Below are 288,358 nucleotides of genomic sequence, written 5' to 3'. Positions count from 1 at the left end.
AAGAAAAACGGGAGATTTGAAGTGCCAAGGGCTATTTTCAAGAAACACCCTGGCTGACTCCCAGTTTGTTTTTGTAATTGTCAGTTGGGCCATACAGTGACCTTATCATTCATAGCCAAAATGGTTAGTGAAACCTAAGTGTAGCTGGATGATGTTGCTTATTCAGTTTCCTAATATAGTATATTGAAGCCAAGTACAAGATACGGAAAAAAAACAAGTAAAATAAACATCAAGAAACATTATTAAAGATGATAAAGAATGTAAGAGACAGAGATACAGTGAAAGAGCCCAGAATTTATAAAACAAAAAATATAAAATGGGCCGAAGAATGTTTAATATTAGAAGAGACCAGATCATTGGAATTTCAAAACTTAATTCTCAAAAAGACTTACATTGAGTAAAAACGCAGGCACGATGGGAAGGGAAAAAAACAGAAAACAAAACACTCTGAATTGGTGTGAGCCACCCTACCACAGGATGTTCATAAGAAATGTAATGATTTACTTAATGAGGTAGAAGTACATAATAAACAAGAACAGTTGTGTCAGGAGGAGGAGGTTGAAATATTAAATGATATTTAAAATATTAAAATGTATGCTTCAATTTAAATGTTTAAATTCTTAATATTTTCAGTCGTAATAGACATTTGTAATTTTTTACCCTGTGATAAAGGTCCACTCCACAATAATAAGAATAAGAAATCAAAAACAGCAACATATTTGTAATCACTGACTTTGAAATAGTCGAAAATGATACCCCACATGCTTATGCTCGAAATGTATAATATTTAACCTTCAGGGAGTGGCCATTAGAGGACTAGGACCCCCAGTAAAGAATCAAATAGCACAAATATCATATTCATGATCAAAATTGCATACAACAACACTTCACATGCCTATATTGCTGATCCCCATTTGCCTGAAGTTTTCTAAAAAGGAGTAACTTTGACTCATTGTATCCGTTAAGGTCGATTGATAAGGCATGTGTAGCTTCAAGTCCTCCTGATCATTTCTGTGAAGACACCTATCACTTTACTCCTTATCGTATGGGTGTAATTTCCTGCACAACATATGGCTAAGAAATGGCCCACAAATGAGGGGTTTATTTGTCTAGAGGGCCAAAGATAGGGGGAACCCCAAAAACCTTGATGTCTTATATGTGTAGATATCAAAACAAGTCAAATGGTGTATCACTTATTGGGGGCTTTCCCATACCGGTGAGTCAGGAGGTGCTAGACAAAAAACAACAGAAGTGATTTCAAAGCATTTATACGTAGTTCCTATGAACACAAAACTACTAGAATAGCAAAAAGAAAACAAGCAATTGTAAGAAACTGAGGAGACTATAACAGCATTGGCTTCATATCATCTGCATCAGAGTTCTTCAGAAAGTACTGGTTAAAAGTGCTGTTGATACTGAATAAAAAAAACTCAATTTGGTTTCCATAATGGTTATGGCATAAATTATTACACAGAAGCATGAGAAACCTTTACTGATTCTTATAAAAGCATGCAGTATGTTTGTTTTGGTTTAGATGGTAGAGATTTTAGAGAACATTAAATCACACCTAGCCCACTGGCTATTATCTTCCACTGTGTGTTGACTTTATTTTTCAAAACTGAAACATAAAGCCATTAACATTTTATCTGGCCTCTCTCACTGTAGTCACCCTCTGTTCTCTACTTTTCTATGTGAAATGCTCACATTTTCACCTTGAGAAGGGATATATGCCTAATTGTGTTTTTGTTAAATTTAGTGATTAGAGGCTGTTGGGGATTACCATTGTCTTTATGTTGCATGTTAGCTTTAAAGCTAATATATGCAACTAACATTGATAGTATAGGCAATACAGTAAAGTGAAAACATTTGAAACACCAAATATTTTCACATATCTTAAATAGGCAAAACATTTCTAGTATCTGAATATAGATGAAGCTAAAATTGGATAAGTGTCACTGAAAATAAAAGCCTGAAGGCAATACTGTAAGTTATGACATTTAACAGATGTGATATAAGGACATTAAGAAAAACAGAAGTAAAATATTTGTAGTCATAAAGAAGAATGGGGAAAGTCAGTTGAAGAAATAAAAAAAGTAATCGATGATTTAGCACAGGATTCTTATTTAAAATTAGACAAATAGAAAACAGAGATGTATGGCAGGTTTTGAGGAATTAAGCTGAAGAACAAAGAGAAAGGTATTGTACATAACTAAGCGTCTTAGTCTAGTTCACTTAAGCGAGAGGATTTCTCCACATAGTTAAAATCTTATGTAAAAAGACAATCACATAAACAATTTAGAATTAAATGTTCAATAAAACTTTGTAAAAGTAGGTAGGGTAAAGCAGAATCTTAGGTATATGTTTCAACTGCTGATGTGCTTCTGCCTCTGTGTGCAGAAGGCACATGGTTATTAAAAGATAAGTGCAAATCAGACAGTGTTATCTAGGGTGACTTAGAAAGCTTTTAAAGTGTGATGTTGCCGCAATAAAAGGATAAGACTGCCAACAACTCCAACAATGACCTTGACAGAAGAGATTTAGCGGACTTAGTGTGCAGTAACTCCACTGTTCAATCATTAGAGAAATACTTGATTTTACCTTTGACTCTATTCCTAAAAAAATATCTCAGTATTAGACAACTGCTGGTTTAAATTACCAAAATTGTAGCCTCAAATACAAATTTTGTCAGTTCTCACAACCTTTTTCTTTTTTCCAAAAATATAACCCAAGAGTGATGTTCAAAGATACAGTATGTGCTACTCACTCAGCCATTGAGCAAGAATCATATTTTGTAAGTTGCAAGCTATTAATTATCAATAAGGTCAACAATAATTTGAATTATCACAATATTAAGAAACAAAAAATTGTAGAAGAGCAAATTTCATTCACATGACAGAAGAAAAAAACTGTTTCCCCAAAGAGAATTCACCTCCTGCTTATTTTTTTATTTTTTAAAGTCATAATCAAATATTGACTCCAATCATATTTATATCTGCCTTCATATTATAAAGTATTTTGTAAAGGAATTATGATGACAAGATCAGCAACAGTATATGAATGTAACAAAGAAATTAATAAGTCAACAGCACAGTACAGCAGATCGAAGAAGATGAGTTATAGCAGTGTTTCTTACCCACAGGGTCGAGGGTCTGCCAGCAGTGGGTCACAGGTTGCCATTGTTAAATGCATGGGTCTGGGTTGTCATCTTAGCGATTGACAGTGCTGCACAATGTTTATCCTTGTTTGCATCTGCCAATGTTTAATAAACAGGGATTCACACTTGTTTCACCAAGAGGGAAATTGATTAATCAAGGGGGAAATCCAATCTTGCAGTGGCGCAAATGCAGCCTAACTCTGTTTACATTCATGCTCAATTCATCAAGCCCCCCAAACCCCCCCATTTCAGCCTGGACTGTTGTCTGTTTGTAGCATTCACCACTGTACTGTACCAAGTCAAAGTCAATTTCTTGCATAAGCCTGTATCTCTGAACAACTGTTTTTGTGGGGGAGGAGCAAGGTAGCAGTGGTATCAGAACTAAAACCTTTTCAGCCTTATATTCTTAAACTGCCTCCAGATCTTATGGGAAGTAGAGAAATGTCAAGAGACATTGGACTCAAATACATGGATTTCAACCAGGAAACATGATCAAATAGATTTGTAAATCTTAAATCAGGCAGGCAGCACTAATCTGTAAAATACCAGAATTACATCCTTGAAAATTGCATAGGGGTCATATTTCAGAGCAAGTCAATACTCACGTAAGGGCTACTTGATCAGCGAATCCCTTAACAAAGTTTCCGACTGTTACCAGGTCCTCCTGAAGTTGTCCCCTTTGGGTCTGCTGTGTTATATCTGAGAGTGAAGAATTTGAATAATCTGCCATGAATAATCATGGCTTGTAACTATATTGAAATTAAAAAAGGAGGTATGCTCTCTGCTAAGACATCAATCATCAGTTAGTGGTGGTTTTTGTGTTTTTTCCATATCTATGAGGTACAGTGTCATTATAAAAACTGTAGGCTTTTTAAGCATAAAATCAATATACTGTGCATAACTTTAGCTAAGTTTAATTTAAACTGTGATTTAATGTAAGCTAATATTAATTCACAGTAATTTTGTAATAATAATTCTTTGCATTTATATAGCGCTTTTCTCACTGCTCAAAGCGCTCAGCAATTGCAGGTTAAGGGCCTTGCTCAAGGGCCCAACAGAGCAGAGTCTCTATTTACGGGATTTGAACCGGCAACCTTCCGATTGCCAGTGCAGATCCCTAGCCTCAGAGCCACCACTTATTAATAAGATTAAAACATTTTTCTGTAAAATAAGTAATAAAGCATTATGTATTTTACTTTTTCAGTGCAATGTCCAACTTGCATATAATATCAGGCCATGCACTTCTACAGAAACAGAGATGGACAGATATTCAGTAGGAAAAGCAACACATCACAACAGGTTACAAAATCATCTGAATGCTAAAATAATCAAGACCCCATAATTCTATTTCTGTAGTTACCCAGTTACTGCTGGTGATTAGAGTAAACCAGCCAGGTATACCCCAAGATTAATTTAGGATTAGGCGACCCCTTTATAATGTTGTGCAGTTGTTCAATATGCAAACCTCACTAAAGTGTGCAATAGTTATGAACTTACAAAATTTTATCTTGTACCTGAGTCAACTAAGAAAGTATGAATTTTTAAATTCATTTTAAGGAACAAGCAATCTTAACTGTTTGGAATTGACTACAACTGAACACCCTACCAACCTCAAAATAATGTGAGCTGATCAGTTTTCCAACAGTTTCAGATGTCACCATATGCCGTGAATCTCAGCAATAAAAGCATAATCCCCAAGGAATTCTCCCTTTATTCTCCTTTAAGTAATATCAAGCATCAATGTTAATAAGAAAAGCCAAAAGTCAGTCAATCAGTAAGCAAAGTTCCTCATCCTGGTCTTTGCCATATCCATAACTAGCTAAGTAATCATAGGTGCTTTTTATTGGAAATGCAAAAGACCTTGATGCATTTCAGTGTGTGCCTCCATTTTAAATAGCCACAGCATGATGGTATCATAAGCCATTGCAAAGTGACTGAGAACAATGACAAAATAACAATACAAATCAAAAATACTGCAAGAACATACAATCTCCACACAGAGAGAATAGTCATCATGAAACAAATTACATTCTTGAACTGTGAGGTAACAATGCTGCTCATTGCACTGCTGAGGACAGAAATCCACAATAGTGTATATGACATTAATTTCTGTTGGCATTTAGTCAGGACATTGTGTCTTAGAAATTTATACATGGAAATTCCTTTTATTACTTTCCGTCAGTTAACATTTTTGCCAAGACCATTGAAGGGAGAACTGCAGTAATCCATCCAAGAGCTAATAAAGGAATATTTCATTCACAAGTTATATTAGTGTGTATGTGTCAAATACAACAATTATTAAGCTCTCGTTTGTAAAGCAGCTTTTCAGTCCCACAAATCTTAATCACATCATCTTGTCTATATGACAAGCAAAACAAAGCATTGACTTCTTTTATAGATAAGCAGTATACTGAGGGACTGCAGCTCATGTCTTTTCTAGATTACAGTTTGTTTAAAAACACATCTCTAGTTCAGCTCTTATTTTATAGGGCCCCCCTTCTAGTAAAATGAAGTTTAATTGGTCCTATGCAGAATGGAGTCATTAAGGTAGCTTCCTGTAAGAGATCACATTCCTAAATACAGTGTAACATGATTTAATTAAAAGGGTGACTGTTGGCACTGGAGCTCTCGGCTTCTGCAAGGCTGCACAGCTGAGCTCACATTAGGCATAGTGACAGCCCTCCAGATTCACAAATATAAGTGTTAATAGAACCATTTACGTGCTTGCCAAATGATTTATGTCCAATGCTCTTTATTAGTGTATTATATTTAACACCGAGAAAATACAAACGAGTGTTAGTGAATATCTTTCATACTCTTTGTACCATACCAAAATTAAAATAAGAAATTAATAAAGACACAATCATTTTTAGTTCAAGAAATGATAACCTGCTATTGGGATACTGAAATCTGAAAATATGGGACAACTGTGTTAAGACAACAACTGTGCAAAGGAGTGAAAAAAAATCTCTTTAAAAAGGATAGATTTACTAGACCTCATATTTCAGTCTGCTGATGATCCAAGCATGGACTGTATGAGATTTCTCAAGCAAGAGTATGATAGATGTTTTGGAAAGGCTTTGTCTGTCATCAGTTTAAAATTATAGGAAAATGCTTCAGGCCAGCTTAATAAAGTAGTTGCCAGGCAAAAATACCTATCTGACCTTAGAAAATGTATAAAAGCTTCCATAGGCCAAACACTGCAATAAGCCATGGTGAACCAATTAACAGCTGAAAGTTGGCCAAAAAGAGCCAAAACTGCCAGCACTATAGTCACATCTTTCATTGCATTCACTTATATCTGTGTCATTCTACAATTATACATTCCAAGAATCTGTCCTTTATCTCAGCAGGTAACATCTGAGTGATTCCAGAGAGGCAAACACTTCCCATATGCATCCAAACACATTTAGAACACAGAGGAAAAAATAAAGAGCAACACAGTACAGCTTAAAACAGCTTATTAACCAGAGGTAGCAGGCAAAAAGCAAATCGTGTTAGCCAGAGATACACCATTTATTTTATTTATAGCATTGTGATGCAATGAAGCCTTTAGATCTAATCCACTTTATTATGAAAAACACAGATCCTTACTGGTGCAAAAAAATCATTTATAGGACTTACAAAAAAATCCATTTCAGCTTTTTAGCACATTTTCTTTAAAATCATACTAACTTTACTGCCATATTTCCAATCCTTCTGCCTCTTTGTGGTTGTGATATCTCTAGAAAATCGAAGCAGTTCTGATATATTGTTTTAGTTTGTTGTGGAAAGTAGCAGTTTTTAAGTATGTTTTTCAAAGAAAAAATGTTGCAATATTTATGAAGTTCCTTCATGGCATCATCACTTGCTGGCTGGCTGGTACAGAATTAAACTTAAAACATATGAAGATGATTTGCCTTTTTTTTTTTTTTTTTTGGCAGTAATCTTATTTGGTTTATCATTTACTATATTTTCTGTTTACTATGTGGGCTCAAAAACAAGACATTGTTCTCCAGCACATTAGAGCTAGAGTATGTTTGTTGTACTATTCTTCTTCCTATTATTTTATATGATGTTTTCCCATGTAAACAACTCGCTGTACCCTGAGAAATAACCCAGAGCATGAGATATATTATATATATATATTTTGCATTGATTTACATCCCTCTTGGACAGGGTTGGGCAAAGTCGTCCCTGGAAGGCTGCAGTGGCTGCAAGTTTTTGTTCCAACCCAATTGCTTAATAAGAAGCACTTTTTGCTCAAGTAACACTTCTGCTTCATTTTCGTTGCATTGCTCATTAAGATTTTGAACCCTTATTGCTTATTTTAATCTTAAACAGCTGTAGTCTCAGTTTTTAATTGCTCCTAATTAGCAATAACATGCAAATGACAAAAGAAACCAGCATTTCTCCATTAAGCTTGTTTCCATTTACACCTGTGTGTATTTATCATGCAGTATTGGGTTTAATTAAATACTTGGAAAGAAAGTGAAGAGAAAAAAGTGAAGGACTGAGAATAACTCATCCGGTTTTAGACCAAATCATTTGGATGATATCCTTAGAAAGGGAAAAAAAATCCAGGATATGAGAATGACTTGACATGGCAGAGTTAAAGCAGTAACAAGCCATTAAATTAAATTATTGTAAAAATTGTTTTCTAATTAAGTAATTGGGTTGGAACAAAAACCTGCAGCAACCACGACCCTCCAGGACTGACTTTGCCCACCCCTGCTCTAGGAAGTACCTATGTGGTCAAAGCAGAAATATCTTCTCTCCAGGTATTGAGTGCTTATCTGGGATTACCAGTTTAGACAAGTATTTTGAAGGGACTTTAAATTCTCCAAAAAAAGGTTCAGCTTTATTATTTAGCTGTCATCCAATGCAGTGAGCAGAGCCCAGATTATGATGGCATCTGGCAAATCAATGTTAAAAGACTGGGAGAGGTTTCTATTATACACTTTGGATCCGCTCCTTTTTGTTTCTTTCTTTTCAAAACTCCTCTATACTTTGCACTTGAAAAGAAAGATGAACAGACATAGCTAACACCTGCAAGCAGTTATTTATTAAATGTATTTTCTTATTGTTACAACACTCTACGAAAGACACATTAACAAAAACATTAACAATATTGGCAAAAAAGTCAAACAAAATTTTAAATAGTAAATTAAACAGACTTGCACTCATTTAACAATACCTTTGTACTTCTAAGTCACACTGTATAATGAATAACCAATTTTGAAACAATTGTAGTTCTCCTAGACTCATGCTATTATTAATGATATACTCTCGGAATAGCACAGAGCACTTGAAGCCTAAACAGAAATAATGGAATATTCAATTAACTTGCATGTTCTGAAATTGTAAAAATGTATTACAAATATAAACTAGATATATAAACTATGTGCAAAAAAAACCTGAAAAAAATCTATAAAGGACACTCTGGGGCTTCTATGTTTTTGTAAATAGTAGTATTAAACAGGTATAAAGCAAAGGCGTTATACTCTGTATAGGCTGTGTTACAGACTGGTCACTTCATCTGTTAGAAAATCTTTGGTATTTTGAAGCTACAAGCCAAACTCTCCAAAATTCTTCCCAAAGAAAGATTACTCCCACATGCACCTGATTTCAAATCAAACCTCTAAACAACATATTGCTAACAACTTCAAATGTAATTTGCTGCACAGCTTGCTAGTTCACATCTGCTAGGGCCAGCTTTGGTAGAGACATGCTTTACTGATCAGTACAGAAATTCTAAAATCATGTGTTACTGACCTTGGATCACACATTCAAGACAGATCTAAAGCACAGCAGTTAATGTCGCCAGCAGGATTTTACTAGACTTTACTCCCCATACATACCCCCCCCCCCCCCCCCCCCCCCCCCCCCCCCCCCCCCCCCCCCCCCCCAACCCCACCACCTTACAATGCTTCTTTGGAATATGAAAAAGTTGACTCATCTGCTCGGACAGGCAGAAGTTCAAAAATAAGGGCCAAGGCATGCAGAAAGTCTTTTGTTGCAATGTAAAAGACAGCCTTCCTGTTTTATAGCTTGGCATGCTGTATTTTTCATATACAATAAGCAGATGTATGCAGCCCTGTGACCCCGATTTGGATAAGCTAGATAGAAAATAGATAAGTAGATGCAGGCAGCATTGATTAGTTAAAAGATACTTGTAGATAAAGAGGTTGTTGATTTATTTATAGATGGATCCCACAATGTGTCATTTCCTTTTCTTGTCCGTACTGAATACTGTACCATACACAGAATCTCAGAGACAAAATGAAAAATTACTTTATATTTTAAACTTTGGCCATCAAGGCTGAATGTGGAAAAAGCTAACATTTTTCTTATATGAATAGATCTTGTAAAAAGCAGTATTACAGACTCACATGAAAAGCACTGTTCACAACAGTGCATGGCAGTATCCCCAACATTCTCATAGAAAAAACTGCACAAGTATGTTCCTGCTAACAAAACTACTGTATTTCTGTTTTTTTTAACCCTTAGTAACCTATTAAAGTAAACAAAATATGAGACTACAAAGTTGTAACATTAATAAAAAAAAGTGTGGTAGCCTGATAAACTGCTTTACATATAAGAGTATGTCAAATGTTGTAGATATAGCATCAAGGCTAAAAGACAGTGTAGCCAAACTGCCCTTAAGTCTGGTAAATAAATACACAATTTGAAAAAAGTTATTTATTCAAGAGACAGCACAGTGACGCAGATGTGTCCTGCTGCACCACAAGTCCAGAAACTTTAATCTGAATCCCAACATGGACATTGTGTCTCCTTGGGGTTTTTTTTCTCCCACGTCCAATATACATACCTGTTAATTGAAAAAAATAACTTTATATTGACCTAGCCCAAGTGGGTTTTTAGTATGCTTGTATACTATAATCCACCTTAATAAAATGGATGTGTCTATGTGTCTGTCTGGTTGCTATGTCTCCATCATTCCAAAAGATGGCACATCACAAATATTTTTACTTACAAAATGCATTGCATTTGTCATTCCAATAAATGCCACATCACAAACATTAAAATTGATTTTATAACATACCAAATGGCATTTAATAGAGATACATATGAATTGCATGGTGCACTGCAAACATTAACACTGAGGTATGCATCGATTAAATTTAATCCAACTTAGACAGGCAGCAATAATAATAATAATAATAATAGCCCCCAGCTCCCCTTGACCTTTAAAAAGAATAACTGGGCTTAGAAAATGAACAGATGGAATATTTACAATATATTAATTTATTTTTCTTAATTGGCAATTAACAATGAATGAAATATTAGGGTTACAATCCAAAAAACATTTTTAAATAAGAAAGATTAAAACAAGATTTTTTTGTTGGCACGAGTTTTTCATATATTCAATAGCCATTTTCTTTCCTTTCACAGGAGGCTGGAAGAATCAGTGCGTCAAGGAACAGAGTGCTAGAGCACAACCCAGCAACTTGACTTGATTTCCAGATTCCCCAGCCACATGCCAGTAAACAATAACACACACACAAAATAAAATCATTATAAACTACTGATATAATGTTTCAGAAATTCAGTCAGCAAGGACTACTGCAACCTAAGAAAGGAACAGCATGCATGTATTATGGTATGTAAGATGGGCTTTGAAATTGGGTGGATTTTTGATGGGGAACTGAAGGTAGTATCATTTTTAACGTGGATCCAATGAAGTTGTTTCAAATATTGAACTGCATGTTAAAGGACACTGGTGGAATTACTTAAAAGTACACTTACACCTGAATGCATTAGGCACCACTTTACACAATGAGTAGTTGAAACAGAAACCTTGGCAACTTTTAAAGAGATACTGGGGCAAGTTAGCTACTAGATAACAAAACAAACTTGATAGACATCTTCTCTGATTTGTCCACCATCTTGTGTTCTTATACAAGTTTTTATTTTTGAACAAAGAATAAACATAAAAACTATTTGGTTTCTGACATAGTGGTTCTAATAAAAAGACTTAACTTCCAACTGTAAGATACAGATATGCCTGAAAAAGGTTTAAAACATCTTTCAAGGTCATTTTAAAAATATTGCCTTCTGCTTGTCAGTGAAAACATTGCTTAGGTTTAGTTTCTTGGTTATATGGAAAAAAATGTTCAGTTTTTGTACCTGTCTGTACAGACCTACAGTAGACCAATGTACAAAAACACAAATTACAAAAGTCACTTATATTTAAAAGCTACCCATTTTCTTTGTTGCTTATCTTTGATACGGAGGTCTACACTGGTGTCTTGTACTGCAAAGCTGTGAAACAGCAACATGTAGCAAAGAATACTTCAGACCTCAACCAGAAGGCGTGCAGCACAATTTAGTGAATCACATAAAAAGAATTTCCCATTAATGAAAACAAAAAGAAAGCAACACACAACCGTTAAAGATACCACCCCACCTACACTTATTGAATGATGGAGACATAATTTAAAGCAACAGTTCAATTTAACGCCAAGCTCCAGTCTGCCCAGGACAGTGCCCATCACCTTCAAGACACCATTAAAATAGCGGTATACAGAATTTCAAACTTTCTTTCAATACTGTTCAAATATTTAACTTCTGTTATGTTTCAGTGAAGGTAGTTTAATTTTCTTTGCCAAAGTGTGTATATTTTATTTTTTTTTAAATAATGACGATCCGCTGTGGCAATCCCTAACGGGAGCTTTCGAAAGAATAAGAAGAAACATATATAACAAAGCATAAAGTGATGAAATACTAATATTTTTAGTCTCTGAATTTGTGTGTCAAAAATATTGTGCAGCTCATTTACGACGTAAATGTAGTGTAATAAATGCTTTTACAAAATTCATCTCACAGTTTTCCTGAACCTATTTTTTCCCCATTACTGGGTTCTTTAGAGACTGCCCATACTCCAACAGCATTGAGTGGAACAGTAACCAACCACGAACAGGACACCACTCCAGTGAAAGGCACCCATCACTCCTACTAGGTCAGTTAGGAATCAGCAATTCATTTAACATGTACGCCTTCTGGGTGTGGAATGTCACTGGCCGACAAAGTAACAAACTTTTATGTTCCCATGTAGTTGCAAAAATAGTAAAACTGCCACAGTTTAATTAATTAACAATGAGGAGCCTGATCCCTTAGCCTGAACCAGTGCGAAAGGATGAATGACGGCCAGGGCACTGAATGAAGACATCATCGAAGCAGTTAACAGATAAAGATAAACGATAATGTCACGATTATCAACAGCAAGACGGGCATTTAACCTGAAACTGCGAGGTTAAGAATCCCTGTCAGGTGACACGGAAGGGTTATTGATTTAAAAAATGTGCGCGGGATACAACCCTTGGAGATTTTCACATTGTAAGCTTACTATTGCTATGCACCACATGGTTAGAAACCGACAAACGATGATTAATTATAGACAAAAATAAATGCACCCACGACTGACTTAGTACGGACTGAAAATTCTCAAAGGTTCACTTTAGGTTGGTATAAGATTATTCATTCGTAACATGGTGTCCCTTATAATGTCCCAAGTGAAAACGTGTATTATCTACAATCAAAACAGTAGGCTAGCTGCAGCCAATTTAAGGATTCTGCCAAACCGTAAGCAACACGTTCAACATATCCCTGCGATCGACTGCAACCTCGCACTAGACATCCATACAGGCTGACCACTGCACTCTCGTACGGACATCCGTACCTGCAGTCAAATGTCCTTTCGTGCAGGACCCAAAATGCTATGCAAGCACATCTTACCTCCCGTTCAAAGTAAGATCGTTGCTCGTCTGAAAGATCCAGTTGAGGGGAACGTGCACTGGGTAGTTCAGCCACACGTCTAGTCTCCGCCTCTTCTTTGCTTTTGTGCAGAAGCTCCCGCTTCACCTCCGATCGGAGATCCAAGTAGAAGAGTAAAGTGAGCAGGTGCAGAGAGAGGGACAGCACAAAGAATCCCAGAAAGATCCTGCAGTTACTGCACGGTTTGTTACATTTGCATGGCGCAGCCGCAGCCTTCTCCTCCAAGCTACGCAGCCTTTCGGCGCCAGTTTTAAAAGCCATTGTTGCTTTGTTACACTTAAGACTGTTGTGGCTATTTCGCCATGCTCCCTACAGCATTGGACTCTGATCTTCTAATGATCAGCAGCGGGTCTGCAAATGCCTGCATGAACTGCTGTTCTTCAACCTACTACTCGATGAGCAACTCTTGCCGGCGACTCAAGCAACCAGACACAGTCCTGCGAGGAGCTCCGCCTACTACTTTTCATTGGCTACCGGCACGCCAATGGGGCGGAGATTCCAGGTACTTGTGGCTGCCCCCATTTCCGTCCTGTTTTCGTGCCTCAGGGTTTCTCATCGTAGTTTCCTCGCTCGTTTGAAGGCAAATAGCGAGCACATTTTAGCGCAAAACATATCTGAATGACGCTTGACCCTCTGAAAAGAATGATGAGAACAAGCACTACCGTAATAGAGAAGACTGGAATCTAGATCGTGACTTAAGACTAAGCTTGGAAACTAAACTAAGAAGAAAAAGTAAAGCTGAGGAACCAACGAAAGCCGCACCCTGACCATTTTCTGGAACAGGTGTATCGCAGTCACGGTGAAATTCACCGAGTGCAAATATGTTAAGGCACAGTGCAAAGAACAAATTAAAACGCTAATTATAAACTGAATAAAATAAAACGCAACAAAAAAGATTGTCTTGTGAATAATCCATCGGAAGCAAAGTCGGAAAATTATTGAATACGTGTCCGAATGAATGAATAACCATTTAATAAGTTCGATGAAAATTGAGATAAACAGAGGCAAGATGTAAAGCAGGAAAATAACTGTTTAACGACGGAAACGTATTTAATAAAATGAAACACTAAAGCAATGTATAAAGAACACGCTGCTGGTAATATAAAGGGAATGAGACCAATGGTGGAGTAATAGGTGTATATGATGAATGGAATATATAACAAACCCTTACGACAATGGAAAGGAAACATCATAGACACAAATACGAACACACAGTTGAACATAAAACAACACTACAATGTAAGAAGATAATGATTAGTATACTGGTATATGCGTATAAAACAGCAAGAATTATGCAACAATACAGGGACAAACCTTGAAAATGAAAACAGTGACAATCACAGTAGCATATGTCACACTTACATGCAGAAAACCACGGAACTCCTCCTGGCTGTAAAAGACAAAAGTGAGAGTAATATACATTCAGCAACATAATGCTGACACAGACACTGATAACCACAGTGCATTATGACTGCTATGCCATGAGTGAGAAATTGAAGACTAATGATCATGTGACAAAACCAATATGTGTAAACAAAAGTAAATGTCAAGAATTCCTATCCCATAAGTTAGTAACCAGTAATGTCAAAAAGTAGAACACTTATAAAATGTTTAGAAAATTTATTCACAAGCTTTGAACATGGTTTATATGTGGCGCCAGTTTAAATAGTGTGGCTCTGATGAGAGACAGAAAACAATATGGGACTCTGCCACCACTCCTTCCTGTGCTTTCCACTTCCTGCCTGTCTGTAATTGGATCAGATTGGAATCAATTGGATTGCTGCTCCCACTTTGGGTTCCTCAGAGTCCCTGTACCATAGCACTTGAACTCCTCATATAGACTGTTATCTCTGCACTGATCATAGTGGAAGGTAGGCCGAGCCACCTTCAAAGATAGCTACTGACCTTTCTCTTCAATAACTCCACAGTTGTCAAGGGCACCTTGTATACTGGTAGAGGCCATAGGAATCGAGGTAGGATACCACGTTGATGGGTCTAGGCTTTGAACCTGACAGATAAATCTCACTTGTTCACCCTGGTGAGCCATCTCTCTAGGTCCTTGGAAGTTGCTTGAACAGTAACTACATCCCTGAGGCTACAGTTCCCCTAGCTCTTCAGAGGCTTTGTGGCGATGAATGGGATTGCAGTGCTATCCAAGGTAAAAAAAAAAAAAAGCATGTCCACCACTTTGACCTTTATCAATACCATGGACCTGTGTTTGGCTGGTTTAAAGCCAATTCCTGCCCTGAATGTCCTGAAACATTTGTTCCCACCAAAAATATCTCCTAATCAATTTCTATGTTCATGTAATATGTGGATGCCCTAACACCAAAGATAAATAAACCCACTGCAAAACCTTCTGCCTGAGGTATTAGCTAAAGTTTCTATAGTGGTGCATCATAAGGAGTATCTAAAGAAAAAGGAGATTCTGTTATTTTGGATGCCAAATCATCTAGAATAATAACTGTGTTGCTGCTAAAAATGTTTCCAATGGAATTATACTCTCAAGTTCATCAGATATTTTGTCAGGCTCAAATTTTCTGGCGAGTACATCCAATCTGATCTAAAAAAAGTCTAATCTAGTAAAAATCAATACCCATCATTCCTGTTTCACATTTTGATGCTCGTCTTTGTTATTTACAAAAGGAAATGTACTCCCTTCTAGCTAAATGCCATTTCTTTAAACCCAGTTTTATTGCCAGACGTTTTCTCTTACATGCATTGTAATTTTGCAAGGCAAAAGTATTTTTTTTAGAGAAAAATGTATTTTTCAGTATCAAAAAATATTTTGTAATAGTTTTGCTATAGTCCCAATACTAAAAGCATCTACCTCAAGTTGCAGTGAAGAATATGGAAGGCATAATATTGAAACAGCACTGAATAAAGTTTGTAACTATTCAAAGGACTGATGAGCTTTGGGAGACCAAGCAAATTTGTGTCTGCATTTCTGGTAAAACAGATAACTGGAGAAATGACTGCTGAAATTCTTAATAAACCTCCAATATTTACAGTATTTGAGAACCTCACAAATTGCTTAACCTGTTTCAAACTGTCTGGAGGTTTCCAATTAAGGATAGCTGTAACCTGATATTCTTAACTGTTGTCTTATTGAGCTCCCAACAATCAATACACAGACACAAAGTACTGTCTTTCTTCTGTAGAAACAAAAACGTACATTAATAGGGCTATTGGAAGGTCTCACACAATCATAACTTCTATGTGGAGTATTTTTTTAAGATCTAATTTTACTAAAAATGTCCATGTAATCATTGTAGTAACTGGACAGAGTTGTTACAGTTAGGAATGAGATAGCTGAAACATTTACCTTTATCAGATAATAAGAATGATAATATGAACTCCATTATTCTATTTTTTTGGAAATCTAGTTCATATTGGGGTTATGTTTCTTTAATCAAGGATACCCAAGAACTAAACATGGAAAATAGCTCAGAACAACAAAAATATGATGGTTTCTAATGAATTACCACATTAGAAACACAATCTTTCCTGAATTCTACAATGTAAGTCCTTTACATTTATTTTTATTTTCTTTTAGTTGTACTACGCCTTTACTGGAAACCTCAATTCCCCCACCTCACTTCAAATTTCCATTCCAATATCTTTTCTCGAATCCTTGTGCCTGTTTTTGAGTTCACATTAATCACTTCATCCAATGTCCCTCCCATATTCTTAGCTCATCTTTAATTTCTGCAGAAAGCCCCTTTTAACAAGGTAGTTTTTTTACCATCCCACATGTGTGGCTATACAGTAGTTTTAAAAGCCATTTCACATTTCCTTTCATACTTATTTCCCTGTCTTAGCTCAAGCAGACAATTTGTTCCCACTTTAGCTTTCATTGGTAAGTCAAAAGTTGCCCTAAAATCATGTGGAAAATTAGCAAAGAAAAGCAACAAGGATGGTGAAAATTGTATAGGACTGACACTCATTCTAATGGTTCTTCATCTAATAGGGAAATTATATATTTTTGGATAGGCAAAAAATCTTGCTTGGGTGAAAAATAATACTTGACTATTCATGCTGATTTAACTTTGTAAAACAGTTTTTGAGACCAAAAAAAAACCACACATAATGTATCAGCATTACAATAGTCGCTGTTCCAGTGGTGAAACATGGACAGATTTCATGTCAACTGCTAAGTTTTTTGTTCCTAAGCAGTTTTCTGTTGACTCGGTATCTAGTCAAGGTTCATAAAGTAGACTGAGCAGCATGATGAATTCCAATAACACAACACACAGAAGTCTGTTTAACCGAAGGATTAACAAGCACAGAAGTTTGTACTTGCGGCCTTTTTTTTTTTCTTCAAAAATTGACTGCAAAGTGTTTACACTTAGCAGTTCATTAGCTGTAAGTGACCATCCTGTCCCTGCTATTCTCAGTTACTAGAAAATTCTAGTAAGTTCTTGGTTATTTAAAAGATCTTATGTCTGACCTCCACCTCCATCTTGTTTAATAGTTTATCTCTGGATTTACATACTTGAAAAATTCCTTGCCTCACAGTGCTGCTTTTCAAAGGGGTTTAGAAATGAATGGTGGTGGGCAACTCTTTGCTTTCAAAACAGCTTTGGGCCTTCTTGGAACACCATAATGCAAGTTATTATGAACCATCCTTTAAAAAAAAGCATGCCATTTTTTCAGGGATTAAGGAGGTTGAAATAATCTTTACACACGAATTACAGAACATTCCATAAATTTTCAATGATGTTTAGAGCTGGTGATTGGGCAGGATATGGATGACATTTTGGTTCATTCTGGTGTTCATAAATTAGTCTTGTAATAGTTTAGCAACATTAATGAGGGTATTGTTTATTTATTTATTTTTTTATGGGGGAACATCATGAGGGAACTGTGTTTACAGCATAGTGTGCATCAGGCCCTGTAAATTCCTGTTATTTTTCTTGTCTGCTGTTACACTATGCCGAGCAGTCATCAGACCTAATGGATCCTATGTTATAGGTATCAACACTTCTATGGATCCTCCACCATGTTTAACAGTTGGCTCATATATATTGTGTGTTGAAGGTTTCCTTTGGCTTTCTTCAAAAGTGGACCCACAGCAAAAAAGAATGAGAGATGACTTATCAGACCATATGACTTTGTTCCATTGTTTCCTCATACCAGGTTAGGCATCTTTGAATTTTGGTCTTGCCCACAATCAATTACTATAAACTCCAGTTTTGTGATACTTGTAATGTATTTATAATTGAGACTGGGTTACAGAGATGTTGAATCAATTCTGTGGTATTTTGTAAGGCCGTACTTTCATGGCATTTAGCAAATATCCTGTGAAATGTCCATATAGCTCTTTCAGTGAGTTTTGACTTGTGACTGATATTTACCTTTTCTGATTCAGTTTTTCCATATCTAGTATATGATATCATTATTTTTGGTACTATTTTCCTTGATATTTTAAACAATTTGTACCTGCAAGTCAGGTATGAACTGTTTGTCATTTTTAGACTCTGTTAGTTGCCTCATAATGTCTTGAAAACTCACATAACAAAGTGTTAATTGTCAGACCTCTTTTATAGCTGACACGTACTGCAAATTGGCAATCAGCTTGCTAATATGACTCACTATTGCAGCTGTAACTGCGATTTTAGTAACTTCAAAGTTAAGCTCCTTTTTCATGTGGTGTTTCTGTTATTTTGTCAACTGTATAAAGTGTACATTAAGCAATATATTTTTACTGGTAAAAGATAAATGCTTGTAGATGTATGTATAAATGCAAGGTATCTATATATTTAAAATCTATATGTCAATACAGCAAAACATGTCTACACCACTGTCAGTCAGTCACTGTCCAACCCGCTATATCCTAACACAGGGTCACGGGGGTCTGCTGGAGCCAATCCCAGCCAGCACAAGGCAGGAACAAATCCCTGGGTAGGGTGCCAGCCCACCACAGGGCACACACACACTCACACAACCAAGCACAATTTAGGATTTCCAATGCACTTAACTTGCATGTCTTTGGACTGTGGGAAGAAACCCACACAGACGCAGGAAGAACATGGAAACTCCACGCAGGGAGGACCCGGTAAGCAAATCCAGGTCTCCTTACTGCGAGGCAGCAGCACTACCCACTGAGCCACTGTCTGCACCACTGTTTAATACCTAATACTCAATGGTATATTAATTAATAATAATTATTCAAACCACTTTTGCGAAAGATGACTCTGGTGAATTGAAGGTAAAGTCCACCTTTGAGTAGTAATTCTTTCTAATAATGGTGTCGGACAGTGGGGTCACGTTCCATTTCACGTTCCATTTTGGTCAGTCATGTAGGTAAGACTAACTCTACTTAGTACACAGTATATGACAATTAAGTTGAACGTGAAAAAGCACTAAATAACAGTGATCTGACAAACACAGTGAAGCAACACCCATACAATTAAACAAACACAATTCAACATAAAGCATAGGAAACATCACATATATAAACACCAAGGAAGGCTCAATGCATAAGCAAATACAATGAAGTCATATAATTGCTGAAGCTAGGTGAAACACTGAAAATAGGAACAAACTCAGTGTAACACAGTTATGAACATATAAAGGTACAGCTCCAAACACAGATATATCTGAAATTATATAGGCACAAGCAACAATGCAGAGACAAACAGAAAGAACAAGAAACACAGGTAAAAGTCATGAAACATTTTTAACAACGACCATAACAAAACATTTGCATTCACTGAAACACAATACAGAAATGAAAAATCATAAATATGAACTAAAATAACACTGGCATGACTGCTGAGACAATGCATAACTAAACCTAGTAAAACAACATTGACCCAGGTAGTGAAATGTAATGTAGAGACAATAGGAATACACCATAAGAGACATTAAAACATGAGATGTTGTGCAGCAGTAATCCCTCGCTATATCGCGCTTCGCCTTTCGCGGCTTCACTCCATCGCGGATTTTACATGTAAGCATATTTAAATATATATCGTGGATTTTTCGCTGCTTCGTGGGTTTCTGCGGACAATGGGTCTTTTAATTTCTGGTACATGCTTCCTCAGTTGGTTTGCCCAGTTGATTTCATACAAGGGACGCTATTGGCAGATGGCTGAGAAGCTACCCAGCTTACATTTCTCTTTCTCTTGCGCTGACTTTCTCTGATCCTGACGTAGGGGGATTGAGCAGGGGGGTTGTTCGCACACCTAGACGATACGGACGCAAGTCTAAAAATGCTGAAAGATTATCTTCACGTTGCTATCCTTTGTGCAGCTGCTTCCTGAAACGACATGCTGCACCGTGCTTCGCATACTTAAAAGCTCGAAGGGCACGTATTGATTTTTGCTTGCTTGTTTTTCTCTGTCTCTCTGTCTCTTTCTGTGCTCTTGACGGAGGGGGTGTGAGCTGCCGCCTTCAACAGCTTTGTGCCGCGGTGCTTCGCATACTTAAAGGCCAAACAGCCCTATTGATTTTCCTCTGCCTTTATGACAGTCTCTGCTCCTGACTCCTTTGAAGAGGAAGATATGTTTGCATTCTTTTAATTGTGAGACGGAACTGTCATCTCTGTCTTGTCATGGAGCACAGTTTAAACTTTTGAAAAAGAGACAAATGTTTGTTTGCAGTGTTTGAATAACGTTCCTGTCTCTCTACAACCTCCTGTGTTTCTGCGCAAATCTGTGACCCAAGCATGAGAATATAAAAATAACCATATAAACATATGGTTTCTACTTCGCAGATTTTCTTATTTCGCGGGTGGCTCTGGAACACAACCCCCGTGATGGAGGAGGGATTACTGTAATTCAGAACAAAGAAAGAAACAAGACCCAAAACAATTAGGAAATACATTTCATGATAAAATAAAACTCTTCAGAGAAGAATGCAAAATACATACTTACTGAGTCACTTTACAAAGAAATTGAAAATTTAAACACAATTCCTTACAAAAACATAGCACTGAGCGCATTGGCACCATCTGTTGGAAATGAGTTTGTGAAAGTGATTGTTCTGGCATGGGTATTGAAACTAAAGGACAGAAGACCTACTTTTGTAAAGTGCAGAGATCAAACTGGGAAAACATTGATCTAGAAAATTGATGTGCAAGTGAACCTCAGTAAATATTTTTATGGCAAATACAAATACTTAGTTTTCATAAAATAATATTTTAATCTTCTGAAGGGTATACAAATGGAATCATCTGAAAGAAGATCAAGAGTTTTGGAAACACCTTTATTAGGATAATTTCCATTCATTCCACAGCTACTTTTTCTACTGAACATCCATTCCAGAAAGCACAGCAACAGGGATGGAGCAGAGTCCAGTTGCAGAAGTGGGACTTCCAGCTCCTGAGTACAACCCACTGGCGCACATACAGATGTTTCTTTTCATTCACATATGCATTTTAGACACCAAACATGTAGACTTTCTTTGGATTATGGCAAACTCTAATTAGCAAAAAAAGTTTTTCTTTGTTTTTAACTGGTAGATTTACAATACAGGCACCTGAAAATATTTAAAAGTGGCTATGAAATAAGAGCTCACCGCATACTGATTTTGGGACATCCTGGTCCTATACATCTATTTTTATCAGAACAGACTAAACATCTGAAAATGAGACATAAACTAGGAGGGAATTCTCTGAGTCAACACTTGCATATTGTATATTTGTGCATCATGCTGTAGATTTGAAAAGCAGATGCACTTGTCCTGACCACTGCTGTTCCTACTCTAAATAGTTACCGCTTTTTTGCTTTGTGGCCAATGATATTGTTTTGCATTTCCACAATCTTTTCTCACACCATCTGGCCTTGTTTTACTGTATTGCATGTTATCTTTTATATCAAGAAAGAAACAAACATACACATAAAGACATCATTTTAGTGCTGTCATGTACATTCCATACTTTTAATTTGGTTCTGTCAAAAAAACTAAATCCCAGAGACATTGTAAATATTTGTTTCTTAACAGACATGCAACATTGGAGATGTTTTGTGAAAAGGTTTCAGCATTTTTCTGCCAGAGTGTTTTCTGGTGTTTTCGGCCTTTCACAATTAGACTGTGTGACAGGCCGCACATCTGCTATACAGCTCCAAGAGCCTTGTTTTGGGTCAGGAGGCAGCACATGCTTCCATATGCTTGTGTGGCATTACTATTCAACATCTAAAAAGAGGAAAAAACTGTCCACTTTTTAATATTTCTTTGCTTAAACCTGTTTAACAGGCCATTTTTTGGCCATTGGAAACTAGCACTGAGTTCCCCACTCATTGTCCTGATTGGGTCAAGGAAATAGAGACTAATGATGATTTCATAGTAATGTGAAATCAATGGAGAAGTGCCTAGGCCTCTATTTTCATTGTCTTCATTTCTCAGTCATAAGGAATAAGCATGTAGTCCATGCAATCTCCACATTATAACATTGTCCTACAAGGTGAAAGAAAAAGCAACTACCCCTCCACTTCACTACCCCATATTGCATTTATGTAGTAAACCATCGCCATAACAACACCGCTTCATAATGAGTCAATGAAGAAGCAAGTAAGAATCTAACGTCATTGCTTTGTAAGATCAATAAATGGCCATTTTGATGATAATGGATAGGGCCTTCCCCTTTTTTAATACTGTTAATTTTAATTTGAGGAGGTTTGATGACAGTATCCCTTCAACATCACATACAGTACATGAGTGGGTGTCATACTGTCTGGATTGGTTTATGCTTTACACTCAGTTTGTTCAGATAGACTCAGACTCCTGGACCATGAATTGAAAAAAGGTTTACACAATGGATGCACAGATGGATGGAGCTCTACCATGAACAGGATACATACTGGATGGATTTTTGATTATTTTTTCAGCTAGTTCAACAATGCTAAGAGGCACAAGGCAATAACGGTAAAAGAAATTTTCTTTGGTTGTGATGAGAGTGGTTCATGGTGTTGTGCATTTTTAAATTGAATACATAATTCAGAGTGTGCTTGCTTCACTAACACCTCAGAGTTGGTGATTGTGGCATTGCTTCTAGTTGCAGATTAGAAGGGAGTCTTTGAGTGGGAGAACAGAAAAGAATGAATGGAGGTTAAGCGAGAAGAGAGAGACAGAAATGGGAGAGCCTGTGCTCCACAGAATGAAGGCAGGTGGTCTTGAATGATCTTTTGATCTTCAGGAACATGACTGAAGAGGGTTGAACCTCTTGAGCAACACATAGTAGGTGGACCAGTCCATTGTATCATGTTTTTTTGCAGATACCAAGGGACTGGTGGCAGAAGATGTGAGTGTGATATGGTATGGCACCCCAGGGATCCCAAAGGACTGGCAATGGGAACCCGAGCCTGTTTAATGGGTTGACTGCACCTGTCGGTGGGTGCCTCCTCTTTCTGCAAGGCCCTGAAGGGATAAACAGAGGAGATAACTGATTTTAGAAAGAAGCATTAGGGCTTGTGGTTTCAGTAGAGGAGAAGATCTGCCTTTGGTTTTAACCACATTTTAAGGATTTGTTTATTGAGTGTTTATTTGACTTTTTAATCTCCACATTTATCCTTGCTTTTATTGGATTACTTATTTATTTATGGATTGGCATTGTACTTTTTGAACACTTTGTTTTTTTGGAATGAAGCACTTATCACTTTGCACCAACCCTTGTTGACTGTTTGTGTCCTCATTTACCCAGCTCATTCTCATTGATGACTATAGACGGCTCCATGTTCAAGATGACAAAGGACATGAAATCAACCTGGACTGTCATGTTTGTGAGGAAAAAAGAAGTAAATACCTGACAGAGACTTACACTCTTCAGGTTGCCTGAAGTCTGGACAGCATTCTTGGAGAAATGGAGTGCAGAAAAAATTAATCATCTGTTTCTCCTGTTTTACTGTGCTAGCTAAGGTTTCATAAAAAGCCACTACTATGGAAAACATCCTGTATTATTCCAGTTCCAAAGAAGACAGGTGCCTTTTTATTTAATGATTACATACCAGTGACTCTTATATCCCACATTATGAAGACCTTCATAGGGTGGTCCTGGACTACTGTATATGAGTTCTTTTGACAAAGACCCACTGACCCCCTTGCAGTTTACCTATCGGGCAAAGACTGGAGTGGAAGATGCAATTATTTATGTTCTCCACATAACTTATTCCCATCTGGATACAGCTTGCAGCATTTTGAGGATTATGTTTTTTTGATTTCTCCAGTGCCTTCCATACCATTCTGCCATCCTAGGTTGATGAGCCTAAGGTGTCCTGGTTTATGGAGCAGGCTGCAGTTTGTGAGACTCAAGAATGGAGGTCTCTGATGTGAACAATTCTCGAACACCACAAGGAAAAGTCCTGTCTCCCTTTTTCTTCATCCTGTTCACCTCTGACTTTAAATATAACAGCAGGTTATATTACTTGCAGAACGTCTCCAATGATTATGCACTAATAGAGTATATCAATAAGGGAGATGAGACAGAGAAGTGGAGTTTCTTGATACAATAAAAATTGTCTGCAGTTTTACACTACAAAAAAACAAGGAAGTTGTTATTGATTTTTGCCACACCAAAGAGTCTCTGTGCCCAGTTACTATTCAGGGATTGGATATTAGGTGGAGGTGATACTACTACCGATAAGTGAACATCAACATCAATGGCAGTCAGGACTGGTCTCGTTACAGTATACAGTGAACCTGTGTAAGAAAAGGAGGCACAGACTTCTTTGTTATACGAGACTGTTCTCCTTTACATTTCCTACAACTTTGTTATGCCCAGTGTGATTTTCTTTTATGCTGTGATTTGCTGGGTCGATGACATCACTTCAAGAGAGGCCCTTCCAAATTAACAAGCCGTTTTATCTCACTAGCCTTAAGTAGTTTCAGCCTATGAATTACGTAGTAGAAATGTATCTAGAAATACTACTAGGTCTTCTTTTTACAGTACCAACAGCAACACGACTTTATAATGACTCCCTCTTAATGTGTCAAAAGTCAAAATTTGTTTTTCTTTTTAGTAATTCTGGTGTGTATTTGAGGGGGGTTATTGTTCTTTGTTACGTATATTCATTTATTAGCTTCTATAAAAAGCTAAATTTCCCCCTTGGGACATATAAATTCCTATCTATCTATCTATCTATCTATCTATCTATCTATCTATCTATCTATCTATCTATCTATCTATCTATCTATCTATCTATCTATCTATCTATCTATCTATCTATCTATCTATCTATCTATCTATCTATCTATCTATCTATATTTAGGGGATTTGTAATGTAAGAAAGGGGTTGTTGGCAATTCAGCATGTATGATGCCCACATGAAATGTTTAATGGAGGGCAAACTGCACACCTGAACAGAGTTTAACTCAGTGTGGTACTAATCTTATTAACTGATCCAAACTGCAGAAAACATTTATCTTTCTGCTGCAGAGACAACTAAAGTTCAACTTATACAGCAGCTAAAAGGGGCAATAAATAAATATGTTGTGTTTTTCTCTTGGCATTGGGCCCAGAAGATTCCTCAGTGAGTTGTTAGCATTTAAAGGAAACTTTCAATTGTGGAATACATAATCTGTAGTATTGTTTACAAAAAAATGTACCTTTTGATTTAGGGCTAATTAGATATGTTAACAAAAACAAACATTTACATAATGTCAGTCCATCTCTTTTATACCCCTTTTTCTAGTATAGTGCAGCTTGCAGAGTTCATTCCAGAAACACCAAGCAGGAACCATTCCTGAACAAGATCTAATCGATTTAATGGTCAAGGGTGGTGGAGACTATCCAGAAAACATATTTACAGTATTAATGGGGTATTGTATTCATTGCTGCCTCTACAGTAAATTATGTCATTTTAACTATTCATGTTTATATTTAAAGACTCAGTTATCTGCTACAGTTCCATGCAGGGCTGGTTCTGCATGTAATTCATCAAAGGCACTGGTGTCTTGTGGCACTTCACTAGATAAAGAGGTGAATGTGTACATAACAAATGTAAACAAAACAAAAAAAGGGTTCTTTAATGTAAGTTTTCTTAAAGTAATGTTTAAAGCACTTAACGTAAATGTAACAAGCATCCAGGTAATCCATTTTGATTTAAAATGTATTTCAAATTTATTTTTAAGTACAGCTGATAAAATTTGGGACAAGTGATAGAAACATAGTATTTACTGCATAGAAACTGCAGTTATGAGGTTTAAGTCTGCTCAAGATTCTGAACCAATGTATATTTTCAGCCTTTTCATTTATAGGACAGTGTTACCCATGTGTTTCATTGGAAAGACCGTATGAGACACTAATTCCATGTATAGCCAGTTTGTCCTGTAGACTTCGGCATAAGCAATTTATAAACCATATTGAAGTGCTGGTCATACCATAACACATTGGAAGGGACACGTATCTAACCTATGTTCCTAACCAACATATTGAGATGACTCTCTTCCAGTATTGTCTATAGGGGAAGAGATGACAGGCCTGATTTTCCAATGTTAGTGGTGTTATGTTCCTGCCAACACTGAGTTTTGAATATATTTTTGGAGAGTCTTAGTTTAAAGGGTTTTATAAGGAGACTTATTGTTTGAGACCAGCTTCTCCACAAACATCAGCCATGACTCCTAAAAAATATGCTAGTGTAAAACATGACTTTCATAAGCATACCTCAGTGCTCCAAAACCACGGGCATATGGGGCATTACTTGTTAAGTTAGAAAACATTTCTTAGTGGGTCAAACAGGAGCAAGCAATGCCTGTAAAAGAAATTTAAACAGGAGCACATAATGTGCTTGCTATCATGCATATGATATTACTAGGGTGAACTACTTCTGGATGCTTGAGATTCTACTCTAACCAATTCCTCCTGTTAACTGACAAAAATGTTGCATTCCACACTTCATTTTGACATTTTTGCCATCTCTTTTCCATTGTCCTTCACTGACATTGAAAAATGTGCCGTTTGTGCCAAAGAGACATTCTCCTCATTGCCCTGCATGTCTTAACATGAAACTCTGCCCGAAAGCAGCTGGCTGTGAGTCACACAAAGTGAGAACGTAGCATGATATACAAAATAAAGCAGCACAGCATTTTGCTGCATGCAGTAAAAGTTTGCTGCAGTCAAAGGAACAATGCAATTCCATTGGCCCTCTTGGTGAGCTTTATTGCGGCCACAGATGCTTTGGGCCTAGCTTAAGTATAGTAATAAAGCCATTCTGGAGATATACTTTTTTTGCAAGAAGCATGAAGCAGTTCTCAAGCCCCATGGCATTCAGAATACATGTGGCTAAACTTCACAGCCGTAAGGCTGAATGCTTTCTTATTTTAGTTGTCTGTGATTCCTTCAGTGACACACATAATCTGCCCTTTATGGTTCCTTTGCTTATATTCATATAAGTCACTGCTACCACAACCTGAATCAAACCCGGTTTGTATGCTTCCACTGTTAATCCCCAAACTCATTCATATACCCTTTTTCTAATCTTTAACTTTCTCCAGGCTCAAAATCTGATGTCACCCTAATCCTCAACCTGTTAACTGCCATGCACTGGTTACTCTTTTTTATATTTTACTAAGAGTTGGTATTGACTGTCAGTTAAGCCCAACTAACAGAGAGGTACGGAGCAACAAGTAAGCCTGTAACACAGTGGGGGAGGGTATAACAGCAAACCATGAGGGTCAAAGAACTGGCAGTTGAACTGTTAAAGAATATATTAAATAATAATCAAATTCAACTAACACAATACTTTTTTTAACCTTGGGAAAGAGGGTAGAATGCCTCTGTTTCCATACATAACCCTGGGGATTATTCTGCCCCTGTGGTTAGGGTTAGTCGATAAACTAATAAACTAGAGAGTCAATCAGTCTGGTAAGCATCTGTTTCTGAGAGGACACATACAACTTATGGGGGTGACAGCAAAATTAATTTTTCTGTCTTCGGTGTTTGTGCAAATCTTGGTACCTGTGATTTTGGGCAGTCACTGAATGACACCTTGAGTGATAGACTCATATGCAGTCTGTGGAGTGACACAATTCAGAAATATTTGCTTATTGAATATATAGGCTACTAACATTCCCAAAAGCCATTGAGATTAGTACATCTATGGATATGGCAACTAAAGAAAAATGCATCTAACCATGTTCTTAAATTGTCTACTGATTTTAAAAACAAGACATCTGTTGGCGATCCATATTATTGTTGTGGCAAAACTGGACATTCAGCAAAAGAATGCTTGTGTAAGGATTTAGATTGCAGAAGTTGTGGTAAAAAGGAACATATTGAGTGCGCTTGCAAAAAGAAAAAGACAAAGTCAACTAAAAATGCTGTAGCAAAACAAAATAACTTTCAGAGCAACAAAAAGAAAAATGTGAACAAGCTAGAACATACTGAAGATGTGCTGAGTGACTCTCTGTCTGATTTTGAAGAGACCTTGCATTTTCTATTATGGCTATTAGATGACCCTATGGTTAGATGGGGCCCACAGTAAAGGTGTTAATACTGAGAAATTTCAATATCTCACTCCACAAGTGGCCAAGTTGACTTTAAAAGAATACTGAAGAGGTCGTTCCAGTGAGGGGAATTGCAAATGTTACAGTGGAGGAAATGTTACAGTTAAAGGAAGTTATCCAGCACTGCTGGGCAATTCATGTCTGGTGCACCTCAAACATAAACTGCACATCTGATTGGTGGGAGCACAGAACTGCAAGAGATATTGAAGAAACATGCAGAAGTATTCAGTGTAGAACTGGGTAGTATGAAAAGAATTATGGCTAAGATGACCATTAAGCCTGACCCCAAGGTTAAGGGTGAACTGAAAATGGAGGAACTGAAACCAGTGTATGTTGTAAATGGGCAGCTCCAGTGGTACCTGTCCTAAAAAGGGACAGATCATTAAGGATTTGTGGAGACTTCAAGGTCACATGCTAGCATGCTAAAACCACTTCATAAGCTTTTAAAGAAATCAACACAATGGCAGTGGACAGATCACTGTGAAGGTTCTTTCAAAAAGCCCTTGGCATTATTAGAAGCCATCACAGCCTTCATCCCATCAACTCCCATTTAATTAGCCTGTGATGCTTCACCCTATGGTGTAGGTGTAGTTATTTTACACATAATGCCATCAGGAGTAGAAAGTCCAGCTGCCTTTGCATACGGTACATTAAGTAAGACCCGTTATGCCCAGATGTAGTGGAAAGCAATTGCAATTATTTTTTGTGTTAAGAAAATCCACCAAATCCTTATTGGTATGGAATTCACTTTCCTGACAGATCACTGTCCCTTGACATCCCTTTTTGTTCCGCAAGTGGGGATTCCTTCACTGGCTGCTAGTCAAATTCATTGTTGGGCTCTGTTGCTTTCTGCACATCAGTATTACATAACACACAGGACGTCTGAGCATCATTGAATGCTGATGGACTATCTAGACTTCCCTTAGCTGTCACAACCACTGAGCCATTCTTGAAAGAGATATGTTATGTCATGGAAGTACCTGCAGCTCTGATAACTACAGCACAAGTTAGAAAATTCATACATACTTATGTTGTTCTATATAAAGTGGTGGATGTGTTGACTCGTGAATGGAAGGAAGAACCAGGTGGCAGGGTGCCTACTGGGGGATATAAAGTTGTCATTCCTCCACAATTAAGGAAGCATGCTGCACACTGTGGCAAAGTGCGAATGAAACCATTGAACAGAAGACAAAGGCATTTGCCTGTTGTCAGCAAGTGAAGAATGTCCTCAACTTGCTCCTTTGCATCCCTGAGAATGGCCCAAAGAGCCATGGCAGAGAATTCATCCAGATTTTGCAGGGCCCATGGATGATCACAGGTTCTTGGTTATAGTGGAAGCCCACAGTAAATGGCCTGAGATTCCATAAGGAAGAGAACTATATCCGCAAGAAGTAATGAGGAGCTAAGTTCCATCTTTGGCCATTTTGGGTCACTAAACTGGTGAATGACAGCTTCATACCCAGCTTGACCTCCTTAGACCCCCAAACACCAAACAAATTTTGATAAATGAACAGAAAGTCCAATAAGAGTGCCAAGGCAAGGTATAGAATTTTCACAGCTGGAGACAGAGTTCTTGTTTTTTCATCATACAGACCCATGTTTCCTATTATTCTCACCATTATCAATCAATATCGCATTTCAGAAACATTAACTAATAATATCAGTATCTCCTTTTCTGTCTCACCATCTTTTTTCCCCTATCATAACAGCACGCAAGGACTTGTCACCTTATTGCCAGTTGTTATATTTCACAATGAGCTGGTATTGGCTGTGCGTTGCACACAAGGAACAGAGAAGCATCTGACAGATTATTTAAAGACAATTTCATTTCAACCTCACAGACACTAAATCTCTTGTGTCCTTTGTTTTCAGAGTACTCATAGAATTCTTAAGTATTTTGATACTTACAGTAATATGTTCTGTAATTGCAAAATCATCCATCCATTATCAACCCGCTATATCCTAACACAGGGTCATGAGGGTCTGCTGGAGCCAATCCCAGCCAACACAGGGCACAAAGCAGGAAACAAACCTGTGGCACAGACCCACACACCCATACACCAAGCACACCCACTAGGGATAATTTATACTCACCAATGCACCTAACCTGCATGTCTTTGGACTGTGGGAGGAAACCGGAGTACCCGGAGACACAGGGAGAACACGCAAACTCCACGCAAGGAGGACCTGGAAAGTCTTCTAACTGCGAGGCAGCAGCGCTACCCACTGCGCCACCATGCCACCCAATTGCAAACTCACAAGTGCTTAATTAGCACTTGAAACTACATGTCAACATATGCAAAAACTTTATGTATTATTTTATTAGAAGTGGTTTTGCTGTATAGACACATTTTGTCCAGGATTTATTTTAATGGTTGTCCTCTGTGGATTTTGACTACATTCTCACCAACACCTTGTGTTTCTTTATTTTTATGAGTCAGCTATTGATCTTTTTCATTTGTACAGTTTTTTTTCTTGGTCTCTTTATTGTGACATTCTTGCCAGTGAAGCACAGTACGGAGTTGTCATTGCTAATGAATGGCTCCACTATCAAAGTTATGTTACTTGTGAAAACTGACAAGGTAATGTTCATCATTATGGGGCAGGGCTGAGCATGCAGTGATGTGACACTTGACCATTACCAAAATTTATTACCTTGCGTTCATTCTGTAGGTTCACCCCAGTGCCTCTCCCCTTTATCTCACAAATTTTATTACCAGCTTTTGTTTAAACACTTAACGCTTAGGTTTTAGCTCCAGGCAAATTACTACTTACTCTTAGCACCCTGCTCGTCTAAACAACATGTGCTCTAATCCTTAATCCTCAAAATACTTACTCATCCTTTAATTGTATCTTTGACAGCTTGATGCATTTACCACTGTGGACCAGCAAGCTCACTGTGCATGTTCAACTTCCATCTATGACCTCCACTATTAACTCCCAGTCTTGACCTCTACACTATTTCCATACTTGAACTTACACCCTTTGACTCCCACCCCTGACCCAAAGACTCAAGACTATTGATTTTTGCTGCCATTTTCAATTATTGTGCATCCTCATTTTTTCTTTTAACCTCCACTTTCACCCCGAGAAGGCAGACTTTACTACCAGATTAATCTATTCATCACAGTTTTCTTTACCGCATCTTTCTGCATCTCCAATATAAACAGTGAGGTTTAATTTTGTTAATTATTCAGCATGCACTGTGCTTAAGACAACTTTCCTGCTCTCAGTCAGATCTGGATTCCACTTGGCAGTGCAGCTGGCTGAAATTGTAAAAGTGAAATGCAAGAAAGATGTCTCCCATGTCACAAGTTCTCTGAATTCTTGCTCTGGCTTTAGCTATAAACATGGCTGGATGTGTTTATTTCACACAGGAATTTCTTCCCCATCCTGAGAGAAGTTTCATTTATAAAGTAAACAGCTATGCTTCTCTGCACTGGTTTTAATTAAAAATCCCTTATAGTTACTCAGCTCCAAAATTGATGTGAGTAGGCAGGTGACATATTTTGCCAAAATCTGCAGAGAACTCTTAATCAGTTTTCACAGGAAATGCTGGTACGTAAAGGGAACAGGGCCTGATCAGAGAAAAGATGTCTGAGGACATTGTTGGAAGGAGAGAAACTGGGAGCATACACTGATACAGTGTGTTGTCACACACAACAAACCACCTCAGGATCCCAGATTAGGACCCGAGTGACGGGTGACACCTCAGCATCACACTAGATCTAATGGAGTGGAACAGAGAGTGGTGCCAATCCTGCGACTAATCTGTACATTTCCCCTGTAAGTTGGAGGACCTGGATGCAGGTTAACATCATACCCAGGATGGAGCAATTGTAAGTTAATGGGCTTACTCAAGGGCCCAATGGAGTGAAATCACTTCCAGCATTTACAGGATTCAAACCAGCAACCTTCCAATTGCTAGCGCAGAGCCTCCACTCTGATCCTACAGAGGACAACCAATTACTTTCCCTTGGTTTACTGTTTATCAGATGCAGCAGAGCATTGTTGGAAAGACTGATCTTTTTGTATCTTATTGTGGACTATACTTGCAGCCTTCAATGTGGTACAGAATCACAGGAACTGGTGATGCAGCCTCTTTAGGATGATAACTTAGAGGAAAAATGTGGGGTTTAAGTTAGGAGGTAAGTATGAGGAAGAATGAAATGAACTCTCAAAGGGATATAAATAGGGCTGCCAACTCTCGCCTTTCCCTATGATGCCATAATACACCCTTTATACTGTCTTATGTTTTTTTTTTAAATGATATAGTGCTTATAATTATGATATGATTGCCACAATCACAGTCACTGGCAAACTAATAACCCATTAAATATTTTGAATTTGTCAAGCCTCTTAAATTCATTCCTTTCCATCTTATTTGGATAGCTTAACTGTTGTAAACCTGTAAAAAATTATACACATGGTAAATTCACTTCTAGTAAAATAAAAATAATTTTACTGTTTTCAATTTAGTTTATTTGCATTTATCTACATTCTTTTATTTTTCCACTGAAGCTGTTTTTCTCAGTAAATCTGGGTTCTTGGATAAATATGAATAGAAATCTTTACATAGCATGGTACTGAAATTGAATCTTGAGAGCATTAGCCACTCATTTAAGTCTATTCTGCCCTTTCGAAAACAAGGAGATTTGTTGTGAACTTGCATTCTATTTTTGGCATAATGGGTATTGCTGAATTTATGTAAATGAAAGAATTATGAAAATGTTATTAAATTACTTGAAGAAGCGACTTATTACTTGATCAACTGATAACCAAAAAGATATTGCATTTATAAGACAGTATAAATGTGTGATTTTTTTTAATTAACTGAATCTTTAATACGGGCGGCACATTGGCGCTGTGGTAGTGCTGCTGCCTTGCAGTAAGGAGACCTGGGTTCGCTTCCCGGGTCCTCCATGCGTCGAGTTTGCATGTTCTCTGTGTAGGTTTCCTCCGTGCGCTCCGGTTTCCTCCCACAGTCCAAAGACATGCAGGTTAGATGAATTGGCGATGCCAAATTGTCCCTAGTGTGTGCTTGATGTGTGTGCCCTGTGGTGGGCTGGCGCCCTACCTGGGATTTGTTCCTGTGTTGGCTGGGATTGGCTCCAGCAGACCCCCATGGCCCTGTGTTAGGATATAGCGGGTTGGAGAATGACTGACTGAGTGAAACTTTAATGGTTGACTCATTCATTTACAATTATAAATCCAGGTTTATATCTGGACAGATGGTAATAATATTTTCCATTAAAACATTACAAAGCAGTACTTACTTGCACTTAAATATGATGGACTGCATCTGGATGTATGAAATTTCTTGTTTAACCAAACTGCTGAATGAAGAATTGAAAATTAGATCTCACATAGAAAAAGTGAAATTGTAATTTTGATTTTGAATAAATTCACTTAATTACGGTGAACTAGGATTACAAATAATTAAGGAAAGGAACAACATTTATAATGAACTGTCTACTTTCCAAGAAGATAAAGCTGAATTAAAAAGATGAAGTGAAAAAGCCAAATTGGACAGACTTTGACTATTCTTGTCAATATCTGAGTTGTTTACTACCGGAATAGAAGTGAAGATTCTGGGAAAAAAGTGTGTGCACTACTTCCACAAATGCTGATTGGTGTACGACTTACAGTTTTTACCAGTGATAAGGATATGGAGATTTTCAAAGGATGAAAAGGATGCAGCGCTGATGGGGAAGAGGAGGTCCGGGCGGACTCAAAAGTCGACCACCAGACGCCACCACATTGATTGGCACCACGGGCTGCAGCAGTAGGTAGGTGACGGGCCCAGGGTTGATGGGCTCAGAGACTCCTGTTCTGTGTTTTCATCTGCCTGCCTCCTAGACGCAGAGGGCCGGGATACCTGTTGGTGGCCAGACAGCGTGTGTCCATGGCGTGTTGGTGGAGCAAGCTCTGGGGAGAGCAAGGCCAACCTGGGTCTTTTATTCAGCCTCGGACATCCCGCGTAGGATGAAAGCCCAGATGATCTCCACGGCGCAGTGTTCCTTGCGGAGGAGCAGGGAAACCTCCCAGATGCAGGTAAAGGAGTTAGAGATGTGTGTCGGCACCCCAATGACAAAAGAGAAGAGGCAGAGACTGCGAACCTCCACTCCCCTCATGGAGACCACCCGAAGGGGCCTGCAGGGAGCGCGCAGGACCTCAATGGCTCGCGGTCGGCGAGGAAGGACTAGGTGAGTCTGAGTCCACTGCCGGCCAACGACACTAACCTGCTTCAGGCTGCATGGGAAGTGGAGGCTGTCTTCTACCCCTGCAGTCCATCTTTCAGGTTTTTAAAGCCCTGCAAGAGGCAAAAGAAGGGCTGGAGAAGAAGCTTGGTGCGCCGTTAGGGGTCGTCCAGGAGTGGCTAAAGCAGCGCGGTGCTGGTTTCTCCAGCCTGAAGGATGTGGCGGTACAGGTAAGTGACGCCTGTGCCGTATATGAAAGGGGAGGGTGGAGCGCAATGGCAGCAGTAGTGGTCAGTTCTGCTTGCCAAGCCGCCCGCCTCCTACATGAGATGCAGCCGCGATGACTGACAGCGCAGCAGAGAAAGGGTGCAGGGAGGCAGCTGATAGACATCGGCTGCCAAATAGCCTTCCCTCAACTGCCGGCACTGGTCTTGCGGGCGTCCAAAGGGGTGCAGACGGCACGGGGTCCCTCTTCTTCTCAAAAGAGGACCCAGACCGTCAGTACACCCCAGAGTAAGAGGAGGACCCGGAAGAGGAAAACGGGAACTCCGGACAGGGCGCAGCGTAAGCCCATCTGCTTCAGGGCACTGGAGGGCTGCGCTGCAGAGGGGCGGATACGCCATGAACCCTCTGTTGAGCGGATGAAGGGGCAGGGCTTCCTTCCTTCTTCTGGTCCTGCAGGGGTCAAACTGGAGGGGGTTGGCTGTGTTATAACTGTGGCCGCTGTGGTCACGTCTGGCGGTGTTGTCCAGAGAGGACGTCTGATTGGCAGGGACATCAGGGCAACACACTCAGACCTCTTGGTTATGTTTCCACAGAACGGAGCCGTGGTACTGAGGACGCCGACTCCCAATCCTGGAGAAGATCAGCCCTCGCGGGATGTGCCACTGAGCCTCACGGGGCTCATATGAGAGGGGGGCAATGTGGTGTGATGCCCCTTCGACGTATGTTCCGGGGGAGCAACCATGGGCTGCTCAATACCTTCCCCAAGACGCTTGGTGGCAGCCTCCCTGGCTGATGGTGGTGCCTCAGCTTCCCGCAGGGCTCCATGGGAGATGAAGTTCTCCACAGGCCTGTTTGGATCTGGGGTAGCTGCCAGGGTGCGCCGCATGGGTCCCTGAGCCTGGCTGGATGAGTCTTCAGCCCCACCCGGAGGTGCAACCAGAAACAGGTGATCAAGCACCTGGAGCACTTCCGGGTGGGCTATAAAAGGAGCCAGCAACCACCACTCAGTGGCCAGAGTCGGGAGGAGGAGGACGAAGCTTGATGGGAGGAGTGGTGGTGCCAGAAGGGAGTGTTTTGTGCTTGTGTTGTTTCGGACTGTGTTGTGCCTGTGGGGTTCACGGGGAAGACATGCCCCACAGGTGAAGAAAAATAAAGTCCTGGTTTGTGCTTTTACACATGCCTCCGAGTGAGTCTGTGCCGGGTCACGCACAATATATATATATATATATATATATATATATATATATATATATATATAAATAGTGAAAAGAAACAAAAACAACGGAATAATATATAATTCACTCCCTCCAAAGGTTCCACATCACACCCAACCCCAAAAGTGACTGGCGGAATATAACAATAAAATGGTGCAGCAAAAAAATGAATATACAACAAAAACCCTCCCTTGACCCCCATACTGAACATGAAACAAATAAGACACACGAAACGCACATAAAAGTCCAGAAGATTAAATGGAGGATGAATAGTGATTGTGAACCTTGTTCAACTGGAAAAGTGTCCTACAGCACTTATACATGGATGAAAATGATGGCTTGCTCCACTCCCAAATGACAAAAAACAGTCTCATCGTTCTTATTCTCAGTGTCTCGGCATAGTCAGGAACCCTGGGGTTTTTTGTGTTGTAATGGTGAAGTTGTCAAGTCTGGCATTGAAAGCGGCAAGCAGGGGAAGGTGTGGGTGATTTGATTGATGCTCTCTTAGCTCTGCAATGCAGTGTTAGTGTAGTAGACAGGTTTTTTTCTTCTTTTCATCCTCCTGTTTAAATAATAAATGGCCCGGATGCAAATGATGGGATTGACAGGACAAACTATCACGAAGAACCATGGTTCCACGATGTTATCCTTCCCCCTTTGTTTCCAGGGGACAATATTTATAAAGACACACAGACCATGTAAAAAGGACAACGCTACGAAGGATGCGACTCAGCACAGAGTACATCTAAGACAACGTTAATCATGCAGCACCGCTACAACCTTACTCGTCTTGCATAATCTACACATTAAGTTGTCCAGTTGTACTCACAATTTGCAAGACACATGTATTTTTTGCTAAAATATTGTTGAATAAAAACTTCCAGAAAATTAAAGTAGTCCACAAACAGGAAGCCTGTTCACACTAGATATGAACTGAAGATTGGACTCTTGACTGAGGGACATTTTTGATATTGTTTGTTGTTGTACAGCATTGGTCATCATTAGACCCTCTTCTATCAAATATTTTATTATGTCCATTCTGAACAAAAAACATGAGATTAAAAATTTTGCTAGGCCATCACTACAAACTTAGCAACCGTACATTCAAAAGTCATATAGAACTAATTTGTTTTGAACTTTCCTGCAAAAATTAATTGATGTATGAGACACTTTTGCTTTTAATAAAAGTATACTCTTTAAAGTAATGTTACCATTTCATACCCTTTTAAGGGGTATTCACCTGTCTTGTAGTTTTTCCACTATAAGTCCCCCATGTTCTGACACTTCTTCCATCCTGTAGTTGTGTGCCTAGTGCTATTGGTTAATGATTTTCTTCTTGCACAACGTTTTACTAGCTGTCAAGTTTAGGTAAATAGCTATTGCAACTTGGACTTTAACCTTGTTTTGAAATTGTCAATTGTCTCTGCCGTAACAGAATTAGAAGTGCAAACTGTAAGGAACTTAATATTTTAAATGCATTGTTAAAAACTGACAATTGTTCAATATGCATTAATTTATTAAATAAAAATAAACACATCTGAGCTTCAGAAGTTGGAATTCAACACTTTTTATAGTTAAAAGAATAAACCTTTGACAAGTCACTATTTTTAATTTAACGTTTGCTTGACATATAAAAATTTTGCTTTAATGCATTATATCATTCAACATTATTTTACAAATAAAATATCATGAGTTGTTTAATAACATATATCCCTATATATCCACTGCAGAGACAAAGGCACACCAAAACTGGAACTGAATCATTAATGCTGTAGTTTCATTACCTCTTTAAAGCCACTAACACACTCCCCTTTTGCTAATTGTCATTGTCCACCAGTTTTAGTATCTCATCTTCTTTCAACCATTCACACCATGCCTATGGTAGCTGCTGCACTCAAATGTTTGAAAGTGTTTTTTGCCTTTTTTAACAGAATTTGGCTTTCTTATAGTTCCTCATGTGTAATTATTGATGATCAGAACTAACTAAATAAATGAATAACCTATGTAAATCAGGTGCTTCAGAACAATTTACTTGTTGCAGATATTAAGGATATGATCTGTTACATTTGTTTGCCCATATGTTGTGATAGAGGAAAGGCCACTGAATCCCCAACCCTAGACAGTCTTGGGATTAAAATAGAGGCTTTTAGTATAAAATACCTCACAGAAGGTTTCTTCCAGGTCGCACAAGCACAAATAGACACAATAGTCTTCTTCCTTTGCTCCTTCTCTCTCTTCTCTCCCCGTCCACCTCCTCCAGTGAGTGTTGCCTTCCTTCCTCCCAGCTCTGACTCAAAAGAGGAGGCTGGACGGCTTCCTTTTATATTGGACCCAGAAGTACAGTACAGTACAGTACAAAGGGTCCCACAAAGATCAATCCTTGAGCCGACCCTTTTTAACATCTGTATGCTACCCCTGGGTCCAGGGCCGGATTTATATGAAAAGAGGCCCTAGGCTATTCCACTTATGAGGCCCTTTCACCTTCCATTTTTAAGTTTGTAAATTACATGAGAGATAATAAAATACATCATTACTGTGATTAACCAATACATTTTTATGTTTGTTTATTAGTCATATGCGTAGAATTTCTCCTTATTTTCGGTTCAGTGTTTTAGTGTTCACTGTTTTTAGAATAGTGTAATTTTAATTTTGATAACATTTTGAATGTAGGCCCCTCTTGATCTTGAGGCCCTAGGCTGAAGCCTAGTTAGCCTATAGGAAAATCCGGCCCTGCCTGGGTCACATCATCGGCAGGCATGGAGTTTTATTACATTGCTACAGTATACTGATGATAAGCAGCTCTATGTGAGACTGGATTCAACTTCTCTTACACCTCCATCAACCCTTTCCTCCTGCTTGGATGAGACTGAGTCATGGTTGTCTAAGAACTTCCTTAAGCTGAACAGCACCAAAACTGAAGCTCTTTTAATTGGTACCCCCATCAACTTCGTTTCTCTGTGAATTGTATTTCCTTTTCTGGTCATATCATTACTCTTTCCCCCCTCTGTTACAAATCTGGGTGTCAAGTTAGACTCCCATCTGTCATTTGATACACATGTCCATCACCTTTGTAAAATTGCATTCCTTCATCTCCGAAACATAGCCAAACTCCGTCCCTACCTCTCCCTCTGTGATGCTGAAAAGCTGGTTCATGCCTTTGTGAATTTCCCCTTGGGATTAATAAAGTATCTATCTATCTATCTATCTATCTATCTATCTATCTATCTATCTATCTATCTATCTATCTATCTATCTATCTATCTATCTATCTATCTATCTATCTATCTATCTATCTATCTATCTATCTATCTATCTATCTATCTATCTATCTATCTATCTATCTATCTATCTATCTATCTATCTATCTATCTATCTATCTATCTTTGTCTCCTCCAAGCTGGACTATTGTAATGCACTCCTCATCCAACAAGAGCCTTCAAAGGCTCCAACATATTCATAATAGTGCTGTAAGGATTCTGATGAGGGTGTGGAAATATGAACACATTTCACCAATCCTTCGGTTACTTCATTGGCTCCTTATTCACCTTCGTATTGAATACAAACTCTGTTTGTTTACTCACCAGTGTATTCATGGAAAAGCACCACAATATCTTAAGAAACTCCTTATATTATAATCCGCCACAAGAAACCTCCATTTTACAAATACCTATCGCCTTTGCCCCCCTATGACCAAACTTCGTACAACGGGTGACTGAGCTTTTGCAGCGGCTGCTCCACGGCTCTGGAATGCCCTACCAGAGAGCCTGAGAATACAGCAGATTGTGGGCTGTTTTAAAAAAACAGCTAAAGACTTTTCTATTTAGGAAAGCTTATTAACAAGAATGCTAAAATTATTGTTGTTTTATCTCTGTTTTTATCCTGTTTTGTCTTTGTTATTTTTTTATGTAACACTTTGAGATTTACTAAAAATGTAAAGTGCCTTATAAATAAAAGGAATTATTATTATTTTATTATTACTTCTGCTGCCAGAGCGTAGCCCGAAGGAAGGGTTAGGTGGATGTCCCAAAAAGTAGGGATTGTGAATCACTGCAGCACCACCTGATTGCTCCCGTGGGGTGGGGTACAACTCCCATCATGCCCCTCAGGTTTCCTCATGGTTACTGTGGTCTTGGGATGCTGCCATCTAGCAGGTGGGGGATGAAAGTATACAAAATTAGAAGCTTTCCCCCCATACTCTCTTATCATGTCTTCCTGTCTGGATAAGGGTCCCATACTCATCTCAGCCAGGATACCAGATAATCCAGCTTGGCACTTACAATGTTATTAAGCATTAAACAGACTCAATACTGTTCTTTATCTTGTTGCTTTGAATGTTTTGCTTTTTAAAGCACCTTTTGTTTTGAAGGGTACTATATAAAATAAAATTTAATTGACTGATAGGTGTAAAATTATACAGCCTCATCCAAAGCATGATTAGTATAAACTGCTCAAAAACATTAAAGAAACACTTTGAAAACACATCAGATCTCAGTGGGGAAAAAAAAGTCCTGCTGGATAGCTCTACTGATATGGACTGATATGGTAATGTGTTAGGAATGAAAGGATGCCACATCGTTTAATGGAAATGAAAATGGTCATCCTACAGAGGGCTGAATTCAAAGACACCCAGAAAATGAAAGTGAAAAAATGATGCGGTAGGCTAGTCCATTTTGCCGAAATTTCATTGCAGCAACTTAAAATCGTACTCAGTAGTTTGTATGGCTCCCGCATGCTTGTATGCATGCCTGACAATGTCGGGACATGCTCCTAATGAGACGATGGATGGTGTCCTGGGGGATCTCCTCCCAGATCTGGACCAGGGCATCACTGAGCTCCTGGACAGTCTGAGGCGCAACCTGGTGGTGTTGGATGGACCGAAACATAATGTCCCAGAGGTGTTCTATTGGATTTAGGTCAGGCGAGTGTGGGGGCTAGTTAATGGTATCAATTCCTTCATCCCCCAGGAACTACCTGCATACTCTCACCACATGAGGCTGGGCATTGTTGTGCACCAGGAGGAACCCAGGACCCACTGCACCAGCATAGGGTCTGACAATGGGTCTAAGGATTTCATCCCGAAAACCAAATGGCAGCCTGTAGAGGTCTGTGCATCCCTCCATGGATATGCCTCCCCAGATCACTGATCTACCACCAAACCGGTCATGCTGAACAATGTTACAGGCAGCATAATATTCTCCACGGCTTCTCCAGACCCTTTTACGTCTGTCACATGTGTTCAGGGTGAACCTACTCTCATTTGTGAAAAGCACAGGGCACCAGTGGTGGACCTGCCAATTCTGGCATCCTATGGCAAATGCTAATCGAGCTCCATGGTGTCGGGAAGTGAGCACAGAGCCCACTAGAGAACGTTGGGCCCTCAGGCCACCCTCATGAAGTCTGTTTCTGATTGTTTGGTCAGAGACATTCACGCCAGTGGCCTACTGGAGGTCATTTTGTAGGGCTCTGACAGTGCTCATCCTGTTCCTCCTTGCCCAAAGGAGCAGATACCGGTTCTGCTGATGGGTTAAGGACCTTCTACGGCCCTGTCCAGCTCTCCTAGAATAACTGCCTGTCTCCTGAAATCTCCTCCATGCACTTTGAGACTGTGCTGGGAGACACAGCAAACCTTCTAGAAATGGCACGTATTGATGTGCCATCCTGTAGAAGTTGGAATACCTGTGCAAGCTCTGTAGGGTCCAGGTATCGCCTCATGCTACCAGTAGTGACACTGACCATAGCCAAATGCAAAACTAGTGAAAAAACAGAAAAGATGAGGAGGGAAAAATGTCAGTGGCCTCCACCTGTTAAACCATTCCTTTTTTGGGGGTCGTTTCATTGTTGCCCATTTAGTGCACCTGTTGTTAATTTCATTAACACCAAAGCAGCTGAAAATGATTAACAACCCCCTCTGCTACTTAACTGACTAGATCAATAGCCCAGAAGTTTCATTGTCTTGATGCTGTCAATACTCTGATTAAAAAGTGTTCCTTTAATTTTTTGAGCAGTATATTATGTGGTGTAGCTGAAATCCAATCAATAAAAAATATAGTATATGAAAGAAATGAAAAAAAACATTAACAGGACTCGACACTCTGTCAGCAGAGGAAGAATGAGATTTGGATTGAACTTATGCTATGGACGTGTTATAGGACAGACAGAAGTGCATGTTATTGGAAGATTACGGAGGTGTGAGTGCAGACATTATGGTGTGGGTTTTGGCAGAATGGGGGACTGGGCAAGTTGGTGGAGAATTGGGCAATTTAGGGACATGTGTACTATAAAATTTGGGTGGGAGGTACACCTGTTCCTTTCTACATCTATCTATCTATCTATCTATCTATCTATCTATCTATCTATCTATCTATCTATCTATCTATCTATCTATCTATCTATCTATCTATCTATCTATCTATCTATACGAGGAGCGTTCAAAAAGTTTGCACACTTTTTTTAACTATTTATTTATTTATTAAGAATTTCAAAAACAATTTACATCATCTTTCTACATAGTCATCTTGCAATTTTCCCAGCGTCATACCAACTTTTTAATGCCCAATCACATCTCCTTCTGCCTTCGCCATTTACAACAACAATATAAAAGTGCGGAAACTTATTGAATGTGCCTCATTTACAGTATACAGTACCGGTCACCTCAGTTTTTACCATTTTTCAACAAATTTAATCACTTGAAATGCAATGAAGTATATATACTGACTTTTCTTTTCCTTTCATACTCCAGACCGATGCATCGGACACAGGATTAGGGGCCGTGTTGAACCAATGCATCGATGGTGCTGAACACCCCATTATGCACCTCAGCCGGAAACTGCTGGATCAGGAAACCAGGTATGCCACAGTTGAGCGAGAAGCCTTGGCGATCAAGTGGGCTATCACGCAGTTAAGGTACTACCTATTGGGGCGGGAATTTACACTGGTGATGGATCATGCTGCTCTACAGTGGATGTCCCTTCACCGGGAGTCTAATCCCCATGTCACTAGGTGGTTTTTGGACCTTCAACCTTATCGTTTTAGTGTTGTTTATCGTAAAGGTTCCTTGCAGGCCAACGTGGATACTCTCTCCCGTGCCCACGACCTCTCGGTGCAGGTTGCCCGACCTGGTGGGTCTGGGTTTCGGGGGGGGTCATATCACACACGTGTGTTTAGGAGGCAGAGGTGAGTGAAACATCGTGAGACAAAGGGTTGTCACATGGTACTTACCTGAATCTCTTAATCTCCCAACAGGAAAGCCGAGGAAAAATAAGTCCTTCCATTTCCGGGTTCCAAAATGGCCGCCAAAATGTCACTTCTGGCACCAGCCCTGACATCACTTCCGGCCACTATGGATGACTTCACTTCTGGCTCCTAAATTCAACTTCATTTCCTGCTTTCATTCCCATACTGTATATAAATGCCATTTTGTTTCATGTACTTTGTCAATTGCTACCATTACAGTACTTTTTCTGCTTTATTTTTGTCCATTGGACAATATACGGGGATGGTCCCCAAAACTTCTTTTTTGTAGAGCTTCTTTTTTCTTTACATTCCACAATTGGCATAGCCGGCAGGATATTTTTGTCTGAAGATGACTGAAGAACAGGATCTGAACACTGTACTTTCCACCATTATGGCCGAACTGCGTACCTTAAAGGTGCAGATGGGCGAAACTCTGACCCAGCTAGCCAAATCTGAGGCTTGCGCTGCAGCCAAGGTATGGGTGGAGGCCGTTTGGTCATTACCGACACAGTTAACTTACTTGACTGAGGAAGATGATATAGAGTCTTATTTTTTGGTATTTGAGTGAACCGCTAAGCGGAACGCATGGCCGAGGTCGGAATGGGCGTACCTACTGGCTCCCTACCTGAAGGGGATAGCGCAGAGAGCCTACTGCGGTTTAACTGAGGAGCAGGCCACAGACTATGACGTTTTAAAAACAGAGGTGTTCAAATGCTATGGCATCTCTCCAGAACAGCAGGCGAGAGAATGGAGGGAGTGGCAGTTTGATCCCGAACGACCTTTAAGAACACAGGCATTTGAGGCATGGAGTAAAGTGTGTCGTTGGCTACAGCCCGATATTAACAACTCCCACAAGATGGCTGAGCTATTAGCTTGTGAGACCTTTGTTCATGCCCTCCCTGAAAACATTGCCCAGCAAATTCAGAAACAAAATTTTGAAAATATGGACACCTTGATCAAGGTTGTTGAACGTCACTGGGCGGCTTGCAAATCAGGGCAATCAGAACGGTCCTCTCCCCGTACCCAACAGGCATGTGGGGCAGCCCCTGAGCCCTCTCGACGAGCTCCTGAGCCTGGGACAAACATTTCGGCCTCCCCTGCTGTTTCAAGTGTGGGGAGGTTAGCCATCTGTCCTCAATCTGCACCAACGAACCAATGGATTGCTCACTGGTTAAGGGAGAAAGGTACTATGCCGCTGTGATTAACCCTTTGTCTCTTCCTTATACAGGTACAGTTATTTTAAATGGTGTGAAGGTAAGAGCAATGTTCGATTCTGGGAGTAACATTTCCATTGTTGCTTTCCGATTCACTTTACCGCAACAGTGGCTTAGAATAAAAACTAGCCTAAGGTGTATTCATGGGGACATCCGATATTATAAGACCGCTAACTGCATGATTTCAGTAGATCATGTCCTGACCAAATTAACCATGGCAGTACTACCGGATCCCTCATTTCCAGTCATATTAAGGAGAGATTGGAAAAAAATTAACAGCGGTACAAACAAACTGCTCCTGAAAGAATTTGGGCTTAATAATGGAGAGTTCTTCTACTCCGACTGCCTACACACCGTGTAGTCACTAGGACCCATATAGGTACTCAGTATGAGGGAGCTGATGTCCCATCATCCTCTGCGGGAGCTAGTACAGTTAACGTAGAGGACGTGGTGGCAGAAGCCCCTCCCATTGAGGTCACCAGAGACCCTATTCAAAATTTATCGGCCCAATTTCTAATTACCCCATCTTCCTTTTAAAGAGAACAATGGAACGATGATTCCTTAAAATTCGCAAGGAATGCAATACTATCGACCGAGGGTCATACATCCCTAGATCCCACGCCACCGATGCCTTTCTTTGTAATACAAAATGAACTCTTGTATCGAGTGGCAGAACACGGGGGTGAAGTGAGGGCATTGCTCCTAGTACCACGTACTTATTGGCGACAAGTATGTGAACTAGCGCATGTTCACCTTCTAGGAGTCCATTTAGGCTCTGAAAAAACATTGGAGAGAATTAAGCTCCGATTCTATTGGCCAGGGATAAACGAGGAGGTCCGACGATTTCTGCGCTTCTTGTCCCAAATGCCAACTTCATCAAATTCCTAGGAGGGTGCTCCTCTTGTCCCTCTTCCCCTTATTGATATACCATTTGAACGGGTCGATATCGATCTCGTAGGACCGTTAGAACCCTCGTTGAGAGGTCATAAATATATTTTAGTTCTAGTAGACTATGCCACTCAATTCCCAGAAGCTGTTCCCCTGCGCTCAGCTACTTCTAAAAACATCACACGGGAATTAGTAGGGATATTGGCGAGTGTAGAGATCCCCAAAGAGGTTCTTATGGATCAAGGGACTCCCTTCACTTCGGAGACATTCAGGGAGGTGGCTAAATTACTCAAGATAAAACATCTGAAAACATTGGTCTATCATCCCCAGACAAATGGGTTGGTGGTACGATTTAATCAAACTTTAAAAAAGATGTTATGAAAAGTAGTTAACGAGGATGGGAGAAACTGGGACCAGTTACTTCCTCTCGTATTGTTTGCCTATCGGGATGTCCCACAGGCCTCTACAGGTTTTTCTCCGTTTGAATTATTATATGGAAGACAACCCTGTGAGCTATTGGACATGTTTAAAGAAGGTTGGGAAGAGGAGGTCCTTCCTACCTCAAATATACTTGAATATATCACGCAATTATGCGATAGATTGGAAAAAATTAGACCAATACTAAAGGAAAATTTGGAAAAAGCTCAAGCAGCACAGTCTTGTTATTATAATAGAAACACCACCATTCGGGAATTTGTCCCGGGTGATCGTGTAATGGTGCTCATTCCTAGTTCCCATTCTAAATTATTGGCATACAGTAATCCCTCACTTATTGCGGGAGATAGGTTCCAAGGCCGACCGCGATAACTGAATTTCCGCGAAGTAGGGACACCATATTTATTTAATTATTTAACGTGTATTTGGACGTTTTTAAACCCTCCCTGTATTGTTTACAACCCACCCTTTACTCTATTAATAACAGGGACAACTGCTAAGCAATATGAAATCGGTAGATAAGTTTACTTTTACTGTATAGCGAAGTACACGTAGCTATATATGACGTGATGATGGTGATGAATATGCTGCGCAGTAAAAATGATGACGATGAAGGTGGTAATCCCCTGAATGCAGTAGCAAGAGCATGTTAATGCTGAATGAGTGAGATGAGACTTCCTGGTTAATGCAGCACTCCGTCGCTGAGCCAATCAGCAGCACACAGGAACTTAACTGCGTGTTCTGATTGGGTAGCTTCTCCGCCAATAGCATCTCTTGTATGAAATCAACTGGGCAAACCAACTGTGGAAGCAAATACCAGAAGTAAAAAGACCCATTGTCCGCAGAAACCCGCGAAGCAGCGAAAAATCCGCGTTATATATTTAGATATGCTTACATATAAAATCCGCGAAGTTGTGAATCCACGAAAAGTGAACCGCGAAGTAGCGAGGGATTACTGTATTGGCAAGACCCTTACGAAATTAAGGAAAGCAAAGGACTCGTAGATAATTTGGTTAAACAACCAAATCGTTGACCAAGTGAGCGAGTGTATCATGTTAATTTGATGAAGCCATGGAAGGTCAGGGAAATTGATCCCTCCTCCCTTTTCATATCAACGTTTTGCCTTAATTTCGGACCTGATTTAACCCCGGAACAAAAACAGGACTTAGAGATGGCTATCCTGTCAGTACCGGAAGTAGTGAATGAGCTACCAGGACGGACTGCACTGATTGAACATGACATCATTACTGACCCGGGGGTAATTGTCAGAAAAAGACCCTATAGGCTCCTGGAGGCAAAGAAGGCAGAAGTAGATTTGGAAATTAGACGAATGCTGGAATTAGGGGTTATTGAAGAAAGTTATAGCCCCTGGTCTAGTCCAATTGTCTTAGTTCCTAAGCCTGATGGGTCGTGGAGGTTTTGCAATGACTTCCAATGACTTAATTAGGTCTCTAAATTTGATGCGTATCCAATGCCACGAGTGGATGATCTACTCGGACGGCTTGGGAACGCTCAATTCCTAACTACTCTCGATATGACTAAAGGGTATTTTGTGGGTTCGCTTCCCGGTTCCTCCCTGTGTGGATAGCGCTTTGAGTACTGAGAAAAGCGCTATATAAATGTAATGAATTATTATTATTAAATTCCTTTAACGGCCTCCGCTATAGAAAAAAAAAAGCTTTTAGTACTCCAAGTGGACATTGGCAGTACACTGTTCTCCCTTTTGGCTTGCACGGGGCACCAGCAAACTTCCAACGTCTGGTAGATACACTTCTACGGCCCCACAATTCATTTTGTGCCACCTATCTGGATGACGTAGTCATTTATTCCGGCACATGGGAGGAACATGTATTGCAGGTCAAAACTGTGCTCTCCACACTAGCATGAGCCGGACTTTGCATAAATCCTAAGAAATGCTTCTTTGGATTAAAAGAAACCAAATATTTGGGCTATCTGGTGGGTGGGGGCACTGTTAAACCACAATGCTCCAAAATTGATGCCATCATAAATTGGCTCCATCCGGTGACTAAGAGGCAAGTTCAAGCATTTCTGGGCTTAGCGGGCTACTATTGCCGTTTTGTACCTCGTTTCTCTGAAATTGCTGCGCCCTTATCTAATTTGACAAAAAAACCTTTGAAAGTGGTATGGGATGATAAGGCTGATACTGCATTCAGTGACTTAAAATTGGCCCTTACGTCAACACCTGTTTTAAAATCTCCTGATTTTTCTTTTCCTTTCATACTCCAGACCGATGCATTGGACACAGGATTAGGGGCTGTGTTGAGCCAATGCATCGATTGTGCTGAACACCCCATTATGTACCTCAGCCGGAAACTGCTGGACAGGGAGACCAGGTATGCCGTGGTGGAGTGAGAAGCCTTGGTGATCAAGCGGGCTATCACGCAGTTAAGGTACTACCTATTGGGGCAGGAATTTACACTGGTGACGGATCATGCTGCTCTACAGTGGATGTCCCTTCACTGGGAGTCTAATCCCCATGTCACTAGGTGGTTTTTGGACCTTCAACCTTATCATTTTAGTGTTGTTTATCGTAAAGGTTCCTTGCAGGCCAACGCAGATGCCCTCTCCCGTGCCCACAACCTCTTGGTGTTGGTGCAGGTTGCCTGACCCAGTAGTTCTGGGCTGAGGGGGGGGGGTCATGTCACACACGTACGTTTAAGAGGCAGTCAAAAGACCTAAAGGTGAGTGACACATCACGAGACAAAGGGTTGTCATGTGGTACTTACCCGAATCTCTTAATCTCCCAACAGGAAAACCGAGGAGAAATAAGTCCTTCCATTTCCGGGTTCCAAAATGGCCGCCAAGACGTCACGTCCAGCACCAGCCCTGACATCACTTCCGGCCACTATGGATGTCTTCACTTCTGGCTCCTGAATTCAACATCATTTCCTGCCAACCACTTCCTGTTTTCATTCCCATAATGTATATAAACGCCATATTGTTTCATGTACTTTGTCAATTGCTACCATTACAGTACTTTTGATCATTTCAACCATTTTTCTGCTTTATTTTTGTCCGTTGGACAATATACGGGGACGGTCCCCAAAACTTCATTTTTGTGGAGCTTCTTTTTTCTTTATATTCCACACTGTATATAACTTTATTAGGCCTTGGATTACTGAACAAGTTTGCTTTGAAGATGCTTCTTTATTTTTTGGCATTCTGTGTACAGCTCTTTGTGTGATCACTGACTTTCAATAAAAATGCATAATTTTAGCCTACTGTATACTGCTAAACAACTATCCATCCATTTCCTTAACGAAATTATCCAGGCTAGGGTTGCAGGGTGACTGGAGTGTATCCATCAATCATTGGGTGCAGGAACAGCAATCTGGGACAGCCTGAAAAAAAATCGTCATTAATGTAAACACCCAAGCTGTTTTTCAAAGAAACTAAGACTTCTTAATATTCAGGTCCATTACTTTTAATGCCTGTGACTCTGAATTGGATGAAGTGGGCTTGGTGATGGGGGATAGATGGATATTACTTTAAGCAATTACCACAGTTATCTGCAAAGCATTCACTTCATGTTCCAGCCATAAAACATTCATAATGGATTGTTTGTCTTACTTGTAGTATACAGATTCTGCTGTAAATTGATCATACTAAATCATTGTGCAGTTACCTGAATAAAACTAATTACCAAATAAGAGAAATTCAGAACTGAATAAGCAATCGACAGCTTTGAAATGACAGCCATATATAGATCGTTCTTGATAATTCCTGAAGTTCTGCATTCTTTTCGGGTTCTTTTAGTCAAATCTGTATATGTGAACAGAAGACAACCAATATGTATATGGTTTTCCCTAAAATACATGTATTGTGTTTTCATTTGTACATTGGTATATGTTTGCCAGACGTGACTGTAACAAAAATTCATGTAAAATTCAAATGCAACTTACAGTATCAATGCATTAAGAGATTGGTGATTGAAATGTTGGGTATGCATGTTCATGCACATACTGCATATTTTAACAATCTGCTGCTATGCAATTCCGTGTATGTCTACACATGACATAACATATATCTAGGGAATATTTTCATTTGACATTCAATATTTTGTATTGTTTTCTATAGTCAGCAAAATAAATATGAGTTTATGTTCTCCAAGTTTTAGTTAACACAAGAATTGCTTGTATTAGTTTAGTATTAGTCAGTAGATTTCACCCACAGTGTCTGCCCTTGTATAACTTGAGCTGAAAGTAAATGTGTGTCTCTAAAACTCCCTATTGTTAAGGTATTGCATTAAATATAGTAAACCTGTGCACATCTCCATCCATCCATCCATCCATCCATCCATCCATCCATCCATCCATCCATCCATCCATCCATCCATCCATCCATTATCCAACCCGCTATATCCTAACTACAGGGTCTCTCTTTTATAAAAAAAAAACTTGGGACGAGAGATGATCTTTTAAAGAGAGATCTTTTGAAAAGAGACAGAGAGACAGAGACAGAGAGACGCTTTCACGTCCCGCGAGACAGTACAGTCACGTCATACTTACAACCTTTGGAAGCAAGTCCTGTGATACACATGCAGAGTAGGTTAGAGATAATGGAAGTAGGAAAATCCAAAAGTCTCAAGAAAATGGGAGTAAAGATCACATTAGCGCAAACAATCGAAAATTATTATTCAGTGAAATAATGGAACAGCGAAAAGAAATCGAAAGAAGAGAGACAAGACAGTGACTTTAAAACGTTCACAATGCCGCACGAAATGCAGATCATGCGGCACGGGAGCAGCAGCAAGCCAGAAGCTGATTGAGCAAAGAGGAGGTAAAACAACAACAACAACATTTATTTACTGTATATAGCACATTTTCATACAAACAATGTAGCTCAAAGTGCTTTACATAATGAAGAAAGAGAAAAAAGACAAAATAAATAATTAAAATTAGGGAACACTAACTAACATAGAATAAAAGTAAGGTTCGATGGCCAGGGAGGACAAAAAATAAAATCTGCAGGGGTTTCAGGCCACGAGACCGCCCAGCCCCCTCTAGGCATTCTACCTAATATAAATGACCTCAATCAGTCGTCATTGTCTTCAGAGTTCACATGGAAGAATTTGATGATGACAACTGTTATTTGTTTTCCATTGTATCACCATTTAAGAGGGGTTTCGGAGGAGTGAACGCATCTCCTTGAGGGGGGGGTTCAGCCCCCGTCTTCACAATGGCGCATAGCCGTAGATTAACGATCACATTAGTGCAAACAAATGGAAAATATTACTCGGTGAAATAACAGAACAGCAAAAAGAGATTGAATAGTGTTTGAGGATGTCTGGGGGAGAAGACAGACAAAGCAGTGACTTTAGAACATTTGATGCACTGCAAGAAATGCAGATCACGCTGCACAGAAGCAGCAGCAAGCCAGCAGCTGATTGAGCAAAGAGGAGGTAAAAAAAAGGAATTTGTTTCCCATTGTATCACCGTTTAAGAGGGGGTTTCGGAGGAGTGGCCACGTCTCCTTGTGGTGCGTTCAGCCCCTCTCTTCTCAATGGCGTGTAGCGCTTGGCAGGGGGGGGAAGGGGTTGGCGAGCGAAGTGAGCAGTGGGCAAAGTCCCCCAGTTTCATTAAAAAAAAGATAACTACATTTTGTTCTGTAATTAGGTAACCTTAATCGTTTGAGGTCTTTGAAATCATTCTTGATGACCTTGCATAAGGTATGATGCAATTTTCCATATGTGCTGGTATTTGTATACACCAGGTGTGTCAAACTTAGAACCCTGAAGGTGTCAGCGGCTGCAGATTTTTGTTCCAACCTTTCTTAATTAGTTAATTTTAATGAACTTTTCTTTTAAGTTTCAGAACTCTTGTTTTATTTTTTTCTTAACAACCAGCCAAACAATAACGAGATACAAAGCAAGCCAAATACCTTACTCAAGGGTCTCAAACAGTCCTGGGGTCAGGTTTATAAAACATACGTATGCACAAAAAGAAGCTTGAAATGTACATACACAGCTTTACATGCAAATAATGGGATTTATAAAAGAAAACTTCACAAGAGAATGTGCATATATTTACAGCAATTCTCACCCATCCGTATATAACATTTTGGAGACACTGGAAAATGATGACACCCTTGACCAAGTAGGGAGATGCAACCAAAGATTGCACAGGTTGTAATAACTTGTCAGACCCATGAAGATGTCTAAATCTAAACTTAAGAATGTATTCCTTCTTCTCACCAGTACGTCTCTGTTACTCAAGAATTGATTATTTCTTTACGGATAACATTTTTTTGTCCACCATCAAATCTTGAAAGTACAATGCTGACATATAAACTTTATTTTAGTTTCCTTTTAAGAGGGCCAGTGCTGCGTATTTGCACAGAAGAACTTTTTTGGTTATCTGTGAGTTTATATCGGCTACCAGTTATCACTTCTCAGTGAACTGGCTAACAGGTCAGGAATATATCACCCAAGCTTCACTCCATCAAGCCCACTGTGCCGGAAGCGATTAATCGACTGTCCAGAATGAAGTTAACTATAAGCACTCACATCCCACTGACACACAAGTTATCTGTGATGCCAAGATGAAAGTGACAAACAGCATGACTAGGTGGTCTGGGTCAACCCATGATTCATTTATTTTGAAGCAAAGTAACTTTGGCAGACATCATGGTACTGTATGTGATGGCTGGCTTGTTGGTATGGTAACTGGCTGAACCCTCACTTTTTTCATATTGATTGTAACAGCAATGATTTCGTTACATGTACCAAGTGATAGTGGCTGCTTGCTCAGATGCTGATGCCTTACTCATTTCCCTGAGGCACTATAATGCTGCAGTTGCAGAACACAGCCAGACAGTCTTGAAAGCAGATGCCGATGTCTCAATATACCTGGAGAGATGCTGCTCAAGCAGCCAGTGAAGTTCTGTAGCACTGTGATTGCACATGTATGAGGCTGATTAGTATAGTCCATGCATGGTTGTTTTATGGCAGAAACCAGGCAAAGTTCAAGTCACATTCATGTACATACACACATTTACATACATAGATAATTTCAAAAAAGGTAAATTGTGTAGAAATGTGCATACGCCAGTTTTTGTACTTTTTTTGGTGTATCCATTTTCTGTTTTTTGGTGTTTGCACATTTTCACTCTTCGCACAAAGCTTTAGAAATGAGACCACTGGAGAGCCACTATTTTGTTATAACCATTTTTTTTAACTAAAAGCCAACTCTAGCTGTTAATAAAGTACATTATTTAAATCTACGGTTTGTTAGCATTCTCATTCTGCCAGATCAAGCATTTCAGTCACAATTGTTTGTCTTTTTTCTTATAGTTTTATTAAAAAATGTATGTGCCTGAGAAAATCAGTATTTCTTAGATCTTTCTTTTTGTTTTCAAATATTTTATTAAAACAGATGTTGTATAATTGACCATATAGTGGTCCAAATGGGATCAATTTAGTTTGATAATCTGTTCTTTCAGTTTACATCTCATTTTTATTTGGCTTTAGGTTAAGAAAAAGAAACAATTAAGTATTCAGAATCTTAAAACACAAGTCAATTAAAATCAAGAGGAAAAAGTATGTTTCATTAGCAGCTAATCAGTTACTAATAATGGAAAAGGCTGGAACAAAATTGTGCAGCCCTCCAGAATCTGAATTTGACAGCCCTGGCGTAGGCATAGTTTACTCAATACTCAACTAGGGTTGGCACCTCATTCTGCCATTACATTCTGTGGCTACCTGTGATACTGTAAGAGCGTGAATTTATTCACTGAATGGGCAAATGAATGGAAACTATAGCTAAAAATCCATTCTGATCACATTAGATTTTTCAACTTGAGAATAATATTCACCTTGGAGAATATATAAGTTTAAAATTGTAAGGACAGAAACAAAATAGATTGTACCCAAAACCTTATAACTGATAACAGATTGTGTATTTTGCAGTTGCAATGAGTTCTAATTAATCCCTCCATTTTCTTAACAAAGTTTATGAATTTCCAGTTTTAAGAAAGCTGAAGCCCACATTGGCTTCTCTGAGTGCAAGACATACACCACAGCTTAAAATAAACGCCAGTTTCTCACAATCCTACCTATATGGTATGTATAAAACTCACAGTGACTGCAGCCCCGCCAGGATTTGGACCCAAGTTCTCAGAGCTTTGAAACAGTAACACTAAGCACATCACTGCCTCAGAGTTTTAAGCTTTGTTGATAATTTGAAACTGTTAAAGCAATGTAACCTATCTGAAAATGCTGCCATATCAACATTCAAATAAAATTATTTGAAATAAATTATGTAATAACGCACGTTGAAAGAAATTATTTTGATAAAGTCTTTATAAAAACAATTGCATTGTGATAATACTGATAATAAATTGTAATATTTTGATATATAACATCTAATATTTAATTACAAACTATACTTTAGTAATATAAGATTTTATTGATTTGATCAAACATGTTTTAAAGAATACTGCATTTTCAAAACAAGTGAAGAATAAATTTAAAGAAAGCCAGTAAGTATGTTTATGATTTCATAATTAGGAAGTGTAAAGGATGTTCAAGTCATTTGGCCACTTAAAGAATCCCATGCCACTGAAGAAGTTACTGTGACGCCTTAGTTGAGATAGGATGGGAAGTAATAATTCTGCCCCATAGCTGGCCATTGCATGTGAATGAGTAACAGGAAAGAAGTCAACGCTGAAAAGACTTGTATGAAGTCTGCTGCAAATAACTGATGCAGCAAATATGTCACTAGAAACTTAATAGATTGGTGAGACAAAAATGAAATCCTGCTCCTAAGGTTAAGAATTGCAGTAAATGCAGGTCATGAATACTTCAGAAATTTGAAACGTGGCTTTGTTTACCCAAATTCATCAATTTCCAAGACTAACTCTATACATTCTTCAAAATGTTTAATTTGTGGTGGTCAAGGGGTGAAAGCTGTACTAATGTAAGGCACTTATTTACATAATATATGAGGGCAATCAAAATGCATTAAATTCAGACACATTAAATTGACGGTGATGATATCTTTTAACTTTCTTAAGAGACGATGATTCTTACATGTTTAGACTTGCAGTTAACAAATATGTAATAGGTTTGTGTGTGTGTGTAAATATAAATTTGTCTCACTTACTGACTCCCCAGAATGATCTTTGGAGTATGGCTTTTGCTTACCTTTTAATAAGCACTTTGTATGTCTTCCATTGCCATTGCATCAGATATTTTTCATTTATCTCCAAGGATGGTGATGTGAAAGAAAGAAAGAAAGAAAGAAAGAAAGAAAGAAAGAAAGAAAGAAAGAAAGAAAGAAAGAAAGAAAGAAAGAAAGAAAGAAAGAAAGGCCCTGTTAGGTTTGCACGCAACGGGCTGTGCATGTTCCAAAGACAGGACAACACAAGTGGCACATCTGTTCATTCTCATTCTAGTTTTATTTCTAAATAAAAAGACTTTAAAGCATTTAAGGAATCATTATATAAACATTAAACTTGAGTAAAGTACTTAAAAGTATAAACAATAAAACATAGAATCGATTTTCTTTCTTGTCTGAAAACAGGAGGCTTTCAATGTATAATGAACGTCTGAATTTTCTTTATTGGGGTTAAACGTTGGGCAGCAACTGACCTGCCCAAATTACAACAGAAACAAAAAACATTACAGATACAGAGAAAGACTAGAAACACATATATGATATAATATTTATTATACAACTTAATTATATAGCACAGTTTTTAAACCATCTCAGAAAATAAATATTAGAACTAGTGCAAAAAAGTTCTAAACATTAAAGCACAGTGTATAAAATGGCATAAGTACTCCCCTTAAAGAATACAGCCTGCTTGTCGGCAGAGAGCTCCATGAACTGGGCGAGCAAACAGTCGCCCTTTGACTTTCGTAGAAAGAAGGTCCCATTGCACCAAAACAAGGAAGCGGCCACTTGCCTGCACTGACAAGGGTTTGAGCTCAGGTGGCCTCCGCTGGACGTCTCACCTTGGCACATACTCATGTTAATCGCACTTCTCCTGAGTCCTTGCTCATCCTACATGTGCTGTGAGATGTCACCTGTGGGGGGGTGAGGGGTTAGCTTGGAATGCTGCTGTCTTCACATTCCAGAACATTCCATATAAAGGATTTTTAGTAGAAAAATAAGGGGTCTTCAGCTTTCTCTTTCTCTTGCCTAGTTCTCATGTCAATGCTAACCCCCACCCCCTTCAGTTTCCCCCCCAAATATTTCAATGATTCAACAGAAAGATTTTTTATGCTAAGTGATGCCTCAAAGCCCACCTAAATAAGGCTCTTACATAATAGCCCTCCATTTCAAACTTCGCTCTGCTCCCAGATTTCTTACAAAAATAGCTCTAAGAAAGGAGAACTAAAAATAGCAGCACTGTGAAGCAGCCCTTTCTTTATGATTGTGTACATGTGGGGTGGCATAAGAGTCCGTTTCTAATGAGGTTAGTCCAGCCAGCCCACATTTTGAACCTCCCCAATCTGCCCCTGCCACATCTTCCATCTGATTACACCAAACGCAGCTCAAAGCATTTCAAAGGAGATACCCAAGTTGAAACCCTGCGCCATCCCACGCCCCAAAAAAAGCTCACTCATAGTAGTATGTAGGAAACCTGATGCCACCTGGCCAGGCAGGAGGTTGCTTCAGCAAAATGCAGCAGCTTTCAAATGTGCTTATTCTCTGAGGTGATTCACTCCCCACGGTGCAGGCAGCTGATCCTTGATTCCTACAAGTGCCTCTCTTAGTCAAATTAAAGTGTCTGAAAGCAGGTTTTAGTTTTATATGTACTCGATCTCACTCTCGTTCCTTCTAACTAGAACTATAAATAAGAAGTAAAATTCCACACAACTTTTAAATATTATTTATATAAAAAAATAAATATTTAATCAGATGCTCATTGTGCTGCAACTGAGCAAACAAGGAACTATCGATTATAGCTTCTCATAGAAAAAAATATACTGTATATGTTTTTATTTGTTATTCTTTTTTCATTAAATAAGCAAAATGTATGCCTTTTTTGAAAATGTTTGAAAAGGAAAAACATATACTTAAAATATTGACAAACATACAACTTAAAACCAAAACGTTTTACTGTACTGGTGAAAAATGTATATGTACAGTATATCAGCAAAAAGAAGGAGACCCTGACAGGGCTTAGTCAAGTCTGACCAATCAACGTCAATCCATTTGGCTAACAGGGTGGCTTCAAAGCCATAGCCTCCTGTACGTTGATAGCCCAAACAAACACAGGACACTCCACCTAGAAGATGGGTGGCCTCCAAATGATACATAGTAGAATCCTTCTTAAGTACTTTCAGTTTATTGGAAGGGTGCTAGGTCAGACATGTCTACCTCACAGCTATAAAGGCTAGCTTCACTAGATTCAGGCAGACCTCTCTAAGTATTAGTTTGTGAAGAAAAGATCCTCAAACAACAAAGCTGGATCCAGATTGTGCTGGGATGTTTGTGTTTCAACATGCATGTTCTGCTTTATTAGTCCCATAAGAGTAGGTCATATATGAGTATCAACTATCATTTGCAATAAAAAAACATTTTAGAGCATCCCTGCAGCTTGCCGTACCACCATTGGTTCATGTCACAGAATTCTGGACATTGCGTTTGCATTTGTCCAGTCATTCTGGCCGTCTGGTTTGGAGAATGAAATCAGTTGTGGCCTAAGTTAAGCAGATGACCACTTACAGTTTTGCCCCAAGTGCACCTAATTACTTGCTGTGGATTGTCCTTGTTGTGTATGAACAGAGTTCTCAGAAAACATGACCACTCTATATAGTGCCTTGCACTATGAAACCTAGCAAACAGGTAAGCTTTACATTCACTGTCCCCTTTCAACAATTTACACATTTGCTTTGTAGTTTAAGAGCAACAGTAGAACTGACAGAGTGACTCTGCCTTTAACAAACAATGCCTCTGCAACCTGTAGGCCAATTCTGTTAATAATCAACAGATTGCCAGTCATTTTGTTTCTAGATGAGAAATGGAAAACCATTTATACCAAGCACTGTTAACTGAGGAGGATCACCCCTTGAAGTAATAATGTCTTCTGCATAGAATCACGATGCAAGAGAGGGTGGTGAGATGTACTGCACAGACGATCAGGGGCTCAGAGCACTAGCTAAAAAGATGTATAGCACTCCAGGAGGATCAGGATCATAAGTGATTAAAAATACCTGGGCATGGGCCCTGCTAAGAACAGGGTTATAATATGTTCAGAGCAATAAGGGCACAAGACACTCAAAATGATAAGGGCACAAGAGTAGAAGCACAACATGGATACCTGAAAAAAGCACAGACACAGGATACTGTTTTTGGTGGAACAGGGTCACTGGATATTTACAGGAGCAGTAACAAGGTGCACTAAGAGTTTGATGCTGATTGGACAAATGGAGGAGCAGAGGCATGGAATATTCACAAAGCAGAGTCACAGGGCACTTAAGGGGCACTGAATGAAGCAGAGCCAGAGAAGGAAGGGTATAGGGCACTTAAAGAAGTGGGGTACTGAGAGCAGCTGGACACTCATGGGAGCAGGACATTCAGATTTGAAGGGCACTAAGAGCAGTGGGCACTTAGAACATTGGATCTCACCTGCACAGAAACTGACATTCTAGAGCTGTAAAAAACATACTTAAAGACAAATCCAAATAGTCGCATCTTGCTAAACTTGCAGATGACCTCTACCCCAGTTTCTTGCTTGCACTATGCTGTGGGAGACAACTGAAGGCCACATGATATCAAACCCTGTCCAAACAGCCAGCTACAGCCTTCTAGAAGGAGAAACCTGGAGGGTGCAGCATGCTAGACTGAAGACTTATTGTCTTCTTTCACCTAACTTTGACCGTGACCTCTGACCTGCACATCCTGCTCTCAATTAAGGGCCGGCAGGTGCGTTCATTTGAAGATTAATGCTTTCTCCTCTTATGGGAGCTTCACTCTTCTCTTGTAGAGCTGTCTTCCAGCGCAGTGAGCGCCTCCAGGCTGACCCCACCATTGTTCTGGACCGTAGAAAAAGTGACAACTGTGTGCAAAAGAATCAAGACTAGCACACAAAGTTTGAGTCTGCTGTGACACAACCGTGAGGCGGCTGACACAGGTAGAGAAGACGGATGGTGGCATGTGGTGGAGTCCATGAATTTGGTAGACGAGTTGAAGACACCGTCCAGTGGTGGATCACACGCGCCCCATCTAACATCACAACATTCTGCTTCTGCATTGGTTAAGTGGTTTTCGAGTAGCCCTATTGAAAATGAGAAAGACAGATACAACATTTACTCAATGGCTTTCATTGTAAGGATTTAAAAATAAAAAGAGTGGTCAGCATTGACTGGCAGAGGAGCACAGTAGGAAGAGGTGGACTGTGAAGATGAGTAATTTGCTGTTATTGAGTCCACCATGCTCAAAAGAAAGAGTAATGAGAAGAGTGGTCAGCACTGAGCTAAGGTGGGGGTAACAGAGAATAAGGGACACTTAAGTGAATAAGTGGCACAGTGAAGACCTATGGTGAAGCAAAGGCTTGTAGCAGCAAGAACATGGGAGAAAATGTAGCCATGGATGAAAGAGGCTAATCCAGAATTTTAATGGCAAGTGGCAAGGGAGTAAGGAGCTGCATTGGATATTAAAGAGTAACAGCCTGCACTAGACAGTGTAAGACAGTAATAAGTTAATCTAGATACTATAGTATTGATCAGCAATGGTTGGTAGTCCACAGAGGAGATGTAGACTAGAAGGGGCATTCTAAAGCCGTCACCCAACACAGAGTGAATCCAAGGAGATTCAAATTAGGTTAAACAAAGTGTTTTTTTTAGTAAACAGTAAATACTATGAACGAATAACAAGTGAAACCCCAAAGCACCAACTAAAAATAGGCAAACAATTAACCTCCTGGCCCTCTCTAACCAATTTCTTTTGCCTTTCCTATTTCATGGTGTGCCTGTGGCACTTATTCACCTTAAAACCTTCTAATGTACCAACCCTTTCCACCACCACCAACACCTCCCAAGCCTCTTTTCTTCCTGCCAGTTGAACCCTTATCCATCTCTCCTCCTGTCTCCATGCTCAATGACCATCTGGCCAAAAGGGCCTTTTTACGCCACAGTGTATGACCATTGCTGTGGTCAATTCAGGTTCCATCACAGCCACCTCTTGGTCATGGGATGCCTTCTAATTGGACCGAAGACACCAGCTATATCACCCTGTATTGACTCCTTGTATTCCTGTAATTATTGACCTAACTGAGCCCTTAAATGACCAGGGTGCTATGACAGTCCTTTTTATAACAGAAGGAGTGGCATTAGTATATTTTATCATTTGAATCCCACCCTGCACTGACTGACATAGATTTCCTTATTGGCTCTTACCAAGACCTCCTCTGGAGCATCTATAAAGAGCAGGAATGGACAGCAGTGTGTTGAAGCTGAAAGTAGGCATGAGTAAAGGAGAGTAAGGCAGAAATATACACAGTAGTAACCAGCAGCGGGAGGTAATGGGTTGTTTTTGACAATAAAAGAGAGGCATCGGCTTCCTTGGCCTATACAGGAGACTAAAAGGCAGCATGAAAAATTAATAACTTTATGTGGATAGCAAAAGGCATTGTTAAGCTGCTGTGGACAATTGAATGTGGGTGGTTGTGAGTGCACAAAAATAAGGTGGTAATGGGGTAAAGAGGATAGTGGTGAGGGATAGTGGACAGTAGTGCAGAATAATAGGCTGCTGTGGCAAACAGAAATAAGGAGGAGGCTGTTGTGGACAGCAGAGAAACATAGTGGTCTAAAGTAAATAGACACATCTTTAGGCAACCAACAGAAGGAAGGTGTAGTGCATAGCAGAGTAAATCAACAGGCTGAAGTTGACAGGAGATGGTAATTCTAGGCTGCAGTGGATAATAGAGGAGAGTAATGGGGCTGTTCTAAACTAGAAAAGAGATTCATGGATGTAAGTGGCCAGCAGAGGGGAGTAGAGAGCCACAGTGAACAGAAGGAAAAAAAGACTAAAGTAGACAGCAGATGTGGGTTATGGACTGCAGTGGTCAGTAGTGGGAAGTAAAGACTTGAAGAGGACAGCATAGAAATGAATGTGCCACTTGTGCAGAATTCAAGTTCGCAGCAATAAAAGATGGGAAATGTGCTGGCATGGACAAGAGATTGGAATCATGGACTTTAGCAGTAGTAGTGGTGAGTGCAGTAGGCATCAGAGTGGAGTATGTGGATACTGAGAACAACAAAGAGAAAACATAATTAGTAAGGAACGCTAGGAGTTTGGTATAATGCTGCCTACAGCGAGATAAAGACCAGGGAACCTGCTCTCTATCAGCTCATACCAGAGGCCTTGTTCAGTGGCCAATTGGTATGACTTTAGATGCCAATGGCCTTGTCATTGTAATCACAGGGATTACATACAGTACCAGTCAATTGTGGTAGAAATTAATTAATCAAAGAAAGGAACTTATCCTCTATTAGGACAAGTTTGATAAAACTTGGTAGGAGAAAAGTTGTCCATTTCATCTTTAATTATCTCTTACAGCAAGTGCTGAAGAGAGAGCATTCACCACAGCAGTCTGTTGGGCTTTATAAACAACTGAATTTGCACAACAGTGCTGAATTAATGCTTACAAATCATACTCTGATTGGTTTAAAAGAAATAAGGTGCTTTAGCATAGAGCACAACCAACCTAAAATAAAAGTCTTTCTCCATTATATCCTTGTACTTCAATATCTCTTGAATTCAGCTCTTATTCTGTTATGAAAATTGTATACAGTCATGGCCGAAATTATCGGCACCCTTGGAATTTTCCCAGAAAACGCACCATTTCTCCCACAAAAGTGTTGCAATTACAAATGTTTTGGTATATACGTGTTTATTTCCTTTATGTGCATTGGAACAACACAAAAAAACAGAGAAAAAAAGCCAAATCTGACATCATGTCACACAGAACTCCAAAAATGGGCCGGACAAAATTATTGGCACCTTTTCAAAATTGTGGGTAAATCGTTTTATTTCAAGCATATGATGCTCGTTTGAACTCACCTGTGGCAAGAAACAGGTGCTGGCAGTATAGCAATCACACCTGAAGCCAGTTAAAATGGAGAAAAGCTGTCTCAACCTTTCTGTTGTGTGCCACACTAAGCATGGAGAACAGAAAGAAGAGTAGAGAATTGTCTGAGGACTTGAGAACAAAAATTGTGGAAAAATATCAACAATCTCAAGGCTACAAGTCCATCTCCAGAGATCTTCATGTTCCTTTGTCCACTGTGCGCAACATAATCAAGAAGTTCACAACACATGGCACTGTAGCTAATCTCCCTGGACGTGGATGGAAGAGAAAAATTAATAAAAGACTGCAACGAAGGATAGTCCAAATGGTGGATAAACAGCCCCAATCAACTTCAAAACATATTCAAGCTGTTCTGCAGACTGAGGGTGCAACAGTGTCAGCTCGAACTATCTGTCGACATCTGAATGAAATGAAACGCTATGGCATAGCCACTGCTGACATAGAAATATAAAAAAGCCAGACTGGAGTTTGCCAAAATGTACCTGAGGAAGCCAAAATCCTTCTGGGTGAATGTCTTGTGGACAGATGAGACCAAGGTAGAGCTATTTGGTAAAGCTCATCATTCTACTGTTTACAGAAAACGGAATGAGGCCTACGAAGAAAAGAACACAGTACCTACAGTCAAACATGGTGGAGGTTCTAAGATGTTTTGGGGATGTTTAGCTGCCTCTGGCACTGGATGCCTTGACTGTGTGCAAGGCATCATGAAATCTGAAGACCACCAAAAGATATTGGGGCGCAATGTAGGGCCCAGTGTCAGAAAGCTGGGTCTGCGTCAGAGGTCATGGGTGTTCCAGCAGGACAATGACCCCAAACATACCTCTAAAAGCACTCAGAAATGGCTGAAGACAAAGCGCTGGAGAGTTCTGAAGTGGCCAGCAATGAGTTCGGATCTAAATCTGATTGAACACTTATGGAGAGATCTCAAAATTGCTGTTGGGAGAAGGCGCCCTTCAAATCTGAGAAACCTTGAGCAGGTTGCAAAAGAAGAGTGGTCGGAAATTCCAGTTGAGAGGTGTAACAAGCTTGTTGATGGTTATAGGAGGCGCCTGATTTCAGTTATTTTTTCCAAAGGGTGTGCAACCAAATATTAAGTAGAGGGTGCCAATAAATTTGTCCAGCCCGGTTTTTGAGTTTTGTATGAAATGATGTCAGATTTGGCTTTTTTTCTCTGTTTTTTTGTGTTGTTCCAATGCACATAAAGGAAATAAACATGTGTATACCAAAACATTTGTAATTGCAGCAGTTTTCTGGGAGAAATGGTGCATTTTCAAGGAAAATTCCAGGGGTGCTGATAATTTCGGCCATGACTGTATGTGCAGACTAGCTAGTCATACTAGGTGCATGAAGGAACATTACATCAGCCCATTTTTTGAACCATTCCCCTGGAACATTCTGCTTGTTTACTTGATCGTTTCGGCAGTCTCTTCATAACATTTCTAAAACAATTGCTTATACTGTATATTCCACTGTGCACTGCAAACCAAAATACTTAACTACTGTTACCTTTTAATATGGAAGTATACCAAAACACTTTATGTGCAGTAACTATATTACCTCTAAATGACTATGTGACCCCCTAAGTTTAATTTTTCTTCCACACTCCATTGCAGCCAACAGTGCATGTGGACGTACCTGTGCAGATGAAACTTGATAATCCACCATAAACAAGATCATCATTGTCTGGTAACACAAACGGACAGCTGGTCTGGACTTCCAGACAGTATTGCTTGCAGGGAATTCTGTGGAGGCACCGACTCTGAGTAACATTGAAATATTCCGAACAGAGCCAGGCCTTGTACACCTTCTGTAAAATGAAAGAGCGAGAGAAAGAAAGAAAGATCGAAACAAAGAAAATTAGATGGACTCTCAGTTCCACACCTACCCAGCCACTTACTGTGGCACTGTTAGTCCTTGTGCATAATGCAGAGAAACCCCTGAACTACTGTATCGTCTAGATCAGGACAAAGACAGAAAGACACAGAAAAATATTTTGCACTTTAGTAACAATAATAGTGTTGTTCTGCAGTTAAAAGACCACTGCTTTCAAGTAAAGCCCTATAAAAGGACCCTTTAATGTGTGTGTAGTTTCAATCACCATCTGAAATGACAATTTGATCGTCACAACCGTGGTAACAGTGTTAGTTCAGCTCATCACAAAGATGTTATGCTATCATTAACTTAGGGCTTTGCAGACTTCAGAAGAGGTTGAATGCATGAGACAGGAATTAATTAATTTCTTTGCATTTATATAGCACTTTTCTCACTAATCAAAGCGCTTAGCAATTGCAGGTTAAGGGCCTTGCTCAAGGGCTCAACAGAGCAGAGTCCCTTTTGGCATTTTATGGGATTCAAACCGGCAACCTTCCGATTGCCTGTGCAGATCCCTAGCCTCAGAGCCACCACTCCGCCAGACATGTGCTTGGCCATACCAGTAACTTGCTGCTGAATGGAGACAACATGTAAACATAGAATCACACTATTACATGAACATCCGTGTACATACATACAGTACAGTATATGTTCACATAAGTACACATGGCTGTAACCACAGAGAATACATTCACACTATCCTAGTCTGGAGGCTCACATTTCACTCATAATTAAGGTGAAATTTCACATTTCCTAACACACTTTCATGTATGTATGCCTATGTACTGTATATGCATATGTATTCTTATAACTTTCAAACACTTATACCTACACGTTTTCAAAAAAACATATAAACACTTGCATTCAAACATTCTGGGCACATTCACATAAATTTATGCAAACACGTACATTTTGTTTTGCACTGTATGTATGCAGTATATTTGGTTTTCTACCATATTTACTTATAGATTTCACTTGCACGTATAGAATACACGCACATACATGTATTTTAGCTTGTACTGGCAATATATGAGTTGCAGAACAGGGCCCTTTTGAAAAATAAAGATCGAGTGAAAAAACAGAAAACTAGATTTAGAACAAGATCTAGAAAATGGCAGTCGGAAGAAGGAGAATATATGGACTTATCCCAATTTCTAACAAGTGAGTTCTATGCTGTTGGATGTTATTGAGGCACCTGGCTTCTGGACCCTATTCCAAAATGAACCTAGAGACAACACCTGAGCCTCTTGTTCCTATTGTGCTACAGATGCTTTGATGATGTTGACGAGGTGTCATTACAACTGTTTGATTCAATAAGATAACTCTACATTAAAATTCAGGCTAAGTGCTTTTTATCTCTCTAATGTTCAACTGTTTTGAGATGTACAGATGTCAGTGTATATGGGCTAGCATTTAGGCCTCTACAACATACACAGTTGAAAAATACACACTCACACAATCTTTTAAAAGCACACCCAGTTTTGAGCTCCATTATGATCCTGTCATTTTCACTATGCCAGCCAAGCTAGTGGATTAAAAGATTTGAAGTTTTCATATCCAATTGTGTCCACAGGGCCATGGCTCCCCTCATATCTCTATCTCTGGGTCGTTGCCTTAAAGGGTAATGGATGAGTATATGTAGTATATTTTATGGGTCATGTCAACTCTCTCTCTTGCTTGTTGCCTTATGGGATATACTATTTTTGTTGTAGTTGCAAGAATACTGAAAAAAGTCATAAAGGGCAGAACATTGTATTCCTTTTGAGGGGTGCCCACCACACTCTTTTGGTCCAGTGTCCATTTATTATACACTAAGAAGAAGACTCGTAATTGTGTTAATCTTTATTATGCAAATGTGAAGCACATGTTCTCCACATGACTCCTTCCTGAATTAGCTCGATATTTCTCAGACCATGATCTGCAGCACTTGGACTGGTGTACTGTAGTCGTAAACATTGACTACAAGGCTGGCTCTGGAGGGAGAAGGCTGAAGTCTGTCAACAGTGCCATCCAAAAGTGATAAAATCTACAGGAAACTAAACTGAATTTTACAGCTATCTAGTCTGTTTTCTTAAGCATTTCAAGAAAGGGGAAGCCCTGCTGTGCTATGTGCTGCTCACTTGACTTAAGAGCTCTCTTTTAAATACCAATACTATTCATACCACCACCGTGTAGTTGGTTAAGACTCAATATTTGATTTTAGATGCTAATATGAAGGTTTATTCAAAAATCGTGGCAGGCAATTTGGTTTAGTGGTCAGAGCATTCAACTTTTAAACTCAAAGTTGCCCAATTCAGTCCCTGTGTTTATGTCGCTGTTATGACCATGAACAGGTCAAATAATATGTCAGTATTCTAGTTATAGAAGTTTATATTTATGTATTTTAAAGCATCCTAATCTTGTAACTCAACTTGAGTAATAATGCAGAATGTCAAGATGTGTCTTCAGTACTAGGGTGTTGTACCGTGTTAGCCATTATGAATGTACAGAAAAGCTAAGCAAAATGACACCTTTTATTGGGTAACTAAAAAGATTACAATATGCAAGCTTTCGAGGCAACTCAGGCCCCTTCTTCAGCTTCGAGGCAACTCAGGCCCCTTCTTCCTGAAGAAGGGGCCTGAGTTGCCTTGAAAGCTTGCATATTGTAATATTTTTTGTTAGCCAATAAAAGGTGTCATTTTGCTTGGCTTTTCTCTAAGATGTGTCTTCAAAATACTCCATTTGCTTTTCAACATGAGATCAACAGCTTAACAACAAGGTCACAGTGCAACAGCTGAAAGAAAGAGCACAACTAAAGTGTTACACCTATTTCAGTGCAAAGCCAACACGCTATTGTTATCTACTTGGGTCAGAGATTCCGTTAGAAACTCCAATGTAATACTCCTTACCGCCAGCAGAGGGGAGTGTTTTGCCACCAGAGCTTGACACAGTTCACGAAGACACATAAATGCTGATACCCACTCAGCTTTAGTTAGCTACACAGTCATCCTTACTGTCTCCCAAAAGTGTCTTTGAAAGCCCATTATGTCCTAGGTGAATTCATATTTGTGTCATATCATATATACATACAAACACACATGCAGATGCACACTTACACAAATGCACACTCCTACTGTGTGTACATTGAAACTTGCGTATATTGTTATGCTTATCTTAACATTTTTTTTATTAATAAACACGCACACCCACACTATGTTCACACAGATAAAAATATGCAGGACAAATCCATATATAGTTCCATGCACAGGTACACCATTTAAAAAACATATTTTAAAAATACCTTTTTAAATATCTTTAAAATAGTACTCCACCTAAATAATATTTTTTAATGTTACTTACTCGATGTAGTTTGTAATGATGGCCAAGAAAAAACTTTAATTTTATTTTTTCATGAAGATAAAAAAAGTTTCTCATATCCATCCATCCATTATCCAACTTGCTATATCCTAATTACAGGGTGACGGGGGTCTGCTGAAGCCAATCCCAACCAACACAGGGTGCAAGGCAGGAAACAAACCCAGGGCAGGGCACCAGCCCACTGCAGGGCGCGCACACACACACACCAAGCACACACTAGGGACAATTTAGAATCGCCAATGCACCTAACCCTGCATGTCTTTGGACTGTGGGAGGAAACCCACGCAGACACAGAGAGAACATGCAAACTCCACGCAGGGAGGACCCGGGAAGCACACCCAGATCTCCTTACTGCGAGGCAGCAGCGCTACCCACTGCGCCACCGTGCCACCCAGTTTCTCATATAAGTCAATGGTGAACAACACTGAACAACAGCAAACGCTATTAAAACATCCATGAAAAAAATATCTCATATTACTTGTTTCATATAATCCATATGTGAAATCATCAAGTCATGCTGACAATGTCTCAAATATTGTTCAATATTGTTAAATACGTTGTGAATCTTGTCTAGAAAACAGTCTCATGAACCGAAACAGAACATGCTCAGGCGTGAATGAACATTTGAATTGTAGACCTGCCTCCAGTGCTTATATTTACAGTATATTCATATTCACAACTGGAGTACCACGAGATTATTTAGCTGCAGGTTGTGAAACTGCACAGGTGAACTGACCTTCGGCATCTCGAAAATGCAAAAGTCCGAGGCAAACTTTTTGATAGTGTTTTCACTCGCTTTCCTTTGACTTTAAATCTTTAGTTGCATACATCTGTCAGTAAACTTTACATCTGTGCCAATCAAAGCCCATATGGAGGCCTAGGCGTACTGGTAGGGGAGACATGTGCCCCTTGAGTTACCAGCCCTCAATGTACTGTACATAACTTGGACGGAGGGGATAAAAATGTTTGAGTTACATAAAAAGCACACTTCTGTGTCAATATCACGCTTTCATTGATATTAGACTTTGACGACTGGGGGGTGGGGGTGTTCAGAGTGCACACCCCATGAATTAGCAAAATGGCGCCACTCACTATCCATAGTCAAGACAAAACAGAAAGGTATGAAGCACACTTTGCTTGAGTTACATTATAGGCACCCCTGCTCTGTGTATTGTATTGTATTGACCCCCTTTTTTTTGACACCCACTACATGCCCAACCTACCTGGAAAGGGGTCTCTCTTTGAACTGCCTTTCCCAAGGTTTCCTCCATTTTTTCCCTACAAGGGTTTTTTTTGGGAGTTTTTCCTTGTCTTCGTAGAGAGTCAAGGCTGGGGAGCTGTCAAAATGGCAGGGCCTGTTAAAGTCGATTGTGATTTTGAGCTATACAAAAATAAATTGTGTTGTATTGTACTGTACTGATATTAGACTTTGACGACTGGTGGGTGGGGGTGTTCAGTGTGCATGCCCCTTGAATTAGCAAAATGGCCCCACTCACTATCCATAGTCAAGACAAAACAGAAAAGTATGGAGTACACTTCACTTGAGTTACATTAATGGCACCCCTCTCTTTTTAAAGGGAACGGCACATAACTTTCATATGCAGCGGCCCTCGGGTGTCGAAGCCCTAGAAGGCTGCCTATGTTGGCTAATGGATTGACCGGCTCTACTTTACATTGCTGATATCACGTGAAACACAATGTTATCTGATGAATAAACTGTAACTGGGCTGTACTCATAACCAGTCTACCCAGTAAGGTCCTCTGATTCTAGCAATCTTGTTGTGCCCCACACTAATTTACACTCCATGGGTGACAGGGCCTTCAGCTGTATAGCGCCCAGACTCTGGAATGACCTACCAAAATTAATCAGGTCAGCTGACTCCATGAATTCTTTTAAAGAATAACTCAAAACTCATCTGTTCAGGAAGGCTTTTAGCTCTACTTGACTTTATTACCCTTCTCTCAGTTTACTTCTCTGTCAAGATGCTCATGTGACCTGTGTGTGTGTGCTAGACCATCAATTATGTTGTCTGTTAGGCTTTTCTCTGAATTTACTGTCTTAATTTTCTTTATTTATTTATCTGGTTTGTACAATGCTATGTACTGTATACCCTGCCATTCTATCTTAAACTCTGAGAAGTGACTTGAGCATGGGAAAGGAGCTATATAAATAAAATGTATTATTATTATTATTATTATTATTATTATTATTATTATTATAGCCAGTGAATGGGAGTGGCAGAGGAATCTTCAAATAAAATGCTTGTTCTAGTCTGAGTGCTTTCAATTTTAGTTCACGAGAATATTTTCTGGAAGTTATTTATTTGACAGTATCTTAGCAAAAATGTGAGTTTGGGATGTTGAGAGCATTGTGAGCATATAACTGGATGACTTCACTTCACAGGTGGATAATGTCACACGTGTAATGGATATTTTGACATTGTACAATGTTGGTTACCATAGACTTGTGTTGCATCATAAATTTGTTATCATTGTTCTGCATAAAAACATGATATACAAACTATATGGGGAAAGAAACATAAAACAAATTTTCTTGGGTGGAGCATTCTTTTCACATATATAAACACACACTGACACATACTGTGGACAAATTTACATGCATATGCACTCAGACATACCAATATACATTTAAAAATAGACAGTCGCTCAGACCTTTTCTGTGTTTATTCAGACACGTATATTCCCAGTTGGATCTATACATTTTTTTATTAATATGCAATTTATTTATACACTAATGCATATATTTCTAGAGTGAAAATGCACAGTAATATACATTAAGCAAGAGACATCAACATGCCCATCCTCAGTCACAGGCACGTGGTGCCTGTCCAGAATATGTACAATAGTACAGCGTGTGTCCAAGTCAGATCCTGGAGGTCTGCACTGCTTGCAGGTTTTTTTTGCCACTTTCATCATTAGTAACTGATTAACAGCTAATAGAACGTACCTTTTTTATTGACTTGTGTTTTAAGATTCAGAACCTTTGATTGTTTCATTTTTCTTAACTGGAATCTAAGCAATAATAAGATGTAAACTGAACCAACAGATGCTCAAATTAAATTAATCCCATTTTGACCTATATGACCATTATATAATATCTGTTTTAATACAATACTGTACATTAATAGATAAAGATCTGAGAAATGCTGGTCTGTTCTAGTACACAAACTATCAAAAGTTACTCAAATGTTTGATACTGCAGAATGAGAATGCTAACAAACCATTGAATTAAATAACATGTTTCATTAACAGCAAGATTGGACTTCTAATTAGAAAACTGGTTTGAACAAATATGGTGGCCTTCCAGGCCTGTTTGAGACCACTGAGCAAAGTTTTGGCATGTTTTGCCTCTCATTGCTGTTTGGATGATTGTTAAAAAAATATACAATTAAGGAGAATTTTGTTCCATTCAAAGCAGTAACTTGCTATGAATTAGGAAAGCAATTTAAACGAAAACCAGCAGCCACTGTGGCTCTCCAGGATCTAGTTTTGACACTCCTGATATTGCACATTTTAATAGAGTGTGACACATTTTTGCCTTGATATACAGTATTCACACAATTTGAAATGAATGTTCCATAGATGTATATGCAAATGTATGCAAACGAGGCTATGTGGGGCATTGTCATTTCTGGAGAAACAAGTACACACTAATGCACACACACATATTCATGCATGCAAGCGATTACACACATTCTCATTCTCATATTGATAGTTCCCTTATAAGGAAGGTTCAAGAGCAATGATAACATGTAGTCTGGTATTTAAGCCCCATCTATGTAAGCCCGATGAGAAACATTAATAACATCTAGTTGTATTTTTTGCAGTCTCACAACCAGCACCATCAGCAGCCCCTAACATCAGTCCCTTTCACAAAGGGAAAGTCAGATCATCTTAGGCCTAATTCAGGCTATGACCCTTGGGCAATCAGTGGTTGTATTGCTGTTGCCAAATTAAATCCTACTTCTTTAACCATTCAACATGCACATTCATACATGCAAACACACCCACACTCACCCATCACTATGTGTAACAAAGTGAGTGACCTGTACAGAAGAATTAGTGCAAGGTATACTGGTAAATGGTCATGTGGGCTCTCTACACTGGGCTTTTTCAGAGACTTTTGAGCTACTGACTTGAGTTCCAGAGACAGAAAGGTAAGATTTAGAGAAGGTGTGCAGGTCCTGAGATTGTGGTATAATTTACTACTGTTAATAAAGATATTTGGAGGATTTCTACAGCAAGGAAATGTGGATTTTACTGACGCACCAAGTGCATGCAATAAAGTTCCATTTTATTGCCGAGGAACACTGTGTTTGCTGTAATAAACTCCTTGCTGGTTGTTACTACAATGTACAATTTAATAATTTTTTTATTTCTGCCATAAAAAGCACAAAGAAAAAGGTGGTTCTGCAGTGCTTATTAAATAGCCCTCTGTTGAGAGTATCTCAGAGGGCACAGGAGACTCGACAGAACCCTGGCCTCCTTCTAAACCTCTTAGACCGTTTTTGACAGCCCAGGTTCTTTGCTTTTCATTGTACATCAACGGAACTCAGTAGCTGGTTAAAGCACTTTGCCCTATTATAGTTAAAGCCAATAGAATCTGGGTAGCAGCTCTGTCAACATCCACCAAGCGCTTCCCATGGTGACACCTGCACTGCTCCTCATCTGTACACTTGAATGGTGTAGAGCTCTCTAAAGTCTGCAAGGTTAGGTTGACCATCTCAAGCCTGTTGGTTGACTGAGGGCACAATATAAGTAAGGACCAGCTGTCAGGATTGGCCAAGAGAGGCCTGAGAGATATTTTATCAACAAGCAATCTTTGTTTTACACTGGTCAAAGTACTGCCATTGCCTGGATATATATACCGTATATACTCACGTATAAGTCAGGTCTTGAAACCCAAAAAATCGATCATGAAATCAACCACGACTTATACGCCCATTCAAAAATACGATAATTATTATTATTTTTTTTTACATCTTCTTGCTTCCTCCAATATCGCATCAGTTTCTCAGACACATCGAATTTTGTTGCAGCAGCGCAGTTCCCAATTTCTTTCGCCACTTCAACAACTTTTAATTTAAAACCAGCTTCATATTTTCTTCTGATTGAACACTCCATCGTAGATAAGGGATGCTCTTATGATAAAGATGTATAAGGGTGTGAGATACAAAAAACACAAATCAGTGCAAATGTTACTTCAGAATAGTTTGGGTATTACCACGTGGTCACGTAAACACAATACATAGAGAGAAAAGGCAGTGTGCTTCGTGGTTACTCTCTCCGGTGGGCGTTAGTATATCGTAATCTCCTGGACCAATAGCAAGAGTTTTCTGCATTCGACTTATATGACCAACATTATAGAATACTGGAAATTATACGGTAAAATCAAGTACCGACTTATCCACGAGAGAACTTAAACACGATTATATATGGTAGGTTGGGTGAGGAAAACAAATATTTATGTGTTTTTTAAACAGTGACAATTTTGTCATTGCTGGCTAAAATGTAAATATCCTATCTGTCATCTACACTACCTCTCTGTTATCTATCAAGTTCTCTGCTCTCATTTTTCTTCTCGTGTATGACTGGATTCCATAATTGGCGTAACTGCTTGAGAAGTTTGAAACATGAATACTACTTCTTTGTATTTCCTGCCTGCTTTAGTGTGGTTTCACAAATAGATGTTTGATCGCACATTAATGAACTGGATGGGTTTTTGAATAACTAAATCATTGATAAGGTGTGAAAGTTGGTAAAAAATACCTTTTTTTGTGTTGTTACCTCTATCGAATCCCTATTCATGACAAAACTCTTGAAATTCCATAAGCTCTGTATGTTAAGTTGGGTTCATTTTAATATCCATACAAAATTTCAACTTCTTCAGCTGCTTTAGAGTAAATGTGTGTCTTTTTTGTGGTGTCAGATCTCCTGAAACTCTGTGAAGCCTGTATTGTAAATTGCATGAACAAATATGTAAATAAAAAATTTCATTTCATGGCTGTTTTTGAGTTATACAAGATTTTTGTGTTGGTTACAACACAGCTGCCATGGATTCCTTTAAATCAATAGCATGAAATACAGCATTCACTGTAAGTAGTGCCAAACATAAGCAATATGCAAAATTCATTAGCATTGTCTGAACTGTTTTGGCGGGATAATGCAACTTTGGTTTTGCACCCACCCACCCCTCCATTACAACCCATTGCTCAAAGTTACAAAGAAATATGGAAGTGGGAACTAAACTGGCAGTCTGGTGGTTTAGCCTCCAGTTTCCTTATCCAGTATGCCTCATTGCCTCTTTTACTTCTAAAGGTCACTACAGGCTGTAGGATAATTTAGTTTAAGCGACTAGGGATTTAAACTAAGTCACAAACTGGCAGATGCCTGCAAACCCACACATATAAACCACTATCTGCTAAAATGGCTCATTTGAATCTCATGTTTGGTGCCCACTCATTTGGCATCATGGCTACACACCGTTCATATGCATCTTCAGAAAGTTGTTTTGGAACAAAGGGAAATTTGAGGAGCCAGGTGAGGGGCTGTGGTAAATGCTATCCCACTCTGAGGAACTGATGCTTGAACTGACTGCCAAGGACATAAGACATGAAGGCTTCTAACCAAAGCAGGTACAACACAATAGTGAAATGGCATGCTTTGCTTTGTCCTAAGGACATGCATATTGGAACTGAAAAGAGCATGGAGCCTTTCTGCTTTTGAATACTCATTCACTGCCTCCTCAGGCCTCTCTAGCTCTTGGTCAGTCCCCCTCTCCCTCTGTTATGTGGTACTGGCAAGGCAGGCCCAGCCTTATTCAGATCTAGACGCCTCTACTCTGTCAAATTTCAGGCCAATTTCTAAGCTTCCCTTTTAATTTAAAGTCTAAGGAAAAGTTGTCCAATGTGCATTCAGATCCTGTTACTGCACTGAAACAGCCTTTTTAAAGGTTTACAATGACCTTCTCCTAACTACGGACACTGGCGATTCTGCCATTCTTGTACTGCTAGATCTTACCTGGGATGTGGATCATGCAATTCTTATATCCTGCCTCGAACAGCATGTAGGCATCCAAATACTCTTAAATGGTTTAAATCTTATCTAAGCCATAGAGTTTTTCTGTTCACTTGGGAGAGTCCTCATCCTCTTTAGTACCTCTTACTTGTGGGGTTCAGCAGGGTTACATCCTGGGACCAGTTCTCCTTTAGATATACATGCTGCTTTTAGGCTCGATTGTCAAGAAGTTTGGCTTTTCCTTTCATTGCTATGCTGATGACACTCAAATCTATTTGCCATGAAAATCAAAGCAGAGCGAGACAATGCAGACCCTTCATGCATGGTTGAATGATATTAAAACTTGGATGGCAATGAAGTTTCTTAAACTAAATGATAATAAAACAGAGATTATAGTGTTCAAAAGCTCAGAAACCTTGAGTGTCCCTGATGCTGCTCTTGGGCCCCTTGCCTTATACGCATCATGAAGCTTCAGTTTAGCTGTGATTTTTGACAGCCTATTCAGACTCGACAAACAGATAAATTTGGTGGTTAAATACAACTTTTTCCAGCTGAGACTTTTAGCTAAGGTAAAGGCTTTTCTTTCTTTTAGTAATCTTGAAAAGGCTTTTACAGTGTAACATCTCGCTTGAACTATTGTAATTTTTTGTATGTACAGTAGGTGTTGGCCAAGCCTTGTTGTGATACCAACAACTAGTCCAGAGCACTGCTGCTCGCTTATTGACCTGCTCTCATAAGTGTGATCATATTTCACTAACACTTACCTCGCTCCATCGGCTTCTGGTTTGACTGGAACAGCCCCGTCTTACCTCTTGGAACTTCTTTACTTGTACATGCCAACAAGAGCACTGCGGTCTACTAGCCAGATACTCTTAGTTGTTCTGAGGTTGAGGATGAAGCCATGGGGGGACTGGGCTTTTGCAGTGACTGCTCCTTTTCTTTGGAATGATTTGCCTTATTATATTAAGTCTGCCCCAATATTGGCCATTTTAAAGTCATCATTAAAGTCTTATTTCATCTCACTAGCATTTGACCCTGCAAGAAGTTGACATTATGTTTGTATATGTTGGCTCAGGTGCATTCATGATTATAAATATGCATGCATTGGGCTGGGCGGCACGGTGGCGCAGTGGGTAGCGCTGCTGCCTTGCAGTTGGGAGACCTGGGGACATGGGTTCGCTTCCCGGGTCCTCCCTGCGTGGAGTTTGCATGTTCTCCCCGTGTCTGCGTGGGTTTCCTCCGGGCGCTCCGGTTTCCTCCCACTGTCCAAAGACATGCTGGTTAGGTGGATTGGCGATTCTAAATTGACCCTAGTGTGTGGGTGTGTCCTGCAGTGGGTTGGCACCCTGCCCAGGATTGGTTCCTGCCTTGTGCCCTGTGCTGGCTGGGATTGGCTCCAGCAGACCCCCGTGACCCTGTGTTGGATTCAGCGGGTTGGAAAATGGATGGATGCATTGGGCCTGGTATTTTGAGTTTATCTTTTATGTAATGGTTGGTTATATCTGCAGTTCTGTGATGTATGTACATATATTTTAACTGCTTCTTTTACCCTTTCTTGTACAGCACTCTGGTTCAGTTTCGGCTGTTGTAAATGTGCTTTATAAATAAAGTTAAATTTGATTTGGCAAGAGAGGGGGGTGAGAACTTAATATATGCATGTGTGTCTCTGCTTCTAATTGCCCACTGTTTAATATTTCTTACCCTAGTCATAAAATGCATGACACCATTACCAAAAACATTTCATTCACCAGTACTGCATTCATGTACCCCTGTAAAATGTACACATTCTAGGGAAATGCCCATGTCCCATGATTCTTCAGTCCCATAGTCCAGCATCCTCTAAAGATCATCTTTACCACTTGTAGTTATCTTCTGATGAATTTCTTAAATTCAAAAGATACAATTTTTTTTGCTATCAAGAGAAAAGTCCATATGAGTGCGCATCCAGATTGACATACAATGGAACCTAAACTCTCACTTTGTAGCATGGCCTGCAGGTGGCTAAGGGATTAAACTGTAAACCAAAGTGTACATGGTCAAATCACTACAGCTGATCCTACAGTGGGACTCTGAGCTACTTACTTCTTCTTTCACATATATCAGCACATGTAAAGTGCCTTGGGATGGCGGTCACTGGAATTACAGTACACAGTATAAAATAAAAATATGTTGCTACTTAGCTGACCACCAGAGGTCCCTACAGAAGATGTAGTTCTCACTTGCTGGTTAGGAAGAAAGAAGATAAAAAGGTCACCATTAAGGGACCCAGGGCCCGTAGATGTGTCAGTGGCAGAAACACAACATGAAACTTTTCACTCCATGAAAGGACAGAAGATTCTCTTGGGGAAAAACAGAAGCAGCAAAGTCCTCCTGGCATCCTGTCATTATCTGTCCATGGGGCAGAAAGATACACTCTGGGATTATGCAGAGCTGCTGTTTCATCGTCGCTACCACTGCCTTGGTGCCTTGGGATTGGGATGGTGACAGGCACAGAAGTAGGTCATTCTCTCTCAGCCAAATCTGAATATTTCTTACAGAGGCATATTTGTTTTCATGTATCAGAGTTATTATACAATAACTACAACAGCTTCCTATTTTGATATAGTACTATTCACATTATTATATGGTTCAGAACACTAATCAAGGCAGGCAGTAAACATCAGTCTGTACACAAAAAGAAACACATAGAAAAGTGACAAGTTTCACATAAACAGCACATGTCAATGGCTGCTGGTGTAGAGGGGAATAAAAACTCAGGCAGGCTTTGAAGATTTAAAAGAAACAAGATGCAGTAAATTAAGTGAAAGACCAAGTCTATCTCTGGAATCAGACTATAACCCCGTCATATTCTCCCACAGTCTATAGCGGTCCTAACTGGAGATAGATTTGCACAGCTCCTAATCTACATTAGTGGCTTGGTGACCACATAACTTTGGAGATAACAAAGCCGCATGTAGTAAAAGTATGGCTGGGGCTACCAGTGTGGTACTCAGTAGTGGTATGGTTGGCATTAAAGTTTAAATAGAAGAATCATTTTGGAAGGTGGAATGGAAAGAAAGCTGTCACAGCCAAGAGTGAGTCTGGAATGGTTGACACATGGCATGATGGAAGAATGGCACTATAAGTGTGGTGCGAGCAATAAACTGTCAACTCCAAGCATGACACTTTAGTAGTGGCATGGTTAAGCAATACAACAGCAATACAACAGCAGTCTGCTTGACCTAGTGGGTCAGTTTAGATGGTAGTAAAGCATGGAAAATAAGATGGCAACTCTCAAGGAAAACTTTGGACTATGAAGTAGTGATATGTTTGGCACTGAAGCTCAAATAATAGAGTGGACTGGAAGAAGAACGGTTATGGCCTAGTTTGGCACAGCTGGTAGCTCCAAAAGTTACATTACCATAGCCCTTAAAGATACTTCATAAACCTTCTGACTGGTTGATGTGTGACCTATATAGAGTATGCCATTGCTCCCAGATTACTGCCTACGAAGACGCAGCTCTTGCTTTTCAAATATAAGACTTTTCTCTGTCAGGCTTTGCCTAAACTAATCTTTGCTAAAGCATTTCACATGATTTCTGAATATTAATATCTCAATTTACAGATCATACCTGGGAACTTTGAGTGGCCTGACCCCAATACAGGGACATGAGCAGCACACTTCACTTTATCTTATTGTCTAATGGTAGAGGAGGAAGTGCAAAGTTTCTGGGCAAACGGGACTACTCTGGTCCCTTTGACCTCTAATGAATTTTGAAAAACATGTTGTCTTCCCAACAGTGCCTACATTTAATGAGGGCTTTTAATTTAAACAGACATCTGAAAAATTGTCTCATACTGAAGGAGTTCTCTTGAGATCATTAAACTGTGAGACTATTAGAAAAAGTGGGTCAGCCAAGCTTACAGAGAAGAGAGCGCAGGTGTGAAGACAGGAACGCCCCCACTCTGGTGGTGAAAGGCCCAAAGCAGTACATTAGCTCAGCAGAGTCCACCCTACAGTTAAATTGCCGTCCAGATGCCGCTTACTTTTAACAGTCATTATCACCACTATACTTTTTGAACCTTTCATTTAGGTAGCATAATCTGCTGAATTCATTTTAGTTACTGTGCTCCAGACGTGCCACTGGTCTTTTATATCAGCAGTAAAATTTCATGAAAGAACAGAAGCCCCGTCAATGACTGAACCGGATAAACAAAGGCGTTCTTTAAGACTACAAGACCAGCATAGGTGACTAGGCCCCGTTGGGGAGGAGTCAGTGGCTAAAATGAAAACATCACACTTGGCCAGATATAGCTCTGTGGGGGCACACAGTGGCAAGGTAAGTTGGATGTGGGTACACTCACTGAAAACTCAATTCACCACAGAGCCTTTTCTGAAGGTCAAGAAGTGTGGAGGCACCTTGTCTCCGGGATTAACTGGAGATCAGTGGCTGATTTCATTCCTCTGCCCAACAAAAATCATTTGGTTTCTGTGAAGGATACGAGCAACCAAATGGTTTGATATCTATTGTATATTAGTATTAGAACATTAGATCCTTTAAAGAGGCATGACACATATGTAAGTATGCTGTACAAATAGACGTAAAGAATGGAGACTGAATGCAGGTCACTATTTGCAAGGTAGGGCCTCTTGTTAAGGTGCAGGGGCAGCAATATGCCAGGAAGGGAGCACTCGCTTTCACCGATTTTAGAGTAATTAAAGTGAACAGCCCTCATCACTTAAGCTAATCATCTGATAGGGGAGGTCAGCCTCGTCATAATGAAACACTTCATTCTAATTAAAAGCTGGGCTCTGCTAATTATCACCATAGCAACAGGGCCAGAGCCTGCTTATTGAGGAAATGGGATCAACAGGAAAAATAAAAAGGAATGCTAATGACACAAATAAAGAAACACATCTTTTAGAAACACAGAAAGAGGAAGAGGATCCTTTAAATCTGGTGTCTACTCCTTCACCTCTCTATGTTTTGGAATGTAAGAATTGAAGATGATCCAGTGTTCATGCATAATATTACAAAGCAATATGGCATCATTGTGACTGCATCCAGGTAGATAATTAGACGTATCATCTTAAGGGCACCTTGGCATGCACAAGGTTATAAAATTAATTATATTAAGTTATCAATGAAAAACAAAGCAAAGAAGTATGCAAGTGAACAGTAGAACGTCAGTTTCCAATACCATATTCAAGGTGCTGGCCACATCTGCTAATCCGATATTGTGTCTCTTGCTGTTTTACTTTAAGGTAAGATTTAACCGTGTAGCAGATGATGTGGTTAGGATCAGAGTACACAGTGGCCACTGAAGGGCTAAGTTAATGATGTAGACAAAATGGGCAAGTTATATTGCTAAGTGAGAGCTTCTGCAATGAAGACTGGAAGACAATGCAAGTCTTTGATGAAGAAAGGTTAGCAAAAAGAAATTTAGAAACACAGTTTAAATACAAAAGGAACTGGCAAGAGGTTATTTATGGAAAGTCTCTGATGAAGGCCAAAAATTAACATTGTGACCGCCAGTGATGAGACATAATTCATCACTGAAGATGCCTTCAATGAGTGTAAAGAACAAAAGAAGACAAAAGACTTTGAAATTAAACTATTACTTTCAAATAACCACATTAAGAGTTAATTTAACTCTTAAATGAACTAATAGAGAGAGAGAGGTTAGGAGCAAAAGCTGATACAGCACATCGCCGTACTCACCACACGACAAACCAACTCAGGATCCCATATTAGGACCTGAGTGCAGCCATGTGACGGGTGACACCTCAGCACCACACAAGTTCAGATGGAGTGGAACAGTGTGAGGTTTTTTTATGGAGGCTGGAGTGCCAATTCTGCCACCAACCCTCAGGTGTTTCCCTGCAGTTTGGAGGGCCTACATGCAGATTAACGTCATACCCAGGACGGAGCAATTGCAGGTTTAGGGCCTTGCTCAAGGGGCCAATGAAGTAGAGTCACTTTTGGCATTTATGGGATTAGAACCAGCAAGTGCCAGTGCAAATCCCTAGCCTCAGAGCCACCATATATATATACATACAAGCGCCCTCCACAATACTTTGTGCCAGTGCAAATCCCTAGCCTCAGAGCCACCATATATATATACATACAAGCGCCCTCCACAATTATTAAAATGTGTTCTTAGGCTTCTTAGGTTCTAAGGCTCACAACACAAAAAACAGAAAAATCCAACCTTTTATTGAAGTATGTTTATTCATTGGGGAAAAAAATCCACATTAAGAAATACATTTTTTACATGAAATTATATGTGCCACAATTATTGGCACCCTTGCTGTTAATATTTCATACAACCCCCTTTTGCCAACAAGATGGCACTTAATCTTCTCCTATAACATTTACAAGGTTGGAGAATACAGAGACAGGGATTTTTGACCATTCCTCTTTGCACAGTCTTTCTAGATCGTCCAGAGTCCTGGGTCCTTTCTTATGCACTCTCCTCTTCAGCTCACCCCACAGGTTTTCAATGGGGTTGAGGTCTGGGGACTGAGATGGCCATGGAAGGAGCTTGATTTTGTGTTTTCTGAGCCATTTTTGTGTAGATTTTGCCATATGTTTAGGGTCATTATCCTGCTGGAAGACCCAATGACAACCTATCTTCAGCTTTCTGGCAGAGGCCACCAGATTTTGATTTAAGATGTCCTGGTATTTCAAGGAGTTCATGATGCCATGCACCCTAACAAGGTTCTCAGGTCCTTTGAAAGAGAAACAGCCCCACAAAATCACAGATCCTCCACCATACTTTACAGTGGGCATGAGGTGCTTTTCCGCATACTCATTATTGGATTCACGCCAGAACTACTTAGAATGTTTGTTGCCAAAAAGCTCAATTTTAGTCTCATCTGAGCAAAGCACACGGTCCCAGTTGAAGCCCCAGTACTGCTTAGCAAACTCCAGACATTTACATTTGTGATTGGAGGTGAGAAAAGGCTTTTTCCTTGCATGTCTCCCAAACAGCTTGTTGGCATGGAGATAGCATCTTATGGTTGTCATGGAGACTTTGTGACCCCAAGATACCACTCTTTGGTGCAGTTCTCTAACAGTGAGCTTTGGAGAATGTTTTACTTCTCTTACCATCCTCCTCACTGTGCGTGGTGGCAAGATAAACTTGGGTCCTCGTCCAGCCTTGTTTGTCACTGTTCCCATTGTTTTACTCTTCTTTGTTATTTCTCTGACTGTAGATACAGGCAGGTTTAGGCGAGTAGCTATTTTCTTGTAGCCATTACCTGACTTATGAAGGTCGACAAACATCTGCTTTACTTGAATGGCATGTTCTCTTGTCTTTCCCATGTTGAAGAGTGGCTAAGAGCAATAGGACTCTGTGTCACGTCATATTTATACCCCAGGGACACAGGGAGTCATTACTAACTAAAAGTTCCAATTTAATCTGATCAACTTTAAAAACTAAACTAGAAATTACAAATAATGCTTCAATTACATTTATTTTATAGGAATTGTTAGGGGTGCCAATAATTGTGGCACACATGATTTCATGTAAAAAATGTATTTCTTAATGTGGGATTATGTTCCTAAATGAATAAATGCTCTTCAATTATAGGTTGGATTTTTCTTTTTTTTGTGTTTTGAGCCTATATTTTTTGGGAAAAAAAAAAAATTATTAGAAGCTTAAGAACACAACTTAACCAGGGGTGCCAATAATTGTGGAGGGCGCTATAGTATATACAAGCAGCAAGCAGCCTGCTATACCATCCAGCCCACCAATGCAGAAAGGGCACAAACATCTCCCAGCTCAAGCCTTGATTATCTTGGAGTGAAGTGCTGGTTATTTAGAAGGGAAATAATAGATCATTATTTGGAACACATGCATTTCATGTGTGTTCCTTGTCTACAACAATCAATGTAAACACATTGTTTAAACAAACGTTTTTCATGTTTTAGTAATAAATGACAAAATATAGACATGAAGCATATAATGTGTGAAGCCTGAAGTCCAAATATCAAATAAACACTTTCACAAAAGGCGCAAGTGCAATACAACAGCTAAGGTGGTGTAGCGGCAAGAACTGCTGACTTGTAATCCAGAGGCCACTGGTTTGATTCTGGCCCCTTCCCGAATTTACTGTTTTGAGTAGGGAACTGCTATTATTGTTAATATATATGCAGTACAGTATATAGAGAGAGATGAAGAAATAGAGTGTTTGCAATGAAAGTAACAATAAGACACCACTGAAATATAGAGTTTGATGGCATTATGCATGTGAGTGCTGGAATTTGGTGAGAAGACTAGTCACAAAACCAGACAGTAGCAATGCACCATTCGTGGTATATATATATAAAAAGACACTACTTTTGTACCAAATACCAACATATTTTCTTGAGAGGCAAAGACTGCAATAAGAAAAAAAGGGCCCGGAGGAGAATTTGTGATGCAGAGGGTGGAGCGGTGTAGATTTTTTTAGGTAATGTCAATATTGCAATGCAGAACATTTCTCTGTGATTTTCAGATTCAGTTCATAGTGTCTGGCTGACTCTTGGGTGTGGTTGTGGTTACGTGCAAGGCTTCTAGTTAACTTTTGCAGAAAAACAAAATCCACCAAATTGGAATGTTTGCCACAACATCCTGGCACAGTTCTAATGACTTCCTGGCTTCTGCCTGATAGAAGGCAAAACCTGCAACTAAAAAGGTTATGTGCATCCAGAAGCTGTGCAGCACACCAGGACACTCCAGCTGCTCGGAGCTACTGAAATTTTCATGGGGGTTAACGTGCTCACATGCCCCAGTTTATACGTTCAGGAATAATGTGATCAATTATTGAGTGTGCCTTATAGTGCACTCTGCATTCACAGGTGTCTGCCTGGCTTTCTACCTCACTAACATGGATGCTGCCTTTTTGAAAAAAAAGTCTGGTACTCCAGGGGAAATTCCAAAGTGGCATGTGAAAGGAAGCTAAATAAAGGCAAGAAACTGAGCAATGGGATAAAGAGGTCACTTTAAGATGGCGGAGGTAGAAGTCATGTCTGTGACACGCTTTCATAGTCAGACTGCTCTCATGCTTGTGACATGTTTGAGTCCTGGACTGAATATACAGTATGTAAGACAAGAGAGCTCGACTCAGCAAAAGTACACACTTGCACTTTAGTGGCCCACTTTTAATGAGGGGTTTATCTGCATGTCTACTTAGTTTCACATATAATGGAAAGGAATAAATAAATATAATAGGGTTGCAGCTATGTTGACGATATATTGCACTATACTATAAAAATGTGGCAACTGTAATAAATGCTTGCATATGGCACACAAATGTGTATGTTCAAAAGTTTGCAATCACCCAGAAATTTTCATGTTTGTGATAGAATTTGGTACATTTTTCAAAAAGATTCCATTAAAATGATTTAGCCCTGCGGTGGGCTGGCACCCTGCCCGGGGTTTGTTTCCTGCCTTGTGCCCTGTGTTGGCTGGGATTGGCTCCAGCAGACCCCCGTGACCCTGTAGTTAGCGGGTTGGATAATGGATGGACAAACTGATTTAAAAATACAGCCAAATCATTACGAGTGTTGCTAATACTATTACTGCTTGAAACCATTTATCTCTGCAAAGCTCCATTTTCAGCAGCCATTCCTCCAATGGCCATTTTTGGGAACTTAAGGAATGCCATGCAGCCCAAGAAAAAAAAGTTTCCTTGCTTTATTAAACAGAGTAACAGGTTTCAGATTTCAGTTATAAAGGTTTGTCTAATAACCAATTGGTATTTTAACAAGACTAATTAAACATAAAATAATGCAGTTTACCATTAAAACACTGAAGGAATGGCTGCTAAAAATGGGGCTTTGCAGTCACATGTGATTAATAAATTCTAAATGAGTCACTTCAAGCAGTAATAGCCATTAGCAAAACTAGTGTTTTTTTGGCCATATTTTAAAATAATTTTAATAGCATCTTGAGAAAAAATGTATCAAATGTCTGGCTGATTACTAAATTTTGAACACTAGTGTATATACTATCGAGTATAAATTGGTTACATTCGACTGGTCCATATGTGTAAGTTGTAGGCATGTGGCTGAGGGTGCAATGCTCTGTCAAGGGTTATTTCGTACCTTGCACCTTCTGTCGCCAGGATTTGCTTCAGCCTCAGAAACTGAACTGGAATAAACGCGCTTTATAAGGGAAGATTTGAGGAATTGTAAACTGAACAGAAAAAATACCGTACATATCGGATCTATACCAGCTTGATCTTGGCTTTTCTCTACTCTTTTTTCTCTGGTCTCATTTTCACTTATCTTCTTGCTGTCATCAACCATAAAGATGTTAAGAACAGCCCGTAAGCTAGCGTATAGATTCATGTGAGTATATTTGTATGGAGTCATTGCATGATGTTTGTATTCAATAATTAATGCATTCAGTTTGGGAATTTATGCAGCACTCTGAGAGTACTTACTGCAAGGAGTGCTAAATAAGAATACATTGATATATAGCTAAACATTTTATGAAAACATGGTTCAGCTCAAAATATGGATGGTAAACATATGATGCCAGTATGCCACAGAAACGAAACATTACTATATAGAGCATTAAAAAATAAATGCAAATGTAGATGCACATAACACTATGAATGCTATCACAGCAAAACTGAAAGATGTAATTATTTGACTGCTGTTAATACAGTTTAGATATAAATGGTGCAGGTGATACAGCGATGCCGCAGTTAGCATTGCTGCCATACTACACAAGAAGTACGGGTTGGATTCCCAGCCCAGTCAATCTCTTGTGTGGAGTTGCCATGTTCTTCTCACATATGTACAGTATTTTATTTCAAATATTTCCAGCATCTCAAAGATGTGTGTGATGAAATAGAAATTAAAATTCACCCAGCACCATTGAAGTATGCCTGGTGATGGACTGGTGTCCAGTCCAGGGCTTGTTCCAGCATTGAACCTAATGCTGCTGGGATAGGTTTTAGTTCCTGGGACCTTATAATGAAAATAGGGAAGACAGAAAGATGAATTAATGAATAAATGTCAAATGCACAAAAGAATACTAAACCTGTAAGTGAAACAAAAAACATTTTCACAAGATAAATACTGTACATAATTATGGGGTGGTACCAGAGTACAAGACCTAATTTTGCCCTTTTTACTCCAATTTACACATCCTGGAGATTAAAAGATATTTGTTTAAGAAAAAAAAAATAAAGAAGTAGGGGGATAATGGAGTAAGAGAAATTGTGGGTAGAACACAACCCAATAGATGAAAAGTACAAACACCTGCTGTATACAAGTGGCAATACCAATCCATATCTCATCGTTCTAAGTGTCCCGACACCTATGCCTGCCTGATATTCTCTATTGTAGAGTCTCAGTCCTTCCTTGAAGGCCATCATTGTTGTCACCTTGTAGAGAAGCTATGGCAATAATATCTCAGGAAGTGCTTGAACTCTCAAGATCACCGTTTAGCCTAGCTGCCCTTTCAGTATGCTCTGCTTCCCATCGAGGTCAAGCACAAGGGGGCCAATGTTCAGTACAAAAGATTAACACACATCCTCAAATGCTGCTGGTACATGTGGTCAGGCACATTGGTGTATTGTTAATACAGTAAAGGAAAAGTGGAATGTTTGACCTTTGATTAGACTTTGTTAATGTTGTGTGAAAGTGTGACACAGATACTGTAGGTAACGTACTTCATTAATTCATTTTACAAACATACTTGTTTTAGTACAGAATCAAGGTGGGGCCTGCATAGAGGTGTCAGTCAACTCACGTACACACTCTTGCTCACAAATACTGGTGTAAATTTTGAATTACCAATCAAACTGACCAGTGCATCTTTAGATGAGGGGAAAACAAACCAATGTACTCATAGAAAAACCAAGCGAACAACACGGGTAGAACGTGCAAACTCTCCACAGATAGTTCTCAAGCCAGGATTTGAACTCCTGAAGCTCTGAGGCAGCAGAGTTAACTACTACTTTTACTTGACCATAAAACACTTGTCACAATAATTGACAAAGAGTCCAAAACAGGTTTGGGGCAGCCACCTGTATATATTTTATCCTGGCTGCAAAATAGGATTAGATGTTGTATAGATGTGTACTAATCAGAGTCCAAAACAGAACTGAGGGGATAGAGGAAAGATGGCGACTTTAAAGGCCAGTATAGGAAGTGATGTCAAAAGGGCTGGAACCGGAATGGTCCTCATCCATAGGCTCGGACCCGGAAGTGACATCATCAAAGGGGCCAGAACTGGAAGTGATGTCATGAAAGGGGTCAGAAAAATGGAACTGATGTCATCAAAGGGGGCAGAACTAGAAAGTGACATCATCAAAGAGGGCAGAAAACAAAAGTGACATCATCAGGGTCAGGCGGAATTTCCTGTGAAAGGTCTGCAAAAACGCGAGAAAAAGAGTCAGTGCACTCGGCCACCCCCTGGTCTGGCTCGGAATTACTCATTCAGGCCTTTTAGCTGCCTCCCATGCACACGTGTGTGACACACTATATAGATACACAGTAATGTGTAAAGGGTAGGCATTTCTGCCTTGATCCTGTTACTCCTATCCTCCAACTAACAATAAGCTCAACACATATGAAAAATAATAAATTAATAGTATAGAAATTTATTGTGAACACATTTTAATAACCACTTTCTGCATTTTGGTCAGCATAGCACAGTCATTACCACAGCAGTTCTCACAGCTCCAGCAAACTGCCTTCAATTTCTGGCCCAAGTGCAGTTTGCATGTTCTCAGGTTTTCTTCTCACGTTTTGTAAACATGCAGGTTGTAATGATTTGAAACTTTAAATAATCCCGTTCTGAGTGAGTATAGCGCTACATGTGAGTAAAGGTCCTATTTGATCCATTGACATCTCTCAATTCATCAGGAACAAGAATCAAGGGAACACAGAAACACTAAAAAAGAAGAAGTGGGTTCAGAAAATCAATGTATGCATATTTACTGTATATATTCATTTAAACACTAAATATGATATGGCCCTGAGTAGTGACACCTGCTTTTAGGATGCTTTTTCGATAACCCCATACACCGCTGTATGGGAGAGGGATTACGTTTATTCAAATGGATGAAATCAGTTAGTGAAATTAAGAGAAAGCTGATAATTGCTGTGTAAACACTTGACTGTTATTATTTTTTTCTTCATTGCATATTTTTTAATGGTATAGCAACCCCATATAAAAATGAGAATAGATGCAGAAGAAGAACTGTTTAGTAAATTGTTTATAGTTTTTGTACTCCCTGTACTAATATTGCAAGTATTTAAGAAAAAAGAAAGATACATTAGTAATCATTCAAAAAATGGCAAATGGCAGTTGCTCAGCAGATAGTGCTGCCTGGCACTGATTGGGCCCTGGTTCAATTTCAGACTGGGGTGCTCAGTATGTATGCGTTTGCCCCGGTGTATCATTGGTTACAAGGCAGAAACTAATCTTAGGTCACTTACAAGTCCATAGAAGTCACATTCATGCATACACGCATTTGATTACTATGAAATATTTTAGTAAATCTAACACACACACACACATCTTTGGGATGTGGAAGGATAAAGTGTAGACCTGGGGTGCAAAAATGCTACTGAACTAAAATGTATTAAAGGATGTGTTTTAAAATATAGCTAACAGAACAGAAATATGGCTTTTCTTTTAATTGCAGTGAGCGAATGTAAACAAAGCACAGAGATGTTTCAATGCAGCTATAGTGTGTTGCACAGTAAGGTAATTTATAATGTGAATAAAGAATGGGCATGTAGATCATAGACATCAAGACCGCTGTCCTGTGTAGAATAAAAGAGGTAAAATGACCAAAATATTTTAGTGGCGCCTCTCCTTCCACCCAACCATACAAAGACAAGGCCCGATGCACCAGGTCTTTAAACAGAAGAAATGTAGACCGCTGCTTGGTTTCTGACTTGCACACTCTCATGCTCACTTGTTTCATGGCAGTCTGGCAAGATGATGAGACCTTTAGCGCAGTTACACCCCCTCGTTTCCAATGTACTGAAACAATCTAGAGAATTACTGTTATCAAGACCTGATGCTTAAGTGCTGCATGTCACAGAGTCTGTACAGAGTGAAAGGAATGGCTTGGATAAATTTCTGTTAACTGTATTATAGTATATACTCCCTACCAAGCAGCCAGCACTGACCGAAATAGAGAGTGGATCATACCAATTGCACAGTAAGACTAGGGTGGTAGATATTTTCCTTTACTTTCCTGCATATTCTTTCCTGCAACTGGTTGTAGTTCTGCGTCGGTCAGCATAAACGGTGTACATGTGGACAGCACATGATGCAATGTTACATATGGTGTCCACATTATAGAGAAGGCCATCTGGCTTCACTGAGCCTAACAGGGTCACACAGTGGATGCTAGCTAAGATAATATTTCTGTCTGATACGCCTCCCTGCTGTACGAGCAGATCGTCACGAAGTGATGTGCTGTTTCAGTGAAACATGGACGTTTGAATATTTACTAGAGCTTGCAGGTGGCTGCTCCCTGTTTCCTTTGCATTCATAAAGTGTGAATGAAAGGATTATGCAAGTTACAGTCTGGACATGTCTCAATTTTGTACTGTTCCCATTAAAAACAAATTTCTCATGTTAGTTATTAAAGAGATGGTGGCAATGCACACCATTTTGAGTTTAGCACTTACAAAGCGACCAAAGGCAATAGACAACTGAAAGGTCAGTGACATTTTGCACCATGCAGCAGATGCTTCTATGACAGATCCTAAAAAAAAGGATGTTTGTGTCTGATGAAAATTCATAAAAAGCCTAGTTTTATAATGATGATGGAAGGCTAAAATTATGAGAATCTCGTCCACTTTTTCATTTGTGTTTAATAGGGCTGTGCAATAAACTGAACACTGAAGCATTCCTCTTTTATTCAACACCCCCAGTGTGAGACAGACACTGAAGATAACACTCAAACTGACAGCCCTGCCATGGGGACCAAAGCAATCAGGTCACCCACACAGATCCTATGGCTTTCTAAAATCCACAGGGCTATTATATTTCCATAATCATGTTGCCAATCTCACAGTTCAAACCTTTATTTTCATCATGTGAGTAAACAGGTGGCGAGGTCCAATATTTAAGAACCTGCAATGCAGGAGGTGCAAACTCAGTAAATGTAGAGTAACCTGCCTGAATGTTTAATGGAATATTATACTACTAGCCAACGCCCGCCGTAGAATACGGTGGTGTAAGAATTGGAATGGAAAATGGTGAGAAAAGAGTTCAGAAATCAAGAAGAAATAAATACTTCTTGAAAGACGCAGTGTGCATGTAGAATTTCCAGCCAAGCAGTATTACATGTGAAAGTGATAAATAAATCAGGCTTTCCGAATTTACTTACTATGGCCATGGCATCCTGATAGTTTTGTTGCATGTATCTTGGACTTCCTGGAAATGCGGACGGTAATATGATCATTTTGCCTACACGTACGTTGTTATTTTCAGCGTTTACTTGCAGTGCGTCTGAAAGTCCTTTGTATTGTTCCACGCGCAGTCCTTGTTGATGTAATCTGAGATAGTTGAGATGCGCGCCCTCTGTTTTAACACACGCATCTACGACGTGCTGTTGGAATAGTTTGCCGCTGGAGTGCAAAATACTAAACGTATTCCTCATTGCTAATCTTTACGCATAAAATTGGCATTGAGTAAGCCTTATTCACTTGGCGGTTCTTTTATCAGGAACATGTTGTAAATCATTGTGCCAGCCAATGTCTCCGTAAGGGAATAAAAGTTGGTAAACCATAGGATCGCAATTCATATTGAGCGTGGAAATCTCTTTACAAGAGTTGCCTATGGGATAGATGCAAATGTTCCTTTCAGCAGGCGTTTCGCCATCTTCTCCGACGAAAATCGCTGCAACATCGGTGTGACATGACGGGTCATTGTATCGTCATAAATCCTGCCCAGGGTTTTCCTTGAAAACCATTCGTACAGATGCTGTTGGATTGGACTGAGCGATTTCATGCATATGTTTGTATGATTTAGCGAAGGGGTTGATGGTTCTGAGCATGGAATCTAGCTGGAGAAGTACATTTCCGCTGTATGCAGAGTTTGCTTTATTTTGTACGCGTACTTCAGTAGCTTGCGCTGTGTCAAAAACATACAACTGTCCATATCCTGGAGAGGTAGAAGTGTTAGCATACAGTATAGTGGAGAGATTTGGTGATAAATTTGCCCGTGTATTTTAAAACAGTATGGTCTGTGGCCAGGAGGTTGAATTATCTGTGCATCCATGGAAGCAAATGCTAGAGAAGAGTTGTATTCTCAAATGTGTTCACGATAATTTTTAGCTTCTGATGTTTGCTGTGTAAGAAGCTGTTGTAAAGACACAGGTGGCTTCTGCAAAGGTGGTAAAGCTACTTTACCATTGTGGCAGCACCTTGAGTACTTGTTGGATGTATTACGCTCAGCAGGCCAATATAGTGTATGACATGGAAGAGGACGAATAGGAATCGAGAAATGCCGTGTCGGCTGCGTGTGGGCGGGACTGGTTTTGAAGTGGAAGCAGGACGAACCAGAAGAGAAATATATATAAGAGATAAAATTCAGGCTAGAAGTGCTGTGTGGTGTCTTTTCAATGTGAAATGCACCATGTAATACAAGCGAAAAGTGACTGCAATTTTAATGCAGCAGGAGTATAATGTACAGATGGGGTGTAAATTGTTCAGGCAACAGAAAAGAAGACCCAAGTCCATCTTCCAATATAGAGATGAGCTGTAACATACCCAGGCTGAGAGGAGCAGTCTAAGGGTTCACAAAATGCTGATTGACAAGGGTAAGCATAATACCTGCAACCAGTTTTAGAGAACACTACTTTAATATGTAATTATCTTTCTGATATGACTTACAAAGTTTTTCAAATGTATAGTTAAAGAAATGTTTTTCACAATCTAGTCTATTTGGAGTTTGATTTTCACATAGTTGTGTAAACAGTTAGATTTAAGGATTGCGGACATCCAACATACAGTAAGTAGGCGCAAGGCACAAGTTAAACGCCAAAGAGTCTTTTATTCATGGGAAACTCTTTGAATCAAGTGTTTCCCACCACCAAAGCCACAAGTATATGCAATCAGCACAATAAAGCAACCATACTCTCCCTTCTCTCTCTCTCTGTCTCTCTCTTGGTTACTGCCTCCTCCACACCTTTATGCAAGCTTTTCCTACCTCCTGCTGACTCTGGCTTCATGATGCGAGGCAGGCAGTCCCTTTTATTTTACTTGCCACATTTGGTCTGTCAGCACTTCTGGGTGAGGCAGAAACCCCATGACATAGGGACTCCCCAGTCTATAGCTTCCCCTGGTGGCCCCCATGGGACCCAACAGGGCTGTTCCCTGGGACTACAATACCTGAAATCCCCTGCAGGCACCCATGTGGTAATCTGAGCCTGGGCTCACTGCTATGTAGTGTCCTGGGAGAGCTAAAGCTCTGTGTAAGCTGTCTCCCCCTGTCCTTCCCTCCTAAGGGTGTCCCAGCCAATTAAGGACACTGTCCGTCCTTCACAAGATCAATGTGACAAGATGTCAATGTATAGTAAGTGCTAGTGCTAGTATCTATGAGTCCATTACTGCTGTTCAGACACAGTAGCCCAGTAGTTCCATGTCCTTTATACATCATCTGGACTGGCATTTTACTGATAGTTCTTCATCTGTGATATAATTTAGTGCAGAGCAGATTGTGAAGTCAAAAGTGCACGGTATCCTTTGTTCCTGCACCTCATCTCACAATTCTAAAGGAAGAACAAGTTGTGTTCTAATTGCAGTATATTCAAGCATTGCAGTTGCTTTGCTCCTTCGTCACCTAAAACAGTATATCATGCCCTGTTATAGATAAGTCATGACTGCATGCAAGAATTCAACTCGTCTGTTGTATTACAATATCAATTAAATTCAATGTATTCTTAGAAATCTCACTTCCACTTAAAATACAAATACACCATTGATTACTAATTATAAAAAAATGTTTAGTCAGTCATTGTCCAACCCGCTATATCCTAACACAGGGTCGCGGGAGTCTGCTGGAGTTAATCCTAGCCAACACAGGGCGCAAAGCAGGAAACAAACCCCGGGCAGGGTGCCAGCCCACCACAAGGCACACACACACACACACACACACCAAGCATGCACTAGGGATAATTTAGGACCGCCAATCCACCTGTCTTTGGCCTGTGGGAGGAAACTGGAGCACATGGAGGAAACCCACGCAGACACAGGGAGAACATGCAAACTCCATGCAGGGAGAACCCAGGTCTCCTTACTGCGAGGCAGCAGCGCTACCACTATGTCACCGTGCCACCCAAAATGTATAGTTAAAATATAATGTAGAATAGAATAACATACAATATATGCAAAAATATACTGTACACACATCTCATATATAAGCGTCAATGTGTGGAAATGTGTGCATCTGTCCGGCCCGGAAGTGAAAGGTGAAGTCAGGGTAAGGGCTCCACCTCCAAGGAAACAGAAAACTTGCTTAGTCGCTAATACACAAGCGAGGCCAGCACGTCAGCAAAACATAACCTCTGAAGAAAGACAAAGTAACTTAGTCGCTAACATCGGCAATACAGTATCCCCTTTACTTTTCCTCCCGCTGCTAATACACAAGTGAGGAAAGCATGTCGGCAAAATGAATCCTCCTAAGAGAGAGATGCCCAGAGTAGTTCCTTTCAATTAACTGATATCTCTGCATTTTATTTTTTTTTCTGACGATTTCAATAGTTTCTAGGACCCAGGCTTTTTACAGCACAGGCTTACACGGTTAGTACTGCATATACATTAAAAATGTTGTTGATGTTTTTATCCAAAGTAACTAAGCAATAATACAAAATAATATTGGCCACAAGTCAAACTAAGCTAACCTAAGCTAAGCCAAATCTGGATCTGAAAAATAAAATCCAGGCAATTAAAATGATAGTACAGTAGACTCAAATATCCCAGTTATTGTAGAGACACGAAAGTGTCCAAGGTGCTGCTTTAAATGCAATTAAAGATAACACGATGGTGAAGAGAGTAGTGCAGGTACTTCCTGGTTTTAAAACATGTGCCTGGACACCGTCTTTGTGGAGACAGCACAGTCTAGTAGTGTCTAAATCGGTTGTTATCCACATATTCTTGTTTTCTTCTCACACCCCAAAGATGTGCATCTTAGATTAATTGCAATTTTTAAATTAACCTTGTGTGGCTGTGCACGTCTGTGGACCTTTGTGTTGTACGGGTACCTTGTCCAATCTTGGCTCTTGCCTTACATCTCTTAAATTGGATTAAGCAGGTTTGTAAATGTTATGTTACTTCACTAGGCAGCCTGTTCCATGTATGTAACATGTTGTACATTCAGAAACATTTGTTAATATCTCTGTGAAAAACTGGAGTGCCTGATGAAAAACGCACTCACATATAAGAAGAATGTACAAATTCCAAACAGACGGTCGCTGGCCTTGAGTTTGAGCAAAGTCTTGTAGAGCTGTGATGCAGCACTGCTAACAACTGTGCCCCCTTCTTTTCTACTTATTCTACTGATACTCTAAAATACTTCTATTTTGTCTTCTCTAAGCTTCTTAACTTAAAAAAGAAAAAACATTCAAGTCCCTTTGTCTTAACTCATACCACGTAATACTGGGATAGATATGGAATAGTTTTTTTGTTTGTTTATGAAGACCACAATTTCACATGCTACCCTAGATGTTCCCTCAGAAGTGTTGACTTACACTCTTAACAAAGTGCTATATAAAACTGTGTACTATTCACCTTTTTAGAAGCTATTGTACACTGTCTGACAGTGGACAGTGATGAGACCAAAGTGTTTCTAAGAAAAAATATGATCTTGTGTCAGACATTCCATGATGAGATTAATTTAATATTTTACTTACTATACATAAAATTTTATATATATTAGATATTAGTGGTCATGTATCGGCCAAGGTCTGAATTACGTCCAAACCCATTTTGTTAACTCCAAGCTCTTTTGGTGCAATTTAAATATCGGCATATCATACTTACTCAAACCTGAAACCTGCTTAGTCTGGTTTGGAGTTATGGGTTGGAACCAAAAGTGTTAAGCCATCATTGGCAAAGGGGTACCAGTCCATCATAGGGACCACTCGCATGCACACTAAAAATCACACGGGGTCAAATTGGATTCAGCAATTCACTTACCTTCATAAGGATGTGGGAGAAAAACTGAAGTACATAGAGGAAAATTCATACAGACATAGGGAGAACATGCATATTCAACACAGACAACAACAGAACCCCGAGTCCAAACTCAGGACATTGGTTCCTTGAGGCACCACTGTGCCACTCAACCGAAGTTAGTGCCATTTACAAATTCAGGCAAGCTTTGTGTTATATTTTTATCTAAATGTATTGTGGCATTTTTATCTATATTCCTCATTCTTTCTTCTTCTAAAGTGGAACCAAAACCTGCCTTGGCAATCTTGGGAGACAGGAGTCAACCATGTACAAGGTTCATGTACAAACTCACCAGAAAGCACACATACAGTACTATCACACTCACTCATTCACTCATATAGCGCTAAATGAGACCAACTGGACTAATCTGTACATATTTGGACTGTGTGGGTCTTTAAATATGAAGAGAAAAATCCACATGGAAACACACAGTACATATTGTACAATCTCCACACAGGTAGTTATCACACCAAAATTTAATCTACATGTCTAAAACTGAGTTTTGAGACAGCAGTGCTAGTGTCTCATGCATTTTATAGCTCTGGCACTTATCCTTATGTCAAAGGTGTATGGCATCTGCTAATACAGAGGAAGAGCCAGGTATTATAATTTGCTAAGACAATTCTGTGCCCATCCACACCCCATAATCTGAATCTGAAGTGCGATGCTTTTTGTTTTGGCCACCCGAACATAAAAACAACAAGGCTATTTAGTCTACAACGAGTTGCTTCCTTTTTCGACTTATATTGTTTCAAGCAGGGGATACTGGAACAGATTTTGGGAGTGAATCTGTTACAAGACAGCCCAGCAGACCAAGCTCTTCACAAAGGCTTGCTTGTTGTGAAGTTATAGATTTCAGTGTGAGAAGGGAACGTACCTGCTGCAAGGGTCGCACAAACCTGCAAAACTAATATTTTTATTCTCATCCGATTTGCAAACAACAGACAGCTTTGGAATAACTACAAACTTCAAGAAGTTACTGGTAACTTACAGAATTGGGACTCTAATTGTCCTTTGAGTTTATTAGGCTGCTCCACAGGTTTTTATGGAGCAGAATGCCCAAGGACAGGTTAAAACGATTAATGCTTAGTCCAGGGATCTCAAACTCCAGTCCTGTTGGGCCACAGTAGCTGCAGGTTTTCATTCTAACCCTTTTCTTAATTAGTGCTCTGTTTTTGCTGCTAATTAACTTCTTAATTTACTTATTTTTTAAGATTTGTTCCTCAGAATTTCTTTATCACTCCTCTGAAGTGCTTCATTTGTTTCCTTAAACAGAAATGAAATGTGAAGTGAGTGAGTCAACAGAAATGCAACAAAGTCAGGGCCTCAAACTCCAACCAGTTAGGCGCCGATTCTTGTTGTTAATTAAACTCGTTCTTTAATTCCATGGCTTGTTACTGCTGTCATTGTGCAATAGCACACATTTCCAAAATTGTTGATTTTCTCTTTACTGTTGAAATGGGATCTTGTTCAGAAAGCGGACACCACTTGGTTGTTTCACAATACTTAAGATTAGGTATATAAGTAGGCTTCACATTTCTGTTATCATTTTAGCTATACAATAGTGACTTAACATCAGGGAGCTATTTTATTGACCTTAAGGTTAGTGTTTGGGAGAGAGGAAAAGCCGTCTCAAGTGGCGTCCGCTTTCTGAGCAAGACCCTTAAAATGTTTAGGGGATCCTGAGCAAATCAACATTCCTGAGACTGACATCCTTTTTATTTTCAGATATTGTATGATGGTCACAGTTTGCTGGTCATTTTTTGGTTCATTTTGTATCTCATTATTGTTTTGCTACTAATTAAGGAAAAATAAACAATTATTGGGTCTGAGTCTTCAAGAGCAAGTCAATTAAAATGAATTCAAAAGAAGTTAATTAGCAGCAAAAACAGGCCACTAATTAAGAGAAGGGTTAGAATGAAAACCTGCAGCCACTGTGGCCCTCCAGGACTGGAGTTTGACATCCCTGGCTTAGTCTGAGTCTTACCTTACTCTTGAATCACCTTATACATTTCTTAAAGATGCTGACATGTATGGCAGAGTTTGTTAATGTATTCAACTAAATATCTGGAATTGTCAATATTAAAGACTTTACTATATGCTTCTTCTTCCTAGGGACTAACACTAGGTAGAAGAATCGTTATTTACATAGAAAAATTTATAATTATGAGTTTAAAATAAAACAAAATATGCAGATTATTCTAATTGGTACTGTATATCATAATTGATAAAATATTTAGTATATAATCATCCTGCTTAATCTGGTAAGATTCTTCAAATCTGTATCGTTTAAGACGAAACTTAGAGGCAAAATAAACTTACCAGCAATAAAATAATCCATTCAGAGCCTGTAAAACTGATACAGAGCATTTTATTAAAATGTATACTGTATGTGTCATTTTTTAAAGCGGTGTTATAGAACCTTACCGTTTAATAAGTAGATAGGTATTTACAGTTGACTTTTAGTGTATTTTTGCGTTTCAGAAAATATGATCATAAACGACAAAGTGAACCAGATTCAGTTCTGGTGTTTTATCAAAAACATTATAATCAGGTTTCCATTTGAATCGGCGATCCTAAATTGTCCCTAGTGTGTGCTTGGTGTGTGTGTGTGTGTGTGTGTGTGGCGCCCTGCCCGGGGTTTGTTTCCTGCCTTGTGCCCTGTGTTGGCTGGGATTGGCTCCAGCAGACCCCTGTGACCCTGTGTTAGGATATAGCAGGTTGGATAATGGATGGATGGATGGATAACTATGAAAGTGACAAATACTCATGTACCAAGCTTAAGAAGATACACAATTGCCTTTTGTGTATTACTGTTATTAATGCAGTTTTAAAAGTACTGCTGTAATTCTACCAAGCAATTTATATTGAATTTGCATTTTATTTCTATTGAAGCTTCTTTCTGAAACAAGGCTTTTGCAGGATATTTAATTTAGAGAGCAGTAGTTTTCATTTTTAGCTATGATCTAAATAGATGCGTTTATTTCTGTAGTATCTTATTACTTGAAAGACGTCTTATGACATTGTAGCTATGTTTAGCTCATGTAGCTGGTCAACATTTATTACTTAACCAAGGCTGAAGTTTCTATAAATTCAGTACAGACAGAGGCAGGGTCTCAATATAGGCTCACTGATTGCAGGGTTATTTGCGCTCAGTTTCTGATGGAGTCTGTAGCTGCTTTCCAAGTATTGTTCTTTTGAGATCCTCCTTAGGACATCTACTGAAGCGCAGGAAGTTGCTTAATTAAAGTGCACAGCCGCCAGCCTTTGCCCTTGAAAAGCAGCCAACTAGCCAACTTACGAGAAACATCATTTCCTTTTGAATGTGGCCACTTAACGGCTCCCTTGGAAACCTTCCTTTTATCCGTAGTTTAATCCCAAACTGTATTAGCAAGGCTCTGGAGGGACTGTGGCACTTCACTAAAATGCACCTTATCTCAAAATGTTTGAATGATGTTTGGAAAATGGTGACAATTTAGGGATCAGCCATTGAAGGCTCTGTTCTGTGTTAACTAGAGGCTTGGTGCAAAGAATACTCAGCACCCTCTTTAGTTTCATATCAAATATATGTGTGCTCCCTGTAAGAAGCAGAGCCCAGCCCCCAAAGCAACAAAAGTCACAAGTGTCACTGAAAGGAGTTGGTGAGGCCAAACAAATACTACCCAGCGAGCACAGATTATTAGAATGGAACTTAAAGTTAATGTGTGGTTCACTTTCAAATGGAAAAGACCCAGGCAGTAGCAAAGGAGCCAGGCACTCCATCACTGCTAGCATCTTTCCTGCATATTATCAGTAGGGCAAAATTGGTGCAACAAACATCACTTGTCTAATTGTGTCATTTCAAATATAGAAAGATGGGATATTCCCATGGCACATGGTCTCTGAAATGCTCCTCTGTTAGTGAGAATTTAACAAAACACACCGGCTACCTGAACTCAGGGATGATGCATGCTCAAATATTCCAGTGGGAGCCTGAGTTGCCTCGAAAGCTTGCATATTGTAATCTCTTTAGTTAGCCAATAAAAAGTGTCATTCTGCTTGACATCTCACTCCATTCATAATGGCTAACACAGTACAACACCCTAGGACTATAGTGTATCTTATTAATACAGTGAGTTGAAGATCCTGGACTGTGAGCTGAAAGATACTTGGTTTTCATTTATAGGCAGGGACAAATGTGGTGCACATGCTGAATTTCATAGCTATAGAAATGGCTCACAAGAAACTGGGAGGTTTGTTGTAGTACCTCACCAAACCGCGGCGAGCAGCAAACCTCTCAGCTCCACTATCTTTTATGCCTCTGCAACCACCTCAACCATCTTGGGCTATAAAGTGCAAGCAAGTGAGGTGTCTTGCATCATCCGTATCCCGGAAGCCAGATAAATTGGTTAAATTGATTTTAAACCTGCTGGACAACATAGTCTATACTACATCACACCCAAACAGACACTTTTTCTTTGACCTCCTGTTTGATTCTGTAATCATTTAATTTTTTTACCAGCCCAAACCAGCACTGGTCACTCAACACACAGCTATACAAGGCCAGCAAATACTGGTGGAAAAGCAAGAAGCTGACCACCCACAGGCGGAAGTACTCCTCTCTGGGGGAGCCCAGCCGCCAGATGTGATGTCTCTTTTGATTTGGATTATTTACAGTTCACCTCTCAAGAGGCACTTGGCTTGTTATAATGACTTAATGTCTTCCGTTTGACTGTGAACTCTGTCGACATTAAAGGAAACTTAGGACAGGGGTTTGGCAGCTGTTTCTGGGAGCTACAGATTTTCACCCACTAGTTTTTATAAAAGCAGTTTCAAATACCTTGTTACATTTGTAAGGACTTTCCATTGACTCCTGACTTCATACTGTGTGAATGTCAACAATGCACAACATATTTCCGGCTATTGGTACCCCTAAGAAGCACTGATTTAGTGGAAAGCGCAAAACCATTCATTAGCCCACCAGTTGATCAACAGTGGCTGGCATTAGGAGTGCTCTTTTCTAAAAGCTTCGCCGTGTGTCCTCATGTAAAAGGTATTGCCTGTGCAGACACATGCTCCCACGCAGGCACACTTTCAAGCTCTCACTGAACACACCGGCACCTGTTTTGCAGACTCCTGTATTCCCCAGAGAGCTCGCAGAAACTAAATTGTGAGTACAAATGCACTGCAGGTCTTTGCTCCACTCCTGTTTTACTCTGTCTGCACTCAAATCAACCATCCCAAGTGGGCCAGTGTTACTTTGGCACTGTCTGTGTTTTAGAAGCCTTAACCCAACTCCTTTAAAAGTAACCACTTATTGTAGCATTTATTTTTAAAGGCATACTCTAAAGAAGAAAATAAAAGATGTATCAGTTGTGATGCCGACCTAATTTCTAATATTCCTCCATCATTCTGCCCTTTAAATTCCATCCTTCCATTTTCTGAATCTACGTGTCATACTTCATGATCATGGAAAATGTGAATCACTGACAACGCAGACTGGAGTCTGCAGATGACAGTAAATCTGTCATGCATATCTTAGGAATGAGGGAAAATATTGGAATTCCTGGGGAAGTCACACAATGACACAGGGAGCCCTTACAGACAAAGATCTGGTTAGGAATTAAAATGTAGAGCTATGAAGCTGCACATCTGACCTTCTCATCATCATCATCATCGCTGCTGCCTCGCAGTTAGGAGACCTGGGTTCGCTTCCCGGGTCCTCTCTGCGTGGAATTTGCATGTTCTCCATGTGTCTGCATGGGTTTCCTCCGGGCGCTCCTGTTTCCTCCCACAGTCCAAAGACATGCAGGTTAGGTGCATAGGCGATCCTAAATTGTCCCTAGTGTGTGCTTGGTGTGTGTGTGTTTGTGTGTGTGTGTGTGTGCCCTGTGGTGGGCTGGCGCCCTGCCCGGGGTTTGTTCCTGCCTTGCACTCTGTGCTAGCTGGGAATGGTTCCAGCAGACCCCTGTGACCCTGTAGTTAGGATATAGCAGGTTGGACAATGACTAACTGACTGACTGACTAACTGACTTAATCAGTTTTAACGTGAAAAGATGCCGACGAAAGAAGAGAAGAAGCAGGCCGCTAGGATGGAGAACAGAAGAGCTGCTCAGGAAGCAGCAAGTACATCAACGTCTGAGCAAACGAATGCTAAACGTACAGAGAAAGAGTATGAAAACTAGGAATGCTCAGGTCAAATGTATTTACTGCACGTTGTCGTGCAGTGCACTGTTACTGGTTATTATATATTGCGATTGCTGATAACATTTTGTTAAATTGGACTAGTTTTGAGTTAATGGAGGGACTCCTTTTGTGTTTATTGGTTTACACCATTTATCAAGTCATTGTTGTTTTGGCCTTCCACAAGGCCACTAGCCATTAATTTCAAATAGGTAAGCAATATTATCAAAACAGCCAGGTGCTCTATCGCTGCTGTCATCTTTCCCACATACTGTATATCAATGGGATAACATTGATGCAACAAACATCAGTTGTCTAATTGTGTCATTTCAAATGTTGTAAAGATGAGATGTTCCCACTGTCCAATGGAGCATACACATCTCCATGGTAGTAACTGATGCTCAGCTTTATCTCACCACTAACTTGGATGGTATCAACGTCTGGGTATGTTTGCAGGTATTCAGTCTTCTTAATGTTGAGGTGAAGACCAAATTAAATAAGATGATCACTCCATACATGGACTTGATCTTGCAGAGCTCTGTTGATGGTTGTAAGCACAGTGTAGTCAGCATAGAGTAGGGTTCATGGTACATCACGTTGTAGGTCATGCAACATGATATTCATTACCAAGATAAAGAGCATGGGTGACAATGCTGATTCTTGGTGCACACCTACTTTCACATGAAAGCTGTCAGAAATACCAGCAGCGCATTTTCCTTGGCTGCTGGTAATCATATATAGCATCCAGGCCCACTTGACAAGGAGCTCAGGAACTCCATGATCACGAAGAGCATACCAGTTCATCTCGTGTGGGGCGCAATCAAAGGCTTTCTCAAGGTCAAGGTAAAGCTAGGTACCATGGCTGCTGCTTCTCACGATGATTCTCCATAAGAAGTCAAATTGCAAAAATTGCATCAGTTATTCCACAGCCACATTAGTTAATTCTGATTGTGACAATGTTACATAGACACTGGTCAAGGATTCTCTCAAAAATCTTTATTGTGCACAACAGGAAACAGATTGGGTGGTAACTAGAACACCCAACAGGATCACCTTTGTTCTTAATAACTTTAATGGTTGTTGCCCAATATGTGGATGTGTAGCCAGAGTCCACAAATTCATTTAAAAAACCATTAGCCAGTCAATTGCACTATCATGCAGATCTTTTAACTTCCTACATTCTGCTGGTAGCTCATCAGGACCAGGCACTTTCCACTATGATTCTTCAAACTGGTCCAATATTTGGTAGGCCTTCTAGGATTGATGGGTGCAGTAACTCAGTATTAGAAATCTCATTGCAGTACTGTTGCCAGTGTTTCAAGGTTTCATGATGTTCCTGTAGATGTTCACCTATTCTTATCTATAACACATACATAGTACTCAATATTCAGTAAGACTATGGTGCATGCTTTTGCCAGTTAGTCAATGTTCTTCTCATCCTCCTTTGTGTCTGGTTGCTCCTATAGTCCTTGGTTATGGGCAGCTCTTGCTTGCAGAGCTGACCTTCTTCTCTATTGCATTTATTTATCGAATTTAACAACGATACCTATAATGTTTTTCAGGTTTCTACCATTAAGTGACTCTGTTATGACCAGAGATTGAATGAGTGGTTTGGGTTGAATCAATACCTTTGAGGTTTACTGTACAGTGTCTAAGCTGGCCATTCTGCCCATTCTGCCCATTCTTGTGCCTCACCAGTCATCTATAAGAGACCTGACTAGAAAGTGCAATAACAATTCATTTTAGTAGGGTGAAATGACACCTTTTATTGGCTAACTAAATAGATTACAAATGCAAGCTTTCAAGGGCAGCTAAGGCCCCTTTATCAGGCAAGATGTAAGGTTTTCCTTACACCTTGCCTGATGAAGGGGCCTTAGCTGCCTTGAAAGCTTGCATTTGTAGTTTATTTAGTTAGCCAATAAAAGGTGTCATTTCACCCTACTTTCTCCTGTATCAATCTATGGCTAACATGGTACAACACTTTACTGCAATTCATTGTAGTGTTATTCTAAACAATTAAATTAAACATTATATTTAAGTAGAAATTAATTTGTTAAAATCAAATTATACAAAGATATTAAAAGAACAGTCATTGCAAGGACAGGATTTGGGTCAATTTAGGAGAAATAAGCTCGGCTATTGGAAGTGGTAACAGCTACCAGTGGAAACAAGAAGTTCAGAGCATCAGGTCAGCCAAAGAAGTACCGACTCTGAGATTTACTGGGAAACAGTGTGGAGGATTGCCGGCTTTCCAGTCCGGCCCTCACCCCCAGGCCACTAGGAGGAGCCCTCCGGACAGCATATTGGTGCCCCGAGTTCCAGCAGGGCCTCATGGACTTTGTAGTTTCTATACACAGCCCTGCTGGATACCTTGGGGGCCGCCAGGAGTCGCTGTAAAGGGGCTAGTGGGCTCTTGCGTGCCCTATAACCCGGGAGTGCGTCACAGTCACGTGACTGGAGGAAGCGACGTGCTTCCGGGATGAAGAAGAGGACTGTTTGCCCTGACCCGGAAGGAAAACGGACTTGTGGGTTGGCTTGGAACCACTTCCGGATCAGGAGCTATAAAAGGACTGTGGGAAGCCCAGAACACTGAGCTGAGCTGGGAGGTAGGGTGGCAAAGTGTCTGGGCGAGGAGGATTGGTTATTGTGAGAGAGTTTATTGTAATTTATGAATAGTGTGGTGTGTGTAGTGCTTTGTGCACAGTATAGTAAAATAAATAGTTATTATACTTTCACCTGGTCTCAAGAGTGGTACCTGAGGGTTCAAGAGGTGGACAAACGCCTTATCTGCTACAACAGATAACACTTTGCTTGAACACATCAAGCCAGGATAAAACTCAGCTTATGTGTGTTGTTTAGGAATAATGTACATAACACTCTTGGAATATCTACTCAACCTCATATAGACACTTCCTCGGTATATTAGATTAATTCTAACTCAAAATAAAATCAATATATTCAACTGTTGTAAAAAGCCAGCTAACATGCAGTAAGCTGAACAATGTGCAAAAGATTTTCATACACAAAGCAGGATAAATTTGGAAGAGGTCTCAAATCCAAGCTATTCCCAATCACCAGGAAACCTTGTGGATGGGAGGAGTAATAAAGACATTGTACTAATCCAGACTTTTTGATAGAAAATCCATATGAAAATGTGACATGACAATCCCCTTACAGCTGTATGGTACATATTATTCACCATGCTTTCTAGATAGAGACTGCTACAAAAGCTATATATTGTGCCAAGGATAAACTGTCATCCCAGCTGGGATGGACTTTAAATCTTTACCCAGCTGGGAGGCTATTATAATGGATGGTTAGAAGGGACAGATGGACATCCCAACCAAGATTCTGACTATTCCCTTTTCCAACCAGGTGGCCATTATTAATGGATGGTGAGCACCTCTGCTGGAGTTCTTGGGGACCACCAAGAGAAGCTTCAGAGGGAGGTCATCTCCTCTTTAAGTAGGGAGTGCTTCCCAGGTGTGACATTGAGGCACTTGGCATACTGCCAGTCAGACACAAAAGGAGCTGCTCTGCATTCCCCAGGGGTGATTTGAGTGGGGAGGATGAAGACAAGGTTGCTGGGAGGTGTTGAGGAGAAGGGAGAAGAGAGACTAAGAAGAGAAGCATTGTAAAGTGCTTTTGGTGAAATGTGTAAATAAGCCTGTTTAGACGTACTTCATTATAAATAAATCGTTATTTGAATCTGGGACTTGATTTTGAGCAATTGTCTCATGGGTTTGTGGTGCTGTTACAGCTTCTACAGGCCACCCCAAACTCCCAGCCATGGTAGTTGATATTCCCTTAATGACTGAGGAAGCCAAAATAGAGGAAGGACTGGAATTTGCCACATAGGACCACATTTTCCCCCAGTATTGTGGGTGGCTTCATTTGTTTTGGACACTCACAGGGCAGTGTGAGAAGTTTAGTTCTAATGGGCTGCCCTGTTGTGGTCTGTGGGAGCTGCCAAGGGGAGGCTTCCCCAACCTGGTAAAGTTTTGTCTGACCCAGAAGTGCTACACTGAGGCAATATTGTCACATCAGGAGTACTCCAAGGTACAGGATGAAAAAGGAGCCTCCTACCTCACACAGTGGAGTCAGAGTCAGGAGTGTTAAAGGACAACATTTGCCTTAATGGAGGGCCAGGAGGAGGAGGAGTTGGGAAAAGATGGTGACGGAAACAAAAGACGATTCTTTTGTGCTGCTTTATTGAGATACAACAACAACAATAACAACATTTATTTATATAGCACATTTTCATACAAAAAAGTAGCTCAAAGTGCTTTATATAAGGAAGAAAAGAAAAATAAAAGACAAAGTAAGAAATTAAAATGATGGATTAAGATGGTGTTCTTCAGCCCTTGTAAGGTACTATACAGCAGTAAAAGAATCTTTTTGAGACTAGAATTATTGTCTAGTGTAACTGTGTTGTTGATTTTGGGGTGTGTTATGCACCTAAAGTTCACAGTTGTTGTCTAGATAAATAATTTATGTTTTTCAAGCAAAGTTAAAGAAACCAATAATCTGCTACCAGTTCAAATGTCAATAGTGTAGTGTGCAGCAACTATAATCAATAATCAGTATGTCATTGTGATTTATACTTTAACTGGTTATGTAGATATGTAGTGTCTATAAAAAGTATTTACCCACTTGGAGTTTTCACATTTTATTGTTTTACAACATTGAATCACAGTAGTTTTCCTGTGTCTTTTTTGACACTGCTCAACAGAAAACAACTATATAATGTCAAAGTGAAAACAGATCTCTGCAAAGTGATGTAAATTAATTACAAATACAAACACAAAATAATTGATTATGTGTTTGTCTGCTGTGCCACTGCTACATTGCCCAAGGTAGAGTTTATTAATGTGAATGAGAGTAGTTGGGAGTCTTTGGAATATTCGGTGACAGACAGAACATGAGTCACATGTCCTCACAATGCTGAGAAGGGGCATCTCTGTCCATTTTCAAGCCATAGTACAAGGACCATTTACTAGTTTATTAATCTTTTTCTAGACGTGTGCGCCTATGTCTATGTAAAAGTTACATGGTTTTTTGCTATTTTGTTACAGTTTTTAATATAAAACTACATAATCATTGCTTTTTGTCTGGATACTTTGGTTTTCGTCCCACATCCCAAAGATATGTGTGCTATCTTTATAGTTCCCTTATAACTGACTGAGGGCATGGAAATGAGTTTTTCTTGCAATAGACTAGTTCTCCCATCCACGATTACTCCCTGTTTTATGGTCTGGTGCTGCTAGGACAGGTTCTGGTTTCCCAAAACCCTATAATTTGTTAATGTATGGTTGGATGGATGAACAATTCTAAGGAGGAGAACTCTATTAAAATTCAGAAAACGTTTCCCAATGACATCTCAAACAAACAGCTTATTCACTTCTGAGTGACTACTATTATATATTTGGTACTCCAGTTTTCCTCCCACATCCCCAAAGATTTACAGTTTAGGCTAATGGTGATTCTCAAGTCATCCCTGTGTGAGTGTGGGTTTGTGTGTAACTGGGTTCTGTGATGAACTGACACCTTGTCAAAAGCTGGATTCAGGGATGGCTCGGAATCGGATGAAACGGGACTGAAAATGTTACTCTAATGTACTTTTGGAAGAAGCCTTTATCCAACGTGTCTGACAATTGCTGACATTTTCTTTTCTCTTCTCATCTAAGACAGATAATATGACTTCCTCTAGGTCATACAGTAAGTTGGATACAGGAAGCAAAACCTCAGTTTTGTGGTTTAAGACCCACCATTCTGGCCACCACAACCAAACAACATGAAATTTGTGGGGTATAGGATACACCTGCCAATTACAATCTGCAATTTCAAATTAACAAACGCTTCTTAGTTGCAGTGACAGACTAGAGAGATATGGTTTCCACTTACTGTATAACTGAGACAGATTTGCTAGTCTGGTTCTTAGTTTTGCAAGTAAACTAGCAAACAAATTGCTTCCAGTTCAATTTTACAATATACTTGCTAGCTACCTCAGCTTTCTGTTTTATTGCTAAATAAAACAAGAATTTTGTTTACACATTCATTCTTCCAGGCCAGACAATTATTTTCTATATTTATATTGATTTATATATATATACTAGTGGGCTCCCCCCTGCTCGCTTCTCTTGCCAACCCTTCCGGCCTGCGCTATGTACCAGCCACTTTGTGTCTCTCGTGTTGTGAAGAGGGGGGCTGAACGCACCCCAAGGAGATTCGGAGCTCCTCCGAAACCCCCTCTTAAACGGTGATACAATTGGAAACAAATACTTTTTTTTTATTACCTCCTCTTTGCTCGATCAGCTGCTGCTGCTGCTGTGCCACATGATCTCCAACTCGCATGGCACTTCGAACATGTAAAAGCCTGTACAGTAGCTGTCTTTGTCATCTACTCTTTGTCTTTTATTTCCAGCCTGTGTGCGGTTAAAACTTTTGGCACAAAGTCTTGTCTCACGGGAAGTGAGTTCTTGATATTTTTAAGTTTATAAATTAAAAATGGAATAAGAATCTGAAAATCTAACAACATCACATTAAAGTTCGATAAATTCTAAAAAGAATGATACCAGACATATATATGTAGGTTTTCAAATAAGCCGATTTAAAGTGTGACAAAAAAGTGACATAAAAACGTGACATAAAATTGTGACAGAAAATTGTTGCACTTTTATGCTTAGGATTTTAAATATATAGAGCAGATATACATTATATATATATATATATATATATATATATATATATATATCTATTATAAAAAAATGTTTGGGATGGAGACTAGGGAGACGAGACGTGATCTTCTCGGAAGACAATTTGAAGTCACGCGAGAGACACTTTAATTTGCTCCCAGCTCTTAAAACAATGCTAAGCGACAAGCAAAACACGCAGCTCGCCAGCAACAGAAAGCCAGCAGATGATCCGACCACTTCTCCTTAGCGTGTGATCAGCCACTCCCCCTGTGGTATAGCAGGTCCACAGCTCCCATTCAAAGGCCCGTTTTAAAATAAATAATCGCGCTCGCGGCTTAGCGAGGAGGTGTGGTGGTTGTGTGGCTGAAGCAGTTCTCAGGGCGATTTGCGGTGTGGGCGTTTCTCACCTAAATGCACAGGTGAGAGACCACCCGCATCCGTGATTGTCCCTGGGGCTGCTAATTTGCCGCAGCTCCTTGGCCCTCTTGATATACAGAAGTGCGAGTCGTCTAGGAGAGAAAAAAGTAAAGGAAAGAAAGAGAACGGGAGGTAGTGAGAGAAGACAAGAAGCAGGTGGAGAGAGCCGGTGTGAGGAAGAAGGAGAGTGAGCGAGCAAGCAAGAGCAGGCTTGCATGAGAGAAAGCAGGCAGCTGGGAGGTGAGCTCACGAGGGGAGTGTTTGGCCGACACTCAGTGGGGCTGGAGGAAGCGGTCGCTCCAGCTGAGCGATTTAGGAGCTGGAGTGACCAGTAGAGGTGACGACTAACCGTTGACAGGAGCAGGAGTCGAGGAGGCTTTGGGCTGGTTTAGCCCCAGCGTGAACGCCTTGGTCACTGGGGAAATAACCAAAGTCTCGGTCCGGTTTGGAGCCTGACGTAGCCAAGGATCGGAGGGTCGGAGGGCTACCGGACCAGAGTGAAAGGCAGCTGTTCCTGCAGGCAGGCGACTCTCCTGTTGAGTAGCCCAGATGGGAGTAGCAGGGGAGCTGCCATGGTAACAGAAGACACCGGGCTTTGTGTTTTTAAAGGATTGCTTCCTGTGATATTTTAACCTCATTGTTTTTAGAGGATTTTTCTATATGTTTTTAACCTCCACTTTTCATTTCTGGTTTTATTGGATTATTTATTTGAAGACTGTTTTTAAATGCACTGCACTTTATTTTGAACACTTGTTTTGTTGATTGTTTTAATAAAAGCACCTTGCACTTTTGCATTCCCTTGCTATGTTGTGCCTCACTGCTAAGCTCATCGGTAATATTACCGACGGTGTAGGGTTCAAGGGCTCCCGGACAGATGATGGGAGCATGGAGCTAAACCCACATTGTCACACCCCCTTCACAATGCGAGTGGCAAAGACACGAAGTGGCAAAAGGACAGCTGCTGTACAGGCTTTTAAATGATCAACGTGCAGTGCAACAGTAGCAGCAGCAGGAAGACAGCAGATGATCCGACGACATCTCCTTAGCATGCGTTCAGCTGCCCCCCCCCCCCCCCCCCCCCCTTCACGAGCAACGTTATACATCCTGCAAAAACGAGATTTAACCATGCCCAGGGCCGGAAATAAAGGACAAGTATTGTTTTTGCAAAAGTTTTAAAGTAAAAGTGAAAAAAATGCATATGTAACAATTCCCATGAAAATAACAATCTCTTTAAATTGTATATCCGGTAAACCAAACCCGGGGGTGGCCGAGCAAAGCAAGCTGGGGGCAGAGCCCCCTAGTATATATATATTTTTATATATATATATATATATATATATATATATATATATATATATATATATATATATATACAGTGCATCCGGAAAGTATTCACAGTGCATCACTTTTTCCACATTTTGTTATGTTACAGCCTTATTCCAAAATGGATTAAATTCATTTTTTTCCTCAGAATTCTACACACAACTCCCCATAATGACAATGTGAAAAAAGTTTACTTGAGATTTTTGCAAATTTATTAAAAATAAAAAAATTGAGAAAGCACATGTACATAAGTATTCACAGCCTTTGCCGTGAAGCTCGAAATTGAGCTCAGGTGCATCCTGTTTTCCCTGATCATCCTTGAGATGTTTCTGCAGCTTAATTGGAGTCCACCTGTGGTAAATTCAGTTGACTGGACATTATTTTTGAAAGGCACACACCTGTCTATATAAGGTCCCACAGTTGACAGTTCATGTCAGAGCACAAACCAAGCATGAAGTCAAAAGAATTGTCTGTAGACCTCTGAGACAGGATTGTCTCGAGGCACATATCTGGGGAAGGTTACAGAAAAATTTCTGCTGCTTTGAAGGTCCCAATGAGCACAGTGGCTTCCATCATCTGTAAGTGGAAGAAGTCTGAAACCACCAAGACTCTTCTTAGAGCTGGCCGGCCATCTAAACTGAGCAATCAGGGGAGAAGGGCCTTAGTCAGGGAGGTGACCAAGAACCTGATAGTCACTCTGTCAGAGCTCCAGAGGTCCTCTGTGGAGAGAGGAGAACCTTTCAGAAGGACAACCATCTCTACAGCAATCCACCAATCAGGCCTGTATGGTAGAGTGGCCGGACGGAAACCACTCCTTAGTAAAAGGCACATGGCAGCCTGCCTGGAGTTTGCCAAAAGGCACCTGAAGGACTCTCAGACCATGAGAAAGAAAATTCTCTGGTCTGATGAGACAAAGATTGAACTCTATGGTGTGAATGCCAGGCGTCACGTTTGGAGGAAACCTGGCACCATCCCTACAGTGAAGCATGGTGGTGGCAGCATCATGCTGTGGGGATGTTTTTCATTGGTAGGAACTGGGAGACTAGTTAGGATAAAGTGAAAGATGACTGCAGCAATGTACAGAGACATCCTGGATGAAAACCTGCTCCAGAGCGCTCTTGACCTCAGACTGGGGTGACGGTTCATCTTTCAGCAGGACAACGACCCTAAGCACACAGCCAAGATATCAAAGGAGTGGCTTCAGGACAACTCTGTGAATGTCCTTGAGTGGCCCAGCCAGAGCCCAGACTTGAATCCGATTGAACAAGGCTGTGAATACTTATGTACATGTGATTTCTCAGTTTTTTTTTTTAAATAAATTTGCAAAAACCTCAAGTAAACTTTTTTCACGTTGTCATTATGGGGTGTTGTGTGCAGAATTCTGAGGAAAAAAATGAATTTAATCCATTTTGGAATAAGGCTGTAACATAACAAAAGGCGGAAAAAGTGATGTGCTGTGAATACTTTCTGGATGCACTGTGTATATATATATAAAATGTATATATATACGTGCCAGGCCAGGAGGTGGTGGAGTGCACTAAACCTACCTCTGTTATCTCTGTAGGCCAAATAAGGGGAAAACCTACCTGAATCAATGTCACTTCCATTTCCGGTGTCTAGACTGATGTCACTTCTGGTTCTGGCTCTAGATGACATCACGTCCGCTTTTGGCTTATAAAGCCGGCATCTTTTTCTAACCAGATCAGTTCAGTTTTGGAAATCAACCAGAGCACATCATTGCTTATCTCTTTGCCACAAACCTTTCTTCGTGTGTTGAGACTACTTCTTTTACAATATCTTCTCATATAATACGCTGTTCATTTGTCTGTCCAAGATTTTAAATCACCTGTAGTTCGCAAGCCGTTTGACCTATTGACCTGAAATTTGGTACACATATACTACGTGACCTCTACTGTCCGCTTTTGGGGTGATGATTTTTATTACTCTTTTTATTTTTATTCTATTTTATTGTAGAATCAACTCTCGACAGTGGCCAGCAGGGCGGCTGTGCAGCGCATGCGTACGGTCGCCATTCTCATTCTCATTCCCTACCAGCTTCGCCGTCACTTCCCTACCTCTTCATATCTTAAATCATTCTTGAGGCAGATTGAAGACTTAAGTGCCACCTTAAGTGAAAAATTAAGGAAAATGTATTAAGTAATTGCAATACAAACACTGACTTAATCAGTTTTAACATGAAAAGATGCCGACGAAAGAAGAGAAGAAGCGGGCCGCTAGGGTGGAGAGAAGAAGAGCTGCTCAGGAAGCAGCAGGAGCATCAACCTCTGAGCAAACGAATGATAAACGTACAGAAAAAGAGTATGAAAACTAGGAATGCTCAGGTCAAGTGTATTTACTGCACATTATTGTGCAGTCTAGTATATATATATATATATATATATATATATATATATATATATATATATATATATATATATATATATATATATATATATATATATATATATATATTTATTTCTATATTTTATATATTTAAGCCAGAGAAATGAAGAAGAAATAATTGTTAATTGTACCCTAGTCATACTGGTTACCTCAGTTTTCAGACATGCTGCTAAACTGGTGAATAAAAATCCTCTGTTATACAGTATTTACTTTAGACTGGCTGCCATAATTTCTAAGCAGGTTTAATTTAAACTGATAAAGTATACAGAAAATATTTCTCAGTTACATTTATGTTAGATGTTTTTGTTTTACTAGGCGACTAACGATTTCCAATTAAAATCTGACCAGACCGGCCAGTTTATTTCACAGTTACACACACAAACTGGAGAAAGATCCCTTCTTACTCTAACTCATCCAGATTAGCCATTTCCGATTTATGCTATATGTGAGCCAGTACAAGCACAATTCTTGTTTATTTTGGTAAACTGGAGAGGACATGGTACTCAGTTACAGTTCAACCAGACTGACCAGCACACTTTACATCCTTCATAATTCAGCCAGGCTGGCCAGCTCATTTTTTATTAATGTTGGTCAGCTAGACAAGCAGTGACTTGCAGCTACAGTTTAGTTTAAAATTAGGCATTGGCTACTATAACTACTAAATAAATAACAGCAGACTCTTTCACTGAATAGAATGGTATCGCAGGGATTGCCACTTTCTCCTTTTTTCCAGTTGTCAAGCATGGTTGCATCCTTCTTCTCCTTTAAGCAGATAATCAAAATTCAGCTCTGTAACTCCTCACCCTTTGCATTACCAAGAAGCTGGCAGCAATCACAGGCCACAGCGTGGTTTCCATGACAACACACAGGAAGGAGAAGCCTGGGCTGATCTCTACTTAACTTCAGGTGCAAATGAATGAGCTGTAAATGAGTTACTTTTGGTACTGAGCAGAAGACACTGCCAGATGTCTAATCCAGTTATTCTATAAAGAAATCGAAAACGAAACAAAGCAGAGTTTGCCATTTAAGGCCTGAATTTAATGTGGAGAAGAACTCTGAGCAGCAGGCAGATAACTGCCTCACATGATGCCATGGAGCTGCATGATATTACTGCTCTGTGATTATGAAATGAAAAAAGCAGCAGTGAAAGGTGCACTGGCAATAACATACTTGTAAATGTTATTTGCACAGAGATCAGCTGTAACAGGAAATTGCGTCAGGCTATGAAGACTCTTGAGTTTTTATATACAAGGTCCCTCAGTTCAGCTGCCTGTGTGCACCTAGTAGGCAGGATACCTTGTGCTCCACAATGCCAGCAGTGAAGCCCAGGGCATGAGATGTTTGAAATGCAGCAGTTCCAGGGACATGCCAGTTTAGCCACTAACCTCTGTTGTGTGCCTTCTACTGATTGCCCATACAGGAGAAAGTGCAGTACTTAGACAAAATTTCCAACTCTATATTTTTAGGCACACTTCATCTCTGACATTATCTAAGCCTCAACAAGAGGCTGACAGGCTGACAGGGACAATTATCCCAATTACCTCAACAAGACTGACAGATTATGTAAGCCACGTCTCTAATTAACACAGATATCCTACCTATATATAAATTTTACAATGGAATACATTTTCAATATTCCACATTTTTGATGGCAATGTGGTGCAGCTATCCCGTCTCATAACTCCAGAGCCCTTGGTTCAATTCCCATCCTGGTCACTGTATTCTTTTCCTCACTGTTGGTATGGGTTTTCTGTTTGTATCCCAGTTTCCTCCCACATTATATATTGGTTACTCTAAATTGGCTTAGTATGAGTGTGTTCCCTTTGAAGTATTGATATCCCATCTAGGATTAGTTTATATCTTGTATATGATGCAATTGTAGGACAAAGTGGGAATTGCTCATTCTGCTAGGCTTTTAGTGCACACAAGACCCTTTAATACAGCAGATGTAACAGGGGTATAGCAATCCAAATTAATTTTCCCCCAGCCTGCACTCTGGAAAGTGGCTGAAAAATATTGAAATCATTAGCCTATACTTCATCTGATAACAAAAGTATAAATCAGAGTTGAATTGACATCTTTCAGACCCGAAGGCTCCAAATGGACATCCAAGTCCAAACAAAGATCTGTTATTCAATGTGTGGGGCCAAATAATACACCTATGAGGAGGCACCGATTTTGTAACTGGAAGTGACTTTAATCAATTCACAAGAGGTTACACCTTCTTTCAAAAACTAGGTGCACTCATCTCTCTTGGAGAATTCTCTTGGGCAGTCTGAAATAATCTCTTGCGCTTTCAAAAACCTGCTCTCTGAACACTAAAAGCTGACAATCTCTTCTTTTTTGTGGGCCTGAAAGCTACTCTGCAAATTCAAGCCTAGTGCCAGTAACTGAGCCCAGTCTAAGAATGCTGAGGAGCAGTTATTGATTCAAGAAGGGAACTTCAGCATCTAAACTCTTGTCCTAGAGACAGTAATGTTTTCCCCCATGAAGTTTCAGAGGACAGAGCAATGAGCCATCCATCCATCCATCCATCCATCCATCCATCCATCCATCCATCCATCCATCCATCCATCCATCCATCCATCCATCCATTGTCTCCCGCTTATCCGAGGTCGGGTCGCGGGGGCAGCAGCTTGAGCAGAGATGCCCAGACTTCCTTCTCCCTGGCCACTTCTTCTAGCTCTTCCGGGAGAATCCCAAGGCGTTCCCAGGCCAGTCGAGAGACATAGTCCCTCCAGCGTGTCCTGGGTCTTCCCCGGGGCCTCCTCCTGGTTAGAAGTGCCCGGAACACCTCACCAGGGAGGCGTCCAGGAGGCATCCTGATCAGATGCCCCAGCCACCTCATCTGACTCCTCTCGATGTGGAGGAGCAGCGGCTCTACTCTGAGCCCCTCCCGGATGACTGAGCTTCTCACCCTATCTTTAAGGGAAAGCCCAGACACCCTGCGGAGGAAACTCATTTCAGCCGCTTGTATTCGCAATCTCGTTCTTTCGGTCACTACCCATAGCTCATGACCATAGGTGAGGGTAGGAACATAGATCGACTGGTAAATTGAGAGCTTCGCCTTGCGGCTCAGCTCCTTTTTCACCACGACAGACCGATGCAGCGCCTGCATTACTGCAGATGCCGCACCAATCCGCCTGTCGAACTCACGCTCCATTCTTCCCTCACTCGTGAACAAGACCCCGAGATACTTGAACTCCTCCACTTGGGGCAGGATCTCGCTACCAACCCTGAGAGGGCACTCCACCCTTTTCCGGCTGAGGACCATGGTCTCGGATTTGGAGGTGCTGATTCTCATCCCAGCCGCTTCACACTCGGCTGCGAACCGATCCAGAGAGAGCTGAAGATCACGGCCTGATGAAGCAATGAGCCTAACTGAGAAAAGCACAGCACACCATGAACAAAGGACCACATCACAAAGAGAAAGAGTACACTCCAATGCAATGGGGGCAGAGTGGTGGCTCTGAGGCTAAGGATCTGGGCTGGTATCCCGAAGGTTGCCGATTCGAATCCCCATCACTGCCAAAAGAGATCCTACTCTGCTGGGCCCCTGAGCAAGGCCCTTAACCTTCAACCTTCAACCTTCCAGGGGCGCTGTACAATGGCTGACCCTGTGCTCTGACCCCAAGGGGTATGCGAAAACTAACAAATTCCTAATACAAGAAATTGTATAAGGCGAAATAAAGAACAAAAAAAAAAGAAGATTCCTCCACTTGAACCAGGAGTAACAACAGCAACAACTCTACAAAACATCTGACATGATCCTTAAAGACTTAGTTTTGGATAACTGTTTATGTATGCCAATATATAATAGAACTCCTGAAAGCCAGTAAGCACCCAGCCTCTTTTGTGTTACGTTTGCCTGTATCGTCTGTTTTGCATCTTGTTTTACATGTCAATATATGTTTACATACAGTTATCATAGTTCTAAAATCCTTGTGTTTATTATTCAATTGTGTTTTTGCTTCTTAAACTGAGTGTTTTGAAGATACCTTGATGTAAGTCTAACGGCTGGAGACTGCCTCCCACAGTGAAAGGTAAGGAAAATAAAGGAGACTACCAAATGATTTATTTATTTACTGGCATTTCCGAAGGGAGAACACGTAACTCATTAACCAAATTAACTTCTCCCTTTTCCTACACTACTTGGTTTGGCTTCAGCTACTCATATGCCTGAAATGGAATAACGGGGTTCTGAAAGTGGACAGCTGGTTAATAACTGTCTCAGAAATTCTACCTTGTTCTACTTAATTCTAGATTTACAATTGTCCAGCTTTCAGTTCCACACTGTCCCAGACAGATAGTGTGATGATGGTTTATGATCTTCTAGCTGTTTTTTCTGCTTTTTATATTTTGTAGATGTTGCTTTTGAGAGTTTTCAAATATATTTTTTTCTCTTTCGGATGCCCTTGATCATTTCATGGCATGCTGTTTATGGTTGCTGAAATCATGTGATGTGGAATTCATGTGACATATTGTGCCATTTCATCCTACCTGTGTGAGACCACACCGCAAAGCTCCTTATTTCTAAAACAACTTCATTCTTAGTAGCAACTAAGGCAAGTTTGTTTCAGGATCTTCTGCTTGCCTTTTTGACCATGAGTCTTAGTCTTGCGTTTTTGTACTTGAAGAATACTACTTTGAGTTCTCTGCATATTCTGCACATGGCCTATCCCTGATCTTGCCTTCTTTCATTACTATTTTTCATCTCCTAATTACTTAATCATACCTTTGCAGCCTTTCTAAGATTATAACAGATGGAGAATACACATTCCTCAATTTCAGTTTCATCTCCATCCAACATATGTATTTGACCCTCCTGTATTTTTAGGCGATCTCTAAATTATCATCTGTCTTATATGTGCCATTTGATTCTAGATTTCCATTATTTATAACAATGGGTAAAACCCATCTAGAACTGTTCTTTCCCTAAATCCTAAAATGCACTTAATCAATACCTTCTCAATCCTGGCCCCAGAGTTATTTCTAATTCAGTTACATTTTGTACCTTAATTTACATTCCCTAATCTAATCACTGTCCCATTTTATCCAAAGATAGTATTTTAATCTAGCCATGATTCCAAACCTGGAATTTGCCGCACGTTATTTCTCTTCTATTCAAATTAACTGCTTCCCTAATTGTAGTTCTAATTGGTTTAAAACTGGCATTTATCTACAAAAACCAAGGTCACAGAATGATACTTTCTCTACCCCCAGCCTAGCACCAGTGTAATGACAGAGAATGACTAAACCTGCATTGCCCTCCATCTGGTCTCTGCTGAGCGACAAAGCAATAACTGCAGTTGAAATGTTATTGAATAATATTTTTATATAGCACCTTTTAAAACAGAAGGGCACAGGTCCTGTCTGGGAGGATTTTTCCACATTTTCTATCGTTTGTGCCTTTTCTCACACATCAGGTAGTATATAATAACATATGCAACACAACATTCTCAAATCCACTTAATTTGCTTCAGGGACATCCATAGCTTATCCAGCAGCAGAGGATGTGGCACTAAGTCTATGGCCAGGCCACCTCACCACCACCGCACAGTGTCAATTCATAACCACTGTGATGGGTGGCCACCACCACTACAACAGAGTGGAAGGACGAGCAGAGAGTGCATTGGTGAGGCACTACCTCCCCTGGGACACTAGGGGGCAGCCCTCCTGGTCGGCTGTGGCACCACGGATTCCTGCAGGGCATGTTGGGAGCTGGAGTTTGGTGAAGCCTTGTTGGGTTCTGTGGGGGCTGCCAGGGGGAGCTGCAGAGCACCAGGGAGTGATTCCAGGTAATACTGATGAGCCACCTGGAACACTCCCAAGACCTGAATAAGTGGAGCCGCCATGCTCCATTGAATGGCCATAGTTGGGAGGAAGAAAACAAAGCCTGAGGAAGAGTGGAGGCGGATGGACTGGCGGCAAGAAGGGAATGTGTATGGGTGTGTTGCGGTGTTGGTGTTTTGTGCACACTTTAGTGTAAACTGGGTGTTGTTTTGAACCTGTGTCCTGCCTGTGTGTGTCTGGATTAGGGCGGCTGTACACCCCCTGATGGCTTCACACCACTAAGTAGTCTAACATAAGAGTTATTGAATTGTGGGAGAAAACCCAGAGCAACTGAAAAAACGGACTACACATGATCAGGGGAACAATGCTAACCACACACAGACAGTAACAGAAAACAATTAAAACCCAAGACACTGTGCTCGCAGTCTACAGTATCACTTCCATTCATTTCTCTTTTGAAATTGTCCAGTACAGTGCTGCAAAGAGGTGATGCTTTTCCTGGCAGCTTTGACCACAGGGATGGAGCCAGTCCACTGCAAGGTATGCATCTGCACACTGAGACAATTTAGAGTCTCCAGTCCACTGAACATATTCCTTAGAGATATGGAGTACTAGGAGAAATCCCACACATGAGGGGAACATGCAAACTCCTCTTAGACAGTTATATGGCTGAGAAAAGGATCCTGTCCTGTCCTGTCCTGTCCTGTTATTAGGCAACGGCATAAACAATTGTTAAAGTATGTTAATGTGGAATCTATGGTGTCCTTGTTGAAGGTTCAGTATGAAAATGTAGAGGACAAAAGCACCTGGCCTTAAATTCCTTTCCTGGGATATTTGTAATTCAATTCTCATTGGACTGCAGTGATACTATTGAAGCCAAGATAGTATAATTCAACCATGTACTGGTCTGCACAAGGAGGCCCATATCAGTAGTTAACTGCCATAATAAGTGGCTCATTCTGCACCCTGTGGCAGATCCAGAACATGCTAGAGGGATTATATCTCTTGCTAGCTTGGGAATGCCTGGGGAGCTGGGAACAGGGAGGTCTGAACTGACCTGCTTGGCCTGTCGCCACCACAACCTTCACCAGCAAAAGCAGTTTTGGAAGATGAGAAGAGATAAACCTTTAGAGTGGAGAAAGACAGAGCCGAATGGACTGTGTTGAGTGACTGAGTGGGTCTGCTGTATATCCCCATTTACACACATTTGACGCAGTTATCTCTTTAACAGGATGATTCTTTTAGTATTCACTCTGCCTTCTGCATAGTCTGAGAGTTGTGCCTGATTGATGGGTGCTATATTTAGTACACACTGACTGAAATACCACCAACTGAGAAGGTGTAATGGCAGGTTCAGAAATGTGTGAATCCCTTTGGAAAGTTGAGCAGCATTACTGTGTATTTGAAGGAAATCACTGAGCTGGGATTGACCCCCTGTACAGATGTTGCATCAGCTCCATTGTGGAGAGAAGGGTCTTCACACAGACCATGGAAAGCGTGTCTCTGAAACAGATAATAAGAGACAGTGGTACTGTTCCTACATTGGAGACAATAAATGAGAATATCTCTGCTCATTCCTTGTCACTGTAATGATCCACTTTACAAAGTCCCAGTGGGGTTTAAACTCATAGATTTTACTGTCTAGAGCTGCCAAGTGAACAGAAGGTAGCTTTTCATTTACCAGCTCAGCATCACACCTTTATATATGAGAAATAAGATCCTCTGCAAGACAGAGAAATTGCCTAGGCTCTGTTAAAGGTGGCAAGAATCCTCAATGGATGCAGTATAGGGCCCTGCTATCCCATTATGTGATAAGCTGCTAGAAAAAATGATACTGGACCTTCAGCCAATGGATTATAGGCTGATAGTAGCCTGTCAAGGGGAAGGAGCACTAAGCCTTTTGAGAACCTCTTCTCCAACTGAATAGTTCTAATCCTTGTATTTCACATCTGGACTACTCTCACAGGATCACAGGTCAAAGACTAAAAAAACAGCAATTTTTGTAACAACATCTGTCACACCGAGGCAACTGAGCTGCTGTCTTTTTTATAGTTCACCACATTTGCTGTGGAGAAATGCAGCTGCCCTACACTACATCAGCACTTTAAGACAAAGCACCACTGGTTCTGAGATGTTTTGTACAGATTTGATTCTGTTATTCATGATACAGTAAGTTATTTTGTTCTAGTTAACAATTGTATTTACTAGGTATCTGATTTTGTCAAATTCATTCCCAAGCTTTGTCAGTGCAAGAGTCCAGCATCTTGAACCAGGAATACTGGTCCTGTGAAACCTAACTATCCAACATCTTTATTTTCTGTAACTGAAAATATGCCATCATCCAGTGTTTTGCAGCACTTACCCTCTGAATGCCTAATTATGTTAGACCTTTATATCTAGTGACTTTATTTCCTTTGTATCTATCAAATTGTTTATAAAACAGCATTCTGCTTCTGATAGACCCCTGTATCAAGGGTTACGTAACTGGAGCCTGATCTTGTTAGAGTGCAACATAAAGCAGTTTCTCAAAATGTTGATTGTATCAAATCTCAGTGTTCAGTTTCTTTGCATAACTGGATTATGCTTCTGACCAAGTTCCTACCTATAGTTATATAATTAGAGCTTGATCATGTCAGACTTTGGGAATCTACATATAATTAAAATATGATCTTATCAGATTCCACATCAGAGTTTAATTCTGTCAAATTTCACATATCTAACTTTTTTAACTTAACTGGGCAAAGGTTTTGTTTGGCTCTTGAAGTCTGATGCTACAAAATATATATCAGTACTATGAGCTTTTGCCTTTTAACAATTTGATTCTATCAAACCTCAATTTCCAGCTTTGATTCATTCCTGCCATATCCTTCTCACCGACCCATTTAGCCAGTATGGTTATACAATTTGAGCACAATTCATCTTTGTACAACTAAAGTATGATCTTGCTATCATTACTCAAGTGGACTGCTGCTTCTGTCGGGCCTTTTCACACAACAGGTACTAGTTATATAATTTGAGGTAGATCGTGTCATATCTCGGTATACTACCCCTTTATATTACTGAAATATGACTCTGTTAAAACTGAGCATGTAGACGATTTCTCTCTACTCTCAAATCAGCCACACCTCAAAATCCAACATCTTCATATAGCTGAAGTCCGATCTAATTGAATTTTAGTATGCACTACTAATCCTGCACTACTATTTCTTTTAGGTATTTATATTCACAATTTTTCTACAACAATGTTCAATTTAGTAGTCATTATGATGTCAGATTCCATCCTGCTGACATTCAAAGAGAATGATCCGATCAAATTACAGTAACCTCCACCTTTATTTATTTTTTTTAGAGTCTGATCATGTCATTCCTTAGCTGAATAATTTTCAGGTGTCTAAACTTGTTGGATCTCGGTATTTCATTATCTTTACATATTGGAAAATGGACCCTGTCAGAGGATTTTACCCAGTACTTTCACTTCCAAAAATTCTGTTCCTGTCATCTCAATATTCACGATAGTTTATAATAATCCTAATATTACTTCCTAAAACTATGATCCTATGTAACATATTTATATATTTCAAGTTTTGCATGTCCTCCATGCGGAATATTTTACTTTGTAAGTGTCTGATACTATAAGATCTTAGTATCCAAGAATCTTCATATAACTACAGTCACTTTCATCACTACCCATCTGGACTATTGCAATGCATTGTTTTATGGCCTCTTGACTAAATATATCAATAGATTACAGTATGTTCAGAATTCTGCTGCTCGTTTACATACATACACTAAAAAATCTGCTCACATCACTCCTGTCCTCTATGATTTACATTGGTTACCAGTTTCTTTAAGAATCAAATATAAAATTACTAGCCAACCCGCGGCGTAACATACGCCGCATAATTATGTATTGATGGGTGAACACTTGCTGAACGACACAGTTGTCCAAATGGGGTGGGTTTGTGGATACCACTATGAGTGAATGAAAAGATGGACCTCTGGAGAGAGCAACATACAATTGTCCGTGACTGAAAGCGGGATCGTCTGTGACGATGGAGGCCACGCTGGTGAAAGTTACTTCGTCGGTAGGGATAAGTTTCAGCACTTGTTCATTAAGGTGTAGCGAGTCTTCATTGTTGACACTTAATATAGCTTGTGTACTGAGTTGTTCCGGAGTCACAGTTGAGAAACACTTTTTAAATGTCTTTTAAGCACAGGGAAAAAAATTAACATGTGAAACATCCGTAATGTAATAAGCCACCAAGAAAAGTAACATTGCTACAATGCACGCTACGATCCGATCGCTGTAAACAGAAGTGAAAACAAAATCGAGGCCGGTGCATTCTTTAACTGCCTTGTAGCGCAATGGTAGTGCTGCTGTTTTGCAGTAAGGAGACTGTGGAAGATTTTGGGTTCGCTTCCCGGTTTCTCCCTGTGTGGATAGCGCTTTGAATACTGAAAACACCAATCAATCAATGTAATGAAGAATTATTATTCTTATGCATCCAGCGCTCTCTCTCTCGTGCACCTGTATGCGTGTGTGTGTCGCTCGCTCTCTCTCGCTTGCTGCACGTGTTCCTGCAGGCATACCAGTAAGTGAATGAAAAGGTGGAACTCTGGAGAGAGCAACATACAACTGTCCGTGACTGAAAACTGGTTTTGGCAGATACATTCACATCTTTTTGAAAGTTTGGCCCTGTGCCTTATTAATTGTCATTGCAAAGGCAAATCTAACAGGAAATTGTCTTTGCTCAGATGCACGTGCAGGCTCTCTCTCAGCAGAACGCGAGCTCCCTCCCCCTCTGTCTCTCAGCAGCACGCGAGCCCTCTCTCTCTCTGTAACATTGCAGCAGTTGTATAAACACTTTTTTTTTAAATGAGTTTTAAGCACAGGGGGAAAAAAAAAGGAACATTTGAACAAATCCGAACTTTATGTAAAAGCCAACCAAGATAGTAACATTGCAGGAGTTCACCATTTTTAATCAGGCGACTGACAGTAGTGGAGTCAGGCACAGAGAAGGTCAGCTGCTGAGAAAGCGTCTCGACTGTTGCAGGGTGGTGAAGCAGGTGAGACGCTAATGAAAAAGAGGCACAGGGCTTATTGGTTATTAAAGACTGCTTCCTTCATTGTGTTTTAACCTCAGTTTTAAAGGATTGCGCGGCTCTCTCTCTCGGGCTGCCTGTGTGTGCGCGGCTCTCTCTCGCGCTCTCTGTGTGTGCCTCTGTCTCTCTCTGGTGCTGCCTCTGTGTGAACCAAGGTTCCACTGAGGTTGACTAATGAAAAGTCAACGTGGCTCAGAGCTGCATGTGGACTGTGGCACAGACAAACAGAAATGACAGCATGTTTTCCGAGGCGTCGCGTCCGAGTTGGTGGGCGTGGCTCTGCGAGTTGTCGTCGTATCCAATGGTCTTAGAGTTGGTGGGCGTGGCTCCTTCCTGCGTGCGCCATGGGTGTCTTACTTGTTGGCGGCTTAGTGAATCCACACCCCTTCCGGCGTGCTTTCCATGGGTGGCTACTTGTCTTCCTGCTTAGTGAATTATATATATAGATTCTTCTCTCCGTTAAAGCCCTTCATGGTTTAGACCCTCATTATCTGTCTGAGCTGCTGCTTCCTTACACTCCTGCCCATGCATTACGAGCACTGGACGCTAACTTACTCATTATACCTAGACACAGGTTAGTAACTATGGATGGCAGAGCTTTCAGTGTGATAGCCCCTAAACTTTGGAATTCTCTTCCTCTCCACCTTCACAAGGCAAAATCTTTTATTCATTTCAGACTCCTGTTTGAAACACATCTTTTCAATGAGTATTATTCATTTTCTTGTATGTAATTTGTACTGTCTTGTTAATGTGTTTATTGAACTGTAAAGTGTTCTTGAGTGTATGAAAGGCGCTACACAAATTAAACTTATTATTATTATTATTATTACTTCCTGCAAAACCTCAAATGTTTAGCAGCCTCACTTTCAAAGTGTGTGAGCCTATAAAATGGCAGCATCCTACAAGTTTACTCTCTCTGAGTCTGATTCTAGGAGATCTCTGCATCATGCAGATATTTTCTGATAGGGGATACTCAGTTTCTCCCAAACTACTTTCCTCATAGTTTGATCATGTTATATCTCATTATTTTGCAGAAATAATTCCTTAGTGTCTGTGGTTTTAATGTTTCCATGCCTAATCCTAGCAGGTCTCTGTATCCAGGAACTTTACTTACATAACAGGAATCACAATACACGTCTCTAGCTTTACTACCTGAGTGCTTCATTCTGATTACAATCTGTATCCTGCAAACGTAGACGTTGGTGTCTGAGCTTGTCAAATCTCAATACCCAGTATGTTTACAAAACTGTCAGACTACAGTATGCTACAGTTCCTTAGAATCTAATTCCATCAGAGTTCAAGTTTTAGGAGCTTTACTTTTTCTTTCACTTCACAATACTATGGCACATTACCTTCCAGGTGTCTGAGTGGCTAAACTCATTATTATGCAAACCTGCCTAAACCTGTCAAATTCCAGAGTTCTCTACAGCATTTGTCATTGTGAGATTGCGTTATCTTATTCCAAGCCTTTGGTGTGTGATCCTGAATGATGTCTGAACTAAGACAGTATTGTATGGATACTCAACTGGTACTCGCACTCAGCTGTGATTTTTAAAAGTGCACAGGAAGGGTCTCTTAAAAGTAGCCAGCGTCCTCCTGATCTGTGCTTTCTTTTCTGTCCATTGGCAGAGTCCATAAATTGTTGCTTTCATGACATCTGCAGGTCCCTTAAATGTAATGCCAGGAAGTGGAATGTAAAGCTATAGAAATGTATTAAGCACATTAGAGGATAAGTGAAAATCTGAGTAATCTTATTTTGTCTGCATCATATTAAATATAAACTTGACACAGCACAACACGTTATGTAGCTATGACAGATTGACTTGGGAAGTGCCCTGTTCAACACAATCAATCAATCAATCAATCAATCAATCAATAGTACATCTATCCATCTTTTTCCAGTCCATTAGGCCAGAGCCTATCCCAGCAGCAAAAGAAACCAAAATAAACACAAAGCAGACTTCAAGCACACAACCACACTCTCCCATCCATCCATTTCCTGAGCACTCCTGCCCATTAGATTATCAAGGAGCAGTAGATTGTATGCAAAAAGCGCGAAGCACTAAGAAGGCCTAACCCTTGATGGGATGCCAGTTCATTAAACAGGAACACTCATCCCACACATTCACCCTGAGACATATTACAAAAAAAACACCAATTGTCCTAACACCTTTTCAGAATCTAAGAGAAAATGGATGTCTCTGTAGAAAACTAAGAACCTACAAAACTCAACTGAGATAGGGGGTACAGGGTACAGGAATCAACCTATTAATCATTCAGTCAATACTTCATTTTTGTGTGCAGCACGGACCACACAGCCGCCCTGCTGCCTGCTGCCGAGAGTTGATTCTACAATAAAATAAAATAAAAATAAAAAGAGGAATAACCTTGGAGGTCAATCATCATCTGAAAGCGGATAGTAGACGTCACGTAGTAGATGTGTACCAAATTTCAGGTCAATAGGTCAAACGGTTTGTGAGCTACAGGAGATTTAAAATCCTGGACAGACAAATGGACAGCCACGGTAGCGTCTTATATAAGAAGATGAGTACCAGCCATTCCAATGCACACTACAAAGGCTATTGGGAAAAGAGGTCAGTTCCAGCAGCACACTGTTTTGCATTTCTGGACTGTTTATTGCTGCCTGTATGTGTGTCTAGTGTTTTGCTCATTCGCTGAAGCCCTTTTTCCTGTGAGTCATCCTCGTGTGTCTTTCAGTCTGCTGTCTGTCTTCTGCCCTGCCTTTCCCTCTCTATCTTTCTGCTACGAAAGCAGCTGGGAAATGGAGAAGGAATAGACTTCCTTTTTTTTGCCTAAATGAGGCCACATTTTTGAGCCGAACGCTTTCAAGCTTATTCTGTCAGGACTCTGTTGCTAGAAATAAAACTGATTTTCTCAGTTCATTTATTTTATTCTTAGAACAAGTGCTGCAAAGGGTGCCATGCAGATGTAAATGTGACACACAGATTTCAAAGCAATCATTTAAAGTGCCAGTAGAAACGCTGGGAGTTGACAAGACTAAAACTCTTAGAAAGTTTTTAAATTTGTTTTTTTTGCAAGGGAATATTCCACTCTCATAATATATCATCCATCCATGTTCCGATCCAAAGATCTTTTCTTCTGTCAACAGTCTTAACTGTTCCGATGTAGGGTTTTAGGCAGCTGGAGCCTATCCCAGTAGCATTTAACTGAAACCAACCAGAGAACAAATGTATTTTTTCACATGACACATTCATATAAATGGCCATATTGTCTCATTAAATTGTCGCTAATCAACTGAACAGCATGTGAGGCAGAACACCATCCAGTGTTACTAAATGAGAAACTTCAAGTTTATTTAGCCATTGGTAATAAAAGATAATGAAATTATTATTCCCTGTAGCTCTCTTGGTAATGAGAAAACAGTGTTAAATATAAAGGCAATTTGAGCAACACACAATACGTCAGACATTCAGAACAGAAACCAGTCACTTGTGTGCGTTTGCTAGTGATCTGAAACCCAATGCATCTCCTGCAAAGGAACAATCTGCGCCAATCAGAGCACAATTTATTCCTGAACTTCACGATTGTGGGGACATTCGGTGACAGACTGTTGCTATGAGTAAATACAATGTGCTAAGTATTTTATTTGCAAACGGAAGGGCAAAGTTGAAGTAATGGAGATGAACAGGAGGAGAAAAACAGAAAAATAGCTGATACTGAGAATCAGTCCTAACTTTCGTCTAAACCAAACCATTAAACAAAAGATGAAAGTCGAAACTAGAAAAAAGGAATTGTAACACTAATAATGTAAACTAATAGCCACGCACAAAGATTTCCTTTGATTTATCCACAAACCTGAATGACCAGGAAGTGCATGGTACCAACCTTTTATCCTGTCACAGCAATAATCTCAACACTGCACACACCTCCAAATGTGGTTGCATAACAAAGTCATAACAATTAATGCTCAAAGTTGTGTCGCCTGGGAAAATCAAGATGACACCAGAAAAAAATACTAAACAATTTGAAATCCAAAAACTGAGGATAATGTTGTGATCTTAAGCTCCAAAATTCTATGTCTAGAAATACTGTCAGGTCTAGAAGTATTTGGACAGAGACACCTTTTTCATAATTTTGGCTTTGTACGCCACCACAATGGATTTGAAATGAAGAATTCATTACATGATTGAAGTGTAGCCTTTTAGCATTAATTCAAAGGGTTTATCAGAAATATCATATGAGCCATTTAGGAATGACAGACATTTTTATATGTGGTCCCCCAATTTTCAGGGGCTCAAAAGTATTTGGGCAAACTAACATAATCACAAATAAAATGATAATTTTCTATATTTGGTTGAAAATCCTTTACAGTCAATGACTACCTGAAGTCTGGACCCTTGACCATCAAGTGCTGGGCTTCCACCCTACTGATGCTTTGCCAGGCCTTTACTGCAGCTGTCTTCAGGGGCTTCTTGTCCCATTAGACTTTTTGACTTCAGTTTTGTCTTCAGCAAGTGAAATGTATGTCCAACTGGGTTGAGATCAACTGATTGACTTGGCCATTGAAGAATATTCCACTTCTTTGCCTTGCAAAGCACTTGGTTTGCTGTCACAGTATGTTTTGGCTCATTGTCTGTCTGTACTGTGAAGCTTCCTGCTATCAGTTTTGCAGCATTTGGCTGAATCTGAGCAGATAGTTTAGCCCTGTACACTTCAGAATTCATCCTACTACTCCATTGGCAGTCAGGCATGCCCATGCCATAAAACATGTCATCAAACTGCCTCCATCATGTTTCACAGATGATGTGGTTTTCATTGGATCTTGAGACATTTCTTCTCTCCTCCATATTCATCTCTTTCCATCATTCTGGTGTACATTGATCTTAGTTTCCTTTGTCCAAAGAAAAATGTTCAGGAACTGAACAGGCTTTTAAAAAATGTTTTCTGGCAAAGTCTAATCTGTCTTTCCTATGCTTCAGGTTTACTGGTGGTTTGCACTTTGTGGTAAACCCTCTATATTTACTTTCATGAAGTCTTCTCTTGATTGTAGACTTTGGCAATGATGGGCTGACCTCCCGGAGAGTGTTCTTAGTTTGGATAAATGTTATGAAGGGGCTCTTCTTCTCCAAAGACAGAATTTTGCAATTATCCAGCAGAGTTGTCTTCCATGATTGTCCAGGCCTTTTGGAGTTCCTGAGCTCACCAGTGCATTCCTTCTTTTTAAGAATTTACCAGATGGTTGATTTGACCTCTCCTGGGGCCTCATGTATAAACAGTGCGTACACACAAAAATGTTGCATACGAACGTTTCCACGTTCAAATCGCGAAATATAAAACCTAAACTTGGCTTGAAGCCACGCACATTTCCACGGTAGGTCATAACCTGGCATACACAAGTTCTCCGCTCTGTTTTGCAGACTGGCAGCACCCAGCGTCAAAGCAGTGCTACTGTTCCAGTGTGGTTTCCCTTTCTTTTTTAGATCCACATCCCTGACGTGGCTTTATAAATACACTGAAATTAACCCCATATTGTTCATTAGTTTAATGCATCTGATTGTAATTAGCCTGTAACAATATAATGGTCCACAGAATGGTCAAACTATTCTAAATACAATAGTTGCTTTAGCGTTGTTACTCCCACTGCACCTTCTTCTTCTTCTTTCAGCTGCTCCCGTTAGGTGTTGCTACAGCGGATCATCTTTTTCCATATTACTCTCACTGCACCACTCGGAGTATTTATATCACGGTATCCGAGTGTGGAATCACAGATCTACAGCAGCTGATCGGAAAGAGAATTATTGGTATACAGCATCAAGCACATGCTGCCTCAGCCATGCTGTCTATTGAACTGCAAACGCTTCAGAGACTTTCCTTGCGGTTCAGAAACAGTTTCATCCCAAGAACTCTAAACGCACTCAATCAGTCCATCAAGTGCTCCTTGTATAACTTGTTATACTTATTAGTACAATTACCTCACTGTAAACTTGTGATACAGCTACAATATTGCACAACCTGAGCCACTTTATAAAGCGCATAATTACATATGGTGACGATATAATTTTTAAGATTAAATGCAGCAAAATATGTTTATTATATTATACAGATAAAACTTTAACTTCATTTAAATCTATATTGTTAATAAATAAACATGTGAGGACACGGTGTCGTAGCGCTAGCAAGGAGCTGGTGCTCCGTTCACGGATTGTTTCTGCCTTGTGCTGTATTTTTGCTGGGACTGGCGCGACACTGGATGGATAGAATAATTAAACATGTACTACGAAGATATTTCAATGTTCCTTAAAAGATTTGAAGAATTGGCGTTCTAAGCTTACAGATGGCTTAACGTCTATTACAGAGCTGATTGTGTGGCGATTGGGTATTTGAAGAAAGAAAAGTAAGGACAGGAGTTGAGGGTTAATATGTTTGAAAGAGACAGTACTGCTGCAATAAATTATTTCATCGGAGGTCACGCATGGCGCAGCAAGCATCCTGCGTGAGGCATGAACAATCACTGCGCCACCGTGTTTCCATGTTTAATAGCATGCTTTAACTCCTATTATCATGAAAATGATATCAAGTACACATCTCAGTATTTTAATTATTCAGAGAGCTGTAATATTATGAATGTAATGGATTCTGTGTCCTGTCAGAGGAAGAGAAAGCACGTAGTGATTTACACGTAGTGATTTACACACATAGAGCACACAGAAGATCAAATACAAAGCAAAGCATTTAACGTGCTACTTTAGTTACGATGGGATTTGAGAAGCTAGTAACTTAAACAATTTTAAGATGAAGTTTATGATGTTCTACTTTAATGACAAAATAAACTACGTGATTACAGTGGAAATTTAGAGATTAAAGTTGACATTTTGTGCTTTTTTCCCACTGTGTGCCTATTTTTTTTCTCTGTACCCTAATAAGCTTTCATATGACACTCAGACGGTGGGCTACGACTTGCCTTTTCACGGCGACTTTGATATTTGACAACTTCTTTTTTATTTCAGGCACTGTGCGACTTTGTGAACTTGAACTTTCGAGTTTCGCCGACACTCTATGTCACTCGATCAACTTCCTTTTGTTGCTTATACCACTGTTTAAACCAACAAATAATGCATTTTTCCTTGCCTCCACTTGGTATTTGCTGAAATTCTTCTATTTTTCCTCTTGCTTTTGCCATTGTCTTTTCATAGAACGCTGAGCTTAAGGGCTATTTAAATTGATTTGCATATTCAAAGAGGAGTAATTCTGGGAGGAGTTGGGGCGGGACAGTGGGCGCATGCACGTGCGTTACTTTTCACGCTGACTAGGATTTATGTAGCGGAAGAATGTGGAAGTTGGCGTTCGCACAGATTTATGCATCTGGATTTAGTTGTGCGTACGAACATTTCGTGCTTACGCCATGTTTTAGTGTGAGTTCCACGCACGGCGTTATACATGAGGACCCTGATGTTTCTGCTGTCTCTATAAAAGGTTTGCTTTGTTTTCTCATCCTAATGATGGCCTGTTTTTACTGGCATGGACAGTTCTTTGGACCTCATATTAAGAGTTCACAGTGACAGATTTCAAATGCAAAGTCCACACTTGGAATGAACTCCAGACCTTCAATCTGCTTAAGAGTTAATGGAATAATGAGGGACCTGCTCACCCGTGGCTATGAAACAGATTGGCAAATACGTTTGAGTCACTGAAAATAGGGGGACCATGTATAAAAATGGCTGTCATTCCTAAACGACTCATACAATATTTTTGGTAAACCCCATAAATTAAAGCTGAAAGTCTACACTTCAATCACATAATAATTTCTTCATTTCAAATCCATTGTGGTGTTGTACAGAGCCAAAATTATGAAAATTGTGTTGCTGTCCAAATACTTATGGACTTGCCTGTATTTGAAAGTACTTTACATATAAAACAATGAAGCTGATTACAATGTTTTGAGCTTTAGTGGGTTATGTGACTTGCATGGGGTCACACATGGAAGTGAGTAAATGGTGCTGAACACATGAGCAAACTTAGAATTTACAATCCAGCTTCTCTGGGAATACTCACTGCTTACATACCCTTTGTTACTTTTATATGCTATTGTATATTGTATGTACGTAAATATTTTAATTACCATTATATATCTTAGTACTCATAAGGAATGATCAGAATTGTGTTTACATGTGGAAGTGAATTTTCCTAAATACCTTTTTTATTTCATACTAATCACTTTAACAAATCATGAGGTCTAAAATGTACATACTTTTACTTCCATGCCAAATGCTACCCATCAGGGACAAGCATTGGTGGTCCATATACACTCATGTGGAGAGGAAAGAAGGCAGCATTTCATTGATCAGTATATTTCCACTAGGATTAAGTTTAGGTAAAGATAGGGAACACAGCAAACAAGACTAAAGTGGTCTGTTTAATCTTCAATCAATTTTCCTTTACGTCACAGAAACAGTCAACATGAAAAAATGACAATATGTAATGTCATCAAAGCAGAAAGTGCTGATACAAGCAAACCTGAAAGTCAAATCTGGCAGAAACTGAAGTGAAGATCATGACTTTCATGTATTATCCCTATAATGAAATGGACTAGTATAGTGCACTTGTCATACACTTGCCTCAACTTTAACAAAAAGGATTTCACCTGAGAGTGGTGCAGTGGTAGCGCTGCTGCTTTGCAGTTAGGAGACCCGGGTTCACTTCCCGGGTCCTCCCTGCGTCAAGTTTCCATGTTCTCCCTGTGTCTGCGTGGGTTTCCTCCCACAGTCCAAAGACATGCAGGTTAGGTGCATTGGCGATTCTAAATTGTCCCTAATGTGTGCTTGGTGTGTGTGTGTGCCCTGCCTGGGGTTTGTTTCCTGCCTTGTGCCCAGTGTTGGCTGGGATTGGCTCCAGCAGACCCCCGTGACCCTGTAGTTAGGATATAGCGGGTTGGATAATGGATGGATGGAATTCACCTGAGATATTCATTCATTTTTATATCGACTAATCTAATAGGAGTCTTGGGGTATAGTCTGGTGATGTCTAATCCTGTCAGCTTCAATGTTACAGCAGCAATCAGCCCTGATCAGGGTGCCACTCCACTGCAAGGTACAATGCTGTACACACTCAAACTCTTTTGGTTTCAGTAATTACCTGCAGGTCCTTGGGATGTGGAAGGAAAACCAGAATGGCTGCTTAAAAGCCTCACATAGATATGAGGAAAAGATGCAAGCTTCACACAGGCTGTGCCTAAACCCAGTCTCTGAAAATCCTCCATCTTTCAAACATCCAGACTATGCCCCACTTTTATGGCTGCCTTTGCTAGTATATGCTCACAACTCCTTGTTTATGGTGGTTTAAATTTCACGTGTAATGTTACAACAGCAACTCTCAAAATATATTTTGGAAATGTTATTTATTATGACAAACAGACTGGTGGTGTGCAGTGGCATTCTGGGTACTCCTGTTCTCTGATTACATTCCAGAGATTTTCAGATTAGGTTAACTGGCGACTTTGAACTGGCCCTATATTAGTGTGAGCATGAGCGTGTGTGAATGTACCCTCTGCCTAGAAAGACTGTGGCGCATACAGCCCTGAGTTTGAGAATCGGTCCACTTACTCAAAGAGGGCCAACTTAGAACTATCAGATAAGATAATCTGCATATCTTTTGGGAAATGACAGGAGAACTGGAGGGCAAACAGGAGTAACCAGAGGACAACCCTCACAGACACATGTAGAAAATGCAAACTCCACCCAGACAATGACTATAATATTATATTTTGTAAAATTATTAAAGACCTAATTAATTACAACTTCCCTTTGAATTTTTTGAAAATTGAAACTGTAGACATCAGTTGTAAATATGATATGTATACAGTCTGTGACAATATAAGAAAAATAAATAAATAGCTGAGCTGATCAGCAGTACCGCAATGCACATAAAAACCACCATGGAAAACATATGGGGTCAGGTATGCAGATGATTTGTTTTTTGTGCCTATCATTAACATATTCACCAATAGACGGCATCATATTCGGCTTTTCATTGAAAAAGGATGGGTTATGGTGACATTGAGATATTCTTACTGCCACTGCTGTATAGTGCAGGGGTCTCAAACTCCAGTCCTGGAGGGTCGCAGTTTCTGCAGATTTTCATTCTAACCCTTTTCTTAATTAGTGACCTGTTTTGCTGCTAATGAACTTCTTTTAAATTAATTGTAATGGACTTGCTCTTGAAGACTCAACACCAATAATTGTTTCTTTTTCCTTAACTGGCCAAACAATAATGAGATATAAAATGAGGCAAAACATGACCAGCAAGCTGTGTCCATCATACAGTATCTGAAAATAAAGAAAGATGAAGGTCTCAGGAATGTTGATCTGCTCAGGTCCTCAAAACATTTTATCAGAGCTCTTAGAAAAGAGAAAATCAACAAATTCAGAAATGTGTACTATTGCACAATGAGAGCACCAACAAGCCATGGAAGTAAAGAACGAGTTTAATCAACAACAAGAAGGTTGGAGTGAAATTGGTTGGAGTTTCAGGCCCTGACTTAGTTGGTCTTCTGTTGGCTCACTAACTTCACATTTCATTTCTGTTTGGGTGCCATTTAAGGAGAGAAATTAAGCAATTCAGAGGAACGATGAACAAATTCAGGGGAACAAATCTTACAAAAACAAATCAATTAATATGAATTCAAAAAAATTTAATTAGCAGCAAAAACAGATCACTAATTAAGAAAAGGGTTAGAATGAAAACCTGCAGCCACTACGGCCCTCCAGGACCAGAGTTTGAGATCCCTGGTACAGTAAGTATATTGCAGTGATGTGCTTCTCAAATGTATGAACTCATTAGGTGCCAAACCGATGACTGGTTGGTTATCCTGGCATAAATGATCTCCATGAACGTGACAGTGGGAGGATTCTAAAAGCAATGGCTGCTAGTTTAAGAAAGATGATAGTGCTCTAGTCTGACACTAGTTTAGATGCAGCCAGCCCTGACAAATAATAAATGACAGACAATATAATCGACAGAAGCTCAAGCTCCACGAATCTTATTTAGAGATACCTTTGTTCCTCTGATCCTTTCTGGAAAGAATGAATGGCTTCTTATACTCTGTATTGTCTCACTGTTATTATAACCATCTGTATGGCCAGCAATTCCCACAATTTGTATTGGGCTAACCAGGTAGCAATACAAACACAAATAACTTGTCCCTATAATAAACTCACTCCAATGAGTATCCAAAAGAGGAAACAGTCATGAGCACAACAGACAAAGAAATCTATCTCTTTAAATATGTGGCCCTCCCTATCTCTGATGGTTATCTTCATGCCAGCTAAGATAGTGCTTCTGAGACCCCATCCACACTACTACATTTTCATTTCAGAAACACACAAATTAGTCTCCATTTTCACCTTTCAGCTACACTACTCCGGCATTTCCAAACCTCGACAACGGAGACTTGAAAACAATCTCCAGAGCCATATAGTTTTGAAAATGCAACTTCTGCATTGTAATGTAGATGGGCAAAGACAAGGACTTTGAAAAACACAGATTTTAACCACGGACTGATTTATTGAGGCTAATGATATAAGCCATTTCTGATTTTAATCTTGTTAAGGAATAAAACCCTTTTCCAGCAGAGCGTATTGCTCACCTGTAATCATCTACATTGCATTTTGTACAGTTTGAATGCTGAATACATGTACAAAAGTCAAATAATTTACTGGTCACTAAAATGTTTTGCTTCAAGGATTTTCCCACTGATATGCGCATGCCCATTGTAGGTGAATGTCTACATCATATGGATTTTTATAAAATATTTGAAACCACTAGTATGAATGGAGATCATTTTCATTTCAAAACACTGTACTTAAATGAAAACACTAATGTGGACGTAGCCTGAGTGAAAATGTTTTTGTCTATCATTGCAAGTACACCATCTTGGCCAATACATGAGTTTGTAAAATATACCTAAGATAATAATAAGGAGAGTAGAATCTGCTGTATTATGATGTAATCTAAAGAAACGATTTTTAGCAAAAACACTTTGTTTGGAACTAATCAATCCTTAAGGCAGACTGAATGTGGAGGATAGTTTAAACAAGGCCTGTTGCAGGACACTTTTATTAGTGCCTTGACCATGGGAAAGGTGCTATATAAATCTCTCTATTATATAAAAAAATCTTTTTATACAGTATAATAGACTATTTATAGACTGTTGCCATGAGATTTTTTCAAGTGACGCCCTCCTCTCAACCATTTTCAAACAAGACCACGGTCCTCTCACCTCTCAGCCTTGTGAATGCTTTTGTCAGACACACTTCCTGTGCCTCATAAATTTTAACGTTTTCCTCACTTTAAGTTCCCAATTAAAGAAGATGCATTATGTCCAAATCTTATTGAAGCATTTAATCACGAAGGGTTATCAACAGAAAAAATGAGTACACGGGCAATCCTAGCACCGAGAAATGAAGTTAAGCAAATTAACGCAAAAAATGTTGAACAGTAATACAGCGAATTGGTTAAATGCGTATCAATAGACTATGCTGAAACAGTTGGTGGTGATCGTGCGGAAGATAAAAACAACAACGTACAATATCACGAAGAATATCCACAACTGTTAACACCGTCCGGTTTTCCATCACACGAATTACTTTTGAAAGAAGGATGTATCCAAGAAAGGTAATGTAGTACATCTTCTGCAGATAACATTAGACAACAAAGGAGATCTTGATATGCCATTCGTATTAAAACATTAACAGTTTCCTGTTAGAATAGTTTTTGCAAAGACAATTATCAAATCTCAAAGCCAAACATTTGAAAAAGTCGTTTTATTTAATAGAGAGAAAGAAACGAAATTCAATCATGGGCAGTTATACATTGCGTTGATGCAAATGTAACACTTCACATGAATATTAAAATCTGTTTATATAGTATATCCGCATCACCATACACAAGTGGCAGAACCACAAAGAGGCTAACGTGTAGTGTTGGCCCGTGGGTTGTTGAGTGAAGCGAGCAGGGTGCAAAGCTCCCTAGTAAAATATATTATTATTATTTATTATTATCAGCCAACTCAAGAAGATCAGAGAATGCTGAAGGTGCAGGCTGTGCTGCTGATGCCCCTCTATGACAGCCAATCCAAATTTCCACTGTTCTAAACTGATGCAAAATATGCCGTCTCTTATTCATAAGAAGGGGATTTAACGCACAAATACAAACATGTCTGCATCCAGGCAATCTTTTTTTTTTCATGTGTTTCCCCTGACCTGAGATGTTTCGCACTAGAGATGGCTAATTTAAGCAGTTCATGCCTCTTCAAAAGATAAAGATGGAGGAATTTATTCATTTTTCCTCTGACTTCTATTGAAAATAAGTTTTTTTTTCAAGGGTTTTATTTATAGAAGACTTACTGGAACAGAAATGTCTGTGTGTTTGTATAAACAATTTGAGAAAGTGGGCTCGGCTTGAAAGAAAAGAGCCCTACACAGAGCAGTGCTTACAGAAAAACGACTCTTTTGTGCAGCTTCACTCTGACCCTGGCAAGTGCAAATCGTTCAGCCCCCAGGAATCCTTTTATGCAATGCAGAGGGCAGCGACTTGAGCACATACAAACACTCTCAATGTAAACACATCAACAAATGTTAGAATGCTAAGTCTGCTTTCCCAGAAAAAAACGAGTTTGTCTGCCAAGGCCTGGTCTTCTTATGGTGTACAGCTTTTTTCACTTCTCTGAACATTAGGAAATGCCAGGGCTACAGCAGTATCCTAATTTACAAATTAAGAAAAAGCCACATTTAAAGGTTGTTCTGGTAGTGAGTAAGAATAACTGGAAAGGACTAGAGTTAAACCTCAAAAATAGAAGTATTGTTTCTTTAGGATCAAACCTTCTAGGATAGGCTCCAGCTTAGATAACAGAATTTAGAAAACAAATGGATGAGTGATGGATGGAATTTCACAAAGACACTGTGATGTTGGCAGTATGACTGGTAAGGGGAGAGAGATGGCAGATAAGTTGGAGAGAAGGAATGTTGATATATTATGCATGCAAGAGACTAAATGGAAGGGGAGTAAGGCCAAGTGGATCGGAGGTGGATTCAAATTGTTCTATCATGGTGTGGATAGGAGGAGAAATGGAGTAAGGGTTATTCTGAAGGAACAGTGTGTCAAGAGTGTTTTGGAGGTGAAAAGAGTGTCAGACAGAGTAATGACTATGAAGCTGGAAATTGGAGGTGTGATGATGAATGTTGTTAGTGCATATACACTGCAAGTTGGGTGTGCGATGGATGAGAAAGAAGATTTTTGGAGTGAGTTGGATGAAGTGATGAACAGTGTACCCAAGGGACAGAAAGTGGTGATTGGAGCGGATTTCAATGGGCATGTTGGTGAAGTGAAGGGAACAGAGGAGATGAGGAGGTGATGGGTAGGTATGATGTCAAGGAGAGGAATGAAGAAGGTCAGAGGATGGACATGGCTGTGCTGAATATGTATTTTAAGAAGAGGGAGGAACATAGGGTTACGAACAAGAGTGGAGGAAGATGCACACAGGTAGATTACATCCTATGCAGAAGAGTCAATCTGAAGGAGATTGAAGACTGTAAAGTGGTGGCAGGGGAAAGTGTAGTTAAGCAGCATAGGATGGTGGTCTGTAGGATGATGTTGGAGAGCAAGAAGAGGAAGAGAGTGAGGAGAGAGCCAAGGATCAAATGGTGGAATTTGAAAAAGGAAGACTGCAAGGTTGAGTTTAGGGAGAAGGTGAGACAGGCACTGGGTGGTAGTGAAGAATTAGCAGACAGTTGGGAAATTACAGCAGATGTAGTAAGGGTGACAGCAAGAAGGGTGCTTGACGTGACAGTTGGACAGAGGAAAGAGGAAAAGTAAACCTGGTGGTGGAATGAGGAAATACAGGAGTATACAGAGGAAGAGGATAGTCGGAGAGATGCAGAAAGTAGACAAGAGTACAAGGAGATAAGGTGCAAGGTGAAGAGAGAGGTGGCGAAGGCTAAAGAAAAGGCGTATGATGAGTTGTATGAGAGTTTGGATACTAAGGAGGGAGAAAAGGACCTGTACCAATTGGCTAGACAGAGGGACAGAGCTGGGAAAGATGTGCAGCAGGTTAGGGTAATAAAGGATAAAGATGGAAACATACTCACAAGTGAGGAGAGTGTGTTGAGCAGATGGAAAGAGTACTTTGAGAGGCTGATGAATGAAGAGAACAAGAGAGAGAAGAGGTTGGATGATGTGGAGATACGTGAATCAGGAAGTGCAACAGATTAGCAAGGAGGAACTAAGGACAGCTATGAAGAGGATGAAAAATGGAAAAGCCGTTGGTCCAGATGACATACCTGTGGAAGCATGGAGGTGTTTAGGAGAGATGGCAGTGGAGTTTTTAACCAGATTGTTTAATGGAATCTTGGAAAGTGAGAGGATGCCTGAGGAGTGGAGAAGAAGTGTACTGGTGCTGATATTTAAGAATAAGGGGAATGTGCAGCACTGTAGTAACTACAGGGGGATAAAATTGATGAGCCACAGCATGAAGTTATGGGAAAGAGTAGTGGAAGCTAGGTTAAGAAGTGAGGTGATGATTAGTGAGCAGCAGTATGGTTTCATGCCAAGAAAGAGCACCACAGATACAATGTTTGCTCTGATGGTGTTGATGGAGAAGTTTAGAGAAAGCCAGAAGGAGTTGCATTGCATCTTTGTGGACCTGGAGAAAGCATATGACAGGGTGCTTCGAGAGGAGTTGTGGTATTGTACGAGGAAGTCAGGAGCGGCAGAGAAGTACGTAAGAGTTGCACAGAATATGTACGAGAGAAGTGTGACAGTGGTGAGGTCTGTGGTAGGAGTGATGGATGCATTCAAGGTGGAGGTGGGATTACATCAGGGATCGGCTCTGAGCCCTTTCTTATTTGCAATGGTGATGGACAGGTTGACAGACAAGATTACATAGGAGTCCCCATGGACTATGATGTTTGCTGAAGACATTGTGATCTGTAGCAATAGTAGGGAGCAGGTTGAGGAGACCCTGGAGAGTTGGAGATATGCTCTAGAGAGGAGAGGAATGAAGGTCAGTAGGAACAAGATAGAATACATGTGTGTAAATGAGGGGGAGGTCAGAGGAATGGTGAGGATACAGGGAGTAGAGTTGGCAAAGGTGGATGAGTTTAAATACTTGGGATCAACAGTACAGAGTAATGGGGATTGTAGAGTGCAGGCAGGGTGGAATGGGCGGAGAAGAGTGTCAGGAGTGATTTGTGACAGACGGGTATCAGCAAGAGTGAAAGGGAAGGTCTACAGGATGGTAATGAGACCAGCTATGTTATATGGGTTGGAGACAGTGGCACTGACCAGAAATCAGGAGACAGAGCTGGAGGTAGCAGAGTTAAAGATTTGCTAAGATTTGCATTGGGTGTGACGAGGATGGATAGGATTAGAAATGAGTACATTAGAGGGTCAGCTCAAGTTGGACAGTTGGGAGACAAAAGTCAGAGAGGCGAGATTGCATTGGTTTGGACATGTGAAGAGGAGAGATGCTGAGTATATTGGGAGAAGGATGCTAAGAATAGAGCTGCCAGGCAAGAGAAAAGAGAGGAAGGCCTAAGAGAAGGTTTATGGATGTGGTGAGAGAGGACATGCAGGTGATAGGTGTGACAGAGCAAGATGTAGAGGACAGGAAGAGATGGAAGAAGATGATCTGCTGTGGTGACCCCTAACGGGAGCAGCTGAAAGAAGAAGAAGACTGTGATATCTTAGAGCTCTGTTACCAACACTGCTCAGTTGGATTCAATGAATATATACATTGGACGAATGAAAGATAAAAAACAGATTAACCAAATATTTGAACACTAGTATGTAGTATAATGGAAAAACAGATCAGTGGTTAGGGCAAGTGTCTTACAGTTCCATGGCACAGGCTCAAATCACCGCTCAGAAATGATCTGTAGAGAGTCTGCAGGTTCTCCCTTTGCCTGTGTGAGTTTTGTCTCTGTCTTGCATCTGATGCTTCTACAACAGGGTCCATTCCCCCTTGACCCTAAAAATTTGCCTTGAGCAGGTTTTAAAATGGATGGATGAACAGAAAGTAGGAAACAGCTGTCATTGGGTCACTGCAGCTTAGTATAATTGCATTTCAGCTCCCACGATTAACAGCAGTGGATGTCAAACATAATTAAGAAAACAGTTGTCCTTTAATGGACTGCATTGCACCAAATGGTGGTGGGATAGGCTCCAACCCTTCATAACTGTATAAATGGATGAAGCAGGTCTGAGAATGGATGTATGAATAACTTTTTTATACTTGTTAGCGATTATATAGCAAGTAGTATTCTTATTTATTGCCAAATAATCCCTTCGCAAATCACACTAAAAATAAAAATATTACAGTACACAATACTTTAAATTAACCAGATATATACTGCTTTGTATTTATAATTCACCAATAATTCTAATATATAATTGTTTTTTCCAAGCAGCAGACCAAATTTATAGTAAAGTATCATGTTCATATGCAGCTGTTATATGCCTTATGTCTTTCAATTATAAGTTAACTTACTAAAATAATTGCCTTAATTCAGATATGGCTTTACTCAGTTGTTTAGTTTGGTTGGGTAGAAGTATTTATGTGCAAATAATAAATATTCTGAGGACTGCACTACTCTTCTTGTATGTACGGTTTATATTCAACAGTCTCAGATCATTCTGTGTTGCAAATGAGCAGACTATTTAAGGCTAGCGGTATTTCTATACTGGATGTCTGGGATGTTTTTCTTGCCTTGTCTCATGAGGTTCACTAGGTAGATGGAGAAATTCATACGAAGCACAACATAGTGAATTATTTTCTCATTTATACATTAACCAATTACTGCAAAATCCAGTATTTTTGGAGCTTAGCCAAGCTTCATACTGCCATTTGTTTAAGCTGGTCCCTATAGATTTATCAATACAGAGATTTCGGATGTCTGTCAATGTTATTTTTGTCAAGCCTCATGAGGTTCATTAGTAAAGTGGATAAATTACTACAAAGGGGAAGCACAACGGAGTATGTCTCATTTGTATTTGGGTATTAAAAATTTTTCTTGCAATCCATAATGTTCACTATGGCTGTCATGTTCTAGTCAGCCAGAAAAATGCAAGCAATGTTTTCTTCCCTATAACGACTGTTAGATTAACTTAGGATATTTCATTTTGAGTGGCAGATGTTAAAGAACATAAACACTAAACAAAACTATACTCAAAATGCCAAAGCAGGGTGGTTACCGGTAAATTCTGCAAAACCAATATTTGCTACTTTGAAGAACAGCCAAAGTTCTTAAGCAGGGTACGGTATTAATATAGTGCTTTATTCTTAAAGACCAGTATGACGCTAAGTAATTAAAATAACCCTATGTTGGATTACGTTAGGGGCGGCACGGTGGCGCAGTGGGTAGTGCTGCTGCCTCGCATTTGGTAGATCTGGGGACCTGGGTTCGCTTCCCGGGTCCTCCCTGCGTGGAGTTTGCATGTTCTCCCCGTGTCTGCGTGGGTTTCCTCCAGGCACTCCGGTTTTCTCCCACAGTCCAAAGACATGCAGGTTAGGTGGACTGGCGATTCTAAATTGGCCCTAGTGTGTGCTTGGTGTGTGGGTGTGTTTGTGTGTGTCCTGCGGTGGGTTGGCACCCTGCCCGGGATTGGTTCCTGCCTTGTGCCCTGTGTTGGCTGGGATTGGCTCCAGCAGACCCCCGTGACCCTGTAGTTAGGAATATAGCGGGTTGGAAAATGGATGGATGGATGGATTACGTTAGTCTTCAACATAGCTGAGTGTCTTATATATAAATGTCTGCTCGTGGAAGTGTGTCTGTCTGTCTGTCTGAAGTGAGAAGTGAAGTCGGGGTAAGGGCTCCACCTCCGAGGAAACAGAAAACTCATTTAGTCACTAATACACAAGTGAGGCCAGCACGTCAGCAAAATGAAACCTCTGAAGAAAGACAAAGTCACTTAGCCGCTAACATCGGGAAAACGGTATCGCTTTTACTTTTCCTCCCGCCGCTGATACACAAGTGAGGTTAACATATCGGCAAAACAAGTCCTCCTAGGAGAGAGACGCCCAGAATAGTTCCTTTCAGTTACCTGACATCTCTACATTTTGATTTTCTTTCTGACGATTTCAATTGTTTCTAGGACCCCGGGCTTTTACAGCATGGGCTTACACAGCTAGTATATTATAATTCTGGTTTCATTAGAATTTTATTTTTCCAGCATATTTGTTGCTAGTGTGCAGATATTTTGCACCCTTTACACTTTTTACCATTTGTTTTTGGATTTGGTGTCATTTTAATAACATTAATTTTTGTTACTATTTTATCTTCTTCTTTGTTTTTACAGTGCCATTTTTGTTCCTGTTTTGTGAACGTGATCATCACCTCTGATGACATTATTGGATATGATTGTGGATAAATTGTTGTTGGTGCGATCTGCCTTTGTTTTCAGAACAAGTGGTGAGGCTTGTTTCTGTTATGAACTGGGCTTTTGATATAATCTATTGTGACAATTTGTGAACCTTATGCCAGTCTATGTGCCTATTTTGTTTCTTTTGTTTTTTTTTTTCTACCCATAGAATTCATAGTTTGTATTTCTTTCTTTCCAGAAGCTGCTAAATAAATTTATAATTTATTACTTTTATTACATTACACCATTTTGTTTAATTGTGGAAACTGCTATTTTCTGCATATTAACAATGTGGTTCCCATAGAAATGTTCCCTGAGGTTATTGTGTGACACAAAGGATGTGTACCACCAGAGTGATCATTTAAATTTAGTTGTGAATATCCATTTAACATCTGAGACTGCATAAAAAAACACAAGTTACCAATTCTTTAAAGCCACTTTTCTTTGTTTCAACAGATATTCTCCTTTCCTTTTTTTGATTTGCGTTCTCCCACACCATAACCTCTTGTCTATGGGGGAGGAGTGAAAGATTTAGATTCGTCAAAAAATTTGATCTCCAATGGATCTCGACATTTTAGGTTCCCTTGATACCGAAAACAACAATATCTCAATGATGGGTGTGTGTGTGTCTGTGTTTCACAGTTTCTTGAGGACAGTCTAGAGCTAAAACGGCTGGATGGAAAAATACCACACTTGAAACTAAAGCCTGTTAGGCGATGATGATGTGCTGATTAGTTTTTGAGGCAAATCGTGCAAGAGAAAGAGGCTCTCTAGAGGAACCCTTAAATACCGTAATTCTGCATTTAATTATGAATTCTTCTTGTCAATTGCTATCGTAATGACCTATTTTATGATCAGAAAGATCAGCATCAGAGCATCAGAGTGGTAAATAATTACTGAAATGTTATGGAATAGTTTGGGTAACTTGGCTCCTAGGAAGCAAAGCCTACTGATGGCTCACGTCTGAATTTTTGACTTTGTTTCATGGTTTACGAATTGGCATAGACTATAGAAAGTACTAATTTCTGGTTACCAAAACTTTTTCCCATTTTATTGACAATGTTCATCTCCCAGTCCTCTCTCATAAGCATATTTTCTGTCTCCTTGTGGGATCAGAATAGTTTCAGACTGTGACTTTGGGTTTGTTAAAAGACTTTCCCTTTTGGTTTCTTCCCTTAACTTTGTCCTGGTTTTAACTATGTCTTGTTCCAGTCCTTTGTACATCATCTCCTGGCCTGTTTCATAGTTGCAGCAATTCTGATGTACACTTGCGTGCTTTAAACAATACCATTTACTTCACTCATCTGACCATCTCTGTGCTTAGTTGGCATCCCAAGCACGCAGTGGGCACTACAGACAAATATCCATATCATGGTTTAAATAATTATGATGATTTTTGGTAGATACTGGTATAATGTAGTTGCATATACGTTTTAGAAGAAAACATTTTTAACAAATATATTAATGATTAATTGCGCATATGCCCTCTTATCCATGAAACACTTGTTAATTCTGTGGTGCTCAAAAGGATATACTAGACATTATTCACCTCTCTTCAACAAATTAAAGGAGAGCTTCTTTCTCATTCACTCTCTCAGTCGCTCACTCACAGCTGAGTATAAGACAAGGCGTTTTCCTCATCTCTCTTGCTGCTTGCATTTACTCCTCAATCAGCAGACACTCTGGGGAGTATTCCTAAAGGGGCACCTCACGCACAAATCCATAAACAAAGACATTGCCTTTATGACACCAATACATTAAAACAAACTCATATTTCCCATTTTCTTTTACATATACTGATTTGGTCTTCTAGTAATTTTTAGCATAACAGTGAAAAGTTTTTTTCAAAACCTATCCATTGTCAGACAGGCACGATGAATTTCATCTGGTAAACCAGACCAGGACCCACTCTTATAAGCACCAGAATGATTTTTCTTGCCTTTTTCTCCTATATGCTAAGGTTTTCATTTGCTCTTTTTTCAATATTGTAAAGTGTTGTTAAAAGGCGTGTATTTAATGTAGTCTTCTAACACATGCAATGTCATTCTGTCATCACTGTTGCAAAAATATTTAATAAACAAAATTGTGATAACTGACTCTTTGATAACATAACTAAAAAATTTAAAATATTTAATCTCTGAAATTGGTTCTGAATGCTCTTTTCTTTGAATTTTTAAAAATATTTACTTTTGTTACTTGCCACATTTGAAATTCACTTTTTGCTTTGGCAATTTGCATTAATTTTAATATTTTAGATATGTTTGCATTATTTGTTTTATTATGTTTGTTTAAATAAAGTAATTAATTAAAGTTTGTTTTATTGTACACCAGGGTTTTGATGCATTCCCACCTGTATTGGTACTGCCTTCAAGGCATCTACTAATGAGGAGAACAATGGCAGACAACCATTAAAACATTAACCGTGAACATACTGAGGTCAAAAACCAGAAAGATTTATCACACTGTATCACACCAAAGCCCAATATTAAAACCAGAAAGTAAAGCCATAAGAATACAAAAAAATCCTGACTTTCTAGTATGATTTAAACTATCTATCATTCAAAAAGTTTTCTGAGTTGTATCCAGAAACTTGGAGGCTATTGACAGGATGGTGCCCTCTTAAATAGTGGAAAGCCTACTGATATCACTAATAACACAGCCATGGCCATAACCAAATACCTAAAATACTGGCGACATGTGCTTCAAAACCAAAAACAAAATGCCATCACAAACATGTTAATAAAGTAACAATAAAATGAATCATAATGTGGTCTCAAAATATAATACATTAAAAACAAGGGCAAAATTCAAATCAGTATGCTCTAAAAACCATGATGACTTCTTTCTTTCTTTCTTTCTTTGCCAGCTTTTCTAATGCTGTCAGGATTCAGATAGTGTAGTTGTGATAGTTATCATATAATAGAGAAAGAGTAAAAAGTTGATTATAGGACTGTGGTAATAATAATGGGCTAAATAAACAAAAACAAAACAGTTAAGTCAAGGACAGACACACTTAGACTATGATAATAATTTAGTTTCAAAACAGAGAGGCCTAATCAAGTACAAATACACTTGGCCTGTTAGAAAAATCTGATCTGAATGCTCAAGAGGCAATGGTTCAACAGCAGATTTAGTATGATAATACAATCCTGAAAAATGAGAAAGGCCAACATACTGAGCACAAGTACATTCCAGGTATATAGATTCAGTGGGTTGAATAAAGAGAAGGCAGAAAGTTTTAAAAAGTATACTTGGGTTGTGATAATGTACTCATTTAAACTAAGTAGGGCACCACTACTCATGGACTCATAGATAATATATTTACTGTATCTGAATACAGAAGGTACAATAGTTTAAGCACAGAGACACTTGGTCTATGATCATAAAGATTTATTTCTATACAGACAGCATTTGAGTTTACATAAACCCACGGTTAGACTGTGATAATATATATATATATATATATATACTAGGGGGCTTCTCCTCTACTTTCTTCGCTCACCCACCCCTGAGTTTGGTTTACTGGATATACAATTTAAAGAGATTGTTATTTTAATGGGAATTGTTACATATGCATTATTTTCACTTTTACTTTAAAACTTTTGTAAAAACAATACTTGTCCTTTATTTCCGGTCCCAGGACTGGTTAAATCTCTTTCTCGCAGAATGTATAATGCTGCTCGTGTTGTGAAGGGGGGGGTGGCTGAACGCATGCTAAGAAGAAGCGGTTGGATCATCTGCTGGCTTGTTGCTGCTGCTGCTGGCTCACTGCGTGTTCTGCTTGTCGCACTGCGCGTCGATCATTTAAAAGCCTGTACAGCAGCTTTCCTTTTGCCACTTCGCGTCTCTGCCACTCACGTTGTGAAGGGTTTGGCGGCTTAATACACGCTAAGGAGAAGTGGTACCCGGGCGTGGTTAAATCTCTTTCTTGCAGGACTTATAACGCTGCTCACATTGTGAAGGGGTGGTGGTGGTGGCTAAACACATGCTAAGGAGAAGCGGTTGCATCATCTGCTGGCGAGCTGCATGTTCTGCTTGTCACTTGTCATTGTTTTAAGAGCTGGGAGCACATGAAGTGTGTCTGCCAAAAGCACACAAACAATTGCTAGGTTAGATGTCCATGAACTTGTTTTAAATGTTGTCTTACTGCCTTGTCTTGCATGATGTTAAAGTGTCTCTCGCGGGACATTAAATTGTCTTCCGAGAAGATCACGTCTCGTCTCCCAAGTCTCCCTCCCAAGATTTTTTTATGTAATACATATATATATATATATATACTAGGGGGCTCTGCCCCCTGCTTGCTTCGCTCGCCAACCCCTGTGTTTAGTTTACCGGATATACAATACAATACAATTTATTTTTTGTATAGCCCAAAATCACACAAGAAGTGCCCCAATGCGCTTCAACAGGCCCTGCCTCTTGATAGCCCCCCAGCCTGATCCTCTAAGAAGACCAGAAAAAACTCCCAAAAAAAACCCTTGTAGGGAAAAAATGGAAGAAACTTTGGGAAAGGCAGTTCCAGGTAGGTTGGGCGTGCAGTGGGTGTCAAAAAGAAGGGGGTCAATACAATACAGTACAATACATAGAACCCTCAATACATAAATCCTCAATACAGTATAAAAATAAAAATTCTAGAATTACGGAGTAGAATTTCACATTAGATGATATCACATAATATGATTTGGATTTGTTTTAAGTCCTGGAGACCTCATTCATCAAGCTGCCTCCCCCATTTTGCCATTCCACATCTGAAATAGCGCTAATCCGATGAAAAGACCCCTCATTCCCACGTCCCCATTCATCAGGGATGACTTTACGTTAGGCAGGCAATCTACAATTTAAAGAGATTGTTATTTTCTTGTGAATTGTTACATATGAATTATTTTCACTTTAACTTTAGAAACTTTTGTAAAAACAATACTTGTTTCTTTATTTCCTGCCCCGTGCGAGGTTACATCTCTTTCTTCCCAGATGTATAATACTGCTTGTGTTGTGAAGGATGTTGCGGATGAAGGTACGCTAAGGATATGCCTTTGGATCATTTGCTGTCTTTTTGCTGCTTGCTAGCTGCCTCTTCTGCCTGTCGTATGTCGTTGTTTTAAGAGCTCGGAGCACATGATCCTTGCCTGCCAAAAGCAATCCAACAACTGCTAGCTTAGAGGTCTGTTGACTTGTTTTAAATGACGGCTCACTGCCTGGTCCCGCGTGATGTTGTGAAAGCAATACCTGTCTTTTATTATTGGCCCCGGGTGTGGTTGAATTCTTTCTTGCAGGATGTATAATGCTGCTCGCGTTCGGTTGGGGTAGCTGCCGTCGTGCTGCCCTTCGATCTTTTTAAAGCCTGTACAGCCACTGTCCTTTTTGCTACGGCCCTTGGACAATCTCTTGGCACCAAGTCTCACGCCACGCACCGTGGCAAGTCTCCTTGGTCTTGCGGGTCTTTAAAATGTCTTTTGAGATTATCACGTATCGTAGCCTTGCATTTGCTTTCCATTCCAGGATTTTCTTTTATATATATATATATATATAGATAGTCACACACGTAAACATGGGAAACAGTTTATGGGCTTGAATATTTTTATATTCAAGGGGCTGGTGCTGCCCTCTAACTCTCTCCTTTTCCCCTGCTGACCAGCAGAAGAATTCTCCTCATAAAACCTTTTCCAGTCCTCAGAACCCATCCTCCTCCATTTTCTCTTCCACTATTCAAGATCCAACCTTACCCTGATGTCATTTAAGGTTCCCAGGATTCCACACGTCAATTACATCACTTCCTGTCTGCCATGTATATAAATATATATGTCAGCCATTTTCTACCATGATCAGTTCTGGTTGGAGCTCACATCAGTCACACTGCAGTCACTTATTTTCAAATATGCAGGATGGATCGTCAAACTTTTTTTCTTGCCCCCATGTTTATTTTTACTATATACATACATATATATATATATATATACTGTATATACAACACCAATTCCAAAAAAGTGGGGATGCTGTGTAAAATGTAAATAATTAAATGATTTGCAAATCTCATAAACCCAATCACAATACAATATAGAAAATGTGTCAAATGTTGGAAGTGAGAAAATGTACCATTTTAAGAAAAGTTTGATGGCAGCAACACGTCTACACATCTCAAAAAAGGTGGGACAGGGCCATTTTTACCTCTATGTAGCATCCCTTCTTCTTTTAACAACAATCTGCCAACATCTGGGAACTAAGGAGACCAGTTGCTGGACTTTTGGGAGAGGAATGTTGTCCCATTCTTGTCTGATATAGGATTCTAGCTGCTTAACAGTCCTGGGTGTTCTTTATCATATTTTTAGTTTCATGATGTGTCAAATGTTTTCAATTGGTGAAAGGTCTGGACTGCAGGCGAGACCAGTTCAGCACCTGGACTCTTCTACTATGAAGCCATGCTGTTCTAATAAATGCAGTATGCGGTTTAGCATGGTCTTGCTGAAACATGCAAGGCCTTCCCTGAAAAAGACGTCATCTGGATGGGAGCATATGTTCCTCTAAAGCCTGTATACACCTTTCAGTATTGATGGTGCCTTTCTAGATGTGCAAGCTGCCAATTCCATAGGCACTAATGTACCCCCATACCATTGGTGATGCATGCTTTTGAACTGAGCACTGATAACAAGCCAGATGGCCCTATCCTGTCCAGTCCAGAGGATACAGCATCCACATTTTCCAAAAAGAATTTAATTTTCTTAAAATGGTACATTTTCTCAGTTTAAACATTTGATACATATTCTATTTTCTGTTGTGAAAAAAATATGGGTTTATGAGATTTGCAAATCATTGCATTCTGTTTTTGGAATTGGGGTTGTATATACAGTACATACATAAAATATCTTCAGAACATTGCGAACCAGACATACAAGGGAAGGACAATCATAGGACAAGCATAAAAGTATCAAGGCAGCAAACTGCAAACTATCAGATCCTGCGGATCATCCAGTTGCCTACTTACCTAAAACCCAGAGCTTGAAGCCTGTTTTCTCCTCTCTATACATTTATGGCCTCACTTCATACCTGCCAATTAGGGCTTTCTTCTATATCACTTTTCAGTTACAAGCTCAAATGGCCATTTCTAAGGAGTGACCTTTAAACTCCACCATGAGCTTATTTTTAAAGTCAGGAGTACTTTCAGAAAATCCTTAGACCTCTACTCGTATACAGAGGTATCCCTGTATCCCTCTGCCTATATTTCTCATGAAAGGATCAGGCACCCTTCTTTGCTTCAAAGCTTCCTGCCCTTCATACTGTGGCATAGTTTCATCTGTTCATACTTGGGATCCTAATACTACAACCTGACTGTCTGCAGGAATTCCAGTACCTGTCCGCCATGATTACTCATTTTAGTCTCCCCAGTGTACCTGCTTAAAAAGTAGTACAGGGAGATTCACTTGAAAGGGGCCCAGAATATTCTGTTGTAACTCCCGTTAGGATGAAGCAATCTGAACTAAAAAAATACACCATATACCTTGACGTATGTGTAATCGATCGCATTACATGCGATGCTGGAAGTGGTTTCCGTTTTCTGACAGACACATTTCGATGCGGCTCTCCATGTTCCTGAACGTATCGGCAAGCATCATGGGAGGAATAGCAGCAATTTCACGTTGGATGTTTTCCTTCAAATCTTCCACAGTGTGAGGCTTGTTCCAATAGACTTTTCCTTTGAGCATACCCCAAAGGAAGAAGTCTGGTGGTGTCAGATCCAGCAACCGTGGTTGTCAAAGCCCCTTTGAAATTACCCTGTTGCCGAAGAAGGACTCAATTTCTGCCATGCTCTTTGATGATGTGTGACACATTGCTCCATCTTGCTGGAAATAACCTTAACTTAATAATTAACTCACGATCATCCAGTTGATTCTTACATCACTTAAACGAATTGATGACCCAATAGGTCGGCACAATGAAGATGTGCTGCTTAATACTGTACACCACCATCCTGATGAGAAGTCAATTGACTGAGTGAAGGGGTATGGGAGGTATGCACCTAGAAGTAGCAGATGGAGGTTAAACGTCACAACGGCTATCCGGCGCCTACCTCATCACTCTGACGCAGGGGCATCCTGAATTGTTCGAAGCTCTATATACTGAGGAGCACATTGCACGTTGTTTCGTTCAGATTGCTTTGTCCTAGTGAGAGTTATTATGGAATATTCAGGGCCTCTTTCGAGTGAATCTCTCTCCATATTCTGGTTACTTGCAGCTATTTACCCACAATTACACTTGAAGGGGAACTCCAGTTGCCAGTGAAGTCCTCGCTTGCCATATGGACCTTGTCAGGACTGCTTCCTGTCATTTTTTCTCCCCATGCCCTTTCTGCTGTGATTGTCAGCCAGGTAACCTGTAACATGACACACTATATATGCATTGTATAACTACTGACTGAAAAGCAAGGTGTTCATGATGGCACTGCAGTTATCTCTGGGTTTTATTTGGCACCCAGTTACTATCTGTTTAGGGTGGATACATTATTTTTGTGTTATTATGTGTAAATGAGTAAGATAAAAAAATGTAAAAAGTGTTGGGATCTCCCACCCCCAGAAAATACTGTTTAATTGCCAAACAGAAGATGGTTCAAAGAAAAACAGCTAAAGTGGGAAGCTAGTGTGAATGCGCCGTTATGCAGCTTGATCCATCTCCCAAAACACTGGTCCATTAAATGACACTCACTTCCTATGGCTGGTCTCTCTGATGGTGTTTTGTTGGAGTAACAGGTGTCACAGTATAGTGATGGAAGTGATGCCATTTTACTCTGGGCGGTCTTTTATCTTCTGTATGATGAAGTAGGATCCATGCTGAAGATGATGTCATACCCCCATTCATCCCCCTTAAAGCATTTACCATGCTCACATGATCAACATGTTTTTTGTCTCTAGGTTATGTAGTTTAATCCCATATCTACCAAGCCATGAAAATGAGAGTATGAGTGTGTACAGATTTGTTAGCAGATGGGATGAAGCCTTACACTTGTTGCTACCAAAATTGGGTTTTACATTTAGTGACTCAATAATTGAAAAGCCTGGTTCAGGAAACAGACAGATGAATAAGGTGAAAGGAATAAGCTAAGGAAAAATACATTTGGACGAGTCTGGATACAGAGAGGGACAAAAGTTAAGCACAGATATACTTGCAGCATGTACATCTAGGTGGAATAAAAAGGGGCAGCAAGGAGGTGTCTCATTATTCTGAAGAAAAATAAGGCAAAGAATCAAAATATATCTGTAGGGTTCCAATATGTTACAAAAGACTGAGTAAAGTCGAGGATGCCCTTGGAGAGTTATCATCAGGCCGCACATGATATAGTGGGAATGTCATAGTATGCAAGTCAGAATTGAAAAAGCATTACGCAGATGAATACATCCATCCATTTCATTACCCCCTTCTTCATTTCAAGGTCACATGGTATCTATTCTGGCAAGATTGGGCACAGGTAACCTGGATGGGGTGCCCATCGTTTTGCCTTCTCAATCATCCTGGGCCAATTTTGAATCACCAGCTAACCAATCATTCACATATTTTTTAGTTCCCGAGGAAAATCAGAGCAACTCCGGAAAATCTGTCACAGACCCAGGAAGAACGTGCAAACTCAATAAAGGCCTGGGATTTGAGCCAAGTACTCTGGAGCTGTGAGGAAGCCACGTCAACATCAGACACAACATATATATCTTTGTAGCTCAATTATATTGACCATGCAGTGGTGTGCTGGGGAGGCAGCATTAAGAGGAAAGATGCCTCACGCCTGGACAAACTGGTGAGGAAGGCAGGCTCTATTGTTGGCATGGAGCTGGACAGTTTAACATCTGTGGCAGAGCGAAGGGCGCTCAGCAGGCTCCTATCAATTATGGAGAATCCACTGCATCCACTAAATAGTATCATCTCCAGACAGAAGAGCAGCTTCAGCGACAGACTGCTGTCACTGTCCTGCTCCACAGACAGATTGAGGAGATCGTTCCTCCCCCCAAACTATGCGACTCTTCAATTCCACCCGGGGGGGTAAACGTTAACATTTAACATTATACAAAGTTATTGTCTGTTTTTCACCTGCATTATTATCATTCTTTAATTTAATATTATTTATTGTATCAGTATGCTGCTGCTGGAGAATGTGAATTTCCCATTGGGATTAATAAAGTATCTATCTATCTATCTATCTATCTATCTATCTATCTATCTATCTATCTATCTATCTATCTATCTATCTATCTATCTATCTATCTATCTATCTATCTATCTATCTATCTATCTATCTATCTATCTATCTATCTATCTATCTATCTATCTATCTATCTATTTCTGACACAAAACACTGTGGGACTTAATACGATACATCAAGAACAACACTCCGTTCTTCCATTTTTGCATCTGTTTGTTCAAAGATGGAACTTTTGTTTATCTTCCTTTGTGCTGTAAATAAAATTGCACTAGTGCAAACCATGTACAATTGAAGACTTTCAGTGATAAAAAAAGGCTTCCACATCACCATCATCGTCAGCCGGAAGTCATCAGAGAAACAGAGTGCTGAGCCTCTTACAGAGCTGCACACAAGCACACGCAAGAATCCTGTTTTACTATCAAACATGCACTCATGCTGGAATGGAGATTTTGTAATGCAAAAAGCACAAGCAATTGAGGGTATTTCAATATATTTTTCCTGAGTCATTGTCCTTCAAATGACAGCTAAGTTATGCTCACTCTACCCAGCGTAGGGCATGACAGGCATCCTAATAACACCTGATGACAGCTGAGACAGAGCGCGGCAGGATGGACCATACTTACGCAGCTGCCATTGGCTCACTGAGGCTGACTGTAAGCCAATGGGTGATGACGAGGGGACAAGGTATGGAGAGGACTCTGAAGCAGGGCTCATTGATATTCCTGATCACAGCTGTTCAGCTGCGGCTTGCAATTCCTCATTGACGCCATGTGCCAGCATCCTCACCTCTGTCCACATTCCTCTGAGGCACAAATGGGTCTGTTTGCCCTGGCCTCGTCTTGTCATTACAGTCTATTTTTCATATCTTACTTTATAGAGCTGCTTACCGTTTCCTCTTTACTACTGGGATTTTTTTTTCTGTCTTTTCAGAATTTCTATTAGTAGACTAAAAATAAAACTAATCAAAATGATCACAGTATGAATTCAGGCACATCACAAGACATCAGGAACCATAAAGCTTGCTCCCTAACCAACCAAAAATATCAGCCTTATTCTATGTCTGTGGAATATTGCAGGTACATTTCTAGGTACATATGTGGTACTATAACTTTTGCAATAAACCCCATTGAAAGGTTTTCTCTGAAGGCATCCAAGGTTACACATGATGTTCTCTGAGGAGCTCATTAAGGTCTGTCACCTGAAATTTAGAACACTGCAGGTATCAGGCTGTGATCTCGAGGTCAGAAATATGGGTGACAATACCAGTAATTCAGGGTAGGGCAGTGTCCCATGTGTGAAGCAAGGATCTTTATAGTTAACGCTTGATACGCGAATTACACTCAGATGGTTGACTGAACCAATATATAAATTTGACTATTATTTAATTATGTATATTTTGTCGGGCAGCATGGTGGCACAGTGTGCAGTTAGGAGACCCGGGTTCGCTTCCCAGGTCCTCCCTGCATGGAGTTTGCATGTTCTCCCCATGTCTGTGTGGGTTTCCTCCGGGTACTCCGGTTTCCTCCCGCAGTCCAAAGACATGCAGGTTAGGTGCATTGGCGATCCTAAATTGTCCCTAGTGTGTGCTTGGTGTGTGTGTGTGTGTGCCCTGCGGTGGGCTGGAGCCCTGCCCAGGGTTTGTTTCCTGCCTTGCACCCTGTGTTGGCTGGGACTGGCTCCAGCAGACCCCTGTGACCCTGTAGTTAGGATATAGCAGTTTGGATGATGGATGGGTGGATATATTTTGTCTTTTTTTTAATTAGAATTAGAGCCCATCCAATTGTGGCTCTACCTTCTATCCTATAGGCTCCAATCTCCATGACCCTGAGTCACATTAGGCAATTTTGAAAAGGAAGGGATGAATTGATTTATGTGTTAAATGATGCCTGGATTAAAAACTCAAGCATTTCATGTAATGTGAATAAATAAGAGGGATAAATAGCTTTTCATTTAATGATTAGCTATCTGTTAAGCTTTAAGTTTGCCTTAATGGGCTCAGTTTTTACTGTGGTGTCTGTATGAATTATTCTCAGGGTACTCCACTTAATTATTTAAGAAGGAAATAGGGATTATAAAGAATATGAGATGAAAGTTGAGAAATCAGAAAGGAATGGCCTTTAAGTATGAAAGCAGATGGGCTAGAGGAAATAAAGTTTTAGTTTCATTGACAGATTTAGCCAGTGCAGAGCAACAGGATCCCAAAATGTTAAGAGAAAAGCTAAATCAAAACAGGACATTCCAGATACTAGATGAAAAGGAACTTGAAGAGCAAATTTGAGTTTTAAATTTTAAGCGTCTTAGAAAATCAGAAATCAGAAAGCAAAATCCCTAAAATCCAAAAAGGTGGAGACTAAGGAACTCAGGCTTAGTCTAGCTTAAAATATTTACTGTAGGAATCTTGGAAAACAGAAATATAAGTTGTATGAGAGACTCAGGTCCTGGAGTCAAAAAATACAAATAGGAAAAATGTAAGGAAAAGGCACCCAGAAATCACACAAGGTTAGAATGTGAAGTCTTATAATGGTAGCCAGAGAACAAAGGAACGTGTTAGAAGAAAGAGGCTGAGAAAATAAGGAGGATGAGTAGCTAAGGAAGTCAGAAGGTGGGACAAAATCAGATGAGAGGACAACTGAGAAGATATCATACCAAAAAAGTGAACCATCTGATGAAGATGACAAGCTTGTGGGACTTTTCTCACTGGCTTTTCTGCTCCCCAGCTTAGAAGATCATATTTATTTTACTATATTCATCATCCAGTATGTTGAATCTGCAAAGGCTGCTGGGATTGCACTAACTCCCCTATGTGCATGACCGGTAAAACCAACGCACCAATCACTTTACAGCAAGGTGGATACTTAAGGCTCATTTGTTTCTTTGCCATGAGTCTGACAGCATGTGGACAGATGTCTCTCATTCAGAAACCACTGCTGCTAAAGACCATCGTCTTTAATAATTACATCTCTGCAGCCTCTCATCTTTTATTTATCTTGGCATTTCAATGCCTGACAGATGGAAATTAAACTAGAAATCCGATCAGTTGTTGAGAGGCTCAGCCAGTCAAACATTTCAGACTGTCCTATATAAAAAAGCAGTGAACCAAAAGTACATTTGGGTCAGAATTGTACAGTTTTAGAGCCCTACAGTGTTAGGAGAACATAAATTGTATTCGCTATTCTGATCCAAAAGTGTAAGAGCCAAGCGTAGAGTTAAGCGATCAACATTACATATTGAAGCGACTAGCAGAGCAGAGTTTGCACATGCTAAAGTGGCCATACAGCAGACTGCCTAGTCTACATACTAAAGCGACCAGCCATGCTGGAGCTCAGACTTATGAGATCAGCATATCAATCAGAAGAGACTGGAGTACAGGAAGCCTTGCAAAGTCTGGCTTCGAGTTACTGAAGTGATCAGAATATCTTAAAGATACATCACTTATGCAAATTTACAACTACAATGTATTAACAATCGCTAAAGATGACATCCTTCACATATATAAACATTCAAACCATGTTTTACATGCTTGAAAACAGGGCATTTTCAGTTTGATTAAAAAAAATATACCATGACAATATAGAGCCCATTGTAAATGACATACAGTATAGATAATAAGAAAACAAAACTTTATTCATCAGCATTTCTGGAGAAAATAAATCTCCTGGGGATCTACGGTCGATTTTAACAGACAAAGACAAAGTTCTAATGACCTAGGACAACTGGCTACCAAACCCCTCCTGAGTATTCTACAATATCATAAATATATTCTACACAGTGGAAAATGATGATTAAACCCTTCTGTCATTGATCACAAGGCTGTCTGTTGTCGCATCAAAGTGCCTGGGATTGGGGCTGAAACCCCTACTTAGGGATATTGATGTGACCTCCTAACCTCAGAATCCAGCCTGCAGATATTACAGTAATAGGAGGCAGTAAAGTCTAAACCCATTTGTTTGTATTTCTTATAGTGCCTATCTTTCACTGCGCCAAGGAGACTCTATGCCCAGTGACAATTCAGGGAGTGGTTCTGGAGGTGGTACACTGCCACAAGTACTAAGAGGTCCACATCAGTGACAGACTGGACTGGTCTAGTAACACAGAAGAACTATATAAGAAAGGACAGAGCAGGCTCTTTTGTCTTAGGAGATTGTGCGCCCTTAGTGTAGTTAATGATATCCTTAACATCTTCTATAACTCTGTGATGGCCTCTGCGCTTTTATACGTTGTGGTGTGCTGGGCCTGCAACATCACTTTGAAGAGAGGTTCACAGAGTCAACAAGCTAATCAAGAAGGCAGGCTCACTTAGCAGAGGAGAGAATGAAGACGATACTGAGAGAGCCAACAAATCGTTCAGCAGGACTGTGTCAAGAAACGCCACTGGAGCTCCTTTATACCTCTTCATAACATTCACTGCATCTGAAACTGCTCTTCTTATCTTTAGTCAAATCTGAAGTATTCTTTCTTTTTAGTTTTCTTTCCAATCAGTTTTTCTGGTGTGCATTTGAAAATTGGTTTGTTGCTTGTCATGATATAATAATATATATTTATTTATTGAGCTCTAGTGAAAAGACAAATTTACCCCTGGAGACAAATAAAATTCTATCTATCTATCTATGTAAAGTCAAGTAACATACTTACGGTCACAAACTGAAGCGAAGGCTGTGACTGAAACTGATGTCCTGTTACATAAAGTCCATCCATCCATTATCCATCCCACTATATCCTAACTACAGGGTCACAGGGGTCTGCTGGAGCCAATCCCCGGGCAGGGCACACACACACACCAAGCACAATTTAAAATCGCCAATCCACCTAACCTGCATGACTTTGGGAGGAAACCCACGCAGACATGGGGAGAACATGCAAACTCCACGCCGGGAGGACCCGGGAAGCGAACCCAAGTCTCCTTACTGAGAGGCAGCAGCGCTACCACTGCGCCACCGTGCCGCTCGCATAACGTCCAAGGTTTCATAATGCCTTTAGTCATTTTAGTTAGTATTTCAGCACAGAAAAATATCTGCAACTACAAAAATTAATAGATATTAAAAGGACAGAAGATGCCAGATTTTGAAGGGTTTTTCTTAAACTACATGACTTAATATTTCTTCTTTTCCCTTCTCACAACCCTTTCAATAAGGAAGCTGATATTGTCTCATATGCACTTTACACCACCACTTTGCACCACATAGCTGTAATCAGAACTAAACTTCACAGTGGCATGTTCATTTGCACAGCCTCTGATCTGAACTGGCTTATGCATTTTTTGTGGAAACCCAAAATCATTTTAAGTGTCATATATCTGCAAGCTCCTTTCTACTTAAAATAAATCTTTACCTCTTCTTTATCTCTGAGTTTCAACCTTTTTTGAAATCAGAAGTATTCACCAGGATATACTTGACCAGCCAGAAAGATTTTTAAACAATGGGTTCTTCAGATTAATGAAACTGAGTGACAGAACAATAGAAGACAATGGAAGGTCAGCAGCTGAATGATAAAAACAGAAAAGCTGATATGGGCGTTTTCAAAAATGCAGTAATCAAGTGCAAAATTCAAAAACGAGAAAAAGACAAAATTAATCAGATTAACAAAAGACAAGGGACACGTCAAGAGTCAATGAGCACACATGTAGAGAAAGGTATCAAAACAAAGACAATGTGAGATTAAATAGCTGAATTAACATACCAACTGACAGAAAAAATTAGCTAGAGTATTTAAATGTATTTGACATGGGAGGTATGGCCTGAGACAATTTGCATGTGATAGGTAAGATCGAGTGTTTGCAATGACTGTGCCCTCTCAAATATAAGACTTCCAGCAACATGAAAATCTACCACTCTAGAACACCTGGAATTTTAAAACTTGAGTCACCCATATTTTTTTTTAATTTTCAAAGGAATGGACTGCGGTGGGTTGGCACCCTGCCCGGGATTGGTTCCTGCCTTGTGCCCTGTGTTGGCTGGGATTGGCTCCAGCAGACCCCCGTGACCCTGTGTTTGGATTCAGCGGGTTGGAAAATGGATAGATGGAAGGAATGGATTCAAAATGGACATATGTCAAAGCAGAACCTACCTCTCAATGTGTCAGGGATTCAATTTCTTGTTGCATGCACAATTACAGGAACTTAAACTGTGTGTCCAACATCCTCCCCCCAACACTGAACGCAAGCTCACTAGCAGGCAAGAGTGGGCGAGACCAACAGATCGGAGTGAGCCTCCAAAGAAGCAAGTATACAGTATACAATGGGAAGTAAATGACTGTTCATTACACAAGCCTGTATTCCAATGACCAATCCAAAAAACAGGCAAGAGGTCATACAAACAAAGCAATCGATAAAGAGACAAAGCAACATTAAGTGTCACTTAGCAACAGATATAGATGGGAAGGGCCAGGGGCTTGCAAGAAAGGCTAGGGGTGGAGCGCTAGGCCATTCCCAATAGATGCAAGGGTATGCGTGGTCATTTTGAGGAAGGGGAGTTAACAGTTTTGAAATTACCTGAAAACGCTAAGAGTAAATCTTTCTAAAATGATTTTCTGAGAAATAAAAACGAGATTGTTATCATCATAACCCAAAACCAAACATCTGATATATGTTTCTAATACAGACATCCATTCTAATGCAACCTAAAACAGATTAAGATCTTTGAAGTCTGTAGTAAAGAACAGGAGAACTGCTTTCCTTCAAAGAAGAAATTATGTAAGATAAAAGAACAGCATCTGTGGTCCTCTTGCAAACTCCAGTGCTCATGATGATTACAGTGCATCCGGAAAGTATTCACAGCGCATCACTTTATCCACATTTTGTTATGTTACAGCCTTATTACAAAATGGATTAAATTCATTTTTTTCCTCAGAATTCTACACACAACACCCCATAATGACAACGTGAAAAAAGTTTACTTGAGGTTTTTGCAAATTTATTAAAAATAAAAAAATTGAGAAAGCACATGTACATAAGTATTCACAGCCTTTGCTCAATACTTTGTCGATGCACCTTTGGCAGCAATTACAGCCTCAAGTCTTTTTGAATATGATGCCACAAGCTTGGCACACCTATCCTTGGCCAGTTTCGCCCATTCCTCTTTGCAGCACCTCTCAAGCTCCATCAGGTTGGATGGGAAGCGTCGGTGCACAGCCATTTTAAGATCTCTCCAGAGATGTTCAATCGGATTCAAGTCTGGGCTCTGGCTGGGCCACTCAAGGACATTCACAGAGTTGTCCTGAAACCACTCCTTTGATATCTTGGCTGTATGCTTAGGGTCGTTGTCCTGCTCCCCAGTCTGAGGTCAAGTGCGCTCTGGAGCAGGTTTTCATCCAGGATATCTCTGTACATTGCTACAGTCATCTTTCCCTTTATCCTGACTAGTCTCCCAGTCCCTGCCGCTGAAAAACATCCCCACAGCCTGATGCTGCCACCACCACGCTTCACTGTAAGGATGGTATTGGCCTGGTGATGAGCGGTGCCTGGTTTTGGAGGTAAAAAGCTTAGGGGTAACCGTTGATTGTAATCTGAATTTTAAATCGCATATTAATCAGATCACTAGGACAACATTTTTTCACCTAAGAAACATAGCAAAAGTTAGACCTCTTATATCATCGAAAGATGCAGAGAAATTAGTTCATGCGTTTGTTTTCAGTCGGCTAGATTACTGTAACGCACTCCTCTCAGGTCTACCCAAAAAAGACATCAATCGTTTGCAACTAGTGCAGAATGCAGCTGCTAGAATCCTTACCAGGAAAAGAAAATCCGAACACATTTCTCCAGTTTTGATGTCACTACACTGGTTACCTGTGTCATTCAGAATTGACTTTAAAATTCTGCTTATGGTTTATAAAGCTTTAAATAATCTCGCCCCGGCTTATATATCGGAATGTTTGACACCTTATATTCCAAATCGTAACCTCAGATCCTCAACTGTCTCCTTAGAATTCCAAGAGCAAAACTTAAAAGAAGTGGTGAGGCGGCCTTCTGCTGTTATGCACCTAAAATCTGGAATAGCCTGCCAGTAGGAATTCGCCAGGCTAATACAGTGGAGCACTTTAAAAAACTACTGAAAACACATTACTTTAACATGGCCTTCTCATAACTTCACTGTAATTTAATCCTGATACTCTGTATATCCAATTCATTATAATAACTATTCATTCAAAATCTGTACTAACCCCTACTCTCTCTTCTGTTTCCTTTTCCGGTGTCCTGTTGCTGGTGGCTATGCGCCACCACCATCTACCCAAAGCACCATGATGTTCCAACAATGATGGATGGATTAAAAGCCAGAAGTCTGTATGACCATCAGCATCAAGTGACTCTGCGAAAACCCTAACTACAAAGAGGACTATTTCATTTATGTTAGGTAGAATGCCCAGAGGGGACTGGGCGGTCTCGTGGCCTGGAACCCCTACAGATTTTATTTTTTTCTCCAGCCTTCTGGAGTTTTTTTTTATTTTTTCTGTCCACCCTGGCCATCGGACCTTACTCCTTTCTATGTTAACTAATGTTGTCTTATTTTTATTTCTTATTTGTCTTTTATTTTTCTTTTCTTCATTATGTAAAGCACTTTGAGCTACTTTTTGTATGAAAATGTGCTATATAAATAAATGTTGTTGTTGTTGTTGTTTCCTCCAAACGTGACACCTGGCATTCACACCAAAGAGTTCAATCTATGTCTCATCAGACCAGAGACTTTTCTTCAGGTGCCTTTTGGCAAACTCCAAGTGGGCTGCCATGTGCCGTTTTCTGAGGAGTGGCTTCCGTCTGGCCACTCTACCATACTGGCCTGATTGGTGGATTGCTGCAGAGATGGTTGTCCTTCTGAAAGGTTCTCCTCTCTCCACAGAGGACCTCTGGAGCTCTGACAGCGTGACCATTGGGTTCTTGGTCACCTCCCTGACTAAGGCCCTTCTCCCCCGATCGCTCTGTTTAGATGGCCGTCCAGGTCTAGGAAGAGTCCTGGTGGTTTTGAACTTCTTCCACTTACAGATGATAGAGGCCACTGTGCTCATTGGGACCTTCAAAGCAGCAGAAATTTTACTGTAACCTTCCCCAGATTTGTGCCTCGAGACAATCCTGTCTCGGAGGTCTACAGACAATTCCTTTGACTTCATGCTTGGTTTGTGCTCTGACATGAATTGCCAAGTGTGGGACCTTATATAGACAGGTGTGTGCCTTTCCAAATCATGTCCAGTCAACTGAATTTACCACAGGTGGACTACAATTAAGCTGCAGAAACATCTCAAGGATGATCAGGGGAAACAGGATGCACCTGAGCTCAATTTTGAGCTTCATGGCAAAGGCTGTAAATACTTACGTACATGTGCTTTCTCAATTTTTTTATTTTTAATAAGTTTGCAAAAACTTCAAGTAAACTTTTTTCACGTTGTCATTATGGGGTGTTGTGTGTAGAATTCTGAGGAAAAAAATGAATTTAATCCATTTTGTAATAAGGCTGTAACATAACAAAATGTGGAAAAAGTGAAGCGCTGTGAATACTTTCCAGATGCACTGTATATTACTAAGTGCTGCTCTTTCTCTTAACCATGGCTGAGTCCTCCATACCCGTGAATAATCCTGATTTCAAAAGAGTTCATTGTGAGTGTCAAAAAGGAGTTACATCTCTTCTAAGTAGGAGTACGCCTCATCATGTGATGGAATCACCTTCTTCCAGCTTGCCAATTGTACAAGATGTGTTCAGGAGTCAAATTCGGATGGACAACATTAAAAAAATGGAATGGCAACTTTGTTCAGAAAACCTAAGATCAAAAGTTGATGACAACGTAAAAGTAAAACGCTTTACTACACTGAAAGGCAAAATCATTGTCTAGAAACAGACTGGTAGTCACACACAAAAACATTGAGGCAGACCAAATTGGCACAATTATACAAAGAACTAGTAATAAAAAGAAATGTAGTATTCTTAAAACTAAAACACTACGCGAGATATTTACAGAGTCTGGATGCCATGATGCTTGAGCTTTCTCTTCTTTTATTTCCTAATCTTCCCTAAGGTGACTGTAGCATAATTAATTTTGTCAAGTCACACGAGCAAGCAAAGGGAGAGCCCAGGATCGAGTCCAGGCCAATAGCTTAAGGTGATGTCACATCACATGACTTCTAATCATGACGTGTGTCCGATGTCTCGAAAATGGACCACATCAATTTACATGACTGAAAATCACTGGCCAAATCACACTTAGTGATCATGTGCCGACCTTCCTGCAGAGTCGTCCTTGCCTCTTCTTCTGGCAGCCAAATGCGTGCTGCCTGTGCTGTGTGAGACGTTAACAGGTACAAATCTCAAAAGGGTAGTCAAAAAAGCAATGCCCTAATCATAAAGGCATTTGAGTAGCACAAGAAGTATTTGAAAATCTCAAAGCTGGAATATTAACTCTGACGCATCACTGTCATTTATGAGTGGGCCTGATGACACAATATGTCATGTGGCCTCCATGTCATGTGACTGGAAACATACATAGCAACTGTAACCAATATAGCGGTGGCATGCAAAGTATATCACAAAATGGCAGCAACCATTCAAAACACAAAAAAACAAAATGTCGTTGCCAGAATAACAATAAAAATGCACTGCTTTAAATATGAAATAACTGTGAACATACAGTACAATGATCAGACCTGAATGTTTGGGCTAAAAACATTACATTTCTAAATTTGCCACACCTTCCTAGATTAACAGTAGGTTCACGATTTAACAAGTTAGATGAAAGGTGTTGCTAATTTTCAGTTCCTTCACATATTTTCAAATACTTTAAGCTTTGGGCTTTGACATGACCACCAAACAAAATGACTGCTTTGTTTTAAAGTCACTCCAGTATGATTTTTGTGCTTGGTTTGAGACGTCATCTTGCTTTTCCAAGTTTAAGACTATTTTTGGCATTTATGCAATATTTCTTTATACTTTACTACATACATTTTGCCTTCCTACTTCACAAATCTTTATGACTCCAGTATAGAGAACTATCCCAACAGCACAATGCTACAGAACAAGGATGGTGTTAAACTTGTAGTAAAAATAATTCTTAGAGCTTTAGTATTTAAAAGCATCAGTTTGGACTTTGCCAGACTTTTAATAAGTTTGACATAGTAGGACTTAGTCAATCACTTTTGATTTCATCCTAACTACAGAGTCTTTTTCCGCTTCATATGAGAATTTCCCATAGACTGTGTGACAAGATGGAGTCTGGGTTAGAAGTTAGTGTTTAATTTGCAGCTTTCACTATTGCCAGTCCTTTTCTAGTCCAGCTTGTTAACCACACACCCTGACAATTGTTAATCTGTACAGCCAGACAGTGTGGCATAATACTTTATGCATTGGACTTGAAACCACGTGTCTGCAAGTACCAAGTACCATATCTAACTCACTTTAGTTAGATAGTAAGTTAAATAAACTGCTTGTGCATCATCTATAAAAATCATACATGTAAACAAGTAGAATGAGTCTTGATCTCATGGCATTCTTTCGTAAAGGTGATAGACAAATAAATTGATAACTTGTAGTTTTAAACATTTTGATTGTTCTAGACTGTAACTCCTTTACAGTTCCAAGAGGATTCATGATTGCCCCTCCGATCCGTTTCCTTCTAACCCAGACACTGCATTCTGTGGATGTCATTTTCTAAGCAGACTTAAACTTGTGCCTGTTTTTTGTATCTTTTTATAGTGACTTTTAGTGTGCTTTGGCAGCGTTTGAAATTTCCTAATTGGTGCTACCAAATACTCTTACTTCCAGCACGCCACTGAGGCCGCATACACACTACTATGTTTTCATTTAAAAACATTTTTAAACAAAACTATCTCCGTCCATACTACTGTTTTCATGATGTTTATGAAAGTATCTCCATCCACACTAAAATGACCAAAAAGTCATAGACATTCACCTACACCGGGGTCCCAAACTCCAGGCCTGTAGGGCAGCATTGGCTGCAGGTTTTCATTCTAACCCTTTTCTTAATTAGTGACCTGTTTTTGCTGCTAATTAACTTCTTTTTAATTCAAGTCATTTTAATTGACTTGCTCTTAAAGACTCAGACCCCTTAATTGTTTCTTTTTGTCCGTAATTAGCTGCCAAACAATAGTGAGATATAAAATGAGCCAAAACATGACCAGCAAACTGTGACCATAACACAATACCTGAAAATAAAGAAAGATGAAGGGCTCAGGAATATTGATCTGCTGAGGTCCCCAAAACATTTTAACAATGCTCTTAGAAAAGAGAATTCGTAAATGTCTGCTATTGCACAATGAGAGCAGTAGCAAGCCATGGAATTAAAGAACGGGTTTAATCAACAACAAGAATCAGAGCCTAATTAAGCAACTGGTTGGAGTGAAACTGGTTAGTGTTTGAGGCCCTGACTTAGTTGGTCTTCTGTTGGCTCACACACTTCACATTTCATTTCTGTTTGGGTGCCATTTAAGGAAAGAGAGTACAAATGATGAAGAAATTCAAATCTCAAAAAAACAAGTCAATTAAAATTAATTCAAAAGAAATGAATTAGCAGCAAAAACTGGTAACCAGTTAAGAAAAGGGATAGAATGAAAACCTGCAGCCACTGCGGCTCTCCAGGATGCGAGTTAGGGACCCCTAGATCTACACTGTGCACACCAGCATCAGCAGAAAAAAATCCTCAAATAGATGGTAATTCTCCCAACAACGGGATTTATCACAAAACTTTATCGACTGATAAATTATTTGCCTTTTGTGCATGTATGCAGCATTCAAACTGCAATTTAAACACAAAATGCAATTTAAATGCTTCACAACAAGCGCTATTGAAAGCAACTGCTCTATGTCTGTTATGTTGTAATATTTTCGTAAAGTGTAACCAATCAGGAAATGAAACATTGTAATGAGCAGAATCCAATCAGGAAAGGGTTACGTAATAAGCTCAAACAAATCAGAGTGCAACAAGTGTCAGCGTTTTTGCAAAATATTTTCACCTGTCCACACCCCAGAAATGGATTCAACTTGAAGAGATGCGGAAACATTGAAGGCCAAAGCTCCCATGGTGCAGAACATTCCACGATGACCTGGAACAAATCAACATCACCTGGCAAGATGCTGAAGGAGTAGCAGTCGATCGGAAAAGATGGCGCCAACTTGCTACCCAATGTGCCCAAAAGCACAGGGAGACCTAAACTAAAAACAAAACACCCAGCGGTGAGGTGGCATTTTCAAAAGTGCTGTATATGGTTCTTGAGAGCATTTTTAAAAAACCTGTTTTCGTGGGTTGAAAACACCATAGTTGTATGGATGAAAACCTAAAAACAGAGACTAATATCTTCATTTTTAAACAAAAACATGGTAGTGTGTATGGGGCCTGAGAATATACTGTATGTCACCCTACACTGGGCATTCACAACACTTGTACACTTGACACTTTTCTTTTTGGTCAGATCTCTGCATTCACATATGTAGCCTAATACGTGAGTTGTAAATATAAGATTTTTGAAGATGTGATTGATAAGCAAAAGTTCAGGTACAGACTGGGAGAAAACAACAGCAAAAAATAGACATAGACTCAAGCAGGGTACTTGTAAGACACTGAATAAACCAAAAACTCCTAGCAACTGGGAGAGACAAAAAGTAAAAGAAAAGTTTAAACAAAGACAACAGAAAGAAAGTCTGGAGAAATTAGAAGTTGACTAATTGATAAGGTCCTGAAAATATGAGAAGTCTACCAAAAAAAAAAAGAAAAACCTGGCAATTGGGGCTGACTCACATTCAGGAGATGCCAAACAAGTTGTCATTGGCATGCAGTGGTAAACAGCAGGAGTCTGTCAATGTGGGGTTATAGATGAAGCAAAACAGTCCTGGAACTGCCTTGAAAATTCATTCATCCTCATGATGTACTGTGGTTTGTATTAGGAGCCATAATAACCACCTGAGGGACATCCCAGAGAGATTTATTTATCTCGAACGCGTGCAGACTCCATTTTGAAGACTATTGGTTGCCTCATGTCTCAATTAGATAAGTCATAATAAATTTCGGATTGTGTCATGGTGCAGTGGTTAGCACTGCTGCTTCACAGCTCAGAGACCTGGGCTTAAATCCCAGCCAGTCACTGCTTGCGTATGTCTGCACATTTTCCATGTACTCTGGTTTCTACTCACATCCCTAAGATTTGTATGTTAAGCTAACTGGTGTCTCTAATTTATCCCTTTATGAGTGAATGTTGGGAAGTATGGGGAATGATATGTATAATATAATATATATAATGATAGAGTTTAATTTAAAATTAGGTATTCATGTTTTATATGTTCATGAATGGGTAAAATTTTCAATATGCATTTAGAGTAAATACTGAAACAGAATAAAATGTCTTAAAACACTCCAAAGGGTGAATATGTTTATGAGCATGATTTCTTACATAGTATAGCATAACTATATCACATGCTGTACATCTGGCATTTTATAGGGCAGCGTTTCTCAACCTTTAAGTATTTGCGACCTGAGTTTTCATAACAGTTTTAATTGCGTCCCCCTAATGTTTTTTTGAAACCCTAATAAAATGTATTCCTATATTTTTTGCTGCCGATACACCGCTACAAGTTTAAAATTTCCCTACGAATAGTGAAATTACGCCACATATGACAACATTAGGGGAGGTGCACCCCATAGTTTGAGAACCGCTGTTATAGGGTGACATTGCACCTTTTAAAGATGCTTTGGCATACACCTTTATGCCACCTTCCATACAGTGACTGGGTCGCATCTGTGCTTTGGCTTGTATAAAGTAACACCATCACAGCTTTGCAGAACCTTGGACAGAGCAACACCGTCACACTATTAGAGATGTTGTTGGTAGACTATTACTTTCACGGCACATTATCTTTACAGGATCTTCCTAGCATATCCCCGTTTCAAAACTAATTTGCTACTTCCTCACAACTTCAGTCACTTGACATTTTCATTAGTCATTCCTTAAAAACAGAAATGATACTAACCTCCACGTAATTAAAATTAGTAACCTTTGTTTTCGTATTATCTGTTATTTAATACTACCCAGCCCTACATAAAATGAAAAGCACGTAAAACATTTACAGACTCCATAACATGTACAGTATCTGCACACTGTATATGGTATTACCATTCAAAATTCTTCTCTTCCTTTTATTTTTAATGAATATGCCAGTGTCGTTGTTGAATGATCCAATACTTATGGCCAGTTGTGATTCCCCCCCATTTTCTCCCTGGCAGAGTTCTTTTCATGTGTAATACTGTACTATTATTGACCATTAACCGTGTTTTTTGAGTCATAATGTGATAAACTTATTTTATTTAAGGCAAATTTATCCCTAAATGTAAAACTCAGCTATGAGTATCAGAAAATATGAATAGTGCTTTGAGCGTTAAACTCGTCACCATCACCTAATTGAACCAGCAGATAGGAGGTGTCACAGTGGTGCAGCGGTTATTCATTTTGCCTCTGCATTCTGCGTTGTTTGTTGTCTGTGCAGAGTTTCCGTATTTTCTCTGTGTTTGTGTGTATTTTCCTCTCATTTCCCAAAGGTATCTACATTAGGTTAACTGGAGATTGAGTTGCTCCTTGAGGTTCAAGGGTAACTTTATCTGTCATTTGAAACCACACACCGCAGTGCAGTGCAGAATGAAATTGCTTCATCCAGCCCAATTATGTGCAAGGATAGACAACATAAATAATCAAGAAAAACAATTAGAATAACAAGATTAAACAACAGAGAATCACTAACAGGGCGGCACAGTGGGTAGCGCTGCTGCCTCGCAGTTAGGAGACCCGGGTTCATTTGGGTGACAATACCAGTAATGCAGGATAGGGCAGTGTCCCATGTGTGAAGCAAGGATCTTTAAAATTAACGCTTGATACGTGAATTACACTCAGATGATTGACTGAACCAATATATAAATACAACTATTATTTAATTATATATATTTTGTAGGGTGGCACGGGGCGCAGTGTGCAGTTAGGAGACCCGGGTTTGCTTCCCGAGTCATCCCTGCGTGGAGTTTGCATGTTCTCCCCTTGTCTGCGTGGGTTTCCTCCAGGTGCTCCGGTTTCCATCCACAGTCCAAACACATGCAGGTTAGGTGCACTGGCAATCCTAAATTGTCCCTAGTGTGTGCTTGGTGTGTGTGTGTGTGTGTGTGTGTGCCCTGCGGTGGGCTGGCGCCTTGCCTGGGGTTTATTTCCTGTCTTACGCCCTGTGTTGGCTGGGATTGGCTCCAGCAGACCCCCGTGACCCTGTAGTTAGGATATAGCGGGTTGGATAATGGATGGATGGATGAATCACTAGCAATTTGCACAGGTGAGTTGCGTGTTGAACTGTATTAACATACTAGCACTGTATTATCAGGCAGAATCTAATGGCTTGACGCTAGTTGTGGGAAAAAACTTTTATGAAATGTGGAAGTTCTGCACCGTATACTTCAGTGTCAGAGGACAGAAGGGTGAACAGTCCATTGTTGGAGTCTGATATCTGATAATGATGGTAGCCCCGTTTTGTCAGCTTTTGCTGCAGAGGTCCTGTATGGGATCATCAACTAGTATTGAGGCCACGATGTTCAATCATGTCCTCTGATGGACCGGGCATGTTATCCACATGGATGTGTCTCGGCTTCCTCAGATGGTCCTGTATGGTGAACTTGCTGAAGGAAGAACCTAAGAAACGCTGGAAGAACTACTTGAAGTGTTCTCTCAAGGCCTGCTCCATTCCACATATGCAGCTTGGGACACTCACTAAGGACTGCATGCTTTGGAGATGGACAATAAATGAAAGAGTCTATCACTTTTAGCAACAACGGACACATCAACAAGAGGAGAAGAGAATGGCGAGACATCACCATTGAAACCAACCCACTGTGCCTGGGGGGCAATTCCCTTGCCCATCGTGCCCCCAGCTCTGCCTTTTTCGAATTGGCCTGCTCTCCCACCAGCGTAAACCCAGGAGGGGGAGTGACAGAGATGGGCAAATGGATGGACAGCGTCATTTTCGGATTGACGGACAGTCATGACCCATATGGAAGAAAGAGATGTCCCAATGATTTTTTCATTACTATCTGCAAGGAAATGTGGTCTGAGGCAGTAGAGTCCCCATACCAGACAGAGATGAAAGTGGTCAGTACACTCTCTTTGCTACTTCTGTAGAAAGAGATGATGCTGGAAGAGGGGAAATTAGCCCTCCTCATGCACCCCAGGAAGTACAGCTGCTTCTGTTCTCTTTTTGACTAGGGAAGGATGTGTGTTGTGTCCAGGAGAGATCATTTGCTATCTCCACTTCCTGTAACTTGTACTTCTGACTGGCTCCACAGTGGACATGTTGATCGAGAGGAGAAGGTGAGAGACATGGCCCTGTATAAGTGAATGTGGGTGTGTGAGTGAGTACTACAGTTGGGTGGCACTCTGCCTTAGGTTGGTTACTACTTTGTGACCAGGGAAGCAGGAATATGTACTGGCCCCTTGTACCCTGAATTGGATTACATGAATACATAGTGTGGCACGCGGCTGGGGGTGGTACCCAGCTGGGACGCCCAAGAGGACTGGAGGAGGGCTCATGCCTCCTCCAGACCACTAGGGAGCGACCGCCCTGGTTGCTGTGGGGACCACAGGTACAGAGCTTTGAAGCTCAACCCTGTAGGGGCCCGTTGTCACTGCCAGAGGGCGCCCCAATGCCTGGAGAGCCCTGGACCTCAGCACTTCCGCCACACCAGGAAGTACTGGGGGAAAGAGAAGCAGGGACACCCGGAGTGCTTCCGGGTATGCAGCCGGCACTTCCGCCACACTGGGGAGTGACGGTGGAAGATTGCCGGGAAACACCTGGAGCACATCCAGGTGCTTATAAAAGGGACCTCCTCCCTTCATTCAGGGCTGGAGTCGAGTGGAAGAGGACGAGGTCTGGGAGAGGAAAGAGGCGGCCTGAAGAGAGAAAAGGCAGTGTGTGTTGGCCTGGACTTGTGGGGTGATTGGTGCTGCGACACTGGGTTTGCGTGTAAATGCTTTTAAAATAAACGTGCATTGGACTTTAAACGATGTCCGTTTGTCTGTGTCCGGGCTGCTTCCCACAATGGATATTAATATTCTGAAACAATACTATAAAGCAAAGCCAGGAATGAGTTTTGTCATGAAGATCCAGACAAACCAACCTCTGTTAGGTTTTTTTTTTTTTTGTTAAAGTGAACTGGATTATTAGACAAAAGCAAGGCATTCAGCAAAAATTACTTAGCCTTTCAAGAAGCCTTTGATACAAATAATCAGCTGAAGACAAAGATCAAAGGTAAGAGGTCCACATGAGGTGGTGTCATCAAGAGACTCACTCAGCGATGTGTCCTCGAACCATTAATCTTATTAATCTTTATCCCTTATAATATTAACACTGACTCTGGAAACACTGCAAAAACTAGAGAAGTTTTCAGAAGACACTAAAACTGAAGCCTTAGCCAATGTAGAGAACACAGCAAAAGTAATTCAGAAAGGCCCGAGCAATCTTCACAACTGAGCAGAAACTTGGAAAATAGAGTTTTAATGTAGACAAGTGCAAAGTGCTGTACAGAAATGAAAGGAACATTTTATGACAAGATAGGTGATATTGACCTGCTGGAAGCAAATGCTCAAAACCATTTAGAGATTGTCGTACATGGCTGGGGGTCAGACCCGGCTGGGACGCCTGGAAGGACGAGACTGTGGCATATTTGTCCTTGAGGGCCATGAGGGGGCAACCGCCCTGGAGTAGAAAAGGCCCACGGAAGGAGAGCAGGGAGGCTCAAGACCATTGGGGCCTCTGGTCACCGACAGGGGGCGCCCCGAGCCTCATGGAGCCTGGGACTTATTTACTTCCGCCACACCCATGGAGGACGATCCTTCCAGGGTCACCCGGAGTGCTTTCGGGTGCTCTCCTGACGCTTCCGCCACACCAGGACGTGACGTCAGGTAGAGCAGCTGGAGCTCATCCGGGTGAGGATAAGAGGGGCCACCTCCCTCCAATCAATGAGCTGGAGTCGGGAGCAGGAGCAGGACAAAGCTCCTGGAGAGAGAGTGCAGGTGGTCCAGGGACAAGGAGAGAGAAGGCCCAGGAGAAGGAAGACTGGGGCTAGAGGCACTGTGTTGGTGTGCGGGACTGTGAATTGTGTTGTATGGAGAAGAAAATAAAGGTATTCTTGATAAAGATGCGGTGTCGGTCTGATGGTGTCCGGGCAAATATCACAAGATTTACACATAGACAACTTTCCCATCATGCATGTAATGTACAGAACCAATTACAGTGAAAAATACTTTAAGTGATATTATAAAATGGCATTCTACTGAAACTCTATGACGTGCTAGTGAGTGTGCGTCTGCCGTTGTACAGTTGTGGACACCATACTATAAAAAGGCACAGAAGCTCTGAAACCTTTGCACAGAAGATCAACCAAATAATTTAAATTACGCCATTGGTACTAAACACAGATATTTACATAGGAACTTAAAAAGTTTTCCTACAGGCATTGATAACGTTGATCAAAAAGAATTGTTTTAGTTGAATTGTGAACCATGAACTCAAAGACTTGTGCAGACTAACAAGAAGTACATTCAAGGCACAATCCAGGAAGCACTTCTTCACATAAATGGTTATGGGAATCTGAAATAAATGAAGTCATGTAGCTAAAGTGGGGTCTTTGACAAGTTTTTAAAAAGTATATGGATGGATAAGATATCGGAAGAACTTAGAAATAAGCTAACTCTACGAGCTTGATGGACTGAATGATCTTTCACTTCTCAAATGCTCTTTATTTACATGCAGACATAATTTAATCTAGTAGTGCCATTTTTGGTCTATGTGCCCATGTACACCTTGGAGTTACTGTTCCTCTTTTCTTGTTGGTTATTTTTGTGGATATTTAATTTTCTTGATGATTTTACATCCACATATTCCTCTTGATAAGATTTTAACAGTTGGATCTTATTTTTCTGCGATGTGTCATTAAATGTATTTGTTTCCCTGCCTTTGAAAGAATGATCCTTCTGCTCAAAAGCCTGTGATGTTTAGAGACATCCTAATGTTAATTTTCAGCTCATAAACAACAAAACAACTTAAAGATTAATGTTTTTACACTCCATCCATCCATCCATCCATCCATCCATCCATCCATCCATCTTCTGCGACTTAGCTGGGTCACTAAGTAAAGATGCCCAAGCACCCCTTTTCCCTGTTACTTCTCCAACTCCGTCAGGTGCATACTGAAGCATTTCCAGGACAACTTGGAGATATCATATCTCCAGTGTGTCCTGGGTCTTCCCTGAGGTCTTCATCCAGTTGGATATACCAGAAAAACATTCCCAAAGAGGAGTCCAGGAGGCTTCCTACTCAGATGTCTGCACCACCACCACTGGCTCCTTTTGATGTGGAGGAGCACTACTTGCTGTAGCTCTAAAGCTAAGCCCAAATACCCAGTGAAGGAATTTCTTTTTTGCCCCAAAAGTCCATGATCTAGTTCTTTTGGTCACTAGCCTAAGCTTGTGTTATAGCTGAGTGTAGGAACATAGTTCAACAGGTAAATCAAGAGCTTTGCCTTTTGGCTCAGCTCTCTCTTCACCAATACTGACCTAACTGCAGATGCTGATCAGATCTGTCTGTTGATCTCTTGCCCCCATTATCCGTCACTCTTGAACAAGAACTTGAGATGCTTAAACTCTTCTGCTGGAGTTAGAACCTCCTCCCCAACCAGGAGAGGGCACTCCACCATTTCCTAGCTGAGATTGATGACCTCGGACTTGGAGGTACTAATCTTTATCCTGGCTGCTTCACACTTGGCTGAAAATCACCCCAGTGTGTGTCTGAGGCCACAGCCTGATGATGCCAACAGGACCACATCATGTGAGAAAAGCAGAGATGTGATCCTGAGGTCACCAAACTGGACACCCTCCAGTTTGTACAGCTCATTGCACAGAATAAAAAACAATAATGAAAGAATTAATTGCTAGGGATGAATTGCTAGTATATTACTCCCTTTCAGTTTGCTTATTTTGAAGAGAGTCATGGTGGCAAATTGTTCAGCTAGATAAGCCATGTCATCCCATCCTAAATAACTTTCTCTAGCCCCTTCTGACAAATTCCCAGTTGGTCCCATGCCAGTTAAGATATACAGGGAGATTCACTCGAAAGAGGCCCTGAATATTCTGTAATAACTCTCGCTAGCATGAAGCAATCTGAAAGAAAAAATGTGGAATGTGCTCCTCAGTATATGGAGCTTCGAACAAGCCGGGATGCCCCTGCATCAGAGCGATGAGGTAGGTGCCAGACAGCCGTTGTGACGTTTAACCTCCGTTTGCAACTTCTAGGTGCATACCACCCGTACCCCTACACTCAGTCACTCGACTTCTCATCAGGATAGTGGTGTACAGTATTGAGCAGCGCGTCTTCATGGTGCAGACCTATTGGGTCACCAATTCATTTAAGTGATGTCAGAATCACCTGGATAATCTTGAGTTAATGGAAGGTTACTTCCAGCAAGATGGAGCAATGTGTCACACATTGGTAAGGAACATGGAAGAAACTGAGTCCTTCTTTGGCAACAGGGTAATTTCAAAAGGACTTTGGCCACCTCGGTTGCTGGATCTGACACCACCAGACTTCTTCCTTTGGGGTATGCTCAAAGGAAAAGTCTATTGGAATAAGACTCGCACTGTGGAAGATTTGAAGGAAAACATCCAACATGAAATTGCTGCTATTCCCCCCTGAGACGCTTGCTGATATGTTCAGGAACATGGAGCGTCGCATTGAAATGTGTCTGGCAGAAAATGTAAACCACTTCCAGCATTGGATGTAGTGCGATCGATTACACATACGTCAAGGTATACAGTGTATTTTTTTGGTTCAGATTGCTTCAACCTAACAGGAGTTACAACAGAATATTCTGGGGCTCTTTTGAGTGAATCTCCCTGTACAATCCCCCCAGCATGCCTTGGGTCTGAACTTCAGTCTTCTGTCAGCGGATGGTGCCTTTAACCCCTCCTGAGAGTGGCCCTCAGAGGGCATCATACATACACACGTAAACCACTTCTTCTATCCCAACATGATCTGCAGAAGCAGTGATTGTACTCTGAGGTTCTCCCATATTGCTGAGATTCTCACCCTATCACTAAGCATGAGCCTAGCAACCTTGTGCAAGAAACTCATATGTCTCAAAAATGTCCATGAGTTATGAAATTAATGATCCTTCACAGAATACCGGAGCCCAGTCACTAGAAGGTAAATAAAAATAATGCAGTGGTGAACTATTTACTACATCGAATATTCACCATTATGTGATGACACATCTACCCTTATGATGTTCATCTCAAACAGAAGTATCATGTAACTCCTCCAGTGGAGTAGCAAGGCTACACATACAAAGAAGCTTCTGCATTGTGAGAGAGTAACCGCCCCTCATACGAAATTGTGGTCTAAATCTTATTCTTACAAATGCAGAGTCACAGGGAGGCAGGACCTTTCCAGAAAATATCAGGTGCAAGTCAGGAAAAGCCAGTATCAACTAGCATTCTATTACAGGGAATAAGTGCACATGTGATCCCTCACAGCAGAGCGAATCAGAGGCACCATTTAACCTAACAAGTTCCATAAATCCCAGATCACCAACCCGACTATTTGAGGGATTACAATGATATGTAGGAGTATTCAACATATCCTGGGTGGGCAGGAGATTTAAAATATATGTTTTTAGCTATTCATCCATCCATTTCCTGAATCCATTATTTTTTCCATACCGGGTTACTATGGACTATGATGTTTGCAGATGACATTGTGATCTGTAACGATAGCAGGGAGCAGGTTGAGGAGACCTTTGAGAGGTGGAGATATGCTCTAGAGAGGAGAGGAATGAAGGTCAGAAGGAACAAGACAGAATACATGTGTGAAAATTAAAGGGAGGTCAGTGGAATGGTGAGGATGCAAGGAGTAGAGCTGGCGAAGGAGGATGAGTTTAAAAACTTGGTATCAATAGTACAGAGTGATAGGGATTGTGGAAGAGAAGTGAAGAAGTGAGTACAGGCTGGTTGGAATGGGTGAAGGAAAGTGTCAGGAGTAATTTGTGACAAACGGATATCAGCAAGAGTGAAAGGGAAGGTCTACAGAACGGTAGTGAGACCAGCTATGTTATATGGGTTGGAGACGATGGCACTGACCAGAAAGCAGGAGACAGAGCTGGTGGTAGCAGAGTTAAAGATGCTAAGATTTGCATTGGGTGTGACGAGGATGGATAGGATTATAAATGAGTACATTAGAGGGTAGGCTCAGGTTGGACGGTTGGGAGACGGTTGGGATGCTGAGTATATTGAGAGAAAGATGTTAAGGATAGAGCTGCCAGGAAAAAGGAAAAGAGGAAGGCTTAAGAGGAGGTTTATGGATGTGGTGAGAGAGGACATGCAGGTGATGGTGTAACAGAACAAGATGCAGAGGACAGGAAGATATGGAAGAAGATGATCCACTGTGGCAACCCCTAATGGGAGCAGCCGAAAGAAGAAGAAGAAGAAAGGTTACAAGTGGGTCAGAATGTAAAACAGGCAACATTAGGCTTAACTCTGGGCTCCAACAGTCTTCTATGTGGCCTCATTATCACTTTCACAGGCCCAAGTTAGATTTAGATTCACCAGTTGATCTAACCTATACAGCTTCTGCAGATTTGGGAATACCACCAATTAAAAAAATCACAGGCAGTCTCCAAACAGCCAGTAAGCAGGCTTGTATCTGAACCCACAATTCTGAGCGTGTGAGGGAGCATCTCTAATCACTCTGCCATTGTGATGTCAAAAACTTTTTGACAAAAGGCAAAAAGTTCATTCCACAGGCGGTGGCTTACAATGTGTTAGCATGTACCAGGAGCCCTGCCTCCTGCTGGAAACAAGGGGCTGCTTCCTGCTGTTTTATTTGTTTGTGAGATCAAGCAGCCGGGCTGCAGCAAATATTTAGAATCAACATGATTAAGAGCATAATTAACCAGGAAGGAATTGTTCCAAGGTGTTTGCATTATTAATGAGCTCTGAAATACAGATTACAAATCTTTTCCCAAGCACTGTAGGCCTTGACAATTACATACAATGCCCTGAGAAGGGCAAATGAGTGCCAATCTGTGAGAAAAGTAGAGGAGTCCTATGAGCATTTTGGAAAGGAGTTCAGATCCCCACTCCTTTGTTGTGCTGGTGGTCATATTCACTTGCTGGGGTGAGTGTTAACCTTTGAACTCTATAGGACAGTCAATGAGAGCTCTTTTAACATTCATTATTAACTTCTAGCCCAGTGTGTGTCTAGTAATTCTATACTTTTTGGATTACAGGCATAGTAAATTTGTGGCTGTGAGGAGCTGCTGTCATTTCTACCTAATCACACATTTAAAACGTGAAGGGTGGTAGTAGCCTATGTCTTTTGATATCACTCAATACATTCTAATTTATATTTCCATTCCTTAATTAAAATATCCCCTGCGAAGTGGTCACAGAACACGAAACAGCAAGAGACCATTCAACGGAGCAATGACCGACACACCTGAGGTTAATAGCAGCAGACATTTCAGAAGTGATTATCGGCATGGAAGCACAGAGTCTGCACTAGCTGGCACTAGATGGATTACACTTGGGAGCAGCAGGTACTCCTTTTGTGGCCTAGAATCACTGAAACCATAGCAGCTTTTTCTATTGCTTGGCTTCCTGAATATTATAAAATAAATGCTAAGTTCTGGGAGGCCCTATTTGTTTCAACCGGTTATCTCTGTGCTCATGCATTTTGATCTGATTTAGATTTTCAATCTTCAATAAGTCCATCCTTCATTTATTTTATACTGGCTGCGTGTGGTCTTCAGAACAAAAAACAACCCAAAGACCCCCTAGCACAGTGATTCTTAACCTTTTTTGAGTCATGGACCCCAGTAAGAATCTGATGAAAGCTATGGACATCCTTCCCCAGAAATATGGACATAAATATTCACAACTTTGCATGCAATAAATATAATGTACTTTATTTATCGAGATTTGATTGTCTCATACATATATGACTTGCACAAAGTATTATTAAACTTTAAAGGAAACAATCTTAAAAAACACTCATTTTTTTATGCAAAAAGTAATGGCCACTCATTATAATTATGAAATACAATCCTCTTGTGCAAATTAAAACAGATCTACTACTACTACGTTTTCTACTACTATTACTACTACTACTACATCTACTCTAAATTAACAGTACCAGGCTGTACAGTGAATATAATTTTTTAAAAATTTTTATCTGACCCTCATGAAATTGATCCATGGAGCCCCTAGGGGTCCACGGACCTGAGGTTAAGAACCCCTGCCCTAGCAGTTTTACTATATTCGTGAACTTGGAGAGGCGTCGGCTAATTCTTTTACCCAGTGCAGAGGATGTGGACCCTCCTGTGCTTGCTGCCCCACTGGTGGTATCATATCTTAGCCATATTGCTGGCATATGAGTCCTTTTAATCTTTGTCTCGAGAAAATATCTCCAAATAGACAATGTTTTTAGTGAAAACTTCAACCCTTACCCTTCATTGCTGAGGTGTTTCACTTGCACGTTGTTGAGCCGATTGCTTCATTTCGATGTTGTGTCATTGGTGTCATTAGCACGACGTTGTTGTTGCGCGGTGGCGTTTGCTGCACACAGGTCTTTTGTAGTAAGAAGTGAGGTGCATGCATGCACCATCTAGTGGGTATGGTTCAGTGTGAGCAGAGCAGACTGCTCCATACTCACACACACACACACACACACACAGATCTTTAATTTATATATGTCTAATAGCGCCCTGCACAGAGCACACCCTTACTATGAGCTTTAGAAAACAAACAAGACAACGCTTTTGGATCCATTATCAAATCTTTTTAATGGATTTCAGGTTGAGAGGGACTATATCTTATCTTAGAAGGATCAGGTACAAAACAAGAATCATCGACTGCAGACATCCCTCATGCCAAGTTAAACTAAAATGCACATGTTTGCGATAGGGGAGGAGAAACCAGCGTACCAAGAAAAACATCTCACATAGTCAAGGGGAAGACATGTAAACAGCATGCAGACAATGATCAGGCTGGGATTTGAGCTCAGGACTCTCAAACTGTGAAGCAACACCACTAGCTATTGTTCCATTCATAAAAAAATAGAGTACTGATTTTTTTTATTCTCTTTTTTAACTAGAGATGAGCCTTTTCAATATGGCTAGCAATGTGAAGCACTGCTAAAACAAAGTTGCAAATGGCAAACAACAGTAACAATATAAGAAAGGTCTCGGCTCATTTCAGTGGGACCCCTATAAGGTCTTGAAAGGCTTTGTACAGAAGCAGTTGAAAATTACACCTTTTTCAGTACAGGTTCAATAAACGCCATGTCTTTACTCCTCCACTTATTCTGGAATGCAAAATATAAAGAATTCCAAAGCAAATTATGTTAAAAGTAAGATTCACACCTAGCAGACATGAGGGCACTAAAAACAGAGCGCTGGGCCACCAGGTGACAACAGAAAACCTTGAGTATGTACTGTATGTATGTGGCACTGAACTGCAGATGTATGTGTCTGACAGGCAGCACCATTTTAATTAATTCATGCCTTGCTGATAGAGATGAAAATATTGTTCTGGGATCTCTAATAAATGCTTTGTTGTGACGCAATGTAAACAAGATGTATGTGACCGATTTAAAGAAATATAAAATAGCAATACCCTCACCTATGGTCATGAGCTATGGGTAGTGACCGAAAGAACGAGATCGCGAATACAAGCGGCTGAAATGAGTTTCCTCCGCAGGGTGTCTGGGCTTTCCCTTAAAGATAGGGTGAGAAGCTCAGTCATCCAGGAGGGGCTCAGAGTAGAGCCGCTGCTCCTCCGTATCGAGAGGAGTCAGATGAGGTGGCTTGGGCATCTGATCAGAATGCCTCCTGGACGCCTCCCTGGAGAGGTGTTCCGGGCACATCTAACCGGGAGGAGGCCCCGGGGAAGACCCAGGACACGTTGGAGGGACTATGTCTCTCGGCTGGCCTGGGAACGCCTTGGGATTCTCCCGGAAGAGCTAGAAGAAGTGGCTGGGGAGAGGGAATTCTGGGCATCTCTGCTCAAGCTGCTGCCCCCGCGACCCGACCTCGGATAAGCGGGAGACAATGGATGGATGGATGGATGGATGGATAAAATAGCAAGAAACAGCATAAGCTAATAATATCCTTTGGTTTATACAAACCAGTTCAAGTTTTTTGTTATTTCTAACCTGGTTAACATTACCTCAAAGTACATTACATGTTATAAATGGAGAGTGTGGCCTTCAAAAGAAAGTGTGACCTGCTGTGCAGATCAATGGTGGTACACAAATCCTACAACTCTTTGTTGTCCACTTCACCACCGGCCTAGCCTATCTGTTTGGAAGTTAATGCAGCTGATCTTAATAAGGTGGTATGACCAGAACATCAGCCACTTACATGAACTACCATTTTGCAGAAAATTAAATGTTCATGGCAATGCGTAAAATGAATTTTAACAACAGGAGGGCAGACCAGCTGAGTGAATGGCTCAGTTAGGGTCAGACAGGGGGCTAATGGTGGTGTCTTGTGTTTTCCTGTCAGGGTCAACATCTAGTGGGCCTCACTGTTGCCAGGAACTTTATGATGCCTCATTCAATAAAATCTCAAGCCTGTTCCTTCACTGTGGTTCACAATTTGCTTCTCAGCAGGGGTGCGGGAGGCACAAACATGCTATAGACTCTTCACCAAGTATCACTAATGTGTCTGTGGCATGCCCCCCAACACCAAGTATCACTAACAAGTCTGTGACCAGAAAAACGTACTGTACACCTCACAGATCTGTCTGAAATTACCTTATCATTAAGTACATGTCAGTGTGGTCTGCACCTCACCTGCCTCTCCCTTTCACTCCACCATGAGGCTTTATCCCTGTCACACAACTGAAAGGGCTTCCAATACAATGAAAACTGGTAAAATAATATCATTAAAAAAACAGAAAAATCAATAACAGCTCATAATGAAGTCAGCGGGGTGAAGCAATCTATGGTCTCCCAGATCCAGTCATTGTGAAAACTGAACATTTTCCCTGTGTCTGTGCGGATTTTTATTCTTCCCACATCCCCAAAGATGTGTGCTTGACTGGCAGCTGCAAACGGAGTGAGTGTGTGTGTGTGTTGGGTTAAATGGATCCTACTATGAAGTGGTGCCCCATCCAGTGCTAATTTCTACCCTACACTCTGTGCTATCAGCATATTATCCAGGCAGTGTGGAGTAGTTGCTAAGGCGTTGGACTTCAAACCCTGAAGTTGTTAGCTCAAGTCCTGCTCCTGACACTCTGTGACCATGAGTCAGTCATTTCACATGTCTGTGCTCCAACGGGAAAAACAAAAAAAAAAAAATCAACAGCATCTCAAATGATGTAAGTCACCCTAGTAAATGTGTCAGCCAAATAAGTCAATAAATAAAAAGAACCCAGACCTCCATTACCATGAATATGAGATATTGAGATATTTTATGTAGGTTATAATGATATGAATATAGAAAAAAATAAGGAGCGCTTGCAACACCTCACAGTATCAGTGATCTACCAAAGTCAAACGGGTACAATGCAATGGGTGTTCAGGAGTAAACACGATTATAGGGAAGGTTTCTGTTTCAATAACCCAAAACTCGACAGGGCAAACATAAAAGCAAGTGAGAAGTGGATGAACGGAAGGTGTGAGCACAAGTGCATGAAATGATAATTGCACAGTTTTTGAACTGTGCCTCCTCCACCCTGCTCTTTCCAAAGGGCAGCTCCCGATTGGCACCGTGTTCCAGAAAAGGCACCTCTCTTGTAGCTCTCGGGGCCCACATCTCCCTGCTTCCCTGCCCTGCATATCTGATCCTTCCTATGTATGTCAAATTTCAAATTTGTTAAAAAGAGGAAGATAGACTTACAGTTCTGCCCAGTGCAGAAGCAATATTACACTTTGAGAATATTAGCCTCAATGGGCCTTCTATTGCCTACATTTTTAAAGAAATGTCATAAGGTATGCCTTAGGATGTAGGGTGCTTTGTTCCCATGGGAGGCACTATATTTAATCAAAGTCAGTAGCCATCCCATCCCTTTAGAGCACATTGGGGTGCTCGTCTTTTTTACGTAATGCCCATTCTCCAAAGTCTGGGAGTGGCTGAGGGACAGACGCAACTTCAGCACAGCTCACAACCATCAAATCACCTTTATGTTTCACATTTTTTTTTCTAACAGTGGGCATTGATCCCACATATGATTTGTTCATCTCTGAGCGCAGAAACCACGAGGAATGGATAATCAGAGCATTTAAACTCCGAGCGCCATTGCTCCTGACTTTGGGAAGATTGCTTTCATTCTTTCTTGATCACAGTGTGGGCGGCTGCGTAACACTAAACTACAGATTACAAAACATACCTCCTTCTTAACAGGAGGGTTGCCATAGTGACAGAACTAAATTCACATAACACAGAAAAGAAAAAAAAAAAAAAGTCACGGTGCTAAGCCAAATCAGTCAGTCTTGTGCTTCCTTCTTCACATCCATCCGGCGGTGCGACGGAAAAGTCTCAGCAAGTCAGGCTCTGTGCTCTGATGCTGCGTGCCAGTGGCCCTGACCTTGGCAATGGGATTAAAGAGCAGCGACCGGCCTAACATCCACTTTCAGCTCAGCACAGGAGTGTGATAGATGAACATGCAGCAATGGAGTTTCAATTTATGGTTTAATTATTTTCCCCCCCATAAGAACAGAGCATAATTATGCCTTTGCAAGAAGCATCTGCTTGTTTGTAGGTATAACAATGATTCACAATATGGCAGTTTAATCTCCAAACAGACAATGAAAGAAGTCGACCTGTGACCTTTGCCTTACTTGCGTTTGACTTACTGTACTCACATGAAGGGGAGAAGCTGGCAGGTAAGTCTGAATTGACCCCTGCAGTCTGACGAGGGGGGGATGCTTACCAGGGCTGTTCATCAGCACATGGCACACAACTGGATGAGACTTTTTTTGTGCTGAGCGTTACAATTGTGTCCCATACTAATTCTGTGCCTTCTTTTCCTGACATAAAAAAAAAAATGTACTAATTCAATGGGAATACTTTCAACACTGGACATCTGTCGGTGCAATTCTGCAGAGCCGTGTTTCAATGGCAGCGATGTAGGCAGATGACACCCAGGTTTAAACATATGTTGCTAGCTGAAATGTGTGCAAGAGCTCCCACGATCCATGGCTTTGCTCAGCGCGGCACTCGGGGAAATGCATCAAACTCACAGGGGAAAGCACAGAAAGCCGTAGGTGTCTGAGATCCACGGCCATAACAGGAGATAATTACCCCAAATATTGACAATTTAATAGCTGAAAATTGAAAAAAAGGGCTACAAACTGCCGACATTTTGAAAACTTCTTAAAGCAAGAGGATGGGCCAGACATACAGTAAATTATGATGCAACAGTCTAGTGACAAAGCATTCCTAACAGGAATCTTGGCGTCTTCTTTTCCTGCATCTCACTCTTTGTTTGGCTCTCTTCCTGTATTTTTATGCTGTTCATGTAAGTGGGGGGATCATGAAGAAACCTATCTAAAGCATTCCCCTTGGACACTGGCCTTCTACGCTTCAGCAGGGCAGCAGAGCCAGCAATGCTTATTAACAGTTCATCAGGTGCCAAGAGATGTCTGTTACTGAATTCCTTAATTGTGAGTCTTTTGATTGGCTTTCAGTAGCTGACATGTAGTGTAGCACCCCCCCGAACCCCCCCCCACCCAAGACACCATAGCACATTGGGGTCAATCTATGCCACCGTGTCGCTGTGTGATCCTGGACAAGCCCCTCCACCAGCAAGTGCTTGTACTGTTTTATATCAGGGCCGTTCACGTCCACTCCTGAAAGGCATCTGAGGCTTTAGGTCTCACACAAATTCCTAACATAAATTAGGGAATACAGTATAACAATTTGTTACTATGTTCACGTTACCAGTGTGTTGTGCTGAAAAGTCCACCAAACCTCAATTTTAATTTTCTGGGAAAATCAGCCAAATAGATTGAAGTGGATTAAATCTCAACCCTTCAACTTTTTTCTCTCTGATTGTTTTAAAAGTATAGCTTTTAAAGAAACTCCTTAATGATTAACATACATACCCAATGAAAATGGCACCAATTTGGCTGATTAGCTTGTCATGTGCAACCTTCGGTTAATTGCCTTCTGGTTAATTTCAAGAAACAACAAAGGTTCATAATTCTGGGTACGATTAACCTGCCTTGTGTGTTCACACTCACTGAATGAGTTAACTGGTAACATTAATTTGTTTCACTATAAGTTCAAACTGGACCTCTGCCCAGGGATGGTTAATGGTTTGTGCCCCAAGCGGCTGGACCAGGCCAAGGGGACACACACGTAACACCAGGCTACAGCAGATAGATGGCCATTGAGGGTAGGACTGGACCGCGTTTCTGCCTGGACGGTTGCCAACCAGAATCCTGAGCTGTTTCATCATGTGGTGGGTGCAGCAACACGCTGTCCCAGTGCATGCTCCCCAACCTGATCTGACCTGTCCTGCTGGTAAATATATTGTGACCTGGAACTGGGTAAGCAGTTGACTAATGTAGTGAAAACTGTTAACAAGGAAGTAAATTAAGACAAAGCAAAAAAGGCTGAAATGGCCAAACTCCTGGCAGAAGTAAAGGTAAAATTTAGAAATTAAGGAGAGCAGTGTTTGGGAGTGAAACCGGGAAGCACTTCTTTATGCAAAGACTTGTGAGAATCTGGAACAAACTACTGAAGCATGTAGTCGAAGCAGAAAGCTTAATAAATAACCTTTGAGAAGTACCAGGTCAAAATATTGGGACAGCATAGCTATTGATGGACTGAAAGGACTCATTTGATAAATTTCTTATGTTCTTATGTTGTAAATTTTTCATTATTGTTAATTCTGACAGAACTGAGCTTTAGTTAAAGAAGGAATTCAATTAATAATAAGATATACTTAAATATAAGAAACTGGTTGGAATAAAATCCTGTCGCCAAATAGAAGCTAGGAAGAACTTTGCAATGGTGCTTACTGCAGAAATGGTGCCATAACCTGAGTGGTTTTTGTTTCAGTTTGTGTTTTTCCACCTAATCTTATTAACTGGCCCATTGCAACTACAAGAGAAAAAATTGTAATGGGGTCAGAAAAGTCTGACTTTGAGTTTTCAATGGAGGTTCACATTTTAGAACCCGTGAATGGTAGTCAGCTATCTCAGATGGGATGCATGTGTGAGAGTTTGCCCGTCTGCCTGTCTTTCTGTGTGCCCTGTCTGTGCATCTCTGGCAGGCATAAGACAGCCAATCATGCTCAACTCTGGCACGCATTACAATGCTGAAATGCTAAAATCCTATTTCGAACAAAAATGGTTCACAGAAACTTACAAATGTTTGTGACTCTACAAACTCCATTATCATTTGGCCAGCTGTCATTTTACAGTTAACATGAAGAAAGATCTTGCCAACTATGGAACTGAAACTTTACTTTTGAAAGTATCTGTGAATAAAAATGGACTGACTTGTAGTTGTATTTTTTCAATATAATCTATAAAACATATAAAAACAAAAAATAACTACCATATTCATTGACATTTTTTTTTTGTAATTTCCAGCCATTTATGAGCAAGCGAGGAAATCAACCAGTCACCAGCAAGAAGATCTGACATGTCCACTCAGCGATCCCTCTTGAGTCTCCTGCTATGCCCTGATTAGCTCTGTCAGGTGAGCACCACTGTTAGTTTTGTTTTATAATTTAGAAATTTGGACCACAGTGCTTAGAGGTGAGGGCGGCATGGTGGCGCATTGGTAGTGCTGCTGCCTCGCAGTTAGGAGACCCGGGTTCGCTTCCCGGGTCCTCCTTGCGTGGAGTTTGCGTGGGTTTCCTCCGGGCGCTCCAGTTTCCTCCCACAGTCCAAAGACATGCAGGTTAGGTGGATTGGCGATTCTAAATTGGCCCTAGTGTGTGCTTGGTGTTTGTGTGTGTCCTGCGGTGGGTTGGCACCCTGCCCGGGATTGGTTCCTGTGTTGGCTGGGATTGGCTCCAGCGGACCCCCGTGACCCTGTGTTCAGATTCAGCGGGTTGGAAAATGGATGGATGGATGCTTAGAGGTGCCATCAACAAGAGTGATCAGTGTGTGAAGATAGTCATTTGAGCCAATGAGCTGGATTTGTTGTTTCATTTATTTATTTATTTTGCATTGGACTTTTTCACTTTGAAATGTACTGTATAAAAGATTAATTAATTGTTATGTTGGTTTTCAACATTTGGACAACCCTGACATGTGTCAAAAGAGAAAAATGAGTGTGCTTGAACTGCCTCAGATTCACCCCCTGCTCTCTGCTTTGACAAAGAGAGGTTGGAAGCAGGCGCTAATAGCGTGTTGCCGCAAGACAACAGGAATATGAAGGGCAGAAAATGACTGCAGCAGATGTGCAGGGTGTTTCCCTCCATCCATTTCCTGTTTAACTTTCTTTTCATGGCTAGGGTGACAGAGTCTATTCTGGCAACAACAGTCATGAGACAGCCATGGCTGGCAATTTCACTAACACTAAGCCAATGGAGGGTCTCTGGTCAATCAATCTAACAGCAGCTTCTGGAATGGGGTGTTTTCCAGGGACTTGACATCTACTTGATTGAGAGTTGTCCTTCCTGTTAAACCGTATTTTTTAATTTTTTAAACATTTCTGCATTATTTTTTTTAAAAGAGGCAACTTCCTCTAAACAATGCTTTAATGAGGAGTTGCAGAATATGTGGTTGTGCCTGATGCTAGCAACATCTACTCTATTTCCATTGTTAACAAGAACTTGAGACCAATAAAATACACATCCATCCATTCATCCACCCATTTTCGTATGCAGAACAGGGTCACACAAAACCCAGAGTCTATCCCAGCCATCATCAGGCACAAGATAGCAACAGTCCCTGGATGGGGTTCCAGTTCACTGCAGAGGGAATAAACACGTGTTTAGCATTGCCAGTCCAGCTAACCCATTCCACTCTACTTGGCTTAAATTCTTACAAAACTAAAACCCACAACACATTGTCATTTTTAAAACTCTGTCCTTAGTAAGTGTCATTCTTTAAGGATGACTGTAAAAAAACATGGGCATATCATGGCTTCAATCAGAAAAACAAAGAAAACATTCAAACACTGCACTTGGCCCAAGCCAGCGTGAAACAGCATTGTTTTATGGATGATGTTGAAGTATTCTCAATGCTCTCTGGGTTCAATGGGTTTCTGCTTCCATTGAGTGCAGAACTGAGGTGATGAAGAGAGTGCAGGCATGGTAAAGTGGGTGGAGAAGAGTGCCAGGAGTGATTTGTGACAGACGGGTATCAGCAAGAGTGAAAGGGAAGGTCTACAGGATGGTAGTGAGACCAGCTATGTTATATGGGTTGGAGAAGGTGGCACTGACCAGAAAGCAGAAGACATAACTGGAGATGGCAGAGTTAAAGATACTAAGATTTGCATTATGTGTGACGAGGATGAGCAGGATTAGGAACAAGTACATTAGAGGGTCAGCTCAGGTTGGACGGTTTGGAGGCGAGAGAGGTGAGATTGCATTGGTTTGGACATGTGCAGTGGAGAGATGCTGGGTATATTGGGAGAAGGATGTTAAAGATGGAGCTGCCAGGCAAGAGGAAAAGAGAAAGGTCTAAGAGAAGGCTTATGGATGTGCTGAGAGAGGACATGCAGGTGATGGGTGTAACAGAACATGATGAAGAAGACAGGAAGATGTGGACACAGATGATCTGCTGTGGTGACCCCTAACAGGAGTTGCTGAAAGATGATAAAGAAGAAGATTCTATCACCAATGACACATCAGTTTCTTTTTCCACTAATATTATTCTTGAGTTCTTTCTTAAGTGCTCTGTCACACTACTTACAATGAAAGGCACTATAAAAAAATGAATAATCCTTTGATAATTTAATCTTTTGAATGAATAATGAAAATAAGTGAGCAGGTGGCAATTTTTATTTACATTTATATTTAAAAAGCATCTATAAAAGTGACAGTGAGTGGCCGGGTGAAGCCTGACATACAGTATGGCTTCTCCAAAGTTGTGTTCTCCCTTGGCATAGTGGTAAAGATAATGGGCTCAATCCCAGCATTGGGAATAAGAGCAAATCAAATAACTCATTCATTTTCCAAACCCACTTTCCTGTATTTACAGGGACCTGAAGCCTACATAAACTGAGCACAACACAGGAAATATAGTTAAGGGAGAACAACAGACACTACATGAAGCAGGGGCTCAGTGCAGGTCAGGGCACAAACTACTGCATCACCATACTGTCCTCATAGGACAATTTTATCGTTCTTATAAAAACACCTTGAAATGAGGTTCACTATAAATAAAAAAAACCATACAAACGTGTGGCTCCTCCTTTGACAGTCCCAAGCCAGATAATCATGAGGGGGTTTGAGGTGAGGATGCCCCAGCATATTTAACCAGGGCCCGCTCCCCTATGACTAATGGAAAACACTAAACTATGCCCAGATGGTGGCCTCATTGCTGTAGGAGGACGGCTATTTCCATCAGCAGCTCAACTTGCAGGAAGCCAAAGGCCTTGATCTGCACACAGAGGTGTAAAGTTCACTCCAGATCAAAGCGGGAGGTGTATGACACTTGCCAGCAGCCTGACATTTGAGTTCTCTGCAAGACGCTCACTGGAAATCACCGCACCCCCGAGTGAAATCCTCTTGGTCTTCTGGGAATTGTTAGGAAAAAATATTTTACAGATTAAAGCAATGATTCAGTCTTAGGCTTCCAGTGAATGTTGGTATAAATCAAAGAATGGTGGAAATACAAGCATTGTGCATTATGAAGTCAAACTAAACGTCATCTCACTGTTTATTTGTTGCTACCCCTCCTTATCTTGGGATACCAACCAAACCTGCATGACCAGTCTTTAAATGACTTAGACAAGGGCATTAAATAACAGTTATCAATTTTGAATGAATTTTTACAAATGATAGATAACATCTTAATATCTGATTTATTACTGCTACCCAAGCAAGGGGGTCATTTGGCAGATAACTCCCATGGTAGAATCAGAATCTATTTACTAGGTAAGCTTTATTGGTATGGCTTACAAATTGTGAGGGAGAAAAACTCAGTGGAGCCCTCAATGTTCACAACAACTGAAGCCCTGCAGCAGTTCCTCTTAGGTGTGAGAAGAAGAGACAAGGCTACCAAATGGCCATGCATCATGTTAAAAGAAAAATGTTACTAAAGTCGAAGAAGAAATAGACTGGAACCTCTGCCTTTTACTTAAAAGCGTAAACTCTAACTAGACACCCAGGGAAAGGAGTTCCCCAAGAGGTCTTAGGATTCTGCAAAAGGACATTCTCACTAGTGGTTGAGTAGTAATGGAGCTATGACCCTGCTAGTAAAGCCCAAAGGTACCCATCTATTTCTAATATGGGAGGTCATGGTAGAGATGCAGTGCAGGACACCCAATAACAGGTCTTGAAACCTTCAGCACATCCACGCTACCAGGTAACTAGTTAATAAAACCTACAAAAGAAGGTTCCAGAGAATCCTTGGCTTTTTTAAAAGAAGGCAGTTGAATGAAGGTGTTTTTGATATACCATGGCACCGGTACATAACTTGTAAAAGCAAATGCATCCCAATAGGATCTCCATAATTCTAACAAAGATCGCCTGGCTAGATATGTAGTGCAAGACATAAAATAATAGGTTTAAAAGTTTGAGGTGCCCAGTATTGACTGAACCCCCTAATGTTATGAAATGAACTTTCTGAACATTGTTTTGTTATGTACAATGTTATGATTATCATTATTGAAATCAGTATTATTTTTGTATTGTTCTCATGCAACACCATTTAGTAACTTTGTTTAATTGCTCTGGCCATTTTATTTTTGACAATGGCTCTGCTGCCATGCAGTTGGTTTGATGTAACATTACGTGTGACATCCTGCGGTTAGTTGTATTTAAGATGGCGGCGAGCATTGTTCTGCATCCAAGGTACATATATTACACATTACATGAGATTCATTATAGTTACGGAAAGGAAATGTTGATATGGTTGCATGTCTTTCTCTCTCTTTTGACTAAATTTTTATTTTTCATGCATTGGTTTCATTCCCTGGCTATTCTGATTCATTTAGCTTGCTCAACCCTCCTTTCACCTTGCCAATTCATCTCTTCACCTCTCAGTCCATGCTTGTTCTTCCCACCAATTTCCATCTGAGATCACCATATCTAAGTAAGGGGACACTTGTTTGGACAAGTCTGCAAACGCATTGCATATTTCACATTAATGGGAAGATCTGGGCATTGGCATTTTCAAAAGAAAGAAATCTGATCTGAAATGGCCAGTACATTATTTTACATTAAAAGTATATTAAAACTCAGGAAGGGAGACCTGGGTAGAAATGACAATCCATAATGACAGTTGTGACACCCACAGTAAAAGGTAAACATAAAGTCTCAACCAGATTCCACTTTAATGTTGGTATTAAAGGACAATTAACACATAAAGCTGTGCCGGTTATAAATGTATCATAAAATGACCTCAAGTGCATGGATTCAGTGTGGTGAAAACACTGAAGTGTTGTAAGGGCTCTGAATGTTGTTGTTTTTTCACAAACCTAAAACCAAATGTACACCACAGTTGTAAGACATGGCCAAGTCAGTAGTTAAGACCTCTAAGAGAATCAGAGCCCACTAAGAAGGGTACAACTATTTGGTATCTGTCCATATACACAAGACAAACATCCCAGAAATGTCTTTTTCATTTATAAAGAGGGTGTCTAACTGTAGGTGGTCTCCAAGTCTCATGGGTATGTGACCTTGCTTGAGCACACTAAAGCCCAGCACAGCTTCCATGAATCTATTAAGAGAGACCTGTGCAGAAATGGGGCAAAATATCCCCAAGGTGCATAAAAGACATGTCTCCCACAGTTTTTAAAACAGTTTATTTACAAATTAAATTAATTAAAAGGCATGAGGCATATCAAAATACTATTGATTCCTGAAAGAATTCTTACAGTCTTAACCAGCCATTATGGCACACTCAGAACAACGAGTGCAGACAGCTAAACTCCGTTTACATGGGCTAAAATCCATGTCCACTTTCAAAATCTGCAACATTTAGTCATTTATCACAGTGATCTCCATTTTATCTCAAAAAATATGAAGAGGACTTCTCCCTGTCTTTACCTCTTGCTATGCCAAAACCAAATAAATACCTGCCTTGTATGAACCTGCTGCAGTGACAAACTGACACGTGATGTGGGTTTTTGAATGGGTACAGACTACAATTAGACCCACCAGTTTCGATGTAGTTGGGTCAAAGCTGCGACCATTTAAAAATGATCAGAAATCCATGCCCACATTCCTGTTAAAAGTAGAAGATGAAAGTTACAGAAAGCTGCAACCCTTTGACATTCACCATAAAGTGACATCCAGTGCACGGATATAGTGTGTTCATGAAACATAAGGGTGGTATAGAGCCTTGAAAGTTTCCCAGCATATTAAAACTAAAGATACATCAATGGTGTAAGACAAGGTCTGGATAGGTGTTAAGATGTAAATGAGGACTAAGATCTACTCTGAAAGGTAGGTCTACCTGATATATGTCCATAGACTCCAGGGTAGAAGATCCCATACAGACCTTGGCATTTGGAAAAGAAGATATCCCTGGAGCTGTTCTTAGCATCACATGGGGCAAGGGCCTTGCTTGAAAGTCCAATATAATCCAGTGGGATTCCTGTATTTCTACAGAGGGTAACCAAGGGGGTAGACATAGCTGGTAAGAGGTTGGAATCTCGGACAACGACAGTGCCCTCAGAGTGGCATAGACCACACTAGGAAGTGGGTTGAGCACTTAGTAAAGGGAAATCTAACTGGAGCTGACTTCTGCGTCATGAAAGATAGTTGCCTGCCTTGTAGAGTCTAATAAATCCCTCATATATTCCTAACCAGAGAGATCTGGTATTTAAGATAAGATGGATGTTTGTCTGTTTAGAGACTAGCCCTCCCTGGCAATGGCCTACCAAATCCCAGCGGAGCTCTTGCATTTGTAAGAAGTAGCAGCTATAGCTGAAGCCGCCGTTTCAAACATGAAAACACAGATGAAAGGCCTCCAGCAGATAAATGACCAACAACGTGAGAAAGGAGGATTAAAGAAGAAAAAGAAGCACTTCAGTAATGGAAGTGACATGAAATGAACAACAGATATTATACAGAGCTAAATAAGTAGTTAATTAGATCACAGCCATTAATCGAGTTCTTTGAATTTATCCTGCTATAATAAAACAAATCCATAATAAAAATTAGTCTTTAAAGTGCTGCAAGCTGTAATTCAGGCTCACAGATGTCATCAGCTGCTCACTTGTTTCACAATTGGGGCACTGGTATATTTCAGTATAAATTATTTGCTGTACATTCACTTTAAACAACCATGATTTTTAAAGTATCCCATTTTCTCCCGCCTGCTAGACTTATCCAGCAATCTACAAAATACTTTGTCAGGTTTGCAGAGTGCTCTTCCATAAGTGGAATGTGGCCATCACTGCGGCTTCAGGTGTTGCTGCCTCAAGCTACAGCTCAACATGGCCAGCAAGTGAGTACAAACACACTTACTCACGTGCACACGGTTACTTTCTAAACACTTTGAGACACACAAACACAACAAGAACAAATGAAGACAGTGCTCAGCTACTGTACACAAACACACACACACACATTAATAGCTGACACTTGGGCAAACAAACCCCCACACATGGATGCACATGCAGACAGGTAATATATGTTCATCTGCTTAAACACTGAATGTGCTTTGTGTTAAAAGCATAATGGTTAGAGTGCATTGTGAGATGCTTTTTCTTGTCATTTTCTTAGAAACGCTAAGCCCAGTCACATTAACAGAATATTCTAAGCACAAACCAAGAAATACAAAGACCATTGCAAACTTCATATTCACTGAACTGCTGCAGGAAACCCACTACATGTTGCATGTGTCCTTGCGTTCCAGTGGTTCTTCTAGGCAGTCATTTGTTGATGTAAATGGGTGAATGTTAAGAGTATAAAAGCAGCAGGCCTCTTGCTCATTATAATGGCTTTTTTTTTTTTGTGACCAAGGCCTAGCCGCCACTGCTGTGTGCGTGTATATTAGGCATTCTGCATGATTTTATTGACCAGCATAATGATATTACTGTATCTAATCCTACCTGGTGCACAATGCACCGGCTCATGACAAGGATGCTAAATTGGTAGTAATGTGATTTTAGATACACCAGGAGTTTGCTCAGACTGCCAACAAATCAGCAAACCAGTAAGCCAGATCCCAGGGCATCCATAAGTAGGCCTCTGTTGCCTTCTTTGTCCACGTGCCCCAAGCCTTGTCACCTTCCAAACTGCTGCCTACCTCTTCAGAGACTGGTGATGATGGGCTAATTCTTGCCATCCACCTGAATCGCTGGGCCAGCTGCTCCCAGATCCAACACCCACAGCATAATGTCCTGCATTTTCTTAGAATGAGATCATAGAAGAAGAAGGCATGGAAGAGGAGAAAAAGGACTCACCTTGCAGGCGTCCATGGAGGAGCGCACCGAATATCCCTCGGACTGCAAGTACTTGAGAAAGAGGAGCTCGAACTCCTCGTATTTTTCCTGAGCATGTTGGTCCAGCCTCATGTACGCCTGCACGCACTGGCTGCACACCTCCCCGCAGCTGCTCAGGTCCCACAGCAGGTTCTCGAGGCTGCAATCCACACTTTCCGGCCGGGACATCCCCGCCAGCAGGTCGGAGATGGTGTAGCCATCGCAGAAGGAAAGGCTGAGGTTCCTAAAGTAAGCCAGCAGGATTTCGGATGATGACGAGGGGAACTGAGAGCCCCAGGCCGGAGGCTGCAGATGCAGTTTGGTGCAGGCTGGCTCCAGCTCTTGAGCATCAGTGCAATGAGGACCTGGAGCCGCGGATTTGGTCGGATTGCTGGGAGAGAGATGCGCTAGCTCGGGCCGCATCGCATTGCTCATGGCGTTCCCAAAACCCCGGTCCTTGGACCTCAGCTTGGCTCCAGCGCACAGCCAGAGGTGGTCAGACAGGAGGACAGTGAAAAATAAGAGCGATGCCAGAGACATTCGCCATTTCTGTGCCCTCTCGGAATCGGCGCAGGGTTTGTCGCTTTGTTTGGGTGCACAACAAATTTTTAACACGGTATCATCTTTCCTTCGGTACATCCAAGCACCCCTGATCATATTTTAGGGGGGGAGACGAAAGCGGTCTCCAGCGGGTTTGTTCTCCTCTCCTGTTTTTCCCCCAAAACAATGTCACCTACCTCCTTCGCAGCATGGTACCGGGCAGCATCTCTGGCGTCTGGAAATTGCAAATCGATCCCCTTTGCCCTCCTCTGCGTCTAAATTTCAGGATGAGCCATTGTAACGGTGAAACAAATCCCAACGAAATCATCCCTATACACCCATATTTTCAGGATGCCGCAGAATCCCATGTAGCCTCCTCAACACCCCCCTCGGCTGCTCTCGGGAAACGCGGAACCCTTCCAGAAACGCGCTCTGGCCATGTTCATCCTCCCCGCTGCCTCCTCCGCCGCCGCCACCGCCGCTTGAGTTTATTTTTTCTTCCGCTTCTGATGCAAAAGGCTGAATCCGCTCCTGACCATCCTGATCTCCCTGCTGTGAGCCCCTCTTTCAGTCTGTCGCCATCTTCAGCTTTGCAGAGAACACCTTGAGAAATTGATCGGGGGGCGCCTGCGCTGTGCGCCGCTCCGCTCCTCTCCCTTCCCCATTCACAGCGTCTCCATTCATACACCCCTCCGCCCCTTTCATTCATTCATTCTCTCGGCTACCCCCCTCGGCCCGGGGCACCCAGCCAACAAGAGGGACTGACATCAGTCAGTCTGTCTGTCCTTTCGTGTCGTTTCAGAAGCAGATTGCTCAGCGCCCGTCACGTCTAGTTAAGAGCCGATCTCACTTTATTGATGTCCGCTTTTCCGCTTGTGGGGGGCTGGCATTCAATATGTGGTAATTATGTATGCGTGTGGGAATCCTATAGATAGATAGAGAAATAGATAGATAGCAAAGCTAATTTTTTTGAACACGGATCCAGTCATTTCATTTTTTACACTTTATCTTCGTCAAATCGGTTTGATACATTTTCCGTCTTGGAACATTTCTACTAATCACACAATAAATGAAGCAGCAGGCTTTCACATTCTGCAGAGCTGGATGACACACTCCCAGACGCACTCGGTCACACAGAAGTACTCGGGCACATTGTAAATATATCACCAACTAAGGCGTGATATTCTTTAGGGACCACTGCAACATGATGAGAATTTGAAAAAAATACCTGCATTCATTGCTTACTTATTTTTGGCTAACTGACATATAAAATGAATTATATTCGATATGCGCTATAGGACAAAATATAGTATTTTCATCAAATAATGCTTATGTAACATTTGATGGTTATATTTAAAATGTAATATATCCTTTCCTTTGTTTTCTGAGTCCACTTGTCAAATTTCAGTTTTCTCCACGGCAGTTCACATACAGTGTATCTTTACACATATGCTTGTTTTTGTCTGTGTACGTGGGTGTGCGCGTGTTACTGTTATACGTAACTCCTCATTTCGGCTCTAAATTGTCCAGGTTAGAGTAAATATGCTTGTGTTCTTTATTCTGTTCTATCCAAGGCTGGTTCCCGCTATCTACCCGTCGCTATAGGTTCGTCTTCCTTACGAGGTTATAGTGGATTAAGCTGATTCGTTAAATGGATATATATTTATTTTTTCGTACACACACCTACAGTACACTTAGGCAAACGTATGTCGTTCGGATGTAGAAGAAAATGTGTGTAGCTCAGGCAGAAAAATAAAAGAGCAAATTGAATGTTCAACAATAACATTTCTATTATAAGCCTTGTTACCTGTTCTTTCGAAAGCTTAAAAAATCACTTGTGTCAGTTGTGCTGAATCAGCTTTGTATTTCGAAAAGGTAATTATCTAGCATGTTGCCTGCTCTCTTACAGATACTTGAAGACCAGGCAGGCAGAATGGAAACCGCAGGAGTTTGGAGGATGTTGGACAAGATGAAAGGAAAGGCAACGCAGCAGCTGGTGGTGCTGATGGACAGCTCCTTGTCTCCCAGCATGTGAAGGCTATTCTCTGGGCAACGGACAGCGCTGTGGTCCCCAGAAAAATGGAATTGTCGTTGGCATTTTATTACTGGAGTCATCAAATATGGTTAGTAGTCCTCAAATATGTTCAGTAGTACATATTTCATTGTTGTTATTATTATTACATCTACTACTATTACTACTACTACTATTATTATTGCAATTGCTACTTCCGACTATTCAAAGACAAAGTTCTGGTGATTGGAAACTCAAGACCTCAGTTTATAAAACTCAGAGTTACAAAAAATCCTACTGAAATATTAATTACCATGTGAGTGTCTGATTGACAAAAGAGGCTGAAAATTACCTCTCCAGTGTTAACACATACTGCAGAAATATATAACTTTGATAGATAGATACAACAGATATACAGATGCACAATAGATAGATGTGTACTTTCAAATGATCACTCTTTAGATACTCAAAAGAGGGCTTTACTGTTATTTAATTTCAAGATTGCGAGTTTCCCTACTCTTCCTAGCATACATACACTAGAGGTCTAAAGTTTGGAAACACATTACGAATTTTCATGTTTTTGAGACAAAGTGATGCCTTTTTAATCAAGATATTATTAAACTGATTTAAAAAATGTAGCAGAGACATTACTGTTTTTGGTATTTGTTATTCATGTTGCTAATGGCTATTACTGCTTGAAATGTCTCATTTTTAATTTGTTATTTATATACATACTGTATGACTGCAAAGCCCCATTTTCAGCAGCCATTCCTTCAGTGTCCTATTAGTCAACACCCTTAGCGTATCCCAAATTAGTCTTGTTTAAGTGATGATTGGTCATTACAGAAACCTTTGTAGTTGCATTAGCAACACTGAAACCTGTTATTCGGTTCAATAAAGCAAGCAAATTGGAACAACATAAAATAAAAGGTAAATTAAAAAAAAAAAAGAAAAAGAAAACAAGGCTAGAGACACAATGTTTTTGCTGTATAGCCTTCATCAGGTTTGTGAAGGGTCCAGTGTGGAACTGGCGATACCTCACCTGCAGATAGAGAGAACAACCAGGGGCAGGATTTGAACCCGGGATGCTGCATCTGTGAGGTGGCAGCACTGATCAATATGTCATGTACCACATATACACAATGAAGGAAATTATTGGATATTCTCTCTGTTTAAGGGAGTGGAACAGTGTTTAGCACCAACAACTTAAATAGTTGGTACTGCAGTTTACCCACCTAGCATTGCCCGCAGGAAGTTTGCAACTTTTGTCCTTCTCTACATAGCCTTTCATCCCAAATCCCCAGAGGTGTGCAGCTTAGGCTATTAGGGAATTCCAAACTGACCTTGTGGGAATGTGAGCATGGATGTGTATGAGAGCAGCCTGTGACCCAGAAAAGGATTAAGCTGGTTTGGGAATGTTATGTTTAGAGGATGCTGGATGGAGGTGGTTAGAACAACTGCCTACCAGCTCCAGGAACTTGGGGTCAGATTTATACGAGGAACAACAGGAACAGCAACATTTATTTCTATAACACATTATCATGCACAGGATGCGGCTTAGAGTGTTTTACAAGATGTAAAAGAAATAGTTAAAGTCAAAGAAATAATGTAATTAGATAAGGATAATAATGAACAAATAGCAAAAATAAATAGTTCACACTTACATAAGACAGATATATAATTCAAAGATAAGAAAGTCCTTATATATAGAATATAAGGCCAGGATGATGGAAAAATAATCCCCAGTTAAGCTCAAGAGAAAAATAAAATCTGCAGGGGTTCCAAGGCCAAAAGACCATCCAGCTGCAAGTGGGCATTCTATCTAACATAAATGTTCTTAAGCCATTCCTTAATGTCTTTTGGCTTCATCTTAGAGGAATCGATGCGGTGGGCCTTATGGCAAGTTTTGGTATCCACTTTCATTCGAGCATCAGAAGCAGCTTCACTGTTTTTTGATCAAATGGTAGTGGCACCATGTGATCAGAGAAAAGTAGAGATTAATAATTGAAAATTCAGTGAAGAATATGATCATTCCATGCCAATCTAGTTTATTAGGAGCATAACTAAAATGCAGCTACGAAAAAGCAAAATTGAAAAAGGCTTGGAATGTGTGTACATCAGTTTCCATGTGAATGTCAGCATTTATAAAGGAAAACTTGTTGGGAAAATTTGCATATATTTATGGCAACTTTGAGCCATCTATACACAACATTTTGGAGAAATTGGGAAACAACAACACCTTTGATTAAGTAGGGAAATGCAGCCACAACTGATGCGCATAATAGTTCATATCTCCAAAAATTTATTCTAATGAGTGCTGATGTGACAAACATATTATGCCTCAAAAGTGATGAAAATGATAAACTCCACATTAGTTTTCCTTTAAGAGGGCCAATGTTCTGTATTTGCGCTGAAGAACTTGTTTGTTTTTTCTTCAGCTTATATTGACTACTTTTCGCTTGTAAGAATTAGAAACCAGTGCAGCAACGGGTAAACATAAAGCTGTAAATCCCATGCCCTATAGCCAATTCATAGCCTATAAGGTTTACATGACATGACTTGTTTGGCACTGCTTGAAGACTAGGCAAATGGTCATATATGAAGGGAGTGAGGTTTAAGGGATTCCCTGGATTTTTTTGTCCATGATGATGATGGCCTATAAGCCAATTTGGATTTGATCAAGAGACCTTCTTTTGGAACAATGCATTGAGTTGGCCCGGGAATTAGAAAGATGGACTGCCCAAAATTGGACTCTTCCTGTTCATGTCCAGGTTTTAACAACAGTTGGCTTCCTGACAACAGGCACCTACCAAAAGGAACTGGCCAACAGGTCAGGAATATCTCTGCCAACATCTGCTTCATTATGCCTACTGTAAATGACTGATGTGGTGCTACATTCAGTTTAAGTATGGGTCTGGTTGTACATGCCCACATAAAAAGGCAATTTGCAGCAGTGTGCGGAGTTCCTAATGTAATAATGCAATTGACAGCTCTCATATTGCAACAAGAGCGCCTAGTGAGAATGGTGGTGATTTTGTTAACTGTAAGTAGTTACATTTTTATTAGTGCACAAATGATTTGTGATGCAAACATGAGACTGGCAAGCATTGTGGTTCAGTGGCCAGGGTAAAAACCATGATTCGTTTATTTTGAGGCATAATAGTGATGATCAGACGATTTGCTGATGGTGCTGTACGAGGTGGCTGGATTATTAGAAAGGTAACTGGCTGAACCCTCAGTGTTTCATATGGCCTAACAATTCGTTATAACAGCAATCACATCATTGCATGTGCAAGCTAAGAGCGGCTGCCCACTCATATACTGGCTTCTTAAGCCTTTCCCTGATCCCAGATGGGCAGAGGAGAGGTGCTACAATGCAGTGCACAACACACCATAGGTCTCTTCAAATGAAACCTGGTATCTGGACTCATCAGAAAGGAGTTTACCTTACCAGCCAATGAAGGTCTGCAGCATGATGGGGTTCATTAGCATTGTCTTATGGTCCCGGAGGTCCACAATGGCTGCAGGTTTTTGTTCCAACCAGTTTCATAATCAGAAGTTAGGCCTATCAGATAATGAAACTTGGTATTTAATTATATGGATTATTAGTTCTTATATTTTTCCAAAACAACGATTGTATATTTTTTGCCTTCTGAGAGTTTTATCCATATATTTTGTGGTCTTTACCTTCTCTCTCATTTATTTCAGAACATTGTGTTGGCACAGATACTTCATCATGCATGTATAAAGATTTAAGTGGTAGCACTGTAGCTGGAGAGCTGGAGGTTCCTTTGTCGTTTGCACCCCATTATTAAAACTGCAACAATTAAAACCTTAAATGCAGCTGTTTAAAACTAAAGTAGGCAATTAAGGGTTCTGAATCAGTTAACTAAAACTAAGCCCGAAAATAATATTGCTTTATAAGTCAATAAATTGATTCTAATTAAGAAACTGGTTAAAGTGAAAACCTGCATCCATTGTGGACCTCCGGGACTGTAATTGAGTACCCCGGCATACTCCATATATGGTTTTTTGAGGGTGTGGCTCGAGGTGAATGCATATTTACAAGATGATTATGAATTATAAAAGTAAATTGTGTATGCCAGATTTTAAAAATCAGATTTCTTTTGATGTACTCATTTTTCTGTTTTTTTGGGGTTTGCATATTTTCTCAATCGAACCCATGCAAAATTGTATAAATTTGACCCCAAGACTTGATTTCTTTCATGGCTACACAAACTGTGCATATAATCCCTGTCTCTACATGTGATTCATTTGGGCATTCTGCCTTCTTTCTACATTGTGGAGGTGATTGAGAAGTCTAAATGTGCCTTGCATAAATGGGAGTGCGATGGCTTTGTAATAGGCTGGGTTTCCATCCAGGATTTGTTTCTACCTTGAAGCTGATGCTGTTGGAATTGTAAAGAAGATTCTGATACTGATATGTATACATACACAATGGCGCATGCATACAGAGAACACGTACAGCTGAGTTACTGGTTGTATCCTTGCATGACTTTTTACGCTTTCACTGATACAGACACAAGTGCACCTAGAGTCATATCAAATCAGATGTTGATGATCACCTAAACACAAAGCCTGGTTTCTGCTTTCTCTTTCTACCCCTTTGTCTTTTTAAGATCTGAACGATGGTCCCCAAGAGCCACATTGGCCTGTGGGTATGAAGGAAGCTGCTGAGAGTGTGAGATTTGTGATTCACAGACAGGCTCACAGGGACTCAGCTGACTGTACCTCTGGTTTCCATGTTTCACATAATGTGTGACAACAGCTGAGTCATTCATTCAATATCAGGAATAGATAGATCCAAAGATGAGGCTTGCACTCCACTTGTTTTGACTTGTAAGGAGGTCTCACACAACCCGTGCCAAATGGAATAAGGATCCAGCCTGTTAGCTCATGACCAAGCGTATCAATGCCATTGTCTTCTTAGTGTCCTTTATTCATCTGGTTTTAATATGGCTAAACAATGCAACGGGAGTTCATTCACTGGGCGTGAATGTGGAAGGGACATAAAAGCAGGCAGAGAGTCAATGAGGTTCCTAAGCGGAATAGTCCCAAACAATGATTTCTGCGGCTGTAGAGCAAAGTTCAGTGCTGAGTGACAATAAATGGGCACGTTTAGGCACACTATCAGCAGTGCAAGGCAAATATTCCTGCGAGGATTAATATTGGTTACTAAGACACCGAGTACTGCTCTAATATGAAATATTTTCTGATCCAATCAACGGGAAATAACTGTTCCTTAAACACAAATATCGAGCTGCATAGAAGACTTGGTGTGACTGGAACATCTGTGCGAATAGCAATACCCCCAGCTGTGTGAACAAACAGAAATATATACTCTCTAAAATATACTTTTAACTGTCAACTCTCCTGCTTACATCACAAACCATCAAAAGCTGTTCAGCAGGGAAGGTAAGGTAGGGTGGTACAGATCCGAAGACAGAATTTATCATGAAAAGGAAAACATTTATGATTAAGAGAAGCATGGGGCTTTAGGGGCAAGTCTACCTGGTGTCTTAAATATGTTCATATATCACAACATATTAGGCATCCCAATACCCAGAGTTTCACACTTGCTCTTAACCTGTTATCAGATACCCCCTTCCTCAAATGTGTAACTGACAACACTTTTGGATTTCCAGACTAACATAACGATCAATATGGGACCCATTATTCTGTTTTCCACAAGTGCTCATTTCACATCATAGCCATTATAACAACCAGACCAAGCTATGGAATCTAACCTACAGCACCCATAAAAAGTAACCCCCCACCCCCAGACATTTTCACATTTTATTCTTATACAACAGTTTAATTTGGCTTTTTTGCCATTGATCAAAAAGGAAGACTCCTTAATGTCAAAGTGAAAACAGATCTGTGCCAAATGGTGTAAATGTAATTCCAAATAAAAAACACAAACTAAATTGATAACGTAAGTATTTACCCCCTCCAAGTCAGTATTCTAGTATCCTTACGCCTGTGTGCTCAGGTCTCTCTCTGTCCGCTTTGCACATCTGAACACATTCTCCCCTCCTTCTTTGTGAAACTACTCAGGCTCTGTCAGGTCGCATGGGGATAAGCAGTGAACAGCCTATTTCAAGTCCAGCCAGAAGTTTTCAGTTGGACTGAGATCTGAACTCTGACTCAGCCACGCCTGGAAATTATTATTGTTGTTTTGAAGCCATTCCTGTGTAGCTGCTGCTTTATACTTGGAGTTGTCGTCATGTTAGATAACAAATCTTCTCCCATGGCATTGCTTTTTTGCAAACCAGGACAAGTTTTTCTCCAGGATTTCCTTGTAGTTTTACCCTTGTAATCTTTCCAAGGCCTGCTGCTCATAAGCATCCTCACAACTTGATGCTGCCACCACCCCGCTTCTTGGTGGGAACGGGGAGTTTTTGATAATGACTGTTACACATGGAGCTTAGTCTGATGGCCGAAATCCTCAAATTTGGTCTTATCAGATCATAGAACCTTCTCCTAGCTGACCTCAGTGTCTTCCATATGCCTTCAGGGAAACTCTAGCTGAGATATTATGTGCGTTTTTTTTTCAACAGCGGCATTCTCTGTACCATTCTGCCATAAAGGTATGAGAGGTGAATTACCCTGGCAACAGTTGTTGTCTGAACAGTTTATCAAATTTCAGCTGTTATCATCAGTCGAGTTATCATCAGTTTCGTGGTGGTCTTCCTCACTCATTTTCTCTGGAAGTTGTAATTTCTTAAAAGTTATCATAGGTCTTGTGGTACTCTTCCTCACTCATTTTCTTCTTGCACAGTCACTCAGTTTTGGTGGATGGCCTGCTCCAGGCTGATTTACCGCTATGCCATACTCTCTCCATTTCTTCTTGACTGATTTAACTGGACTCCAAAGGACATACAGTGACTTGGATGTTTTCTTCTCTTTATCCCTTGGCTTGTGCTTTTCAATCACTTTTTTGTGGACTTGCTTGGGGTGTTCTTTTGTCTTCATTGTGTAAGTTAGTTCACCATACTGACACACCACAAGCTGGACCTTCCAGATAAGGTGCATTAATGTGACAATCAACTGAAAACCCCAGACCTGTGATCTCCGCTGAACTAACAATGGGACTTCTAAAGCCAAATGACTGCACCCCTAAAGATTTAAGGATGTCATATTAAAAGAGGTGAATACTTCAGATATCAATTATTTTGTGTGTTATTATATTTGTAATTAACTTAGACCACTTACCAGAGATTTTGTTTCACTTTGACATTAAAGTCTTTTTCTTTTGATCAATTTCATAAAAAACAAATGAAATCCACTGTTATTCAATGTTGGATAACAATAAAATGTGAAAATGTCCAAGAGGGTGAATAGCTTGTATTGTCACTGTAGCTTGTCAGCTCCAAATCACCTAATTTGTGTAAAAGTCACCAAAATTGAGATCTGATGGTTCCTAAAGTTCTGCTATCTACCACATCTCTTGGTAACTTATTCCACATATTTATGATTCTCAGTGTGAAATTTACTAAAGTAGCTCCTGTGTGTTCCCCTGTGTTTTAGTTGAGTAACTGATTTTAAAGTAATAGCTGGCATCCATGGTATTTATTCCTTTCATAATTGTGAACTTTTTTTACCATGTCTCTCAAGATCCCTCTGTATCCCACACCGGCCAGCAGTTCCAAAAATCATTTAAATGTACTATTTCAACAGAAATTCGCCAGTGGAAGAACAGATGGTATTAACGGTTGTAGATATTCTATGGGATATTGTAAGTTGACATCTTCCACACCATCACCACCAACTGTTTCAGCATAGTCTATTTATACGCATTTAACCAATTTGCCATGTAACCGATCAACAATTTTCTCATTAATTCGTTTGACTTCATCGTTTATCTGTGCTAGGATTGCACATGTACTCATTTCTTCTGTTGATAACCCTTTGGGATGACATTCTTCAATAAGATTTGGACATAATAAGTCTTCTTTTATTGGGAGCTTAAAGTGAGGAAAACATAAAAATTTATAAGAGCTGAGAGGGCAGGAACTGTTTCTGATGAAAGCATTCACACGAATGAGAGGTGAGAGTACTGTGGGCATGGGCCGTCAACCAGAAATGATTGAGAGGAGGGCGGGACTTGAAAAAATCTCTTGGTAATAGTCTCGTCTCGCCTCAAAATTTTCTTCTATTATAGAGAGATATCCTACTGTTATCTCATTTACAGAAACTTCCTCAGGACTCAGTCATCCCTTCTGTTAGTATGGCACTAGTGGCCCAGGACAAATTATGAACCATCTCTTAAAATTGTGCTGCTTGTATGACATAATTACCAGTATTTTGAGATTTCCAGCATCAGATGGCCCTAACACCTTGTATTCCTCTACTGATCCTATCATCTGTTCCCAGGTGTCCTAACCACACAATATCAAATCCCCATAAACAACTCACGACTAGCAGTAATCTCCACCAATGCCAGATACTATCTGTTCCTCCAAGATCCAATACCCACAAGTGTCGCAAAACATTAAGTACCAATTCATGTAAATTTTATAACTTATATTGATTTTAGAACTTATAAGTTTATTTATTCATTACTGCCCCAATACCATTAGTGGCTGCAGTTTCAACACCACAACTGCTCCAGTCACACATCTGTTTGCAGCTTACATACTTATTGGCATCTCATAACTACAGCTGCTAGTATGACACAGTAGCTATTGTCATACACATCTTGTTATTCTCCTGCCAGAGTTAAGCTATGTATGGAGTGCTATGGTGGCTAAAGTTGTCCAGTGAGTCGCATGTTCCCAGCATCCAAGACCTGCCATTGATCGAAGAGTCAGTGTATTCCCAACTATTTCCTCTGTTCATCTGCTGCCAACATCTTAATGTTTCCATGATTGCCCCAAAACTGCTAGTATTCTAGTACTGTATATCACACTATTACCTGTATTTCAAAAATGTCTATCACATTTTATTTTACAACTATGGATATCGTATGATAACCACCAGTGTTACCTTATTACGTATCCCATGAATGTTAGTCTTCCAAATCCACAAGTATGATCGAGATCTATGATCATTGTAAAGTATTCATACGTCCTATCACAGACCTTCCACTACTCAAACACTGCTAGTACTAAATATCTATAGAAATCCCACAGCCACCAGAAGTTAACCATTGGCAGTTCCACATTAAACATCAAATATCATTTCAACACAATACTTGGTATTTTGTTATTTTGAACTGCTGACATTGTGTACCAACTATTGCATTCTTGTCTTTTATCCCATATGGAGTATCCCACTGGTGTAAATATTACGCAACTGCCAATGTCCCTATTCCCCAGCACTCAACTGCTTGAATCATACAATATTCAGAAGTAGCCCGTTACTATGAATTATCTAAAAAAAACTATTACGTTTACATTTATTTACATAGCAGACACTTTTTTCCAAAGTGTCTTACAAAGGAGGTCAATGTAATTGAATAATGTCTTGTGACTGTTTTAAACAAGTGCAGCAGGACAGATTACAAAAGTTGGTCACCACAAGTGAAGAGCTATAAAGATGGAGTAACAAAATTAATATCAATTAACAATCTGACAGATATCCACAGAGCAAAAACATTTATTAACAACTTGACAGATATTCACAGAACAGTAGGGTTTTCGTTTTCTCTTTAAACACATTGCAGGAGTCAGCAGTTCGGATGGAAGTGGGCAGCTCCTTCCACCAACTAGGAGTTACATATGAAAAGAGACTGGATTGAGGTTTGATACCACACCTGGTGGCATCGCCAGGTGCTGTTCACTGGCAGACCTGAGTGAGGAAGAAGCAGCATAGCACCACTCTAGTGTCTCCATATACACACGTGCTGACCCACTGTCTTCTCTGTAGGCAAGCATCAATGATTATACCTGGACAGCAAAAAACCCAGACATGCTAACCACTCCAATATCCCATAACAGCCAGTTTCCAACAAGCCCCAGTATTACACAATCCATGGTATTCTGTTGCTTCCTGTCTTCATTATTTATCACTCTCTCTTGGGCAAGAATAGCAAAGTGACCCCATGCTTAGTTTGTACACAATAACACTCTTATGTGGCAGAAAAGATACTAATGAGAATTGTCTCTGTCAGTTGGTTTTGTTATTCCCTGACTAGAAGTGTGTTGGACAGAATCTATGCAGTGACCACTATTTGTTGTCATGGGTTCAAACCATCTCACTGCAAAGAAAATGAAATATTCAAGTAGCTCTGGTGCCTGAACACTAACAGAGTGTAAAGAGCTTAAAATGACTGGTTTTACAATGCCAGATAGAGTCATCAGCCACAGCAAGTGGCACGCCTTTGTGGAAATCTCCCTTTTAATTAGTGGCAGCACGATGAGACAAGTCTCTGGGCTTCATGCACACCACTTAATGGCACCCCGGCTGGAATGTCATGGAGAGGTGTTAGGAACTGCCTTCGCTGTCATCTCCTCATAAAGAAAGAAGAAGCGATTCTCTAATTACAGAACACTTATGACAAAGTGAGAGAGAGTGAGAGAAATGCAGTGTGACGTCACCAAAATTATGGAGCAGGGCTCCTGGACAAGACAGCCATTCCCACACACTAGTTCTAGTTTGCAGCCTGAGGAGCAAACCAATCTGTCACCTTTGAGGTCTGCACACTGGCAGCTCTGAAAGATGTCATGCTGAAGGAAAGGCTCCAGCAAGTTGAAATGAGATGGGGGATTAACCAGGCTGCTGTGACACCCCACCTCACCGCACCATCCCATTTCTCTCTTATGTCAAGGCGTATTGCTAAAACTGATTCCTGCCCTCTGAGGGTTAACTGGGAAGCTCAGCTCAGAAGCAAGTCTGCAGATGTCAGCGTGGGCGTGTGTGGGAGTTTCTGGTACAGTATGGATCTGTTCATCTTGAAGAGAAAAAGGCGACAGAGAGAGACTCTGCATAGCAAGCTGGCTGGCAAGTGTGCCATCAGACGCTTTACAAAGACAGTATAATAAGCAGAAGGGTCCAGGCCTGTACTCACCTATTCAGGCATTACCTGCTGGCACTGGGTCTCTTGGTACAGTTATGGGGAAAAGTGCCTGGTGATGCCAGCCATGGATGACTGCCTGCAATAAGAATCATCAATTGGATAACTCGCCCATCAGTAACAGGAAAACGGCCAAATGTAAAACCTCTATTGATGGGTAATTAGGGATGGTGTTGTAGAGGAGGGATGTGCTTAAGAAAGTTATTTTCTCCTTATCGCACAAAGAATGGCATGAGTGGGGATGGGCGGTATTGAGTCTCACTTGTAATATTTTACTGCGATTAGGGATGCGCATTCTGCCATATGTGGTTAAAAGCGGGTAATGCCATCCATTTGACTGAACTTAATGCTGCCTGGATTTAAAGACTCCCATTTGCACCACAGCCTTTCAAGTAAATCTACAAACTGCGTGCCAAAGCTACTGTGGCCATTCTCCCTGCTTTTCAACCACTAAGAAAAATGTGCTTTCTTTTTGGGCTTTGTGTGCTGGCTTTGGTGTGGGTGCATTCAAGGAGCAGGCCCAGAGTATACGCTACAGGCCAGCCTTCACTTGAAGTCTTAACCCTGCAGAATGTTTCCATTTATCTCCATTCAGAGTGACTATCTGCCTTCAGAAGTCCTTCATTTTAAACTTTACCTGCTCAGTTGGCCAAAGTGTTTCTAATCTGTGAAGCAACTAAACAGTGAAGGTCCTAGGGGTAAAGAACAATAATGAGGAAGACTACTGTGAGAGTGACTCAGGGGTGTCGTTTTATACTGGGCCTGGAGCTGAGAGGGTGCTTAGCTGTAGCTTCAGTTTTCGTGTACCTAAAGGAAGAATCCCACATAACTGCCCACTAAATGTTCCATCTTACAAGGACATAATGCAGGCCAAAAACTTCAAAAACCTTCTTTCTGAAATGGTTCTCCACTTTCTAGGATTGCATTCTTATTTTCAGTCCCATCTAAAGATGTTTGATTTAATATTCCAATCCTTTTATACAGTGGGATATTCCAGTGAGAGTAAAGATCCTTAATCCTCTTTGGTTTGCAAACTTAGTACTCACTGCAGAAACAGATGACTTTAGATGTAAGACTGATGCACCTGATATCCAACTCAATGTGCCTCATCTGCAGGTATGAAGTCAATCATTTGCACAACTTTGTAAGGGTGATGAGGTTGCTGTGAATGGACAATAAGACTCCTAAATATGAAGTAATGCCGGTGGATCTCCACATATAATGAGTGTATGATGCCTGCTCCTCATGTACCAGCTCCTTATGTCCCAGCTCCTCTTCCTCAGTTAGGCAAACTCCACCTCAGCATGTTTGGAAAATGTAAAAATGTAAAGCCTATTGCTGGATTGCATGTTCATAAATAGTTGTGGGATTCCCCTTGCTCATACCCATTCGTTGGAAAGAGTGATTTTAGAATGTGTCCGGCACTGTCAGTTTTGATATTTCTGCTCGAGAGATCTAATTCTGTCCAGTGCATGCAGGCAAAGAGCATGACGGTAATCATTAGAGGCCCAAAAGATTAAAGGATAGTGAGGCTGAAAAAATGCAGAAAGCAAAACACATCGGGATGAACAGCTTTGCTAGTGCTGATCCCCCTGTTTTGCCTGCCAGGATCAGAGATGCTATATTTATGAGTTTGCTGGAGGCATGTATGCCCTCACTCTAGGGCAAATACTCGCCTGGCATGTGCTCATCCTGTAATAAAGAATTGGGTTCACCTTGTGAAGATGTCCTTTGTTCCTTTAATCTGTTCAAGGTCCCCTCTCTCTTTCTGTCCCCTCTCCTCTGTTGCTTCTTCTTCTGAAGGTCCAGGTCATCCATTTGGTTTAGATGTCCCCTCCTGTCATCTAATGTGTGATCTAGCAGATCATGGCCACACACTACTGCACTACTTCAACTCTATATACCCTATATATCTACATACAATGTATACTGTATATACTGTATATTATATATATATATGCCAGCGTGCTGGAGGCTGCCTTGTGGGGGAAGATAAAAGTTTTATATGATGATATCGACTCACTGAATTGCCGTAAGCCTCAGAGAAATGCATAGAGAGGAAGGGAAGATGAAAACTCCATGTGGCACGCATCCCTTCTTGCCTCACTGGAATACTGAACCTCGACAGTGCTGAGCAATCTTTAACAGGACAGGAACGAATAATACTAGCCAACACGCGGCGTAGCATATGCCGCATAATTATTTATTGATGGATGAACACTTCCTGAAAGACACAGTTGACCAAATGGGGTGGGTTTGAGGATACGACTGTGAGTGAATGAAAAGATGGAACTCTGGAGAGAGCAACATACAATTGTCCGTGACTGAAAACTGGTTTTGGCAGATACAGGCATACCTTTTGAAAGTTTGGCCCTGTGCCTTATTAATTGTCATTGCAAAGGCCAATCTAACAGGAAATTGTCTGCATGTAAAAGTAAAAGGCAAATTTGAATCTGATGGGGTCAGGGATATCTCGGAAGTGAATGGTGATAGCAGCTGGAAGCATTTGGGACATTGCCACAATTTCTGCCTCGCCACCATAAACTCCGGAAGTATTCATGTAGTCAGCGTATTGTTGAGCAGACTGTATGGCTATGCTTCCGTGACTAAGAACAATGCTCTGTCGTGCGTACCCCATGGTCTTAGAGTTGGCGGGCGGGGCTCTGTTGTGCATATCCCATGCGCACTGCCTGCTCACGCCTCGAGAGCGAGGGTGGACGCAGGAGGTGGGTTAGAGTTGGTGGGCGGGGCACTGTCTTGCGTGCGTGCATATCCTATGGTTGGGCGACTTGATGGATTATATATAGAAAAGCAGCCGTAACCGAAAATAACAATGAGAAGTCAACGTGGCTCAGAGGTGCATGTGGACTGTAGCAGAGACGATTATAGCTCGCGTGCTGAGTTGTTCCAGAGTGACAGTTGAGAAGTCAATGTTGCCATATAGTTGTTGAATGGGATCAGAAATAAAAGGAAAACAATATGAAGGCAATGTCACAGGTGTTCCGTTTGTCATGTCTCCAACATCGAGGAGCCATGTTGCGAAATGTTGTTCTTCAGGAAGAGCTCTCATATTTGTCGTCAGTGTAAGAACATGTACAGTATGTGATGCCACAAAGGTTGCTTGTTAATGCAACTGGTGACAGTAAGTGCTCGGGAGCTACGCATAATGACAGGGAGAATTTGTCGGAAATCTCCACCCAATAGTATTGTTTTGCCTCCAAATGGCTGCGTGTCACCAGTGAGGTCACGTAATAATCTGTCAACTGCCTGGAATGCGTATGCATGTGTCATTAGCGCCTCATCCCATATTATCAATTTGGATTGCAGAAGATGTTGAGCGTGTGGCGAGGTAGGTTTGATGTTGCATGCGGAAGTAGTATTCAGCCTCAACGGTATTTTAAAAACGGAATGTGCAGTTCATCCACCTGGTAACAATGCTGCAGCTATTTCTGTAGATGCTACGGTTGTAGGAGTGTCTCCCCTAGCTCTGATGGTACGAATCAGAGTTTTGTAGACAAAGGTTTTCCCTGGTCTTGCAGGACCATCTAAGAAGAAGCATGTTTGTCAGGGATGGGAATCGCTGTATGCAGCGTGTAAAACAGTGTCAACAGCATGTTTCTGTTCTGTGTTGAGTTTGTCATAGTGTTCTGGGAGGAGGGTTAGAGTTGGCGTCCGGGGCTCTGTTGTGCGTATCCCATGACGCTGGAGGAAGGTTAGAGTTGGCGGGTGGGGCTCTGTCGTGCGTATCCCATGACACGGGAGGAGGGTAAGAGTTGGTGGGCGGGGCTCTGTCTTGCGTGTGTCTTGCTTGCCATGGTCTTAGTGAATTATATATATAGATTAAATTCCCACAACACTGTGTTGTTGTCCCATGGAAAATGCAGCTTCAACTGCCAAACTTTCCTGAGACTGACTGGTACTTCAGGTCTCTTTGTAAAATTTGTGTAGATATTAAGGAGCCCAACTGTATCCGGTCACCTGGGCCTTAATGGAGAGCAGATTGACTTTCAACCAACCATTAGAAATTAAAGCCAAATGCTCAAAGTAGAGACTCATCTAGACATTCAACAGCCTCAAATATCTATGACTGGCTCTCTTATAGTCATGATGACATCTGGGTGAACAATTAATTATCCTGGAGAAATGCAATCAGAACCTTAAAAATCAATAAAGGCTTAGCTAAACAATGTATGTCTACAAATGACTGTTTTTACGTACCCCTGTGGTCATCAAAGACACTTAGCTCCAAAACAGTATATGAGTGGTCTGTCTTCATTTAAGGACTGAGAATCAAATGGTCAACAGCCACCAGAAAATGCATAAATGCATAGGAAGCCTCAAGCACAGTCATCTAGGCCTCCCATGGCCATGTATTGTATTGACCCCCTTCTTTTTGACACCTACATCACGCCCAACCTAACTGGAAAGGGGTCTCACTTTGAACTGCCTTTCCCAAGAGTTCTTCTATTTTTTCCCTGCAGGGGTTTTTTGGGAGTTTTTCCTTTTCTTCTTAGAGAGTCAAGTCTGGGGGGCTGTCAAGAGGCAAGGCCTGCTAAGCCCATTGCGGCACTTCTTGTGTGATCTTGGGCTACACAAAAATAAATTTTATTGTATTGTGTATCATTATCTTTAAGTGGACACTCATTTACCATCCATAACTTTGGCAGGTCTCCAACTTATTCTGAGAGATGCAGATGAACACTCAGCACCCAATAAGAACTGCCGCTACACAGTCAAAGGTCATTACTGACTCAACTAGAATCTCAACAATATCTCTGACTAGGCCTTCTTTGGCTATCAAGTACAATAGCTGGATTCTTGGTTTGCCATTAAGACTAGTCACAAAAGGGCTATCGAAAGCTTCAAATGGATGTTCAACAACCATCAAAAACCACAATGAAACATTCAACAGTCACCAAGTAATCATCAGTAATTGTAGATGGGCACTCATCTGTCATTAAAATTTATGGACATACAGTATGATGAGTAACCTTAACCTATTATATTTGAATGATCAGAAACTACTGTATCTCAATATTCATTCCAGCTGCAGCATCTTTAACTAAGCTTAGGTTCTTTTGCTCTGGTCATCAGTGATTGGCTGCTAGTGACTTACAATGGTGTTTAGTTCATCAAGGTCTGCAAAAGAAAAAACATTTGCATCAATGACTGCGTTCTTGCTTTATATTCCATTCATGCTACCAGAGAATTACAGAAGGTCATGCAGAGCTAAAACTAAATACTTAGAAGACTTCAAGAACTGGACACTGCGCTGCTGTAATCATTACATTGTAGTAATATAAGTTGGACAGTTTCCCAGGGCAACATCAGAAGCCAGTGGTGGAGGTCCTTGTTGAATAATATTTATCATATTATATGAAATCTGGGTTTTTTAGGCAGCATAGTGGTTAGAATTACTGCCTTTCAGCTTTAGTAGTGTGGGTTCAAATACAAGCCCGATAACTGTCAGTGGGGCATTTAAACCTATCCTGTGGGTGGCTGATGCCCCATTAAGGGCTGGATCCTACTGCTCATTGTGCTACTGGCCTACTCCCAGGACAGAGCTGTACTCCCACCACCTACACTTAAAGAGTTGTCGTGCTCCAGCATCCAATATTAGCCACATCTATTGCACTGAAGGAGCTTTGCTACCATTATGAAGACTTAATGAGCCTAAGTGGGATGCCATCAAGTCTTCTCCAAATACCAGAGGTAATTCCTCTGATTAAACTATAATCTATCATCATCCTTTAATCGGGTGCCAGGTCTAGTATTCTGATAACTTTGTACTTTTTAAGCAAGTCTTCTCCCATTTCCATAAGATAACACCATGATAGAGCTGTATCTTATCAAATTGTTTTAGCCAGCTGTGATGCCCCAGTGACAAGCTTTAGCTCAGCGTTTCTCAACCTTTAAGTATTTGCGACCTGAGTTTTCCTAACAGTTTTAATCGTGCCCCCCTAATGTTTTTTTGAAACCCTAATAAAATTTATTCCTATATTTTTTGCTGCCGATACACTGCTACAAGTTTAAAATTTCACTACAAATAGTGAAATTATGCCACATATGGCAACATTCATGCCCCCTTTTTTGTTACAGTTTGAGAACCGCTGCTTTAGCCAGTGGCTAGACCTCTGCTGGAGCTCTGCCTCACCCTCAGAGATTAGGCAACTGTTATGCTCCAGACCATGGCCAGATCTCACACATCAATTACTTTTACCAGCTACCAGATCAAATCTTCTGATGAAATTGCAGCAATACACCCTTAAGTCTCAGCCAGTTTCCAGGTAGAGTGTTCTGATGGAGCTGTACCCCCACTATCTATTCCTAATAATCTGTATTGCTCCACAATCTTCCTTTAGTCAGATGTCAGGTGCACAGCCAACAAGAGCGGCATTTGGGGGTGGCAAGTGGAGTGACCGTCCCAGGCCCCATGCCTAAGGGGGCCCCGCTTTTGAGGTCCACGTGTCCCGTTCGAGTGGATTTGTCATGTTATATTCTCCAGTATATCTATATTTGAGATGCTTCTAAGAGGAACCCTTTTAAAATCCCTCTTCAAGGTCAAATTCTGTACATGTATATCTTTAAAAACATTCCATAGTTCACCTTCATTGCCCGAAAACGGTTGCTAGTAAAATCCCTTCCTAAAATAAGTGTAGCCCATTAGTCGCTGGGTTGGCTTCTCTTATCTATAGAAAAAGACATTGTATCCAGATTAGGCTACAAAGATGTCATCAACGACTTTTCCAATCAGAAGGCAAGAAAAGTGGATTTTTGTCTCTGAACCTGGAAACTGGTAAGAGATTTCATGATGATACCTCTATATTAATTTCACACTTCCTGTCGAAACACTGAAACTCACATTTTATTTGTAGGCCACAAACAGGTCAGAATGTTAATACGTAAAAACATGTATCGCTAATGATAACCGGCCAACATGACATCAACATGAGTTATGACTATGGCATCCTGCATATCGAGACTCGGAGAATACTTGCAATTTGGGTACTTTTCTAGAAGAGGCCCTGCTAAATTTCACATGACACCGCATCACATTTCGCACTGTCGTGGTTATTGTCATGATTTATGAATTGCACTTTTTAAATAGATTACTAGGGGGCTTTGCCCCCTGCTTGCTCCGCTTGCCAACCCCAGTGCCTGCGCAATGTGCTAGCCTCTTTGTGGTTCTGTTGCTTGCACATGGGGATGCGGTTGTACAATTTAAACTGATTTTTATTTTCATGGAAATTGTTACATATGCATAATATAACTATTTTACATTACAGTGCGTAATTAACCATATTAAAAAAGAGCAAAACGTAACAATTTGAAAGTAAATTATTTTTCATGTTACATTAGAGTTATTCATTGCATAATACGATTTTGTTCTGTTTCACTTTAAAATTAACACACACATATTTTTTTAAACTTACACTTTTACTGTAAAACTTCAGTAAAAACAATTTCTTGAATTAAATTTTCGTCAATATTGCACTGAATTTTGATTCTGGGTTTGGACTTTCATCGTGACAATGCAATGTATTACTGCCCGTGATTGAATTTTGCTTCTTTCCCTCTATTAAATAAAATGACTTTTTCGAATGTTTGGCTCTGAGATTTGTTAATGGTCTTTGCAAAAGCTATTCTAACGGGAAGCTGTTAACGTTTTAATACGAATGGCATATCAAGATCTCCTTTGGTGCCTAATGTTATCTGTGGAAGATGTACTACATTACCTTTCTTGGATACATCCTTTCTACAGTAATTCGTGCTGTGGAAAACATTCTTCGGGATATTGTAAGTTGATGTTTTCATCTTCTGCGTTAATTCGTTTGACTTCATTGTTTCTTGGTGCTAGGATTGCCCGTGTACTCATTTTTTCTGTTAATAACCCTTCGTGATGAAATTCTTCAATAAGATTTGGACATAATATGTCTTCTTTATTTGGGAATTTAAAGTGAGGAAAATGTTAAAATTTATAAGAGCTGAGAGGGTAGGAACTGTGTCTGTCAAAAGCATTCACACGAATGAGAGGTGAGATTACCGTGTGCGTGGTTGAAAATGGTTGAGAGGTGGGCATGACTTGAAAAAATCTCATGGCCAAAGTCTCATCTTGCGGGACTTGAAAATATCTTCCAAAAAGTCTCGTCGCGTTACAGGATTTTTTTATATAATAGATAGATATTGTTATGTTTTCATAAAGTCCACTTGTTATGTTTAGCTGAATACTGTAATGAGAAAGTCTGGTGTATGTTAACATTATTTTTATTAAATTCGCACACAAGTTTATACAGTCCACACATACCGGTAACAGCGTTTGACATAACGGGCACTGCGTGGGGTTGGTCAGCCCTTGGTCTCGCACACCCCTAAGGCCGCCTCTGACAGCCACTGAACCTTGCTTAGTTCCATGATTTCCTGTCTTGATGGAAATTAACTCCACTTGTCCCATCAGCTACCATTAAGTCTTGTGCTACAATGTCTAACTTGAATTAAATCTCCTGTTCCTGGAGTCTGGTGCCAAACCCTATATCTTTACTGATGATGCAAAAGCCTTGTCATGAGTACATACAGAGACTCACTATTGTGATGCTCCATTTAACTTACTACAGCATGCCAGACTGTCTCAAGAACATGCTCTTTTAGACATCGATATACTTCAAATAGGAGCCTTCAGAAGGAATGCAGTTCCATTTGAGAACACATGTCTGTTTTGCCATTGTCATATGGATTCCCTGAAGGAATTTTTTCTGGCGCTCTAAAACCAGCCTTGACCATGTATCCTCTGGATCAAAAGTGAGATACGGTGAACATAGGGGGAAACTAATGGCTGGTCGAAGATGAATAAAGTTGAACCACCGTGTATCATCTTCAGTTTAATGTTTCCATGCATGTGAATGTGTCACAAAGCTGTCACTGCACTTTAAAGTAATGCATCTTACTGCACAGCACCCAAGAGTTTTTTTTACAGAGGAAAGGATGGACAAATAACTCTGCATCCGTCATCTCAAGGTCTTGAGAATGGGCGCTTCATAACTTCTCAAAACTGTCCACCTTGTTTGATAAAATACCCAGGAATTACAGAAGGCCGCTTGGTCATAATGCCTATCTGGGAGATTTTTCTTGCTGCTCCCCAGATTTTCCTATATCCGAGATCACTAGATTTAATCTACATATCGGTCCTCCAGATCACAGACATTATAATATTTAATGTAATATATCTGGGGACAGCCAGATGTCAATCAGCTGTTTTGCTAATAGACACTGATGGCTGCTGATGTTTTTCTGTAATTTGTCCCTTCTTTGTGTTGTTTTGTTTTTAAACCATGCAGTAAATGCTTATCCTGGCTGAACTTGTTCAAAGGACACAACTCCTCATTTCCTCTTATGAGATCTGTCAAAACTGGCATGGCCAGAACTAACAAGGGTAACAGGAGAAATGCAGAATTACCCTGCATGTCTGCACACAAAGTACGACTTAGAAATAAGTAGTACTAGTAATCGCCATAGTATCATCACCTTTACAGAGTACTGTGAAATTGTGAACTCCTTACTTGCATATCCAACTAATATGCAGCACACTGCCACTCTTAAGCACCATGATATTAAAATCCCTGACAATTCCATCCATCAATTTTTCAGACCCTATTAGTTCAATTCAGGGTTGCTCAGAACTAAGCAGACAACATTCCTAGAAGGACCACAAGTTATGTCACAACATGGTCACACTCTACTAAAAGATAATTGAACAGAAAGAAAATCACTGTCCAGCTGTTGGATATATCCTGCCACATTAGACTGCATGTGCAAGGCCAACTACTCATGGAAAAAGCTTGCCAAACTGCCATTCTCGAAGCTTAAATATATTTATTTGAATGACCAAAGAACAAACCTGATCTGTTCCCTGTTCTGTTCATAGATTTCCTGAATGATCTCCAAACAAAAGGACTGTGTACCTGAGACTTGAGGTTGACCCTAAGATTAGCGATCTTAAGCCAGCCTGATCTGTGATGCACATAAAGGCACAGTGACCTCTTGTGGAAAAAGCACAAATGGCAGCCAATTGAGACACGACATTTCCTTTCCTTTTCAAACTCACTTACAAAACAAAGCAGCTTAAGTAATCACAGAGCTCACATGTCATCTGAAGGAGAGTAATGACCTTCAGAACAACAAATGACACTCTGTCACCATCATGCTCAAGGACTGTCTGAGTCAAGGACCTTCTGCGGTGTGTCCAGCAATCTGCAGTCTTCTTCCTGTCAAGGCTAGAGCATGTCACAGGAAAATATACAGGCATCCGAAGACTTGACATGTGGGTGCCCGTTCTGTATGCAGCAGTAAGAAGCAAAACCTCTGACAGTAAGCGTCCTGTAACATTTCAGTTCCAAGGAGCCCACCTATCATGCAGTCTGTGTTATTTGAAAATTTTTTTAGTGCTGACATGAAGGGTGACACTCTATGGGTAAAGAAATAATAATAAATCTTTGCATTTATATAGCGCTTTTCTCACTACTCAAAGCGCTCAGCAATTGCAGGTTAAGGGCCTTGCTCAAGGGCCCAACAGAGCAGAGTCCCTATTGGCATTTACAGGATTTGAACCAACAACCTTCTGATTACCAGTGCAGATCCCTAGCCTCAGAGCCACCACTCCGCCAAGAAAAGCTGCAGTGGATGAGCAGATTCATAATTTGGATAGAATTAACATTTACATTTACATTTGTTTGCTGAGGAGATGCATTTATCCATAGCAACTTACAAAATAGGTCAACATATTTGAGTAAACATCAGTCTGGGGACTGTCGGGAAACAAGTGTTACAGGACAAGGGTACATAATTGATTATCACAAGTGAAGAGCTCAGAACAAAATATATGTTAGTTACAATTCCTAGATAATAAAATCTAACAGTTAATGTCAGTTAGACAAAATTCACTATACAAAAGACACAATGAGGGAGTCAGCAGTTCAAATGGAGGTGGGCAGCTCATTCCACCAGCCAGGAGTCACAGTCTACAATGAAACTAATTAAGCTTAAACTTCAGGGCCCCCAATCCCAGATAGGCCCCAGATGAGACTTTAGTCCATATTGCTTACAAATTTTGGGCGTCTGCTGTATGTATGAGAAGGGGTTTTAAAAATAATAATAATAATAATATAATGTAATTCAATCTTTATATATAATACGCTACCGAGGCTGTTCATTTGCCTGTCCAGGATTTTCAATCATACTGTAGTTTGCAAACTGTTTGACTATTGACCTGAAATTTGGTACAAATATACTACATGACATCTACTATCTGCTTTCAGGGTGATGATTGACCGCCAAGGTTATTCCTCTTTTTATTTTTTTTATTTTATTTTATTGTAGAATCAACTCTCAGCAGCGACCAGCAGGGCGGCCGTGTGATGCGTGTGTATGTGCACCGTTCTCATTCCCTACCACCTTTGCCGTCACTTCCCCTACCTCTTCACATCTTATATCATTCTTGAGGCTGATTGAAGACTTAAGTGCCAGCTTAAGTGAAAAATAATGAAAATGTACTAAGTAATTGCAACACAAACACTGACTTAATTAGTTTTAACAGGAAAAGATGCTAAAGAAAGAAGAGAAGAAGCGGGCTGCTAGGGTGGAGAAAAGAAGAGCTGCTCAGGAAGCAGCAAGAGCATCAACCTCTGAGCAAATGAATGATAAACATACAGAGAAAGAGGATGAAAACTAAGAATACTCAAGTCAAGTGTATTCACTGCATGTTATTGTGCAGTGTGCCGTTACTGGTAGAAAATAATAGTTATAGAAATAATAATTAAAGGGTTATTAAAGTGCCAGAAAAATAAAAGTTTGTGGTAATCTGTCATGTCATCAGCTGCATTGAAGAAGATAACAGTGGTTACCCAGGTCTTGTTACTGGTTGCTAAGGTGTCCTTAGCAGGTATGAGGACCCCAAAAATGTACGACCGCCACTGGCTACAGGTAAAAAGAGTCTGAATTGAAATTTGATGCCATGCAGAGGTGGCATCACCAGACCTGAGTGGTCAAGAAAGAGCATAGGACCTTAAAAGTGTCTCCATATAGGGAGAGAGAAACATGTGTTGTGGCAAAAACACATTAAATATTTGGGAGAATTTGTAGAAAACAGTTCATTCTTAATTATTGACCTGTGAGTTGTTTTTCAAGGGAGAGGAGGTGTGCAGGAGTGGATTTCTAGAGGTCTGTATATTTTTATCTCATTGAAAGCAAACTTAGTCAACAGCATTTTGAACAAGGAGACTGAACCGTATTCAAAGTAGTTACCTCAACTCCCAAGGTAAATGGGACAAAAAAAAACTTCACAGTTGCATTTCAGTCCAGTTGACCATTTTAGAGAAATGGGTGATCAATGAATGAATTAATTTAATAACAATCATTATTTTATACAAAGAACAAAACACAAAGCTACTGCAAATAATGTTCAAAATAGAGAATTTATAAAAATTGGGGAAGAACAAAGACAGAATGCCACATATCAGAAAACAGAGTACAAAATAATCGGTAGTCTGAGTTTATGAAGTCTGAACTCCTGTCTTTTAGGTGGGACAGCTTGCCAAATGTAGCACCGTTACACTCCCACACTCATTCCCTTTTTACGCCTCTCTCTGTGTTACTGCAAAGCTTGGTTTCTCTTTTTCTTCTTCCTTTTTCTACTACTTCGGTCTTTGGGTCTGTCACCCCCAACAAAAGTCTCAATGAGCCTACTGACTTGAGGTGGTTATCACCACCACTTGGGAAACCAGGGGCCCTGGTGTTCTTAAATTTGGATTAAGAAGGTTCTGAGAGTGAATCGTAAGTGCATATGGTATAAAGGCAGCTGTCGTTAGGGATTGAGTGTCCCATTGGACAAATCCTGTGACAAGTGGCAGAGATTAAAAGTGGTCTTCCTTTGAAAGCAGAAGAACTGCTGATGTGTATTACTGAGGGTTGAATAATGAAAAGTCTTTATATCTTTTACTAGCTGTCCCCCACAGCGTCGCCCGCACAGTAGTGAAACAGGACAGTGACGAGGTCCCTGCCCGGCTCCCTACTCCTGACGTCATGCTTCCTCCTCCTCTCGGCCTGCAGCCTCTGTCTCGGATTAGCGTGAATATATCGCTCCTGCAAAGCGAACTATGATTCTTAGCGTGATGAGAGAAGTCGCAAAATCAACCAGAATGTTCAAGCAAATTATAGAAATAAATGTGATGTAAATCTGTTAAGTAGTTCTCTCGTTCGCTAGCTCTGTGGAGGTAAGGTACATGCCCCGAGGCTGGCACGTGAGTGAGAAGTTAACCTCGTCCTGCAGCCTCTCTCTTGGATTCACAGAAATAAATCGGTACCGCAAGTGAACTATGATACATAGCACATGAGAGAAATCGCAAAATCAATTGGAATGTTCAAGAAAATTATAGAAAAAAAACCTGATCTAAATCCGTTAAGTAGTTCTCTCATGAAAAGCGGACATACAGACAGACAGACAGACAGACAGACAGACGTTGGATTTATATATAGAGAGATGAGAATTTCTTGGATGAAATCAAAATCAAAATTAAGCAAAGGTCAAATATTTTCTCTAAATAGTTCAGTTATATACTTGAGTAGCAGTCTCTTGTGAGAGCCCCTTCCTTAATTAAATCAAAGCATGGACATGATTTCATGTGAATGGCTATCACAATGACCAGAAGCACAACATGATGATGGTCTTCAAATCTTCAAATACAAAATGGCAGTGCCTGTGGAAAACTACAGGCAAGAAATGGTGATGCAGTGATTTATAAAGTAAAAATTATATTCAATAAAAGTAAAAATGAATGAAGCATCAATAGAGAACACTAAAGCTAAAAATTAGCAGCATTCCCAGATTGGCTGTACTGTGAGGAACAGCAAGGTGGCTGCCCTTTGGCCTTCAAGTTATGGCTTAATCAGACTGGATATCTTTATGTAAGAGAAGAATGGAAACATAGAAACCTACAATGTGCATGTTGGCCAGTTTGAAATTCTGGACTGGTTGCATAAGGGATACAGGTGAGCTTGGAAGTATTTATATTTTTAAATGAAATTATAACGAATAAATTTGAAAAAATCAAAAGATATGCTGATATTTTTTTGAAGTTGATCAGGAAAGATGCCAGAAGACTCCTACGAGCCACAAAGGGAAAGGCCGAAAGACCATGTCTGGCAGCTCTTGAAAAATAATGTCCTATTGCATTTTTTTTATCAAGACTGACCTTGTAATTAGCCTTTGGAACTTGATTTTGCACCCATTATAATCTAATCACAACAAAAAAAGCCAGCATGTGCCACGTCTGAAAGCTTATGCTGCTCATTTCTAGTGACAAACACAACCTGCAATCCATCTCAGTCGCTTGGAGGCCTATCTAGGGACAGCAAACTTCACAAAGTGTTTATTCTGTACTGGAGCTGACAGCTGGCACAGCACCTATTTGTAAATGAGCTGTAAATAATCACAGCGTGCCAAGCCTTTTAGTCACAAATCCGTGCTTGGCCATTTCTGTTTCTCTGTATCCATCTGTCCCGATCGACAACACACACATCTGGTAATTCCACTTGTATTTAGTAATTTCATTGTAAATCTGGTGCAAGAGAATCAGTGACCTCTTTAGATTTGAGCAATGACTTTCTTTCAGGTTTTGGATGGCTTTGCCACATAGGTACAAATTCTTCATGGTAAAAGTCCCACTTCCCAACTCAATAAAAGTTCTTTGGAACACATTGGTGCAGTAGAAAGGCCTCTGTGTGTTAGACATGTGGTTTGAAAATCCCTAGGTTTTTTTTTAAATTTAATTTAATTTATTTTCTATACACAGGTATTACTTGTATACCTCATGGATGAGTACCCTGAGATTTTTCATGATCTGTCTACTTTGTAGTGTAATGGCTTTGGACTGGGTTGGAAATGACATTTTGATGGATTTGTAAAAATATGCTATGTCTGAAATCCAGTTTGCTTGGATTGGGAAAAAAGCTAAATCATATCTCTTTGGTTTGTGGTCTCTCAAAACAAACAAAACAAAAAAACCCTCAGAATATTTATACATGTTGAGCCAAAAGAGAACTTTGTACACAGGAATGTAATCCATCAACCCTGTTCCCTAAGCGGGGATCAAGCAATTCAATCTTCCCTGGCTCTCTCATAGCACTCTGACACAACAAGTAATTTCCTTGAAAACCCAGAGCAAATGCACCACCAAGGAGGTCAAAAGCACATATTTTGCAATGACATGTACAAAAGGTTTCTAAAAGTCAAATCCCTGGTGGTATTCATGGTAAAAATGTAAGCTAAATATTGCTGCCTAGGTACTCACGATATTGGGCCATTATTCTATTGTTTGTACTCCTAGAACCTATCTGAGTAGTACTAACTAACACGCAAGAAGAGGGGCAAAGCAGAGAATTGTCCACAGAAACCTAAAAAGAGGAAAAGAGATTTGGAAATAATAGAGAAGGCCAAAAGAGCTGAGTAGAGTTGAATTTGATGTTGATGACGGGCCTAATTTTGTTCGCTATTGGAGAAGGTTTCAGACAGCATTAAAAAGAACTAGAATAAGATGGTTAGGTTCTCCAGCCACTCCATAATGGTGGCACTGGCTCAGAGACTTGATGAGAATGACTAAGTGATAAAGGAATGCCATCTGGGGCCATAAAGGCATAGTTCTCCAACACGAGGAAAGAGAAGGTAGACTTTACTTGTAACTGGATGGTTAGAGGTCTTGAAAGAATGTGTCAGGTGAGCACCACTTGATGATACCTTCAAAGACGGAAGCTCCTCTAACCGGAATTCTCCAGTGGAAAAGCCCATTTGAATGACTGAATTAGCACATTATCTAATGAAGCATGAGTGACAGTGCATACCTTTGTGATGTAAATCTTCTTGAAATAGTACAAATTTTATTTATTAGAAAAAAGAGTTGATCGCATGCAGGTTATCATAGACAGTAAAAAGCAAATGCAATACATGCAAAAATAAACAAAAAATAGACAGCTTGTAAGAATTAAGCACTAAATGTGAGCATTGCACTGCCATCAAGCTCTCTTTTTTATTTCCTCTTTCCCTCCCATCATACAACTAAAACACAATAGGTGGTGTAACACAACAGACATGGAAAGGAGGGAGCAGAGGCAAATAGCAAAAGGAAACTCTCAAGCAAATAGTGGGAGTTCTTCACAGAGAAAGTTTCAAGGTAACACTCTTACAAAGAGAGAATGATGAGGCTTTGGGGTGATATTTTTGGAGTCATTGCAATTCTTTAATTTTTCAGTGTTGATTCTTGTACATCTTCACCCTGCACTCCTTTATTATTCTAAGCACATCTTCATCAGGAATATAATTGGACTAAGGAGAGTTTGGTAACTGTTTCCTAAACAAAACGAGGACAGATCAGAACAGAACTCAAATGCTGTAGAGATGTGATTCACAAAGACGGGTATGTTTATTGTCACCAAGAGAGGAAGATAATAACATATGTTTATAACTGAAGAAGACCAAGCAGGAAGAGATTTGGAGTCAAAATGGAGATAGACCTCACCTTACTAGAGGCAGCTCACGAAGTCAGGGAACAGAGTGCCCTCCATATCAAAATGGTACACAATACTTTAATTTTTCTAAACAGAATGGAAGGGCCTTTCTGCAGTAGACAATCTTTTCATATGACACACGCATGCCCATATTTTAGCAAGGGCTTACTAGGCAGTAGCCAGAGGCCCCATCCTATTATGGCCCCAACAAATTTGCTGAATTTACCATCAACCTTTTTTGCTGAATTATTTCTTTGCAAATGTTTTTTCCATAGTACCCCATGATGCTTTGTGACTCCAGCGTGACATGTATTGCACATTTCTGTGTGGTTCTAGGATAGATCACCATGGCAACAGTTGACAAGAGTGCTACAAAGCAACAAAAAATATGACATTGTGGCAAGACAGTAAATATTTTCTATTGTTCCATTTCACCATAAAAGAAAAAACAATGTTATTTTTGATTCCTGGAAGTTTAAATCTCCTATTTGGATGCATACTTATTGAAAATCTGTCTGGGAAATACTACAAAAAGCTAACAAAGATCTCTAATCATAACAATAATGCTGATCCTTTGCTTCACAGTATGTTAGTAGTGATAGGAGCTTGGGAGAGGATTCTGGGTATTGTGCTGTGCTATTGTGATTTCATTTTTCATAGTTGTTCAGAGCTGCTGTCTGATTTTACATATATATATATATATGTATATATATATATATATATATATATATATATATATATATATATATATATATATAGTGATACGTTAAAGAATTCCACAAAGTCTAATAAAGAGTTGGGGAATTCCAGACAAAAAGAATTGCAAGATAACGAAATTTGATCAAAAAATAAGCATTTGACAGCATAGTATTGTATACAGTGGTTTTAAATAGACAAAATGGTGGCAGGAAATGAGTTGTACAGGAAATGACATCACAGCGATGTCATCATGGTGGGCTGGAAGTGACGTCATCATGGCGGGCTGGAAGTGACATCATCATGGAGGAGCCGGAAAGTGGCGCTATTAGGAAGGGTCAGAAGTGACATCATCTTGGGAGAGTTGGAGTGACGTCATTCCTGGGAAACAAGTTCGGTATTGTTGAGTGGAGGCCATTTTGAGTAACCCAGATGTATGGATTGTAAGTTATTTGTCTTCATTCTTCCTGTAGATACAGAGAGAGAGGCATTAGTACATTCAATCAACCCCTTGTCCCTTATAGTTTCAGTCACCTTAGGGTTTGTTGGATGCCTCCTAAGTGCTTGTGTGTGTGGGTACCCACACATACAATCAGATCGTATTTCAGACTACGAATGCTATGAATGTAATTACTCTGATCTCCAGGCAGTCAAATAAACAAACCACACGCCGTGGCGCGACGTAAAGGGGCTTCGACGTTGACGTACGAGGTTCGATCCCCGTGAGGGGATGCAGTGGAGTGTGTACGCCTGATGAGCCCAAATAAGGGCGAAACACGTGTCGCATACTCTTTGAATTATTTGACAGTAAAACTATATAATATTATATATATATATATATCAGGGCTGGGCAAGTTAACGCAAAAAGTTAATTAACACCGACAATTATTATATTGTGCATTAAAGCAGTTTTTGTTATTATTATTATTTTGAAAGCCTCAGTCTGACTAGCGATCGATAGAGATCAGTGATCTTCTTGTTACAGCACTTTTCGATACACTTTTGCTAGAAGGAAAGTTAGCTTTGTTGATTTGACCTCGATTCCCTGCATGTGCATGAGTAGAGAAGAGCAAACAGCTTCTAAAATGGCATGTGGAGACATACCAAAGTGAATGCTCAAAGCAAAACAATTCATGTATGACTTTTTTTCATATTATCGCTGAATCGGACTCTGATTTGTTGATGCAGATGATCTGGAGATGTAGATTGAAAATGAAAGTGAGGTACCGGAATCAACTGATCAGCACCATGATCAGCTGGGGACCTAACGCGTTTGTGTAGCTGATGCACCCATGGCAACGTTTGCCTGGGAGGACAGACACTTATGATGACAGGAGGTACAAGCCATATTGCGTCTCACTGCAACTGCCACCCATGTGCATCTGTCTCACAAAGACAGCCCGGCAGGCAGCCCACCGTGCATTCCTGCTGACCGTTGAGCTGCATCCCAAACCCCCCCCAGGCACTGACAGCAGGCACAACAGGCAGCAACAGTCATTTATGTTGATTTAAGTGTGAAACCATTCCTTTGTGTGCTTTTCAGAAAACTGAGTTTTTTGGATAAAATATTAGCCTTCAAAGAGTTCCTACTGAACATAAACTGTTTATGCTGCTCCCTAATAAAAGAAAATGTTTCTGCTGGTATCTGTTCAGATAAAAAAGAAAACACATTTAAAAATGTTAACTTGCCATTGCTCAGAAGCTGCCTGTTATTATAATGTTATGATTGTGGCTCTGGACTCTGAGGATAACTTGTTTTTCTATAACAATCTAGATAAAACATTAATGCCCTGGCAGTGGCAAATAGCTTTGGTTTAATATTTGATTTGATTACATTAAAGTTGAGATTTACAAGAAATATTTTAACTGCTACTATGTAAAGAGAATACTACCGTTAAGAAGCACCTGTTTTGTTTAAAGTTTTTGCAAACCAAATACATGGAAAACACTATTTTTGAGTTCATTATTGAATTTTGTGCAAAACAATGTGATAGTTGTGATTGTCTGTGATTAATCGTGATTAAAAATTTTAATCATTGCCCAGCACTAATATATATATATATATATATATATATATATATATATATATACATACAGTTAGGTCCATAAATATTTGAACAGAGACAACTTTTTTCTAATTTTGGTTCTGTTCATTACCACAATGAATTTTAAATGAAACAACTCAGATGCAGTTGAAGTGCAGACTTTCAGCTTTAATTCAGTGGGGTGAACAAAACGATTGCATAAAAATGTGAGGCAACTAAAGCATTTTTTTAACACAATTACTTCATTTCAGGGGCTCAAAAGTAATTGGACAATTGACTCAAAGGCTATTTCATGGGCAGGTGTGGGCAAGTCCGTCATTACGTCATTATCAATTAAGCAGATAAAAGGTCTGGAGTTGATTTGAGGTGTGGTGCTTGCATGTGGAAGATTTTGCTGTGAACAGACAACATGTGGTCAAAGGAGCTCTCCATGCAGGTGAAAAAAGCCATCCTTAAGCTGCGAAAACAGAAAAAACCCATCTGAGAAATTGCTACAATATTACGAGTGGCAAAATCTACAGTTTGGTACATCCTGAGAAAGAAAACAAGCACTGGTGAACTCAGCAACGCAAAAAGACCTGGACGTCCACGGAAGACAACAGGGTGGATGATCGCAGAATCATTTCCATGGTGAAGAGAAACCCCTTCACAACAGCCAACCAAGTGAACAACACTCTCCAGGGGGTAGGTGTATCGATATCTAAGTCTACCATAAAGAGAAGACTGCATGAAAGTAAATACTGAGGGTGCACTGCAAGGTGCAAGCCACTCATAAGCCTCAAGAATAGAAAGGCTAGATTGGACTTTGCTAAAGAACATCTAAAAAAGCCAGCACAGTTCTGGAAAAACATTCTTTGGACAGATGAAACCAAGATCAACCTCTACCAGAATGATGGCAAGAAAAAAGTATGGAGAAGGCATGGAACAGCTCATTATCCAAAGAATATCACATCATCTGTAAAACACGTGGAGGCAGTGTGATGGCTTGGGCATGCATGGCTGCCAGTGGCACTGGGACACTAGTGTTTATTGATGATGTGACACAGGACAGAAGCAGCCGAATGAATTCTGAGGTGTTCAGAGACATACTGTCTGGTTAAATCCAGCTAAATGCAGTCAAATTGATTGGGTGGCGTTTCATGATACAGATGGACAATGACCCAAAACATACAGCCAAAGCAACCCAGGAGTTTATTAAAGCAAAGAAGTGGAAAATTCTTGAATGGCCAAGTCAGTCACCTGATCTTAACCCAATTGAGCATGCATTTCACTTGTTGAAGACTAAACTTCAGACAGAAAGGCCCACAAACAAACAGCAACTGAAAGCCGCTGCAGTAAAGGCCTGGCAGAGCATTAAAAAGGAGGAAACCCAGCATCTGGTGATGTCCATGAGTCCAAGACTTCAGGCTGTCATTGCCAGCAAAGGGTTTTCAACCAAGTATTAGAAATGAACATTTTATTTCCAGTTATTTAATTTGTCCAATTACTTTTGAGCCCCTGAAATGAAGAGATTGTGTTAAAAAAATGCTTTAGTTGCCTCACATTTTTATACAATCATTTTGTTCACCCCACTGAATTAAAACTGAAAGTCTGCACTTCAACTACATCTGAGTTGTTTCATTTAAAATTGTGGTAATGTACAGAGCCAAAATTAGAAAAAAGTTGTCTCTGTCCAAATATTATATATATATATATATACAGTATATATATATATATATATATATATATATATATATATATATATATATATATATATATATATATATACTGTATATATGTATATATATATACAGTATACATATATACAGTATATATATATAGTTAAATAAACACAGGGACAAGAATAAACGTTTGGGGATCCATCCCATATACTTGAAAATAAGTGATTGCAAAGAAAGGTCTTTATAAACAAGAGCTCACAAGAGAACTGATCGTGGTAGACAATGGCTAATATATACTGTATATACACAGCAGACAGGAAGTGATGTAATTAATGGGTGAAATTAGGATAAGGCAGGATCTTGAATAGCGGAAGAGGAAGTGATGCAGAATGGCTTCTGAGGTCCAAAAAAGGGTTTAAGTGGAGAATTCTTCTGCTGGTCTGCAAAGGGAAATGTGAAAGAGTTAGAAGGCACCGCCAACCCATGGTTCAGTGGAGAAATACAAGTATTCTGTCTCCCATGCACATGTGTGTGACAGTATATAGTCACACAAGTGCATCTGAGAGACAACTTCAGGGCTCATCTACTTGTAGTTGCACTCCAAACCAAAGGGTGGCATTGTCACTTAATTCCTTTTCTCCTACTACCTCTGCAGAACCGATGACTGATGGACACTCTACCTCTGAAGTTGCTTCTGACTTCTGCCCTCTGGAACCCACCCCTTCCATGTCACACTCCTAAAAATATGCACCACCACCATCTTGGAGACAGATTGAAGAAGGCTCTCACCTGTACAAGACATTTCTGCAATTATTGTTTGTATTTTTCAATCACAAAAAAATCTTTAAATTACAATTCATGTTGTCTGATTGATTCACTATACAGTTTTGGTGTGGTTGAGGCTGGGGGAAGGTGCCCCCTGGATGTCCCAACTACAACAAAGTCAGTCCTGGGTGCAAATAAACTTTTTTTATTCACAAACACCTTTTTCAAAGTCCATACCACAATGTTCAGTTCACAATAGCCCCCTCTTCTTCTCCAGGTGGGCTTTGCCCTTTCCCCGCCCCCCTGAATCTGACTCACTTGGATGAGGTCAGGTGACTTCTTTTATGCTGGACCTGGGAGTACTTCTGGTGCCACTGCACTGAATGGTGGAAGCACTTGTGGAAGCCTCCACAGAACAGGGAGTTCTTTCTGCAGTGTTCTCTGGCGACACCCAAGGACCCTGACAGGGTTGTCCCTCAGGACTATGAATCCCATGGATCCCTGCGGGTGGCTCAGAGCCACAATGGGACAGAAAAGACTAAAGCATTCGAGCTTGATGTCAATTGAGAGTGAACTGTAATAGCACGACCTATGCAATATTACATATTCCTGTTTTTGTAGGCATTTAAAATAGAGTTCTGTAATTGATTTTTCAAGCCTTGGTTTGTGATGGTTACGTGGTTACTTGCAGCAAAGGCTAATTAGAGATAAAAAACTTTCATACAGCATACTTTATCCACGTGTTTTCTGTTTTTTAAAGATTTTTGCAATTTGTTTTAAATGTAAAACTCTGTGACAGTAATTTTATTTTCTCTGTATGACTCTGAGGCCTTGAAGTTGACATGTATAGCACTTATAGTATTTTGTGTAGGTAGAGCCCCATGGATGCCTCAAGCCCAGGGGCCTATACCCTCTTTAATCCGACCCTTCACACAGGGTTGCCTTTGTCTCTCTTGCAGTATGCTAGCTAATGCCCATTTGTACATTTCTCCAAACAAATATGATGTTTTGCTCAAGTCTAATAAAGCCATCTGACTTTCAAGACAGAATTTCCTTTTTAATCAGCCAGTTTTTCAACAGCTAGTAGTAGAATCAGACTCACAGTTCATGTCAAATGCGGTGAACCTGCAGCTTAGCAGTACCTCAGGAGTAAACTAAGGGAATCCTGCACTGGTAGAAACATCTCACATCATGCAAATGCAAAAAGAAGGACTCCAGAATGGGGCTGTATGGTATGTAGCTGTGTTAGGTGACCCAGAAGAGCACTTAGTTTCTAAGGACAACTACAAAACAGTGAGAAGGGAGGGACCTGGAAGAGAAGGGACCCGTAGTGGTGCTACTCACAGACATTAGACAACATGGTACTTATGGTTTGTAAGACTCTAGAGATAGACAGACAAGTTAGCAGCGGCATTCCTGACTGATTTAGTCTCGTCTTCCTGGTGCAAACACTTTCTTGAACCTAAAATGCTTCTAGGGCTGGAAGTAACTACATTGGTGGTTTAAACCATCCTGAGTCCGCTGTGGTAGTGAGTGTGTTGTTGTCATACGAGAGAACAAACACATGTCTGTAGGGGGCAATGTGTGGCGACAGAAAGAGAGAAGAGGTGAATCGGAAAGGCACACCCAACAAGAATTAAATGTGCCACTTCAAATGTCACACCCATTTTGGTATGGGATGGTGGTTTAGCCATTTTTTATTCTCTTGAAGTATATTTTGGATGCACCCATTATTTTGATGTTCTTTGTTTACTTTTTCTTTAATAAAATCTTTCAAGTTGGAACTGCTAGCCTCCATGGCATTATTCTGGGCTCAGATTGGGCCCCAGTGGATTACAAATTTGAGGCTATGTTAGCATTGACTGACGGCTTGGAGATGAAGTCATAATACTGAGGGTTTGGGAGTAACTTCAAATAGAACTAAAACCCTGTTGTAGCACTGCAAGTAATGACTGTATGAGGTAATAGAAAGAACTTTCATCACCAGTTTACCATTCAACCCTTGCTTTTCTCATAGCCGATGAACACTGTGGGCAAATGAATCAAATGGGGTTGGATTAAACTGCCAAACACAGGCGTACATAAAGCCATCTATGACGAAACTCCAGTGTTCACATACACCATTTGCTGTGTTGAAGTGCAAAATGCAGAGGATAAAAGATCATAGAAGCACAATGAAAAGTAAAATATAATTGTTTAATTTAAAGTATAGCATACTGAGTGAGTATAACAAAGGCATATTGAAGGACGTAATTTGAGTGAGACTTGCCTGGACACCACCAGTCGGAAATCACATCTTTATAAAAAGCACACATTTATTAACATTAATAAACACAGTTCCACACAGCACACAATGCACACAGCAATAATCACCACTATATCTCTCTGTCTCAGTCCTTGGCCGCCTCTATTCTCCTCCTGGGAGCTTTGTCCTTCTCCCACTCCCGACTCTGGCTCCCAGACTGTAGGAAGGCGGCGCCTTTTATCCTTGCCCGGATGTGCTCCAGGTGTCTGATGACGTCCATCCGGCAGCATTTCCTGGTGTGGCGGAAGTGCTGCCCTTTGCCCTGGAAGCACTCCGGGCGTCCCTGGCAGGTTCCTCTGCCATCTTGCCGAGTGTGGCGGAAGTAACTATTTCCAAGTCCTACGAGGCTTAAGGCGCCCCCTGGCGGTGGCCACGGGTCCCAACAGGCCAGAAGCTGTTTGTTCTTCTCCCGTGGCCCTCTCCTGCTCCAGGGCGGTTGCCCCCTCGTGGCCCGGAAGCTATTCCTGCCACCTTCCGGTTCTTTTAGGCATCCTGGCCAGGCAATGACCCCTGCCATCTGCCACATTTGGTAAAAACAAAGTCAGAATTTAAGGAATGGACTAGGAGATGAGAGGGAAACAAGGTTGAAACATGCAGGTGTCAAAGACAAAAAGTCAGCCAAAAAAATACAAAAGAGGTCAAAACTCAATATGAGCGGTTGCTCACAGAGTCCAGAATGAGGAACATTTCCTGCATTGTGAGGAAGCGTGAGTTACGGCACTAGGCCTTGTGGCTCAATTCCCCAAGGGTGATCTGACTCGCAGGATCCTCTTTGTTAAGGACCCAAGTGGCTGGACCAGGCCAAGGGGACGCCCACGTAACACCTGGTTGTGGCAGATAGATAGTAATTTCCGGAGGGTGGGACTGGACCGCATGCCTGCATGGGGGGATGCCAACCAGGATCCCAAGCTGTTTCCTTGTGTGGTGGGTGCGGCAACGTGCTATAACAGTGCACGCTCCCCAAACTGAAAGCTCAATATGCCAACCACAATCTTAATCAAAAGCACTTGAAGTCCTAACTCCCTAAAAAGATTTTTCTCTAACTAAACACACTCAGGAATCCAAGAACTTGAACACTGAAAGCAGCATGCTGCTCTGTTATATGTATATAGACAGGATGTGATGACATCATACATCTCGTGACCCCCTCAGTACCACATGACCTGCAATGAGTATAGTGACCATAAACAATACGGCTGACACCATGTAAAAATACAAAATGGCAGCATCTGCTATCTTAATTGTGATACAAAATGGAAGCATAGAAATGTCAGAAAGATGCTGATAAAATTAGTAACATCTTCAAACTGAGTATAACAATGCAGAATGTGCAAAAATAAATTCTGTGCATGCCAAAACCTTCACTTAAAGGAAACAGTTACTCATTTTATTAAAACTGTTGACAGTCAATTCATTCTATACGTCTTCTTAAGTATTTAGGAACATATTTATAATTATGTGCTATGTTTTTATGGTTTAACCATGGTATTGTCCCTGGCTTAGTTGTTTTTTTTATCTTTGTATTTCTTCTTTTTAATATGTCGTGTTATTGATCTTGTTATTATTAATATTGTTTTGTTTATGTATTTAACATTTTGTATTGTATTTAACATTCATATCATGACTCAGGCGCCGCCGTGAATGGCAGCCTTTCCAGCAGCTCCGTGTACGACTTTATCTTTCTACCTTTTATCTATGTTATCTATTTCACTGATCACTCCTACCACTTTCTTTTATGTGGACTTGTTCCCTGGAGACTTTCTACTACTTGGACATGGATTTTTACACGCCGAGACTAGTCTATTCAGGTAGTCAACTTCAAGCGCTGAGAACAAATGCCCACGCCGGTGTGGTTCCCTATTTACCTGACGAGGTAAGAAGGCGGCATCGTGGCAGCAGAGCCAGAGCTAAGCTAAAGATGAAGCGGCTTGCGAAAAAGTGGCGTTACAAGCCTTCAGTGCCTTTTGTGATCCTGGGAAATGTGAACTCACTACCAAATAAGATCGTTGAACTGGCTGCGCTGGTGAAAAATGTCAGGACCTACAGAGAATGCAGTTTGTTGTGTTTTTGTGAAACATGGCTAACAACTAACATCCCAAATGCTAACGTGGAGCTATCTGGGTTTAGCACAGTTAGAGTGGACAGAGATGCAAATACCTGCGGGAAGCGGAAAGGAGGAGGACTTTCTCTGCATGTAAATATAAGATGGTGCAACTCTGGACATGTAAAAGTCAAAATCTCCACTTGCTGCAGGGACATCGAACTGTTGGCCGTAAGTTTGCATCCCTATTACTTGCCCAGAGAGTTTGGACACGTCGTTGTTGTTATTGTATGCATCCCTCCTCGGGCGGACATGGAGATAGCGGGTTACATCATCCATTCTGCTGTTGCTAAACTGCAAACGCAGCACCCGTGGCGCTTGTGCTAATCGTTGAAGACTTTAACCATGTGACGTTGGACAAAACATTACCTGCCTTCTCCCAGTATGTGGATTGTAACACCTGGGGAAATAGAACTATTGACCTACTGTATGCAAATGTTAAAGATGCATACAGCGCCACCCCGCTGCCTGCGCTTGGGAAAGCAGATCATAACCTGGTTCTGCTTCATCCTCACTACAAACCAAGAGTGAGGGAGCTACCTACAACCACACGCTCATTCAGGAAGTGGTCCCCTGAGGCAGAGCAGGCTCTGAGAGACTGCTTTGGAACTACAGACTGGGATAACCTGTAGGGATCATATAGTAAGAACATTGAGGAGGTTGTTGACTGCACTACATCAACATCTGTATGGACATTGTAGTTACAGTAAGAACAGTACGCTGCTATGCTAACAACAAGCCATGGATTACAAGTGACATCAAGGGCCTTTTGAACCAGAAGAAAAGGGCTTTTAAAGGCGGTGATCAGCATGAGCTGAAACACGTGCAGAAGGAACTCAGAGTCCAGCTCAGGGCGGCGAAAGAGCAGTACAGGAGAAACTGGAGCAGAAGTTGCAGAATAACAGAATGAAGGAAGTGTGGGATGGGATGAAGATCATCACTGGCTGCAGCTCGAAGCGGGGTGCCACCATTGAGAGAGACGTGGAGAGAGCAAACCAGATGAACAACTTCTTTAACAGGTTTGACCACCCTAACCCACTCTCACCTTGGAGTACTGCACCTTCCACCCATCCTTTTACTGATACCAGCATAGGAGAGAGTTTCCCCCCACCCACAATTACAGCAGCCCAGGTAAGCAGAGAGCTGAGGAGACTTTGTGCCAGCAAAGCAGTGGGTCCAGACGGAGTATTGCCACAACTGTTGAAGGCCTGTGCGCTTGGAACAGGAGAGTCCCGAGGCTTTAAAAAACATCTTGCATCACCCCAGTCCCAAAGGTATCACGTCCTAGTGAGCTGAATGACTTCCGGCTTGTCGCTTTGATGTCACATGTGATGAAGACCATGGAGCGGCTGCTGCTTCACCACCTGAGGCCACAGGTCCGCCACACCCTCGACCCTCTGCAGTTCACATACCAGGAGAAGGTGGGAGCGGAGGATGCCATCATCTATATGTTACACCGCTCCCTCCCCCACTTGGACAGAGGCAGTGGTGCTGTAAGAATTATGTTTCTGGACTTCTCTATCACCTTCAACACCATCCAACCTCTGCTCCTTAGGGGCAAGCTGACAGAGATGGGAGTAGATTCATACCTGGTGACATGGATAGTGGACTATCTTACAGACAGACCTCAGTATGTGCGTCTCGGGAACTGCACGTCTGACATTGTGGTCAGCAACACAGGAGCGCTGCAGGGGACTGTACTTTATCTGGTCCTGTTCAGCCTATATACATCGGTCTTCCAATACAACTTGAAGTCCTGCCACCTGCAAAAGTTCGCTGACTACACTGCTATCGTGGGCTGCTTTAGGATTGGGCAGGAGGAGGAATATAGGAACCTAATCAAGGACTTTGTTAAATGGTGCGACTCAAACCACTTACACCTGAACACCAGCAAAACCATGGAGCTGGTGGTGGATTTTAGGAGGCCCAGGCCCCTCCTGGACCCCGTGAATATCAGAGGTGACTGTGTGCAGAGGGTGCAGACCTATAAATACCTGGGAGTGCAGCTGGATGATAAATTGGACTGGACTGCCAATACTGATGCTCTGTGCAAGAGAGGACAGAGCCAACTATACTTCCTTAGAAGGCTGGCGTCCTTCAACATCTGCAATAAGATGCTGCAGATGTTCTATCAGACGGTTGTGGCGAGCGCCCTCTTCTACGCTGTGGGGTGCTAGGGAGGCAGCATAAAGAAGAGTGACACCTCATGCCTGGACAAACTAGTGAGGAAGGCAGGCTGTATTGTAGGCATGGAGCTGGACAGTTTGACATCTGTGGCAGAGTGATGGGCGCTCAACAGGCTCCTGTCAATCATGGAGAATCCACCGCATCCACTAAACAGTATCATCTCCAGACAGAGGAGCAGCTTCAGCGACAGACTGCTGTCACTGTCCTGCTCCACTGACAGAATGAGGAGATCGTTTCTCCCCACACTATGCGACTAATCAATTCCACCGGGGGGGGGGGGGGTTTCGGGGGGGATGTAAATGTTAACATTATACAAAGTTATTGTTTGTTTAACCTGCATTGTTATCACTCTTTAATTTAATATTGTTTTTTATCAGTATGCTGCTGCTGGAGTATGTGAATTTCCCCTTGAGATTAATAAAGTATCTATCTATCTATCTATCTATCTTGTTATGATTATGATAAGTCTAGTAATGATAATTATGTTCCTCATATTCCTTTTGTGGACCCTTGGGGCAATTTAAAAGTGATCACCACATGAAATGGCCACTTCACCAGTGATGTTATCTCCTATTCTTTAGCTTTTGATTTTGCATTTGTATTTATTCCCTGATTATTAGTTTGAGGGCGGCACGGTGGCGCAGTGGGTAGCGCTGCTGCCTTGCAGTTAGGAGACCTGGATTCGCTTCCCAGGTCGTCCCTGCGTGGAGTTTGCATGTTCTCCCCGTGTCTGCGTGGGTTTCCTCCGGGCGCTCCGGTTTCCTCCCACAGTCCAAAGACATGCAGATTAGGTGTATTGGTGATTCTAAATTGGCCCTAGTGTGTGCTTGGTGTGTGGGTGTGTTTGTGTGTGTCCTGAATTAGGTTGGCACCCTGCCCGGGATTGGTTCCTGCCTTGTGCCCTGTGTTGGCTGGGATTGGCTCCAGCAGACCCGCGTGACCTTGTGTTCGGATTCAGCGGGTTGGAAAATGGATGGATGGATGATTAGTTTGTGGCTTTTGTCATTAAGTACTGTCTTTGGATTTTCTTTTGGATTTATTTGCTGTTCTTTTGGTTTCATTTTTTCTTTATTGCTTCCTTTTTAAACATTATGGGGAGTTTCCTAGGTAAGGGTTATTTTTAAGGGGTTCCTCTCTCTCTTAGAGGATATTTTTGATCTTAAAGGCTTTGCTCCATTTTTGGGTCTGTGCTGGCTGTAAGCCTTTCACCAGAGGTAGGGACAAGGTTGATTTGAAGTGGAGAGATATACATTTTGGACTAAGGGTCTGGCATTTGTTTGTGAGCATTAGACGATTTGACTGTTGTGCACAATGCAGAAATTATAACATCTGTTATGCTTTATGTCAATGGATGCTCTGATCGGGGTACTTAAGACACTGAGCGAGGAGTCTGAATGTCTGTGCTTGCGAGTGTCCTGGATAAAAACCAAGATCCAGGCCTTTAATGACCTTTTGGACACAGCCATCAGCGGTGTGTCTGTTTGCGGAAAGAGCGTCGACCTTGTCGAGAGGTTTACTTACCTTGGCAGTGACATTCATGTCTCTTGTGACTCTTCCTATGAAGTCAGTTAGATGGATTGAAAGGGCATGGGGGTCATGAGGTTGCTGGAAAGGGGTGTGTGGTTATCTATGCAAAAGGACGAAGGTCCAAGTCTTTAGAGTCCTGGTGCTTCCTGTCTTGATATATGGTTGCGAGACATGGATGCTATCCAGTGACCTGAGACAAAGACTGAACTCTTTTGGTACTGTGTCTCTCCAGAAAATCCTTGGGTTTGACTTTGTGCCAGATGAGCGGTTGCTCATGGAGTCCCGAATGAGGCACATTACCTGCATTGTGAGGGAGAGTCAGTTAAGGCACTACGGCCATGTGCCGCGTTTCCCCGAGGGTAATCCAGCTCGTAAGATCCTCATTGTTGGGGACCTGAGTTGCTGAACCATCGCAAGGGATCGCCCACGTAACACCTGGCTGCGGCAGATAGAGGGTCATTTCCGGAGGGTGGGACTGGACCACGTGTCTGCCTGGGGGGTTGCCAACCGGGATCTTGAGTTGTTTCATTGTGTAGTGGGTGTGGCAATGCACTGTACCAGTGCATGCTCCCCAACTTGATTTGAATTGACTTGTTATGCTTTAACTGATTACCATAGAGCTGATAGGAAGATCATGATTACCAGAAAAAAAAGTGTATATAAAATTTCATACACTCCAACACAACAAACAGGAAAACTAAAAGCAAAAAAATAAAATACTATTTTGAGAAACATAAACAGTCACCAAGTTGAAGTAGAAAATATAGTATAAATAGCACACAGTTAAAAGTTCTGACAAGCCCTATCACTAACTGAGAACTACACCTAATGTGGTTGGCCTTCTGTTTTCCTCAATTATCCATACATGGATGTACTGTTGGTAAGTGCCTGCCTACCATAAACTAGTTTCTTAAGAGTAAACACAACAGAATGCCTTAAAGCTAAAAAATAGATCAGGTAACAGCGGTAATCAAACAAACAGGATTTGGAAGATAATTGAACATGCTCTAAAAATGTAAAGAAATTAATGTGCAAAAACACATGCCCAGATGGAGAAAAAGTGCTTCACATGTGAAGTAACTAAAAGACAAGAAAAAAGAATTTAGTATGTTGTGATCAATGGCTTTCTTCCATCAGAGAAAGTTATATTTTTTCTGTGATTTAAATGAATATTTATGTTGTCGAAATATTTTATCCTTCTATCAAATAAGTCACATGCTTCTTGACAGTCATGTGACTGATGGTGGTGCTGTGTGTGACATTGGAATTACTTATATTATTTAAAAATAGCACTGCGCTTATTGGAGTTGCAAGACTTTGGATAATTAATATGAAACACTTCACAGCTCTTCATTAGCTATTTAGGAAAAGAACATTTTCAGACTACTTCAAACTAGATCGTGGTACTCGACAAGGATGCCCCTATTCACCTTTGCTCTTTGCAATTGTCATTGAACCATTGGCTGTATACTTTCAAATGCATCAGAGATTAAGGAGATTTTCAGAGAAGGATTTAAACAGAAAATATCATTATATACAGATAATGTGGTACTGTATATATTGGACCCACAAAATTATGTTCTAGCAGTCCTAAAAGCATTAGCAAATTTTCAAAAGATGTCTGGACTCAAAATCAATTTGAATAAAACTGTGCCTTTTCCAGTGAATTTTCTAGCACTCAATATCAGACTAGACACCTTCCTGTTTATCATGGCAGATTAGTTTAAATATCTAGGGGTAAATATCACAAGTAAATATAAATATCTTTTTCAACATTATTTTACTGTCTGCATGGAAAAAATAGAACAAGACATGAAAAGATGGTTTATCCTCCATATTACATTAGCAGGGAGACAGCAAATATACAAGCTATAAGGATCTGGACATCAACACAAATCGACGAACATACAGAAGCCTGGCAGCACTTCTTTTTCCCTGCTCTGTGCCCCAATTAATATAAATTAAGGTCAATACACTAATAATATAGGAATATAGCAGATAAGGTGAAAGACAACCCTAAGAGATTCTTTCATTATTTTAGTAGTAAAAGAACAGTCAAAGGAGGAGGTCAAGTGCATCAGATATAGTAAAGGGGAATTAAAAGAAACAGATCAGTGAAATAGCCGATGCCCTAAACTTACAGTTAGGTCCATAAATATTTGGACAGAGACAACTTTTTTCTAATTTTGGTTCTGTACATTACCACAATGAATTTTAAATGAAACAACTCAGATGCAGTTGAAGTGCAGACTTTCAGCTTTAATTCAGTGGGGTGAACAAAACGATGGCATAAAAATGTGAGGCAACTAAAGCATTTTTGTAACACAATCCCTTCATTTCAGGGGCTCAAAAGTAGTTGGACAATTGACTCAAAGGCTATTTCATAGGCAGGTGTGGGCAAGTCCGTCATTATGTCATTATCAATTAACCAGATAAAAGGCCTGGAGTTGATTTGAGGTGTGGTGCTTGCATGTGGAAGATTTAGCTGTGAACAGACAACATGCGGTCAAAGGAGCTCTCCATGCAGGTAAAGGAAGCCATCCTTAAGCTGCGAAAACAGAAAAAACCCATCCGAGAAATTGCTACAATATTACGTGTGACAAAATCTATGGTTTGCTACATCCTGAGAAGGAAAGCAAGCACTGGTGAAATCAGGAACGCAAAAAGACCTGGACGTCCATGGAAGACAACAGTGGTGGATGATTGCAGAATCATTTCCATGGTGAAGAGAAACCCCTTCACAACAGCCAACCAAGTGAACAACACTCTCCAGGGGGTAGGCATATCGATATCCAAGTCTACCATAAAGAGAAGACTGCATGAACGTAAATACAGAGGGTGCACTGCAAGGTGTAAGCCATTCATAAGCCTCAAGAATAGAAAGGCTAGATTGGACTTTGCTAAAGAACATCTAAAAAAGCAGGCACAGGTCTGGAAAAGCATTCTTTGGACAGATGAAATCAAGATCAACCTCTACCAGAATGATGGCAAGAAAAAAGTATGGAGAAGGCGTGGAACAGCTCATTATCCAAAGCATACCACATCATCTGTAAAACACGTGGAGGCAGTGTGATGGCTTGGGCATGCATGGCTGCCAGTGGCACTGGGACACTAGTGTTTATTGATGATGTGACACAGGACAGAAGCAGCCGAATGAATTCTGAGGTGTTCAGAGACATACTGTCTGCTCAAATCCAGCTAAATGCAGTCAAATTGATTGGGTGGCGTTTCATGATACAGATGGACAATGACCCAAAACATACAGCCAAAGCAACCCAGGAGTTTATTAAAGCAAAGAAGTGGAAAATTCTTGAATGGCCAAGTCAGTCACCTGATCTTAACCCAATTGAGCATGCATTTCACTTGTTGAAGACTAAACTTCAGACAGAAAGGCCCACAAACAAACAGCAACTGAAAGCCGCTGCAGTAAAGGCCTGGCAGAGCATTAAAAAGGAGGAAACCCAGCATCTGGTGATGTCCATGAGTTCAAGACTTCAGGCTGTCATTGCCAGCAAAGGGTTTTCAACCAAGTATTAGAAATGAACATTTTATTTCCAGTTATTTAATTTGTCCAATTACTTTTGAGCCCCTGAAATGAAGGGATTGTGTTAAAAAAATGCTTTAGTTGCCTCATTTTTATGCCATCGTTTTGTTCACCCCACTGAATTAAAGCTGAAAGTCTGCATTTCAACTGCATCTGAGTTGTTTCTTTTAAAATTCATTGTGGTAATGTACAGAACCAAAATTAGAGAAAAGATGTCTCTGTCCAAATATTTATGGACCCAACTGTACATTTTTTCTGAGGTGTTTACAAGTGAGCAAGTGAATAACCTCCCAGAGGTAACAGGGACTACTAAGGAGGTACTGAGGGATTTGAAAATTATAGAGGGAGAAGTGCTGCTCAGATTAAATAAGCTGAAATCAAACAAATCACCAGGACCAGATAATATTTACCCTTGACTTCTTAAGGAGGCTAGTGAGTACATATATAAACACTTGACACATATTTTTAGGAAGTCACTGCACACTGGAGAGATTCTGAAGGACTGGAAAATGGCAAATATCATCCTATTATATAAAAAGGGTGACAGGGCAGAGCCAAGCAACTATAGGCCAGTAAGCTTAACATGCATCACAGGCAAATTAATGGAAGGAATTATTAAGGATAAGATTGAGTAACACCTGGCAAGGACAGGAGTTATTCTGAACAGTCAGCATGGGTTCAGAAGAGGGAGGTCGTGTTTTACTAACATGCTGGAATTCTATGAGGAGGCAACAAAAGGATACGATCAAAGTGGAGCATATGATATTATTTATCTGGACTTTCAGAAAACATTTGATAAGGTGCCACATGAGAGGTTGGGCATCAAATTAAAAGAAGTGGGAGTTCAGGGTGATGTTTTTAGGTGGGTGCAGAATTGGCTCAGACACAGGAAGCAGAGGGTGATGGTGTGAGGAACCTCTTCAGAATGGGCCGATGTTAAGAGTGGTGTTCCACAGGGGTCAGTGCTAGGGCCACCGCTATTTTTAATATATATAAATGATTTAGATAGGAATATAAGTAACAAGCTGGTTAAGTTTGCAGATGATGCCAAGATAGGTGGATTAGCAGATAATTTGGAATCCATTATATCATTACAGAAGGACTTGGATAGCATATAGGCTTGGGCAGATTTGTGGCAGATGAAATTTAATGTCAGTAAATGTAAAGTATTACACATAGGAAGTAAAAATGTTAGATTTGAATACACAAAGGGCGGTCTGAAAATAGAGAATACACCTTATGAGAAGGATTTAGGTGTCATAGTGGAATCTAAGCTATTGACTTCCCGACAGTGTTCAGAAGTCATTAAGAAGGCTAACAGAATGTTAGGTTATATAGCACGATGTGTGGAGTACAAGTCCAAGGAGGTTATGCTCAACCTTTATAATGCACTGGTGAGGCCACATCTTGACTAGTGTGTGCAGTTTTGGTCTCCAGGCTACAAAAAGGACATAGCAGCACTAGAAAAGGTCCAGAGAAGAGTGGCTAGGCTGATTCCAGGGCTACAGGGGTTGAATTATGAGGAAAGATTAAAAGAGTTGAGCCTTTACAGTTTAAGCAAAAGAAAATTAAGAGGTGACATGATTGAAGTGTTTAAAATTATGAAGGGAATTAGTACAGTGGATCGAGACTGTTATTTTAAAATGAGTTCATCAAGAACACGGGGACACAGTTGGAAACTTATGAAGGGTAAATTTGACGCAAACATTAGGAAGTTTTTCTTTACTCAAAGAACGATAGACACTTGGAATAAGTTACCAAGTAGTGTGGTAGACAGTAATACATTGGGGACTTTCAAAACTTGACTTGATGTTTTTTTTGGAAGAAATAAGTGGATAGGACTGGCAAGCTTTGTTGGGTTGAATGGCCTGTTGTTGTCTAGAGTGTTCTAATAACCCAATTGTCCTTCATTCTCTTAGAATATGGAACAAATGTAGAAAGCACTTTAAGACAGAGGAGCTTTTATTTGTTGCACCTCTACATAACAACCACCTTTTTCCACCCTCTTAAACATATGCACTATTCAATGTCTGGGATTAAAAGACTTGTACATAGATGATGTCTTTGTATCTTACGAACAACTACACTTCAAATCTAACTTCTTATTAATAAAATTCTTCTATTCCTTTCAATCTAGAAACTTTGGTAAACAGAACCTGCCCAATTTTCCTCATCTCCCACTTGTTCTATTCCAGTAGAATTATTGATCAGTCTTGAAGACTCAGATAGCATCTCTACAATTTATTAAAAAAAGTCCCTTCCTTTCAAAGTCCCAAGAATACATTGGAGAAAGGATCTGTCACTCAATATTTCAGAAAAGGAGTGGAAGGCACCCATGCACAGAATGCACTCAAGCTCTATATGCGCAAATAATTCAACTTAAAATCTTTTATTGAGCACATTTATCTTGTTTTAAAATTGTCGAAAACTTTTATAGGGCAAGATTCATCCTGTGAGCATTGCAATCAAGTTCCAGCCTCATTAGGCCACATGTTCTGAGAGTGCACGAAATTAACAACATTTTGGACAAAAAATTTTGAATGCCTATCAGACAGCCTTGGTGTCACAGTCACTCCTAACCCATTAAAAGCTCTGTTTGGTGTACTCCCAGATAGCCTTAAAATGGAGAAGGACAAACATACTGTAATTTCATTTACTATGCTACTAGCATGTAGACTTATCTTGCTCAACTTGAAGAATCCTATCCCTCCACTCAAGTCAGTGAGTAACTGATGTTCTATACTACTTGAAATTGGAAAATATCAAATTCTCACTCAGAGGATCTGTACAAAATGTTTTTTAAAATATGGCAGGATCTAATCAATAACATTTTAGAATAAGCATTTATATTGGAGAGAAAAGGATACTCTTCTTTTCTTGCTTTTATATATTAGCTTTGATTGTTGGCTCTGCTCTCCTTCTCTTGGGTGGGAGTTACATTTTTCTTTGTTTAGTTTGACTTGATTTTATGGAATGTTATCTGCTTCTAATTAAAATCAATATAAAATAAATAAAAAAAAGGAAAAAGACGTTTAGACGGTGATGACTGGATCATTTCTTCTTTTTTGACATTCAAATTTCTTTTTGACATTTTGGCTTTAGATATTAGACTGTTTTCTGACTTTTCTTTTCTCTAGACTCCCCCATTGTGTCATCTAATAGTCTTTTGATGAGTCTGCTAGCTTTGCCATGTGATATTCCCATATAATTCACAATGTTAACAATCTGTTAAGTGCTGCAGACTGCTTTTATACTGATGGAAAATGACCATTGAGGCCATGTAACCATACCCCTTTGAAAGTGCACAATGACCACATGATGGCCACCTTAGATCTGCAGGATAATTTAAGATCATCAGCCAAAAAGAAATTAAAAACAAAGAAAAATGAGGAAGTGCTTAATCAGATGCAGAACATGACACAAAGTCAGGATTTGTGCAGCTTGCAAAGCAGTGGCTATAAGATGAGTCACATGTTCTAGAAATATGGCTGTAGAGAGCGTAGCATAAAGGCTGTTGCATATTTCACATCAGGATACAGATGAGTAGGTCAGGAAAAAAAAACAGATGGTATTGTGGTGGAGAAATGAAACAAGCACTCACCTGCAAAGTGTTCACTTGGTATGCTGAGCACATCCTAGCCATCCAGGCTTGCTACTGGGCTCTCATGCAATTATTAGTGCACAAGGGAATTTTGACCTCTGATACGGTTTCTTCTAAAAAATAATTAATAAAACAATTATTACATGTATTTGAATAGAAAAATAAACATAACATTTTATGATTTTGAAATTTTCATGTAGTACTAGGGTGTTGTACTGGGTTAGCCATTATGGATGTGGTAAGAAGTTAAGCAAAATGACATCTTTTATTGGCTAACTAGAAAGATTACAATATACAAGCATTCAAAGCATCTCCGGTCCCTTCTTCAGGCAGATATAATACAGAGACTGGAGTTCCCTGTGTTTATATAGACACTAGGACAGATACAGCATTGGGAAATCTTTAACTTAAATGTAAAAAATTAATAGACCTCTTCAGGGTAAGATTCATTTAGCAAGAGAAGAGAACAATGTATAGTCAAGATCTTTTGGTAAGATAACTGTCCAACAAAGTCTTTTGAAGTTTCTGATGAGTTTTCCTTACAATGTGGATCTGTAGTCAGGTTGTGTGGGTCAGTCCAAGAGATGCAAACAATCCTCATATCTGGCCATAAAACTCTTGTCTCTATTTAAACCATGTTGTAATGTGTTATATTTTAACATCACTTTAACTGCCCGTTCCTTTCTCTCCTGCTGTGTTTTGAAGTTGCCCATAAGCACAGTGACTTTAGAGTCCTTCTCACAGTGTCCATGACTGCTGAAATGAGCTCCTACAGGAACATCTGTGTTGCCATGCTTGATGTGGACCAGTGTAAATTCATTCTTTTGCAGAGTGTTTGTCCAGTTTCTCCCACATAGAATGCAGTGTCAGTACATTTCATGCAGAGAATTAGGTAGACCACTTACTGTACGTGTACAGGTAAATCAATCTAATCTCACATTTTGAAAAGAGAGTTTAGTGAATTTATCAATCTAGTTTCTTAAGAAAAAATTGGGTGAGATGCATGGCAAAATATTATACTTAGAAGCACAGAGATTAACCCATTTATGCCTCGTGTTCCATTATTGGAACGCCACATAACTCAACAATGGAATGTAACAAATTTTTTTTCTCTTCATATTCTTGTTCCTTATATTTTTCTACGCAACATATGTGAATTTCATGCACAAACTCAAAAATTTCAACCTTCGGCATAAATGGGTTAAGAAAATGTATTATTAATCATGTATTTATTATCAGACATATTACCAAGTTATGTGAAGCACATGTGCCTTCTGTGAGCCATCTTATTATCATCTTCATCATCTTCAAATGCAGCTCCTCTGCTAAAATGATCAATATAAGAGAGATCCTCTTCATGGTTATTTACTGCATTTATCCAAATTTAAAAATGCACCTGGCACACTTTTTTCTTATCACAGAGAAGCAACAACAACATCAACAGCAACATTAATTTATTTATTTCTATCACACATTTTCATACAACAGTGTAGCTCAAAGTGCTATACAAGATGACAAAAAGAAAGTTATAAGAAAAAAACTCAATTAAGATTATGCAATGATATTAAAGACATGTAATGACAAAACAAGGTAAGGTCAAATGGCTGGGAGGACAGAAAAAACAAAAAACTCCACTTAGGCTGAAAAAAAAAACAAAATCTGCAGGGGTTCCAAGGCCAAAAGACCACCCAGTCCTCACCCGGCATTCTACCAAACATAAATGCTCCAAAATCAAACTTCTTAGTTTTCATGCTTCACTTGATTGCATTTCATCTTCTCAGGGGGCTGAATGGTGCTTTGGTCAGGTGGTTGTGGCGCAGATCACCACCACAGAAGAACTGAAAAAGACAGCAGAGAATAGTAGAGATTATTACAGATTGCAGATCCCTGAAGAATATTATAATTCTATACCCATACAGTCTATTAGGAATACAAGTGAAATGTAGCTACGATAAAGCCAAATTAAAATAATGGGTTTTTAGCAGTTTTTTAAAAAGTGTTTTTCTAGTTAAGATTCTTGCTTCCACATTCTGCACTAATTGCAGCTGATTGAAGTCTTTCTTAGGTAGTCCTGCTAGGAGTGCATTACAGTAATCTAAGTTCACTAAAAACAAAAGCATGAACTAATTTTTCAGTGTCTTGTAAAGTCATGAGATCTAACTGTTGTTTTATTCTTTGAAGTGAAAAAACGCAGTCCTAGTAATCTGATTAATATGTGATTTAAAGTTTAGGTCAAAATCAATGATTGCCCCTAAATTCTTTACCTCTGTCTTGATTTTTATACCTAGGGTATCAAGTTTATTCGTAATTCCCTTGCTATTTCCATGTTAGCCAGTCACTAAGATTTCTGTTTTTTTCCTAATGTAGTTTGAGAAAGTTTGTACTCATCCATTTGGAAATACTGCTAAGGCTAAGACATTGAATTAGAGAGCCAAGTGATTCAGGCACTACTCCATTAAACAACAGCCCTTTGTTGACACCATACTAGTGGATTTTTAATACTTTAATATTTACTTAGAGACAACTCAGATTCTGGCATTTAAGTGAAAGCTGAAGTTACATGTTAATTTATTGGTCTCATCACTTTGGAACAGAGTAGGCCTACTCTTACTATTGAATATAATCTCTGTTTATATGTGTAAATGTTGTATATTTTGTGTTTTACTGTTAATACATTGTAAATATTAATATGTGTATGCACTGTGAGCAGAAATATAAAAAAAAACTAAATTGATTTTAATTTATCTACTGTAATGGGTGGCCACGGCCACTACCTGGCTGGGATGCCAACAGAGTGGAAGGATCAGGGAAGAGGGCATCAGTGAGGCAATACCTCCTCTGGGTCACTAGAGGGCAGCCCTCCTGGGTGGCTGTGGCACTATGGATACCCGCAGGGCATGTCAGGAGCTGGAGTTTGGTGAAGCCCTGTTGGGTTCCGTGGGGGCTGCCAGGGGGAACTACAGAGGTAATACTGATGAGCCACCTGGAACACTCCTGGGACCTGAATAAGAGGAGCCATCTCACTCCATTGAATGGCCAGAGTCAGGAGGAAGAAGAAAAGCCTGAGGAGGAGTGGAGGCAGATGGACTGGCAGCAAAAAGGGACTGTGTATTGGTGTGTTGCAGTGTTGGTGTTTTGTACTCTGCAAACTGTAAATAAATCGGGTGTTGTGTTGAACCTGTGTCCTGCCTGTGGGTGTCCGGGTTAGGGTGGCTGTGCGGCCCCTGATGGCTTCACAGTACATATATTAATGAATCTGAAATGATGTATGCTGTATGTTGTACTACAAAGTTTTCAATTAGTACAAAATATTGTAACATTCCCAACCATGCTTAATCCAATTCGAGGTCTCAGTACTAAGAGCTGTACTGGGCACAAGGCAGGAGGTAGCAATAGACTGGGCACCAATCCATTGTAGGGCCCACTTTGGAACTGGCAATTAACTTAACTTGCATATCTCTGGGGATGCAGGAGGACAACCCAAGCAGAAATGGGGAGAACATACTGCCCCATGCAGGCAACAATCAGGTACTGTTGGAGAAAAATCTTTTTATAACACTTTAGTATCTTACACTCTTAGGCTTACAAGGTTTTTTGTAACATGTGTTACACAGACAAATATTCTACTAAGAGATGCATCTGTGTTAAACGTATCCTTGAAAGGGTGCCTTAAGATTACCAATATAACAAAGGCTCCTCATACAGCTATCTGGTGAAAGTATGCAGGCACTTCTCTAGGAAGCGGCCTCTGACTTTGAGTCTCGGCACCATGAATACGTCCATCCCATTATTAGGTTCAGATCATCCTACTTTACCTTTTAAGTAAATGTGGTTGTGTAAAGATTTACACGCTATCAGCTATAATGTATGTCAAATATCCATCCATCCATTCATTATCCAACCCGCTATATCCTAACTACAGAGTCACGGGGGTCTGCTGGAGCCAATCCCAGCCAAATATACTCTTGTATATTCATAACTATAAAAGCGTTGTCTCTGCAAAGATCTGTTACTGTATCAGTGATTACAGTGCTGGGCCAATGACTAACATCATGCATGATATGCTTCCTAGATATCTTTGCTAAATTAATTTCTTATATACGTGCTGGAGTCTGGAGAGCTTTTGCATACTGGTGCTGAAGTTAAGCAGGGATCAAATGGAATCTGGGATGAAGATTTTTCCTTTAACAGTAATGTATTTGAAGCTTGTATTTACTGTATTGAGGATTTGGATTCCCTCTTCTTCACAGCAGGAATGGAATTCTTGTGTCATTAAGTGCTGTTGAGAAAGAAATCAAAAAAACACTGAAGAAAAGTAACTTACTTAGGGAAAAAGTTAGAATGTTCTAAATGGATTGCAGGGGACCAGAGCTTAGCCCAGATTCAAGACAAGAGCCTAATCTGTCCATAGAAGAGCTCATGGGGTCAAATGGCCAGTTAATCAAATCTGCTCATCACTTTGAAGAAAAACTTGCAATAAAACTAATGCAGGCAAAATTCTACACAGGCAAAGACTGGGCAGGGATTTCAATCCAGAATTATAGAGATACTAGTCATTAAGCCCGTTACAATAACGGCCGCTAGAACAGTAGTGCAAAAACATTAGTGGGAACAGTCTATATTAAATGGCAAGGGACGTTTACCTCATTCTTTTTGTTGGTCGTATTTTTCTTTCTTTCAGCGTTTCTTTTGTTGATGTTTACTTGCTGATCTGACCATTCTTCATGGGCTGCCACCGTGTATTATGTGTCTTTAATTTTCTGTGACAGTAATGCTGTCTTGTACGTCCGCTGGCTTGTACGTCCGTAATATGCCTTTAATTTTCTCTGGCGGTAATACTGGCTTGTATGTGGCTGTAATATGCGTCACTGCATTGTGTACCTTTAATTTCCTCTCGCAGTAATACTGGTTTGTATTTTCGTAAAACGCATGTAACTTTCTCTGACAGTAATATCGTGCATCGCACTGTGCCCCGCGCATGCGCACTTCACCAGAAGACACACACACACGGACACCTGGACGCACACAGGGATTTTATTAAAGAGGATAAGACAGAAGCACTCATCACTATGCCACCACATTATCCAAAAATACAATTAACTAAGTGAAAATGCTGCAAGATGGATCTTCAAGCTGCAGTGAATAAATGTTTTTCTAACTGTACTGACTATTGAAAGTAGAAGCTCACTAGGATTTCCTTTTATTTGTTTTTTTCAGACTCTATCTTGAATCTTTGTTACTGTTTTTGTAAGGGGACACTGGTAGACAGAAGGACGTGTACAGCAGTACACATTCCACCAGGGATCCCCTTTCTCACCTGACATGCCATGGATGCAGATGTTTGGGTAGAGGAGTGCACTAGAGGTACTTTATTCTCCTAGAATATAGCAGGGTTTCCCTGCTGTTAAACTTTCTGCAGAGTCTTCTGGGAAGTGTGGTGTTTATCAGAGCATCTGTCTGAAGTGATTCCTGGTGGGCTGGATTGGCAGTGGAAGTAGTCTCAGGAATAACCTTAGAAGAGTCCCCAACTCCCCATTCAGATAGCTTTGGAGTCAAGAGTGAAGAAGAGGAAAGGAGTAAAATGAAGGCAGTATTTTTGGGAAGAGTCATGCAGGGAGGTTGGAAGGAGAGTGTTCATTATATTCACCTAAGTCAAGATCAGAGAAATAATAAGTTCCAGAGGAGAATAATTTTGTTAGTTTGTACTTTTTTATGCATTATTTTCTAGTTCTTTTTCCACCTTTGAAATTATTTACTGGTTTTCTTAGTTTATTATCATTCCTAGCTATAATTTTGTCTGCATTGTTGTCAGTTCTAGGTGCAGGGTCTATTCCAGAGCACCCCCATCTGGTCACATCATGTATAAATGATGCATATGCACAAAAATGTTGCGTATGCCCATTTCTACACTCACATCATCATGTACAAAAACTAAACTTTGCGTAAAGCCATGCATATTCTCAATCCAGCTCAAACCATTATGTACGCAAGTTTTTTGGCTCGGTTTTGCAAACTGGTGGCACTCAGCGTCAAAGCAGTGCTACTGTTCCTGTGTGGTTTCCCTTTATTTTTCAGATTCACATCCCTGACGTGGCTTTATCAAATACACTGAAATTAACCATACAGTGGACCCTTGACTTACAAACTCAATTCGTTCGCGAGGGCTGGTTGTAACTCAAGTTGGTTGTAAGTCAAGACTATTTTTCCCATAAGAAATAATGGAAATGCCCATAATGCGTTCCGAACCTCCCACAGCAACACTTACTTAACCTTTTCATAATAAAAAAGGGTTGTATAATGTCCATAATTTACCAAAACACCAATAATTTTTCTAATGTACTAACCAAAAAGTTATAAAAAGTGCCTAGCCTACCAGAAACAACAATTTCATACTGTACTCACCATTTAATTTGACATCTTTGGGCTGCAGGTAGGGAGGAGGAGGAGAATGAAATGGAAGGTGGTTATTGTTTGGAAGGAGCCTCCTTATACAAATCTTTTCTTTGTAAAATTGTCGAGATAGTGGATTTCGACATGCTGTACATATTAGCGAGATCGGTCACATGAACACCACTCTCATATTTCTGCACAATTTCCTTCTTCGTTTCGATTGTGATCACTTTCTTTACCTTCGTTACCTTCTCTTCCTTCCTTAGCAATTATCGAAAAAAATTATATAAATCACTGCACTGACCGAAATTACGTCCACAAACACATGTATCTGGGCTCCGACTGATGCTTACAAACGCTCTCGGCTGTTTGTTTACAATCGCGCAAGCGGATACACGTGACCGCATTCAGGTCGTAATGCAAGATGTTGGTCGTAAATCAAAACAAAAATTTTGGTCGTAAATCAAGTTGTACGCATGTCAGGCCGGTCGTATATCAAGGGTCGACTCTATTTTGTTTTTTAGCTTAAGGCATCTGATTGTAATTAACCTGTAACCATATAATGTTATATGGAATGACACTCTACTTTAGTGACAAAATATACTATTTGATTAAAGTGGAAATTTTTTACCATTTTTCCCACTGTGTCCCTGTTTATTTTCTTTATTTTCTTTTCTCTTTACCCTAATATGCTTCCATATGACACTCAGACAGTGGGCTACGACTTGCCTTTTCAGGCTTAGATATCTGACCACTTCTTTTTTTATTTTGGACACTTTACGACTTTCTGAACTTGAACTTTCAAGTTTCTCCACCACTCTATATCACTCGATCAACTTTCTTTTGTTGTTTATACCACTGCTGAAACCAACAAATAGTATGTTTTTCCTTGCCTCCACTTTGGTATTTGCTGAAATTCTTCTATTTTCCCTGTGCTTTTGCCATTGTCTTTTCACAGAACTCTGAGCTTAAGGGCTATTTATATTGATTTGCATATTCAAAGAGGTGTGATTCTGGGGGAAGTTGGGGTGGGGCAGCAGGCGCGTGCACGAGCATTACTTTTCACGCTGACAGTGATTTATGTAGCGGAAGAATGTGGAAGTTGCCGTATGCCCAGATTTATGCATCTGGAATTTTTTGTGCCTATGCACATTTCTGTTTCTGTCTGTATGCCATATTTTGGTGTGAAATCTAGACACAGTGTTATACATGATGCCCCTAGTCTCTTCCTGAATCTTTTGGAGGCTTTATCCCCCCACCTTTGCCATGTTGCTGACTCTGATTAGTGACACCAAACTATGGCAAAAACATGGTAAAAGGGTGTCAGGCACCTAAAAGTCCCAAAAAGCAAGCCAGACCCATTACCAACTTGCCCAGATGTAGCCTCACCACTAGGAAACCAGCCCTCAAACTCCACTGGCAGGCTGCAGGTTGTACAGAGCCAAGAATGGGGAGTAGGCATTAAAAGTTCATAAATTCTATTAATGTTCCAGAAATGCACAATAATGCCTTAAAAGGGATGAAGTGTTTAAATATCTGGCTTGTTAAGAAAAGTCAAAACAAAAATCTTCATAAATTGACGTTTTTTACAGGAAAGCAAAAAGAACTGCAGAAATTGAAAACAGAAGGAAAAAAAGCAAAAGAGATTTCCCTAACAAGGCAATCTAAGGTGAACAAGTCACAATACGAAATGAAAATGCAGAAATCCAAAAATTAAAGAAAAATATTGACAAAATCAGACAACCCAAAGAAAAACACTGCTTATAAGACAGCAGTCCATCAACAATAATCCACTAAAGGGCCCACTCCCCAGCCTCAAATACAAAGGTCCTTCAGCAGTCACATCAAAATGTTCCCACCTCCTGAGGATTCCACCCATAAAAACATGGAATGAAAGAACACTTAGAGATGTAGTACATAGAAAAACAAATCAAATCAAAATCAAATCAAATTTTATTTGTCACATACAATTATACACAGTTCAATATTTAGTGAAATGCTTAGTTGCTAAACTCCAAGATTGTGCATTAGAAGAATAATATCAAAGACAATAAACAATAAATACCACTCTACAAATATCACTAAAAATCAATATGTAAAATGACAGCAGTAGTGTGAATTATAATAATATTATAAAAAATATAAAATAAATAACTTATATAAGAGGTGTTAACGATAGGGCAACATGTAGCTCTAGGCAAGATCCTCATTTAGGATGCGGATCGACTTGAGAAAAAAGCTCCTTCTCAGTCTCTCTGAATTGGTCGTCAGGCCATGATAGCGTTTCCCTGACTGCGGCACAAATAACAGGCCATTGTTGGGATGGCTGATGTCTCAGATAATTTTCTTTGCTCTAGTCTGACATTGCTTAGTGTAGATGTACAGGAAATTAGAGCATGCACACCCAATATTCAACTGACTGCACCACTTGTGGTTGTATTGTGTGCTGTTTTCAAACTAGGCGTTAATACTTCCAGTCAGGATACTTTCAATAGTGGATGTGTAGTATCCTGACTAAAAGAATTCTTTAATAGCAGCATAATATCCCTGTGAAATTTGAGGTGGTAAAGATGTTGTTGTGCAATCTTCACCAAAGTGTCAATGTGCTTGGACCGCATCCGGTCCACTGTGATGTGGGCACTGAGGTGTCTGAAACTGTTTACCCTCCTGACTGCTGATAATACTGAGGCGGTAGTAGTGCCTCTGCGGTTTCCTGCCACAATCAGTGCGTTTATCTCACTGACATTCATATGTAGACTGCTGTCCTGACACAAGTGTGACAGACTCTCTATTTCATCCAGGTAAGCCTGCTTATTGTTGATAAAGATCAGGCCTACCACAACTGTGTCATTAGCAAACTTGATTTTAAAGTCACATGCAACAATGCTGTTGGTTTTATCTGTAAAGGGAGTACAGCAGAGGGCTCAGAACACAGCTATGTGGAGTGCCTGTGTTAACACTGAGGGACCATCCACTCACACCACTTGGGGTCAGCCTGTTAAAAAGTTAAAAACCCAGGTACACAATGAAGTGCTCAGATACAGATCCCTGAGTTTGGTGATGAACTTAGAGGGGTTTATTGTTAAATGCAGAACTATCGTTTATAAATAGCTTTTGCAAATAATTTCCTCTCCTGTTGTCCAGGTGGGCCAGTACAGTATGAAAGGTCAAAGTGATGGCATCATCTGTGGATCTGCTGGAGTGAAATGCAAACTGTAATGGATCTTGTTCCTTATATAACACTATATAATAAAGTGAGCTAACAAATATTATGCAAAAACATTTTTAAACCCACTTAATCCAGACCAGGGTAGCGGTGAGGTTGTAGCCAATCCCAGCTCGCACAGGTCACACTGGCAGGAACAAACCCTGGACAGGGTGGTAGATCATCACTGATCTAAAGAGCAAAACATAACAAAGTACTCTAACTCAAACATTTTAAAGGAAGAATTTAAATCAGGTTTATTTTAATTTTCTTTACTTTTTTATATCTCACAGCTTAGAAACTGGTGCCTTGTTGACATAAAATCAGAGACATGATGGGCTTAAAGGAAAACATTATTGGTTGTTTTTCCTTACTATATGCCCAACCAGATGCGTATATATGATGCAGTGACATGCATATGAATATTGATAAGAAACAAGTAGTCATTGACACAGTTTTGAAGAGAATCTGCGGTATTGTGAGAGCTGAGGGAACATTTGGGCAAAAAGGTCTATTGTGCTTAGCAGTGGTGATCTAATGAGAGGACTATCTGGTTGAACATGAATCTAGATAAAATGACCACAGGACAGTTGCCTCCATGTCTTAGGAGAGGGCTTGGTGGCTGGAAGGTTACAGCAGACCGATTGAACAGAGGTGAGCTATGCTGGAGGTGGATGGATACTTCAATAAAACTTTCCATAAAAGAGTGTAAGTCTCCAGCAAATGTGCAACAGAAGACTATTTGTTAAACAGTTGCTGCTGTCATTTTTGAGGTCTCGCCAGGAAACTTCCAGTATTTACTGTTTTGACTATTTACCCCATAATCTCTTTCCAAAAAGTGCAGTATACAAAGGGAGGAAGCCAACAGTCACATCTGCCTGAAGCACCTGACTCATTGCACCTTCCCATGACTACCTTATAGTTTAAAATTGAACCTCCGTGGTTTTTATTGCTTTTCCTTTTATTTGGATCTGTTTCTGTATTAACTACCAAGAATCCAGATCTGCACAGAAGACTTTTTGTCTTGTGAAGAGCCAACAATGTTCGTAGATTTATGAGCACACAAAGCGCTTTGACCTGAGTGAAATGCATTTAATGAAAGATATAAAGTTCACATTATTGATTGGAAAAAAGAACAAATGAGTTTGGCTGAATTGCCGCCAGATTCAGATTTGAGCTTCAATGACGTCGGCTCATTCCGACTCAGTAACGGCCCCAGATGGAATCTGTTGCTTCATCCTTCAACTTTTCAACTTGGCGCTCGTCAACGGAACAGAGAGCAGGAATTAAACTAAGCTAGCTTTTGGCACCTTTTCTCTGGATTTCTTGACAAATAATAAGATGACCAAATGGCCTTTGGAAAAAGATATTCATTTCTTATGACTCTGGTGCCTTCTGTTTATTTGGTATGGAATCAATAAATTAACAATTTATTATTTTATACAGAACTCTTCATAACAAGCATGATTTCAAAATATGTTTGCCTGCAACTGAGTAAACTTTGTTTCCTATGGACTCTTCTGTGGAGAATACATTTTACATAACATTCGGACTCAGAAAGTATTCAGACGCCTTCACTTTCTGCACACCTTAACGTGTTGTGGATTTAATTTTATTGAATAAATTTGTCATTTTTACCAATCAATCTACACTCAGTAACCTATAATGCCAAAGTGAAAACATATTTTCAGAAAGGTTAACAAATTTATGAAAAATCGAAACCTCTCATTCATAAAAGTATGCAAACCCATAATTAAGTGCTTTGAAGAAGCCTCTATGGCAGCAATTATAACTGAGTCTTCTTGGGTATGTCTCTAAAAGCTTTGCACACCTGGGTTTGGGCAGTTGATCCCATTCTTCCTGGCAGATTCTCTCAAGTTTGGATGGGAAGAATCTATAAACTGCCATCTTCAGGTCTCTCCACAGAGGTTGTAAGGGGTTTATGTCTTGGCTTTGGCTCAACCACTCAAGGACAAAGCTCGCCAGTCCTATCCACTTAATTCTTCTAACAAAACATCAAGTCGAGTTTTGAAAGTCCCTAAACTCCTACTGTCTACCACACTACTTGGTAGATTATTCCATGTGTCTATGTTTCTCTGTATAAAGAAATACTTCCTAATGTTTGTGGGAAATTTACCCTTAACAAGTTTCCAACTGTGTCCCCATGTTCTTGATGAACTGATTTTAAAATAACAGTCACAATCCACTGGACTCATTCTCTTCATAATTTAAACACTTCAATCATGTCACCTGTTAATCTCCTTTTGCTTAAACTGAAAAGGCTCAGTTCTTTTAATCTTTACTCACAATTCATCCCCTGTAGCCCTGGAATGAGTCTAGTTGCTCTTCTCTGGCCCTTTTCTAGTGCTGTCATGTCCTTTTTGCAGTCTGGAGACCAAAACTACACACAGTGCACCAGATGAGGCCTTACCAGTTCATTATAAAGGTTGAGCTCAACCTCCTTGGTCTTGTACTCCACACATCAAGGCACTATATAACCTAACATTCTATTTGCCTTCTTAATGGCTTCTGAACACTGTCTGGCAGTTGATAGTGTCAAGTGTACTCTCGATTTTCAGATCTCCCATTGTGTATCCAGACCTATCATTTTTACTTCCTATGCATAATACTTTACATTTACATACATTAAATTTAATCTGCCACAAATCTGCCCAAATCTGTATGCTGCCCAAGCCCCTCTGTAATGATTCAAGGGATTCCAGATTATCTGTTAATCCAGCGTCACTCAACCCTTAAGTATTTGTGACCCGAGTTTTCATAACAGAATTTAATCGTGCCCCCTTAACGTTTTTTTGAAAGGAGCCCATAATACCAATTTGCTTTTTTTTAATTAATAATATATCATAGATGCATATTTTATTATACCTGCTTAACTTTTATAGACATTTATCTAACTCTATATTTATTTTTCTATTATCAGAATGTAGTTTAAGTTAATTTGTTTTGGTTTCAATACAGTGATCCCTCGCTATATCGCGCTTCGCCTTTCGCGGCTTCACTCCATCGCGGATTTTATATGTAAGCATATTTAAATATATATCGCTGATTTTTTGCTGGTTCGCGGATTTCTGCGGACAATGGGTCTTTTAATTTCTGGTACATGCTTCCTCAGTTGGTTTGCCCAGTTGATTTCATACAAGGGACGCTATTGGCAGATGGCTGAGAAGCTAGATTGCTTACTTTTCTCTCTCTCTCTTGCGCTGACTATCTGTGATCCTGACGTATGGGGATTGAGCAGGGGGGCTGTTCGCACACCTAGACGATACGGACGCTCGTCTAAAAATGCTGAAAGATTATCTTCACGTTGCTATCTTTTGTGCAGCTGCTTCCTGAAACGACATGCTGCACAGTGCTTCGCATACTTAAAAGCTCGAAGGGCACGTATTGATTTTTGACTGAAAAACAAACTCTGTCTCTCTCTCTCTCTCTCCCTGCTCCTGACGGAGGGGGTGTGAGCTGCCGCCTTCAACAGCTTTGTGCCGCGGTGCTTCGCATACTTAAAAGCCAAACAGCCCTATTGATTTGTTTGCTAGAGATTGTTTTCTCTATCTATGTGACATTCTGTGCTCCTGATGCGCACTCCTTTGAAGAGGAAGATATGTTTGCATTCTTTTAATTGTGAGACAGAACTGTCATCTCTGTCTTGTCATGGAGCACAGTTTAAACTTTTGAAAAAGAGACAAATGTTTGTTTGCAGCGTTTGAATAACGTTCCTGTCTCTCTACAACCTCCTGTGTTTCTGCGCAAATCTGTGACCCAAGCATGACAATATAAAAATAACCATATAAACATATGGTTTCTACTTCGCGGATTTTCTTATTTAGCGAGTGGCTCTGGAACGCAACCCCCGCGATGGAGGAGGGATTACTGTAGATGTATTTTTCATATTTTCGATTCTTGTTTTCTTTTTTTCACATCTTCGCGCCCCCCTTTTGTTACTTTGTGCCCCCCTAGGGGGGCCCGCCCCACAGATTGAGAACCACTGTGTTAATCCACTTATCTTGCAATTATCTGCAAATTTAACCAGCTTGTTACTTAAGTTCCTATCCAAATCATTTATGTAAATTAAAAATAGTAGCGGCCCTAGCACTAACCCCTACTGAACACCACTCTTAACATCGGCCAGTTCTGATGAGGTTCCTCGCACCATCACCCTCTACTTCCTGTGTCTGAGCCAATTCTGCACAAATCTAGAATCATCACCCTGAACTCCCACTTCTTTCAGTTTGATGCCCAACTTCTCATGTGGTACCTTATCAAATGCTTTCTGAAAGTCCAGATAAATAATATCATATGCTCCACTTTGATCATACTCTTTTATTGCTTCCTCTTAGAATTCCAGAGTGTTAGTAAAACATGACCTCCCTCTTCTGAACCCATGCTGACTGCTCAGTAAAACTCCTGTGCTTGCCATGTGCTTATCCTTAATAATTCCTTCCATTAATTTTCCTGTGATGCACATTAAACTTATTGGCTTATAGTTGTATTCATCTGCCCTGTCACTCTTTTTATATAATGAGATAATTTTTGACATTTTCCAGTCCTTCGGAATCTTCCCAGTACTCAGTGACTTCCTAAAAATATGCATTAAGGGTTTATATATATGTACTTGCTAAACTCCTTAAGAGCTTGACGGTAAATATTATTTGGTCCTGGTGATTTGTTGATTTCAGCTTATTTAATCTGAGCAGCACGTCTCCCTCTACGATTTCCAGATCACTCAGTACCTCCTTAGTAGTCCCTTTTACTGCTGTGAGGTTATCCACTTCCTCACATGTGAAAACCTCAGAAAAATGTGAATTTCGAGCATCTGCTGTTTCACTGTCTGTATGTTTAATTCCTTTTTAAAATTCCTGGTGTACTTCACCTACTCCTTGACTTTTCTTTTACCAGTACAGCTGTCCTTCAATGACTTTTCTTTTACAGCTGTCCTTCAATCTGCCTACTACAGCCATTCAGACTGCCTCACCGACCCCTGGCTCCAGTAGGCACCACCGAACAGCAACGTGGGATTTCCCAACGACCAGGGCTCTCACACTGGGGACACCACGTCCCAAGTCCCGACTCCCACTGCCTTCTGCGAAGAGTCATCTGCCATTCCGGTCACTCCCGCCCTTCAGAATCAACTCTGTGGTAGTGACCACTACTACTACTCCCGGGTGTCGGCCCAACACCCAGGCTCCCTGCACAGCTGAAACGTGAGTCTGCACTCGCTCGCTCACTCTCCCGCACTGGCCTTCTCCTCCTGCTGCAGCTTCCTGCTCTGCTGCAACATCCGGCTTTCTCTCACCTTTTCTCTTTTTTCCTCCCCCTAGCTGACCCGCGCTTCTATTTTATCAAGAGGGCATGGCAGCTGTAGCAAATTAGCAGCCCCAGGAACAATCATGGATACGGGCGGTCTCTCACCTGTTCTCCAAGGTGAGAAATGGCCACATCGCAAATCGCCCTGAGAACCGCTTCAGCCACACAAACCACCACGCTCCCTCGCTAAGCCGTGAGCGCGGTGTTATTTATTTTAAAAACTGACCTTAGAACGGGAGCTGGGGACCTGCTATACCACAAGATGTTTCAACATCTGTTCAAAATTTACCAAAGAACCTCTTTGTATTTGGCTGCATTCATTCTTCCCTTAATTGTGACCTTTCTCGCTGTCCCTTCCACTGAGGAGCTGCCCCATAGTATGACCCTGTTACTACCATGATTCACCATAGAGATGGTATTAAGCAAGTGATGACCAGTGCCTGGTCATTACCAGACATATTGCTTGGAGTTATGGCCAAAGAGTTCAATTTTTGTCTTATCAGACCAGAGAATCTTTTACCTCGTGCTCTTAGAGACCTTTGAGTGCCATTTGGAAAACCCCAATCTGGCGGTAATACAGTATGTGGCTGATTAATGGAGTACTACTAAGAAGGGAAAAACCGATCCAGGGAGCAAGGCTCATGTCACCGTGTGAAGACTGAATGTTCTCCATAGGTGCTGTGGCTACTTGGGGGTGTTCCAAAGCCCCAAAACAATTGCTGCAGGTGTAGTGCCAGGCTAAAATAAAGTCTTTTATTAAACAAAATACCTTATTTAGAGGTATCTTTAGCAACCAGTTCTCCTTCTAGAAGTAACAATGACTCTTTTTTGTTTTTCTTTTCTTTAACTCCTCCCATGTGTGCTTTGCCCGACTGACTCACCAGGGGATAGTGAAGCACTCCTTTTTAACCTGGACTCGGAGTACTTCCAGTGCAACTGGATTGCACCTTGGATTCACTTCCAGGCTCCTGGTCATAACATCTGGCCTGTGCTGCTTGTGCTTTCTCCATATTTTCTTTTAAAACAGGTAAATTTATTTCAAATTTGGCATGTAATTGACCAATATATTCTAAAATATTGGTAGAGGAGAAGACCTCCTTCCCCCATCCTCCTTTTAGGATTATAAGTTTGTCTCCGGGTTGATGCCCATAGAGTAATTCAAAGGGATAAAAACCCAAAGGTTTGGTGCACCTTCCAATAGGCAAGAAGTATGAGGGGGAGTAGCTGGTCCCAGGTCCTCCCATCCTCACTGACCATCTTACGTAGTATTTGTTTAAGAGTTTGATTAAAATGCTCCATGATGATGACATACTGCGGCCTTTAAATACTTCAATTTGAGTAATTTGGCAACCTCCCTGAACGCATCCGAGGTAAAAGACGTCCCTTGGACTGTTAAGACTTCTTTAGGGTTGCCTTAATGGGGTAGCCTTAGGATAATGGGAGATATAATCTATGAGAACCAAGATGTACCTATGTCCTCATGCTGAAGGTTCAAGGGGTCCTACGATATCCACCCCTATGCATTTGAAAGGAATGCCAACCAGGGGAATAGGAATCAGCGGAGCCTGGTCCTTTTTAAGAATCAGTCATTACTGATGTTCTGGACAGGATGACAGAAGTGATGAACCTCTTCATTGATTCACAGCCAATAAAAGTGGAGCTTTATTCACTCCAGCGTTTTGTCAGCTCTCACCTAGGAAATATGGCAGCTTGCAGACCTGCTCTCAGTGACCTTACCTCCTCCTCATGTTCAGCTATCCTATACAATAAATCGTTGTTAATAGCAAAGTGAGACCCTGATGGCATGGGATGGTGAGCGCATTGGCCGTTTACTAATACTATTGCATTTTTTACAAACTTAAGGGAGTCATCACTCCACTGTTCCCTTTTAAAGGAAGCCTGTGGTTGCCTAAATTGAAAATTTGTGAGGGAATCTTGGCTGACCTCAATGGGCAGGGTTTTAGACTATGACAGCGCAGCATCTGTGGATGATGCAGTTGGCTGTGACAGTGCATCTTCTACCTCATTACACTGGGTCACCATGTGACTCCTCACTGCCGGCTATGTAAACGGCATGGAGACAGGTATGGAGTGGCTTATCTCGGTCCACAACAAAGTCCGAGAACTTTATTGGAGTGGATTGTATCAAACCCTTTTTACTGTCTGACCAATCTCATCCCAGTATTACTGGTTAATGGGGATTTCTGAGTATCGCCACCTTAAGGAACCATAGTAATTATTTATACAAGTGGCAGACCAATATCTCCAGGTGTCTCCAAGGATACAAGTTAGACTGGTCTTCCCAATAAGCCACTGTTGCGCTAACACATAATGGTGAGCGATAATGGAAATGTTGCTGCTGGAATGTATAAGTATGGTAACTTTATACTCATTAACCAACACCACTCTTGTACAAGGAAAGGACAAGGGGATAGCAACAGCACAGTACTGCAGTTGCAATCAACTGGTTTGCTAAATTGAGAGGAGTTGGGGATGGTATGTCACCGTAGTGGCAGCATGAACTTCACTGTGGACTCTATGTCGTGACGGGAGGGCTCATGGTGGGCAACACATCCCATTTGGATTTGGTGAGCGGATATTTCTGTTCGGTTTTAGCCACCACCTGGTGACACTTGAGGGTTTCGATTAAAGCGTCCATATTTTTGTATGCTTGTCTATGGACTGACTGGGAGAGAAAGTCAGGTAGGGCATTGACAAACAGGTTGCATGCCATCTGTTTCATGACCTGCCTTGAGTTGTTGGTATTTGGCCTCAGCCAGCGCCCTGCTTTACTCCAAAGATCAAAATCTTGTGGCTGGGATGGCTGGACTGGGTCAAACAGCCATTCCCTACATAATCTCGTCTGCTGGTCCAAAAAGACTACATAATGTTTGAGAACCTTTGTTTTTAAGATGTTGTAGTTAGTGGTGTCTTGCTCATAGAGATCATAGTAGGTTCTCTGCGTCTCTTCTTTTAAGAATCATGCCATTATATTGACCCATTTCTTATGCTCCAAAATAACTATGGGAAGTGTCCACTCATATATCAGGAAATATGACTATGGCATCATTGTCTTACAGAGGTATTATCTGGGATGGAGCTTGTGAATGATCCTGTTGGACCGTGCCTCAGATTCAGAAGGCATTGTCCGGTATTCACTCACCTGCACCTTGTGTCTTTGGAGTTCTGTAGCCATGTTAGCAAGGACTGAACTGAGGTCTTGTTCTTCGGTCATCTCAAACAACTGATCCTGTCTACTACACCATTGTAATAAGAGCATAAAGGTCTGGGTCATTTGGGGAATTCCATTCATACTTGAAAATATGCAAAAAATAAATGATGTCTTTACAGACTGGAATTCAAGCCAGAAGTGAAAGAAAAGATTTATGGATTTATATTGAGAAGGCAGGAAGAGGAGGGATCTTGCAGTGACTGGAACGGTAAATGAAGTAATTAGAAGGCGCAATCTTAAGAGACAGAAGTGACGTCATTAGGAGGTGGGCTCTGGTCTTATATTTGAGCCCATAAACCATCTCCAGAGTGCACGTATGTGACAATATATACATAACTTGTAAGAAAGGCGCTATGTTGCACCCAGCCTGACACAGATTGGACATGGGAAGCATGTATAAAATAAACAAAACTTATTTTCTGCAGCTGGAGGGCATGTCTTCCCCGTAATCCCCCCAGCCAACAACACAGTCCCAAGCACTCTCTCTCTTCCACCACCACTCCTCCACAAGTTTAGTCCTCCTCTTCCTGACTCTGGCTGTTGAGTGGTGGTTGCTGGCTCCTTTTATGGCCCACCTGGAAGTGCTCCAGGTGCTTGATCACCTGTTTCCGGTTGCACTCCCGGGTGAGGCTGAAGATTAGTCCAGCTGGGCTCATGGACCAATGGACACCCCAGATCCCAACAGGGCTGTGGAGAACTCCCTCTCCCATGAAGCCCTGCAAGAGACTGAGGCACCACTCCAATCCAGTGGGGGCGGCCATCCAGCGTCCAGGGGGAGGTACTGCACCGTCCAGGGCTGCTCCCCCTGAATACCCATCGAAGGGGCGTCCCGGCTGGGCATGGGATCTGGCTGTCCACCACAAACTTAAACTTTTCTTGATTACCTCTTCTCTGAAAACTATACATCTTTTTAGACTAACTTGTAATCTACTCTATAGATATAAAAAGATTAGAAAAACATTCAATGTGTTCATGTGACATTTTCATGTAACGCTCATTTTTCTTCAAAACAGTACGTCATATAGTGTACATTTGTATATCATTTTTTTCTTTATTAGGAGAATAAAACAATGATACAAATGTCATACATCACACAAAATACGCTCCGCTAAGAACAGTGGTAGATCAGTTGAGGGTTAGCAGTCAACAAATAAAGCCTTTGTAATGGCATACACTTACAAATGGGAAAACTGCATAAACATTCAATTGCCGACAAAATCATGACTAGTGATCATGCAGGAGAACTTGTATTTCTGCATATTAAGTAAGATACTGGTGATACTTTAGCAAGTAGATTACCATGCATTTTGCATAAATGGCAATTTCCAATATGTTTTAGCATTTGCTATAACTGTAAATAAATCTCAAAGCCAGAACTATGACTATATTGGGATATACCTGTGGACCTAGAGTGATTGAAGCGAGCTACCGAAGGGAAGGTTGGGCCACCATAGGCAGCCAAGGGGGCATAACCCCCATTCTTACTGTGTTACTCAACACAAACATCACAGACCACAGTGACATTTTTGTGATCTTTGCAACATGGTTCTTGGTACACACTGCAGCGATCAATTGCTTTGTAGTCCATTAATACTAGATATATGTAGTACCTTCTGTATTTTTGTCTACTTCTGCTCCTGTAACAAGCCATTTCAGTGGCTTGAGCTTTTAAACTCTGTGCAGCTGCTGCAACTACTTCACCTTCAACCTCCTTGTCCTCGTCATCTGGGCTCTGCCTCTTTACAATTCTCTGCCCAGAACATTCAGTATCTGATAGCATCAGAATTATCACTCCACACTGCCTCACTCTGTTGTTCATTGTTTGTTTCCCTGCTGCTCGCCTCTGATTCACCCACTGATTCGTCATCTGCTATCAATGACAGGGACTCTTCCAAGGACTTACAGCATTGCTGCATTTCTTTTCTTATCTCTTATCTCTCTAAACTCATAAATGCTTAAAAATTAAACAACGAGATAGATACACAGCTTTACTAAACAGATACAGATATGAAGCAGTCCTGAAAGAAACATATTTTGTTTGAGCATGGTTTAAAACACAGCACTTAAATTACTCTTGCAAAAATACTGACACTTTACCACATTCAGTGTCACTAGGGACCTTATATGTTTTAGGCAAATAAATGATCATAATAAAATGAAAATGAAAACTTTTGACATATTTTTGGTGGTAAATTGTTGTGGATAAAATAAATGAGGAATACCTGGGGGACTCCATCTATACTGTACCATATAACACTGTGAGAGCTGTAAACGTGGCATCATGGGTCATAAGGTATAATGTCATAAGGTATAATGTTAGTACACAAAGTGGATGGTGTATATAGTCCCATCAGTGCTTCTCACCAAAGTGTACCAGACATGGACAACCTTGAACAACTGTACTGCTTGGCCTCCCTGGGAATATCCGAGAGGTGGAAAGTGCTGCTGAGGATAGGGTGGCTTAGTCTGGCCATTGCAAACTTCACCAGAAAAAGTGGATCAATTGTTAAGCATAATAGCTAGTACTTGTATACTTGCTTAATTCATAATTGACTATCCAATCTGTTTCAGTTTTGTAAATGTCACGTACATTCTCGACTTCTCCCTTGGGGTATTAGATTGCCAAGATATTGTTGAATGGGAGTGAGCTGGGAAGGTCCTATAAATCTTCAGTGATTTTCATTGTATTTTTAAAGGAAAAAACAAAAAGTGCATAATTAAGCTGACTCATTCCATGAAAATAAAGGGAATCAGCCAAAGATGTTTGACATGGCTGTGAACACTGGAGGATGTATCATGACTCAGGGCTTTTGATGAACAAACCCTACTGAACTTGTTTCACCTTGAGTTTGGCAAAGTTGTGGAAATGTTCACGAACTTCACTGAACTCAGCAAAATTTGTTGAAATCAATGGGGGAGGATAAGCAGAATGAGGACTGAGTGGATTATAATGGTACAGTCGTTTTTTACGTGTTCAGTGAGAGATGGAAAAGCACAAGAAACCTGTGCTCCCATCTTAATTAACCACAGCACAATGACACAACATGCAGCATCACCATAGGCACGTGACTGGCAAGGACCCTAACGACAGTAAACAAAATGGTCTCAAAATAGTGATTGATCTTACAGAGACAAATAATCTAAGCAACGTTGTTTTCAAAACATAATAAAAATTTGGATTATGTGAAAGTTGATAATTGTGAAAGGGGCGGCACGGTGGCGCAGTGGGTAGCGCTGCTGCCTCGCAGTTGGGAGATCTGGGGACCTGGGTTCGATTCCCGGGCCCTCCCTGCGTGGAGTTTGCATGTTCTCCCCGTGTCTGCGTGGGTTTCCTCCGGGCGCTCCGGTTTCCTCCCACAGTCCAAAGACATGCAGGTTAGGTGGATTGGCGATTCTAAATTGGCCCTAGTGTGTGCTTGGTGTGTGGGTGTGTTTGTGTGTGTCGGCACCCTGCCCAGGATTGTTTCCTGCCTTGTGCCCTGTGTTGGCTGGGATTGGCTCCAGCAGACCCCCGTGACCCTGTGTTCAGATTCAGCAGGTTGGAAAATGGATGGATGGATGATAATTGTGAAAAGATTAGTTTTGAATCAAATTAATAACTTAAATAAAAAAATGGAAAGTACAGACATTCCCATCACTTTTTTGCGCATGGTTTCTCCTCATCACATGTCCGTACCACATCAATCTACATTCCTGTGCTTTCTTAGATATCTCTCCCTCTTTTGTTGTACCGCTATTTATCTTATTTATTATTCTGTTCCTTTTTGTAACTCCACACATCCATCTCAAAATTTTCATTTCTGCCACATCTAACTTCTTTTCCTTTGCTCCCTTTAGAGGCCATGTCTCACCTCCATACATCATTGCTGGCCTTACTACTGTCTTAAAAGACTTAATTTTAACCTTCAATTTAATTCTGCGATTACACAATACTCTTGATACCTTCTTCCAGTTGTTCAATCCACACTGCAGGACCAAGTTGTATGGAGAAAATTCATCAAGCACATCAATGAATCACATAAATGTGGGGAAAAGATGAAGAAACATTTATAAGGGATGTAGTCAATAGCATTAAAAATTCTTTAAACTACTACTGACTGACATTGACAAGAAAAACCTTTGTTTGGTTTGTGGGGAATGTGCTTAATATTTTAAGAAACACTTTCATCTTCCATGTGTGGTTTTGTTTAATCTCAGAATAAGGGACCAAACCTGCCTGGTTCATGGATTAAAACAGCATCCATGCTGCATCGTGCGATCTTAATTTGCAGGTTTCATATTATCCTATTTATAGCATTTTAACCTACAGCCAAAGTGAGATAACGTCTCAGATACAGGCTTACTTTATTAAGTTAAAACCAATTATAACCAAAATATATAGCCAACATTTTGAGACTTTAATTAGACATTAAAATAAATGTCCGATGCCTATTTACTCCACACACTGAAAACTGGCTTAGAGACACAGGCATCAGTCTTAAAGGCCACTTCTGATGATTTCTTAATTTCTCCATGTCATGGTTTTGTCACCGTTTCTGGCTCAGTTTTTTTTTAAATCATTTTGATTTTTTTAGATGTTATTTTGTATTTTGTGTTATTGATAATATAATTTTATTTTTATTCCTTTTGTGTTTTATTTTATTAGTCAACATTGTGTGGTGTATGAATTATTTTAAAGTTTTTTTTTTTTTTTAATGTTAGTACTGAATGTATAAGTCGCCTTTTGTTTTCTGCCCTGTCTTCTTTATGTGGAGCATCATGGGACAGGGCCACCTAATGCTGCAGCAGGAGAGCCACCGCCAGCAGTACTTAGAGAGAAGCAGCCAATAACCCAGCTGTTTTGGCACTGAGGTTGTTATCAACGTTCCATTTTCATTTTCTTTGAATGTGGATTTCCTGTTTTTTCTACACTATGCTCTGGGATTAATGCACACTTTCTGGTTCTGTCTTTGGATTTGTTGCACACCTATTTTGTTTGATTGATTTTTGCTTCTGTCTCTGTTTTTTTCCTGAAATCCTTTTGATTGCTGTCAATAAACATTTAAATATTAAAGGAACATGGATTTGTTTTTTAATGTTTTTTTCCTTCTCATCCTTTGGATACTTGTGACTGGAAATCCTTTGTGTTCAGAACCATTCTGCCAGTGGAGAGATCTGCTCTGTGGCTTCAGACTTGTGTGAAGTATTAGTTTGACTCTTGTTTTTTGAGGCCTGCACCCCTTTATGAGCTTGTGGAAAGGCAGGATTGTAATACTCAATAAGTCTCTTCACATAGGCCAAAGAAGTTGACCATGGTTGTATGATTTGTGATGCTAAAAATCAAGAGTATACAACTGAAGATTATTTAAAGTGCTAATTTTCAATAAACCAAGTACAATTATTGTTCCTTTAGAGACCAGGGAGGCATATATCTGGTAACTGCAAATGGTCTGCCAGGAGTGGATGACCAGAGTTAGATAGATAGATATTTTTTTATTTTTAAAATGACCTTTATTGATCAAATAACAATAAATCAAATTAGTATATAACAGGTAACATATGAACCAATATTTTACAGGCTGTTGTATCAAATGATAATCAATTCCCTTGAAGTCTGTATATAACATACTATTTCTTATATTAATTTGAAAATGACCCCAAAAATGTTTCCATTCTTCTAATTTACAATTCAAAACTCCTGAACCCGTATCAAATAAGCACTTAAAAAGTACCAAATCATAACTTCAACATAAATATTATGATGTTACACCATTCGATTAGTTCAACTATTTTACATCATTGTAAGAAAACATAAAACCAAAAAAAAAAAAGAAAACTTAAATAATGTCTCATACATTAATTTTTAGTTCTCCGTCATCAGTTGAGCAAAGCACCCCTTTAATCCTCCACACATTTTTAAATAACTCTAATGTATTCATCAATTTATAATATGTATATTCCATTATTATTCTGGAGCGTACATTTATCTTGAAAATCAACACAGCATCAGTAGCCCCTGTCCCAGATTGTTTATTATTTCGACTCTTTAAAATTGCTAATTTTGCTTCACCCAATAAATAGTTTAATAGCTGAACTGTTTGCCGATTTTCCTTGTTATATTTTGTTCCATAAATAAACATGATATTGTTAAATTTCCCCATTAACTTACTACATATTTCACTAAAAAAATGAAAAAAAAAACTAAGTCTTATACATTGCAAGAATAAATGTTATATTGTTTCTTTTTGTCCACAAAATATACAAGTATCATCCTCTTTCTGCTCAATTATTTTTAAAAAGGAATTGGTAGCAACAATCCCATGCAGAATTCTCCATTGTGAGTCGGCTGTTCTTTTCTTATTCGGGGGCTTATATAGCTCCCTAAGCAGGTGCACTCCCACCTTCCACCTCCAGATTATCTCTCCATGACGTGTCACATGCTGTTTTTAGTGCTGCAAAGTGTATAGTTTTAACAATATTTATAAAGGTCCCCCTTTGACAGAGACTTAAAGCTCATGACTTCCCTTTTATGGAATGTCACAATTGTATTGTCGCTGAGCGAGGACAGATCAACAGCAGGGCAGACCTCCATCTCTGATGCTCTGATCAAGTTGTTCAGCCGATGGTAATCTTTGGCCATGAAAGATAAAAAACTCTGAATTATTCTGATGGACTTGACCTCCAGTATTGAAGGTAGCACTGCTGGTTCCATAAAGGACTTCTTGCTATCATCATGAATTTGAGACAGTGTAAGTATTTGATGTGTGATGAGTGTTTTAACAAAACTATCTCTGAACAACAGAGGACATGAAAAAACAGAGTTGAAAACTAAAGGCTCATCAGCCAACCAACCAGATGTAGCAAAGTAAACTCCCTTGTAAAAATGGGGTAGGCTGGACAGGTCCATTTTGTTAATGTTCATCACCAGAAGTTGTCTATCAAAACCTAAGCCCCCCACTTGGCGGAAGAAACCTAACGCCAACTCTCTCCAACTCAGAGGGTGAGAAACAAAAAAAAACTTTCTGCAGAACCTGAAGTCGAAATTGTGCAACTTTAGAGACAACATCAATGAGCCCCTGACCACCCTCTTCCAAAGGTAAAAAGAGCACACTTTGTTTAATCCAGTGTAGGCCAACCCAAAAAAAATCAACCAGAAGTTTCTGGATTCTGTGTAAAAGCCCAGGAGGAGGGTCCCCACTCACAAGTTTGTGCCAAAGCATAGAGGCTATCAAATTGTTAATTACAATCACTCGTCCCCTGTAAGACAGCTTAGACACAATCCACCTCCATTTGTTCAGTTACATAGTTACTTTATCTAAAAATCCCTCCCAATTACTTTTATCCACCCCCTCAGCACCCATCACCACCCCGAGATATCGAAAACACCTTCTATCCCACTTCATTTCTAAGGGCAGATCTGGTGGTGAACATGCTGTCCAGGAGCCAAGCAAAAAAGCGGTACTTTTGGCCCAGTTGATTCTTGCTGAAGATATTCTCTCAAATACTTGTTGACATGAGATTAACATTTTAACGTCATCATTTGACGTAACAAAGATGACAACATCATCAGCGTAGGCCAAATATTTAAAAGTAACAGTTGGGCATATAGGAAAACCCACACCCTGAAGTCTGCGACTTATCTGACGTAAAAACGGTTCGATTGACAAAGCATAGAGCATTCCAGATAAGGCATAGCCCTGTCGAATTCCTCTCTTTACTGAGAACGGGGCACTCAACGACCCGTTGACTTTTAAAACACCAAAAATATTAGTATATAAGAACCTTATCATATTTATAAAACTTTCCCCAAAACCAAAGCTTTTCAGGGTATTAAACAAGTATTGATGATCTACTCAATCAAAAGCCTTTTCCTGGTCTAGGGACAGAATCTCCAAATCAACCCCGCACAGATTACATGCTGAGATAACATCCTGCAATACAAATATATTGTCATGAATTGACCGGTCAGGCACACAGTATGATTGACACGGGTGAATTATGGAGTCCATCACATTCCTCAGGCTGTTGGCCAAGGCCCTTGAAAAGTTCTTGTAGTCTGTACACAATAGGCTCACAGGACGCCAGTTTTTGATTTGACACAAGTCACCTTTTTTTGGTAGCAGAACGATGACGGCTCTCCTGCAGCTCAGTGGTAATTCACCAACCTTTATACTCTCCAGAAACACTGTAAGCATCTCCGTTCCCAGCAGATGCCAGAACTGCTTATAGAATTCTGTTGGAATCCCGTCAATCCCCAGAGTCCTTTCCAACATTTAAATTAGACAGTGAGTCAGAGAGTTCCTGCAGATTAATCTCAGTGTCCAAAGTAATTTTATCTTTTCTGAAATTGTCGGTATACCTTCCAAAACTCAGACATTGCAGCCTCATCAATGCTTTCCTCCTTGAATAAATTCTTGTAAAACGAGATAGCAAAGTCTCTTATCTCCCCTGTAGTACAGAGTTCTTGGCCGTCGGTGTCACGGAGCATATGGATTGTTTTGCTCTGTGCTTCCTTCTTTTCAAGACTAAAAAAAAACCTTGTGGGTGCGTCCAGGTGATTCAGATTCTGGAAGCAAGACCTCACTAGAGCCCCCTGAGCCTGCAACTCCAGAAGCTGAGACAGTGAATCTTTTTTAGCCATTAAAATCTCAAAGGTATCCTTATCAAAATTGTTTTGAAAAGTAGCATGTAGTTCAGTGATGTCCTCCTCCAGGTTTTTCATATGATCCACACCCCTCTTCGTCACTTGCTGGGTGTATTGTTGGCAGAAAGCTTTAATCTGTACTTTCGAGACATCCCACCATTGTTTGAGGGAAGTGATTTTGGATTTAGTGAGGGTCCATTGCTGCCAGAAAAATTCAAAGCACTGAAGGAAGTTTGAATCATCCAACAGGGAAACATTAAATTGCCAGAAAGACTTAAAGAAAAGTTTTTTTGAAAAGGTGAGCTTTAATGCTACCATAGAGTGATCAGAAAAACCAAAAGGACATATATAAGTAGTAGTGATTGTATTCAAAAGATGCCTTGAACAGTAAAACCGGTCTAACCATGCCATTGAAATAATGCGGCCAAACCCCCCCCCCCACCCATTACCCAGGTGTATTGTCTGTCTGTAGGAAAATTATTCCACCATACATCCACCAGATCTGACTGCTGTAATAAAGTATAATAGAAGCTGGATGTAGCTCAGCACCATTTCGATCTAGTTGAGCATTATCTGTACAATTAAAATCCCCTCCTAGTAGAAGAATTTCCCGATTTATAAAAAATTCCACCACCTTTCTCAATGAATCAAAGACACAGATCCTCTCTCGACCATTTGTTGGTGCATAAGAATTATTGAACACGAGGTCCTGATCCCCATCTTTAATCTGCATCACCAGCAGGCACCCAGCCACCACCTCACTAATATTAGTGATCTGTAAATTAACAATTTTGGAAATCAGCACAGCTACCCCAGCACTGACATGGGATCCATGACTAAGCACAGCCTGACCCCCCCCATTCACGTAGCCAGTCCGACTGATTCCTAATATCGGTGTGCGTTTCCTGAAGTAGTGCTATGTGAAGGCATTTTTGCCCTAAATAATCAAAAACAGCAGCCCTTTTTGTGTCTCCCCTACACCCGTTCACATTTAGACTCCCAATATGTAAAGATTCCATTAATACAAAACAAAGGGAGTAACCAATGAATTACATAACACAAACGAATAAAAGAAACGTAGGACTAACTCCATCATTATTGAAGCAGTGATTTCCTAACCCTACTGATCAGATTCTTTAACCTCACTAACTCTTTCTGGTCCATGCCAAGCTGTACAGCGTTGCGCATCACCTTCTGTGCTGACACTAGGAAAAGCTGAACGTCTGGGAAGTGTTCCTCCACTTTAACCCCTCTCTTGCCCTCAATAAATTCTAAGAAATATCATACACTTGTGGTGCTGTATCCGCCTCCGAGTGTATACCTTGATGAGGACTCACTTCTCACGGAGGCGTCAGTGTCACTACCCTCATCCTCCCTGTCACCCATGTCACAGTCACTGTAACTTTTAAACAGGTTGCTGCGTTCACTGGATGGCTCGCTGGACACAAGGCTTTTCTTTTCAGACTTCATATTCTCCGATTTACTCTTTCGCTTATGACGGGGCACTTTGAAAAACTCATCCCTCTCGCTCACACTTGCCGTCCTACTCTCCACTTCACACACCTCATCCATCGGCCTCTCACTCATCTGCATTTCCAAGACTTGCACCGAGAGCTGCTGCATCAGCAGTGCGTCTTCAGCGGCCTGAACTTGTGCAGCTTCATCGGTTGGCGAAGACTCGTTCACAGCAGATGCGACTGGAGCAGCTCCCTCAGAAAGAGCGTTATATGTTGTCCCCTCACTGCTACTAGCCCCAGGCTCTGTGCTTACTTTACTCACTGCACTTTCGGTTTCAGCCGTGATATCCTCGGCAACAAGAAGCGCGCTCTTCTCTGGAGCGTCTTTAGACAGAATACTTTCAGGCCGATCACGCACCTCACCCGCTCCATCCAAACGCTCATTACACTCAGACCCATCATCCTCCATGTTATCCACCTCACTTTCATACTCAGACTCACAGTTTTCATCATTAACCCCGTCAGTGTTCTCCTTAATCGAAGCGGAGCCGCCTGGCAGCATCACTGGCTCATGTTTGCACTGTGCTGCCTTGTGTCCAGCTCTGCCACAGTTAAAGCATCTCATTGAATCTGAAGTGACAAATACTACATAATCATCGCCCTCTACCTTAAACCTGAGGGCCACGTTTAGATCCTCATTCATGTTGTTTAAAATCATATAGACTTGTCTCCGAAAGGAGACCACATGTTTTAACTCCTGCATCTTGCAGGATTAATACTGTATCAGACATAATCTGCCCATAACATTTCAATTCCTTTAGTAAAATATCATTTTTTAAGAAAGGTGGAACATTAGTAACGATAACTTTCTTCGCAGGCACAGGACAGGAACTAATGTGCAATTGATAACAACCCCTTCTTCAACGAGTGAATGCACGAGAGACTCATCGTTTAGAAAAACAACCACAGACTTGTTCATTCTGGAGGCGGATAGGACATTTTATAACCAACAACTTTTCCTACTCCCACCACACATGCTTCAGCAGAAACCTGAGGGTCTACCAGGACCTTTGCACCATGATGGCGGGAAAGATTTTCAAACGCCTTTGGTAACAAACCAGAAGCCCTGCTTTTGGACACGGCCATGGTGATAACTGCCAAACAGTAAAAAACAATAACAAGATAACAATTCTATGACAAATCTCTATGAAAAAAAAACAAATAAGAGAAAAAAAATAGAAAAAATGAAAAGTCTTACACAGAGACCTCGACGCCCGTCGGCTTTCCACAACTCCAACACACCCACCCCAGACAGCACTAATCGAGCAACATACAGACAGCAAGAGAGATAGATAGATTTATGAGCTTTTGGAAAGGCAGGATTGTAATACTCAATAAGTCTCTTCAGATAGGCCAAAGAAGTTGACCATGGTTGTATGATTTGTAATGCTAAAAATCGAGAGTATACAACTGAAGATTATTTTAAGTGCTAATTTTTAATAAACCAAGTACAATTATTGTTCCTTTAGAGACCAGGTAGGCATATATCTTGCAACTGTAAATGGTTTGCCAGGAGTGGATGATCAGAGTTAGATAGATAGATAGATAGATAGATAGATAGATAGATAGATAGATAGATAGATAGATAGATAGATAGATAGATAGATAGATAGATAGTGAAAGGCACTGTTTAAAGACAGACAGACAGACAGACAGACAGACAGACAGACAGACAGACAGACAGACAGACAGACAGACAGACAGACAGACAGACAGACAGAGACCAGCAGCTGGGACTTATGAGGCACTGCTACCCATAATATTGGTTGTAGGCCAAGTCTCAATGGCTGCAGTGTCTCCTGTTGTTGCTAAGCAAACTGGAAACTGGTGGCCCAGGAGTAACCTAAGGGTGGGAATCAGAGGTGTCATGAGTAATCAAGTTACTCAGCTAACTTTATTGAAAACAAAATCCTTCATTAAAATTGGTTTGAGAAATAAAAGAGGGCAAACAAAGCACAGGTGAGGATACCAGCTGAAAGTGTTAGAAAGTGTCAGTGGTTTTTGAAACAAAATGCATTTGCACTGTAACACTGAATTACCATCACAGGACAATAGCTTTGATGCAGCATCTCAAAATGCAACATTTCGGTTTCAACAAAGTCTTGCCCGACACTATAAGGTAAGGTCTGTTTAACCACGGGCTGTGTTTGGCTGTGGTATGCTACTTAATGTAAGGCTTTTTCACCTTTCACCTTTTCACCATATGGTCGTTGAATATCTACTGCCTCTAGATATTTCCTGCTGTGTGTGTAGATGGGTGCAGGAGTGGCTTAGACAGAGGCAGCAGACAGTGATGGTGAGAGGAACCTTATCAGAATTATGGGAAGTTAAGAGTGGTGTCCCTCAGGACTATAAACAGCAAGCTGGTTAAACGTTCAGATCAAACCAAGCTAATTGGACTGGCAGATAATCTAGAATGTGTTGAATAATTACAGAGGAATTTGAACAGCATACAGACTTGGTCAGATTTATGGCAGGCGAGATTTAATGTAATTAAATGTAAGGTGTTACATGTAGGAAGTAAAAATGTTAGATTGAATACAAAATGGGAGGTTTGAAAATCAAGAGTACACCTTATGAGAAGGATTTAGGAGTCGTAGTGGACTCAATCTTATCATCCCCGAGAGTGTTCAGAAGTTGTTAAGAAGGTTAACAGAATGTTAGGTTATATAGCACCTTGATGTGTGGAGTACAAGTACAAGGAGGTTCTGCTCAACCTTTATAATGCACTGGTGAGGCCTCCCCTAATCTGAAGTACTGTGTGCAGTTTTGGTCTCTTGGCAAGAAAAAGTCCAGAGAAGAGCAACTAGGCTGTTTCCAGGACTGCAGGGGATGAGGAAAGATTAAAAGATTTGAACCCTTTTCAGTTTAAGCAAAAAAAGGATTAAAATGTGAAATGATTGAAGTGTTTAAAATTTTGAAAGGAATTAGTCCAGTGGATCGAGACTGTTGTTTTAAAATGAGTTCATCAACAATACAGGGACACAGTTGCAAACTTGTTAGGGTAAATTTCACACAAATATTAGGAAGTTTTTCTTCACACAGAGAACAATAGACACTTGGAATAAGTGTAGTAGACAGTGGGACTGTAGGGGCCTCTAAAACTTTACTTGATGTTCTTTTCGAGGAGTTAAATGGCTGGAATTGGCAGGTTTTGTTGGACTAAACGGGCTGTTTTTGTCAAAATGTTTCTAGATCTACTCATTATTTCCTACTTCTTGCTCCCAGTTGGATTTTTCCCAGTTGTGTAAAACTATGTAAGAACCTTATGAATATTCACAGTAGACCTGTAAAATTTTGAATAACATGTGAACACATCTTAATTACTTTCCCAGCTTGGAAGTATTATTTGGCTTCTGTAACCTCAAGAAATGCAGGCAGATAGTTCAAGACTAGCCTGAATGTGTTTCTCAGAGCACTAAACACTCAGAGGTGGGGCACTTTTGTAAGGCAGAGAAAGTGACTATCTACAGTACATATTTGTAAAAAAAACCCATAAAATTTCAATTACAGCTCTGTCTACTTAGTAATGCCATATTATTGTGCAGAATCTTGGTTCCCATCTAATGAGAGCTGGAGCTGCTGTTTCACAGAAGAGTCCTTATTTGTGAAGCACATTCATATCGGCTATATCAAAAGCTGATTGGATGAGATTAGATTTGAAATGCCCGATTGGAGAATGACGCCCTTCATTTTAATACAACAACAAGTAGCTGAACCTTTAGATGGTGCAGCCCATCACAAAGTAAATGTAGTACATTAGTAATGAGCATGTTGTCTTTTAAATTAGAGTGCTGAATAATGGAACAGAAAACAACAAAATTCTGTGGTAGTCACATAGCAAAATCACTGAGTCAAAGACCATAAGAGACCATGAGGTGAAAACCTGACAAAAGAGGGATGCTAAAGAGTCCTCAAGGGCTTTTAGCAGCATATCAAAAGGCAAGAAAGACAAAAGAGAAATCCGACCCCTTTTAACACAAGTGTAAATGCAAATGTGAGTCCTCTCCACACACAGTGAATTGGAATTTTACATGAGGATGGGAACATCAGATCTCAAACTGGACACAATATGGACACTGGAAGCATATTTTGATGACAGATATATGTATAACCAGGCTGAATTATCCATCCATCCATTTTCCAACCCGCTGAATCCGAACACAGGGTAGCGGGGATCTGCTGGAGCCAATCCCAGCCAACACAGGGAACAAGGCAGGGAACCAATCCTGGGCAGGGTGCCAACCCACCGCAGAGGCTGAATTATATCTACATTAATACAAAACACATGTTAATGCCAATAACACAGAGGGTCCTTGAGTTACCACATATACTCGCATATAAGTCGGGTCTTAAAACCCGAAAAATCAACCATAAAATCAAACCCCGACTTATACGCCCGTTCAAAAACGACACTTCATTTTGTTTGTTTGTTACGTCTTCTTGCCTCCAATCTCGCACCAGTGTCTCAGACACATCGAATTTTGTTGCAGCAGCGCAGTTACCAATTTCTTTCACCACTTCAATGACTTTTAATTTAAAACCAGCTTCATATTTTCTTCTGATTGAACACTCCATCGTAGATAAGGGATGCTCTTATGATAAAGATGTATAAGGGTGTGAGATACAAAAAACACAAAACAGTGCAATCGTTGTTTCAGAATAGTTTGGGTATTACCATGTGGTCACGTAGGCACAATACATAAAAAGAAAAGGCCGTGTGATCGGTGGTTACTCTCTCCGGTGGGTGTTAGCATATCATAATCTCTTGGACCAATAGTGTGAGTTTTCCGCATTCGACTTATATGACCGGCATTATAAAATACCGGAAATTATACGGTAAAATCAAATAAGGACTTATCCGCAGTAGAACTTAAATGTGAGTATATACAGTACCTAAAGGTGTGTACTAGAATAGAATTATTACTATTTTTATCATTATTAATAATATAATTAATATTAATCATTTAATAATTCTGTTATTGTTATGATCTTAGTTGTTAATAATAATAGTAATAATAATAATAATAATAAAATTCTGTTCTCCAAACACCTCAACAACACCAGACACAAAATAAATCCAACCTGGACAGGATGCCAATCCTCCACAGAGCCAATTATGTATACACCATGCTGAGTGGGCCAGTTTAAAATGAACAATAAACCAATCCTTTGCCCCAATGGAGAACATACAAATTCCACACAGACAATAGCCAGTCAAGGATTCAAACTGAGAATAATGGATGTGTGAGGCAGCATGCGCTAACCCCTGTGCCACCATGTTAAGATCCAAAACAATAACAATAACATGTCTGTTTATCTTAGTTGCTCTAACATCCTGGCTGCTTCTGTGAAAATAAGCATCCTAATCACATTGTAAAAAAATGGACATACTTTCATTTGCTTATTCCAGGAATGAAGTACTCATCCAACCAAGTGTATCCCAGGACAAAAGGACATGTAGGACTTTGGCAGATTCTGTAAATGAAACCTGTTTACTCCTGAGCAGATGAGACAGCATGGAGACCTCATCTGGGTATTTAAAATCTTCAAAGGCATTGATAAAGTAGATGCAGAATTATTTCAAATAATGTTGAATCACATACTTGAGGACATCAGTGGAAATTTAAGGGAAGTGCATTTGTAACTGAAGCCAGGAAGCACTTCTTTATGCAAAGAGTTGTGGGACACTGGAACAAACTACTGAGATATGAAGTTGAAGGAGAAATCTTGACCACCTTTAAAAAGAATTTGGAGGAGATATTGGAACAGCGTAGCTATGAGCTAAACAAACAGGCTTGATGGACTAAATCGATCTCCTCTTGTTTGTCAAATTTCTTATGTTCTTATATTCTGAAATGCACGCCCTATTCACCAATATACATACGTGTCATACAGAATGGGATAATGAGAAGTCAAGCCAAATGACACCTTTTATTGGCCAACTAAAATGATTATAATATGCAAGCGTTTGAGGCAACTCAGTCCCCTTCTTCAGGCAAAAAGTAATCAATTACAACTTGCCTGAAGAAGGGGCCTGAATTGCCTTGAAAGCCTGACTATTGTAATCATTTTATTTAGCCAATAAAAGGGTTAGGGTTAGGAGGTACAACACCCTACTACTACATACAGAATAATAACATCAAAATTTGGCATGAATACTCTGTATAAGTGTACGTCATATACAGTACACACTATAAAACAGTGTACATTATGTGCACCTTATAAAACGGATTGCTTAGGGCAGGGGTGCCCACACTTTTTCAGCTTGCGAGCTACTTTTAAAATGACCAGGTCGAAATGATCTACCTACATTAAAACTGAGTATACTTTAAACATAAAATATATGTTGTCGTACCTTGCATAACTCAATAACCTTTATGGCACAATAACAATTCAATACATTTATGGTCACTACAGTATTTGGATTTAATAATCTTAATGTGAGAAAAGGCTGACTCGCATAAATAAGTAGAGCTGAATAATGCAGTCAAGGAGGTAGCACATTTCCTCATGTTTGGGTACTTTTCCTCTGTGAGTAAGTTCCAAAACTGTCTATGAGCCCTCACTTCAGACTTCAGCTGAATGTTATCCTGTAGTGTGAAAATCTCATCCTCCACTGTAGAGGAGTTTTTGGTGAAACAGTGTTGCAATTTTTGATGCAGGTGAATCACCCTCAACATCGTCCCTAAATGGATAGCACTTAAATGTAGCAATTGGCTCAAGTAAAGTTTGAGTCTTGAAACCGTCTGTCAACGTCTGACAAGCAATTTTCAATCTGCTTTGTGTAGCGTATGCTGTCAAGTTGCACACACGCCTTCCATTGTGTCTCCAGCTCTGACGCGAGGTTTTGGATGTTCCCCAAATCAAGGTGCTGCAGCTTTGAGGACAGATATTGCATTTTTTGTTTGAAAGCATTAACTGAGCTAATCATATTGACCATGGTTTTGTCTTTTCCTTGCAGCTGTAAATTAAACTCATTCAACATGTTGGTCAGATCGGAAACAAAATGCCAAGTCTAGCAGCCATTGATTGTTATTAAGTTGCTTGTATTCTGCATGTTTAATGACAAGGAGAAACTCCTTTTTCTCCAGCCAGGGGTCTCGAAATCTCAGCAGGAATTTCTCCCTAGCCATCAGGCCTCTTTTATCATCTCTCCATCTTGGAAGTACTTCTTATGCTTAATGATCGAGTGACTCACCTGGAACAATGCTTAGGTGTGTCTGCCTTTGCTTTTGAATTCAGCCGAGTGAAAAATGACGGCTGTCCGATTAACTGCGATTTTAGTTCCCTCTCCTTCTCTTTCTAAGATCACTTTTCGGAAGGAAGTCAGTTTCGTAGTTTTTATGAACAGTTCGAAAGTGCCTTTCCACATTTTCCTTCTTTGGAATAGCAATGATAGATTGACAGATCAGACAAATGCACTTCGATTGTGACATTGTGAGAAAAAAAATCCTCTTCCAATTCCACATCCAGCCCCTACCCTCCCCAAACAATTTTTTTTTTATTCCCTTCTTTAGTCGATATAAATTGGAAGGCTGACTAGATCACAGCCGGAGTTTTGCAGTAGCTCACACGTTTGATTGTGTGTGCAGGTTGACCAGTGTGTTAGAAGAAAACAGATCTCAGACTGGCCGCCCTGTATGTCAATCAAGTGGCAAATGTCACAGGGAGGATATATGATAGACTAACGTTTAAAAAATTTTTTTTTGAATGCAACGTGATCTACCTGCAATACCTTTCTGATCTACCGGTCGATCGTGATCGATGCTTTGGGCACCCCTGGCTTAGGGTCTATACAAAACATTCAACAGAATATTCGGAACTGCATACAATGTACTGTATTGAGAAATGCACACCTTACTGTAAACACCAAAACACCAGTGCTATGTTGTAAAATATATATTGTCACTCACGCACGAATATGGGGCAGCCAATGGGCCCGATGGAGTGTGGTAGAACAAAACGTAGGGGTTTTGAAGAAGAGCACTAACACCTTTCTCCTTTCTTTAGCAGAAAAAATGAAGGTTGACGAACGCACCTTTTGGAGGTCCTCCAGGGTAACATCCATTCTCTAAGACGATGCCACTGATGTTTCCGTCTTCCCTCCAATGACTTCATCCCCGGTCCACTACAGATGACCTCACTTCCGTCCCCTGATTGTGTCGTCACCTCCGACCATTATCATCATCGTCACTTCCTCTGTTAATTCCACTTCCTGCCATGACTTCACAAATGTCCCGCAAACTTGTGTTACTTTGTCAAATGTATGATTAAACTCTCATTGACCGTTGTTTCAGTCTCAAAAGACTATGTGGTTCACCGGACATTATCCGCGGAATTCTCCCAAATCTTGATCTGTGCCTTTTCTGTTTGTGTCGTTACAATATATATATTTACACTATAAAATGAATGCTGCAAACTTCCTACTGACATATGTGCTACATAACCATTCATCTAGTCACATACACTCTGCACTAAAATGCCCACTCCTTTTGTTAAACACCTCATTTAATGTTGAACCCAACGTACCACTAAATAATGAAGGTGACCTTCCATATCTGAGGCTGTTGACTTCCACCCTGCTATCTTTCTTAATTTTCCACATGTGCTAACTAAGGTTAACTCCACAGTCCTCCCTATAATAGTACAATTGTTTGATGACTCCTCTTGTAGTTAAACAATTACACCTTACAATATTGCATTTATCTTACTAAAATGAATTATATCCAAGTGTGATCTTTCTACAAAGAAGAAACACAAATTGCCAACTACAGGACACTTGAAAGTTATACAGAGCCATACTCTGAAAGACAGGCAAGTTCACTCGTACTAAGCCAAATTTTCCATGATCATCTTTGGGATGTAGAAGGAAACCAGAGTATCTGGACAAAACCCACACAAAACGAAAGTGCAGATCCCAAACTGGGTTTGGACCCAGGACTCTGGAACAGGGCTACTCACTGCACCACTGTGCTCACAAAAGAAAGCCTTAAACTGTCATCATTGCCCACTTAATAAGTTAAGCAGAGCAGATAGTAAGCCCAAAGTGGATGGGATAAAATGAAGTTCTTCACTTACAATGGACACAGTTAGTCACACATCAATAGCCTAAGAATAATAAAGCAGCAGGGTAATAGTTTACATGTCTGTCCATACCTGTCTTCTCCTAAAGTCTCATTCACTGCAGCAATCCAGGCCAATGTAGAAGCCTTCTTGCAGCCCAGGTTATAGTGTGGAAGTGTCTGCTCAGGGAAAAGTGTTGGTGGTCAACACACTTAATGTGGTGGGCTGAGCATTTCTGTCACAGTGCAAACGCTCCTTTGGATATTACAGAGCAGAAAAGGGAGTGTAATGTGTAGTTCTGGTGAAAGGTAAATGGCCATTTAATACGCCATAACATACAGTGAATGATGAAAGAAACTCTGTAAGAAAGTCTGTAGGTAGCAGTAATCAGTCTAAACGTTTATATTGTGAAATTACTTAAATCTACAGTTTAATTGGAGATATCTCAGTGGACTAAATATGCATTTACATCTACAGTTAAAAAACTTTAGTTCATTGTGAATGCTTTCAAGTTTAAGACTTCCAATATTCCATAAATGCATTTGTATATATGTTGAAAGAGAAAGACAAGACTATAGTAAAGATTTGTGATACCACCATGGTAACCCCGTATAAGTGAATGAATGGAAAACAAAAGAAAACACTTGTGAAGATGACATCACAGATGCAAGTTCATAACAGAACTGATTCAGTATGGCTGATCTTCTGCTTTTATGTCCTTCAGGCAGGAAGAGGTGGGTTCAGGTGGATGGACACCAGAAGTGACATCAGTGGTGTTACAGCAGTCAGTCTGCACAGGGAGGAAGAGAAAAGGCATTAGGACACAGCGCCAACCTCTGGAGCAGCGGTGAATTACAATCACTAGAGCCCTTAAGCTGTTCCCTATGTGCCCAAGTGTGACAACCTTCAAACAGTTTCGGTATTCTACGGTTGTAGCCCGGTATACAATGTAATCAGTTAAGTATACAGTTTAAATGTTTTGGTATGTTGTGAAAAGGCACCGGTGTACTGTTTAAAAAAGTCACATGTGCACAGTATAGTGAAATTCTTCTTGTGCTAATCAATTTGCATACAGTTTCAGTATATAATCTAAGAGTTTCAGTATAATTTGAATGTGTTTTAGTATACAGTTTATTCATTTCACTATACTGTAAATGCATTTACAGTAAGTATACAGTTTAAGAGTTTCAGTTACTATAAATTTATTTCAATGCAGATTTCACTGTACTATGTTGGCATTTCAATATACAGTTAAATAGTCACAGTATATTGTATGAATATATATATGTTTTTCAGTACACTGCAAGTCTGTTGCAATATAGTGTGTACATTTCAGTGCTCTGTAAATGGATTTCAGTGTAAATTATATGTACGGCTGCATTTTAAGAATGTAATTATACTGCAGATATGTTTCTTTACAGGCATTATAAAAAACATGTTTCAACAGAGTGCACTAGCAGAAGCAGTGAATGGATTTCACTGTATATGCAGTTATGAGTATTGCAGTGTACTGTAAAGTGTAGGCTTTTCAGAAAATGGTATTTTCCATTCTTTTTTGTTTCTGTTTACTGCAAGTACATTTTAGTACTGAGTGTGCACATTTTGCTAGGTAAATTAGATCTTCCAATATATTAGGAGGGTAATTTCATACAGGGCATGTGTTTCATTATGCATTTCAAATATTTAAGTATACAGTGTTATTTGCTTCTTGGCAGTATACAAATTTTTTATGCAGGGCTGGTTCCTGTCATGATGGGCTCCGGCAACTGTGACCATGTAGTCAATTAAATGAGTTTGAGAATGGGCAGATGAATGTCATGTTTTTCATTAACACCATGTGTATTTCTGTATACAGTGTGCTCATTTCAGAATGCTGTGTATGCATTTTGTTTTCTCTCTGACCTGAGTTTACAATAAACTCAGAATATGGAGTTGTGAACCCTAACTGTCATAAAATGTAACCAAAGAAGGTCAGGATCTCAAAATACATTTGACCTAAACCAGTCTGCCATGGAACCCTCTCCAATAAATGGGCTGAGCAGATCCCGTAGGGGTCCCCACCTGCCTTTAACAAACTGCAAGTTGGGAAACAACCTCAGCATGACCAGAATCAGTTTTCTATTTTCTTAGTTAGGATTCACTACTGGAAAGCAGATTTCGTGTAAAGTAAGATGAAGGTGGGACTGTGAATAAGTAGAGGTGTGTGAGAATTATAACTGGGAACGACAGGAGTAAAACAGGAAAACTGGCAGAGACTAGATGGAATGACAAAGATGAGGGAATGCTTACTGTGAAGGATAGGCTTCCAGTTGTCTTCATACATTACCAGTGACAGTAAGGCTATGGTGGTTACATTTGTTGCTAAAGATTGGGAGGAGATGAAGTGAGTAAAGTGAGAAGAATGAAGCTGTATTTAGGTGGTAAATGGCTGATGAACGCTGTCTCAGCACAAACCCCACAGGGGGGTAGATGTGCCAGACAGAAGGATGACTACTGGGTAACATCGGTGTACCGCGGGGAGATGGCAAACTGAAGGTGCCTCATGGGATCAGAGCTTAGAGTGTGATGCAATGTAAATACATGTATTCAACACCCAGCCTCACTTACCACTGTACCACCCTAGAGTCCGACACGAAAAGTGTAAAAGCATTAGAACTGTGCATGAAACATGGGGCTAATAAGAGGAAGAAGATTACTCAGTTTTGGAATGATAAGTGATGAGGAGGTCATTTAGGCATGAGAGGTGAAAGGCACACAATGGAAGGAAGTGCAGGAGATGAGGCAAAGAGAAGGAGACATGCTTGGATATCATGCTGGGTGACATGAAAACAATGACTCTTACCTTTAGGGATTCATGAGATCACAGAAAGTGGACCAGGAAAAACTTGAGAAGCATAAAAAAAACAAACTAGGTCAATAAAGATGATGCTAACTGGCAGTGCATATGCATTTAAGGACGTAAATTATATGGTCATTTCAAAATACATCTCTATATAAAGTGTACTTGTTCACTTTAACAAACTAAAGTGAATCCATATCAGCGGCTGATTACACCTTGTTAGGGAACACAGTCTGTCTTTTGTATAGTGCCTTTATCTATCTATCTATCTATCTATCTATCTATCTATCTATCTATCTATCTATCTATCTATCTATCTATCTATCTATCTATCTATCTATCTATCTATCTATCTATCTATCTATCTATCTATCTATCTATCTATCTATCTATCTATCTATCTATCTATCTATCTATCTATCTATCTATCTATCTATCTATTAAACAAACCTCACCTTATAGTGTCGGGCAAGACTTTGTTGAAACCGAGATGTTGCATTTTGAGATGCTGCATCAAAGCCATTGTCCTGTGATGGTAATTCAGTGTTACAGTGCAAATGCATTTTGCACTTTCTAACACTTTCAGCTGGTACCCTCACCTGTGCTTTTGTTTGCCCTCTTTTATTTCTCAGATCAATGAAGGATTTTGTTTTCAATAAAGTTAACTGAGTAACTTGATTACTCATGACACCTCTGATTCCCACCCTTAGGTTTCTCCTGGGCCACCAGTTTCCAGTTTGCTTAGCAACAATAGGAGACACTGCAGCCCCCGAGACCTGGCCTACAACCAATATTATGGGTAGCAGTGCATCATACTGTAAGTCTCAGCTGCTGGTCTCTATCTATCTATCTATCTATCTATCTATCTATCTATCTATCTATCTATCTATCTATCTATCTATCTATCTATCTATCTATCTATCTATCTATCTATCAGTTTATTATACAGTATAATGCCTTTCACTATCTGTATGTTCCTGTTGTTTTTAAATTGAATCTGATATATTGATGTCTTAATAATTGTGCTTTTTATTTCACAATATGGGCGGCATGGTGGCTCAGTGGTAGTGCTGCTGCCTCGCAGTTAGGAGACCCGGGTTTGCTTCCCGGGTCCTCCCTGCGTGGAGTTTGCATGTTCTCCCCGTGTCTGTGTGGGTTTCCTCCGGGTGCTCCAGTTTCCTCCCACAGTCCAAAGACATGCAGGTTAGGTGGATTGGTGATTCTAAATTGGCCTTAGTGTGTGCTTGGTGTGTGGGTGTGTTTGTGTGTGTCCTGGGGTGGATTGGCACCCTGCCCAGGATTGGTTCCTGCCTTGTGCCCTGTGTTGGCTGGGATTGGCTCCAGCAGACCCCCGTGACCCTGTGTTCGGATTCAGCGGGTTGGAAAATGGATGGATGGATGGATTTCACAATACCTTAAACGGCAACTATTTTGGAACGGTCTTCTCCTTTTTTACTACTTTAAGGGCTCCTGGCTTTTATTTTACTCTGTCGCCCTCCTGTGTCACTTTTTGTTATTGCACATGGCTGAATTTTATGTTTTCACTTGTGCACTGTTACTCCACACGTATTACTGTGGTGCAAGAGTAACAAATAAGTATTAAACAAAATCTTTAAAAATGGATAAATTGGAAGAGCATGTCAGACAAGCCCAAAATAAGCCCATACATTACTTCCCATCACCACTACTGTACTCCATCCCACCCCAGGCTCGATAGATTTTACACCTTTAACCACTTATTGGGTCTATTTAAGGAATGCTCCATTGTCCCCACTGGTTTCTCAGACCACAGCCTAGTGGTTTGTACAGTTTCATCACGCACCTACAGGCTTTGCAGTGCATACTGGCATTTTAATGTACTCTTACCACAGGATCATCCACCCATCCATTTTCCAACCTGCTATATCCTAACACAGGGTCACAGGGGTCTGCTGGAGCCAATCCCAGCCAGCACAGGGTGCAAGGCAGGAACCAATCCCAGGTAGGGTGCCAACCCACCGCAGGAGACACAAACCCACACACACCAAGCACACACTAGGGGCAATTTAGGATCGCCAATCCACCTAACCTGCATGTCTTTGGAATGTGGGAGGAAACTGGAGCGCCCAGAGGAAACCCACGCAAGGACGACTCAGGAATCTAACCCAAGTCTCCTTACTGCGAGGCAGCCCCGCTACCACTGCGCCACCGTGCCGCCCACTACAGGATCAGCGATTTAAAGAAATTTTTCATTATTTTTGGAGAGTTTGGAGGGGTTCGAGGAAGGGGTTCACCAGCTTACAGCAGTGGTGGGAAATGGGGAAGAACCACATTCGATCATTGTGTCAGCAATATACCAGAAATGTCACACGGTTGATACAGTCAGAAATGATACAACTGGAAGGTAGAATATCTCAGATTGAACAGCTATTAGGGAATGGCTCAGATGAAAAACTCAACTCTCAAAGCAGCAAAGAGGGGGCTCTCACATTTATTAGATACAAAAGGTCAGGGGGCTCTAGTAAGAGCTCGGTTCCAGCAGTTAACTGAAATGGATGCACCAACACAATATTTTTTTTGGTCTGGAAAAAAAGAATTCTCAAAGTAAAATTCTACACTGTGTGAGTAAAGCTAATGGTGAAAAGACACAGGACTTGGGTGAGATAAGAACAGAGGTCAGAGTGTTTTATGAAAATCTGTTTTCTGATGAAGGATGTGGTAGGGATGAAGGCTTACAGTCCTTTTTAGAGGACTTACCACAGCTTCCTGAAACAGATGCCACTGAGCTGAACAAAGAGCTCACTATGGCAGAAATCTCGGTAGCAGTGAATGAACTTCATAATGGAAAAGTCCCTGGGATTGATGGCATTCCAATTGAATTTTATAAAGAATTTTGGGATGTCATTGGCCAGGATTTGTTAGAAGTGTTTAAACACAGTGTTAAATCGGGTGTGTTACCTCAGAGCTGTAGAAGGGCAGTGATCACACTTCTACCTAAAAAAGGTGACTTGTGCCATATTAAGAACTGGAGGCATGTGTCTTTACTTTGGGCAGATTATAAAATCCTGTCTAAAGCCTTGGAAAACAGAATGCGCACAGTGTTAGTGAAATTGGTGCATCCCTGATACAGTAGATCAATTTTTAATAACATTTTTTTAGTCAGAGATATTATTGCTGCAGCAAAACTGTTCAGTTTTAGAGCAGGATTTATTTCAATTGACCAAGAAAAAGCCTTTGATAGAGCCAGACACTTGTATCTATGGAACACTCTTAAGGCCTTTGGATTTGGGGAACAATTTATAAAGTACATTCGGCTGTTGTATTGTGACATTTCTGGTATAGTTAAGGTCAATGGTGCTTTGTGTGCACCTTTCAGTGTCCAAAGAGGAGTCCGACAAGGCTGTTCGTTATCAGGGATGCTGTATGCCCTCACCTTAGAGCCATTCTTAGTGAACCTGAGAAAAGTGCTGACTGGTCTCTCCATTCTTCATTGTACTGGGAATCCTGTAAAGGTCACGGCCAATGCAGATGACATTGTTGTTTTCATCACAAATCAAGAAGGTTTTGATAATCTTACTGACTGTCAAATGAAATATGAACTGATTTCAAATGCAAAAATGAACTGGAGTAAAAGCAGTGCATTGTTGGTTGGAGACTGGGCTGGATATAAGACACTGAGTTTACAAGGAGAGATGCAATGGAGCACAGGAGGGTTTCTCTACCTGGGAGTACATCTAGGAGATGATCACTATGTTGAAAAGAACTGGGATGGACTCTTGGAGAAAGTGGCAGCTCGGTTGGCCAGATGGAAATGGATACTATCCCAAATGTCGTACAGAGATCAGATGTTAGTAATTAACAATCTGGTGACTTCGATGGCACCGGTGTATCTGTCTGGAGCCTCCACCACATATCATTCAAAAGATTCAAGAGAATGTTATTAACTTTTTTTGGGATGGCCTTCACTGGTCGAGGAGGGGTGTATTATACTTGCCACTTGATGAAGGCGGGCAAGGGATTATGGACATTGAAAGCAGAATTATTGCCTTCCGCCTTCAGACAGTGCAAAAACTTTTATACTCCAAAACGCCTGAGCCCTGGATGAATCTAGCACTGCTCTTTTTTAACCATGTGGGACTAATGGGATTGGGCAAAAGCTTAATATGGTGTCGTCTTGAGAAACCTGAGACCTTACAAGTACCAGACTTTTACAGGAGTCTTTTTAAAGCTTGGCAATTTTTATCAATTCAAAGAGACTGTGATGACCTCTCATTGTTTTGGATTCTGGAAGAGCCCATTGTATTTAATCCAAATATCTGCACCACAATAGGATAGTCTGCAAGCTTTATTCATAGTCTCTGTAGAAATAACATTACACAATTAAAACATTTAATCAACTGGGATGATTTTAATTGGAAAAATGAAGAAACACTAGCAGCAGAGACAGAAGTGCACTCAGTGCAGCTTGTGGGGAATTTCCTAACACAAATTAAAGCATCTCTAGGAAGCGAAGTAAGGACACTCCTGCAGACCATCATTAAAGACCAGGTGAAGCCACCCAAAGATCCGACTTTCACTACACTTGTGGTGTCTCCAGTAGGAGATTGGGCCAATAGTGACACCAACAGATTACTTCGACAAAAGATCTGAGAAACTTTCCCTTACACACCATCAAAGGAAAACAGCTGTACAGGATCTGCGTAAAAGTAAAGAATCAGAATCAAATGAAAGCACTAAAGGTCGACACACCCTGGTGGAAGAAGATTGCCATTTCTGAAGAAACCCAGCCAGTCTGGAGAGAGCTATATAGACCACCATTGACCAGTAGAGTAGGGGATTTACAGTGGAGGCTATTGCATGATATAGATGTTGTGAACTCCTTTCTATCAATAATTTGTCCAGGGGTTTCAGATACCTGCCCTTTCTATGGGTTGAGGGAGACTGCATTTCACTGTTTTATGTTTTGTGAAAGATTGGGGGATTTTTTTTATATGATACAGCAGCTGATTGAGGGTCCGGGGGTCTGTTATAATAGGATGGTGTTTGTGTTTGGGGTAAAGAGCTAAAAAAAACCCAAATACAAATATAAACCTTGTTAACTTTATTTTAGGACAGGTGAAACGGGGAATATGGAAAGCCCAGAAAAATAAGGTTAAGGGAGAAGGCACCACAGACCCCACAGTATTATTTAAAATGACTTGTAAAAGTAGAATAGATGTGGATCTGAATTTTTATAAATCTACTAGAAATCTTTTACAGTATAAGGATAAGTTGTGTAAATAATGT

General features: G+C 40.3%; 2 protein-coding genes and 1 long non-coding RNA gene across 5 annotated transcripts in view; 1 reads left to right on the top strand and 2 right to left on the bottom strand.

The window, feature by feature from the left end:
* eda (ectodysplasin A) overlaps window positions 1-13,359 on the bottom strand; it is a 233,408-nt gene extending 220,049 nt beyond the window's left edge. For 2 of the 3 annotated variants that reach the window (XM_028815515.2, XM_028815516.2), the window contains exon 1: window positions 12,893-13,359. In XM_028815515.2, coding sequence (XP_028671348.1) covers window positions 12,893-13,192 — 300 coding nt within the window. In that variant the 5' untranslated portion in view covers window positions 13,193-13,359. The remainder of the gene's footprint in view (window positions 1-12,892) is intronic. The other variant, XM_028815514.2, reaches the window with a different exon arrangement.
* A 41,980-nt stretch (window positions 13,360-55,339) lies between these two features.
* nalf2 (NALCN channel auxiliary factor 2) lies at window positions 55,340-193,769 on the bottom strand. Its single transcript, XM_028815513.2, has 3 exons — window positions 192,313-193,769; window positions 63,482-63,653; window positions 55,340-59,032 (listed from the first exon to the last, which is right to left on the bottom strand). Exons 1-3 carry the CDS (start codon window positions 192,985-192,987, stop codon window positions 58,725-58,727), a joined length of 1,155 nt encoding a protein of 384 aa, XP_028671346.1. The 5' UTR covers window positions 192,988-193,769; the 3' UTR covers window positions 55,340-58,724.
* Window positions 193,770-194,789: 1,020 nt separating this feature from the next.
* Window positions 194,790-248,757, top strand: LOC127529776 (uncharacterized). The gene is made up of 3 exons (XR_007936390.1): window positions 194,790-194,993; window positions 248,117-248,263; window positions 248,712-248,757. It is a non-coding gene; the product is annotated as an uncharacterized LOC127529776 (long non-coding RNA).
* Window positions 248,758-288,358: the final 39,601 nt, after the last annotated feature.

This window comes from Erpetoichthys calabaricus, chromosome 12 (assembly GCF_900747795.2).
Source record: "Erpetoichthys calabaricus chromosome 12, fErpCal1.3, whole genome shotgun sequence".
NCBI classification, from domain to species: Eukaryota; Metazoa; Chordata; class Cladistia; order Polypteriformes; family Polypteridae; genus Erpetoichthys; species Erpetoichthys calabaricus.
This window is presented reverse-complemented; position numbering and strand designations above follow the sequence as displayed.

What these genes read in the sequence shown, in the direction of transcription:
- nalf2 (XM_028815513.2), bottom strand. Translation starts at nt 192,987, where the DNA reads ATGATCAGGGGTGCTTGGATGTACCGAAGGAAAGATGATACCGTGTTA. An exon ending in CCTCCATGGACGCCTGCAAG is followed by an intron (nt 63,654 to 192,312) that starts GTGAGTCCTTTT and finishes TTCATTTTACAG; the next exon opens with AAGGTGTACAAGGCCTGGCT. An exon ending in ATCAAGTTTCATCTGCACAG is followed by an intron (nt 59,033 to 63,481) that starts GTACGTCCACAT and finishes CATTTTCAATAG; the next exon opens with GGCTACTCGAAAACCACTTA.